The sequence below is a fragment of the Oncorhynchus gorbuscha genome, linkage group LG19, assembly GCF_021184085.1.
Source record: "Oncorhynchus gorbuscha isolate QuinsamMale2020 ecotype Even-year linkage group LG19, OgorEven_v1.0, whole genome shotgun sequence".
Taxonomy (NCBI): domain Eukaryota; kingdom Metazoa; phylum Chordata; class Actinopteri; order Salmoniformes; family Salmonidae; genus Oncorhynchus; species Oncorhynchus gorbuscha.
Window position 1 is genome coordinate 51,243,360 of NC_060191.1, and position 252,500 is coordinate 51,495,859.

General features: G+C 45.7%; 2 protein-coding genes across 2 annotated transcripts in view; one reads left to right on the forward strand and one right to left on the reverse strand.

Moving 5' to 3' along the window:
- The window catches only part of LOC124006111 (reticulon-4 receptor-like 1), a 245,807-nt gene extending 177,002 nt beyond the window's left edge, over positions 1-68,805 (reverse strand). The window contains exon 1 of the mRNA XM_046315896.1: positions 67,910-68,805. Coding sequence (XP_046171852.1) covers positions 67,910-67,922 — 13 coding nt within the window. The 5' untranslated portion in view covers positions 67,923-68,805. The remainder of the gene's footprint in view (positions 1-67,909) is intronic.
- Positions 68,806-74,481: 5,676 nt separating this feature from the next.
- On the forward strand, positions 74,482-201,681 carry LOC124005133 (2-(3-amino-3-carboxypropyl)histidine synthase subunit 1-like). The gene is made up of 12 exons (XM_046314105.1): positions 74,482-74,552; positions 75,201-75,350; positions 86,432-86,495; positions 129,483-129,604; positions 153,557-153,711; positions 155,667-155,788; positions 169,390-169,458; positions 178,816-178,972; positions 181,343-181,443; positions 189,981-190,059; positions 198,914-199,048; positions 199,397-201,681. The coding sequence occupies exons 1-12, from the start codon at positions 74,501-74,503 to the stop codon at positions 199,493-199,495; spliced, it is 1,305 nt and encodes a 434-aa protein (XP_046170061.1). The 5' UTR covers positions 74,482-74,500; the 3' UTR covers positions 199,496-201,681.
- Positions 201,682-252,500: the final 50,819 nt, after the last annotated feature.

The window sequence follows — 252,500 nt, forward strand, 5'->3', positions numbered from 1 at the left end:
GACTGAAAAACAGCTTCTATCTCAAGGCCATCAGACTGTTAAACAGCCACCACTAACACTGAGTGGCTGCTGCCAACACACTGTCATTGACACTGACCCAACTCCAGCCATTTTAATAATGGGAATTGATGGGAAATGATGTAAATATATCACTAGCCACTTTAAACAATGCTACCTTATATAATGTTACTAACCCTACATTATTCATCTCATATGCATATGTATATACTGTACTCTACATCATCGACTGCATCCTTATGTAACACATGTATCACTAGCCACTTTAACTATGCCACTTTGTTTACTTTGTCTACACACTCATCTCATATGTATATACTGTACTCGATACCATCTACTGTATGCTGCTCTGTACCATCACTCATTCATATATCCTTATGTACATGTTCCTTATCCCCTTACACTGTGTATAAGACAGTAGTTTTGGAATTGTTAGTTAGATTACTTGTTGGTTATCACTGCACTGTCGGAACTAGAAGCACAAGCATTTCGCTACACTCGCATTAACATCTGCTAACCATGTGTATGTGACAAATAAAATTTGATTTGATTTGATTTGATTTGATTTAGGATGGTGACAGCCAGTACCGTATTCCACTAATCTCAATAGAGGCCAATAGGCTGGTGATAGCCAGTACCTTATTCCACTAAGCTCAGTGCCTTCTCCCTGTTCACACACATGTTCAGGCAAGAATCCATACAAGCACGCACGCACACACACACACACACACACACACACACACACACACACACACACACACACACACACACACACACACACACACACACACACACACACACACACACACACACACACACACACACACACACACACACACACACACACACACACACACACACACACACACACCTATCCATCCTCCTAATGATGTTAATAAAATGCACATTTTAATAGGCTAAATTGGAGCCACCGTCTTCATCTGCCGTTTGTCTCATCTCATTAGTATTTTTCTCCACCATTAGAATGAGTCTAACTCTGCATGAAAGGAAGGAACACAGAGTGTGTCTGTAGCTCGGTGCCCTTGAAGAAGGCTTGGCAGCGTAACACTGTAACAGAAAACAAACATTCCTTGTCAGACTCTCTTCCTCTCTTCCTGTGGTTCTGACATCAGCTGCAGAGCCCCATTGAAAGGGGAGGAGAGTTAGCCAGCTACCTCTTGACATCGCTTCCCAAGTTAAAGCTCCATCTCATTACTGTTTGACCAGCCTGGCCCTAACAGCAGTGGTTAGATGATCAGACCCAGTCCTGTCGTCTGCACCACGACACCACACCACACTCAGCTGGCTGGGCTTCAGGGTTCTTAGCATGAATACAGTGGGGAGTAAAATAGCCTCACGCAATCCCTATAGCACTCTTGTTTGAATGAACACACATACACACACACACAAAACACACACAAACAGACACCCCTTTCATTGTCTGCTCAGTATGCCATGGTCAAGGACAGGTAATTACAGCACCCACACACTGAGCGCAACACATGCACACTGCATGGAAAACCATGCCCACTGGCTAGTAGACTGGTAGATTACATAGTAAACATACACACACTGTGTGAAGCTACTGCAACTACACAGAGGCAAAGACCTGCTATCTGCTTAGCCTGAGCAAGCCCTAACACATGGAGGCTTACGGCTAAAGAGCCCACTCCTCTAAACTCCCCTCTAAAGAGACTGCTCCTTCATGTCTTTCACTGGTCTCAGAGAGGCAGAGTTTGGGTGACGGTGTGTGCCACTAATGTTCAGTTCAACGATAATGCTGCTATAGCAATCTAGAAATGGGAACATCATTAGAAAACACTGCTTTAATGTGGGACTTGAACACGATTGCTACAGACAGCAGAGTCTATTTGATAAAAGGAAAGCAAAGGTTAATCCAATTGTCTTTTTTCAGGAGGTTGCTGCCTGCTCTGGACATGCATCTAATCTAAGTTTGGCTGCTGTCTGCTTTCTTCCTGGATAGGCAGGCTGGTTGAGAGGGCTGAGGAGAGGAGCTGAGAGCAGCACACTGCCAAAAGGCTTCTGGCTTTCGCCACAGACAATTGAATACTTACAAATACTATTCTGAGAAATGTTCTTAGAAGCCAACAACAATATTACCACGTTTGACATGTACCTGTATACCAACAAAATACTACATGTATAACACACTACATGTATAACACACATCAAATGTGTTATGCCATGTACCACACATAATATTATGTTATTTAACATTACTTTGTCAACTACAAATGTAACTTCTCTTGAGCCTACATCTGATTCCATCACGACACAATGTTACTACATCTACAATTCCCTTATGATGTTGATAAGGTCACTGCATCCCTCATTGTGTGGGCTGTGGACATGATGGCTTTGTGTATGAGTGTGTCTGTGTGAGTGAGCGAGCGAGAGAGTGAGATGTGTGTGAGGCTGGATAGAGCTACCATAAGGTTTATATGTGAGTAGGTCAGGTGGTAGAGTGAGATGTGTGTGAGATATGTGTGAGGCTGGATAGAGCTACCATAAGGTTAATGTGTGAGTAGGTCAGGCGGTAGAGTGAGATGTGTGTGAGATATGTGTGAGGCTGGATGGAGCTACCATAAGGTTTATGTGTGAGTAGGTCAGGCGGTAGAGTGAGATGTGTGTGAGATATGTGTGAGGCTGGATGGAGCTACCATAAGGTTTATGTGTGAGTAGGTCAGGTGGTAGAGTGAGAGGTGTCAGTGTGTGTTAGGAAAGGTGTGAGAGAACCTGGAGGGTTAAAGTTGACAATCGTGTACTGCGAGTTCCTACTTCAAGCTAGCCATGACTATTGGCTGAGATAATGGAGGGGTTGGCCATGTTGACGGTTGGCCATGACTATTTGTTTGAGATAATGGAGGGGTTGACGGTTGACCATGACTATTTGTTTGAGATAATGGAGGGGTTGGCCATGTTGACGGTTGGCCATGACTATTTGTTTGAGATAATGGAGGGGTTGGCCATGTTGACGGTTGGCCATGACAATCGTGTACTGAGAGTTCCTACTTCAAGCTAGCCATGACTATTGGCTGAGATAATGGAGGGGTTGGCCATGTTGACGGTTGACCATGACTATTTGTTTGAGATAATGGAGGGGTTAGCCATGTTGACGGTTGGCCATGACTATTTGTTTGAGATAATGGAGGGGTTGGCCATGTTGACAGTTGGCCATGAATATTTGTTTGAGATAATGGAGGGGTTGGCCATGTTGACGGTTGGCCATGACTATTTGTTTGAGATAATGGAGGGGTTGGCCATGTTGACAGTTGGCCATGACTATTTGTTTGAGATAATGGAGGGGTTGGCCATGTTGACGGTTGGCCATGACTATTTGTTTGAGATAATGGAGGGGTTGGCCATGTTGACAGTTGGCCATGACTATTTGTTTGAGATAATGGAGGGGTTGGCCATGTTGACGGTTGGCCATGCTAAACACATGTGAATGAATGTGAATTCTTAAGAGATGGATGGGTCTATATTTTAAGAGGGTGTGAACAATGCTGAATGGGCGTAAACAAAGAAGAGCTCTCATAGAGCTACCATAAGGTTAATGTGTGAGGCTGGATGGAGCTACCATAAGGTTAATGTGTGAGGCTGGATGGAGCTACCATAAGGTTAATGTGTGAGGCTGGATGGAGCTACCATAGGCTGGATGGAGCTTAAATGTGTGAGGCTGGATGGAGCTACCATAAGGTTAATGTGTGAGGCTGGATGGAGCTACCATAAGGTTAATGTGTGAGGCTGGATGGAGCTACCATAAGGTTAATGTGTGAGGCTGGATGGAGCTACCATAAGGTTAATGTGTGAGGCTGGATGGAGGCTACCATAAGGTTAATGTGTGAGGCTGGATGGAGCTACCATAAGGTTAATGTGTGAGGCTGGATGGAGCTACCATAAGGTTAATGTGTGAGGCTGGATGGAGCTACCATAAGGTTAATGTGTGAGGCTGGATGGAGCTACCATAAGGTTAATGTGTGAGGCTGGATGGAGCTACCATAAGGTTAATGTGTGGATGGAGCTACCATAAGGTTAATGTGTGAGGCTGGATGGAGCTACCATAAGGTTAATGTGTGAGGCTGGATGGAGCTACCATAAGGTTAATGTGTGAGTAGGTCAGGCGGTAGAGTGAGATGTGTGTGAGATATGTGTGAGGCTGGATGGAGCTACCATAAGGTTAATGTGTGAGTAGGTCAGGTGGTAGAGTGAGATGTGTGTGAGATATGTGTGAGGCTGGATAGAGCTACCATAAGGTTAATGTGTGAGTAGGTCAGGCGGTAGAGTGAGATGTGTGTGAGATATGTGTGAGGCTGGATGGAGCTACCATAAGGTTAATGTGTGAGTAGGTCAGGCGGTAGAGTGAGATGTGTGTGAGATATGTGTGAGGCTGGATGGAGCTACCATAAGGTTAATGTGTGAGTAGGTCAGGCGGTAGAGTGAGATGTGTGTGAGATATGTTAATGTGAGGCTGGATGGAGCTGGACCATAAGGTTTATGTGTGAGTAGGTCAGGCGGTAGAGTGAGATGTGTCTGAGATATGTGTGAGGCTGGATGGAGCTACCATAAGGTTTATGTGTGAGTAGGTCAGGTGGTAGAGTGAGAGGTGTCAGTGTGTGTTAGGAAATGTGTGAGAGAACCTGGAGGGTTAAAGTTGACAATCGTGTACTGCGAGTTCCTACTTCAAGCTAGCCATGACTATTGGCTGAGATAATGGAGGGGTTGGCCATGTTGGCCCATGACTATTTGTTTGAGATAATGGAGGGGTTGACCATGACTATTTGTTTGAGATAATGGAGGGGTTGGCCATGTTGACGGTTGACCATGACTATTTGTTTGAGATAATGGAGGGGTTGGCCATGTTGATGACTATTTGTTTGAGATAATGGAGGGGTTGGCCATGACTATTTGTTTGAGATAATGGAGGGGTTGGCCATGTTGACGGTTGACCATGACTATTTGTTTGAGATAATGGAGGGGTTGGCCATGTTGACGGTTGACCATGACTATTTGTTTGAGATAATGGAGGGGTTGGCCATGTTGACAGTTGACCATGACTATTTGTTTGAGATAATGGAGGGGTTGGCCATGTTGACGGTTGGCCATGACTATTTGTTTGAGATAATGGTGGGGTTGGCCATGTTGACGGTTGGCCATGACTATTTGGTTGAGATAATGGAGGGGTTGACGGTTGACCATGACTATTTGTTTGAGATAATGGAGGGGTTGGCCATGTTGACGGTTGGCCATGACTATTTGTTTGAGATAATGGAGGGGTTGGCCATGTTGACGGTTGGCCATGACTATTTGTTTGAGATAATGGAGGGGTTGGCCATGTTGACGGTTGACCATGACTATTTGTTTGAGATAATGGAGGGGTTGGCCATGTTGACGGTTGACCATGACTATTTGTTTGAGATAATGGAGGGGTTGGCCATGTTGACGGTTGGCCATGACTATTTGTTTGAGATAATGGAGGGGTTGGCCATGTTGACGGTTGGCCATGCTAAACGCATGTGAATGAATGTGAATTCTTAAGAGATGGATGGGTCTATATTTTATGAGGGTGTGAACAATGCTGAATGGGCGTAAACAAAGAAGAGCTCTCTCGCACTAAACATTTGTAAAAAAAAATATATATTTTTAAAAAACATTTAGGATTTTTCGACACAAGCCTGAGTTAGGACGGGCAGTCACATATTTGAGTGTAAGTGAGTGGGCTGTTATTAGTAGTACAATGTGTGAGATATGTAGGGTATTTAATATATGCAGTAGGTATGTAGTATAGGCTACACTGCAAACTTGTGAGGTGTTGGTAGGAGTACACTATGTGAGCCTTGCTGAACATTTGAGATGTGTCTTAGGCATGTACTGTACAGTCATGAGTGAATGAGGTATTGGTTTTCTAGGCTAAATATGAGAGGTATGGGGGAAAGAGTGGGGGGAAGAGAGAGAGAGAGAGAGAGAGAGAGAGAGAGAGAGAGAGAGAGAGTGAAAATGGGGGAATGCCATGCTTTTTCAATTTCAGTCAAGGGGAGGGTTTAGTATTGTTTAAATCTAGTCCAGGGGAGGGTAATGTATTTTGTAATTGATGTTATAGAATTAGTTGCTTATTAGGTTATATATCGGTGTGCCCGATGCTGCCCCTCATCTCTGATTCTCCGCTGAGCTCCGCTGTGGTCTCAATTAAATGAACTATAGGCCATGAAGTGCATGCTCGGAGAAGCACAGAGCATAATAAGAAAGCTTCTGGGATGGTGTAAATACATATAGGCTGCATTACACACTGGATATTGGATATCCCAACCCTGAGCCTGCTCTGCTTTTGCTGATCAAAACACTTTTTGTGTGCTGCCTAACCAATGGCTGTGCTGTGTGGGGCTACGGTGGCAGTTCAGGAAGAGAGTCAAAGGCTTCTTCCCAAAATCACTTTTGATTAGGCCGAGTCCAAAAAAGTCACTATCTTACCCGTGTTCTTTTCAGTTTGAGAAGGAGAGCGTGAAGATGAGGAGGACCAGGGGTCAACTTTGATAGCTTTCTACTACTATAATAGATTTGATTAAAAACAAGATGTTTCTTGCCCAGGGTGTATTTATCAGAGTTACTGACAAAATTCGAGTAACTTACATTGTGGTGCTGAAACAGCATCCGCGGCACAATCAATGGGAAATGGACAGCTCATCGTGCTGAAACAGCATCCGCGGCACAATCAATGGGTAATGGACAGCTCATTGTGCTGAAACAGCATCCGCGGCACAATCAATGGGAAATGGACAGCTCATGGTGCTGAAACAGCATCCGTGGCACAATCAATGGGAAATGGACAGCTCATGGTGCTGAAACATCATCCGCAGCACAATCAATGGGAAATGGACAGCTCATGGTGCTGAAACAGCATCCGTGGCACAATCAATGGGGAATGGACAGCTCATGGTGCTGAAACAGCATCCGTAGCACAATCAATGGGAAATGGACAGCTCATGGTGCTGAAACAGCATCCGTGGCACAATCAATGGAGAATGGACAGCTCGTGGTGCTGAAACAGCATCCGTGGCACAATCAATGGGAAATGGACAGCTCATGGTGCTGAAAGCAGGCATATTGAAATAGGCATAATTCATTTAACGCATCTTCATTCTAATTACTAACAACAAGAGGGCTTTGTGTTGGAGACTGTTTCTTCCTATTGAAGAAACAATAGGTAGACCTGCCTGTTTGGCAGACAGAATTAGACTATAGGCTGCCATATTCATTGACTTGTCGGTCAATTCCACCACCCGCCATGCACTCTTTAAATAACCTACCTCCATGTCAGTGAAGGGCTGTTAAGTTAAAAACAAGGCTTGAATTGAGGGGGTATGAGAGGGTATGCCATAGGCCTACCCTTTATTAAAGAATGTTGTAAAAAGCATAGGCCTACCTACTTAAGATTTTGAAGAAAATAAAAGGGACACGGTTATACAAAATGATCTATAACAGTGCTTTGGTCCGCGAGGCTTGGTGTTAGAAACAAGCTGTAAAATACCCAGGAAAGATGTGACTTCAATGCATATGGGGATATCACTGTTTGATTTCTTTGACATTGAGGCTGAGCTACGACCTTCTATAGCTGAGGGAAAAATGTACTTTGCTTAGGAAGTAATCTAATTCTGTCACTATCAATTGATGAAGCTTATCACTTTCTTTACAATAGAAGAAGACGTTTAAACCCAGACAGCATTTCTGGCTTCCAAGGTGTGTAGCGGTCTAAGGCACCGCATCTCAGTGCAAGAGGCGTCACTACAGTCCCCTGTTCGAATCCAGGCTGTGTCACATCCGGCCATGATTGGGTGTCCCATCGGGTAGTGCACAATTGGCCCAGCGTCATCTGGGTTTGGCCGGGTAGGCCACCATTGTAAATAAGAATTTGTTCTTAACTGACTTGCCTAGTTAAAGTATAAATACATTTAATTACATTTTGGGAAACACTGACCTTCTCTCATTGGGGTCGGTCATGGATGAAGACTAGCCAGCAGTTAAAGCTTACATTCTTCTGTGTCGTTAGGACTATTCTGTCTGGGGTGGAATGGTAGGACTACTCTGTCTGGGATGGAATGGTAGGACTACTCTGTCTAGGGTGGAATGGTAGGACTACTCTGTCTGGGGCGGAATGGTAGGACTACTCTTTCTGGGGTGGAATGGTAGGACTACTCTGTCTAGGGTGGAATAGTAGGACTACTCTGTCTGGGGTGGAATGGTAGGACTACTCTGTCTGGGGTGGAATGGTAGGACTACTCTGTCTGGGGTGGAATGGTAGGACTACTCTGTCTAGGGTGGAATGGTAGGACTACTCTGTCTAGGGTGGAATGGTAGGACTACTCTGTCTGGGGTGGAATGGTAGGCTCTACTCTGTCTGGGGTGGAATGGTAGGACTACTCTGTCTGGGGTGGAATGGTAGGACTACTCTGTCTGAGGTGGAATGGTAGGACTACTCTGTCTAGGGTGGAATGGTAGGACTACTCTGTCTAGGGTGGAATGGTAGGACTACTCTGTCTGGGGTGGAATGGTAGTACTACTCTGTCTGGGGTGGAATGGTAGGTCTACCCTGTCTGGGGTGGAATGGTAAGACTACTCTGTCTGGGGTGGAATGGTAGGATAACTCTGTCTGGGGTGGAATGGTAGGACTACTCTGTCTGGGGTGGAATGGTAGGACTACTCTGTCTGGGGTGGAATGGTAGGATAACTCTGTCTGGGGTGGAATGGTAGGACTACTCTGTCTGGGGTGGAATGGTAGGACTACTCTGTCTGGGGTGGAATGGTAGGCTTAACTTTTGAAAGTAACATGCTCAGATTCCTAATGACTTCTCAGAATGAATTATTTGCAAACAGGTACAGTTTGGTTGCAACAAGACACTGATTTGGCATTGGACAAATAAGATGAACACATAGGCCTATCTCTCTGTCCATTCTTAGCCTGTCATTTCTCATTTGTGTGATATTAAAAAATATTCTGCTAATATGTAAAATTATGTAGAATTACATGAAGTGTTTATAAAGACCATTTTTTTCTCTGACCTACAAATACGATGATAGATTCATGCAAGACTTTTACTATAAATGAGATCTTTCCATCCGTATCTTGTCCACGGTGTTCTGTGAACCCACAACCTTCTGGCCAGCAGCCGTGTGCACTATAAAAATTCCTGCACTGCCATGTAAAGCAACATTTACAAGACGAAGAACAGCATCTAAAACTGCATGTCTAAGGCTCTGATCTGTCCAAGAACTGAGGGTAAACGGTAGACACGTTCTCTGCTAACCACTTTGTTTTAATTCTTATTTCGGTTAGAGGGGAGGGCGACTTTTTTTCTTCTTCAAGCGTTCATGGAGGGTTTAGTTTAAATATATTTTGCTGAAGGGAGGGTCGTCGTTCTCATTTCAGAGAGGTGTGATTTTCTCCATGTAACCGTTATTATAAATAACATCCACTCCCTTAAGAGATAGAGGGAGGGCTAGCAGACAGACAGGGTTAGATAGCTAGCAGACATACAGGGTTAGATAGCTAGCAGACAGACAGGGTTAGATAGCTAGCAGACATACAGGGTTAGATAGCTAGCAGACAGACAGGGTTAGATAGCTAGCAGACATACAGGGTTAGATAGCTAGCAGACAGACAGAGTTAGATAGCTAGCAGACAGACAGAGTTAGATAGCTAGCAGACAGACAGGATTAGATAGCTAGCAGACAGACAGGGTTAGATAGCTAGCAGACATACAGGGTTAGATAGCTAGCAGACAGACAGGGTTAGATAGCTAGCAGACATACAGGGTTAGATAGCTAGCAGACAGACAGGGTTAGATAGATAGCATACATACAGGGTTAGATAGCTAGCAGACAGACAGAGTTAGATAGCTAGCAGACAGAAAAAAATTAAAGGAATAGCTAGCAGACAGACAGAGTTAGATAGCTAGCAGACAGACAGAGTTAGATAGCTAGCAGACAGACAGAGTTAGAGTTTGATAGCAAGCAGACAGACAGAGTTGGAGTAAGATAGCAAGCAGACAAACAGAGTTTGAGTTCGATAGCAAGCAGACAGACAGAGTTACAGTTAGATAGCAAGCAGACAGACAGAGTTAGAGTTCAATAGTGAGCAGACAAACAGAGTTGGCGCTGACAGATGTGTGGTAGCAGGGTAGCAGCAGGACCACAGGTGCAGAAGGCAATTTTAACGACCAGGGGGAGGCCATGTGGACTAAACTCCCTCATCTGTTGCCATCACACTGATGATAAGTCCATTTTGGGGTCAGTTCGGCTCTGTTTCCTCTCCCTGCAGGATCAGTTATACTCCGCTCTGGCCAGATGGAATCCTGGGAGTGCTGGTATGTGACTTTGGCACTGACCTGTAGGAAATGGCCCTGCAGCACAGTGAGCTGAACAGTGCTGCTGACTGGCGCTGCAGAGGGAGAAAGGAAGCACTGGTAACGTCATGGCAGGTAACGTCACGGCAGGTACCGTCACGGCTGGTAATGTCACGGCAGGTAATGTCACGGCTGGTAACGTCATGGCATGTACCGTCACGGCTGGTAACGCCACGGCAGGTACCGTCACGGCTGGTAACGTCACGGCAGGTACCGTCACGGCTGGTAACGTCACGGCAGGTACCGTCACGGCTGGTAATGTCACGGCAGGTACCGTCACGGCTGGTAATGTCACGGCAGGTACCGTCACGGCTGGTAATGTCACGGCAGGTAACGTCACGGCTGGTAACGTCACGGCTGGTAATGTCACGGCAGGTAACGTCACGGCTGGTAATGTCACGGCAGGTAACGTCACGTCAGGTAACGTCACGGCTGGTAATGTCACGGCAGGTACCGTCACGGCTGGTAATGTCACGGCAGGTACCGTCACGGCTGGTAATGTCACGGTAGGTAACGTCACGGCTGGTAACGTCACGGCTGGTAATGTCACGGCAGGTAACGTCACGGCTGGTAATGTCACGGCAGGTACCGTCACGGCTGGTAATGTCACGGCAGGTACCGTTACGGCTGGTAATGTCACGGCAGGTAACGTCACGGCTGGTAACGTCACGGCTGGTAATGTCACGGCAGGTAACGTCACGGCTGGTAATGTCACGGCAGGTACCGTTACGGCTGGTAATGTCACGGCAGGTAACGTCACGGCTGGTAACGTCACGGCTGGTAATGTCACGGCAGGTAACGTCACGGCAGGTAACGTCACGGCAGGTAACGTCACGGCAGGTACCGTCACGCCAGGGAACACAGGCACAGAGCTATAAATAGAGCTCCTATGTGATGTCACAACTAGATGATTGGCAACAGATAGTGTCATAGGAGGTGGTATACAGTCTCATACAAGAGCAGAATGGCTACTAGTTGATTAGTGTTATCTGGTACCATTGTAGGAAGTGGTACAGGTAACTACATAGTCATATAGAAGAGCAACATATCTCTACTGGATGACTGGCATTAAGTGGTGTGTGAGGATGCATCCCTGGACCCAGGCATGGCTGAAGTGTATATCCGGATGGGCTTTCTCAGACTGTCAGTGTGCCGACCTCTCTGCAGACCCAGAAAGTAATTACATTGGTAATGGAAAATCTGTGTCACACACTGAGTCACACAGACTCAAGTCTGAAATGTGTAATCAACCTGGATTTCCCATTAGATACAGACAAGGCTTTTGTTGTGTCTACCTCCTACGCTGCCACCACTAAGCACCTATGAAGAGGCAGCTGGGCAGAGCAGAGGCAGCTGAGCTATCATTAGACATGTTGTTGTTATACGTTGCTTCTGCTTGTTTGTCTTGCTCTGACTCTTGTTTTAAAGAGTGGACACCAGCCGTAAGACACTGTACTTTCTCTCATTTTACCAGATCGGGTCATAGTGACAATTGCAGGATCAGTGGTGGGGTTTGAAAGTGGGTGAAAATGGCAGAGGACATGACTGTGGGTGTGTGGGGATATGACAGAGGACATGACTGTGGGTGTGTGGGGATATGACAGAGGATATGACTGTGGGTGTGTGGGAATATGACAGAGGATATGACTGTGTGTGTGTGGGAATATGACAGAGGACATGACTGCGGGTGTGTGGGAATATGACAGAGGACATGACTGTGGGTGTGTGGGAATATGACAGAGGATATAACTGTGGGTGTGTGGGAATATGACAGGGGATATGACTGTGGGTGTGTGGGAATATGACAGAGGACATGACTGTGGGTGTGTGGGAATATGACAGAGGACATGACTGTGGGTGTGTGGGACTATAACAGAGGATATGACTGTGGGTGTGTGTGACTATAACAGAGGATATGACTGTGGGTGTGTGTGACTATAACAGAGGACATGACTGTGGGTGTGTGTGACTATAACAGAGGATATGACTGTGGGTGTGTGTGACTATAACAGAGGACATGACTGCGGGTGTGTGTGACTATAACAGAGGACATGACTGCGGGTGTGTGTGACTATAACAGAGGATATGACTGCGGGTGTGTGTGACTATAACAGAGGACATGACTGTGGGTGTGTGTGACTATAACAGAGGACATGACTGCGGGTGTGTGTGACTATAACAGAGGACATGACTGCGGGTGTGTGTGACTATAACAGAGAACATGACTGCAGGTGTGTGTGACTATAACAGAGGACATGACTGCGGGTGTGTGTGACTATAACAGAGGACATGACTGTGGGTGTGTGTGACTATAACAGAGGACATGACTGTGGGTGTGTGTGACTATAACAGGATATGACTGCGGGTGTGTGTGACTATAACAGAGGACATGACTGTGGGTGTGTGTGACTATAACAGAGGATATGACTGCGGGTGTGTGTGACTATAACAGAGGACATGACTGCAGGTGTGTGTGACTATAACAGAGGATATGACTGTGGGTGTGTGTGACTATAACAGAGGATATGACTGCGGGTGTGTGTGACTATAACAGAGGATATGACTGTGGGTGTGTGTGACTATAACAGAGGATATGACTGCGGGTGTGTGTGACTATAACAGAGGACATGACTGTGGGTGTGTGTGACTATGACAGAGGATATGACTGTGTGTGTGTGGGACTATAACAGAGGATATGACTGTGGGTGTGTGTGACTATAACAGAGGATATGACTGTGGGTGTGTGTGACTATAACAGAGGACATGACTGTGGGTGTGTGTGACTATAACAGAGGATATGACTGTGGGTGTGTGTGACTATAACAGAGGACATGACTGTGGGTGTGTGTGACTATAACAGAGGACATGACTGCGGGTGTGTGTGACTATAACAGAGCATATGACTGTGTGTGTGTGGGAATATGACAGAGGATATGACTGCGGGTGTGTGTGACTATAACAGAGGATATGACTGTGGGTGTGTGTGACTATAACAGAGGACATGACTGCGGGTATGTGTGACTATAACAGAGGATATGACTGCGGGTGTGTGTGACTATAACAGAGGACATGACTGCGGGTGTGTGTGACTATAACAGGTCTCTGTCCCCTGCCTGTGACAATAGATAACATGTTCTTGGTCCGGTGGTAGAGTGATCACCACATGTCCTGTCTGTCCCCCTAATCTCTCAGCATGCCTCAGGCCTGTCTGGTTTGTCTCCCAAATGGCACCCCTATTCCCTTTATAGTGCACTACTTTTGGCCAGTGCCTATACAGCTCTTGTCAAAATGAGTGCACTATTTAAGGAATAGGGTGCCATTTGGGACACATTGCTGTCCTGCCAGCCCAGGTCGTGGAGCTGCGGCTCTGCTAGTTTGTTATTTACCACCCAGGTCTAATTAGGAACAAAATGTCATGTACCTTCTCACACTGCACACATACTGAGCCCTGAGTCTTACAGCAAATTAGCATTAGTGATTACAGATACATCCATGTCCTCGTTAGAAAACTGAAATGATGTGAATAAAATAACACTCAAGTGGACTTGTATCAGCATCGATTTCAATGACATTACTATTGGCAAATGAATAGGTTGAGATGTACAAGCGGTTTATCATAATAATTTATCAACGCTGAACATTATTAATACAGTCTGACACGGCATCAAGGATAATGCATGCAATTTATTTTGCATAAATCATTAGGCTTCTTTGTATTTATGACTAGACAAATGACAGTTTGAAAGACAACAGCAGAGTTTCTATAAAAGCACTCTGGTTTAAGATACAGACCCAGCAGATCCCTCATTGAACAATAGGTAAACAACTCCTTCTTCCTTTACAAATTGCTATGCCAAAACTCATCCAGGGGGCTTTTAGTAAGCTGAGTCTCTTCAGGTCCATTGTGAGTGGTAGAAACAGCAGTCCCTGTGGATCCAGACAGGGCAGCAATCTGCAGGAGGAGGGATGGTAATTATCCTCTTCAGTATGTGATGGAATATGAGAGGAGAGGTCATTTACACCAGGGAGATGATTTGTTTCCTTCTCTGAGTTTGACCTCTGTGTAGGTCGGCAGGTAGGTAGCTAGGTACTATAGCGGGTGCAGATGGTCCGCTCTCGCCTCAGTTCCTCATTTCACACACAGGTACCATTATTGCCACCCAGCACTCCCAAACACACACCAGCAGTGCCAAGTGAGAGGGCTTAGTGCTGGCAGGGGCCCAATGGCCCTGAGAACACCACAGCACAGAACACCTGACTAATGCTGCATGCATAGGCCTTTCTCACACTAGCATTAGCCTGGCCTCACTCACAGTGCTGAACAAAGCTGGCTTCAATACTGTCATTCTGTGCTCCAATATTAAGGACACGTCATCAATCCTAATCCAATCATGAGGTCTAAGGTCTCCCATAGTGTCTTTTATCTGTCTCTCTGTTTTAGGCATTTTCTTCACATCAACATCTAGCTGTGTCCTTGTCAATGATCAGAACTCTAACAGACAACCACTAACTCTGTCTGTGGTGGTATAACTGTCTGCTGTGCCATCGCAAAATAACTTTGCAAGCAAATTCTCTGGATTATTGCCACAAAAGCTGTGTTTGCTGCTCATAAAATCCATTTCAAACTGATGTAAGCTCAACTCCCCCCATCCATCCCTCATTCTGTCTCTCTCTTTCTTTCTCTCTAACAAATATACATATCCATCTTTGCTCTCTTGCTCTCTCTCAGTAAAATGCAGACGCACACCCAGACGCACACACACACACGCACGCACGCACGCACGCACGCAGGCACGCACGCACACACACACACACACACACACACACACACACACACACACACACACACACACACACACACACACACACACACACACACACACACACACACACACACACACACACACACACACACACACACACACACACACACACACACAATGTATACACAACCAGGCACTCATACAATAACACAAAAACACAACAAATGTAAGAAGACCCTACAGGAACAAATGACATGTTTCAGTAAACTAGGTGTATGTCACGCATCACTACCTCACAGGAAGGCCATTTGAATGTAAACTTTTTTTTAAAGCAAAATGTGTTTTTTGTAACATGTGAACTTTCATGTGCCTTAATAACAAACTTGTATGCCATCTGTAAATACTAATAAACTTGTTAAATTACGAGCCTAGTGTCAGTAAACGTTGACAAAACAGCGTAATGAAATTGTTGCCAGCAGCACAGTAACAGTCACCAACGCTCTGGATAACATAAAAACAGTCTAACCAGCTCTGCTGGGGAGAGTAAAATGGTCAGTGAGCTGTTCTCTCATTTGTGTCTGGAAGTAGCTAGCAAGCTAGCCAACGTTAGCCAGTTAGCTTGGGTGCTTGACTGCTGTTGTTAGGAGATGGGTATGGCTTAAAAGGGTGTGAACAATGCCGAAGGTATAGACAAAGAGGGGCTCTCCAGTAGATGCACCAAAATATTCCAAGGCCATTTTCTCAAAAGTGAGGTTCTAAGTTTATCAAAGTTTCAAAGCAGAATTACTTTCCCATTGTTCCTGAACTATACTGTATGATATACAATTTTCTAGCTCTGAGTCTCTACTTTTATCCAATGTAAAAAACACTGTTTCAATTTTTGCTACATAAGACCGAATCGAGCTGGTCGGTCACAAATACTAATAAACACACACACACACACACACACACACACACACACACACACACACACACACACACACACACACACACACACACACACACACACACACACACACACACACACACACACACACACACACACACACACACACACACACACACACACACACACACACACACACACACAACACAACCACAACCACACAAACACAAACACAAACACAAACACAAACACAAACACAAACACAGAGAAACGTTATGCCCCACAGCATAGCATCCGTCATAGCAACAAATACATAGACATAGCTGGACGAAAGCAGAGTTTTGCTCACAATAACAAGCCCTGCTAACTGAGCCCCGAGCAGAAACTGAGAGAGAAACACAAAATAAAAGCTACATAAACACATGCAACCATGACAGCTACAATTGGATGGATAATTCCACTTAAATGTTTAGAAACATTCCAAACCATACTGCTCATATATACTTGTATGTTAATGTGCCTTCAGACGCTGTTATTGGACGAATATACGTAAGTATCCAACACATGCAGTATTTGCACATATTAGTTTTGGAGGTTGATTTGCTAAGCCATTAAGTAGAGATCAGAGTATGTATATATACTCGTGGCTTCACTTCAGTGAATGTTAGGTAAGGACGTGAGGTAAAGTGATGTGTAGTCATCGGTGTGTGACTGTGACTGAATAAAGGGATTGATGGAATGAACACTAGCTGTGTGGACAAGGTCAATGACTTAATGTGGCTTTGTTCAAGCACAAATAGAAATCAGGGAAATGACAAAACAACATTCATGGGATTTGTTGCCGCTGTCAGATTACATCCTCAAATGGGTTTGTGCTCCGTCGCCGCCCTCCATTCCCTGTTTGCTTGACAACAATCCCTGTTTGATGTGCTTGACTTCCCGTCAGAGTCAGAGAGGCAGTCGCTGGAGTAATGGAAGGGGAGAGACGTCCCAGACACACACACACACCGAAATACACACTCTCAGTCACACACACACACACACGCACACACACACACACACCGAAATACACACACTCACACACACACACACACACACACATCGAAATACACACACTCACACACACACATACACACACACCGAAATACACACTCACACTCACACACACACACACACACGCACACACACACACACACACACCGAAATACACACACTCACACACACACATACACACACACACACACACGAAATACACACTCACACTCACACACACACACGCACACACACACACACACACACACACACACCGAAATACACACACTCACACACACACACACACACGAAATACACACACTCACACACACAATGGGATTTATTCTGTTACCCCCCCTCCCCATCTCCATTATTCTATGTTTGTTTAATAGAGAGGGTAGGGTACATTGTGCTGTATGTTTATGTAGTTATTTGTGTGTGTGTGTGTGTGTGTGTGTGTGTGTGTGTGTGTGTGTGTGTGTGTGTGTGTGTGTGTGTGTGTGTGTGTGTGTGTGTGTGTGTGTGTGTGTGTGTGTGTGTGTGTGTGTGTGTGTGTGTGTGTGTGTGTGTGTGTGTGTGTGTGTGTGTGTGTGTGTGTGGACAGAGTGCAGTGGGTGAGGCTTATTGTCTTTGAAGACATCAGGAGGAGATGAAAGGGCTCTCTCACTGACTGATGACATTGGCCCTCTCTCTCCCTCTGTCTCTGTCTCTCTCTCTATTCCTCCCTTCCTCTCTCCTGCTCTCTCTGTCTCTCTCTCTATTCCTCCCTTCCTCTTTCCTGCTCTCTCTGTCTCTCTCTCTATTCCTCCCTTCCTCTTTCCTGCTCTCTCTGTCTCTCTGTCTCTCTCTCTATTCCTCTCTCTGTCTCTCTCTCTATTCCTCCCTTCCTCTTTCCTGCTCTCTCTGTCTCTCTCTCTATTCCTCCCTACCTCTCTCCTGCTCTCTCTGTCTCTCTTTATTCCTCCATTCCTCTCTCCTGCTCTCTCTGCACACAGCCCTCGATTGACATGCGCTCTGTACCACTGTTCTTTAAAGGAAAATAGATTTCACGTAAGAGAGTCCTGGAGCACTTTCTCCATGTTTAATGTCCCAGAGGTCTAGGAAAGGATGGGTCTTTTCTTAGAGCAAGTAAAAAGAGATTGGTTCCTATACAGCTCCATCTGAACCTATCCATCCCTATTAACTCTATATCATGTGTGCATTCTAACACGTGCAGAGCATCGGTGTGGGTTCAGAGATTGGCTTCATGCTGAATTAGCCGCAATTATTCCATTTGACTGGACCCCCGAATGAATATACGATGCAGAGAAATAAGCTGAGCAAAAAAACAAACAAACAAAATCAACCTGTTGCCATCAGTTAGCCGCGAGGTCTGCCCTCAGATCAGTCATTTGTGTCAGCTGTGTCCGTCCCCTAAAACCCTTCCCCGTGGATGCCAAGGATAATTGTGAAGAAAAGGGCCTGTTTTGGCATGACATGGTGTGTACTAGTTCTGGTACAGACGTTGGGATGCTGAAGCAGTGCCAGACTGGAATGGTGCAACGGGACAGCAAGAGATAAACCCTCCCGCTCCTCTGCCAGTATGCTGCTGTGTCAGACTGAATTCTCTGCCTGCCAACTACAACGCTTCCTGATCAGTAATGAGCTTTCTATTAGGTAGTGTCTGCAGGCCCTGGCCTTGTGCATTAGACAGGCAGAGTGGAACCACAATTAGTGGAGTGTGTTTAATTCCACTGCTACTGGGGGTTCAGGTCAATACGCTGGGTATCTATTCCTCTCCTCCTCTCATTCTCTCCTTATCTCTCCTCCTCCATATTGGAAAAAGAGAATAATATTAGGTGTCAGATTTGGCTTTAATTACTAGCTGGGTCAGCTGGGCTACTGGGGTGATGGCTGGCTGGGTGGTGGAGGGCTGAGGCTGGGCACTGGTCTTCCTTCTCCCTCCCTGTCCTGTCCCCCAAGGTGTCCTATGTTCATCAGCAGAAGTAGCTCGGGTGAATGTCAGAATGGAGAGGAGATTATCACGCTGTCAGGCCTGACAGGGTTCATTTCATGAGCAGCCATTTGTTCATGAGCAGCCATTACTCCAGGCCTCTGCTTGTTAGCGTGGTTGTGTGTTAGTATGCTGCAAACTGTTCTGATAAGCAAGTTTATCCTTGATGAGCTGATTTATGTGTTTGCTAATGATTTTTTATCTGCAATTGCCAACACTTTGCACAGCTGTAATGCAACACAAGTATTGGATCACGATGAGTCAAGTAGATACCACTATCTGATTCACTGCAGATGAGTCAAGTAGCTACCACTATCTGATTCACTGCAGATGAGTCAAGTAGCTACCACTATCTGATTCACTTCAGATGAGTCAAGTAGCTGCCACTATCTGATTCACTGCAGATGAGTCAAGTAGCTACCACTATCTGATTCACTGCAGATGAGTCAAGTAGCTACCACTATCTGATTCACTGCAGATGAGTCAAGTAGCTACCACTATCTGATTCACTGCAGATGAGTCAAGTAGCTACCACTATCTGATTCACTGCAGATGAGTCAAGTAGCTGCCACTATCTGATTCACTTCAGATGAGTCAAGTAGCTGCCACTATCTGATTCATTGCAGATGAGTCAAGTAGCTACCACTATCTGATTCACTTCAGATGAGTCAAGTAGCTGCCACTATCTGATTCATTGCAGATGAGTCAAGTAGCTACCACTATCTGATTCACTGCAGATGAGTCAAGTAGCTACCACTATCTGATTCACTGCAGATGAGTCAAGTAGCTACCACTATCTGATTCACTGCAGATGAGTCAAGTAGCTACCACTATCTGATTCACTGCAGATGAGTCAAGTAGCTGCCACTATCTGATTCACTGCAGATGAGTCAAGTAGCTACCACTATCTGATTCACTTCAGATGAGTCAAGTAGCTACCACTATCTGATTCACTTCAGATGAGTCAAGTAGCTGCCACTATCTGATTCATTGCAGATGAGTCAAGTAGCTACCACTATCTGATTCACTTCAGATGAGTCAAGTAGCTACCACTATCTGATTCACTTCAGATTAGTCAAGTAGCTACCACTATCTGATTCACTGAAGATGAGTCAAGTAGCTACCACTATCTGATTCATTGCAGATGAGTCAAGTAGCTACCACTATCTGATTCACTACAGATGAGTCAAGTAGCTCCCACTATCTGATTCATTGCAGATGACTCAAGTAGATACCACTATCTGATTCACTACAGATGCTGCACTGTAGCTTCAGTCAGTTAATGATTCCCAGATTGCTGCTTGCTCACTGGGTTGATGATTAAAGGGTTAAATTGGGAGAAAGCCCCACTAGGTTGCCAACGCTCTGCGGGAGCTTGAGGATATTTAGGTTATTTCTAGAGTAGGAGAGGGTAATGGTTTCTATGGTCTGCTTCTTTAAATTCTACCTGGTCGATATAATTCATTGTGCGGTACGATATGAGTCTGACTCACAGCTCACCACCACTCTACATTGCATATAAAACAAGAGCATGTTCAACTGCAGCAGAGAGGGGCGTTTCAAGGTCAAGTAAAGGAGGACTCGACACACTGCACGACAGCAGAGGAGAAAATCACGTTGTACTATAAGAATATATTACCTGTTCTGCTAGCACTTAGGAACAGATGAAAACCAGGAGCTATAGCTGACACAACTATCAGGGGAATCAGATGCTAGGGGATATAATGCCTGGAAACATCCCCTAGGCACATCACATTGATCTCACATGGAACCTGTTGCAGCTACGGAGACGATGACGGTGCAGTGAACCAATTTGTACCCCGTCGTATGTCCACATCCTCTCATTGAGTCCCCAATGGCACCCTTATCCCCACATTTGACCAGAGGGGTCAGTGCACTATGTAGGGAATAGGGTGCCATTTGGGATGCTGCCTCTGTCTTGTTTCATTCAGCACTAGACCTTATCTACAGGTCCTGGCGTGACATGCCTGATCCCGTTCCCAAGCACGGATCACATGGAAGCCATTGGATGGAGGATGGAAGATAAAACCATCTAGCTCAACGGTTTGTGACAGTTGCTCCAGAGGGTTAAGGGGGGCATAGGGAGGTAAAGTAAGCCCATTCCCCCATCTCTCAGTCCCAGAAGGCCAGGGGCAGGGCTAACTGGTGCATGCAGAGACTCACGTTTGTACCTTCCAATGGTGTTTGGTGGTTGGGGAGCTCTAGAGGCTATTCTGGAGTTGAGTCATTTCTCACAAAGGCCATGCATGCTCGGGAACTTAGCCAATAGAGACCATAGCTACAGCAGCCTGTACTGTAGCTACTGTCCAGCAGGTTCACTGTCTGGGTCCAATAGATCCAATACAACTATCACCTGCATCACTTCCTGTTAATAAATCAGCAGCTGATTGGTCCTAGGTACTATATGTCCATCTAGTATCCAATCAACCCCCCTCTCCCTCTCTCTCTCTCTCTTCACCAATGTACAACAACATTATCCCAACCCCAGTCATTGCTTTGCCAGACAGACTAGTTTCAAACAGAAAACTGAAATAATAAAGCATTTCAATTTGCTAAGTGTGTCAAAGTAGCTTAATCTAGAATCAGATAAGTGTGTTAGCCAGGCTATGTGTGGTTGTAATTATGTCTCAGTGGGGGATTGGCTCTGCAGACAGGAGGAGGTTACTGGTGTCATGTTAACAACTGGAGGCCCCCGCTCTGCATCACACCGCCACCACCACATCTGGGCTCCCTCGCAGCTCGGTGACTTTATCAGCAACTTAATTGTAATCCATGATTCTTAACGGCTTTGATAATGGCTCTGTCTGGTTTTACAGCTTGTCAAACAACAGGCTATTTTCAATTACCTTCACTGCTTTTGAACAGGACTTTGAAAGCCATAAAAAAATAGCAATGGAGGTTTTAAAGATGCTAAGGCTTCAGTGTCCCCTCGGTTGGAAAATGTTGGTGTTGGTGTGGGTTTTGGTGTGGGTGTGGGTGTTGGTGTGGGTGTTGGTGTGGGTGTGGGTGTTGGTGTGAGTGTTGGTGTGGGTGTTGCTGTGTGAGTGTTGGTGTTGGTGGGGGTGTTGGTGTGGGTGTTGGTGTGGGTGTGGGTGTTGGTGTGGGTTTTGGTGTGGGTGTGGGTGTTGGTGTGGGTGTGGGTGTGGGTGTGGGTGTTGGTGTGAGTGTTGGTGTGGGTGTTGGTGTGGGTGCTGGTGTGGGTGTGAGTGTTGGTGTGGGTGTTGCTGCCTACTGTGTGGTTGATATGGATGATGGCTGACTCTGAGATGACAGCTGGCTGGATTTTAGTGATGACCTTGAGGGATCTGTTTGTCTCTCTCTCTCTCTCTAACCTGCCACAGCTCCTCTAGCGTTTCACACACACGCACACACACGCACACACACGCGCACGCACACACGCACGCACGCAGGCACGCAGGCACGCACGCACACACACACACACACACACACACACACACACACACACACACACACACACACACACACACACACACTGGGGGCCTTAATAACCCTTTCATTCTCTCCTCTTTCTTAGTGTCATTACCTCTCTTTACACCTTATCACTCTTTCTCTTCCCACACCCCATCTCCCATCTCCTCCTAGCCACCCCTGTCTCTCTCTCCCCACACCCCATCTCCACCTAGCCACTCCCTGTCTCTCTCTTCCCGCACCCCATCTCCCATCCCCACCTAGCCACTCCCTGTCTCTCTCTCCCCACACCCCATCTCCCATCTCCTCCTAGCCACCCCCTGTCTCTCTCCCCACACCCCATCTCCCATCTCCTCCTAGCCACCCCCTGTCTCTCTCTCCCCACACCCCATCTCCCATCTCCTCCTAGCCACCCCCTGTCTCTCTCTCCCCACAACCCATCTCCCATCCCCTCCTAGCCACCCCCTGTCTCTCTCTTCCCACACCCCATCTCCCATCCCCTCCTAGCCACCCCCTGTCTCTCTCTTCCCACACCCCATCTCCCATCCCCTCCTAGCCACTCCCTGTCTCTCTCTTCCCACACCCCATCTCCCATCCCCACCTAACCACTCCCTGTCTCTCTCTTCCCACACCCCATCTCCCATCCCCTCCTAGCCTCCCCTGTCTCTCCCACCCCCCCACACCCCATCTCCCATCCCCACCTAGCCACCCCCTGTCTCTCTCTTCCCACACCCCATCTCCCATCCCCACCTAGCCACTTCCTGTCTCTCTCTCCCCACACCCCATCTCCCATCTCCTCCTAGCCACCCCCTGCCACCTGTCTCTCTCTCCCCACACCCCATCTCCCATCTCCTCCTAGCCACCCCCTGTCTCTCTCTCCCCACACCCCATCTCCCATCCCATCCTAGCCACCCCTGTCTCTCTCTTCCCACACCCCATCTCCCATCCCCTCCTAGCCACCCCTGTCTCTCTCTTCCCACACCCCATCTCCCATCCCCCTCCTAGCCACCCCTGTCTCTCTCTTCCCACACCCCATCTCCCATCCCCTCCTAGCCACTCCCTGTCTCTCTCTTCCCACACCCCATCTCCCATCCCCACCTAACCACTCCCTGTCTCTCTCTTCCCACACCCCATCTCCCATCTCCTCCTAGCCACCCCCTGTCTCTCTCTCCCCACACCCCATCTCCTATCCCCTCCTAGCCACTCCCTGTCTCTCTCTTCCCACACCCCATCTCCCATCCCCACCTAACCACCCCTGTCTCTCTCTTCCCACACCCCATCTCCCATCCCCACCTAACCACCCCCTGTCTCTCTCTTCCCACACCCCATCTCCCATCCCCTGCTTGCCCCTCACTGTCTCTATCTCCCCACACCCCATCTCCCATCCCCTGCTAGCCCCTCACTGTCTCTCTCTCCCCACACCCCATCTCTCATCCCCTCCTAGCCACCCCCTGTCTCTCTCTTCCCACACCCCATCTCCCATCCCCTGCTAGCCCCTCACTGTCTCTATCTCCCCACACCCCATCTCCCATCCCCTGCTAGCCCCTCACTGTCTTTCTCTCCCCACACCCCATCTCTCATCCCCTCCTAGACACTCCCTGTCTCTCTCTTCCTGTTCCATCTCCCATCCCCTCCTAGACACTCCCTGTCTCTCTCTTCCTGTTCCATCTCCCATCCCCTCCTAGACACTCCCTGTCTCTCTCTTCCTGCTCCATCTCCCATCCCCTCCTAGACACTCCCTGTCTCTCTCTTCCTGCTCCATCTCCCATCCCCTCCTAGACACTCCCTGTCTCTCTCTTCCTGCTCCATCTCTCATCCCCTCCTAGACACTCCCTGTCTCTCTCTTCCTGTTCCATCTCTCATCCCCTCCTAGCCACTCCCTGTCTCTCTCTTCCTGTTCCATCTCTCATCCCCTCCTAGCCACTCCCTGTCTCTCTCTTCCTGTTCCATCTCTCATCCCCTCCTAGCCACTCCCTGTCTCTCTCTTCCTGTTCCATCTCCCATCCCCTCCTAGACACTCCCTGTCTCTCTCTTCCTGCTCCATCTCTCATCCCCTCCTAGCCACTCCCTGTCTCTCTCTTCCTGTTCCATCTCTCATCCCCTCCTAGCCACTCCCTGTCTCTCTCTTCCTGTTCCATCTCCCATCCCCTCCTAGCCACTCCCTGTCTCTCTCTTCCCACACCCCATCTCCCATCCCCACCTAGCCACTCCCTGTCTCTCTCTTCCCACACCCCATCTCCCATCACCTCCTAGCCACCCCTGTCTCTCTCTTCCCACACCCCATCTCCCATCCCCTCCTAGCCACTCCCTGTCTCTCTCCCACACCCCATCCCCACACCCTAGCCATCCCCACACCCCATCTCCCATCTCCTCCTAGCAACCCCCTGTCTCTCTCTCCCCACACCCCATCTCTCATCCCCTCCTAGACACTCCCTGTCTCTCTCTTCCTGTTCCATCTCTCATCCCCTCCTAGCCACCCCCTGTCTCTCTCCCCACAACCCGTCTCCCATCCCCACCTAGCCACCCCCTGTCTCTCTCTTCCCACACCCCATCTCCCATCCCCACCTAGCCACTTCCTGTCTCTCTCTCCCCACACCCCATCTCCCATCCCCTCCTAGCCACCCCCTGTCTCTATCTCCCCACACCCCATCTCCCATCCCCTGCTTGCCCCTCACTGTCTCTATCTCCCCACACCCCATCTCCCATCCCCTCCTAGCCACCCCCTGTCTCTATCTTCCCCACACCCCATCTCCCATCCCCTGCTTGCCCCTCACTGTCTCTATCTCCACACACCCCATCTCCCATCCCCTCCTAGCCCCTCACTGTCTCTCTCTCTCCCCCCCACCCCATCTCTCATCCCCTCCTAGCCACCCCCTGTCTCTCTCTTCCCACACCCCATCTCCCATCCCCACCTAGCCACTCCCTGTCTCTCTCTTCCCACACCCCATCTCCCATCCCCTCCTAGCCACCCCCTGTCTCTCTCTCCCCCATCCCTCCTACATCCCATCTCCCATCCCCACATAGCCACCCCCTGTCTCTCTCTTCCCACACCCCATCTCCCATCCCCACCTAGCCACTCCTGTCTCTCTCTCCCCACACCCCATCTCCCATCTCCTCCTAGCCACCCCCTGTCTCTCTCTTCCCCACACCCCATCTCCCATCCCCACATAGCCACCCCCTGTCTCTCTCTTCCCACACCCCATCTCCCATCCCCACCTAGCCACTTCCTGTCTCTCTCTCCCCACACCCCATCTCCCATCTCCTCCTAGCCACTTCCTGTCTCTCTCTCCCCACACCCCATCTCCCATCTCATCCTAGCCACCCCCTGTCTCTCTCTTCCCACACCCCATCTCTCATCCCCTCCTAGACACTCCCTGTCTCTCTCTTCCTGTTCCATCTCTCATCCCCTCCTAGCCACCCCCTGTCTCTCTCCCCACACACCATCTCCCATCTCCTCCTAGCCACCCCCTGTCTCTCTCTCCCCACACCCCATCTCCCATCTCCTCCTAGCCACCCCCTGTGTCTCTCTCCCCACACCCCATCTCCCATCCCATCCTAGCCACCCTCTGTCTCTCTCTTCCCACACCCCATCTCCCATCCCCAACTAACCACCCCCTGTCTCTCTCTTCCCACACCCCATCTCCCATCCCCTGCTAGCCCCTCACTGTCTCTCTCTCCCCACACCCCATCTCTCATCCCCTCCTAGCCACCCCCTGTCTCTCTCTTCCCACACCCCATCTCCCATCCCCAACTAACCACCCCCTGTCTCTCTCTTCCCACACCCCATCTCCCATCCCCTCCTAGCCACTCCCTGTCTCTCTCTTCCCACACCCCATCTCCCATCCCCACCTAGCCACTCTCTGTCTCTCTCTTCCCACACCCCATCTCCCATCCCCTCCTAGCCACCCCCTGTCTCTCTCTCCCCACACCCCATCTCCCATCCCCACCTAGCCACCCCCTGTCTCTCTCTTCCCACACCCCATCTCCCATCCCCACCTAGCCACCCCCTGTCTCTCTCTCCCACACCCCATCTCCCATCCCATCCTAGCCACCCCTGTCTCTCTCTTCCCACACCCCATCTCTCATCCCCTCCTAGACACTCCCTGTCTCTCTCTTCCTGTTCCATCTCTCATCCCCTCCTAGCCACCCCCTGTCTCTCTCCCCACACCCCATCTCCCATCTCCTCCTAGCCACCCCTGTCTCTCTCTCCCCCACACCCCATCTCCCATCTCCTCCTAGCCACCCCCTGTGTCTCTCTCCCCACACCCCATCTCCCATCCCATCCTAGCCACCCCCTGTCTCTCTCTTCCCACACCCCATCTCCCATCCCCAACTAACCACCCCCTGTCTCTCTCTTCCCACACCCCATCTCCCATCCCCTGCTAGCCCCTCACTGTCTCTCTCTCCCCACACCCCATCTCTCATCCCCTCCTAGCCACCCCCTGTCTCTCTCTTCCCACACCCCATCTCCCATCCCCAACTAACCACCCCCTGTCTCTCTCTTCCCACACCCCATCTCCCATCCCCTCCTAGCCACTCCCTGTCTCTCTCTTCCCACACCCCATCTCCCATCCCCTCCTAGCCACCCCCTGTCTCTCTCTCCCCACACCCCATCTCCCATCCCCACATAGCCACCCCCTGTCTCTCTCTTCCCACACCCCATCTCCCATCCCCACCTAGCCACTTCCTGTCTCTCTCTCCCCACACCCCATCTCCCATCTCCTCCTAGCCACCCCCTGTCTCTCTCTCCCCACACCCCATCTCCCATCTCCTCCTAGCCACCCCCTGTCTCTCTCTCCCCACACCCCATCTCCCATCCCATCCTAGCCACCCCCTGTCTCTCTCTTCCCACACCCCATCTCTCATCCCCTCCTAGACACTCCCTGTCTCTCTCTTCCTGTTCCATCTCTCATCCCCTCCTAGCCACCCCCTGTCTCTCTCCCCCACCCCATCTCCCATCCCATCCTAGCCACCCCCTGTCTCTCTCTTCCCACACCCCATCTCTCATCCCCTCCTAGACACTCCCTGTCTCTCTCTTCCTGTTCCATCTCTCATCCCCTCCTAGCCACCCCCTGTCTCTCTCCCCACACCCCATCTCCCATCCCATCCTAGCCACCCCCTGTCTCTCTCTTCCCACACCCCATCTCTCATCCCCTCCTAGACACTCCCTGTCTCTCTCTTCCTGTTCCATCTCTCATCCCCTCCTAGCCACCCCCTGTCTCTCTCCCCACCCCCATCTCCCATCCCCTCCTAGCCACCCCCTGTCTCTCTCTCCCCACACCCCATCTCCCATCCCCTCCTAGCCACCCCCTGTCTCTCTCCCCACACCCCATCTCCCATCCCTCCCCACACCCCATCTCCCATCCCCTCCAGCCCCCCCTGTCTCTCTCTTCCCACACCCCATCTCCCATCCCCAACTAACCACCCCCTGTCTCTCTCTTCCCACACCCCATCTCCCATCCCCTGCTAGCCCCTCACTGTCTCTCTCTCCCCACACCCCATCTCTCATCCCCTCCTAGCCACCCCCTGTCTCTCTCTTCCCACACCCCATCTCCCATCCCTCCTAACCACCCCTGTCTCTCTCTTCCCACACCCCATCTCCCATCCCCCCCTCCTAGCCCCTCCCTGTCTCTCTCTCCCCACACCCCATCCATCTCCCATCCCCTCTCTCCCCAGCCCCTCCCTGTCTCTCTCTTCCCCACACCCCATCTCCCATCCCCTCCTAGCCACTCCCCATGTCTCTCTCTCCCATCCCCTCCTAGCCACCCCCTCTCTCATCCCCTCCTAGACACTCCCTGTCTCTCTCTTCCCCACACCATCTCCCATCCCCTCCTAGACACTCCCTGTCTCTCTCTTCCTGTTCCCATCTCTCATCCCCTCCTAGCCACTCCTGTCTCTCTCTTCCCATCCCCATCTCTCATCCCCTCCCTAGCCACTCCCTGTCTCTCTCTTCCTGCCATGCTCCATCTCCTAGACATCCCCACTCCTCTTAGCCCATCTCCCCCCTCCTAGCCACTCCCTGTCTCTCTCTTCCTGTTCCATCTCTCATCCCATCCTAGACACTCCCTGTCTCTCTCTTCCTGTTCCATCTCTCATCCCCTCCTAGACACTCCCTGTCTCTCTCGTCCTGTTCCATCTCTCATCCCCTCCTAGACACTCCCTGTCTCTCTCTTTCTGTTCCATCTCCCATCCCCTCCTAGACACTCCCTGTCTCTCTCTTTCTGTTCCATCTCCCATCCCCACCTTGCCACTCCCTGTCTCTCTCTTTACTGCTCCATCTCCCATCACTCTCTCCTGTTCTTTCTCCGATCCTCTGTTACTTATTTCACCCTTATTCCTGCTCTGCTCCCTCTTTTCTCTTTTCTCTGCTCTCTCTCTCTCCCCTGTGTAGGTCCTCTGGAGGCCGTAGGCTCTATTAATAGCATGGCGATGGAGGGAAAACGGGGAGAGGGAGAAAATAGGGAGTATAGAAGGAGAGGAGGATGAGAGGAGGGGCCTGCACCACATGACTCTAACTCTGAGGCAGACAAGGCAGTCATGCCTGTTGCAGGGCAGCCAAGCCATCCACAGTCTGTCTCAACCCCACAGATACACCCATCCAGTCTGTCTCAACCCCACAGATACACCCATCCACAGTCTGTCTCAACCCCACAGATACACCCATCCAGTCTGTCTCAACCCCACAGATACACCCATCCACAGTCTGTCTCAACCCCACAGATACACCCATCCAGTCTGTCTCAACCCCACAGATACACCCATCCACAGTCTGTCTCAACCCCACAGATACACCCATCCACAGTCTGTCTCAACCCCACAGATACACCCATCCAGTCTGTCTCAACCCCACAGATACACCCATCCACAGTCTGTCTCAACCCCACAGATACACCCATCCAGTCTGTCTCAACCCCACAGATACACCCATCCACAGTCTGTCTCAACCCCACAGATACACCCATCTAAACCCTAGTCTCCACAGTCTGTCTCAACCCCACAGATACACCCATCCACAGTCTGTCTCAACCCCACAGATACACCCATCCAGTCTGTCTCAACCCCACAGATACACCCATCCACAGTCTGTCTCAACCCCAAAGATACACCCATCCAGTCTGTCTCAACCCCACAGATACACCCATCCACAGTCTGTCTCAACCCCACAGATACACCCATCCACAGTCTGTCTCAACCCCACAGATACACCCATCCAGTCTGTCTCAACCCTACAGATACACCCATCCACAGTCTGTCTCAACCCCAAAGATACACCCATCCACAGTCTGCCTCAACCCCACAGATACACCCATCCACAGTCTGTCTCAACCCCAAAGATACACCCATCCACAGTCTGTCTCAACCCTACAGATACACCCATCCACAGTCTGTCTCAACCCCACAGATACACCCATCCACAGTCTGTCTCAACCCCAAAGATACACCCATCCACAGTCTGTCTCAACCCCACAGATACACCCATCCACAGTCTGTCTCAACTCTACAGATACACCCATCCACAGTCTGTCTCAACCCCACAGATACACCCCAGTCTGTCTCAACCCCACAGTCTGTCTCAGTCTGTCCAACCACAGATACACCCATCCACAGTCTGTCTCAACCCCACAGATACACCCATCCAGTCTGTCTCAACCCCACAGATACACCCATCCAGTCTGTCTCAACCCCACAGATACACCCATCCACAGTCTGTCTCAACCCCACAGATACACCCATCCACAGTCTGTCTCAACCCCACAGATACACCCATCCACAGTCTGTCTCAACCCTACAGATACACCCATCCAGTCTGTCTCAACCCTACAGATACACCCATCCACAGTCTGTCTCAACCCTACAGATACACCCATCCACAGTCTGTCTCAACTCTACAGATACACCCACCCACAGTCTGTCTCAACCCCACAGATACACCCATCCAGTCTGTCTCAACCCCACAGATACACCCATCCACAGTCTGTCTCAACCCCACAGATACACCCATCCAGTCTGTCTCAACCCCACAGATACACCCATCCAGTCTGTCTCAACCCCACAGATACACCCATCCACAGTCTGTCTCAACCCCACAGATACACCCATCCACAGTCTGTCTCAACCCCACAGATACACCCATCCACAGTCTGTCTCAACCCTACAGATACACCCATCCACAGTCTGTCTCAACCCTACAGATACACTCATCCACAGTCTGTCTCAACCCCACAGATACACCCATCCACAGTCTGTCTCAACCCCACAGATACACCCATCCACAGTCTGTCTCAACCCCACAGATACACCCATCCACAGTCTGTCTCAACCCTACAGATACACCCATCCACAGTCTGTCTCAACCCCACAGATACACCCATCCACAGTCTGTCTCAACCCCACAGATACACCCATCCACAGTCTGTCTCAACCCCACAGATACACCCTTCCACAGTCTGTCTCAACCCATAACAAAGTGCTTACCTAACTACCATCTCCCAGCACCCCTACCATCTCCCAGCACCCCTACCATCGCCCAGCACCCCTAAAGACACACGCTCTTCCATTCCTATTTCTACCAACTATTTACTAACACAAACATGGAATGAGAATAGAAAGGTTCAGTACTTTTGTGAAGCATCACAGCACAGTTGAAAACTATATGGCAAATGGAATGGATGGTGTTTAGAGATGGATGGGAGGGGTTGAATGGAGCTGAAGGATGGGACTAATAACAAGATAACCAATGTAAAACATACGGGGTCTGGAAAATGTATACACAGTGGGGCAAAAAAAGTATTTAGTCAGCCACCAATTGTGCAAGTTCTCCCACTTAAAAAGATGAGAGAGGCCTGTAATTTTCATCAAAGGTACACTTCAACTATGACAAAATTAGAAGAAAAATTATGGTAGACATTATGGTAGAAAATAAGTATTTAGTCGCCTACAAACAAGCAAGATTTCTGGCTCTCACAGACATGTAACTTCTTCTTTAAGAGGCTCCTCTGTCCTCCACTCGTTACCTGTATTAATGGCACCTGTTTGAACTTGTTTTGAACTGTCCACAACCTCAAACAGTCACACTCCAAACTCCACTATGGCCAAGACCAAAGAGCTGTCAAAGGACACCAGAAACAAAATTGTAGACCTGCACCAGGCTGGGAAGACTGAATCTGCAATAGGTAAGCAGCTTGGTTTGAAGAAATCAACTGTGGGAGCAATTATTAGGAAATGGAAGACATACAAGACCACTGATAATCTCCCTCGATCTGGGGCTCCACGCAAGATCTCACTCCGTGGGGTCAAAATGATCACAAGAACGGTAAGCAAAAATCCCAGAACCACACGGGGGGACCTAGTGAATGACCTGCAGAGAGCTGGGACCAAAGTAACAAAGCCTACCATCAGTAACACACTACGCCGCCAGGGACTCAAATCCTGCAGTGCCAGACGTGTCCCCCTGCTTAAGCCAGTACATGTCCAGGCCTGTCTGAAGTTTGCTAGAGAGCATTTGGATAATCCAGAAGAAGATTGGGAGAATGTCATATGGTCAGATGAAACCAAAATATAACTTTTTGGTAAAAACTCAACTCGAGATTTTGAGTGAAAACCTCCTTCCATCAGCAATGGCATTGAAGATGAAACTTGGCTGGGTATTTCAGCATGACAATGATCCCAAACACACCGCCCGGGCAACGAAGGAGTGGCTTCGTAAGAAGCATTTCAAGGTCCTGGAGTGGCCTAGCCAGTCTCCAGATCTCAACCCCATAGAAAATCTTTGGAGGGAGTTGAAAGTCTGTGTTGCCCAGCAACAGCCCCAAAACATCACTAGTCTAGAGGAGATCTGCATGGAGGAATGGTCCAAAATACCAGCAACAGTGTGTGAAAACCTTGTGAAGACTTACAGAAAAAGTTTGACCTCTGTCATTGCCAACAAAGGGTATATAACAAAGTATTGAGATAAACTTTTGTTATTGACCAAATACTTATTTTCCACCATAATTTGCAAATAAATTCATAAAAAATCCTACAATGTGATTTTCTGGATTTTTTTTCTCATTTTGTCTGTCATAGTTGAAGTGTACCTATGATGAAAATTACAGGCCTCTCTCATCTTTTTAAGTGGGAGAACTTGCACAATTGGTGGCTGACTAAATACTTTTTTGCCCCACTGTAGGTTCAGAACGTTTGTGAAATAGTGTTACAAATAGAAATCAAACTGGATTGATATCAGAAATAGAGGAAGGACTAAAAACAAACAAAATATAACTATTATAAAATAAATTGTCTATAAAATGTGTCTAAGATGTTTAAACTGAAGGTAGAAGCCTAAGTGTTTATTAGTTTACTCCAATTGGGGGAAGGGTGGTAGGGTTTGCGGGGATTAATAAAGGTATATTCTTAAAAAGGTATATATCTATATAGGTATGTGTATGTATATATGTATGCATGTGTGTATGTATATGGATATATATACTTACCCCAAAAATATATGGGGGATTGGAAATGATGCAGACAATTACATTGATGGAAGCAACAATCTTTCCGCAATATTAAGCTGATCCACCCCTTAAGAAAAAAAACCACATACATGGAAGCCCATACACCAGTACATCACTGGGGCTGAGCTCTCTGCCATCCAGGACCTCTATACCAGGCGGTGTCAGAGGATGGCCCAAATATTTTCAAAGACTCCAGCCACCCAAGTCATAGACTGTTCTCTCTGCAACCGTATGTCAAGCGGTACCGATGCACCAAGTCTGGAACCAACAGGACCTTAAACAGCTTCTACCTACAAGCCATATGACTGCTAAATAGTTAGTCCGGGTAGCTATTGGTTAACTATTTAACTATTTGCATTGACCTTTTTTGCACTAACTCTTTTGACTCACATATGCTGCTGTTTATTGTCTATCCTGTTGTCTAATCCCTACCTATATCGGCATTCACTACTTGGCCAAAAGTATGTGGACATCCCTTTCAATTAGTGGATTTGACTATTTCAGCCACACCTGTTCAGCCACACCGCCGAGTGCTGAAGTGTGTAGCATGTCCTCGGTTGCAACAACCACTACCGAGTTCCAAACTGACACTGAAAGCAACGTCAGCACAACAACTGTTCGTCGGGAACTTCATTAAATGGGTTTCCACGGCCGAGCAGCCGCACACAAGAATAAGCCATCTCCATGCGAAATGTCAAGCTGGAGTGGTGTAAAGCTCGTCCCCATTGGACTCTGGAGCAGTGGAAACGCCTTCTCTGGAGTGATGAATCACGCTTCACCACCTGGCAGTCCAGCAGGCGATTCTGGGTTTGGTGGATGCCAGGAGAATGCTACCTGCACCGAAGCATAGTGCCAACTGTAAAGTTTGGCAGAGGAGGAATAATGGTCCGTGGCTGTTTTTCATGGTTCAGGCTAGACCCCTTAGTCCCAGTGAAGGGAAATCTTAACGCTTTAGCATACAATGACATTCTAGATGATTCTGTGCTTCCAACTTTGTGGCACCTTTTTGGGGAAGGCCCTTTCCTGTTTCTGCATGAAAAAGCCCACGTGCACAAAGCGAGGTCCATACAGAAATGTTTTGTCAAGATCAGTGTGGAAGAACTTAACTGGCCTGCACAAAGCCCTGACCTCAAGCCCATCGAACCCCTTTGGGATGAATTGGAATGCGACTCCGAACCAGGCCTAATCGCCCAACATCAGTGCCCGACCTCACTAATGCTCTTGTGGCTAAATGGAAACAAGTCCCAGCAGCAATGTTCCAACATCTAGTGGAAAGCATTCCCAGAAGAGAGGCTGTTATAGCAGCAAAAGTGGGACCAACTCCATATTAATGTCCATGATTCTGGAATGAGATGTACTGCGATCAGGTTTCCAATTACTTTTGGCCATGTAGTGTATCTACCTCAATTACCTTGTACCTCTGCTCATCAACTCGGTACTGGTACCCTGTGTGTATAGCCAAGTTATCGCTATTCATTGTGTATTTATTCCTTGTGTTATTATGTTGCTATTTTTCTCTCTGCATTGTTGGGAGGGGCCTTCAGTAAGCGTTTCACTGTTAGTCTACACCTGTTGTTTACGAAATGTGACAAATAACTTTTGATTTGATTTGAAAAAATCCATATTTTCAATTTTTCTGCAAACTTCCGAAAAAGATTTTTTTTCAGGAAAGGGCATGTTTACTTCTTCCTGTGCTGAGCTTTTATCTTGAGAAGTCAGATGCAGGGAACCTGTTGTGTGCTGTAAATTATGATGGAGCTGCCATTAAAAAGTTTAAAAACGTGAGAGCAGCTCCAGCTTCAGTAGCGTTGATGGATGAAAGCTCAGCGCGGCGCACAGCGCCTTTGTCCCGAGGTCAGCTCTGTGGGGGAGCTCTTTTCTGCCAGACTTATTCAATCATTTGGACACAGATCAAGAATGGTGAGTGCCTGTATTTTTCGCTTTGAAATTAATTCGTTTGCTTTTCCATTTCCTAAAACTGCACTTAAGTGGCTGGTTGTAGAGGAATAGGCGAGGGGGCGAGGATGAGAAGGAAGAGGAGGGGGGAGGTAGTCGTGTTTCCTCCTCTTAGTGTCACAGTAGAAGAGTTACAGTAGAAGGAATAGAGCAATAACAATCCTTGGTGTTGCAGAGAGAAAAATATGTGTTTTATTATAGCACAGCTTTGGCCATTACAGACTGGTGAAAAACATATTTATAACTGGTAGCACAGAGAGACATCTATGGCGTGATGGGAAATAAAACATGGTAGGGTACTGTTGATTGGGTTCCTTGTGAATGGCACCCAATCAACAATTAGTCAGTGTAATTGGGATGTAGCAAGAGAAAGATGTGCAGAGTGTGTGTGTGTGTGTGTGTGTGTGTGTGTGTGTGTGTGTGTGTGTGTGTGTGTGTGTGTGTGTGTGTGTGTGTGTGTGTGTGTGTGTGTGTGTGTGTGTGTGTGTGTGTGTGTGTGTGTGTGTGTGTGTGTGTGTGTGTGTGTGTGTGTGTGTGTGTGTGTGTGTGTGTATTGACATTCGGCCCCACCGGGGTTTAGGAGTTAATATGTGTTTGAGCCTGGGACCAGCTGCTACAAGACAGGGACTGTTCAGTGCGTTCATTAATCAAGCGGTCTGACAGATTAGCACAAAAACTCTCGGCTGATTCACTGCTGTCACCAACTCCCTCGTACTATTTTCACCCTTTTCTCTCTCTCTATTCCTCTACTGTCGCTATTTCTACTCCTCTCATCCCCCAATCCAATCATCCACCCCACCCAATCAACAACAGGAAGTCCATTTAGTTTAAAACCTCAGCAGCAGTCTCTGTGGTTGAAACAATAACTCCAGTCTATGTTATTCTGTCTATGACCGGCTTTGGAACAGGGCAATCTAACAGGCTGTACCAAAATAATAGCAGTAACCATAAACAAAGGAGCTGTCAGTCAGAAGAATGGCCCTGCTGAACAGCACTGGCACGCTGGGCCCTCAGGTCAACTGGTGCATTCATGTGCTGTTTCTCTGTGCACTCCACCCAGCTGATTACCTTTGATTGCCAGATGCATTATTGCAGAGGCTCATGCCATGCTTCCATCACAATCCCTTTCAGTGTCTGTCCCCATGTTGTTTTGTCAGAACCAGGCAATCTGGTTGCTGGGGATATTTTGTTTTAAAGAGAGCGAGAGACAGACATACAGAGAGAATGTTGAGAGAATTGCCTTTGGTGATGAAGGCGAATCATTTTAATACCCTGCTAGTTTCAAGCAAACAAATGAAAAGAAACTCACAAATAATAACAAGTGCATGTTTGAAGTGCATGCTTTGATGACCTTTCTGCCTCCCTCTCTCCCTCTCTCCCTCTCATTCCTTCCATCCCTATCAATCCCTCTATTTCTCATGTGTGCATATGTTGGTATTTGCGTTCGAATATGGTTGTGTCTGATTCTGTTTTCTGCATGTCAGTCATGGCTTCACTCCTTTCTACTCCTCTGTCTCCATCTTCTTCCCCGCTTCTGGTTGGGTAACGTAGTAGACTGTCATGCCCTCTATCTATAGTGATAACTGGAGTGGCAGGAGGCCATGTTTCCACTAAAGCAGCCCAACCAACGGAATCCTAACGTGTGCAGGTGTAATGTGATTTCCCTGTATCCTCTAACCTTCTGGTTCATTAAAAGCATGCATGGATGCTCTGGGAGCCAATAATAAACCATAATCTCCCGCTAGCTTGGCCTTTTCACACAAGCTGTTGTGGGTCGTATCGCATACACTGACCTCACACTCCTTTTCATCCAGCCGTGTTCTTAGTTCAATGACTAGAATGGAATGATATGTACAGACATCCTGAAGCTCTATAGTTCCTGGGAGTCCTAGGAGAGGTCCTTGGAGAGCTGAATGAAGCTAGTCTTGGGAGAGCAGAATGAGGCTAGTCCTGGGAGAGCTGAATGAGGCTAGTCCTGGGAGAGGTCCTGGGAGAGGTCCTGGGAGAGCTGAATGAGGCTAGTCCTGGGAGAGCTGAATGAGGCTAGTCCTGGGAGAGCTGAATGAGGCTAATCCTGGGAGAGCTGAATGAGGCTAATCCTGGGAGAGCTGAATGAGGCTAGTCTTGGGAGAGCTGAATGAGGCTAGTCCTGGGAGAGCTGAATGAGGCTAGTCCTGGGAGAGCTGAATGAGGCTAGTCCTGGGAGAGCTGAATGAAGCTAGTCCTGGGAGAGCTGAATGAGGCTAATCCTGGGAGAGCTGAATGAAGCTAGTCCTGGGAGATCTGAATGAGGCTAATCCTGGGAGAGCTGAATGAGGCTAATCCTGGGAGAGCTGAATGAGGCTAATCCTGGGAGAGCTGAATGAGCCTAATCCTGGGAGAGCTGAATGAAGCTAGTCCTGGGAGAGCTGAATGAGGCTAATCCTGGGAGAGCTGAATGAGGCTAATCCTGGGAGAGCTGAATGAGGCTAATCCTGGGAGAGCTGAATGAGGCTAATCCTGGGAGAGCTGAATGAGGCTAATCCTGGGAGAGCTGAATGAGATTAATCCTGGGAGAGCTGAATGAGGCTAATCATGGGAGAGCTGAATGAGACTAACAGTGACAGTCTGTCACTGTTCTATACTGTCAGCTTGCAGGAGCAGACTGGTGGATTGGGGTGAGGAGTAGAGGTCGACCAATTAATCGGCGTTGGACGATTAATTAGGGCCGATTTCGTGTTTTCATAACAATCTGTAATTAGTCTTTTTGGATGCCGATTATAGCCAATTGCATTGCACTCCACGAGGAGACTGCGTGGCAGGCTGACACCTGTTACACGAGTGCATCGTCAAAAGGACCTTGTGGCTGTAATGAGCCAAGGTATGTTGCTAGCTAGCATTAAACTTATCTTATAAAAAACAATCAATCTTCACATAATCACTAGTTAATGGTTGATGACATTACTAGGTTAACTAGCTTATTCTGTGTTGCATATAATCATTGCCGTGCCTGTTAATTTATCATCGAATCACAGCCTACTTCAACTTCGCCAAACGGGTGATGATTTAACAAAAGAGCATTCGTGAAAAAAGCACAATTGTTGCACAAATGTACCTAACCATAAACATCAATACCTTTCTTAAAATTAATACACAAGTATATATTTTTTAACCTGCATATTTAGTTTAAAAAATGCATGTTAGCAGGCAATATGAACTAGGAAAATTGTGTCACTTCTCTTGCGTTCAGTGCAAGCAGAGTCTGGGTATATGCAACAGTTTGGCCACCTGGCTCGTTGCGAACTGTGTTTCTTCCTAACAAAGACTGTAATTAATTGGCCAGAATTGTACATAAGTATGACATAACATTGAAGGTTGTACAATGTAACAGCAATATTTAGACTTAGGGATGCCACCCGTTAGATAAAATACAGAACGGTTCCGTATTTCACTGAAAGAATAAATGTTTTTGTTTTCGAAACTATAATTATAGTCATAGTTTCATATTTCTTTGTTTATTATATTATAATTAAGTCTATGATTTGATATTTGATAGCGCAGTCTGACTGAGTGGTGATAGGCAGCAGCAGGCTTGTAAGCATTCATTCAAACAGCATTTTACTGCGTTTGCCAGCAGCTCTTCACAATGCTTGAAGCATAGCGCTGTTTATGACTTCAAGCCTATCAACTCCCGAGATTAGGTTGGCAATACTAAAGTGTCTATAATAACATCCAATAGTCAAATCTATATGAAATACAAATGGTATTGAGAGAAATAGTCAAAGCATCATAATTCCTATAATAACTACAACCTAAAACTTCTTAACTGGGAATATTGAAGAACTGGGAATATTGAACCACCAGCTTTCATATGTTCTCATGTTCTGAGCAAGGAACTTAAACGTTAGCTTTTTTACATGGCACATATTGCACTTTTATTTTCTTCTCCAACATTGTGTTTTTGCATTATTTAAACCAAATTGAACATGTTTCATTATTTGTTTGAGACATAATTGATTTGATTCATGTATTATTTTAGGCTAAAATAAAAGTGTTCATTGTTCATTCAGTATTGTTGTAATTGTCATTATTACAAATATATATGTAAAAATCGTCCGATTAATCGGTATCTGCTTTTTTTGGGGGTCGTCCAAAAATCGGTATCGGTATTGAAAAATCATAATCGGTCGACCTCTAGTGAGGAGTGTGTATGTGGTGGTGGGGAGGATTGATGTGCATTAGCAGCACACAAGCCTGATTAGACAACAGAGACAGCAGCAGCAAACTGTAGGCCTTTATGTCACACTTCCTCCTCTGTATCACTAACACAACAACACAACAGCACTCTGCCACTGGACCTGATACACACAGCATGTGGCTCAACCACGAGATATTCACCAGCAACAAGTGGGGGAGAAGTCAGAGGAAGCCAAGTCAGTATTAAAATGAGCGCATGGTCTCTCTCTGTCCCGCATTCCATCTTAAACGTCTCTCTGTCTCTCTCTATTTGTCTCTGTGTGTCTCTCTCTCTTCTTGAGGAATGCCTGTGTGTGGTCGACTTGGCCAACACCCTTCCTTTCCTCCCTCCTCGTCTCCACCATGGTGTGGTGCGGCCATCCCCCGCCGTGACAATCAGACACGGACATGGCTTCCGCTCCCGCCATCTGCTCCCCTCCCATACCTATCCCTTCCTATAGAGGAGCGGGTGCCATTTGGGAAGCACTCTCAGTCTGGGCTCAGACAGGAAATGAGGTGTTGCAATCACGCATCTGGTCAGAGCAGAGAACCATGGTCTCAGAAAAGCTGATACGAATCTGACCCAGGATGGGTGAGTCATCAGACAGCAGTGCTCAGATGGGCTAGGTGCTGGCTGCAGGGCTATGTATGTATTTGGGCCAGTTTAATAGTGTCCTGACATGTGGTTTTGTGTTTGTTGCATGCTCTAGAGGTCTTCTAGAAAGGTCTAAATGTGTGGTTTTGTGTATCTAAGCTCAAGGGCTCTTTAATCTTTCTCAGGAGTATACTACTGCGTTTGCTCTGAGTATTCCTTAAGCACCAGCCACCAATGTTATCTTCTTACATCAGAGATCTTTATTTATTCCCCCTTTCACAAATACACACTTTTTTTAAATAGTAGCTGTTGCTGGAGTAAAAATAGAGGTGTGGTGTGTCTAGCATACACAGCTGAAATAACCTCTCCTCTCCTGAGCTAAAGATGATCTATTATATTGACAAGATGGTCGAGTGACTGCTCTAACAGTGGAAATACATGTCCTCAAAGATGTATGGCAAGTGGGAGGAGGCAAGATCAGGTGGTACCATTCTAGCCAATGAAAGGGCAGATACGCGTGCGAACAACAGGCACAACTCCGATATAAAGTATTTTGCCAAACTGCCACGTGCATCTGCTTATATCAGTGCATTCGTTACAACCTAACCATTACGTAACTTCTATTCGATCAAATCGATAACAATCAAACAAAATTGGCGATTACATTTTTTGTTGACCAAATGACACTCATTATTGTAACTTTAACCTATATTTAACTAGGCAAGTCAGTTAAGATCAAATTCTTATTTACAATGACGGCCTACCCCAGCCAAAACCGGACGACGCTGGGCCAATGGGACTTATGGGACTCCCAATCACGTCCAGATGTGATACAGCCTGGATTCGAACCAGGTACTGTAGTGACACCTCTTGCACTGAGATGCAGTGCCTTAGACCGCTGCGCCACTCGGGAGCCAGAAATGTCTCACTTTGTGGTATTATTTTTGTAGACAGATATTAGATGGATTAAACCATCTCGCTTTGCCTCTTCTTCTCTGCCTGAGCCCTTCCTTTCACCCTCCCTGGTGTAATATAAAGGAAACAGCAGGTAGGATACTCTATCCACCCTGGAGGAAACAACAGGTAGGATACTCTATCCACCCTGGAGGAAACAACAGGTAGGATACTCTATCCACCCTGGAGGAAACAACAGGTAGGATACTCTATCCACCCTGGAGGAAACAACAGGTAGGATACTCTATCCACCCTGGAGGAAACAACAGGTAGGATACTCTATCCACCCTGGAGGAAACAACAGGTAGGATACTCTATCCACCCTGGAGGAAACAACAGGTAGGATACTCTATCCACCCTGGAGGAAACAACAGGTAGGATACTCTATCCACCCTGGAGGAAACAACAGGTAGGATACTCTATCCACCCTGGAGGAAACAGCAGGTAGGATCTCTATCCACCCTGGAGGAATTAGGCAGTTCACAGATGTGAACCAGAATTAATGGGGGTGAATTTAAAGGGAAATTACCCATATGTTTCCATCAGCACCTAGATCAGGAATGTGCAACTTTGATGGGGTGGGAACCACAAAAAATCTGAAATCATCATGAGGGGCTGCAGTGGCTCACAGGTCTGTGTACACACAGCCAAGGGGCTAATTAGGCGACTATCAGTGACTGATATAACAAGAGAAAAACTGCTGATGCACAACCACATTTCAAAGTTGCACCTTGTGTATTCTAATATTCTAACTCTCAACAGTAATTTGAGACCCCGACTGAGTTCCTAAAAATAAAATACAAAATAAATGAATATTAATTGAGACGTGGGCCGCCAGTTGCCCATCCCTGACCTAGATAGTGAAATCAAGCACCACGGTATTGAAGTCAAACATCAGTATGTCATCTCTTTAGATATGTACTAAGTACTTTAAACATCAGCTATCTCAGCAGCTTACCGATCGCTGCAGCTGTACACAGCCCATCTCTAAATAGCCCAGCCAACTACCTACCTCATCCCCATACATTTTTTGTCTTTTGCCAGTATTTCTACTTGCACATCATCATCTGCACATTGATCACTCCAGTGTTAATTTGCTGAATTGTAATTACTCCACTACTATGGCCTATTTATTGCCTTACCTCCTTACTCTATTTGCACACACTGTATATAGACTTTTCTATTGTGTTATTGACTTTACTTTTGTTTATTCCATGTGTAACTCTGTGTTGTTGTTTATTGTCACACTGCTTTGCTTTATCTTGACCAGGTCGTAGTTGTTCTCAACTGGGCTTCCTGGTTAAATAAAGGTGAAATATATCAAATACAAAAATATACTAAGTAGCTTGGTTTCTATCCTCTCAATATACTCCAGTAGCTTCATGTAGTCAACCCACTCAGAGCAGACTGGTATACTCTAATTGTAATCTAGTCATGGTGTGTGTCCCAAGTGGCACCCTGTTCCCTATGTAGTGCACTACTTATGACCTGAACCCTCTGGGCATTTGAGATGTACTTATGGAGAGAACAGACAGACAGCGCCGATAACCACAGGCTGCTATGACTCCCTATCACTAATGATCAAGCCAAACGGCCCTCCATTACTGTAGCTAGCTGGGCCTACATTCATCCGCCATTCGTTTGGAGTGGCTCAGGTCATTTCCAAGTCAAACACAGTTGCCCTCTTTTCCATTAGTGTCATCCATTCCGCAGGGCTAAGTCTTCTGTGATCAGCCGATCTGTCTGACAGTGTAATGGCATGCAGGACATATGTTTATGTGCGAACTTCAATTAAATCATGTATTCAACAGCCAGTCTCTCCTATTAAACTTCTCTCTCCGGAAACATCAAAGGGTGTGAATTTGAAAAGGCTATTATCCTGGTATTAAGCTCCAGTTTATGACACTCACAATAAAGTGCTTTTTGATTATATTATTTCATTATTTCATGTTGAAGACTGAATTTGCATGAGAGTCAGCAGAGAAGGCAACAAGAATGTGAGACTCATCCTGTAAGCCAGAACTGTCTAGTTGTCTCTTTCAACAAGATACTTGTAGATTAGATCCACCTACGCATATTCTGTACGCATACACACACACACATCGCACACACACACACACACAAACACAGAAATACATACATGCATACACACAAAAAAAGTCTAAAAACACATCTCTGCGAAAGAGCAGACACCTTTATCCCAGAGATCTGACATTTAGTTGGTTATCATAGCTCTTGTAAGATGTCAAAACAGGTGTTGTTTCCAGCATTTTGAGTGATTGACGCCTCTGTCTCTGTCTGAGGCAGGTGGATGGGAGGGGAGAACAGGAGAAAGGGGAGCCAGTCCAGATCCAACCCAGTGGGAGGCCTTCCACCAAAACAAATCAACACAGACAGAGTAAACAACAGAAAATGAGGCATGACTGGTCCTTCAGACCGGGCTCTGGAGAGTGACTCACCACACCTACTGTCCCAGACAGAGTAGCAGCAGCATGGCCCATAGGTCAGACTCTGATACTGCAATCCTCGCCACGCCACCATGACACACCCTGCTACAAATCACCCCCACCACAACCAGAGCACATCCCTGTCTGGGGTCTCTCTGGAGCCTGGGCACAGCCTCTGAACCAGGCCTGAGCACAGAGAGCCTCTCCCTGGACACTTCCTGTAGCCAGGCCTATCAGCCTTTAGACACGCCCTGGGGAGGAGAGTCCTCTGGAGCAGCTGCCTCTTCTCATAATCACAGCTCAATATTATCTAGCACTGGCCAGGACATGAGTGGTCGGGTAGACGGGATCACAATCACATAATGTCGTTTCATCAAACAGGAAAAGGTTGAATGTTTAGTGTATGGACGTATGGAGGCATTATAAATAAATACATGCAACACATACTCTTAGGTAACTATTGTAAATGGAGGATGTACCACTGGTTGATTGGGAGCTTGCTGCATGAAGCAACATACCATCCCTAGAGCAGAAGGCTGTATAATGGGGAGTATAATGGTCGGAACATTCTCCTGTGGGGAAGCAACACACACTATTACCATAAATAATGCCACTGCTGGTAGTACTTTCTGGAGCGAGGACCCTGAGTCTCAGTGGGTGCTTATTCAAAAGACCTATCATTATGCTGTCAATTCCTTTCCTGTATCTCTCTTAACGATATGTATCCCTGCGCTCATTTTCAAATCCTTTTCCTGAGGACAACCTCTTGTCGCTCTTTCGTTACCATACATTGATCGGAGAGGGGAAGGGACTGCTGCTCCACTCCACTTCGGGTCTGGGCTGCTGACACAGTCAGTCCCACCACGTCAACCTGGTAGTGGAGAGTTTGGCATCATGGGCCATTTAAAACAGACATGTGTTAATACCACAGTCTATGGTTCCAGATGGCACTTTGCATTACAAGGAGAATGACTACCTTTAAGCATTTCAATCACTTCACATCTTTTCATGTGAAATCTTGATCAGAGCTGATGTGATTGGTCAAAAGAACAATTAGTGAAAAATAGATCAGAATTGGGCTGCCTGTCTACACGCAGCCAACGTGTCCCAAACGTAGTGCACTACATTGGCTGGAAATAGGGTGCCATATGGGACGCAGCCTTAGAATCACTTCTATGGTAACAGTAGTTGAGCTCAGCCACACACAACAAGAGGTTCTTCTCCAGCCTGTGTGTCTCATTTGACGGTCTCATGGCTCTTATGTTCCTGTACACCCAGTCAGCACCACAGAACCTCTACAACCTCCCTCCTTTTTATTGAGCGTTTTCATCCTCTCAGATGGCGGCTCTGCATTAATATTCTCCCACAGATCAGAGACAAAAGAGATCCCAGACCCATGCGCTCCCTCCCTCCGCTGCTACGGACTGACTGTCATATCATCTGTGCAGAGAGACACTGAGACACTGAGCGGTGGTTACTCAAATAATATGGTAACGCTGCAGGAATTCTTCACCCACCAGCAACTGTTTTCGTAACATTGCGGTCTCAGGGCTCTGCAGTGGTGCCAGAGAGGGACTGTATTGTTGGTATGCCAGGCCTGACATCCATGGGAATGTATGTGTGTGAATGGGATGGGAAGGGAAGGGAGGAGAGGGGGGGGGTCAGCTGTGGTCATCTTTTGGGTGTTCGGTTGTGTGAGAAGAGAAAGTGTATGTGTGTGTGTGTGTATGTGTCTTCATGGCAGGTTTCCCTATGAGGGAGTGAAGCGAGAGACAGGATCTCTATCCCAGGAGAGACAGCGCATCCCCCTGTGCCAATTTTGGCCCTGCTGCTGGTGCATGATGGGAAGGAAAAAGATCCCTCTCTCATCCTCTACTCCTCCTCAGTGAACAGAACCCTGACCTGAATACAGATTCTCTGGAATAACACACAGTGTATAGTAGAGAATGGGTAGACATAACTTGTTCACTATTCATTCCCTACAATCCCTCCTTTCCCCTGCAGACTGCCAGGTGAGACTTTCATTGTGAGGATTTGCAGAATCATGCCTGGACATGTGAGTGAGCAAGAGAACAGACAGAGAGAGAGACTGCGAAGAGGATGAAAAACAAGCAACTGTGCTGCTGAGAGAGAGAGAGAGAGAGAGAGAGAGAGAGAGAGAGAGAGAGAGAGAGAGAGAGAGAGAGAGAGAGAGAGAGAGAGAGAGAGAGAGAGAGAGAGAGAGATATGCAGCCCTAGATTCACAATCATACTGGGAATCAAAACACTTTTTAATAATTCAGTATGAATAGAGGAGAGAAAATTCTGCAGCAGGCGAGGAGGCTAAGGAAATGACAGAGAGGAGAAGAATCAGACAGCACTCTCTGTACAGTGAGGTGAAACCACTGAATAACTGTTCAGGCCTGCTTTTTAGATTATGTGTGTGTTCAGTACTGTAAAGTCTGTAATAGATATCAACATACAATAGCCAGTCGTTATGGGAAGCCATTATAGAAGTGCTAAAGGTGAGCAGTGGCCTGGTTGGCCACTTCTCTCTATTTGGCTGAAGTTTAATTTCCCAGAGATGGTCTATCTAGGATGAGGGGTTGTTATTATTGACAGACTAACTAAAGAATTTACAGGCAATTTTACGGTAAAGGAGTCTAATCAAACTACCCACCATGGATGGTGTCATGGCCGTCTGCTATCTCTCCCCGGAACACTTTTAAAACAAGGAAGTAAATGAGACTCTGGTACAATTATCTTCCATTCGATTTTTTAATTTGTCCGGGTAGCTCTTCCTGTTCACCTTTTCTGACAATGAATGCTTTTTCTTTTAGTGGAGAGTTAAATTCTACGTTCTAATTGAATTTGGTCGTAGACTGAATAATCCTTGAGGCGTTCCTGTTGCTCCCCCATCCTGCCCCTCACCACATCTCCTTGGGTTTCTCACCGCTAGCAACAATGTAGTTGTAGAGAGTGAAAAACACTTCCCAATTAGTCAGAGTCCCAGCGATTATGTCGCTCTTGCTAACAATTTCCATTTCCATTAATAATTGAATCTGAGCCTGCGCACACACACAGACACAGACACACAAACACAAACACACACACACACACACAGACACACAAACACACACACACACAGACACACAAACACACACACACACAGACAAACACACACACACACACACACACACACACACACACACACACACACACACACACACACACACACACACACACACACACACACACACACACACACACACACACACACACACACACACACACACACACACACACACACACACACACACACACACAGACACACAACACACAAACACAAACACACACACACAGACAAACACACACACACAGACAGACACACACATACAGACACACACACAGACAGACAGCCAGACACACACACACACACACACACACAGACACAGACACACACAGACACACACACATACACACACACAGACAGACACACACACACACATACACACACACACACACAACACTGCCCTAGCAGGAGGCCTTTACCAGAGGAAATGCTGCGGTGGGTTTTGTCTGTCTGTCTGTCTGTCTGTCTGTGTACAAATTGTTCTTTCGGGAACTAGACAGTCTGTGTTCTGTCGGCTTGGAATCTAATAATAATAATAATACAAAGGTCTTATAAAGAGCTTATGAATCTGATTGTTTGTGTGAGGCTGTTCTGTCTGTCTGTTCTGTCTGTCTGTTCTGTCTGTCTATTCCGTCTGTCTGTTCTGTCTGTCTGTTCTGTCTGTCTGTTCTGTCTGTCTGTTCTGTCTGTCTGTTCTGTCTGTCTGTTCCGTCTGTCTGTTCTGTCTGTCTGTTCCGTCTGTCTGTTCCGTCCGTCTGTTCTGTCTGTCTGTTCTGTCTGTCTGTTCTGTCTGTCTGTTCTGTCTGTCTGTTCCGTCTGTCTGTTCCGTCCATCTGTTCTGTCTGTCTGTTCTGTCTGTTCCGTCTGTCTGTTCTGTCTGTCTGTTCTGTCTGTCTGTTCTGTCTGTCTGTCTGTTCTGTCTGTCTGTCTGTTATGTTGGTCTGTTCCGTCTGTTCTGTTGGTCTGTTCCGTCTGTCTGTTCTGTCTGTCTGTCTGTCTGTCTGTCTGTCTGTCTGTCTGTCTGTCTGTCTGTCTGTCTGTCTGTCTGTCTGTCTGTCTGGCTGGCTGGCTGGCTGGCTGGCTGGCTGGCTGTTTGTCTATCTATCTATCTATCTGTCTGTCTGTCTGTCTGTCTGTCTGTCTGTCTGTCTGTCTGTCTGTCTGTCTGTCTGTCTGGCTGGCTGGCTGGCTGGCTGGCTGGCTGGCTGGCTGGCTGGCTGTTTGTCTATCTATCTGTCTGTCTGTCTGTCTGTCTGTCTGTCTGTCTGTCTGTCTGTCTGTCTGTCTGTCTGGCTGGCTGGCTGGCTGGCTGGCTGGCTGGCTGGCTGTCTATCTATCTATCTATCTATCTATCTATCTATCTATCTATCTATCTATCTATCTATCTATCTATCTATCTATCTATCTATCTATCTATCTATCTATCTGTCTGTCTGTCTGTCTGTCTGTCTGTCTGTCTGTCTGTCTGTCTGTCTGTCTGTCTGTCTGTCTGTCTGTCTGTCTGTCTGTCTGTCTGTCTGGCTGGCTGGCTGGCTGGCTGGCTGGCTGGCTGGCTGGCTGGCTGTTTGTCTATCTATCTATCTGTCTGTCTGTTCTGTCTGACTCTGCACTGCTGTGTGTTGCGTTACGAATGTCTTGTTTAATCAACAGTGTGCTGTACAGTCTGTATGCTGTACAGTCTCAACAGAGGCCTTGGATGGGATCCCACCAGTGGAATACACAGTAGTTAGCCCGTTGTTTATTCTCCTCTCAAGTGTCTCTTGTTTGTTGTTGTGGTTAAACTTGGCCTTTGTCTGTTTACAGTGCTGCAGGGGTTGAACATGCTGAGCAAACAGGTCACCGGGGGCAACGCTACAGGGTCGCAACCTTTCTGTCCAGACACACTCCAGGGATGCCCTTTCCCCATTTAACACACACACACACAAACAGGTAGGTAGGCACGCACACACACTCACACTGCATCAGCAGGTGCTGGTGAGAAAGCTGGAATGCATACAGCATGCCTCTTTTCAAACAGAAGGTAGGCAGACTGTAGAGGGGCTGGTTTTGGAGATGGACCAATGCAGAGAATCCAGATGAAAACACATTTGATGCTTGTCTAAATGTGAGTCTAATTTGTGCACTCAGCCATGGCAAATTCTTCTGATTATCTCAACATAGGTATGCAAAAATATAGAAACCGTCTTCAGACTAAAATATAAATCTCTATAATTCCTAATTAAAGATAATTTGTTGAATATAATTCCACATTAGGCAAAGTAAGGGTTTTCTTCTACCACAGCAATGTGAAGACAATGTTTTGTCATATTCTACAACATCAGATCAGTAGATCTTTCAGTGGTATTGCTGTGATGTACATGAGAGTCTGGAGGGATATTGGCACTTGAAATCTTTAACACTCATCGTTCTGTCTGCTCAGTCTTTGGTCAGTCTGACTTCCAACAGGCTCCATTGTTTTCTGTTTAACCCATGGCAATCTAATGGGGCCTTTCTTTTGAACAGAACAGAATTCCTTCACTAAATATTGGTAACACTTTGTGTCGATACTCTAGAACACAACCCTAAACATTATTTTCTTCCTAGTCAGTATTATTATTATTTTATCTTGACACATTTTATCACATGACCGTCTTCTAGCTCGACATCTACAGTTCAGCCCCATCTCCAGAATCTATTAGGACAGTGAGTGGTGCCTAACTCAGGTGTCACCTTCAAGGCTAGATCACGGAATAATGAACTATCCTGAAGGACAGATGTTTTCTGTGAACATGCATTTTGGACTTGTGTGACATGAGCAACAGTGACACGTTGGCATGCTTAAGGGACTTTTTAATATATCCAGCCAGCCTTCAGTCAGTTTTCCTACCTCAGTCAGCACACTTTCACTAAGCTGATTTGTGCCTGGCAGAGATGTGTTGGAAACATTGTAAATAAAGTAACCCTGCTGCAGCGAGGGCCAGAAACTAGCACACCGTTCATATATTCACTAGTCATACAGGTCATCTTTTAACAGCACTTGTTTGAACAGGGGATTTAAAAAGCTAAACAACCCAATAGAATACATGTGTTACAATAAACTGTGCTACAAGGCTCTACTTTCCTCAGAAACGGGTATTGCAGTCATCTGCAAACTGACATTTATGCGGGCCATGCAGCATACTATACAGAACAAAAATATAAACGCAACATTTAAAGTGTTGGTCCCATGTTACATGAGCTGAAATAAAAGATCACAGAAATGTTCCATATGCACAAAAAGTTTATTTCTCTCAAATGTTGTGCACAAATTTGTTTATATGCCTGTCAGCAAGCACTTCTCCTTTACCAAGATAATCCATCAACCTGACAGGTGTGGCATATCACTGATTAAAAGCTGATTAAACAACATGATCATTACACAGGTGCACCTTGTGCTTGGGACAATAAAAGGCCACTCTAAAATGTGCAGTTTTGTCACACAACACAATGCCACAGATGTATCAAGTTTTGAGGGACCATGCAATTGGCATGCTGACTGCAGGAATGTCCACCAGAGCTACTGCCAGAGAATGTAATGTTAATTTCTCTACCATAAGCTGCCTCGAATGTTGTTTTAGAGAATTTGTCAGTACGTCCAACCGGCCTCACAACCGCAGACCATGTGTAACTACGCCAGCCCAGGACCTCCACATCCAGCTTCTTCACCTGCAGGATGGTCTGAGACCAGCCACCCGGACAGCTGATGAAACTGAGGAGTACTTCTGTCTGTAATAAAGCCTTTTTGTAGGTTACAATTAGCAGGGCCTGGCTGCCAAGTGGGTGGGCCTAATGCCCTCCCAAGCCCACCCATGGCTGCGCTGCTGCCCAGTCATGTGAAATCCATAGATTAGGGCCTAATTTATTTATTTCAACTGACCAATTTCCTTATATGAACTGTAACTCAGTAAAATATTTGACATTGTTGCATGTGGCTTTTATATTTTTGTTCAGTATAGATGTGAAGCGTGATCCAGGAAGTGTGTGAGCTGGGTGTCGGGTTGAAGCATTTGGTTTGGTTCTCCTTGAGAGTTTACACCTGTTAGCTGGGTGTCGTGGTTGAAGAGGCCTCAGAGAGCAGTTTGGCAAATACCAACTGTAGGAATCCGCCAAAAGCAGAAGCAACGCCCAGAACTACGCAAACACACACTGTCACACACACACATACACACACTTTCACACACTTTCACAAACACACACACACACACACACACACACACACACACACACACACACACACACACACACACACACACACACACACACACACACACACACACACACACACACACACACACACACACACACACACACACACACACACACAGTGCATCATCCCAGCTGCTCTTCTACACAGCACCAATAGCTATTTCAAACCTGTGGTGTAAAGTACTTAAGAAGAAATACTTTAAAGTACCACTTAAGTCGTTTTTTCATGTATCTGTACATTACTATTTTTTAAATATATATATTTTTACCCGTTTTCCTCCCCAATTTCATGGTATCCAATTGGTAGTTACAATCTTGTCTCATCGCTGCAACTCCTGTATGGACCCAGGAGAGGAGAAGGTCGAGAGCCATGCATCCTCCGAAACACAACCCAACCAAGCCGCACTGCTTCTTGACACAATGCCCACTTAACCTGGGATGCCAGCCACACCAATGTGCAAGAGGAAACACTGTGCACCTGGTGACAACATGCAAGGCACCCAGCCCATCACAGGAGTCACTAGTGCACAAGGACATCCCTGCCAGCCAAACCCTCCCATAACCAGGACGACACTGGGCCAATTATGCGCTACCCCATGGGTCTCCCGGTCACGCCTGCCTGCAACAAAGCCTGGACTCAAACCCAGATACTCTAGTGGCACAGTAAGCACTGGGATGCAGTGTCTTAGACCACTGCACCACTCTGGAGGCTACTATTTATGTTATAGACAACATACTTTTACTCCACTAAATTCCTAAAGAAAATAATGTACTTTTTACAACATACATTTTCCCTGACTCCCAAAAGTACTCGCTACATTTTTAATGCTTAACAGGACAAGAAAATTGTCCAATTTACGGACTTATCAAGAGAACATCCCTGGTCATCCCTACTGCCTCTTATCTGATGGACTCATTAAACAGAGAACATCCCTGCTCATCCCTTGCCTCTTATCTGATGGACTCATTAAACAGAGAGCATCCCTGCTCATCCCTACTGCCTCTTATCTGATGGACTCATTAAACAGAGAACATCCCTGCTCATCCCTTGCCTCTTATCTGATGGACTCATTAAACAGAGAACATCCCTGCTCATCCCTACTGCCTCTTATCTGATGGACTCATTAAACAGAGAACACCCCTGCTCTTCCCTACTGCCTCTGATACAATGGACTCAAAAAACAGAGAACATCCCTGCTCATCCTTACTCCCTCTTATCTGATGGACTCATTAAACAAAGAACATCCCTGCTCATCCCTTGCCTCTGATCTGATGGACTCACTAAACAGAGAACATCCCTGCTCATCCCTTGCCTCTGATCTGGTGGACTCACTAAACAGAGAACATCCCTGCTCATCCCTTGCCTCTGATCTGATGGACTCACTAAACAGAGAACATCCCTGCTCATCCCTTGCCTCTGATCTGATGGACTCACTAAACAGAGAACATCCCTGCTCATCCCTTGCCTCTGATCTGGTGGACTCACTAAACAGAGAACATCCCTGCTCATCCCTTGCCTCTGATCTGATGGACTCACTAAACAGAGAACATCCCTGCTCATCCCTTGCCTCTGATCTGATGGACTCACTAAACAGAGAACATCCCTGCTCATCCCTTGCCTCTGATCTGATGGACTCATTAAACAGAGAACATCCCTGCTCATCCCTTGCCTCTGATCTGATGGACTCACTAAATACAATTTCTTCATTTGTAAATTATGTGTGCCAAATCATAAATACAATTGTGCTGTGTCTGGTTTGCCTAATATAAGGAATTTGAAATTCTTTAAACTTTTGATACTTAAATATATTTAAAAGGCCACTCTACTTTTAGACTTTTACTCAAGAAGTATTTTACTGGGTGACTTTACTCAAGCATGACACACTTAACCAGCATGGCTACCACAGCATTCTACAGCGATACGCAATCCCATCTGATTTGCACTTAGTGGGACTATCATTTGTTTTTCCACAGGACAATGACCCAACACACCTCCAGGCTGTGTAAGGACTATTTGACCAAGAAGGAGAGTAATGGAGTGCTGCATCAGATGACCTGGCCTCCACAATCACCTGACCTCAACCCAATTGAGATGGTTTGGGAGGAGTTGGACTGCAAAGTGAAGGAAAAGAGACAACAAGTTCTCAGCTTATATGGGAACTACTTCAATACTGTTGGTAAAGAATTCCAGGTGAAACTGGTTGAGGGAATGCCAAGAGTGTGTAAAGCTGTTATCAAGTCAAAGGGTGGCTACTTTGAAGAAACTCAAATATAAAATATATTTTGATTTGTTTTACACTTTGTTGGTTACTACATGAGTCCATCCATATGTGTTATTTCGTAGTTTGAAGTCTTCACTATTAGTCTACAATGTAGACTGGTACTGTGTATATATATATATATATATATATCTTATCTTTTTCAGTGGCGCCGCTGCTAAATACATATAGGGGAAACACTGATCTGCCCCGAAGGGGGTTCATCAAAGTTTCTTTGTTGCTCTCTCTCTCTCTCTCTCTCTCTCTCTCTCTCTCTCTCTCTCTCTCTCTCTCTCTCTCTCTCTCTCTCTCTCTCTCTCTCTCTCTCTCTCTCTCTCTCTCTCTCTCTCTCTCTCTCTCTCTCTCTCTCTCTCTCTCTCTCTCTCTCACACACACACACACACACTGCGATAATGGTCCTATCTGTCTGACTAGAGTGCTTCACTGATGAATGGTAGGTGACGTTCACCAACAATGCTTTCCATTGATTGGCGCTGAAGGTGATGGACTGTGTGTCATCTTTGCTATATGACCAGCTGCTAAGCTGTATCGATCTACAGGCTTTATATATTGACTAAAGCGAGATATCGTACTGGGCTAGTTTCAACTTGATGTCTTGGTATATTGGTACTGTTATAAATGTTGTTGTTTCCATACAAGCGCGGCAGTCAAGTCCTTTTTAAATTCACAAATAAGAATAGCCCACTAGATTATATATTATTTATGTTTTATTTAGGTAAGCAAGTCAGTTGAGAAAAATGTCTTATTTCCTACACCAGCCAAACCCGGACGATGCTGGGCCAATTGTGAAACGCCCTATGGGACTCCCGATCACGGCTGGTTGTGATACAGCCTGGAATCAAACCAGGGTGGCTGTAGTGACAACTCTAGTTCTGAGATGCAGTGCCTTAGACCGCTGCGCCACTCGGGAGCCCCAAGATATGTACAGCTACAAACTGGATGAATCTTTATTATCTGTTCACAAACTATTCGCCCAGAACCTTCCGGCAGTGAGCAAGAGAAGAGAAACGTAAATAATGAAGTTATTTGAGATAGAAGAGGCTTGGAAAGTGATGGGAGTAAAAACACACACCTTGCAACCAAGTTGTCCTCTGCTGTTACTCATTTTTAACTATGAAACATTCATCCTCTCTCAAGCTGTCCCCATAACGCCACACCTCTACTTCCTCGTCATGCATGACAGAGCTCCGTGTCTGTGTGTCTGCATAACTGTTTCATGTGCATGTGTTTTAAGTGTGTGTCTGTACCTGTGTCTGTGTTAACACCTAAGTGCATTTTGTGTGTCTGGGTGATGGAGTTCTTTCCCAAAGGAAGGCTAGTTTAATTCTCTCTGTGAAATATAGAGTACACCAGCAATCCCAGGGGTCACTGCACTTCCTGTGTCTCTTATCAATGACAACTCCCGTGCAATAAAGCCACTAATCATCTAGCCAACCTCGCTCACTCACTCTCTCCTCATAATCCCCCTCTTAATCACCCAGTGAACACTACCATCATCACAGCCCCCTCTTCTCTCTCTCTCTCTCTTTGTATCTCCCTCTCTCTCTCTCTCTCTCTCTCTCTCTCTCTCTCTCTCTCTCTCTTTGTACTTGCTTTGTTCAAAACTGTCCCTGACAATGTCACTGAATCTATTAACTTCGCCTCCTTCACACCGCAAACACCCTTCTCTGCAAGAGATTGAGGTATCATAGATGGACATTTGGTTTCAAATGTGATGATATTGGGAGCCATAAGGAAGCTAAACTAGCATTTTCTAAAGTCAAACATATATACGTATATTCTCCAGGGAGCTTGTGATGTAAGTAGATTTGATTTAACCCTATTTACAGTAAACCATCACCTTCCAAACATCACCAACACACCTTTTCATCTTCAAAGGGTAATACATCAGGCCTTGCCCTTTCCCACGGGGAAAGGTAGCTGGGTTAAGTACAGTCAAACCCCAGGTAAGGAGGTGGTCTCAGGGAAGAGGCAGAGGTTGCGTCCCAAATGGCACCCTCTTCCATTTGTGACGCATATATAGCCTTTGGATCCTGTGATTGTGGCGGGTGATATTGGACAGGTCCCGCTAATCCTGCGATTGTGGGTGGTGTGATTGGCTGGCTCCTACTGATCCTGTGATTGTGGCTGGTGTGATTGGCTGGCTCCTACTGATCCTGTGCCACAGTGGGAACATGACTCTGGAGGCTCCATGTGTAGCTAACTCACAGCGACGGTTAACCTCCCGATCCATCAGACCTTAGTAGCAGGCATGACACAGAGAACCTACTTCTTCCATTAGAGCTCTGACAGAGCCTAATGCCTGTCCTTGCAGTATCTCTCTCCCTCCATCTCTCCCTCTCTCTCTGTTTCACTCCTTCTCTTTGTCTATCTCTCTCTTGCCATTTCTCGATCTTGCTCGGTCTCTCTCTCTCTCTCTCTCAGCTCTCTCTTTCGCCTGTCTCGTCTCCACTCACCACAATAACAAACCTTTTTTTTACCTCTCTTCCTCTACACTGACAGCACAGAATGTACACAACCAAAAATGTTATACGAATCTTTTTTGTTACCATCCTACGAATGTGCTCTTCTTTGTTCATCCCTCGCTCCTCTTCTCTGTGAGATGGAGAGAGAGGGGACTCACAACACACAGGGTGGTATGAACTAGCACAACACAGGTTCTTATTAAGGCCTTAACGTACGAGCGCTCCCCTGGGAATCTAGATGTGTAAATGAGACGATGCTCCAACACCAAGTGCTGCTGTCTTTTTTAGGCTGTTGTTTTGCTCTTTTAAATAATTGACAAGACTGTGTGAAGACAGGGACAAATCTGCTGAACTAACATCCAAGCCAGAAGTGCTTGAGCACCAAACTGCTATCAATCCCCCAGCTATATAGAATCATTACGGCTCCACACTTCATAAATCTTATATAACCCCCACTCGGCTCTGCGATATAACATTCTGTCCACATGTTCTGTTTATTGTTTCTGCGTACAGGCAACAGAAGATTACTTTTGCTGTATTTACCCTCTATATGAAGTTACATTTACAAACTACACTTTAATGTCAGGCCTGTGAATCATGGCTCAGGGCATATTAGCCTGCTTTCTGAGGAGATGGATCTGTGGCTGTGGCTAACTGCCATGGTGGGAGTTATAATGAAGAGACTTGTATTTTAGTCAGAGTTCAAGCTGTTAACGCTGTCAGGCGTGGCTCTATAGTGACTGTGTTCCTATATTGGGGGTGTTGGGGCAGAGCTGTGTAATTGCAGTGTGTTTTGTCAGACTGTTGACTTCTCTGGGTGGGTCCCAAAAAGAACCCTACTCCATATACAGTGCACTACCTTTGACCAGACCCTATGGGCCTTAGTCAAAAGTAGTGCACTATCCTCTCCTCTCCCCTCCTCTCCTCTCCTCTCCTCTCCTCTCCTCTCCTCTCCTCTCCTCTCCCCTCCTCTCCTCTCCTCTCCTCTCCCCTCCTCTCCTCTCCTCTCCCTCCTCTCCTCTCCTCTCCTCTCCCCTCCCCCTCTCCTCCCTCCCCTCCCTCCCCCCCTCCCCCCTCTCTCTCCCTCTCCTCTCCCCCTCCCCTCCCCTCCTCTCCCTCCCTCTCCCCTCCCCTCCCCTCCCCTCCCCTCCTCTCCTCTCCCCTCCTCTCCCCTCCTCCCTCTCCCTCTCCTCTCCTCTCCTCTCCCCTCCCTCTCCTCTCCTCCCTCTCCTCTCCTCTCCCTCCTCTCCTCTCCTCTCCTCTCCCTCCCTCTCCCCTCCCCTCCCTCCTCTCCTCTCCCCTCCCTCCTCTCCTCTCCTCTCCTCTCCTCTCCCTCTCCTCTCCTCTCCTCTCCTCTCCCTCCTCCTCTCCCTCTCCCCTCCTCTCCTCTCCCCTCTCCTCCCTCCTCCTCTCCTCTCCTCCTCCTCTCCCTCCCCTCCTCTCCCCCCTCCTCTCCCTCCCCTCCCCTCCCCTCCCTCCCCCTCCTCTCCTCTCCTCTCCCTCCTCTCCCTCTCCCCTCCTCTCCTCCCTCTCCTCTCCTCTCCTCTCCTCTCCTCTCCTCCCCTCTCCTCTCCCTCCCTCCTCTCTCTCTCCTCTCCCCTCCTCTCCTCCTCTCCTCTCCTCTCCTCTCCTCTCCCCTCTCCCTCCTCTCCCCTCCTCTCCCTCTCCTCCCCTCCCCTCCCTCCTTCTCCCCCTCCTCTCCTCTCCTCTCCTCTCCTCTCCTCTCCTCTCCTCTCCCCTCCCCTCCTCTCCTCTCCTCTCCTCTCCCTCTCCTCTCCTCTCCTCTCTCTCTTCTCTCTCTCCTCTCCTCTCCTCTCTCCTCTCCTCCTCCCCTCCTCTCCTCTCCTCTCCTCTCCTCTCATCCCCTCCCTCTCCTCTCCTCTCCTCTCCTCTCCTCTCTCTCCTCTCCTCCTCTCCTCTCCTCTCCTCTCCTCTCTCCTCTCCCTCCCTCTCCTCTCCTCTCTCCTCTCCTCTCCCCGGGGGAACAGAGGGCTGTGTGAGTGAGACGTTGACTGGGAGCAGCAGCTAGGAGACGGAGACTGCATGCCACTGACTATCTATTAACCTGACACTTATTTTTTCTCACTTGTCTATACCGTTTTTGAATGGAAGCAAGTCGGGATGCAGCCCTTTTTCACGGTCCCCTGCTGCCAGCATGCTGGTGCTGTAGATGGGCAGAAGAAATACGAACAGCCCCCCACTAAAATGCCAACCAAAACCCTGCTCCGCACTAGATACCCAAGGAAAAAATCAATGTCTTTCCCTTTCAGAGATGCCTTTGCCTTGCCTTCCCTCCCCTCCAAGACCACAGTGCTGTGATGTCTGTCTATTCATCACATACACTGTGTACAAGACATTAGGAATACCTGCTCTCTCCATTAAATAGATTGGTGAATCCAGGTGAAAGTTATGATCCCTTATTGATGTCACGTGTTAAATCCACTTCAATCAGTGTAGATGAAGGGGAGGAGACAGGTTAAATAAGGATTTTTAAGCCATGAAACAATTGAGACATGGATTGTGTATGTGTGTCATTCAGAGGGTGAATGGGCAAGGTCAAAGATTTAAGTGCCTTTGAACGGGGTATGGTAGTAGGTTCCAGGAGCACCGGTTTGTGTCAAGAACTGCAACACTGCTGGTCCACCACCCAAATTATATCTAGCCAACTGTGGGAAGCATTAGAGTCAACATGGGCCAGCATCCCTGTGGAACGCTTTCGACACCTTGTAAAGTCAATGCCACGACGAATTGAGGCTGTTCTGAGGGCAAAGGGGGGTGCAACTCAATATTAGGAAGGTGTTCCTAATGTTTTGTACACTCAGCGTACAGTATGTTACCTAGCGATGGCCTTGTATCTAACATAACCCCTATAGATGATATAGCTGGGAGGAAATGCTTATCTTATCTTTACAAGGCAGTTTTATCTGCACGGGAAGGTAGCTGTGTCTTTACAAGAGTGTGGCTCTGGCCTAGTGCACTGGAAGGCAATTCATTATAATGCACAACGGCTGCCTTAGGACTTAGGTGATCGGAATGTAAAACAGTTAGATTACTACGGTACTCCTCTCTCTCTCCCACACGACAGCAGGGGTAGAGAGAGAGAGAGAGAGAGAGAGAGAGAGAGAGAGAGAGAGAGAGAGAGAGAGAGAGAGAGAGAGAGAGAGAGAGAGAGAGACAAATAGAGAGAGAAAGAGAAAGAGAGAGAGAAAGACAAAGACAAAGACAAAGAGAGAGAGTGCATCATGAGTACAGTACAGGTGCATGACACATCACTCGTACAGCCACTACCCCATCACAGTCTGACTCTGTTGCAGGCATACTAGACACATCCCAGCCACAATCCACTCAGCCACATCCCAGTAAGCCCATCCCAGGTAGCCAATCTCAGCCACATTCCAGCCTATCCCATCTCAGCCACATCCCAGCCTATCCCATCTCAGTCACATCCAGCTCAGCCACATCCCAGCCTATCCCATCTCAGTCACATCCATCTCAGCCACATCCCAGCCTATCTCATCTCAGCCACATCCCAGCCTATCCCATCTCAGCCACATCCCAGCCTATCCCATCTCAGCCACATCCCAGCCTATCCCATCTCAGTCACATCCAGCTCAGCCACATCCCAGCCTATCCCATCTCAGTCACATCCAGCTCAGCCACATCCCAGCCTATCCCAGCCTATCCCATCTCAGCCACATCTCAGCCACATCCCAGCCTATCCCATCTCAGCCACATCCCAGCCTATCCCATCTCAGCCACATCCCAGCCACATCCCAGCCTATCCCATCTCAGCCACATCCCAGCCTATCCCATCTCAGCCACATCCCAGCCTATCCCATCCCAACCTATCCCATCTCAGCCACATCCCAGCCTATACCACATCCCAGCCACATCTCAGCCACATCCCGGACACATCCCAGCCACATCCCAGACACATCCCAGCCACATCCCAGCCAGATCCCAGCCACATCCCAGCCAGATCCCAGCCATGGCTCCTGTGTTCTTTACCAAGTACAGGTCTAATTAACACTTCAGCCGCACAAAACAGCACCTGGCACCTCCATTGTGTGTATGCCACCCAGTGTTGGTGATGCCAAGGTCTTAATCAACTACTCTCACAAACAGGCTCCTATTGGACCAATGTTAGTGTCTGCCAGCACTGAAGAGCAAGGCTTGTTGGAAGAGGAAAACATGGGCAAATGTCAAGGACCCATTTCTCATTCAGAGTATACACGCATGCAGAGAGTCTCTGTGCCAGAAATAGATTTAACTCCAATGTTGGATGACTTAAAAGCATATTGAGAGGTGCTCGAAACTAGCAACCCACATTCTGTGTGATACCGGCCAGACATGAGAATATGGGTTGAGGTCAGTAATTCCATGTCTTTCTGTCTCCATAGTCTGAGCTTTATTAAGGTTAACAAAGACATTGTACTTGGGTAAATGACTGAATCTAAGACCTGCTCTAAAACAATAGAGGGATCTTTAAATACAGAAATGCTTGGGTCTAGAGAGAACAGACAGGCCCATATTCTGTAATGACTACTATTCCATCAGCCCCAATGTCCTGTCCTTAACATACGACATACGATTCCTCTCCCTAGTTAACGCTTCGATGTACAACTACAAACAATCCACTTGTCCTCCTCAAGCCATTATGCAAGACAGCATCTGGAGCCAGTATCTCATCATTCCTCTCTTCAAATATTAACCACAAGAAAACACTTTTCTGCTGCAGTCCAAGAACATTCATTCTATTCTGTACCTGAGATCAAACCACACTCTCTTTAAACAAACCTGTCAACTCATTTAGTTTTAGTCATAGAACCGGACCGGATTCAAATTGACATCCACAATTAATCATCTCTTGTCATTTTGGTGCCCATCCTCCCAGTTGGAGGTTTGAGTGGGAGTGCATGTTGGGAGAGAGAGTGCTGTATAACAGCAATATCATAAGCAACTCTGTGAATACATTACAGCACCACTGTTAATCTGCACAGGCTGGGGCCCTTTGTTGAGCTGAACACCCATCGGCCCCTCATAGCCACAGCCGGGGGGGGGGCCCGTAAGAGCACATATAACATTCCACCTAACATATCCACTCCGCACTTTACAGCCACGCCTGTCACAGCACCCTGCCTCATTAAGGGAAGGGAAGTACGGGGGAGACGAGAGCTATTTGAGTTATAGAGTAGGAGGTGGGCTTAGTCAGAGAGAGGGATAGGAAAGGAAAGGAGAGGAGAGAGTAGTTCCTGCATTTAGAAGATTGGTTTGTGTTTTTCATGGTTCGAATTCCCTGCGGACTGTTTTTAATTTTGCAGAGAATCCAAGTATAGAAGCTATAATTTTGGAGCAATCGTGAAATTGCATTACTGCATCCAATACGGTAGCCTACAACTGGAGACTTAATTAGCCCAAGTCAACCATCTTGGGATATATGAGGTCTGTATGTGACATGGATGGAGTGGGAGATTAAACTGGGGCATAATAAACAAGATTAATCGTTAAAAGGAGTCACAATCAGTACACAGGGAATGGAACACACTATACAAGACTGTATATCTCAGTGAATTTGTGTGTCCTTGCTTGTGTGTGTTTGTGTGCATATCTGCATGTGTGTGGTTTGTAATATGTGTGTATTATATAAGCATTCTACATGTCTGTATCTTGTCACTATAGGCTTCAAACACGGGTGAAACCAAACCCCACACCTCCTCATCTTTCTCTGGTGATGAGCCTTTTCATCTTGTTATGGAAGTGCTAACTCTCAATGCCAAAAGGGCAAACTGATGCCCCAGGTCGGAGGGGAGTTGCTGTGCCTGAATCTCTGTCCTCAGCACACAAAGGTGATGTATCCTGGGGAATAGGGCTCAGGAGGAGCTGTCAGAGTAACAGGAGAACACCTGGGATTACTGTCAACTGGACTGTCTCCTATGTCCCTCCCTTCTCTCTTATCTATCTACCTCCCCTCCTCTCATAAGATCTATGGCATTCCCATTGACATGACCTTTAAACTCCAATTAGCCACTTAATCAGAAATGAATTATTCATATTACAAAAACCAACAGGGCTTAGGTTGTTTGTCTCTTTCACCTCATTATCATCCGGTAATGCCTGGCCCTGCATCACATTTCCATTACAAAGGCAGGAAGATGATGTTTACTGAAGACTCAGGTGAATCTAAAGGGTAAACTGAGATAAGGGAGAATTTTGTAGATTTATTTTCCGCCTCTGCGTCCAGTTAAAATGTACTGTGTATTAAATCATTCAAGATAACTCTATAGACTGCATGAATAGGAGAGTGTTTGACCTTATACTATAGGAAGAGAACATCCACTTTTGGAAGCCATGCAGAGCCGTCTGCCCTAATTTGGTGTGAAATGGTTGACAGGGAAGCGTGAAAATGGCTTCCAGAGTATCAGCAGTTCATGAAATAAGTGACATGCATACCAGTCAGAGCTGCTATCGTCTCACACACACACACACCCATACACACCCACACCCATACACACACCCACACACACACACACGCTCTCTCTCTGTAATTATTTGTCATCCTCTGTTAAGTATCATGTTGTTGAATAGTGCCAGAGGCTTCCATGGTAACACCATCATGTATCGGCCACTAAGTAACTGGCCCTATGATTGGATGAATCTCCTTCAACTAAATGAGGTGTTTGGCATGCACTGCCAGTGTCAGAGGTGTGTAAGATAGCAGTCTAATGATTAAGCCTCAGCTCTCCAATGAGAAGTAGTACTCAGTCAACTACCTGAGATGATGTCTCATATGGACAGGGTCAGATAGGCTACAAATAGACAAATCAGCCTGCTCAAAAGTTTTGTATTGCCCTACCCCGATTTGTATTAGAGGGTATGCTAAAAAGGGAGATTAGAGAATCGATATGTGTGTGTTTAAGTGTGCATGGGCAAGTGTGTGTGGTTGTGTGGTTGTGTGTGTGTGTGTGTGTGTGTGTGTGTGTGTGTGTGTGTGTGTGTGTGTGTGTGTGTGTGTGTGTGTGTGTGTGTGTGTGTGTGTGTGTGTGTGTGTGTGTGTGTGTGTGTGTGTGTGTGTGTGTGTGTGTGTGTGTGTGTGTGTGTGTGTGTGTGTGTGTGTGTGTTCTTTTTTTGTTATCAAAAGAGACAGGAAGAGAGTCTTAAAATAGACATTTTTAAACAAGCGTCAGATTAGGATTGGCAACACTGTTCTCACCCTGGATTCACTTTCTGTTTTTCAGGGAGCTTAGAAAGATTTAAGGGATCAGGCTGAGGTTTATGTTTTTGCTCCACTCTATATTCTCCTCTTCACATCCCCCCTACACTCCTGTCTACATAGCCCTAAACCCACAGCATCCCCTCATACCCAGCCCTAAACCCACAGCACCCCTCATACCCAGCCCTAAACCCACAGCACCCCTCATACCCAGCCCTAAACCCACAGCACCCCTCATACCCAGCCCTAAACCCACAGCACCCCTCATATCCAGCCCTAAACCCACAGCACGCCTCATACCCAGCCCTAAACCCACAGCACGCCTCATACCTAGCCCTAAACCCATAGCACCCCACATACACAGCCCACAGCAAGCTTCATACCCAGCCCACAGCACGCCTCATACACAGCCCTAAACCCACAGCACCCCTCATACACAGCCCACAGCACACCTCATACCCAACCGTAAACCCACAGCAACCCTCATACATAGCCCACAACACACCTCATACCCACAGCACCCCTCATACCTAGCCCACAATCTACAACCATGGGAATAATTTGCATCACAATAAGCTGTAGTGCAATCATGACATCATGTTAGGAGATTATTATGTTCTATTCAAATGGCCTCTTTAAATATAAGTCACAGAACAAGTTCCCTCATTTGGTCTGGCTGTCTGAATGTTCTCCACACATAAAGTGACAGATGTGTATTTAGAGTCAGATACTGTGCTGTGTAAATCCATGGTGATATGAAATCATTGTTCTGAGGAGGCATTGCCTCAGGGCACTGTCTATGTGATTTCAGCTCTGGCCAGACTGCTGTTTGTCCTTCAGTGACAAAGATAGATGTAAATTCCCCCTGGCTGTGAGTATAGACCTCTGCTGAAGGTATCTAGAATGGTGACTGGTGACGTCTAGGAGATGATATTATCTCTCTAGACAGGGACACATCTCTGGGTGAAAAACCATCTCTGACAGACAGATAGTCGTGGAGGGCCTCTTGATGCCTGAGAGGTTGATAGTTGGTTATTTGATCAGCTTGTCTCCCTGGTGCTGCTGAGAGCTGACTGACTGAGAGCTGACTGAGTGGGAGCTGTGAGGCTGAGATGAGTTCCCTAGGACCCACTCAGTGAACCCTGGGAGTAGGCAGGGCAGGAGACTGAGAGCTGACTGACTGGGGCCACAGGTGTTTTCCTTAGTCCTTTACATTGTGTTCTACTGGGTTCATTATTGGTAAATCATCTCTGTTGTCCCCTCCACCATGTACTGCCTGTAATGGAAAACAACAGGGCCAACTCAATAGGCAATGTGCTACTACTCTGGCACGTAATTAGAGATGATTTACAGAGCGTGATTACTCTATGCTACTAAATTTGATTGCTCAAACAATTATCTCTGTATATTCTGTGGTGATGGAGCTGAATGATGAAGGAAGCGTTGGGCTTTTGTTCGTCTTCGATGCTGTATTAGAGAGGGAGAACTATCACAATGTTCAAATAATTAGCATTCATTCAACATCAGAGTACAGTTAGGCTGCACAAGCTGACATCTTGATAGATTTGCAATGTTTTGTTCTCTCAAAGTACATTCATTAGATTATAGGAGTCTGAGCAGTGCTTTATGTTGATCAGACACATTTCCCAATAAGATATTTTGTAAAATCCTTGTCAATCTGAATGTCTGCTTTATGCAGAGTAGGAACACAAATGAAAAGTACAAACTAACACTGTGGGTATAGTGCTTACAGAATGTCAATGGACAAGTGTGTGTGTGTGTGTGTGTGTGTGTGTGTGTGTGTGTGTGTGTGTGTGTGTGTGTGTGTGTGTGTGTGTGTGTGTGTGTGTGTGTGTGTGTGTGTGTGTGTGTGTGTGTGTGTGTGTGTGTGTGTGTGTGTGTGTGTGTGTGTGTGTGTGTGTGTGTGTGTGTGTGTGTGGGTTCAGGTGAGTGGGTGAGATCGTGAATGTGTAGAGACAGGAAAGTCTCAAAATGGCCAAGGAAAGTCTGTATTCAGCCCCCCTATAAACCTGAGTGACATGCACCAGCAATTATAGCACATCACAGCAGGGTATATACAGTGAACATCACACCTCCCTCTATCTATCGCAGCACTGCTCTGACACATCTCTCCAGTGTCTGTTCCATGGATGACTGGGTATGGAGAGCGAAAGAGAGAGAGAGAGAGAGAGAGAGAGAGAGAGAGAGAGAGAGAGAGAGAGAGAGAGAGAGACAGACAGACAGACAGACAGACAGACAGACAGACAGACAGACAGACAGACAGACAGACAGACAGACAGACAGACAGACAGACAGACAGACAGACAGACAGACAGACAGACAGACAGACAGAGAGAGAGAGAGAGAGAGAGAGAGAGAGAGAGAGAGAGAGAGAGAGAGACAGAGAGACAGACAGACAGACAGACAGACAGACAGACAGACAGACAGACAGACAGACAGACAGACAGACAGACAGACAGACAGAGAGAGAGAGAGAGAGAGAGAGAGAGAGAGAGAGAGAGAGAGAGAGAGAGAGAGAGAGAGAGAGAGATGGTATAACCTGCATTGTATAATAAAACCTTGAGTTGGCACACACCCAGATGAAATTATTTAGTGTAGAGGTGCTGACTAAGGATGAATAAACTGTAAGCTATACAAATAAATAAAGAGTCGCTCTACATACATACACTGGGTAAAACACCATCGTTTCGGCATCACTGATCACAGGGTCACCCTGAAGAAGGCACAGTGATGCCAAAACGTTGACGGTTTAACCAATAAATTACTAGGAGTTTATATATATATACTTTTATAACCTGCATAGTAATCAGATCCCATCAGCTGTGACACTGCAACCCAGGGAAGCAGAGAATGGTAACAGACCACTAGCACTGAGCAAGAGGGCCACACATACAGGGATTAGTGATAGGGACAGAAACCAAAAACAGGGACAGCAGACTCAGACACACATGCTGTTCACACACAGATAGGATTGGCATGGCACACCTGCATCACTTTGCATACATAGACAATGTACTGCACGCCTAGACAGAGAACATTTCCACATCATGTCGGCTTATTGACCAGACTTACTTTGGATTCCATACAACATCAACAAAAGTCAGATCAGGTTGGTAGGCTTACTACTCTGGTGCAGCTACATACAAATCATCCATTGCGTGACAAAACATGTGTAATGCCAAATCATGCCATGATGCCATGTTCAGCTCCAGCCATGTTCAGCTCCAGCCATGTTCAGCTCCAGTCATGTTCAGCTCCAGCCATGTTCAGCTCCAGCCATGTTCAGCTCCAGCCATGTTCAGCTCCAGCCATGTTCAGCTCCAGCCATGTTCAGCTCCAGCCATGTTCAGCTCCAGCCATGTTCAGCTCCAGTTAGTACATATGTTAGTACATTTGCAATAAAATAATAGTATGTTTCTTGGCCAAACAAACACTTTTTTTATAGTCATCCTGACTATCTTGGTCACGCCATGCATGTTATTTGAAGTGTTCTCATTGTGGGTTAGTATCCTGCACAGCAAATACAACTGTAAAGTGTACCACAATAATAGCCATACAATGACCATGATCATGAGCAGCATTTAGCGGCACTAGGTAGTCTAGTGATTAGAGAGTTGAACTTATAACCGAAAGGTTGCAAGATCAAATCCCCAAGCTGACAAGGTAAAAATATGTCATTCTGCCCCTGAGCAAGGCAGTTAACCCACTGTTCCTAGGCTGTCATTGAAAAAAATAATTTGTTCTTAACTGACTTGCATAGTTAAATAAAATGAATTAAATTTACATGACCATGAAAACAGCAGCTGACAGACAGTATGCAGAGTGGCCTGGAATTCAGTCATACATTATGCACTAAAACACTCTAACTTCTAACTAACTCAACAACATATGTAGGATCTTAATTTGATCACCCAACCTGTTGCAGGAAATGTAAAATGTGTAGTGTATTTGAGGTTTAAAAAGGCTTCTGAAGTTTGTTTTCCATACTTGATTTTCCCTTACGAAAAATGTATCAACCCCTACAAAAATGAAATTAATTATAATGCACATAATCATTCACATTTTCTTTGCTGCAGGATTATTTTCCTGTCGAAATCTGGCTCAAATGAAGACCCTACATCTGTAACCTCCTGTTTTAAGTGGATGGGGTACTCCATCTCCAGACTCAACAGTGAGTTCCTAGCTAACTTGATTCTAAGAGTCTGTTCAGTTGACATAATGATCAGGGTCCTTGAAGCACAGACAGTTAGTTACTGGCTATGTGAGTTCATCATAGAGACGTCACATCTTCAACCCTGGATCAATAATCAATCTGATGATGACTGTCAGGGAGAGCTACACTAGTGCTGCATGCATTAAAGGAGTTGAGAGCAGGCCGTGACACATAGTTGAAAGCCAAACAGTGGCCTTCTATTGATGCTGGGCGAAATGAGGAGAACCATTTTGTCAGAAGTAAAATGATGAAAGATTTTAGAAATTGTTTGTCTTCAATTATATAATCTTCATATTGAAACAATCAAAGGAGTCAAATAATCAAGGGAACAAAATATCAGAAAGATCGCATCAAAACCAGCAGACCAATTACAATGGTATTACTAAGGCATTAAGAATTCTTTGACCATTTCTACTCAGGGTTAAATAATATGACTGTTCTCTTCAGCAACAAATTCAATGAGAACATGGAAATCGTGTGTGCGTGTGGAATGACATGGGGATAGACGGGGTTAATGTATGTTCATGTGTGGTCAGGAGTGGTTCAAGTCGTGACATTGTCAGCATAAATCAATGTTTCAATTCTATATAAAGTCAGGAGCAACTGTCAATTTCAAAGGAAAATATTTTATTCTGGTTACTGACCACCCAAATATATCCTTCATAAAGCATTATGCCGCGCCTGTCTTGTCCATATCACATAGCCAGCCCTAGATCAATGCCCAAGAATGCTATAATCACAACGCACATAATGCTTATCCGAGAGACAGAGACTGGACACAACTCATAAACTGCACTGCGGCATCAGCCGTTAATATCAAATATAGTATTCGTGGTAGGCCTATGTCTGAATATTTCATTCCGCCAGTCTCGCGCACACAGCGCTTAATGTTCTGCAAATCTGGAAACCATTTCATCGTCGCAATAAACTGCCACTTTCTCGCCCATTACCTGCAAGAATCATTAGCCTATCGTGCTGGTGTACTGTATCATCACAACATATTTTTCATCACCCATAGCAGCAGACATGATAACATAACACCTTGTAGTCAACTAAGCATTTGCGCACAATTCATTGAAGGACAATACTGAACAACCACAGGGTGTTTTTGGCATAATAATAACTCAGTCGGACTGACGATGATAAAAAGTTAAAGCACACTTACCACCTTTGAACATGGTGGAAGATTTATGTCGTCCTCTGTCTTTTGAGAATCATCTATTCTTGTATTCCAGACTAAACGTGCGCTCTCTATTTTCGAAGTTATCAAATAAAAGTTTTAAATGTTTCTTTGTTTTATGATGCGTCTAATGTAGCTCCTCTTGTCGCGGTTGCCGTCCAGCCAACACATTCAGTTGTGATGTATAAAATAGTCAACGAACGTTAGTCTCCTCTCATCCCGTTGAGTAGGCTGGTCTATGGGACAGACCTTTTCAAGCAGGATTTGGAAAACACGCAAGAGTAACGTTACGCATTGCGAACAAATGCATTGAAAATATCATTTCAAAAGCAAAACACCCTACTGTTCGGCTTGTGAGAGGTACCGTAGAGCTCGTTTCAATCGTTGATAACCATCATTTTTACACTCACTTCAAATGAATGCAAAACAGCTATTACAAATTTTTGGGGCAAAATGACTGTGCTCACAGCCTATCTCCAAACAGAGAGTTAATAATGTTTAAAGTGCAATCTAAATTCCTTCTCGAACGAACTCGGATGGATCATATCATATTCGTTCAACTCTTTCCTTATCACAATAAGTTATTTAGATTCAAATTTCGTCTCTGAAGTCGGATAAGGCGCTGGGTCCTCAAATCTTCATTAAAAACGTGGATTTTGATGCGTTTCGATCCGTATAAATAATCCAATAATATATTCCCGCGCTTTCCCGTAGTGTTTGGGAGCTGCAGTAAAATTCCTGCCTTTCTCCGGTCTTATCTGTGAAGACCTTTCAATTTACGCCACTTCCTCAGCAAATGTAGACTTTCGCCATCCTGCCCTTAAGGTAGAATAAAGAAAGCAGCGCAGTGGGTCCGCTCTGTCTCATCAACGCACCCTCTCCGTCCGTCTCTGAGTAAGCTTGCTCCGTTTTCTCCGGTGTTTGCTGGCAAAGTCTGAATGTTCAGCCCTCCACTTGAAGGAAAATTGTACAATTATCTTATTATCACCTACATTCCAATTCCGTGTATAGATGGCAGTATTATTCACACAAATTAAAAGTGCCAAATAAAAGACAATAACCTATGTAACTCAATGTAATATCTTGTTTTCTTCGCATGTTAGCCTTAGCATTAAGATGTATTTTTTTCAGGCTCTGGGAGATGCTGGAATTTGGTTTAGAAATGTGGTTTGTACCGTTACACACATGACAATGATCACTAGTCAAATCAAATTGTATTAGTCACACAACAAGTGTAGGTAGACCTTACAGTGAAATGCTTACTTACGAGCCCCTAAATAACAACGCCGTTTTTAAAAATACGGATAAGACTAAGAAATAAAAGTAACAAGTAATTAAAGAGGAGCAAATAGCAAACAGGGCATTGCAAATAGTCGAGAAGCGGGCCGGGATCAATGTGGGCGGAGTCAAACGCGTTTAACCCTTCCCTTCTCCTTCAAGGTCACCCAAGTTGAGGTTCACGTAGAAGGTAGCAACGTCAACGAAAGCGAATCTTAAACGAACCTAACCTACATGGATGAAAAATATTGGACAATATGTGTAAGTAAATGTAGTTTTTCCTTTGTTATTGATTGTTTACTGTAAAATGAAGTTGCTCGTTTCCGATCTTATTCTTTGCTAGAATTACAATGCTTTTTCAGTACCCACCCTACAGCTTTAATGTTATAGGTTTGAAAGTTGTATGTCAAAATGTGTCTGTTTGTATTTGAACACATTTAACAGATACTGAGGCCACAAGCTAGTGAGATTTTCTTTCTAGATCCTGCCATGGCACTGGCTGGAGAGATGAAAGTCGCACCCGGTTTCATCCCATCTGGATAGTGGTAGTTCAGTTTTAGACCACTTGTCCATTTGATTTTATTTGGATCTGTGGCTCTGTTTTATTTAAAGTAATATGTACTATGTAAAATATGTATATACTTACATACATGTATGATACATCATTTCCCATTCGGTGCATTAAACAGATGGAAACAGAACCATAGATAACATTACCAGTGGGGCAGTTCTCTTTGAACCCATTATGACCCCCCCCCCCCCCTCTACATCCTGAAATATATTCCTGTGGGGGGTGTCTTCTACATCCTGAAATATATTCCTGTGGGGGATGTCTTCTACATCCTGAAATATATTCCTGTGGGGGATGTCTTCTACATCCTGAAATATATTCCTGGGGGATGTCGTCTACATCCTGAAATATATTCCTGTGGGGGGTGTCTTCTACATCCTGAAATATATTCCTGTGGGGGATGTCTTCTACATCCTGAAATATATTCCTGTGGGGGATGTCTTCTAAATCCTGAAATATATTCCTGGGGGATGTCGTCTACATCCTGAAATATATTCCTGTGGGGGGTGTCTTCTACATCCTGAAATATATTCCTGTGGGGGATGTCTTCTACATCCTGAAATATATTCCTGGGGGGTGTCTTCTACATCCTGAAATATATTCCTGGGGGGTGTCTTCTACATCCTGAAATATATTCCTGTGGGGGGTGTCTTCTACATATATATATATATTTCAGAATGATGTAAAAGACTTCCCCCCATGAAGTCACAGCATGTCACATCAGCATCCAGCTCTGCAGGATCAGGTACTGTATAGGCTATTAGCTAAAGTAAGGTGCATTCTTGTACACACATCCCTAGAGGTTCCCTTACATTACTTAATGACCACAATCTGTTTTCTTTCTAAACGATACCGGAAAAAAATACACGGCGAACTGGGAGCTGTGAACTGGGTATGTAGTCTACTGTGTGTAATGCTGAAGACTTGATGCATGGCAAGATATAATAGTTGTGATGACTTGAGTAGTTATTATAGATATCACTGAAAACCCCTTTAGTAATAGGGGCTTTTGATTGCATTGTATTGTGAAAGTAGGGTGTAATCCGTCTTGATCACCCAATGAGGCACTACTCTTAATATTTATTCTTCCTTTTTCTTCAAGGAAGCAGATGTTCTTCTAAGGGACACCCTAGAGGCAGCAAGGTGATGTGAACTCCAAACATTTAAAGGCACTGTTCCCCTCCCTAGTGTAATTGGGATGGACGGGGAAGACCACATTACAACCCTTAAAGAACTACAGTTGTATGATGGCCTAGATGATGAGACAAATGTTCTCCTCAAGGAACCATTCATGTTACAGAGAGATTATGAGATGTTCTATGTGGAGGCAGTTGACAACAAGAAAATGACTCTCTGCCTCTTTAGAGGAGCAGGAGTGAAGTGGTCAAATCTTATTTTGTCTGCTGTGTTAATTGTTTCAATTGTTAATTGTGTTATGTTTAGTAAAGATGACGTAGAAGTCACCCGAGTCTCTGATCTCTTCACTGGAGCTGGTATAACTTCATGTACAAAGCACATTCAGCTTGTCAGTATGTCTACATGGTATAGTCTGTCTCCATTCTCATGAGGAAAGTAAATAACATTATAAATCAGGATGGGTAGTGACTGTGTATGCTCAATTAAATAATGTAATTACAAAGTTATAACATTTATCAACACAATTTGAACAGTACCTGACATACATAACAAGTCTGTTGTTCACTGCAACAATATCAGTAGCTTGTCTCAAATATAGCATGAAGCAAAAAGTGTTACAACACATGTGCTGGTACCACTTTATATAATATTTCTTACGATCTTCAAAAATGAAATACGTTTGTATTGAACGTGTGCCTTACACAAACTTGTGTGTTTGTATTCAGTGTGTGACTGTCAAACCTGACAAAAAAAAAGATGGGTGGGGTCAAGAGTGGGCGGGGTCAAACATTTGACACCGCCCACATTGAGGCTGACAAAATAAACTGGTGGGCGGGGTCAAACATAAGACTCCGCCCACACCGAGCCCTGCCCCGAACTGCACTCCGGTGCCGCTTGCAGTGCAGTAGCAGAGAGAACAGTTTATAACTAGGTTGGCTGGAGTCTTTGATCATTTTTAGGGTCTTCCTCTGACACCGCCTTGTATAGAAGTCCTGGATGGCAGGAAACTTGGCCCTAGTGATGTACTGGGCCTTCACACTACCCTCTGTAGTGCCTTGTGGTTGGAGGCCAAACAGGTGCCATACCAGGCAGTGATGCAACCGGTCAGGATGCTCTCGATGGTGCAGCTGTAGAACCTTTTGAGGATCTGAGGACTAGTGTGCCAATTCCTTGGACATTTTTTTTCTCTCTCTCTCTCTCTCTCTCTCTCTCTCTCTCTCTCTCTCTCTCTCTCTCTCTCTCTCTCTCTCTCTCTCTCTCTCTCTCTCTCTCTCTCTCTCTCTCTCTCTCTCTCTCTCTCTCTCTCTCTCTCTCAGGGAAAAATGTGTAGCTTATGTTTTTATGTTTTGGTAAAAACACAGTGTAGAAATACTTAGCCTTTAATGATGATGGTTGTATATCTGCCATCCAATTGGGCCAGAGCACACTAGTCCTAAATCAGATAGGGACTGATTGGTGATTACTGAAAACATGATGAATTGATGGGGATCTCGGTTTTCATCAAGGATCTGTCTGTACTTTGCGCCGTTCATCTTATTATTATTATATATTATTTCCCTTGATCCTGACTAGTCTCCTAGTTGGCATTCAGGCCAAGGTGTTCAATGTTGGTTTAATCAGACCAGAGAATCTTGTTTCTCATGGTCTGAGAGTCCTTTAGGTGCCTTTTGGCAAAAAATGACCATCGGGTTCTTGGTCATCTCCTTGACAAGGCTCTTCTCCCCCGATTTCTCAGTTTGGCCAGGGGGACAGCTCTATGTAGAGTCATTTAAGAATGATGGCCACTGTGTTCTTGGGGATCTTCAATGCTGCAGACATTTTTGGTACCCTTCCCCAGATCTGTGCCTCGACGCAATCCTGTATCGAAGCTTTACAGATAATTAATTTGACCTCGTGGCTTGGTTCTTGCTTGTTAGGTGTGTGCCTTTCCAAATCATGTCCAATCAATCGATTTTACCACAGGTGGACTCTAATCAAGGGTGATCAATGGAAACAGGATGTACCTGAGCTCAATTTCGAGTCTCATAGCAATGGGTCTGAATGCTTATGTAAATAAGGTATTTCTGTTTTTTATTTTTAAAACATTTGCAAAAATGTCTAAAAACCTGTTATCGCTTTATTTGATCAATTTTAGAATAACGCCGTAACGTAACAAGATGTGGAAAAAGTCAAGGGGTCTGAATGCTTTCCAGAGACAATGTACAATTAGAATGATCCTTTGGTACCAGCTGATAGATCTTGGAGGCTGGAGGCCTGTTACTGTGCTGCTGGTGCCCTGTACCATAGTGTGACTTTGACTGTAGTTTTCCCAGGAGGAGAAACTTTCACAGCCAATTAGTCTCAATGATTACGGTTGAAATCGTAAGAGAACTCATAACAATGGTTGCAGATAGAAGATAACACTGTTTCCATGATCATGAGCCTTTCCACTGGCCACACACTGGTTGAATGAACATTGTTCAAAGAAATTACGTTGAACCAAGGTGGAATCGACGTTGAATTGACGTCTGTGCCCAGTGGGTTGTGACCCTACTTACAATTACAACTGTGCAGCATAATTAATGGAAGACTTCAATAGCAGACACCATCGTCTTAAACATTTTCTTTCTAGAAAGGTAGCTTGCTATAGGCCTATTCTACATACTGTAAGAAAGGAATAAGCAGCAGGTAACATCAGAAATGTTGTTGCTAAATAAGGCAGAGTCATTTTCACTTTAGCTATCTCAATTCTTGTAGGCATGACATTTTGTGAGTAATTTCTGTCCCTTCCTTGTCTCATTCATAGCCAGATTCTCACTGAACATCAATGGTACAGACAGGGGGTGAAAATTACTGGGCTCTATTCATACAGATGTAGGATCTTAATTTGATCACCTTTTTGTTGCTATTAAACTAGACAAGTCAGTTAAGAACAAATTCTTATTTACAATGACGGCCTACCCCGGCCAATCCTGGACAACACAGGGACAATTGTGCACCACCCTATTGGACTCCCAATCATGGCCAGATGTGATACAGTCTGGATTTGAACCAGGGACTGTGGTGATGCCTCTTGCACTGAGATGCAGTGCCGTAGACTGTTGCGCCACCCAGGAGCAAAACTGTTGTGTGTTTTAGTTTTAAATGAGCGTCTGAAGTTTGTAATTTCCACTTTGAAATTTCAATCTCGATTTGCTGGAACTACAAATGAATCAACCCATACACAAATGTCCATTAATTATTATCCACATAATAATTAACATTTCCTGTTGCTGCAAGATTATTTTCCTGCTGCAGTACGTACACTGGCTCAAATTAAGATCATACATCTGTAAATTGTGATGGGGCAAGAGAAGAGAACAGTAGGCCTACTAAGTTTGATTTGATAATGTTACTAAAAATGAAGCTTACTGTCAATGAAATAAAAAAGCATATATTTTCTATTGCATTCTGAACAAATGCGACATGTTCTATGATTTCGTGTCAATAAAAATTCAGATCCACAGACAGCGACACGCAACTCGATTATCTCACATCGATTATTCCGCCTTCAACGATGGCTTCTGCATTAGATTACTGCTGCCTTTCTGGTTCCCACATGCATCGGAAATATGGCGGCGCCCACGGTCGAAACGCAAGTCGTACCAGCTAAAAAACCAACCGGTAAATATGAGTCTCCGTTATAAAAATGCTATCACACGAGAAATAACCAAGAACGTGGTGTATGGAACATGCTTGAAAAAACAGTGTAATAAATTGCCATCATGAATAAAGAATTATGACGCAGATAAAGCTAGCGACCAGCTAATGCTAATAACAAGGAAAACTGACTCAAATGGTTTGAAAGAGTGATTAGCTAGCTAACTTACTTGATACTTATCTGCAAGAACGAAAGATATGAAAATTATAGAACACGTTTTAAAATGTTTTTAAGGTCCTGGGTCTAACTTTCGTCAACTGCTTAGAAAACATGGGAGACCAGGTGGGGGACCCTGCTGAGCAGAAGGTTGCACCTATTTATGCTGTAATAAACCACAACAGCATTGTATTAACGTTTTGTTATGACTGGATTATAATTGTTTATGGAGTTGTGTTTTTTATAATGAGGCCTGTACAAGAGGAATAGGGACTGTGGAATTTCAAAGCACTTACCAAAACAATATGTAACAACTCAGAAGAGTAACTTCATGTAAATTATTACCAATAATCATATGAGACTCTGCCCCGACACCGTATTTGATCTGAAGCCTCCTGTCTTGTCTGTGTTTGTCAACTATCTCCTTCAGTAAAATTATTTGATTTTTCCCCAAGTACGCGGACCACGGCGGGTGGCCAATCAAATTCCTGATGAAATCCTGCAAGACCCAGAGTTACAGGAGGCTATCCGTGCTTTGCCTTCAAATTACAACTTTGAGATCCACAAGACAGTCTGGCGGGTGAGACAGGCCACGTCTAAGAGAGGTAAGCTCAGAATGGGCCTATTCATGACTTTTCTACTATCTATAGGGCTTGGATAAAGTATTTACCACGGGTGGACTCCTTACTGGAAAAGACTAATAAGGTGTGTCTATCAGTTCCTGGCTAAGGATAACCTTAAACCTGGAGAACCTCAGAATAGCTAGTGTTGCTATATACTTGAATATGCTTTATCATGCAGTTTTAATGTCTATCTATATCAGACACCATTAGTGAATGAGAGATCCAATAACAACAAAAACAAGTTAATGGTATGTTTCTCGAAGGTTATTGTTCTGGTGACTTGTGTTGTTGTGGTATTTACCAGGAAGGCCTAGCTCTCTTCCTAGCTCTATAGAACATAGGAGTACCATGTTCAAATACTGCCTATCAACGTTATTGTCAGCAGTTGGCTCACAGCTAGAGGACGTCAAACTAAACTATGAACCTTAGGACATTCACAAATATCTGCTAGAGCAGCGTTTCCCAAACTCGGTCCTGAGGCCCCCCTGGGTTCACTTTTAGGTTTTTGACTGAGCACTACACAGCTGATTGAAATAACAAACTTATTATCAAGCTTTGATTATTTGAATCAGCTGTGTCGTGTTCAGGAAAAAAACTAAAAGTGCACCCAGGGGTGGGCCCCAGGACAGACCCCTGTGAAGTGTTATAGGGTTGTGATGGTGATGAGAGGGTGAGGTGTTATTGGGTTGTGATATTGATGAGAGGGGTTATTAGGTTGTGATGGTGGTGAGACGGGTTATTGGGTTGTGATGGTGATGAGGTGTTATTGGTTGTGATGATGATGAGGTGTTATTGGGTTGTGATGGTAATGTGAGGTTTGAGGTGTTATTGGTTGTGATGGTGATGAGGTGTTATTGGTTGTGATGATGATGAGGTGTTATTGGGTTGTGATGGTAATGTGAGGTTTGAGGTGTTATTGGTTGTGATGGTGATGAGGTGTTATTGGGTTGTGATGGTGATGTGAGGGTTGAGAGGTTATTGGGTTGTGATGGTGATGAGGTGTTATTGGTTGTGGTGGTGATGAGGTGTTATTGGGTTGTGAGGGTTGAGGTGTTATTGGGTTGTGATGAGGGCTGAGTTGTTATTGGGTTTTAATGCTGATCTAATCCAATTTTATTTGTCACCTAAGATGAATACAACAGGTGTAGAACTTACCGTGAAATGCTTACTTACAAGCCCTTAATCAACAATGCAGTTCAAGAAATAGAGTTAAAGAACATATTTACTAAATACTGTACAAAAATAAAAAGATGAGGGAGAGGAGTTATTAGGTTGTGATGGTGATGAGAGGAGTTATGAGATTGTGATGGTGATGAGAGGAGTTATTAGATTGTGATGGTGATGAGAGGAGTTATTAGATTGTGATGGTGATGAGAGGAGTTATTAGATTGTGATGGTGATGAGAGGAGTTATTAGATTGTGATGGTGATGAGAGGAGTTATGAGATTGTGATGGTGATGAGAGGAGTTATTAGATTGTGATGGTGATGAGAGGAGTTATTAGATTGTGATGGTGATGAGGAGTTATTAGATTGTGATGGTGATGAGAGGAGTTATTAGATTGTGATGGTGATGAGAGGAGTTATTCGATTGTGATGGTGATGAGAGGAGTTATTGGGTTGTGATGGTGATGAGAGGAGTTATTAGGTTGTGATGGTTGTGATGTACGAAGGGCTATATAAATAAATTTGATTTGATTATTAGGTTGTGATGGTGATGAGAGGGGTTATTAGGTTGTGATGGGGATGAGGGCTGAGGGGTTATTAGGTTGTGATGGGGATGAGGGCTGAGGGGTTATTAGGTTGTGATGGTGATGAGAGGTGTTATTGGGTTGTGATGGTGATGTGAGAGTTGAGGTGTTATTGGGTTGTGATGGTGATGCGAGGGGTTATTGGGCTGTGATGGTGATGAGAGGGATTATTGGGTTGTGATGGTGATGAGATGGTTTTTTAGGTTGTGATGAGAGGGTTGTGATGGTGATGTGAGAAGGGTTATTGGGTTGTGATGGTGATGAGAGGGATTATTGGGTTGTGATGGTGATGAGAGGGATTATTGGGTTGTGAAGGTGATGAGAGGGATTATTAGGTTGTGAAGGTGATGAGGGCTGAGATGTTATTGGGTTGTGATGTTGATGAGAGGGATTATTGGGTTGTGATGGTGATGAGAGGGATTATTGGGTTGTGATGTTGATGAGAGGGATTATTGGGTTGTGAAGGTGATGAGGGCTGAGGTGTTATTGGGTTGTGATGTTGATGAGAGGGATTATTGGGTTGTGATGTTGATGAGAGGGATTATTGGGTTGTGATGGTGATGAGAGGGATTATTGGGTTGTGATGGTGATGAGAGGGATTATTGGGTTGTGATGGTGATGAGAGGGATTATTGGGTTGTGATGGTGATGAGAGGGATTATTGGGTTGTGATGGTGATGAGAGGGATTATTGGGTTGTGATGGTGATGAGAGGGATTATTGGGTTGTGATGGTGATGAGGAGGGATTATTGGGTTGTGATGGTGATGAGAGGGTTATTGGGTTGTGATGGTGATGAGGGGGATTATTGGGTTGTGATGGTGATGAGAGGGTTATTGGGTTGTGATGGTGATGAGAGGGTTATTGGGTTGTGATGGTGATGAGAGGGATTATTAGGTTGTGAAGGTGATGAGGGCTGAGGTGTTATTGGGTTGTGATGGTGATGTGAGGTGTTATTGAGGTTGTGATTAGAGGTCGACTGATTAATCGCAATGGCCGATTAATTAGGGCTGATTTCAAGTTTTCATAACAATCGAGAATCAGTATTTTTGGACACCGATTTGGACAATTATTTTTATTATTATTATTTTTTTTACACCTTTATTTATCTGTTATTTAACTAGGCAAGTTAGTTAAGAACACATTCTTATTTTCAATGACGGCCTATTAACGGTGGGTTAACTGCCTCATTCAGGGGCAGAAGGACAGATTTTCACCTTGTCAGCTTGGGGGATCCAATCTTGCAACCTTACAGTTAACTAGTCCAATGTTATAATCACCTGCCTCTCGTTGCACTCCACAAGGAGACTGCCTGTTACGCGAATGCAGTAAGCCAATGTAAGTTGCTAGCTAGCATTAAACGTATGTAATAAAAAACAATCAATCAATCATAATCACTAGTTAACTACACATGGTTGATGATATTACTAGTTTATCTAGCGTGTCCTGCATTGCATATAATCTGACTAAGCATACAAGTATCTGACTGAGCGGTGATAGACAGCAGCAGGCTCGTAAGCATTCATTCAAACAGCACTTTTGTGCGTTTTGCCAGCAGCTCTTCGTTGTGTGTCAAGCATTACTCTGTTTATGACTTCAAGCCTATCAACTCCCGAGGTGAGGCTGGTGTAACCGATGTGAAATGGCTAGCTAGTTAGCGGGGTGCGTGCTAATAGCGTTTCAAACGTCACTCGCTCTGAGACTTGGAGTGGTTGTTCCCCTTGCTCTGCACTCACCCATACAGGTGACATTGATGGCACTGATACTCTCATCTAACAATCACACATAGAGAGCTAGAATGGAGGGGGCAAGAGGGAATGGTGAAGAAAATAGCCCTATTCCCTATACATTGTACTACTTTTGACCAGAGCTCTTTCGGTACTATTTGGGATAGGGTGGCTTTAAGGATACTGCCCATGTCTCTGTTCTGTATTGGTTTCATTAGAGAGTTTCTTCTCTCTCTGGGCTCGCAAAATCAAAGATCACCTTATCGACTCTGCACTCTACCCCTCTCTCTCTCCCTCCATCTGTTTCTGCCTGGGTTTTTGAACCCCTTCAACTCAGCCTCTCTCACTCATCCTCAGTTGAATTGGCGTCTTTGTTTTGGTCATTTCACTTCCTGTTGGAATGGAATGAAATGAAGCAAGCAAACATCATTGTTTTTACTGCCCAGCCTCAATTGTTGAGTGTAAACAGAAGCAACAGCTAAGTGAGCATACATTTGGTTCTGGAGAGTTACCATAGCTTCTGAAATTTCAGAATTTCAGATTTGATTGTGTCGTAGCGTTTGCTGTCATTAAATGTGAACACTATATTATCAAATCAATTATCTATGTGTAATTATTACGCGATAAAACTAATCATGGAATAGTAATTAGCTAGGAAGTCGGGGCACCACGGGAAAATGTTGGTTATAGAGTTTAAATTTCCCAAATATAACTAGTCAGATATTTTATTATCTTATTGATAACCGTCTTCTATTAATGTATTGTTACCTCATTAGTCTCATTCCTGAATGTCGCAAAACCTTGGAGATCTGCACGAACCCTAACATAGATCATGAATCAGTGATATACAAATTGGCTTAATTATTTATTTACTAACTAACTAATCAATCACAGAATTACATAAACACACAACAATTAGTTATACATTGGGTACTAACATGACACAAGGAAAAGTCCCTAGTGGACGAAACCGATATGATGGCTTCCTATATCCCAAAAATTGGATATAATAAAACGTATCACTCGTCACTTTAAACAATGACACTTTATATAATGTTTACATACCCTACATTACTCATCTCATATGTATATACTGTACTCTATACCATCTACTGCATCTTGCCTATGCTGCTCGGCCGTCGCTCATCCATATATTTATATGTACATATTCTTATTCATTCCTTTACACTTGTGTGAATAAGGTTGTTGTTGTGAAATTATTAGATTACTTGTTAGATATTACTGCACGGTCAGAACTAGAAGCACAAGCATTTCGCTACACTTGCATTAACATCTGCTAACCATGTGTATGTGACCAATAACATTTGATTTGATCTCAAGAACCTGTACTATTCTGTCTGTAAATGAACAGAATGTACAGATTATTTTTAAGGCTAAAAAATGTATCCTCAGAATGCTTCTATTCTTCTTTGCACCAAATACAGGACATTTTGGAGTGGTTAGTAGCCTATCGGTTAGAGCGTTGGGCCACTAACCGAAAGGTTGCTAGTTAGAATCTCCCAAGCCGACAAGGTGAATTGATTGCAATCTCCTAGGTTGTCTCGGGGAGTTGGCATATGCAAAAAAAACATTTCCAATGAAATAGGACGAACATAAGCAGTCACAGAATTATTATATTCCATCCATTATTGTTAAATACTACAGCCAGGGCCCTCCCGGGTGATGCAGTGGTTAAGGACGCTGTACTGCAGTGCCAGCTGTGCCACCAGGGACTCTGGGTTCGTGCCCAGGCTCTGTCGTAACCGGCCGCGACCGGGAGGTCTGTGGGGCAATGTACAATTGGCCTAGCGTCGTCCGGGTTAGGGAGGGTTTGGCAAGGTAGGGATGTCCTTGTCTCATCGCGCACCAGCAACTCCTGTGGCGGGCCGGGCACAGTGCGCGCTAGCCAAGGTTGCTAGGTGCACAGTGTTTCCTCCGACACATTGGTGTGGCTGGCTTCCAGGTTTGATGGCGCTGTGTTAAGAAGCAGTGCGGCTTGGTTGGGTTGTGTATCGGAGGACGCATGACTTTCAACCTTCGTCTTTCCCGAGCCCGTACGGGAGTTGTAGTGATGAGACAAGATAGTAGCTACTAAACAATTGGATACCACGAAATTGGGGATAAAAAGGGGTAAAATAAAATGTAAAAAAAACAAAAAAACACACAAAATAAAAATACTACACGCTACAGCTTAACTGATCACATACTTTATCATACCTCAATTCCTCTCTATGTTGTCCTTGTATTTAAAAAAAATATATATTGTATTCCCTGTGTGCTGAGTTGTCCGTGCCTGCAATGGTCTCTTTCTCACGATAGTTGTTCAGCCTTGCATACTGAATTGTACCTGTGAAAGTGGAAGGCAGGAAACCGAGGCAGGGCAAAGTGAACAGAGAGACAAAACAACCTTGTGTGTCTGGAAGAACCATGAACATGTTTCCCTCAGGGCTGCGAAACAAACCCAGAGAACTGTTTCTCTCAGAGGAGACAGAGCAGCATCGCAAATAATCCAACAGTTTAGTAGTAGCAGTCAGAGACACGTATGATTTCCCTCTGGTCTTCTCCTTTAACACCTCTGAATTCTTTATGTTACATCTACACAAGTCTACAGATGTTTTTTGGAGTCTGGGAGAAGTCCTATTAGAGCAGCCAGCCACTAATTGCAGACAGAGGTTGAGGCAACTTTTATTTTCTGCAGCAGCACAAATCTGAGTGCAGATGAAATGTGCCCCACAGTATAGTGTAACTGACGATTACGCTGAAGAAGTACAGACTGAACTGAACACAAGCCCCCCGAGCACCTTCCACACTGTTATAGAATGCTAATACTAGACAGAAGTCAAATCTGAAACAGTACAAATCTCAGTGCTGGGGCCCGGCTAGTCAGGATTGGGGACTTGGAAGTGAACTTGTTTTTTTCAGCTCCTCAGCTGACCTTTTTCTCCATTCACTCACTAAAATTGGTTGCTGCACTCTCTGTTGACACCTCCCAGACAGAAATCCCCTTTTCTGACAGGCCGACACTCAAACCAATCACAAACTATCATATGTGCATGTTGGTACGTGTGTCCGTGGGAGGATGAATGACAAACACACAAGCATTCTTGACATTTTGTTTGTGTTAATGCTCCTGTGACATTCATGACATTTTAGCTCCCATGTAAACACACACACACACACACACACACACACACACACACACACACACACACACACACACACACACACACACACACACACACACACACACACACACACACACACACACACACACACACACACACACACACACACACACACACACACACACACACACACACACACACACACACACACACACACACACACACACACTAAACCTCTAAACCCTTGTGCAGAGCCTGTACACTGAGATCAGATGGAAAGAGAGCTCTTGGCTTCTGTCAGCCAGGGCTGTTGTGAGGCTTAGAAACCTTTCTCGGTTAATAAACTCGCCCTTTCCCAGGTAATGACCTGTCTCTGTCTGTCTACATGGTGCACAGTGATACCTTAACCTTTCATCAGAAAGACACACTCCTCTCCTCCTTCCCTCTCTCCTCCATCCATCACACTTCAGGGCCATTCTTTCTTTTTGTCAGCGCCCTTTTGACTTTTCCTAGGCCATTTTTTATTGTTCAGTGTTGTCTACAGTCCTGTTTTTGTTGTTTCTCTTTGCTGTAGGAACCCACTGCAGTATGTGAACATAGACTGCAGTGTCGATAAATATTTCAGGCCTAAGTGTCACTGTAGTCACATGGTTTATCAAGGTGATGTGTGACAGGGTCAGCCTGACAGTGAAACATTGTCAACACTCTTCCCGATGTATCTAAAGTTGATTTAAACAGAGCCTCCACGAGTCCCAGTGTCTGCTAGAGCCAGCCCATTGATCTCAGCATACACAGGAAATGCAGACTGGGTTACACTACCTTTGATGCAGGGAAACATTTCAAGTGTTCCTTCAATTACTGAAAATGACATCAAATTCAAGGGGATTTGCGAAACAGAGGACAGTGGACGAACGGCTTGTACATAAATATCACACTATGATATAATCCCATTTGAGTAAAGAAAGGCTAAATATTCAATCATGCTGAGCACTTTACATAAGTATGCATAGCACAATATGTAACCACACCAACATAAGGACATCAGTCTGTTACCAAGACAACAGCTCTGGATAACCAATTTGTGCAAGGAGGACGCAATGGCTTGATGTGAGGGGAAAAAGCCTCTTTGTTATTCAAAATGGATCTGTTCCAATGTGAAATTAATGTGATATCAATTGAAGACTAAAAGGATTAGACCTACTGGGATGTGTTGTACATTTGCCAACATTGCAGAACCTGCAACACCTGTCTGCATTTAACCAGGGATGGATGAACTAGCCTTCTAGCCTAGTTTTGAGTGAATCTATGTTGTACATGATAAACCCAGTTTTGTAAGTTTTGCCTTCCTGTTGACTGTAGCTACAGTATTTGTAATTTATGATAAAAAATAACCATGTTTGTTAGAAATGTAGGTCATTCAGGGTCTCCCGAGTGGTGCAGTGGTCTAAGGCACTACATCGCAGTGATGCGGCGTCACTACAGCCTGTGGTTCAATCCCTTCTGGCGGGCCGGGCGCCTGCAGGCTGACCCCGTCGTCAGTTGAACGGTGTTTCCTCCGACACATTGGTGCAGCTGGCTTCCAGGGTAAGCGACCAGGTGTTAAGAAGCGTGGTTTGGCAGGTCATGTTTTGGAGGACGTATGACTCGACCTTCGCCTCTCCTGAGCCCACTGGGGAGTTACAGCGATGAGACAAGATCGTAATCACTAAATTGGGAGCAAAGGCGGTAAAAATGACAAAAAAAACATACAGTGCCTTGCGAAAGTATTCGGCCCCCTTGAACTTTGCGACCTTTTGCCACATTTCAGGCTTCAAACATAAAGATATAAAACTGTATTTTTTTGTGAAGAATCAACAACAAGTGGGACACAATCATGAAGTGGAATGACATTTATTGGATATTTCAAACTTTTTTAACAAATCAAAAACTGAAAAATTGGCCGTGCAAAATTATTCAGCCCTTTTACTTTCAATGCAGCAAACTCTCTCCAGAAGTTCAGTGAGGATCTCTGAATGATCCAATGTTGACCTAAATGACTAATGATGATAAATACAATCCACCTGTGTGTAATCAAGTCTCCGTATAAATGCACCTGCACTGTGATAGTCTCAGAGGTCCATTAAAAGCGCAGAGAGCATCATGAAGAACAAGGAACACACCAGGCAGGTCCGAGATACTGTTGTGAAGAAGTTTAAAGCCGGATTTGGATACAAAAAGATTTCCCAAGCTTTAAACATCCCAAGGAGCACTGTGCAAGCGATAATATTGAAATGGAAGGAGTAACAGACCACTGCAAATCTACCAAGACCTGGCCGTCTCTCTAAACGTTCAGCTCATACAAGGAGAAGACTGATCAGAGATGCAGCCAAGAGGCCCAGGATCACTCTGGATGAACTGCAGAGATCTACAGCTGAGGTGGGAGACTCTGTCCATAGGACAACAATCAGTTGTATATTGCACAAATCTGGCCTTTATGGAAGAGTGGCAAGAAGAAAGCCATTTCTTAAAGATATCCATAAAACGTGTTGTTTAAAGTTTGCCACAAGCCACCTGGGAGACACACCAAACATGTGGAAGAAGGTGCTCTGGTCAGATGAAACCAAAATTGAACTTTTTGGCAACAATGCAAAACGTTATGTTTGGCGTAAAAGCAACACAGCTCATCACCCTGAACACATCATCCCCACTGTCAAACATGGTGGTGGCAGCATCATGGTTTGGGCCTGCTTTTCTTCAGCAGGGACAGGGAAGATGGTTAAAATTGATGGGAAGATGAATGGAGCCAAATACAGGACCATTCTGGAAGAAAACCTGATGGAGTCTGCAAAAGACCTGAGACTGGGACGGAGATTTTGTCTTCCAACAAGACAATGATCCAAAACATAAAGCAAAATCTACAATGGAATGGTTAAAAAATAAACATATCCAGGTGTTAGAATGGCCAAGTCAACGTCCAGACCTGAATCCAATCGAGAATCTGTGGAAAGAACTGAAAACTGCTGTTCACAAATGCTCTCCATCCAACCTCACTGAGCTCGAGCTGTTTTGCAAGGAGGAATGGGAAAACATTTCAGTCTCTCGATGTGCAAAACTGATAGAGACATACTCCAAGCGACTTAGAGCTGTAATCGCAGCAAAAGGTGGCGCTACAAAGTATTAACTTAAGGGGGCTGAATAATTTTGCACGCCCACTTTTTCAGTTTTTGATTTGTTAAAAAAGTTTGAAATATCCAATAAATGTCGTTCCACTTCATGATTGTGTCTCACTTGTTGTTGATTCTTCACAAAAAAATACAGTTTTATATCTTTGTTTGAAGCCTGAAATGTGGCAAAAGGTCGCAAATTTCAAGGGGGCCGAATACTTCCGCAAGGCACTGTATATGCTGGTCAGTGTGACGCGCTGTCTGTGTTTGAAATATGGGTTTAATTGTGGTCCGCCACAGAAGTTGTTTTGTCTGACCAGTTTTCTGTACGTTTTGCCAAAGGGTTTATGCCATTTCTCAGTTGTAGATATTACCCCGCCCCTTTTCCTCTTCCTCTGACTTTAAGTGGAGCTGTTTCTCCATGTCCTATAGCCTAGATCTCTATATCAGCAACATTTGTGTTATGTCTGATACGGCATCATGTTTATTTCATGTTTACAACCGACATCTTGCACATTCTCAACAATAGAAGGAAATTGGGTGAGAAACTGCACTAGGCTACATGTTGAGAGAGCATGCCTTTCTTCATAGCATTTTGTCTCTGTAAAGTTGTTGGCATCATTTTAAAGAGGTGTGATATTTTGTGTCTCAACCCTGGCAATGAGCCAACCCCCTGATGAAAGCATTTCTCATTGATTCGTCTTAGCTGGTGTCACACTCAAATAAGGTCCTACTGGAAACACATGCTGCTCTCAGCCCTTCACATCCGCAGCAGGACCAATCCTTCCTTTGTGTGACTGCTTGATTCCCATTTCACAGCGATTTGATCCATTTCTCCATGATATCTTAATGCTGCATGAGAAGAAGCACAACGTTTCCTGATTCTAAGCGGTCTGCATTGTGAGAGGGATATTTGTGTGTGTGACTGGGTTTGTGACTGTGACTCATGAAGCTGTTGGCTGTCATTGACAGAGACAGGTGGAGAAAAGGTGACTAATGGATTGCTAGGAGAAAAGGGAAATGTGTGAAGAAAGAGCAGAGCTGATACACTGCCATTTTCTGTTGTGCATCTCTCAGTAAGATAAGACAACAGTAATGCAATGGATGGGAGAGAATTACCTTGAAATGTCAGCTTCCTTCTGTCTCAGTGAAGCACTCTAAAGTAATAACATAAGCTACAATATACATGTAAATACTGTCTAGGATGTATTAAATAACGTGGTTGTCACTCATGCTGCAGTTCTGTGTGTAGGCTGGCTAGTTTGTCCTCTGAACCTTACCTCTGACTGTCTGTCTGTCTGTCTGGCTGTCTCTGTTCACAGTGGCCCTGCAGCTACCGGAGGGACTGCAGATGTTTGCCTGTGTCATTGCTGACATCATCGAGAGGTAGGTACAGCATACAAACACTCACCACTCACTAATGTTTTCAATAGGTGGCAAGTGTGACTCGTGCTCGTTTTAAAATTAAACAGATTCTATCTATTTGTTGTTAGCTAAAAACATTGATGTTTCTCCCTGAAACGGATCCCCTTGACTTTGTGTTAAAGTTTTGGTGGCTTTAGAAGGTGCTTGAGTGAGGGAGCTGTTGTCGTCCTTGCTTAAGAAGTTGAGCCGGCATGGCCATTCTAGTCATTAAGCCAGCCAGTGTTATCATCATTCCCTGCCTGCCGCAGCCAGCTCATATCTGGTCTTCAGCAGTAAATTAGACACGATTGCGTCCAGGGTTCGAGCGGCTATCAACGCTTCACTCGATCACGGTTGGAGGAGGGGCAGCCATTATTCCTGTTAATTACATCTTGTTACAGTCTGCATAGACCCCTTTTGCACACAGACACTCCATCACACAGACACTCCATCACACAGACACTCCATCACACAGACACTCCATCACACAGACACTCCATCACACAGACACTCCATCACACAGACACTCCATCACACAGACTGATGCAGGAGTCCACACCTTCCCGTGGGTTTGGAGTGCCTGGCATCAGTCTTTTCAGTCATTTGTCTTGTATACACTGAGCTTTGGCCTACGCCGTGCCAAAACAAGTTTGTGCAACATTGATAAATTGGTTGAAAAAAGGTAATAACCTCAAAGAAAAACACTTCAGTTTAGACCTAAAATATGCATTTGAAGTGTTGAAAGAGGAGCTCTGTGTGTTTAAGGACTTTCTTGACTTCTGTGGTTGTTTCCTTCATCTTCTCATTTCACCCCTTTCTGCCTCTCTCTCTCTCTGCTGTGACGACTGTAAGGGTTATCTAAAAGAAGATGGCTGCATCACTCCACATCCAAAGTAGATTACTTTCCTATGTGTGTGTTCGATACTAATGAGGTTAGTTGATGGACGTAAAGGATAGTGAGCTTGGGAAGGGAAGCTTCCACATGTTTATCAATCAGAGCCCGTATTTGATTTCAAACAGGAAACGTAGTTCATGGTGTCCTCGTATGAAGCCATGCCTGTCATACCACAGTTATGGACCGTTGAGAAACAGGAACCGCAGTGGGCTGAAAGCTTTGACTTTCCCCTGTTCTCCTCCTCGACCCAGCCCTCCGCTTTCCTTTTAACCCCTCTCCTCCTCCTCCTCCTCGACCCAGCCCTCCGCTTTCCTTTTAACCCCTCTCCTCCTCCTCCTCGACCCAGCCCTCCCCTTTCCTTTTAACCCCTCCCCTCCTCCTCCTCGACCCAGCCCTCCGCTTTCCTTTTAACCCCTCTCCTCCTCCTCCTCGACCCAGCCCTCCCCTTTCCTTTTAACCCCTCCCCTCCTCCTCCTCGACCCAGCCCTTCCCTTTCCTTTTAACCCCTCTTCTCCTCCTCCTCGACCCAGCCCTCCGCTTTAATTTTAAACCTTCTCCTCGACCCAGCCCTCCGCTTTAATTTTAAACCTTCTCCTCCTCGACCCAGCCCTCCGCTTTACTTTTAACCCCTCTTCTCCTCCTCCTCGACCCAGCCCTCCTCTTTCCTTTTAACCCCTCTTCTCCTCCTCCTCCTCCTCGACCCAGCCCTCCTCTTTCCTTTTAACCCCTCTTCTTCTCCTCCTCGACCCAGCCCTCCGCTTTCCTTTTAACCCCTCTCCTCCTCCTCCTCGACCCAGCCCTCCGCTTTCCTTTTAACCCCTCTTCTCCTCCTCCTCGACCCAGCCCTCCTCTTTCCTTTTAACCCCTCTTCTCCTCCTCCTCGACCCAGCCCTCCGCTTTCCTTTTAACCCTTCTTCTCCCCCTTGACCCAGCCCTCCTCTTTCCTTTTAACCCTTCTTCTCCTCCTCGACCCAGCCCTCCTCTTTCCTTTTAACCCCTCTCCTCCTCCTCCTTGACCCAGCCCTCCTCTTTCCTTTTAACCCCTTTTCTCCTCCTCGACCCAGCCCTCCTCTTTCCTTTTAACCCCTCTTCTCCTCCTCCTCGACCCAGCCCTCCGCTTTCCTTTTAACCCCTCTTCTCCTCCTCGACCCAGCCCTCCTCTTTCCTTTTAACCCCTCTTCTCCTCCTCCTCGACCCAGCCCTCCGCTTTCCTTTTAACCCCTCTCCTCCTCCTCCTCGACCCAGCCCTCCTCTTTCCTTTTAACCCCTCTTCTCCTCCTCGACCCAGCCCTCCGCTTTCCTTTTAACCCCTCTTCTCCTCCTCGACCCAGCCCTCTGCTTTCCTTTTAACCCCTCTCCTCCTCCTCCTCGACCCAGCCCTCCTCTTTCCTTTTAACCCCTCTTCTCATCCTCGACCCAGCCCTCCTCTTTCCTTTTAACCCCTCTTCTCCTCCTTGACCCAGCCCTCCGCTTTCCTTTTAACCCCTCTCCTCCTCCTCAACCCAGCCCTCCTCTTTCCTTTTAACCCCTCTTCTCATCCTCGACCCAGCCCTCCTCTTTCCTTTTAACCCCTCTTCTCCTCCTTGACCCAGCCCTCCGCTTTCCTTTTAACCCCTCTCCTCCTCCTCAACCCAGCCCTCCGCTTTCCTTTTAACCCCTCCCCTCCACTTTCCTTTTAACCCATCTCCTCCTCCTCCTCGACCCAGCCCTCCTCTTTCCTTTTAACCCCTCTTCTTCTCCTCCTCGACCCAGCCCTCCTCTTTCCTTTTAACCCCTCTTCTCCTCCTCGACCCAGCCCTCCGCTTTCCTTTTAACCCCTCCCCTCCACTTTCCTTTTAACCCCTCTCCTCCTCCTCCTCGACCCAGCCCTCCTCTTTCCTTTTAACCCCTCTTCTTCTCCTCCTCGACCCAGCCCTCCTCTTTCCTTTTAACCCCTCTTCTCCTCCTCGACCCAGCCCTCATCTTTCCTTTTAACCCCTCTTCCCCTCCTCGACCCAGCCCTCCTCTTCCTTTTAACCCCTCTTCTTCTCCTCCTCGACCCAGCCCTCCTATTTCCTTTTAACCCCTCTTCTCCTCCTCGACCCAGCCCTCCTCTTTCCTTTTAAACCCTCTTCTCCTCCTCGACCCAGCCCTCATCTTTCCTTTTAACCCCTCTCCTCCTCCTCCTCGACCCAGCCCTCCTCTTTCCTTTTAACCCCTCTTCTTCTCCTCCTCAACCCAGCCCTCCGCTTTCCTTTTAACCCCTCTCCTCCTCCTCCTCGACCCAGCCCTCCTCTTTCCTTTTAACCCCTCTTCTCCTCCTCCTCGACCCAGCCCTCCGCTTTCCTTTTAACCCTTCTTCTACCCCTCGACCCAGCCCTCCTCTTTCCTTTTAACCCCTCTTCTCCTCCTCCTCGACCCAGCCCTCCGCTTTCCTTTTAACCCTTCTTCTCCTCCTCAACCCAGCCCTCCGCTTTCCTTTTAACCCTTCTTCTCCTCCTCGACCCAGCCCTCCTCTTTCCTTTTAACCCCTCTCCTCCTCCTCCTTGACCCAGCCCTCCTCTTTCCTTTTAACCCCTTTTCTCCTCCTCGACCCAGCCCTCCGCTTTCCTTTTAACCCCTCTTCTCCTCCTCCTCGACCCAGCCCTCCGCTTTCCTTTTAACCCCTCTTCTCCTCCTCGACCCAGCCCTCCTCTTTCCTTTTAACCCCTCTTCTCCTCCTCCTCGACCCAGCCCTCCGCTTTCCTTTTAACCCCTCTCCTCCTCCTCCTCGACCCAGCCCTCCTCTTTCCTTTTAACCCCTCTTCTCCTCCTCGACCCAGCCCTCCTCTTTCCTTTTAACCCCTCTTTTCCTCCTCGACCCAGCCCTCCGCTTTCCTTTTAACCCCTCTTCTCCTCCTCGACCCAGCCCTCCGCTTTCCTTTTAACCCCTCTCCTCCTCCTCCTCGACCCAGCCCTCCTCTTTCCTTTTAACCCCTCTTCTCATCCTCGACCCAGCCCTCCTCTTTCCTTTTAACCCCTCTTCTCCTCCTTGACCCAGCCCTCCGCTTTCCTTTTAACCCCTCTCCTCCTCCTCAACCCAGCCCTCCTCTTTCCTTTTAACCCCTCTTCTCCTCCTCGACCCAGCCCTCCTCTTTCCTTTTAACCCCTCTTTTCCTCCTCGACCCAGCCCTCCGCTTTCCTTTTAACCCCTCTTCTCCTCCTCGACCCAGCCCTCCGCTTTCCTTTTAACCCCTCTCCTCCTCCTCCTCCTCGACCCAGCCCTCCTCTTTCCTTTTAACCCCTCTTCTCCTCCTCGACCCAGCCCTCCGCTTTCCTTTTAACCCCTCTCCTCCTCCTCCTCCTCGACCCAGCCCTCCTCTTTCCTTTTAACCCCTCTTCTCATCCTCGACCCAGCCCTCCTCTTTCCTTTTAACCCCTCTTCTCCTCCTTGACCCAGCCCTCCGCTTTCCTTTTAACCCCTCTCCTCCTCCTCAACCCAGCCCTCCGCTTTCCTTTTAACCCCTCCCCTCCGCTTTCCTTTTAACCCCTCTCCTCCTCCTCCTCGACCCAGCCCTCATCTTTCCTTTTAACCCCTCTTCCCCTCCTCGACCCAGCCCTCCTCTTCCTTTTAACCCCTCTTCTCCTCCTCCTCGACCCAGCCCTCCGCTTTCCTTTTAACCCCTCTTCTCCTCCTCTTCGACCCAGCCCTCCGCTTTCCTTTTAACCCCTCTTCTCCTCCTCTTCGACCCAGCCCTCATCTTTCCTTTTAACCCCTCTCCTCCTCCTCCTCGACCCAGCCCTCCTCTTTCCTTTTAACCCCTCTTCTTCTCCTCCTCGACCCAGCCCTCCGCTTTCCTTTTAACCCCTCTCCTCCTCCTCCTCGACCCAGCCCTCCTCTTTCCTTTTAACCCCTCTTCTCCTCCTCCTCGACCCAGCCCTCCGCTTTCCTTTTAACCCTTCTTCTCCCCCTCGACCCAGCCCTCCTCTTTCCTTTTAACCCCTCTTCTCCTCCTCCTCCTCCTCGACCCAGCCCTCCGCTTTCCTTTTAACCCTTCTTCTCCTCCTCAACCCAGCCCTCCGCTTTCCTTTTAACCCTTCTTCTCCTCCTCGACCCAGCCCTCCTCTTTCCTTTTAACCCCTCTCCTCCTCCTCCTTGACCCAGCCCTCCTCTTTCCTTTTAACCCCTTTTCTCCTCCTCGACCCAGCCCTCCGCTTTCCTTTTAACCCCTCTTCTCCTCCTCCTCGACCCAGCCCTCCGCTTTCCTTTTAACCCCTCTTCTCCTCCTCGACCCAGCCCTCCTCTTTCCTTTTAACCCCTCTTCTCCTCCTCCTCGACCCAGCCCTCCGCTTTCCTTTTAACCCCTCTCCTCCTCCTCCTCCTCGACCCAGCCCTCCTCTTTCCTTTTAACCCCTCTTCTCCTCCTCCTCGACCCAGCCCTCCTCTTTCCTTTTAACCCCTCTTTTCCTCCTCGACCCAGCCCTCCGCTTTCCTTTTAACCCCTCTTCTCCTCCTCGACCCAGCCCTCCGCTTTCCTTTTAACCCCTCTCCTCCTCCTCCTCCTCGACCCAGCCCTCCTCTTTCCTTTTAACCCCTCTTCTCATCCTCGACCCAGCCCCCCTCTTTCCTTTTAACCCCTCTTCTCCTCCTTGACCCAGCCCTCCGCTTTCCTTTTAACCCCTCTCCTCCTCCTCAACCCAGCCCTCCTCTTTCCTTTTAACCCCTCTTCTCCTCCTCGACCCAGCCCTCCTCTTTCCTTTTAACCCCTCTTTTCCTCCTCGACCCAGCCCTCCGCTTTCCTTTTAACCCCTCTTCTCCTCCTCGACCCAGCCCTCCGCTTTCCTTTTAACCCCTCTCCTCCTCCTCCTCCTCGACCCAGCCCTCCTCTTTCCTTTTAACCCCTCTTCTCCTCCTCGACCCAGCCCTCCGCTTTCCTTTTAACCCCTCTCCTCCTCCTCCTCCTCAACCCAGCCCTCCTCTTTCCTTTTAACCCCTCTTCTCATCCTCGACCCAGCCCTCCTCTTTCCTTTTAACCCCTCTTCTCCTCCTTGACCCAGCCCTCCGCTTTCCTTTTAACCCCTCTCCTCCTCCTCAACCCAGCCCTCCGCTTTCCTTTTAACCCCTCCCCTCCGCTTTCCTTTTAACCCCTCTCCTCCTCCTCCTCGACCCAGCCCTCCTCTTTCCTTTTAACCCCTCTTCTTCTCCTCCTCGACCCAGCCCTCCTCTTTCCTTTTAACCCCTCTTCTCCTCCTCGACCCAGCCCTCATCTTTCCTTTTAACCCCTCTTCCCCTCCTCGACCCAGCCCTCCTCTTCCTTTTAACCCCTCTTCTCCTCCTCCTCGACCCAGCCCTCCGCTTTCCTTTTAACCCCTCTTCTCCTCCTCTTCGACCCAGCCCTCCGCTTTCCTTTTAACCCCTCTTCTCCTCCTCTTCGACCCAGCCCTCCGCTTTCCTTTTAACCCCTCTTCTCCTCCTCGACCCAGCCCTCCGCTTCCTTTTAACCCCTCTCCATCACTCCACTAGTGCCACGCCTCCCCCATTCCCTCTAATTTCTTCATCCCTCCCTGTACGGCCACCCCTCCGAGAGAGAGAGGAGGAGATAGTGGCCCTGTCTTATCAGCAGCACTGTTATCAGCAGGAGAGTTGTCTCTCATATATGGGCTTAAACCAACACTGTATACACTGTGTTCATCCCAGAGTCCTCTAAACTAAAGCCACCTCATCACCTCAGCCCATCTCACCCCATTTCAGCTAATGAGAGCAATTAACAGCAAATGATTGCTTTCCTCACCTCCCTCACACCTCTGCTCCCCCTTCTCTCCTGCATGTCTCACCCTCGCACCCCATCCAGATCCTACAGATTATATAAAGAGCCGTTTCCTCTGTCATCAGTTGCTGTTGTTTGTGTTTCTTCTCTTCTCTGTATAAATAATTACATCGACAACCTCCATTTGACTCCCAGGTCACAATAGTTCACTGTCAGTAAATCTAGGGAATGGGCTTGGCCCTTGAATAGGTGATCTAGCTACAGAGGCATTGTTGGATAGTTGGTGTCCCTGGTCACCATACTGTATCTGACCTCTACTCACCCTTCCCGTTCTGTGGGGTCAGCAGAGGTTTCTGTCAGATGTGGATGTTTAGTGACTAGTAAGGGCCTGGCTCCATCTCACCCACTGTTGGGTGAGCTGATCGTGGATTTCAGGAAACAGCAGAGGGAGCACCTCCCCATCCACATCGAAGGGACAGCAGTGGAGAAGGTGGAAAGTTTTAAGTTCCTCGGCGTACACATCACAGACAAACTGAATTGGTCCACCCACACAGACAGCATCATGAAGAAGGCGCAGCAGCGCCTCTTCAACCTCAGGAGGCTGAAGAAATTTGATATGTCACCCAAAACCCTGACAAACTTTTACAGATGCACAATCGAGAGTATCCTGTCGGGCCGTATCACCGCCTGGTACGGCAACTGCACTACCCTCAACCGCAAGGCTCTCCAGAGGGTAGTGAGGTCTGCACAACGCATCACCTTGGGCAAACCACCTGCCCCCCATGACACCTACAGCGCCCGATGTCACAGGAAGGCCAAAAAGATCATCAAGGACAAGAACCACCCGAGCCACTGCCTGTTCACCCCGCTACCATCCAGAAGGCGAGGTCAGTACAGGCACATCAAAGCTGGGACCGAGAGACTGAAATGTAGTTGCTATCTCGAGTCCATCAGACTATTAAACAGCCATCACTAACTCAGAGACGGTGCTGCCTTAATTGAGACCCGATCACTGGCCACTTTAATAAATGGATCACTAGTCGCTTTAAACAATGACCCTTTAAACAATGACCCTTTAAACAATGACCCTTTAAACAATGCCACTTTAACTGTTTACATGTCTTACATTACTCATATCACATGTATATACTGTATTTTATACCATTTATTGCACCTTGCCTGTGCCTCTCGGCCATCGCTCATCCATATACTTATATGTACATATTCCCATTCACTCCTCTAGATTTGTGTGTATTAGGTAGTTGTTGGGCAATTGTTAGATTACTTGTTAGATATTACTGCACTGTTGGAACTAGAAGCACAAGCATTTCGCTAGACTCACATTAACATCTGCTAACCACGTGTATGTGACAATACGATTTGATTTGATATGGCCTGTCGTCAGTTGGACTGGGGCGTGGCCATGGCTTTATAGCTGGCCATATCAGTGTAGAGATGAAGAGGCTAAGCTGCCCCGTGGGTACGCAGGGTGGGATGGACTGGGGCGTGGCCATGGCTTTATAGCTGGCCATATCAGTGTAGAGATGAAGAGGCTAAGCTGCCCCGTGGGTACGCAGGGTGGGATGGACTGGGGCGTGGCCATGGCTTTATAGCTGGCCATATCAGTGTAGAGATGAAGAGGCTAAGCTGCCCCGTGGGTACGCAGGGTGGGATGGACTGGGGCGTGGCCATGGCTTTATAGCTGGCCATATCAGTGTAGAGATGAAGAGGCTAAGCTGCCCCGTGGGTACGCAGGGTGGGATGGACTGGGGCGTGGCCATGGCTTTATAGCTGGCCATATCAGTGTAGAGATGAAGAGGCTAAGCTGCCCCGTGGGTACGCAGGGTGGGATGGACTGGGGCGTGGCCATGGCTTTATAGCTGGCCATATCAGTGTAGAGATGAAGAGGCTAAGCTGCCCCGTGGGTACGCAGGGTGGGATGGACTGGGGCGTGGCCATGGCTTTATAGCTGGCCATATCAGTGTAGAGATGAAGAGGCTAAGCTGCCCCGTGGGTACGCAGGGTGGGATGGACTGGGGCGTGGCCATGGCTTTATAGCTGGCCATATCAGTGTAGAGATGAAGAGGCTAAGCTGCCCCGTGGGTACGCAGGGTGGGATGGACAGCTATAAAGCCTAATGAGAGCAAGCTGCTCTGAATTCTAGCCCATGCAGTCAGTTAATACACGTCAACTATGAGAGTGAACACGCTCGCAGGCACACACACACACACACACACACACACACACACACACACACACACACACACACACACACACACACACACACACACACACACACACACACACACACACACACACACACACACACACACACACACACACACACTCTCACGCACACACTCTCACGCACACACACAGACAAAAACACAGGCACTAGGTGAGACGGGCACCGCCAGGATATAGATTCAGCTCAGTGCTCAGTGCTCACATACAGCCAGAGAGAACGCCTATACAAGGGGACAGAGGTGCTCATGGAAGAAGCAATGTACATGCATGTACACACACTGAAACAAAGACAGTAGTAGGCCTGTATAACCTGCTCTCATTTTCAACAGTACAGTATATGTCTGTACAGCCACACTATGGAGGATTGGCTCATACTAAAAATATGTGGCTATCTGTTCCACACAGGCACCTGTAAGCATACTCTCTCCCACAGAGAAGTAGAGAGACTGCACCACGCTTCCACTGATCATTTAGAATGTCTCCCACAGAGTAGAGAGAGACTGCACCACGCTTCCACTGATCATTTAGAATGTCTCCCACAGAGTAGAGAGAGACTGCACCACGCTTCCACTGATCATTTAGAATGTCTCCCACAGAGTAGAGAGACTGCACCACGCTTCCACTGATCATTTAGAATGTCTCCCACAGAGTAGAGAGACTGCACCACGCTTCCACTGATCATTTAGAATGTCTCCCACAGAGTAGAGAGACTGCACCACGCTTCCACTGATCATTTAGAATGTCTCTCACAGAGTAGAGAGAGACTGCACCACGCTTCCACTGATCATTTAGAATGTCTCCCACAGAGTAGAGAGAGACTGCACCACGCTTCCACTGATCATTTAGAATGTCTCCCACAGAGAAGTAGAGAGACTGCACCACGCTTCCACTGATCATTTAGAATGTCTCCCACAGAGAAGTAGAGAGACTGCACCACGCTTCCACTGATCATTTAGAATGTCTCCCACAGAGTAGAGAGAGACTGCACCACGCTTCCACTGATCATTTAGAATGTCTCCCACAGAGTAGAGAGAGACTGCACCACGCTTCCACTGATCATTTAGAATGTCTCCCACAGAGAAGTAGAGAGACTGCACCACGCTTCCACTGATCATTTAGAATGTCTCCCACAGAGAAGTGTCTCCCAGAGAGACTGCACCACGCTTCCACTGATCATTTAGAATGTCTCCCACAGAGTAGAGAGAGACTGCACCACGCTTCCACTGATCATTTAGAATGTCTCCCACAGAGTAGAGAGAGACTGCACCACGCTTCCACTGATCATTTAGAATGTCTCCCACAGAGTAGAGAGACTGCACCACGCTTCCACTGATCATTTAGAATGTCTCCCACAGAGTAGAGAGACTGCACCACGCTTCCACTGATCATTTAGAATGTCTCCCACAGAGTAGAGAGACTGCACCACGCTTCCACTGATCATTTAGAATGTCTCTCACAGAATAGAGAGAGACTGCACCACGCTTCCACTGATCATTTAGAATGTCTCCCACAGAGTAGAGAGAGACTGCACCACGCTTCCACTGATCATTTAGAATGTCTCCCACAGAGTAGAGAGACTGCACCACGCTTCCACTGATCATTTAGAATGTCTCCCACAGAGAAGTAGAGAGACTGCACCACGCTTCCACTGATCATTTAGAATGTCTCCCACAGAGTAGAGAGAGACTGCACCACGCTTCCACTGATCATTTAGAATGTCTCCCACAGAGTAGAGAGAGACTGCACCACGCTTCCACTGATCATTTAGAATGTCTCCCACAGAGAAGTAGAGAGACTGCACCACGCTTCCACTGATCATTTAGAATGTCTCCCACAGAGAAGTAGAGAGACTGCACCACGCTTCCACTGATCATTTAGAATGTCTCCCACAGAGAAGTAGAGACTGCACCACGCTTCCACTGATCATTTAGAATGTCTCCCACAGAGAAGTAGAGAGACTGCACCACGCTTCCACTGATCATTTAGAATGTCTCCCACAGAGAAGTAGAGAGACTGCACCACGCTTCCACTGATCATTTAGAATGTCTCCCACAGAGAAGTAGAGAGACTGCACCACGCTTCCACTGATCATTTAGAATGTCTCCCACAGAGAAGTAGAGAGACTGCACCACGCTTCCACTGATCATTTAGAATGTCTCCCACAGAGTCTCCCAGAGAGAGACTGCTCCCACAGAGTAGAGAGAGACACTCCCACAGAGTAGAGAGACTGCACCACGCTCCACTGATCATTTAGAATGTCTCCCACAGAGTAGAGAGAGACTGCACCACGCTTCCACTGATCATTTAGAATGTCTCCCACAGAGTAGAGAGAGACTGCACCACGCTTCCACTGATCATTTAGAATGTCTCCCACAGAGAAGTAGAGAGACTGCACCACGCTTCCACTGATCATTTAGAATGTCTCCCACAGAGTAGAGAGACTGCACCACGCTTCCACTGATCATTTAGAATGTCTCCCACAGAGTACTGCACCACGCTCCACTGATCATTTAGAATGTCTCCCACAGAGTAGAGAGAGACTGCACCACGCTTCCACTGATCATTTAGAATGTCTCCCACAGAGAAGTAGAGAGACTGCATTTAGAATGTCTCCCACAGAGTAGAGAGACCACGCTTCCACTGATCATTTAGAATGTCTCCCACAGAGTAGAGAGAGACTGCACCACGCTTCCACTGATCATTTAGAATGTCTCCCACAGAGTAGAGAGAGACTGCACCACGCTTCCACTGATCATTTAGAATGTCTCCCACAGAGTAGAGAGAGACTGCACCACGCTTCCACTGATCATTTAGAATGTCTCCCACAGAGAAGTAGAGAGACTGCACCACGCACACTGATCATTTAGAATGTCCACTGATCATTTAGAATGTCTCCCACAGAGTAGAGAGAGACTGCACCACGCTTCCACTGATCATTTAGAATGTCTCCCACAGAGAAGTAGAGAGACTGCACCACGCTTCCACTGATCATTTAGAATGTCTCCCACAGAGTAGAGAGACTGCACCACGCTTCCACTGATCATTTAGAATGTCTCCCACAGAGAAGTAGAGAGACTGCACCACGCTTCCACTGATCATTTAGAATGTCTCCCCCACAGAGTAGAGAGCACTGCACCATTTAGAATGTCTCCCACAGAGTTCCACTGATCATTTAGAATGTCTCCCACAGAGTAGAGAGACTGCACCACGCTTCCACTGATCATTTAGAATGTCTCCCACAGAGTAGAGAGACTGCACCACGCTTCCACTGATCATTTAGAATGTCTCCCACAGAGTAGAGAGACTGCACCACGCTTCCACTGATCATTTAGAATGTCTCCCACAGAGAAGTAGAGAGACTGCACCACGCTTCCACTGATCATTTAGAATGTCTCCCACAGAGTAGAGAGAGACTGCACCACGCTTCCACTGATCATTTAGAATGTCTCCCACAGAGTAGAGAGAGACTGCACCACGCTTCCACTGATCATTTAGAATGTCTCCCACAGAGTAGAGAGAGACTGCACCACGCTTCCACTGATCATTTAGAATGTCTCCCACAGAGAAGTAGAGAGACTGCACCACGCTTCCACTGATCATTTAGAATGTCTCCCACAGAGAAGTAGAGAGACTGCACCACGCTTCCACTGATCATTTAGAATGTCTCCCACAGAGAAGTAGAGAGACTGCACCACGCTTCCACTGATCATTTAGAATGTCTCCCACAGAGAAGTAGAGAGACTGCACCACGCTTCCACTGATCATTTAGAATGTCTCCCACAGAGTAGAGAGACTGCACCACGCTTCCACTGATCATTTAGAATGTCTCCCACAGAGAGAGAGAGACTGCACCACGCTCCACTGATCATTTAGAATGTCTCCCACAGAGTAGAGAGAGACTGCACCACGCTTCCACTGATCATTTAGAATGTCTCCCACAGAGTAGAGAGAGACTGCACCACGCTTCCACTGATCATTTAGAATGTCTCCCACAGAGAAGTAGAGAGACTGCACCACGCTTCCACTGATCATTTAGAATGTCTCCCACAGAGTAGAGAGAGACTGCACCACGCTTCCACTGATCATTTAGAATGTCTCCCACAGAGTAGAGAGAGACTGCACCACGCTTCCACTGATCATTTAGAATGTCTCCCACAGAGAAGTAGAGAGACTGCACCACGCTTCCACTGATCATTTAGAATGTCTCCCACAGAGTAGAGAGACTGCACCACGCTTCCACTGATCATTTAGAATGTCCCCCACAGAGTAGAGAGAGACTGCACCACGCTTCCACTGATCATTTAGAATGTCTCCCACAGAGTAGAGAGAGACTGCACCACGCTTCCACTGATCATTTAGAATGTCTCCCACAGAGAAGTAGAGAGACTGCACCACGCTTCCACTGATCATTTAGAATGTCTCCCACAGAGTAGAGAGAGACTGCACCACGCTTGATCATTTAGAATGTCTCACTGATCATTTAGAATGTCTCCCACAGAGAAGTAGAGAGACTGCACCACGCTTCCACTGATCATTTAGAATGTCTCCCACAGAGTAGAGAGACTGCACCACGCTTCCACTGATCATTTAGAATGTCTCCCACAGAGAAGTAGAGAGACTGCACCACGCTTCCACTGATCATTTAGAATGTCTCCCACAGAGTAGAGAGACTGCACCACGCTTCCACTGATCATTTAGAATGTCTCCCACAGAGTAGAGAGACTGCACCACGCTTCCACTGATCATTTAGAATGTCTCCCACAGAGTAGAGAGACTGCACCACGCTTCCACTGATCATTTAGAATGTCTCCCACAGAGAAGTAGAGAGACTGCACCACGCTTCCACTGATCATTTAGAATGTCTCCCACAGAGTAGAGAGACTGACTGCACCACGCTTCCACTGATCATTTAGAATGTCTCCCACAGAGTAGAGAGACCACGCTTCCACTGCACCACGCTTCCACTGATCATTTAGAATGTCTCCCACAGAGTAGAGAGAGACTGCACCACGCTTCCACTGATCATTTAGAATGTCTCCCACAGAGAGAGAGACTGCACCACGCTTCCACTGATCATTTAGAATGTCTCCCACAGAGAAGTAGAGACTGCACCACGCTTCCACTGATCATTTAGAATGTCTCCCACAGAGTAGAGAGACTGCACCACGCTTCCACTGATCATTTAGAATGTCTCCCACAGAGAAGTAGAGAGACTGCACCACGCTTCCACTGATCATTTAGAATGTCTCCCACAGAGTAGAGAGAGACTGCACCACGCTTCCACTGATCATTTAGAATGTCTCCCACAGAGAAGTAGAGAGACTGCACCACGCTTCCACTGATCATTTAGAATGTCTCCCACAGAGAAGTAGAGAGACTGCACCACGCTTCCACTGATCATTTAGAATGTCTCCCACAGAGTAGAGAGAGACTGCACCACGCTTCCACTGATCATTTAGAATGTCTCCCACAGAGTAGAGAGAGACTGCACCACGCTTCCACTGATCATTTAGAATGTCTCCCACAGAGAAGTAGAGAGACTGCACCACGCTTCCACTGATCATTTAGAATGTCTCCCACAGAGTAGAGAGAGACTGCACCACGCTTCCACTGATCATTTAGAATGTCTCCCACAAGCAGGCCTGCTTCTGTTCTTTAAAGAGGCTTTGATAGGCCCACAAAGAACTTAGGAAACCTTGTAAAGGTCTGCTGTAATGGCTCCAGTTGAAGAGGCCCGCTCTGACTTCACACTGTATCCTCTGCTTGCCTGTAATACAGCTACACACGGCCTGCATCCCAAATGGCACCCTATTCCCTAAATAGTGCACTATTGACCAGGGCCCTAAATAGGGCACTACATTTGACCAGGGCCCATAGGGCTCTATGTAGGGAATAGGGTGCCAGTTGGTGCAGCGTCTCTGTTGATAACTGCCAAAGCCATTCAAAGAAACTTAAGGCATAACTCAACTTGCATAACAAGTAAACAAACCGATAAGAACAGAAGCGAGGGAAAAGTGATCAGAACAACAGAAAGAATCCCTGACTCAGACAGGCGGCGGCGGGCGATGGTGTGTGTTGTCTTCCCGCCATATGTTTCATTGCCTTTGATGCCAGGCCATCTGTCTTCACCGCAGCCTTGAATGATACTTTGATGAACTTCCTTTAATATTTACTGTGCTGCTCCGGGAGTGGAGAGCCAGGGCTTGTTGTCGTCATCCATGGCCTAATCCTGGAGACTGGGAAGGAGAGAGAAGTAGAGAGGGAGAGGGGGCGGCAGTAACATTTAATGTCCTCTGTCACCTGCTCTCTGGCACGGAAGAGATGGGCCTCCTCCAAACAGAGAGATATTGACTTGTGGCATAACTAGGATCTTGTACTTGGGGGTGAAGGTACATGACATGAGAGCATTATGTAACAGAGGGCCCTATTCAATGACTCATACACTCACGCAGTTCACAGTATGAAACAAAGAGGAAGTCATTTGAATATTTCGGCTTTTCAAACATAGATTTGTCACTGTGCCGGCCCAGGAGAATGTTATGTATGATTGACTGGCCCTTTGTTATAAATGTAGTGGTTAGATATTCTGGCTATTCTCATGTCAGCACGCCACTTAGATCAACAGCCTCACCAGTTGAATGCCATGTCAGATGAAACACAGGCAGTGATTGACCTGCCACTGTGTCCATGACAGCAGAGTGAATGAAATGGGAGTTTAGAGCCTCATTTCTCTTTCTCTCACATTCACACTTACACAGAGAGCGCGAGCCCCTGCTGTCTCAGACCTTTCTGGTCACTCCATCATCCCTCTGGACCCCAGCCTGGGGCTTCATCAGCCAGAACCTGATCAATTTCAGACACTTTTATTCATTTTAGTCTGCTGTAGCGTATGTGTGAGCAGCAGAAGCAGCCTCAGCCCACAGCCTTCCATGGTAAATGTCAGCCCTGCCTCTATAAAGGAAGACTGGCAGGAGCCTCCCTGCCCTCGTCTCATCACTCGCCCCCCAGCCTCTCCGTTCCTCCCACAGCACAGCTGAGCAGTAGGTAGCGGGAGCCTGGGTGTGACAGTGTGTGTCCCGGCCTTCTGTCCCCACCAATTACATAAGAAGCTCCCACTGGGTGTAGAGAGCAGCAGGGCCCCCATTGTGCGGACACACACACACACACACACACACACACACACACACACACACACACACACACACACACACACACACACACACACACACACACACACACACACACACACACACACACACACACACACACACACACACACACACACACACACACACACACACACACACACACACACACAGGGCATCTCTCTGACTAATGAACTCTCCGGCTTGGCAGCCCCCTCACTACCTTCCCAATCGCCCAATCACATCGGTCTAAGGGCCCTGAGCAGAGACGGGCAGACACAAACTCAACCAGGCAGCTATAGTATGCCCGGCCCACTCCCATCCCCACGACCAGATACGTTTTCAGTGCTATTTCAGGTTTAGTGAGAAGTCTCTGAGTGCAGCCTGCTGCAGGAAGTCACAGGTGGAAACAGGTCCTCCCACACCTGTATCCCATATCCCAGCCATCACAACCCTGGAGGACCACAAACTATAGACCACTCTGTTATATTGGCCAACCTAAATCACCACTCTGACTGGAGGATGGCGGATAGCTGCTGGTGATATACTGGCTCTCATATAATGCCTTGGCAGATAACACCTGGGAAATTGCTTGACCTGTCTTGAAAATACAATCGATGCACTCCAGAGATAAAGCATCATATAGACTTTGTTGCCGTCCCTCCCGGCTGTCTGTATGTCCAGGGGTACAACTCCATGGGGAGTTGATGGGCTTTATAGAGAGCCTGAAAGGCTGACGGTCTGCCCTTTCTCTCCATCACACTGCCTGGGTACATCCCAAATGGTAACCTATACCCTATAGTGCACGACTTGTTTTCAGAGGCCTATGGAACTTGGTCATATGTAGTGCACTGTAATGGGAATAGGGTGTCATTTGGGATCGGCACCTAAATGAAATATGAGCGAGTGAGCAGCTGACGACAACTCCACAGTAGCTAATTACACTGGGAGACGGAGGGAGCGGCGCAGGGAACTCATCAGCGTGCTGTTTTTGAGGGAGTCTTGGTTATTTATGAAGTAATGAAATAAACATATTCCCTTGTCCTTCCGTCTGTCTGCCCAGCGTTGTGTGTGTGTGAGATACGGAGTGTCCAGTGCTCTGCTCGGGAACCTCAAGGTTCCAGCCGACTCTCCACTCTCTCCTATTTCACTCCTGTATCACTAAGTCAGACCATTTAGGACCAACGGTACATTCCAGCCCCACCACATGCAGACATAATTGAACACAGAGTAAAGCGTAATATTACCTGTCATTTCAAAGGGGAACATGAATATGTGTGGACATATGCTCATGGACATTTAAAATGAGTTTGGGGCTTTTAAGATGTGATTTTGGAGTGATTGCAGGCAATTGACAGCTAGTTCAATGTGAGCAAAATGGAAATGGGCCAATGGCTGATTCTGTATTTGAATAATAGAAAACTAGAGTTCCATGTATGTACATGTTCTAATACTGTTGGTTAAACATGGACACACTGCAACAAGGTTCATATCTCTGAACGTTAATACTGTCCACGGACTGACCAGGTGAATCCAGGTGAAAGCTGTGATCCCTTATTGATGCCACTTGTTAAATCCACTTCAATCAGTGTAGATGAAGGGGAGGAGACAGGCTAAATAAGGATGTTTTAAAGCCATGTGACATCTGAGACAGGGATTGTGTATGTGTGTTATTCAGAGGATGAATGGGCAAGGCAAAAGATATAAGTGCCTTTGAACGGGGTATGTTTTGTACACTCAGTGTGTATCTGAACTGAATGTGAAAATACAGATTCTTGTGAACAGAGATCAGTAGTATCCCCATATAAAGCAGAGAGGCTATTGTAGGACCTAATGAGACGTTTGTAGCAAGGCTTCCTGCTTTGTAAAGGTTAGCTACACATCTGCCCTGTGCTCCCTCTGAAGGAGGAGGGGAGGGCAACGATGAAGGGATGACCTTATGGGAAGAGGGAGCAAAATCATGTCATGTCTAACAGGGGAGGATAGAGAAGAGTAGAATATTGTAGTAGAATGTCAGTAGGTCTAGAAAGCAGCACGGCGGTGGACTATGCCAAGGATTGAGAAAATGAGAAATGTTGAGGGGGGGGGGGGGGGGAGGAGAGAGGCCAAAACAAGTTTTTGAAATTAAGAGCAGTTGTGGAAAAGGAGGAGAGAAATTGTCATTTGACTGGAGGGAACAGTGACCGATAGATAGTAGAGGGAGGTTGTAGGAAGAGAGAGAGAACAGTGACAGATAGATAGTAGAGGGAGGTTGTAGGAAGAGAGAGGGAACAGTGACAGATAGATAGTAGAGGGAGGTTGTAGGAAGAGAGAGGGAACAGTGACAGATAGATAGTAGAGGGAGGTTGTAGGAAGAGAGAGGGAACAGTGACAGATAGATAGTAGAGGGAGGTTGTAGGAAGAGAGAGGGAACAGTGACAGATAGATAGTAGAGGGAGGTTGTAGGAAGAGAGAGGGAACAGTGACAGATAGATAGTAGAGGGAGGTTGTAGGAAGAGAGAGGGAACAGTGACAGATAGATAGTAGAGGGAGGTTGTAGGAAGAGAGAGGGAACAGTGACAGATAGATAGTAGAGGGAGGTTGTAGGAAGAGAGAGGGAACAGTGACAGATAGATAGTAGAGGGAGGTTGTAGGAAGAGAGAGGGAACAGTGACAGATAGATAGTAGAGGGAGGTTGTAGGAAGAGAGAGGGAACAGTGACAGATAGATAGTAGAGGGAGGTTGTAGGAAGAGAGAGGGAACAGTGACAGATAGATAGTAGAGGGAGGTTGTAGGAAGAGAGAGAGAACAGTGACAGATAGATAGTAGAGGGAGGTTGTAGGAAGAGAGAGGGAACAGTGACAGATAGATAGTAGAGGGAGGTTGTAGGAAGAGAGAGAGACAGAATATTACTATCAATGACTACAGTGATCGCTCTTTGTAACCATTTTGTCTCACTTGTACATAGCCCTTTTGGGCATGGGGATTTGGATTGCTGTTGGTTGTTGCTGCAGACAGTGTATTTGCACATCCCCGTGAGAAAAGCACCATGCATTTTTATATCATGCCCTTTTTTTGTCTCTGAACTGATGATTTTAAAATAGCTGCGCTGTAAAAGGTGCATCCATACCAGTGTATCATGTAAAGAAACCTGAGGGACATGAGTTATCCTATCTCTGGCTGAGCAGAGAGGTTAAAGCCTAGTGACTGACCTCAGATCAGATTCCATCAAACTGTGTTCCCTCTGCAACACCACTAAAAGCCTTTAATGTCCCCTCAGCACTCCAAGGTCCCACTGTGCTGTCCACTGGTTCCTCCTTTTACGCCTTGTTCTGAGATCTGATAACCCAATTATATAATAGATGTCTGCATTTTATTGTAAAGCTCTCTATAGATGATATTGAAGCATACTAGGGTTCTCCACTCCCAGCTCTGTACAACAACATTGGATTCCCATAACAGTTGCCATATCATTTTGTTTCGTTTTTAAAAATTGGATTCAATCGCCTTTCAGAATGTAATGCTATGGAGTTTAGAGGGTCTGTATGTTGATAAAGCTGTGGTCTTTTGCATAATGACCCGGTCCCAGGCTGTTTGAGAACCTGCCAGAACAAATAGATGAGATACGCTCACCGAACTAGACCCAGTAGTAATGATCTTGTTTTTGGTGGAGTTAAAGGATTATCTAATGGTGTTACTGAAAACATCTGTCTAAGCTTCATCCCATCTTCCCTCCCTGCCTCCCTCCCCGCCTGCCTCCCTCCCCGCCCGCCCGCCTCCCTCCCTGCCTGCCTGCCTGCCTCCCTCCCCGCCCGCCTCCCTCCCTGCCTGCCTCCCTGCCTGCCTCCCTGCCCGCCTCCCTCCCCGCCCGCCTCCCTGCCCGCCTCCCTCCCTCCCTGCCTGCCTCCCTGCCCGCATCCCTCCCTGCCCGCCTCCCTGCCTGCCTCCCGCCTGCCTGCCTGCCCGCCTCCCTCCCCGCCCACCTCCCTGCCCGCATCCCTCCCCGCCCGCCTCCCTCCCTCCCCGCCTCCCTGCCTGCCTCCCTCCCTGCCTGCCCGTCTCCCTCCCCGCCCGCCTCCCTCCCTCCCCGCTTGCCTGCCTCCCTGCCCGCCTCCCTCCCCGCCCACCTCCCTGCCAGTCTCCCTCCCCGCCCGCCTCCCTCCCTCCCCGCTTGCCCGCCTCCCTCCCCGGCCGCCTCCCTGCCTGCCTCCCCGCGCGCCTCCCTCCCCTCCCTGCCCGACTCCTCCCCGCCCGCCCGCCTGCCTGCCCGCCTCCCCGTCCGCCTCCCTCCCCGCCTGCCCGCCTCCCCGCACGCCTCCCTCCCCGCCTGCCCGCCTCCCCGCACGCCTCCCTCCCCGCCTGCCTCCCTGCCTCCCTCCCCGCCTGCCTCCCTGCCTGCCTCCCCGCCTGCCTGCCTGCCCGCCTGCCTGCCCGCCTGCCTGCCTGCCTCCCCGCCTGCCTCCCTGCCTGCCTGCCTCCCTCCCCTCCCTGCCTCCCTGCCCGCATCCCTCCCCGCCCGCCTCCCTGCCCGCCTCCCTGCCCGCCCGCCTCCCTGCCTGCCTCCCACCCCGCCTGCCTGCCTGCCCGCCTCCCTCCCCGCCCACCTCCCTGCCCGCATCCCTCCCTGCCTGCCTCCCTCCCTGCCTGCCCGTCTCCCTCCCCGCCCGCCTCCCTCCCCGCCCACCTCCCTGCCCGTCTCCCTCCCCGCCCGCCTCCCTCCCTCCCCCGCTTGCCCGCCTCCCTCCCCCGGCCGCCTCCCTGCCTGCCTCCCCGCCCGCCTCCCTGCCCGACTCCTCCCCGCCCGCCCGCCTGCCTGCCCGCCTGCCTCCCCGTCCGCCTCCCTCCCCACCTGCCCGCCTCCCCGCACGCCTCCCTCCCCGCCTGCCTCCCTGCCTGCCTCCCCGCCTGCCTCCCTGCCCGCCTGCCTGCCCGCCTGCCTGCCTGCCTCCCCGCCTGCCTCCCTGCCTGCCTGCCTCCCTCTCCGCCCGCCCGCCTCCCTGCCCGCCTGCCTTCCTCCCTGCCTGCCTGCCTCCCCGCCTGCCTGCCTCCCTGCCTGCCCGCCTGCCTCCCTGCCCGCCTGCCTGCCGCCCATGTTACCACGTTACCAGTATATCTAATGTACCCATTCACTCTCTGACTACAATTAGTCTGTCATTTTCACCCGTGTTTTGTCTTCCAATTTTCCTGGTGTAAGACGTGGGAGTCATAGTGTTTTCCTGGTGTGAGACGTGGGAGTCATAGTGTTTTCCTGGTGTGAGACGTGGGAGTCATAGTGTTTTCCTGGTGCGAGACGTGGGAGTCATAGTGTTTTCCTGGTGCGAGACGTGGGAGTCATAGCGTTTTCCTGGTGCGAGACGTGGGAGTCATAGTGTTTTCCTGGTGCGAGACGTGGGAGTCATAGCGTTTTCATGGTGCGAGACGTGGGAGTCATAGTGTTTTCCTGGTGCGAGATGTGGGAGTCATAGTGTTTTCCTGGTGCGAGACGTGGGAGTCATAGTGTTTTCCTGGTGCGAGACGTGGGAGTCATAGTGTTTTCCTGGTGCGAGACGTGGGAGTCATAGCGTTTTCATGGTGCGAGACGTGGGAGTCATAGCGTTTTCCTGGTGCGAGATGTGGGAGTCATAGTGTTTTCCTGGTGCGAGACGTGGGAGTCATAGTGTTTTCCTGGTGCGAGACGTGGGAGTCATAGTGTTTTCCTGGTGCGAGACATGGGAGTCATAGTGTTTTCCTGGTGCGAGACGTGGGAGTCATAGTGTTTTCCTGGTGCGAGACGTGGGAGTCATAGTGTTTTCCTGGTGCGAGACGTGGGAGTCATAGTGTTTTCCTGGTGCGAGACGTGGGAGTCATAGTGTTTTCCTGGTGCGAGACGTGGGAGTCATAGTGTTTTCCTGGTGCGAGACGTGGGAGTCATAGTGTTTTCCTGGTGCGAGACGTGGGAGTCATAGTGTTTTCCTGGTGCGAGACGTGGGAGTCATAGTGTTTTCCTGGTGCGAGACGTGGGAGTCATAGTGTTTTCCTGGTGCGAGACGTGGGAGTCATAGTGTTTTCCTGGTGCGAGACGTGGGAGTCATAGTGTTTTCCTGGTGCGAGACGTGGGAGTCATAGTGTTTTCCTGGTGCGAGACGTGGGAGTCATAGTGTTTTCCTGGTGCGAGACGTGGGAGTCATAGTGTTTTCCTGGTGCGAGACGTGGGAGTCATAGTGTTTGTACTACAACGCTAAATGGAAGAAATGTTTGTCGAGCTAAATGCTCAGAGAGAGAAAGAACTAGAGAAACATTTAATCATCATCATCCAACACGGTGGCCCTGCCAGATTTATTTTTGGAGGGGAGTTTTTTGTCAGGGTATTTCCTGTGTTCTATGTGTGCAAAGCAGATTACTGATATCAGATTTGTTAATATTACAAACCCCGGAGCAAACAGCTCATCTGCCTTATGCACTCAGCCAGCAGAGGCCTTCTCCTCTCTCTCCATCTTTCCATCATCTACCTTATGCACTCAGCCAGCAGAGGCCTTCTCCTCTCTCTCCATCTTTCCATCATCTACCTTATGCACTCAGCCAGCAGAGGCCTTCTCCTCTCTCTCCATCTTTCTTTCATCTGCCTTATGCACTCAGCCTGCAGAGGCCTTCTCCTCTCTCTCCATCTTTCCATCATCTGCCTTATGCACTCAGCCTGCAGAGGCCTTCTCCTCTCTCTCCATCTTTCCATCATCTACCTTATGCACTCAGCCTGCAGAGGCCTTCTCCTCTCTCTCCATCTTTCCATCATCTACCTTATGCACTCAGCCAGCAGAGGCCTTCTCCTCTCTCTCCATCTATCCATCATCTACCTTATGCACTCAGCCTGCAGAGGCCTTCTCCTCTCTCTCCATCTTTCCATCATCTGCCTTATGCACTCAGCCTGCAGAGGCCTTCTCCTCTCTCTCCTTCTCGCCATCATCTGCCTTATGCACTCAGCCAGCAGAGGCCTTCTCCTCTCTCTCCATCTATCCATCATCTACCTTATGCACTCAGCCTGCAGAGGCCTTCTCCTCTCTCTCCATCTTTCCATCATCTGCCTTATGCACTCAGCCAGCAGAGGCCTTCTCCTCTCTCTCCTTCTCGCCATCATCTACCTTATGCACTCAGCCGGCAGAGGCCTTCTCCTCTCTCTCCATCTCTTCTCTCCTCTCCTCTCTCTCCATCTCTTCTCTCCTCTTCTCTCTCCACCACCTCATTCACGCCCCTTCATCACACAACCGTCTTATCTGTGTTTCAACTCACTCCATTGCTCTTATATTGTTCTCCTCTATCTCCCTCTCTCTATCAATTCAATTCAAGAGGCTTTATTGGCATGGGAAACATATATTAACATTGCCAAGGCAAGTGAGGTAGATAATATACAAAAGTGAAATAAACATTAAAAACGAACAGTTAACATTACATTCTCAGAAGTTTCAAAAGAATAAAGACATTACAAATGTCTTATTATTTATTATACAGTGTTGTAATGATGTGCAAATGGTTAAAGTACAAAAGTGAAAATAAAAAAGCATAAATATGGGTTGTATTTACAATGGTGTTTGTTCTTCACTGGTTGACCTTGTGGCAACAGGTCACAAATCTTGCTATAGTGATGGCACAATGTGGTATTTCACCCAGTAGATATGGGAGTTGATCAAAATTGTGTTTGTTTTGGAATTCTTTGTGGATCTGTGTAATCTGAGGGAAATATGTGTCTCTAATATGGTCATACATTGGGCAGGAGGTTAGGAAGTACAGCTCAGTTTCAACCTTTCAACCTTTTGTGGGCAGTGTGCACATAGCCTGTCTTCTCTTGAGAGCCAGGTCTGCCTACGTCGGCCTTTCTCAATAGCAAGGCTATGTTCACTGAGTCTGTATCATCTCCCTCTATCATCTCTCTCTATCACTGCTCTCCCTCTATCATCTCCCTTTCTCTATCATCTCGCTCTCTCTATCATCTCCCTCTCTCTATCATCTCCCTCTCTCTATCATCTCCCTCTCTATCATCTCTCTCTATCATCTCCCTCTCTCTATCATCTCCCTCTCTCTATCATCTCCCTTTCTCTATCATCTCGCTCTCTCTATCATCTCCCTCTCTCTATCATCTCCCTCTCTCTATCATCTCCCTCTCTATCATCTCTCTCTATCATCTCCCTCTCTCTATCATCTCCCTCTCTCTATCATCTCGCTCTCTCTATCATCTCCCTTTATCATCTCCCTCTCTCTATCATCTCGCTCTCTCTATCATCTCGCTCTCTCTATCATCTCCCTCTCTCTCCATCTCCCTTTCTATCATCTCCTCTCTCTATCATCTCCCTCTCTCTCGCTCTCTCTATCATCTCCCTCTCTCTATCATCTCCCTCTCTCTATCATCTCCCTCTCTCTATCATCTCGCTCTCTCTATCATCTCCCTCTCTATCATCTCTCTCTATCATCTCTCTATCATCTCTCCCTCTCTCTATCATCTCCCTCTCTCTATCATCTCCTCTCTCTATCATCTCCCTCTCTCTATCATCTCCCTCTCTATCATCTCCTCTATCATCTCCTCTCTCTATCATCTCCCTCTCTCTATCATCTCCTCTCTATCATCTCCCTCTCTCTATCATCTCCTCTCTCTATCATCTCCCTCTCTATCATCTCCCTCTCTCTATCATCTCCTCTCTCTATCATCTCCCTCTCTCTATCATCTCCCTCTCTCTATCATCTCCCTCTCTATCATCTCCCTCTATCATCTCCCTCTCTATCATCTCCCTCTCTCTATCATCTCCCTCTCTCTATCATCTCCTTCTCTATCATCTCCCTCTCTATCATCTCCCTCTCTCTATCATCTCCCTCTTCTATCATCTCCCTCTCTATCATCTCCTCTCTCTATCATCTCCCTCTCTCTATCATCTCCCTCTCTCTATCATCTCCCTTTATCTCTCTCTATCATCTCCCTCTCATCTCCCTCTCTCTATCATCTCCCTCTCTCTCATCATCTCCTCTCTATCATCTCTCTCTCATCATCTCTCTCTCTATCATCTCCCTCTCTCTATCATCTCCCTCTCTATCATCTCCCTCTCTATCATCATCTCCTCTCTCTATCATCTCCCTCTCTCATCTCCCTCTCTCTATCATCTCCCTCTCTCTATCATCTCCCTCTCTATCATCTCTCTCTCTATCATCTCCCTCTCTATCATCTCCTCTATCATCTCCTCTCTCTATCATCTCCCTCTCTCTATCATCTCCTCTCTCTATCATCTCCTCTCTCTATCATCTCCATCTCTCTATCATCTCCCTCTCTCTATCATCTCCTCTCTCTATCATCTCCCTCTCTCTATCATCTCCCTTTATCTATCATCTCCCTCTCTATCATCTCCCTCTCTCTATCATCTCCCTCTCTCTATCATCTCCCTTTATCTATCATCTCCCTTTATCTATCATCTCCCTCTCTATCATCTCCCTCTCTCTATCATCTCCTCTCTCTATCATCTCCCTCTCTCTATCATCTCCCTCTCTATCATCTCCCTCTCTCTCTATCATCTCCTCTCTCTATCATCTCCTAATATATATCTATCATCTCCATCTCCTCTATCATCTCCCTCTCTCTATCATCTCCCTTTATCTATCATCTCCCTTTATCTATCATCTCCCTCTCTATCATCTCCCTCTCTCTATCATCTCCCTTTATCTATCATCTCCCCTCTCTATCTCTCCCTCTCTATCATCTCCCTCTCTATCATCTCCCTCTCTATCATCTCCTCTCTCTATCATCTCCCTCTCTATCATCTCCCTCTATCATCTCCCTTTCTCTATCATCTCCCTCTCTCTATCATCTCCTTTATCTATCATCTCCCTCTCTATCATCTCCTCTCTATCATCTCCCTTTATCTATCATCTCCCTTTATCTATCATCTCCCTCTTATCTATCATCTCCTCTCTATCATCTCTCCATCTCTCTATCATCTCCCTCTCTCTATCATCTCCCTATATAATATAATATATCTCCCTAATATCATCTCCATCTTATCATCTCCCTCTTCTATCATCTCCCTTTATCTATCATCTCCCTCTCTCTATCATCTCCTCTCTCTATCATCTCCTCTCTCTATCATCTCCTTTATCTATCATCTCCCTCTCTATCATCTCCCTCTCTCTATCATCTCCCTCTCTCTATCATATCCCATTTAGCAGACACTTTTTGTTCTATCATCTCCTCTCTCTATCATCTCCTTTATCTATCATCTCCCTCATCTCTCCCTCTCTATCATCTCCCTCTCTATCATCTCCTTTATCTCCTCCCTCTCTATCATCTCCCTCTCTATCATCTCCCTCTCTCTATCATCTCCCTCTATCTATCATCTCCCTTTATCTATCATCTCCCTTTATCTATCATCTCCCTCTCTCTATCATCTCCCTTTCTCTATCATCTCCCTCTCTATCATCTCCCTCATCTCCCTCTCTCTATCATCTCCTCTCTCTATCATCTCCCTCTATCTATCATCTCCCTCTCTCTCTCATCATCTCCCATCTCCTCTATCATCTCCCTCTCTCTATCATCTCCCTCTCTATCATCTCCCTCTCTCCTCCCTCTCTCTATCATCTCCCTCTCTCTATCATCTCCCCTTTATCTATCATCTCCCTTTATCTATCATCTCCCTCTCTCTATCATCTCCCTTTATCTATCATCTCCCTTTATCTATCATCTCCCTCTCTCTATCATCTCCCTTTATCTATCATCTCCCTTTATCTATCATCTCCCTCTCTCTATCATCTCCCTCTCCTCTATCATCTCCCTTTATCTATCATCTCCCTCTCTCTATCATCTCCTTCTCTCTATCATCTCCCTCTCTCTATCATCTCCCTCTCTCTATCATCTCCCTCTCTCTATCATCTCCCTCTCTCTATCATCTCCCTCTCTCTATCATCTCCCTCTCTCTATCATCTCCCTCTCTCTATCATCTCCCTCTCTCTATCATCTCCCTCTCTCTATCATCTCCCTCTCTCTATCATCTCCCTCTCTCTATCATCTCCCTCTCTCTATCATCTCCCTCTCTCTATCATCTCCCTCTCTCTATCATCTCCCTCTCTCTATCATCTCCCTCTCTCTATCATCTCCCTCTCTCTATCATCTCCCTCTCTCTATCATCTCCTCTCTCTATCATCTCCCTCTCTCTATCATCTCCTCTCTATCATCTCCTCTCTCTATCATCTCCCTCTCTCTATCATCTCCCTCTCTCTATCATCTCCTTTATCTATCATCTCTCTCTCTCTCAGCTCCTTCTCTATCATCTCCCTTTATCTATCATCTCCCTCTCTCTATCATCTCCCTTTATCTATCATCTCCCTCTCTCTATCATCTCCCTCTCTCTATCATCTCCCTTTATCTATCATCTCCCTCTCTCTCTCAGCTCCTTCTCTCTATCATCTCCCTTTATCTATCATCTCCCTCTCTCTATCATCTCCCTTTATCTATCATCTCCCTCTCTCTATCATCTCCCTTTATCTATCATCTCCCTTTATCTATCATCTCCCTCTCTCTCTCAGCTCCTTCTCTCTATCATCTCCCTTTATCTATCATCTCCCTCTCTCTATCATCTCCCTCTCTCTATCATCTCCCTCTCTCTATCATCTCCCTTTATCTATCATCTCCCTCTCTCTCTCAGCTCCTCTCTATCATCTCCCTCTCTCTATCATCTCCCTCTCTCTATCATCTCCCTCTCTCTATCATCTCCCTCTCTCTATCATCTCCCTCTCTCTATCATCTCCTCTCTCTCATCTCCTCTCTCTATCATCTCCCTCTCTCTATCATCTCCTTTATCTATCATCTCCCTCTCTCTCAGCTCCTTCTCTCTATCATCTCCTTTATCTATCATCTCCCTCTCTCTATCATCTCCCTTTATCTATCATCTCCCTCTCTCTATCATCTCCCTCTCTCTATCATCTCCCTTTATCTATCATCTCCTCTCTCTCTCAGCTCCTTCTCTCTATCATCTCCCTTTATCTATCATCTCCCTCTCTCTATCATCTCCCTTTATCTATCATCTCCCTTTATCTATCATCTCCCTCTCTCTCTCAGCTCCTTCTCTCTATCATCTCCCTTTATCTATCATCTCCCTCTCTCTATCATCTCCCTCTCTCTATCATCTCCTCTCTCTATCATCTCCCTCTCTCTATCATCTCCCTCTCTCTATCATCTCCCTCTCTCTATCATCTCCCTCTCTCTATCATCTCCCTCTCTCTATCATCTCCCTCTCTCTATCATCTCCCTCTCTCTATCATCTCCCTCTCTATCATCTCCCTCTATCATCTCCCTCTCTCTATCATCTCCCTCTCTCTATCATCTCCCTCTCTCTATCATCTCCCTCTCTCTATCATCTCCCTCTCTCTATCATCTCCCTTTATCTATCATCTCCCTCTCTCTATCATCTCCCTCTCTCTATCATCTCCCTCTCTCTATCATCTCCCTCTCTCTATCATCTCCCTCTCTCTATCATCTCCCTCTCTCTATCATCTCCCTCTCTATCATCTCCCTCTCTCTATCATCTCCCTCTCTCTATCATCTCCCTCTCTCTATCATCTCCCTTTATCTATCATCTCCCTCTCTCTCTCAGCTCCTTCTCTCTATCATCTCCCTTTATCTATCATCTCCCTCTCTCTATCATCTCCCTTTATCTATCATCTCCCTCTCTCTATCATCTCCCTCTCTCTATCATCTCCCTTTATCTATCATCTCCCTCTCTCTCTCAGCTCCTTCTCTCTATCATCTCCCTTTATCTATCATCTCCCTCTCTCTATCATCTCCCTTTATCTATCATCTCCCTTTATCTATCATCTCCCTCTCTCTCTCAGCTCCTTCTCTCTATCATCTCCCTTTATCTATCATCTCCTCTCTCTATCATCTCCCTCTCTCTATCATCTCCCTCTCTCTATCATCTCCCTTTATCTATCATCTCCCTCTCTATCATCTCCCTCTCTATCATCTCCCTCTCTCTATCATCTCCCTCTCTCTATCATCTCCCTCTCTCTATCATCTCCCTCTCTCTATCATCTCCCTCTCTCTATCATCTCCCTTTATCTATCATCTCCCTCTCTCTCTCAGCTCCTTCTCTCTATCATCTCCCTTTATCTATCATCTCCCTCTCTCTATCATCTCCCTTTATCTATCATCTCCCTCTCTCTATCATCTCCCTCTCTCTATCATCTCCCTTTATCTATCATCTCCCTCTCTCTCTCAGCTCCTTCTCTCTATCATCTCCCTTTATCTATCATCTCCCTCTCTCTATCATCTCCCTTTATCTATCATCTCCCTTTATCTATCATCTCCCTCTCTCTCTCAGCTCCTTCTCTCTATCATCTCCCTTTATCTATCATCTCCCTCTCTCTATCATCTCCCTTTATCTATCATCTCCCTCTCTCTCTCAGCTCCTTCTCTCTATCATCTCCTTCTCTCTATCATCTCCCTCTCTCTATCATCTCCCTCTCTCTATCATCTCCCTCTCGCTATCATCTCCCTCTCGCTATCATCTCCCTCTCGCTATCATCTCCCTCTCTATCATCTCCCTTTATCTATCATCTCCCTCTCTATCATCTCCCTCTCTCTATCATCTCCCTTTATCTATCATCTCCCTTTATCTATCATCTCCCTTTATCTATCATCTCCCTCTCTCTATCATCTCCCTCTCTCTATCATCTCGCTCTCTCTATCATCTCCCTCTCTCTATCATCTCGCTCTCTCTATCATCTCCCTCTCTCTATCATCTCCCTCTATCTATCATCTCCCTCTCTCTATCATCTCCCTCTCTCTATCATCTCCTCTCTCTATCATCTCCTCTCTCTATCATCTCCCTCTCTCTATCATCTCCCTTTATCTATCATCTCCCTCTCTCTCTCAGCTCCTTCTCTCTATCATCTCCTTTATCTATCATCTCCCTCTCTCTATCATCTCCCTTTATCTATCATCTCCCTCTCTCTCAGCTCCTTCTCTCTATCATCTCCCTTTATCTATCATCTCCTCTCTCTATCATCTCCTTTATCTATCATCTCCCTCTCTCTCTCATCTCCCTTTATCTATCATCTCCCTCTCTCTATCATCTCCCTCTCTCTATCATCTCCCTCTCTCTATCATCTCCCTTTATCTATCATCTCCCTCTCTCTCTCAGCTCCTTCTCTCTATCATCTCCCTCTCTCTATCATCTCCCTCTCTCTATCATCTCCCTCTCTCTATCATCTCCCTCTCTCTATCATCTCCCTATCTCTCTATCATCTCCCTTTATCTATCATCTCCCTCTCTCTCTCAGCTCCTTCTCTCTATCATCTCCTTTATCTATCATCTCCCTCTCTCTATCATCTCCCTTTATCTATCATCTCCTCTCTCTATCATCTCCCTCTCTCTATCATCTCCCTTTATCTATCATCTCCCTCTCTCTCTCAGCTCCTTCTCTCTATCATCTCCCTTTATCTATCATCTCCCTCTCTCTATCATCTCCTTTTATCTATCATCTCCCTTTATCTATCATCTCCCTCTCTCTCTCAGCTCCTTCTCTCTATCATCTCCCTTTATCTATCATCTCCCTCTCTCTATCATCTCCTTTATCTATCATCTCCCTCTCTCTCTCATCTCCTTTATCTATCATCTCCCTCTCTCTCTTCTCTCATCATCTCCCTTTATCTATCATCTCCCTCTCTCTATCATCTCCCTCTCTCTATCATCTCCCTTCGCTATCATCTCCTCTCTCTATCATCTCCTCTCTATCATCTCCCTTTATCTATCATCTCCTCTCTATCATCTCCCTCTTATCTATCATCTCCCTTTATCTATCATCTCCTTTCTCTATCATCTCCTTTATCTATCATCTCCTCTCTCTATCATCATCTCCCCTCTCTATCATCTCCCTCTCTCTATCATCTCCATCTCTCTCTATCATCTCCCTCTCTCTATCATCTCCCCCTCTCCCTCTCTATCATCTCCCTTTATCTATCATCTCCCTCTCTCTATCATCTCCCTCTCTCTATCATCTCCCTCTCTCTATCATCTCCCTCTCTCTATCATCTCCCTCTCTCTATCATCTCCCTCTCTCTATCATCTCCCCCTCTCTATCATCTCCCTTTATCTATCATCTCCCTCTCTCTCTCAGCTCCTTCTCTCTATCATCTCCCTTTATCTATCATCTCCCTCTCTCTATCATCTCCCTTTATCTATCATCTCCCTCTCTCTCTCAGCTCCTTCTCTCTATCATCTCCCTTTATCTATCATCTCCCTCTCTCTATCATCTCCCTTTATCTATCATCTCCCTCTCTCTCTCAGCTCCCTTTATCTATCATCTCCCTCTCTCTATCATCTCCCTCTCTCTATCATCTCCCTCTCTCTATCATCTCCCTTTATCTATCATCTCCCTCTCTCTCTCAGCTCCTTCTCTCTATCATCTCCCTCTCTCTATCATCTCCTTCTCTCTATCATCTCCCTCTCTCTATCATCTCCCTCTCGCTATCATCTCCCTCTCGCTATCATCTCCCTCTCGCTATCATCTCCCTCTCGCTATCATCTCCCTCTCTCTATCATCTCCCTTTATCTATCATCTCCCTCTCTCTCTCAGCTCCTTCTCTCTATCATCTCCCTCTCTCTATCATCTCCCTCTCTCTATCATCTCCCTCTCTCTATCATCTCCCTCTCTCTATCATCTCTCTCTTGTCTCCCTCTCTCATCTCCCTTTAGCATCTCTCTCTCGTCTCCTAGTATCTCGTCTCCCTCTATCATCTCTCTCTTGTCTCCCTCTCTCATCTCCCTCTAGCATCTCTCTCTCGTCTCCTTCTAGTATCTCGTCTCCCTCTCATCTCCCTCTAGCATCTCCCTCTATCATCTCTCTTGTCTCCCTCTATCATCTCTCTCTTGTCTCCGTCTATCATCTCTCTCTAGCATCTCTCTATCATCTCTCTCTATCATCTATCATCTCTCCCTCTCCCTCTCATCTCCCTCTATCATCTCATCTCCCTCTATCATCTCTCTCTAGCATCTCCCTTTGGCATCTCTCTATCATCTCTCTTGTCTCCCTCTATCATCTCTCTCTTGTCTCCCTCTCTCATCTCCCTCTAGCATCTCTCTCTCGTCTCCTTCTAGTATCTCATCTCCCTCTAGCATCTCCCTCTGGCATCTCTCTATCGTCTCTCTTGTCTCCCTCTTATCATCTCCCTCAATCATCTCTCTTGTCTCCCTCTATCATCTCTCTCTTGTCTCCCTCTATCATCTCTCTCTTGTCTCCCTCTATCATCTATCTCTAGCATCTCCCTCTGGCATCTCTCTCTATCATTTCTCTCAGGCATCTCCCTCTAGTATCTCTCTATCATCTCTCGTCTCCCTCTCTCATCTCCCTCTATCATCTCTCTCTATCATCTCCCTCTGGCATCTCTCTCTCATCTCCCTCTGGCATCCCTCTCTCATCTCCCTCTATCATCTCTCTCTCTCATCTCCCTCTGGCATCTCTCTATCATCTCCCTCTGGCATCTCTCTCTCATCTCTCTCTTGTCTCCCTCTATCATCTCTCTCTTGTCTCCTTCTATCATCTCTCTCTTGTCTCCCTCTATCATCTATCTCTAACATCTCCCTCTGGCATCTCTCTATCATCTCTCTCTTGTCTCCCTCTATCATATATCTCTTGTCTCCCTCTATCATCTCTCTCTATCATCTCTCTCAGGCATCTCCCTCTAGTATCTCTCTATCATCTCTCGTCTCCTTCTCTCATCTCCCTCTATCATCTCTCTCTATCATCTCCCTCTGGCATCTCTCTCTCATCTCTCTCTTGTCTTCCTCTAGCATCTCGTCTCCCTCTCCCATCTCCCTCTATCATCTCTCTAGCATCTCCCTTTGGCATTTCTCTATCATCTCTCTTGTCTCCCTCTATCATCTCTCTCTTGTCTCCCTCTATCATCTCTCTCTTGTCTCCCTCTATCATCTCTCTCTTGTCTCCCTCTATCACCTCTCTCTTGTCTCCATCTATCATCTCTCTCTTGTCTCCCTCTATCATATATCTCTTGTCTCCCTCTATCATCTCTGTCTCCCTCTATCATCTCTCTCAGGCATCTCCCTCTGGCATCTCTCTATCATCTCTCTTGTCTCCCTCTATCATCTCTCCCTCTCATCTCCCTCTAGCGTCTCTCTATCATCTCCGTCTATCATCTCTCTTTAGCATCTCCGTCTGGCATCTCTCTATCATCTCTCTTGTTTCCCTCTATCATCTCTCTCTTGTCTCCCTCTATCATCTCTCTCTTGTCTCCCTCTATCACCTCTCTCTTGTCTCCATCTATCATCTCTCTCTTGTCTCCCTCTATCATATATCTCTTGTCTCCCTCTATCATCTCTGTCTCCCTCTATCATCTCTCTCAGGCATCTCCCTCTGGCATCTCTCTATCATCTCTCTTGTCTCCCTCTATCATCTCTCCCTCTCATCTCCCTCTAGCGTCTCTCTATCATCTCCGTCTATCATCTCTCTTTAGCATCTCCCTCTGGCATCTCTCTATCATCTCTCTTGTTTCCCTCTATCATCTCTCTCTTGTCTCCCTCTCTCATCTCTCTCTTGTCTCCCTCTAGCATCTCGTCTCCCTCTATCATCTCTCTATCATCTCTCTTGTTTCCCTCTATCATCTCTCTTGTTTCCCTCTATCATCTCTCTCTTGTCTCCCTCTCTCATCTCTCTCTTGTCTCCCTCTAGCATCTCGTCTCCCTCTATCATCTCTCTATCATCGCTTCTTGTCTCCCTCTCTGACACAGACTTTCATTTTTCTCCATTCTCTCTCCCTCTATATTTTTGCCTTTCCTTTCTCTCTAACTTGATTCTTCTAAAGAGTAAATAATGAGGCTTCCTCTCCGCTGAGTTGCCCTACTATTACCCAGGGAAGTGCCTCTTCCTCTCCTCCAATATCCTCCCTCCATCACAGACGCAGGACGAATAGGAGCTCTTGTTTGAAATGTAATGAAATAAAAGATGAGCCATCACCAGGTGCAGGATATAAATATGTCACACCCGTAACCTGATTGTGTGTACGAGGAGAGGCTGAGTGATCTACATGATCGTAGTGTGTGTGTGGGTATTTCTACTCAATGTGACTGTGTTGTATGTTGTCTGGTCAGACGCTGCTGTCACACTTCCTCAGGGAAGTTGTCAGAGGGTGTCAGCACTTCCTGCGATCACCCTTCGCTGTCTACCTCTCCCCTGAGACCACTCTCCTGTCTCCACTGTTATAACACCCGCCTAGAATGGGCACCATAGACACATGACTAGCTTCACATATTGCTACGGCTCACTAATGGACTGAAAGGTCTACTGGGTGACAGATTTTACTCTTACAATTTTGCTTTGACAGATCCTGGTGGCCATTGTCCAACATGGCCCCCAACCAGCGCCAAGAGATTGAACTGGGTCACTTTCACAGAAATTATAGCATTGCATTCATCCCCTTGTCTGAAAAGAGTCACCCTGTAAAGCCAGATCTTATTCCACCGGATGTCTGAAAAAGTAGGCTATTGTTCAGGGTTTGAGACATTTAGGAATGGAATGACCCTCTCAGTAAATAAAACCCTGAAGGCAAAAAGCCAAAACGCGATGGTTCTGCTTTTAGCAATAAATATGCTTTTTTATTGAATTCCATTGTCCTCCAAGTGTTGCTGAATCTCCTCTCAGTAAAAGCTCAGCAGACCAGGTCACTCCTTCTTCCCTTATTCCTCTGTTTTTCCCTCTCTCTTTTTCTCCTCCCTCTTCCTTCCTTCCTTGCACACGCATACACCCCCACCCATACTTACAATCCCTCCCAGTCCCCGGGCTGGGGGGTGCACCGCGGCACACAGCTGGGAGTTTCAAATATTTTTGCTGTTCATAAATCACAGCGACAGCAATGAGCCCATATTAAAGACAAGCATAGGGAGCTCACAGCATGCTATGTCTGCTATGTCTGCTGTCTCAATGGCTCATTTGTTGGTAAATGTTTTGTTTCATATGACTGGACCCTTTTTTGAAGCCCGCTCACTGTGGTCTGTGTACAACTCCATTAGTCCATTCCCCTCGCAAACAACAACAGTTAGACGTATTGTAGAATGTTGGTGGAGTTGGATGTGACTTGAGGTACTCGCCACACACACACACACACACGGCCAGCTGTTTGTATTGTCTGTCAGGTCTGTGTTTTGATGTCTCTCCGTAGTAAATAGTCAGACTTGTGTTTGGTCTGTTGGCTACTAGTGTCTGAAACATCATGATTGAATGCCAAACAAGTATGTCTTGAGGGGAGAAGTACTTAACATATTTCAATGCACATCCGCATCAAAACGCCATCCATCTCTCGAGCGCAACGTGACAGGAATCATCGTAATAGAGGCTCAGTGACAAACCCAACGCCTGTCAGCACCTAATCAAACAAATTTAAAGCAGCATGTTAGTTAAAGCGCAAACAATTAATTGTCATAAGGGAAGAAGTGTCATTGGTTGACAGGGAGAGGGTTTGTGTGGTGGTGCACTGATTCAGGACGATGGGGAAGTTTGTCAATCTGCGTCTGTCTGTCTGTCTGTCTGTCGGTCGGTCTGTCGGTCTGTCGGTCTGTCGGTCTGTCGGTCTGTCGGTCTGTCGGTCTGTCGGTCTGTCGGTCTGTCGGTCTGTCGGTCTGTCGGTCTGTCGGTCTGTCGGTCTGTCGGTCTGTCTGTCTGCTGCGGTGCTGTTGCCAACCCGGAGAGAGCGAGAGCCCAAACCGACAGGCCCCTCTTTCTCCCATGCTGGGCTCTGATGAAATTCCAGTCGCAGCCAGGCAAGGATTTCATCTCCCGAGGACAGCGGGAAGTGGATGGATCTACTTTCATGCTACCCTCGTGATTCCCCTTGACAGTGGGAGAGAACGGTATCGATCCGCTATGTAAATAAAGCCCCCCGCTGATCTACAATGATACATTGTCACTGGTGATCCCTTAGTCAAGCTGTCCAGTGAGTGTGTTTATGCATGCATACAAGATGCTGGTCTGATTTGAGTTGATGCATCGGTCTGTGCATAACCACAACTCTCCAATCACCTAGCTATGACCTCTGTTCTAACTGTCTGCTAACGAGGGCCCCTAATTAACAAGGAGTTCACAGGCTTCTCGTCATCTAAATTACATCTTAATGACATTTCACTTCTGATGTTTCAGCTCCAGAGCCAGAGATGGTAACTACAGCTGATATGCCCAGGAAATGGAGATGCGAGGGTGGGAGAGGGAGAGCTTTGTTATCCCGGCCAATCGTTCATAAGTCCCGTGTGAGATTGGGCTGGAGGGTTGTGTGAGATGGGGCTTGAGGGTTGTGTGAGATGGGGCTGGAGGGTTGTGTGAGATGGGGCTTGAGGGTTGTGTGAGATGGGGCTGGAGGGTTGTGTGAGATGGGGCTTGAGGGTTGTGTGAGATGGGGCTTGAGGGTTGTGTGAGATGGGGCTTGAGGGTTGTGTGAGATGGGGCTTGAGGGTTGTGTGAGATGGGGCTTGAGGGTTGTGTGAGATGGGGCTTGAGGGTTGTGTGAGATGGGGCTTGGGGGTTGTGTGAGATGGGGCTTGGGGGTTGTGTGAGATGGGGCTTGGGGGTTGTGTGAGATGGGGCTTGAGGGTTGTGTGAGATGGGGCTTGGGGGTTGTGTGAGATGGGGCTTGGAGGGTTGTGTGAGATGGGGCTTGGAGGGTTGTGTGAGATGGGGCTTGGAGGGTTGTGTGAGATGGGGCTTGAGGGTTGTGTGAGATGGGGCTTGAGGGTTGTGTGAGATGGGGCTTGAGGGTTGTGTGAGATGGGGCTTGAGGGTTGTATGAGATGGGGCTTGAGGGTTGGGTTGTTGTGAACACTGATATCCTTCATTCTCTCTTTCTTTCTCTACTTTTTCTTCTTTCTCGTTCACTTTCTTTCTCTCTCCCCCATCTCTCTTTCTCCACCCTCTCTCTTTCCTCCTTTCTCTCCCTCGTTCAGCCCTTCTCCGGTGGAACAGGGGGATTGTGCTCCTCTTTGCTCTGTACTTACTCTCCCGGTCCCAGGTAGCATCACTTCTCTCATAGGGGCCTCAGCTCTGTAATCAGATTCCTTGCATTTATTACCCAGGTATTTCAGTCACGCAGTGGAAATAATGAGATGTGTAGCACCAATAAGATGGCATGATAATGTTATTTCTTGCAGATGGATGCTTGATTAGATACAGTAATATTCTGCAGTGCAGTCATTTAAATTGTAGATATTGCAGTATGCTGCTGTGGTGGGTAGACTGCTACTGTGGTGGGTAGACTGCTACTGTGGTGGGTAGACTGCTACTGTGGTGGGTAGACTGCTACTGTGGTGGGTAGACTGCTACTGTGGTGGGTAGACTGCTGCTGTGGTGGGTAGACTGCTGCTGTGAATGCTGTGGTGGGTAGACTGCTACTGTGGTGGGTAGACTGCTGCTGTGGTGGGTAGACTGCTGCTGTGGTGGGTAGACTGCTGCTGTGGTGGGTAGACTGCTGCTGTGGTGGGTAGACTGCAGCTATGGTGGGTAGACTGCTGCTGTGGTGGGTAGACTGCTGCTGTGGTGGGTAGACTGCTGCTGTGGTGGGTAGACTGCTGCTGTGGTGGGTAGACTGCTGCTGTGGTGGGTAGACTGCTGCTGTGGTGGGTAGACTGCTGCTGTGGTGGGTAGACTGCTGCTGTGGTGGGTAGACTGCTGCTGTGGTGGGTAGACTGCTGCTGTGGTGGGTAGACTGCTGCTGTGGTGGGTAGACTGCTGCTGTGGTGGGTAGACTGCTGCTGTGGTGGGTAGACTGCTGCTGTAGTGGGTAGACTGCAGGGCATCTCTCTTCAGCAGTCTTGTGGGATAGCCCTATGCCCTATATATTTTTTAGCTGGGAGATATACAGTTATGCGGATCTAACAATGTCATCAGTATGCTTTAAAGAACAGCTGTAATGAGATTTAAGGAAGCCTATTGTTCAGAGAGCGCTACTAACACATAGTATCCCATTATCATGATCCCTCGAATGCACAGCTCTCTCTCTCTCTCTGTCACACACACAACACACACTGAATCAAGACCTTGACTAGAGAAAGGATAAGCAAATAATATCTTGGAAGGACAATATTGATTTACTGGATGAGTTCCCTTCATCCGTGTGGCTGTGTTTTACTAGGCTCAGGTGGACTGTAGTGTCCTTCACACCAGAGCAGCCATTAGAGGAAGAGAGAGCGGGGAATGGAGAAGAGAACAAATATAAAGAGAGTCCATACCCCTCTGGAGGGTGAAGGTAGTCCAGCACTGAGAGAGGAGAGGGACAGGGATATAAAAAGAGAGGGGGAATTAGAAAATGAAATGGGTGTAAACAGAGAGATGAGAAAGTTCAAATTTCAGACTCTATCTCGTATTAAACTGAAGGTTGAAGGTACAATGAACACTAGTGAAAGAGAGAAATTAAAACAGGGAGAGAGAGAGGCCATGGCATCTGTAGCCTGTGTCCAGTATCTAATAGTTTGCGGACTGGGCAGCAGTAGACAGCCAGCTGTTGTTAGTCAGACTGGGTTGGTGGGTAGGCTACACTGTCTGTTGCAGACTCCTGTTTTCATCTTTATTCTCACTTTTAATACTACCTATACTGGCTAGCCTAAATCTTTGAAAACACAGTCACTAAACCACAACACCCCCCTCTCTCATCTCTTCTCTCTTTCCCCACTCTGTACTTTATCCATTCACACCTCCCTTTCCCAGTTTTCTGCATTCACTCCTTTTATTCAGTGTTTAGGAGTTTTACTTTGCATTTTAATCCCCCGGAAGGGATGATGAGATGCAGAATGAATTAATTTGCTGCTTTTAATATATTCAAGCAAAAGAAAAACAGAACAGACCTTCTGTAGTAGTTGTATGTAATGTGGAGTTGGGGATAGGGACGTTGAAGGTATGTTTATGCTAAGACCACAGATGGACAGATCATCTGTAATTGACCCAGCCTCTGCAGTTTCTACCCAGATGTGCTATAAATCCATACTTGGCCCAGTACCCTATTACCCCGTCCCCCTCCCCCTTATTTGTCCTTACTTACCCCAACCCCCACTTAGCATCTTCATACTGACACTAATATATCTCATCTGTTGATGCAGACTGACTGACTGATTGCTGCTCTGTTGTTCAATGATGATTGACTGTTGTTTAGGGTAGAGGTTGACTGATTAATCGGAATGGCCGATTAATTTGGGCCGATTTCAAGTTCCGATTATATTTAAAAAATGCATATATATATATACACTGCTCAAAAAAATAAAGGGAACACTTAAACAACACAATGTAACTCCAAGCCAATCACACTTCTGTGAAATCAAACTGTCCACTTAGGAAGCAACACTGATTGACAATACATTTCACATGCTGTTGTGCAAATGGAATAGACAACAGGTGGAAATTATAGGCAATTAGCAAGACACCACCAATAAAGGAGTGGTTCTGCAGGTGGTGTCCACAGACCACTTCTCAGTTCCTAAGCTTCCTGGCCGATGTTTTGGTCACTTTTGAATGCTGGTGGTGCTTTCACTCTAGTGGTAGCATGAGACGGAGTCTACAACCCACACAAGTGGCTCAGGTAGTGCAGCTCATCCAGGATGGCACATCAATGCGAGCTGTGGCAAGAAGGTTTGCTGTGTCTGTCAGCGTAGTGTCCAGAGCATGGAGGCGCTACCAGGAGACAGGCCAGTACATCAGGAGACGTGGAGGAGGCCGTAGGAGGGCAACAACCCAGCAGCAGGACTGCTACCTCCGCCTTTGTGCATAGAGGAGCAGGAGGAGCACTGCCAGAGCCCTGCAAAATGACCCCTAGCAGGCCACAAATGTGCATGTGTCTGCTCAAACGGTCAGAAACAGACTCCATGAGGGTGGTATGAGGGCCCGACATCCACAGGTGGGGGGTTGTGCTTACAGCCCAACACCGTGCAGGACGTTTGGCATTTGCCAGAGAACACCAAGATCGGCAAATTCGCCACTGGCGCCCTGTGCTCTTCTCAGATAAAAGCAGGTTCACACTGAGCACACGTGACAGAGTCTGGAGACGCCGTGGATAACGTTCTGCTGCCTGCAACATCCTCCAGCATGACCGGTTTGGCGGTGGGTCAGTCATGGTGTGGGGTGGCATTTCTTTGGGGGGCCGCACAGCCCTCCATGTGCTCGCCAGAGGTAGCCTGATTGCCATTAGGTACCGAGATGAGATCCTCAGACCCCTTGTGAGCCCATATGCTGGTGCGGTTGTCCCTGGGTTCCTCCTAATGAAAGACAATGCTAGACCTCATGTGGCTGGAGTGTGTCAGCAGTTCCTGCAAGAGGAAGGCATTGATGCTATGGACTGGCCCGCCCATTCCCCAGACCTGAATTCAATTGAGCACATCTGGGACATCATGTCTCGCTCCATCCACCAACGCCACGTTGCACCACAGACTGTCCAGTAGTTGGCGGATGCTTTAGTCCAGGTCTGGGAGGAGATCCCTCAGGAGACCCGCCACCTCATCAGGAGCATGCCCAAGCGTTGTAGGGAGGTCATACAGGCACGTGGAGGCCACACACACTACTGAGCCTCATTTTGACTTGTTATAAGGACATTACATCAAAGTTGGATCAGCCTGTAGTGTGGTTTTCCACTTTAATTTTGAGTGTGACTCCAAATCCAGACCTCCATTGGTTGATAAATTTGATTTCCATTGATAATTTTTGTGTGATTTTGTTGTCAGCACATTCAACTATGTAAAGAAAAAAGCATTTAATAAGAATATTTCATTCATTCAGATCTAGGATGTGTTATTTTAGTGTTCCCTTTATTCTTTTGAGCAGTGTGTGTGTAGATATATATATATATATATATATATATTATTTAATTAGGCAAGTCAGTTAAGAACACATTCTTATTTTCAATGACAGCCTAGGAACTGTGGGTTAACTACCTTGTTCAGGGGCAGATTGACAAGATTTTCACCTTGTCAGCTCAGGGGTTCCAATCTTACAACCGCACAGCTAACTAGTCCAACGCTCTAACCATTGCACTCCACGAGTAATTTGCCTGTTACGCAAATACAGTGGAAGCCAAGGTAAATTGCTAGCTAGCATTACACTTATGTTATAAAAAACAATCAATCACAATCACTAGTTATAACTACTAATCCAGTTTAGCAGACAATATTAACCAGGTGAAATTGTGTCATTCCTCTTGCGTTCATTGCTCGCAGAGTCTGGGGATATGCAACAGTTTGGGCTGCTTGGCTCATTGCGAACTAATTTGCCAGAATTTAACGAAATTATGACATACATTGAAGGTTGTGCAATGCAACAAGAATATTTAGACTTAGGGATGCCACCCGTTAAATAATATACCGAATGGTTCCGTATTTCACTGAAATAATAAACGTTTAGTTTTCTAAATGATAGTTTCCATATTAATGACCAAAGGCTCGTATTTCTGTTAGTTATTATGTTATAATTAAGTCTTATTTGATAGAGCAGTCTGACTGAGCAGCAGCAGGCCCGTAATCATTCATTCAAACTGCACTTTCGTGCGTTTTGCCAGCAGCTCTTCGCAAGCACAGCTCTGTTTATGACTTTTAGCCTATCAGCCTAATGGCTGGTGTAACCAATGTGAAATGGCTAGCTAGTTAGCTGGGTGTGCGCTAATACTGTTTCAAACGTCACTCGCTTTTACATTTACATATTAGATTTGAAGTAGTTATTCCCCTTGCGCTGCAAGGTCCGCGGCTTTTGTGGAGCGATGGGTAACGATGCTTCGAGTGTGGCTGTTGTCGATGTGTTCCTGGTTCGAGCCCAGGTAGGGGCGAGGAGGGGGACGGAAGCTATACTGTTACACTGACAATACTATAGTGCCTATAAGAACATCCAATAGTCAAAGGTATATGAAATACAAATGGTATAGAGAGAAATAGTTCTATAAATACTATATTAACTACAACCTAAAACCTCTTACTTTGGAATATTGAAGTCTCATGTTAAAAGGAACCACCAACTTTCATATGTTCTGAGCAAGGAACTGAAACGTTAGCTTTTTTACATGGCACATATTTTACATGGCACATATTTTACATGGCACATATTTTACATGGCACATATTTTACATGGCACATATTTTACATGGCACATATTTTACATGGCACATATTACTTTCTTCTCCAACACTGTTTTTGCATTATTTAAACCAAATTGAACATGTTTCATTATTTGAGGCTACATTTATTTTATTGATGTTTTATATTTAAAATAAGTGTTAATTCAGTATTGTTTTAATTGTCATTATTACAAATAAAATAAAAATGTGAAAAATTGGCTGATTTTTAATCGGTATTGGCTTTTTTGGTCCTCCAATAATCGATATCGATTGGCGTTGAAAAATCATAATCGGTCGAGCTCTAGTTCAGGGACCACCAACCAACCAACCTGACTGCTCTATAGGCCCTATTGATGTCTGGCATGTCAATCATAAAGGGATGGAAAAGCAATATCTGAGTGGTATGACTCATATGAGTCGCTCCTAGTCCCTCTACTTGACTTGTCCCACTCAGAAGCAGCCAGTAAGTACATGGTAACATGCTGAGACTGGGGATTGATGTACTTAATGACTTGTCCTAGTCAGAGACAGCCAGTACATGGTAACATGCTGAGACTGGGGATTGATCTACATAATGACTTGTCCCACTCAGAAGCAGCCAGTAAGTACATGGTAACATGCTGAGCCTGGGGATTGATCTACTTAATGACTTGTCCCAGTCAGAGACAGCCAGTGCATGGTAACATGCTGAGACTGGGGATTGAGCCTGCTGACCCTATCAGGATGCTCGGAGCCAGGTGGGGTATCACTCGCCATGGTAACCATCGGGAGAGGGGGAGGTCAGTGGGGCTAATAGACTGAGCTGTGTGTGTTGAATGACGGGGACAGTTCAGTTTGTGCTCATGTGCGGTCAGAGGAGTGGTTTTCATCATGGTGTGTGTGTGTGTGACTGTCCCAGGTTCACAGAGGCAGACACCATTGTGATGGGTGATGTGACGTACGGAGCCTGCTGCGTGGACGACTTCACGGCTCGGGCCCTGGGGGCAGACTTCATGGTGCACTACGGCCACAGCTGCCTCGGTGAGTCTCGCTCTCTCAGACGGACGGACGGACGGACGGACGGACGGAAACACACACACACGGACGGAAACACACACACATGGACAGAAACACACACACACGGACAGAAACACACACACACGGACAGAAACACACACACACGGACAGAAACACACACACACGGACAGAAACACACACACACGGACAGAAACACACACACACGGACAGAAACACACACACACGGACAGAAACATACACACACGGACAGAAACATACACACACGGACAGAAACACACACACACGGACAGAAACACACACACACGGACAGAAACACACACACACGGACAGAAACACACACACACGGACAGAAACAAACAGAAACAAACACACACGGACAGAAACAAACAGAAACAAACACACACGGACAGAAACAAACAGAAACAAACAGAAACAAACAGAAACAAACACACACGGACAGAAACAAACAGAAACAAACAGAAACAAACAGAAACAAACAGAAACAAACAGAAACAAACACACACGGACAGAAACAAACAGAAACAAACAGAAACAAACAGAAACAAACAGAAACAAACACACACGGACAGAAACAAACAGAAACAAACAGAAACAAACAGAAACAAACAGAAACAAACACACACGGACAGAAACACACACACACACGGACAGAAACAAACAGAAACAAACAGAAACAAACACACACGGACAGAAACAAACAGAAACAAACACACACGGACAGAAACAAACAGAAACAAACAGAAACAAACACACACGGACAGAAACAAACAGAAACAAACAGAAACAAACAGAAACAAACACACACGGACAGAAACAAACAGAAACAAACAGAAACAAACAGAAACAAACACACACGGACAGAAACAAACAGAAACAAACACACACGGACAGAAACAAACAGAAACAAACACACACGGACAGAAACAAACAGAAACAAACAGAAACAAACAGAAACAAACACACACGGACAGAAACAAACAGAAACAAACAGAAACAAACAGAAACAAACAGAAACAAACAGAAACAAACACACACGGACAGAAACAAACACACACGGACAGAAACAAACAGAAACAAACACACACGGACAGAAACAAACACACACGGACAGAAACAAACAGAAACAAACAGAAACAAACAGAAACAAACAGAAACAAACACACACGGACAGAAACAAACAGAAACAAACACACACGGACAGAAACAAACAGAAACAAACACACACGGACAGAAACAAACACACACGGACAGAAACAAACACACACGGACAGAAACAAACAGAAACAAACAGAAACAAACAGAAACAAACACACACGGACAGAAACAAACAGAAACAAACAGAAACAAACACACACGGACAGAAACAAACAGAAACAAACAGAAACAAACACACACGGACAGAAACAAACAGAAACAAACAGAAACAAACACACACGGACAGAAACAAACAGAAACAAACAGAAACAAACAGAAACAAACACACACGGACAGAAACAAACAGAAACAAACACACACGGACAGAAACAAACAGAAACAAACACACACGGACAGAAACAAACAGAAACAAACAGAAACAAACAGAAACAAACACACACGGACAGAAACAAACAGAAACAAACAGAAACAAACAGAAACAAACACACACGGACAGAAACAAACAGAAACAAACACACACGGACAGAAACAAACAGAAACAAACAGAAACAAACACACACGGACAGAAACAAACAGAAACAAACAGAAACAAACACACACGGACAGAAACAAACAGAAACAAACAGAAACAAACAGAAACAAACACACACGGACAGAAACAAACAGAAACAAACACACACGGACAGAAACAAACAGAAACAAACACACACGGACAGAAACACACACACACGGACAGAAACACACACACACGGACAGAAACAAACACACACGGACAGAAACAAACAGAAACAAACACACACGGACAGAAACAAACAGAAACAAACAGAAACACACACACACGGACAGAAACAAACAGAAACAAACAGAAACAAACACACACGGACAGAAACACACACACACGGACAGAAACAAACAGAAACAAACACACACGGACAGAAACAAACAGAAACAAACACACACGGACAGAAACAAACACACACGGACAGAAACACACACACACGGACAGAAACAAACACACACGGACAGAAACAAACAGAAACAAACACACACGGACAGAAACAAACACACACGGACAGAAACAAACAGAAACAAACACACACGGACAGAAACAAACAGAAACAAACAGAAACACACACACACGGACAGAAACAAACAGAAACAAACAGAAACAAACACACACGGACAGAAACACACACACACGGACAGAAACAAACAGAAACAAACACACACGGACAGAAACAAACACACACGGACAGAAACACACACACACGGACAGAAACAAACAGAAACAAACAGAAACAAACAGAAACAAACACACACGGACAGAAACAAACAGAAACAAACAGAAACAAACAGAAACAAACAGAAACAAACACACACGGACAGAAACAAACAGAAACAAACAGAAACAAACAGAAACAAACAGAAACAAACACACACGGACAGAAACACACACACACACGGACAGAAACAAACAGAAACAAACAGAAACAAACACACACGGACAGAAACAAACAGAAACAAACACACACGGACAGAAACAAACAGAAACAAACAGAAACAAACACACACGGACAGAAACAAACAGAAACAAACAGAAACAAACAGAAACAAACACACACGGACAGAAACAAACAGAAACAAACAGAAACAAACAGAAACAAACACACACGGACAGAAACAAACAGAAACAAACACACACGGACAGAAACAAACAGAAACAAACACACACGGACAGAAACAAACAGAAACAAACAGAAACAAACAGAAACAAACACACACGGACAGAAACAAACAGAAACAAACAGAAACAAACAGAAACAAACAGAAACAAACAGAAACAAACACACACGGACAGAAACAAACACACACGGACAGAAACAAACAGAAACAAACACACACGGACAGAAACAAACACACACGGACAGAAACAAACAGAAACAAACAGAAACAAACAGAAACAAACAGAAACAAACAGAAACAAACACACACGGACAGAAACAAACAGAAACAAACACACACGGACAGAAACAAACAGAAACAAACACACACGGACAGAAACAAACACACACGGACAGAAACAAACACACACGGACAGAAACAAACAGAAACAAACAGAAACAAACAGAAACAAACACACACGGACAGAAACAAACAGAAACAAACAGAAACAAACACACACGGACAGAAACAAACAGAAACAAACAGAAACAAACACACACGGACAGAAACAAACAGAAACAAACAGAAACAAACACACACGGACAGAAACAAACAGAAACAAACAGAAACAAACAGAAACAAACACACACGGACAGAAACAAACAGAAACAAACACACACGGACAGAAACAAACAGAAACAAACACACACGGACAGAAACAAACAGAAACAAACAGAAACAAACAGAAACAAACACACACGGACAGAAACAAACAGAAACAAACAGAAACAAACAGAAACAAACACACACGGACAGAAACAAACAGAAACAAACACACACGGACAGAAACAAACAGAAACAAACAGAAACAAACACACACGGACAGAAACAAACAGAAACAAACAGAAACAAACACACACGGACAGAAACAAACAGAAACAAACAGAAACAAACAGAAACAAACACACACGGACAGAAACAAACAGAAACAAACACACACGGACAGAAAAACAAAACAGAAACAAACACACACGGACAGAAACAAACACACACGGACAGAAACAAACACACACGGACAGAAACAAACACACACGGACAGAAACAAACAGAAACAAACACACACGGACAGAAACAAACAGAAACAAACAGAAACACACACACACGGACAGAAACAAACAGAAACAAACAGAAACAAACACACACGGACAGAAACAACACACACGGACAGAAACAAACAGAAACAAACACACACGGACAGAAACAAACAGAAACAAACACACACACAGAAACAAACACACACACAGAAACACACACACAGGACAGAAACAAACACACACGGACAGAAACAAACAGAAACAAACACACACGGACAGAAACAAACACACACGGACAGAAACAAACAGAAACAAACACACACGGACAGAAACAAACAGACAAACAGACAGAAACAAACAGAAACAAACAGAAACAAACACACACGGACAGAAACACACACACACGGACAGAAACAAACAGACAAACACACACGGACAGAAACAAACACACACGGACAGAAACACACACACACGGACAAACAGAAACAAACACACACGACAGAAACAGACAGAAACAAACAGAAACAAACAGAAACAAACAGAAACAAACAGAAACAAACAGAAACAAACACACACGGACAGAAACAAACAGAAACACACACACACGGACAGAAACAAACAGAAACAAACAGAAACAAACACACACGGACAGAAACAAACAGAAACAAACAGAAACAAACACAAACACACACGGACAGAAACAAACACACACAGAATTAAACAGAAACAAACACACACGGACAGAAACAAACACACACGGACAGAAACAAACACACACACACACACACACACACACACACACACACACACACACACACAGACAGACAGACAGACAGACAGACAGACAGACAGACAGACAGACAGACAGAAACACACACAGACAGACAGACAGACAGAAACACACACACAGACAGACAGACAGACAGACAGACAGACAGACAGACAGACAGACAGACAGACAGACAGACAGACAGACAGACAGACAGAAAAACACACACACAGACAGACAGACAGACAGACAGACAGACAGAAAAAACACACACACACACACAGACAGACAGACAGACAGAAACACACACACACACAGACAGACAGACAGACAAAAACACACACACACACACAGACAGACAGACAGACAAAAACACACACACACACACAGACAGACAAAAACACACACACACACAGACAGACAGACAGACAGACAAAAACACACACACACACACACACAGACAAAAACACACACACACACACAAAAACACACACACAAAAACACACAAAACACACACACACACACACACAAAAACACACACACACACACACACACACACACACACACACACACACACACACACACACACACACACACACACACACACACACACACACACACACACACACACACACACACACACACACACACACACACACACACACACACACACACACACACACTCACACGACTCACAGACACAAGGCATCTACTCATTAGTAATCGAATCCCATCCCTAAAGCATACGCAAACATAAATGCAAACTCCAGGGTTTCCGTTAGCCCCCTCCCAACTGAAAAGCTGTTAAATGACCTGGGGGAAAAAACACCATTGCTTAATAATGCTTATTATTCATTGATGGAAATACATTTGACTGTCAGGCTTATCAGTCTATAGGTTAATTAGCAGAATTAAATTGGCCTGTGTGTATTTTCGTTAGTCATGTATCTTATTTATCCAACACAACTATCACAGCACACAGAGACTATGTTGAGCTGGATTTCTCCTGCAGATCCTCAGCTGGTTGCTGCCGGAAGAAAACATGTTTTTATAAACCCATTCATTACACAACAAACGTTTTATTTGTATTTATTTTTTCTCCATTTTTCTCCCTGATTTCGTGGTATCCAATTTGTAGTTACAGTCTTGTCCCATCGCTGCAACTCCCGTACAGACTTGGGAGAGGCGAAAGTCGAGAGCCGTGCGTCCTCCAAAACACAACACAATCCAGCCAAGGTGCACTGCTTCTTGACACAATGCCCGCTTAACCCGAAAGCCAACTGCACCAATGTGTCGGAGGAAGCACCTGGCCCGCCACAGGAGTCGCTTGAGCATGATGGGACAAGAACATCCCTGCCGGCCAAACCCTCCCCTAACCTGGATGACGCTGGGCCAATTGTGCGCCGCCCCATAGGTCTCCCGGTCGCGGCCGGCTGCGACAGAGCCTGGACTTGAACCAGGATCTCTAGAGGCACAGCTAACACTGCGATGCAGTGCCTTAGACCACAGCTAACACTGCGATGCAGTGCCTTAGACCACAGCTAACACTGCGGTGCAGTGCCTTAGACCACAGCTAACACTGCGATGCAGTGCCTTAGACCACAGCTAACACTGCGATGCAGTGCCTTAGACCACAGCTAACACTGCGATGCAGTGCCTTAGACCACAGCTAACACTGCGGTGCAGTGCCTTAGACCACAGCTAACACTGCGATGCAGTGCCTTAGACCACAGCTAACACTGCGATGCAGTGCCTTAGACCACAGCTAACACTGCGATGCAGTGCCTTAGACCACAGCTAACACTGCGGTGCAGTGCCTTAGACCACAGCTAACACTGCGATGCAGTGCCTTAGACCACAGCTAACACTGCGGTGCAGTGCCTTAGACCACAGCTAACACTGCGGGGCAGTGCCTTAGACCACAGCTAACACTGCGGTGCAGTGCCTTAGACCACAGCTAACACTGCGGTGCAGTGACTTAGACCACAGCTAACACTGCGGTGCAGTGACTTAGACCACAGCTAACACTGCGTTGCAGTGCCTTAGACCACAGCTAACACTGCGGTGCAGTGACTTAGACCACAGATAACTCTGTGGTGCAGTGCCTTAGAGCACTGTGCCACTAGGGAGCCGCCCATTGCACAACAATTCTAAATGCAATTGCATGTTAAAAACAGTTTTGTGCACTATTAAAAATATATACTATTTTGATTTCTCAACTGGAAATTGAATCGTGCCTCCCATTCACCAGTCAAGTGCAGGAAACAGGCTATCAACACGTCACCCACCACTTTACAATGTGACCTGGAGGCAGTATGTATGCATTTTGAAAACTTACTTCATTGTTTGAAACCTAAATGTTTATTTCATATTATGGAGGCATGTCTTTTACCCTGTTTCAAAGTAGGCAAAATCCCACCATTGAAACATGGATGCAATTAAAAACGTTTTTGTTTCTCAAAATAATTGTCACGTAGTTAATCATAAAATTCTGAATTAAAATGATAAAAAATATCAAAGTTAAGTCAACTAATGCAAAATCAACAGCCTCTGCCATATGGACACATTGATACACTGTGATCCATTAGCGCCTAAAGAAATGAGCGCATGAAACTCATAGCTTATAGGCCAATGCAGCAATAGGCCTATAACTTCCATTGTGCTTTCACATTGAGGATGGGAGATTATTGGAAAGATTTATCAACTAGTTTACTGTGAGGATCTATACCTTTAATATATTACATTTGCTATGGATGGGAAAAAAACAACACTTTCATTCATTTCCAGACCAGGTACTTACTTCTATGAGTGTTCAGGTGCGCTTGCTCCCTCAACATTTTCAGGACAGAGAAACCAGACTTATGCGTATTGCTGACATGGAGCACTCCAAACAACGAAAAAATAAGAAAAAAAGGACAAATCTCGTAAATTTTGCTTATGAAATAAACCATATCTTATTTCTCAAAAATGTAGCAGGTTGTGAACTCTCCAAATAACATTTCCACTCCAAGAATGAGAACGGTAAATGACTGTAATTAATACATGCATTAACAGAAATGTATGTAAACAAATGACGCAGATTAACGGTATATATTCTACTGGTGACATACAGTACCAGTCACAGGTTTGGACACACCTAGTCATTAAAGGGTTTTTCTTTATTTGTAGTATTTTCTAACACATATGGATTCATATAGTAACCAAAAAAGTGTTAAACAAATGAAAACATATTTTCTATTTGAGATTCTTCAAAGTAGCCACCCTTTATCTTGATGACAGCTTTGTACACTTGTCACCTGGAATGAATTTCAATTAAACTGCCTGCCTGCCAAATTAAACTGCCTGCTACTCTGCCATAAAAGCTAGAATATGCATATAATTAGTAGATTTGGATAGAAAACACTCTGACGTTTCTAAAACTGTTTGAATGATATCTGTGAGTATAACAGACCTCATATGGCAGGCAAAAACCTGGAAAAAAATCCAACCATGAAGTGGGAAATCTGAGGTTTGTAGTTTTTCGACTCTTGCCCTATCGAATACACAGTGTATGTGGGGTCATGTTGCACTTCCTAAGGCTTCCACAAGATGTCAACAGTCTTTAGAACCTTTTTTTGATGCTCTACTGTGATGTGGGATCGAATGAACGGGGAATGAGTCAGAGGTCTGCCAGCAGCCACGAGCTCAGTCTCGCGCGTTCCCATTCCATTTCTTTTCTGAAGACAAAGGAATTCTCCGTTTGCAATACTATTGAAGATTTATATTAAAAACATCCTAAAGATTGATTCTATACATCGTTTGACATGTTTCTATGGACTGTAATGGAGCTTTTGGACTTTGTCTGCTCGTGCGTCATGAAGTTGGATTACTGGGCTGAATGCGCTAACATCAATTTGGACATAAATTATGGACATTATCGAACAAAACAAACCTTTATTGTGGAACTGGGATTCCCGGGAGTGCATTCTGATGAAGATCATCAAAGGTAAGTGAATATTTATAATGCTATTTCTGACTTCTGTTGACTCCAACCTGGCGGATATCAATTTGGCTTGTTGTCGTCGGAGCACCGTACTCAGATTATTGCATGGTTTGCTTTCACGTTAAAGTTTTTAAAAATCTGACACAGCGGTTGCATTAAGGAGAAGTATATATTTAATTCTGTGAATAACACTTATACCGTTTATCAATGTTTATTATGAGTATTTCTGTAAATTGATGTGGCTCTCTGCAAAATCACAGGATGTTTTGGAACTACTGAACATAACACGCCAATGTAAACTCCGATTTTTGGATATAAATATGAACTTTACCGAACAAAACATGTATGTATTGTGTAACATGAAGTCCTATGAGTGTCATCTGATGAAGGTCATCAAAGGTTAGTGATTCCTTTGATCTATATTTATGCTTTTTGTGACTCCTATCTTTGGCTGGAAAAATGGCTGTGTTTTTTTGACTTGGCTATGACCTAACATAATCATATGTTGTGCTTTCGCGGGAAAAAGCATTTTTGAAATCGGAGATGATGGGTAGATTAACAAGATGTTTATCTTTCATTTGCTATATTGGACTTATTAATGTGTGAAAGTTACATATTTCTAAAAAATATATTTGAAATTCGCGCACTGCCTTTTCAGTGGAATGTTGTCGAGGGGTTCCGCTAGCGGAACGCCTGCCCTAGAAAGGTTAACGGGTGTGCCTTGTTAAAAGTTCATTTTTGGAATTTCTTTCCTTAAAGCATTTGTGCCAATCAGTTGTGTTGTGACAAGGTAGGGTTGGTATATAGAAGATAGGCCTATTTGGCAAAAGAACAGCTCAAATAATCAAAGAGAAACAACAGTCCATCATTATTTGAAGACATGAAGGTCAGTCAATCTGGAAAATGTCAAGATCTTTGAAAGTTTCTTCAAGTGCATACACAAAAAATCAAATCCAATTTTATTTGTCACGTACACATGGTTAGCAGATGTTAATGCCAGTGTAGCGAAATGCTTGTGCTTCTAGTTCCGACAATGCAGTGATAACCAACAAGTAATCTAACTAACAATTCCTAAACTACTGTCTTATACACAGTGTAAGGGGGATAAAGAATATGTACATAAGGATATATGAATGTGTGATGGTACAGAGCAGCATAGGCAAGATACAGTAGATGGTATCGAGTACAGTATATACATATAAGATGAGTATGTAAACAAAGTGGCATAGTTAAAGTGGCTAGTGATACATGTATTACATAAGGATGCAGTCGATGATATAGAGTACAGTATATACGTATGCATATGAGATGAATAATGTAGGGTAAGTAACATTATATAAGGTAGCATTGTTTAAAGTGGCTAGTGATATATTTACATCCTTTCCCATCAATTCCCATTATTAAAGTGGCTGGAGTTGAGTCAGTGTGTTGGCAGCGGCCACTCAATGTTAGTGGTGGCTGTTTAACAGTCTGATGGCCTTGAGATAGAAGCTGTTTTTCAGTCTCTCGGTCCCAGCTTTGATGCACCTGTACTGACCTTGCCTTCTGGATGATAGCGGGGTGAACAGGCAGTGGCTCGGGTGGTTGATGTCCTTGATGATCTTTATGGCCTTCCTGTAACATCGGGTGGTGTAGGTGTCCTGGAGGGCAGGTAGTTTGCCCCCGGTGATGCGTTGTGCAGACCTCACTACCCTCTGGAGAGCCTTACGGTTGAGGGCGGAGCAGTTTCCGTACCAGGCGGTGATACAGCCCGCCAGGATGCTCTCGATTGTACATCTGTAGAAGTTTGTGAGTGCTTTTGGTGACAAGCCAAATTTCTTCAGCCTCCCGAGGTTGAAGAGGCGCTGCTGCGCCTTCTTCACGATGCTGTCTGTGTGAGTGGACCAATTCGGTTTGTCTGTGATGTGTATGCCGAGGAACTTAAAACTTGCTACCCTCTCCACTACTGTTCCATCGATGTGGATAGGGGGGTGTTCCCTCTGCTGTTTCCTGAAGTCCACAATCATCTCCTTAGTTTTGTTGACGTTGAGTGTGAGGTTACCATCAAGCGCTATGATGAAACTGTCTCTCATGAGGACCGCCACAGGAATGGAAGACCAAAAGTTACCTCAGCTGCAGAGGATCAGTTCATTGGTGTTACCAGCCCAAATAAATGCTTCACAGAGTTCAAGTAACAGACACATCTCAACATCAACCTTTCAGAGGAGACTGCATGGTCGAATTGTTGCAAAGAAACCACGACTAAAGGTCACCAATAAGAAGAGACTTGCTTGGGCCAAGAAACACAAGCAATGGACATTAGACTGGTGGAAATCTGTCCTTTTGGCCTGAAGAGTACAAATGTGATATTTTTGGTTCCAACTGCCATGTCTTTGTGAGACGCAGAGTAGGTGAACGGATGATCTCTGCGTGTGTGGTTCCCACCGTGAAGCATGGTGTGGGGGTGCTTTGCTGGTGACACTGTCAGTGATTTATTTAGAATTCATGGCACACTTAACCAGCATGGCTACCACAGTACTCTGCAGCGATGCAGTGATCATCGCGTTTTCACTTAGTGGGGCTGTCATTTGTTTTTCAACAGGACAATGACCCAAAACACCACCATGCTGTGTAAGGGCTATTTGACCAATAAGGAGAGTGATGGGATGCTACATCAGATGACCTGGCCTCCACAATCACCTGACCTCAATCCAATTGAGATGGTTTGTGATGATTTAGACAGCAGAGTGAAGGAAAGCAGCATATGTTCAGCATATGTGTGAACTCCTTCGACTGTTGGACAAGCATTTCAGGTGGCGCTGGTTGAGAGAATGCCAAGTGTGCAAAGCCGTCATCAAAGGAAAGGGTGGAATCTCAAATATATTTAGTTTTGTTGAACACTTTGTTCCTTACAACATGTTTCAATATATGTTATTTCATAATTTTGATGTCATCACTATTATTCTACAATGTACAACATAGTAAAAATAAAGAAAAACCCTTGAAATGAGTAGGTGTGTCAACTTTTGACTGGTACTGTGTATGTATGTGTGTGTATGGTACGGTGTGTGCGTGCGTGCACAGTTGAAGTCGGAAGTTTATATACACCTTAGCCAAATACATTTAAACCCAGTTTTTAACAAATTATTGACATTTAATCTTAGTACACATTCCCTGTCTTAGGTCAGTTAGGATCACCACTTATTTTAAGAATGTTAAATGTCAGAATAATAGTAGAGAGAATGATTTATTTCAGCTTTTATTTATTTCATCACATTCCCAGTGGGTGAGAAGTTTACATACACTCAATTAGTATTTGGTAGCATTGCCTTTAAATTGTTTAACTTGGGTCCAACATTTCGGGTAGCCTTCCACAAGCTTCCCACAATAAGTTGGGTGAATTTGGACCCATTCCTCCTGACAGAGCTGGTGTAACTGAGGCAGGTTTGTAGACCTCCTTGCTCGCATGCACTTTTTCAGTTCTGCCCACAAATGTTCTATAGGGTTGAGGTCAGGGCTTTGTGATGGTCACTCCAATACCTTGACTTTGTTGTCCTTAAGCTATATTGCCACAACTTTGGAAGTGTGCTTGGGGTCATTGACCATTTAGAAGACCCATTTGTGACCAAGCTTTAACTTCCTGACTCTGATGTCTTGAGATGTTGCTTCAATATATCCACATAATTTACATCCCTCATGATGCCATCTATTTTGTGAGGTGCACCGGTCCCTCCTGCAGCAAAGCACCCCCACGGTGCCACCACCGTGCTTCACGGTTGGGATGGTCTTCTTCGGCTTGCCAGCATCCCCCTTTTTCCTCCAAACATAACAATAGTCCTTATGACCAAACAGTTCTATTTTTGTTTCATCAGACCAAAGGACATTTCTCCAAAAGTGCGATCTTTGTCCCCATATGCAGTTGTAAACCGTAGTCTAGCTTTTTTATGGCGGTTTTGGATCATTGGCTTCTTCCATGCTGAGTGGCCTTTCAGGTTATGTCGATATAGGACTCGTTTTACTGTGGATATAGATACTTTTGTACCCGTTTTTCCTCCAGCATCTTCACAAGGTCCTTTGCTGCTGTTCTGGGATTGATTTGCACTTTTCTCACCAAAGTAGGTTCAACGAGTTTTAATGACTCCGACCTAAGTTTATGTTAACTTCCAAAATCAAATGTATGTAAAAAACTGTTCAACTGTTATTAAAAAAAATAAATAATAATAAATAAAATGGTTAAAAAAAAGTTTAAAAAAATAATATATATATATATATATATATATAGCAAAAAAATCTCTTTAATTTTTTTTATGTTTGAAAATGCCATTTCTTTGGCTGCTTCATTACATGCGTGTTGTGTTCTGTTAAGATGCATTATCATCATCTACATGTGACTTCTGTCCTTCTGAGCACTGGAATAGAAATCTGACACACACACACACACACACACACACACACACACACACACACACACACACACACACACACACACACACACACACACACACACACACACACACACACACACACACACACACACACACACACACACACACACACACACACACACACACACACACACACACACACACACACACACACACACACACAGGGCATAAGTATGATAGATGGACACCATGGCCTCCAGCCATGTTATAAAACAGCAAGATCAATACCAGCAGCACATACAGAATGTAGGTTTTGTACTATAAGTGCCTGACTCTGGGTAGTACTCAATAGCTCAGTATGTGTGCTTAGCTGCAGCTTTGTAAGGCCTGTCAGACCTTTAGAGGCTGGACAGCAGCACATTTACTCAGACGATCAATGGAAAACATGCATTAGGGCTGTCCTTTGAAAAGCCTGTTCAGATCTTAAGGACCCTTCATTCCCTGCGCTGCTCTCAATCCTGTCTGCAGCACAATATAGCAGGAAATGCTGAATCGATATTTGTGAAATCTCCTTGGCAGAGCGAGTTGAACAAGGCTCACTCTCCCAAATACCACACCTGACCACAAGAATATTAATCTAATACACCAGCTGACTGCTTTAACAAACCAACAAGCAAACAATACATACTCTCTAACCAACCAACAGACACACAACACCCACTCTCTGTGTTCTGCACTTACATACAAGAGAATATGTCTAGAAGGCCAGCATCCCACAATCGCCTCTTCACTGTTGACTTTGAGGGTACTATTTAATGAAGCTGTCAGTTGAGGACTTGTGAGGCGTCTGTTTCCGTAACCAGACACTCTAATATACTTGTCCTTTTGCTCAGTTGTGCACCGGGGCTTCCCACTCCTCTTTTTATTCTGGTTAGAGACAATTTGCATGAAGGGAGTAGTACACAGCATTGTATGATATCTTCAGTTTCTTGGCAATTTCTCACATGGAATAGCCTTCATTTCTCAGAAAAATAATAGACTGACAAGTTTGAGAAGAAAGATCTTTGTTTCTGGCCATTTTGAGCCTGTAATCGAACCCACAAATGCTGATGCTCCAAATACTCAACTAGTCTAAACTAGTCCAGTTTTATTGCTTCTTTAATCAGAACAACAGTTTTCAGCTGTGCTAACATAATTGCAAAAGGCTTTTCTAATGATCAATTAGCCTTTTAAAACGATAAACTTGGATTAACTAACACAACGTGCCATTGGAACACAGAAGAGATGGTTGCTGATAATGGGCCTCTGTATGCCTATGTAGATATTCCATTAAAAATCATCCGTTTTTAGCTACAATAGTCATTTACAATATTAACTATGTCTACGCTGTATTTCTGACCAGAGGTAGCCATGTGAAAACTATATATTTTTTACAATTTTAACCTTGCTAGTCAGTTAAGAACAAATTATTCTTTTCAATGACAGTCTAGGAACAACTGCCTTGTTCAGGGGCAGACCGACAGATTTTTACCTTGTCAGCTGGGGGATTCGATCTTGCAACCTTTCGGTTACTAGTCCAACGCTCTAACGACTAGGCTACCTGCTGCTTGATTAGACATGTACATAAAAGTGCTCATGTCAAATTCTGACCGACCGGCTCAATTTGGTCTTATGTAGCAAAAATTGAAATGGTGTGTTTTACATTGGATAAAAGTAGATACTCAGGGCTAGAAAATTGTATATCATACACTACAGTTCAGGAACAATGGGAAAGTAATTCTGCTTTGAAAGTTGATAAACTTGTAACCCTACTTTTGAGAAATTGACCTTTGAATGTTTTGGTACCTACTGGAGAGCTCTTCTTTGTCTACACCCATTCAGCATCGTTCACACCCTCTTAAGCTTTATCCCCACCCATCTCTTGCATGGTGACAGGGGCAGTATTTTCACGTCCGGATCAAATGCATGCCCAAATTCAACTGCCTGCTACTCATTCCCAGAAGATAAGATATGCATATTATTAGTAGATTTGGATAGAAAACATTTTGAAGTTTCTAAAACTGTTTGAATCATGTTGGTGAGTATAACAGAACCTCGAAACCTCGAGGACAAACCATTCAGATTTTTTGTTGTTGTTGAGGTCACTCTCTTTTCAATGGGTTTTCATTGGGAATCCAGATTTCTAAGGGACCTTCTTGCAGTTCCTACCGCTTCCACTGGATGTCACCAGTCTTTAGAAATTGGTTGAGGTTTTTTCCTTTGTGTAATGAAGTAGCCCTGTTCAGAACAAGGGTCACTTGTAGTGTACTGTTACATAGAGGTGCGTGACCAGAAAGCAAGCTACAGTTTGTTTTCCTCCTGTATTGAACACAGATCATGACCATTTTACTCGCCTTAGCAGAGCTGGTTAGGCTTTTTCTCCTCAATTTTTGTGATATCCAAATTGGTAGTTACGGTCTTGTCCCATCGCTGCACCAGCTGCATGGTCTCGGGAGAGGCGAAGGTCAAGAGCCGTGCATCCTCCAAAGCACGACCCCGCCAAGCCTCACTGCTTCTTGAAACAATGCTCGCTTAACTTGGAAGCCAGCCGCACCAATGTATCGGAGGAAACGCCATACACCTGGTGACCGTGTCAGCATGCATTGCGCCCGGCCCTCCACAGGAGTCGCTAGAGCGCGATGGGACAAGGACAGCGCAGCCGGCCAAACCCTCCCCTAATCCGGACGATGTTTGGCCAATTGTACGCCGCCTTATGGGTCGGTCGGTCGCAACACAGCCTCGGATCGAACCAACGTCTGTAGTGGTTAGGCTGTTTTATGTTATCCAAAGCCTTGGTGACTGCAACTGTGCTACTGGCAACAATTTATGATTTTTTTTTTGCCAACGGCCATATTCAACAGGTGTTGAGCATTTGTAAATTTGTCAGTTATTCTGCGCTCTTTACCAGCTATGTCTATGAACAGCTGTCATGTCGCAGTGACATCATGAACATTCTATTGAAATGGATACGTGCATATTGGAGTTGTTTTATTCAGCCCTCGCAAAAGAGTCACCTTCTTAAGCTTAGCAGATAGATAAACTCAGTACAACTACTGTGTTGAAGGAGGATTTATTGCCACCGCTTCGTAGGTACGGTAATAGTGACAGAAATTAGTCAAACTAAAATATAGAAAGAAAAGAACAATGGGTATAACTTATTGTATGCTAGCTGATTACGGGGCTTAATTCTCAATATGGTATTTGTATACATGTTCATAAACAGAAATATGCATCATTATGCACTCAGACGAGAGGCAGACTAGATTGCCAGAGCGAATTTCCCAGCTACGTCTATCAACAGCGGTGGTGTCGCAATGAATTCATGAACGTTCTATTGAAATGGATACTTGCATAGTGGAGTATTTAGGTAAGGCATGTAGCTAGCTAGCTAAACAATGAACCATAATCCCAACTCATGATGTTACTGCTCTGCATGAATCTGCAGGTAGCTGACCAAACAGGTTCAATGTTAGCTAGCTAACATTAGGCTATAACTATCAAAGCAAATGGCCCTGAGATAAGAATATTACTACACAGATCATACACATAATGTTAGCTAGCGAGCCAGCTAACGTTAGCTAGCTAGCTAACAGTGTACTTTTAACTTGAAATGAAAACAACTTTTTGACTAAACTAGAAATGTGTAATGTCTGAAAATGTAGGTAGCTTTCTTAATTGTATAACGTAAACTCACTCACTTTTGTACACCGCCTTGGTCCGTACAATTTACCTCATTTGAGCACCCAAAAAAACGTAGTACTTCCAGATCAACTGTAATGTCAATACCATTGTAAAGCACAATTTCTCCCCTTTCCAACAAAATCCATGACGAGACCTCCACGCTGCCCGTTTCTGCATAATTCAAGAAGGCAATGAGCTCCGTCGGGTCTTTTTAAAAATGGTGGGTGGGGAAGCGAAACTAATGAGTGATAGTGAGAAGTAGAGATGACGTGTGGGGAAACAGCTTTTTTCCCTCGCTCTTTCCAACTTATCACCTTATCGCCTCTAAAATGTAAGTAAAGCACTATATACATTATATAATGTGTAATTATACATACCTATTTGAAGGTTTGAATCGGGTTTTTAGGGCGGTGCTAAAGTGATCTTCAGAAGTTAACAGTGGCTTTTGAGAGTCATGATCACTTGCAGTGATGATGCAAAAAAAATTACTTGGTATCCCCCTTACCCCGTCACTGTCCATTTCTTGTTTTTAAACGATGAGAGAAGTGCTACACCTGGCAGAGAGAGAGTGTAAGACAAAAATAGTAGAGTGTAAGACAGAAATAGTTGCTTTATGCGTGCTGTACGTTACGGCATGACACGTCACGATGTAACGGAGGGTCAGTTTTTTTCAACTTTTCTCCAATACTATAGAGCCATTACCATGTCGATCAATGCTTGAATAGAAATGTAGTTCATACCCCAGACATTGATGTCAACACAGTCGCTACAGTCCCATTAGTTTTATTTGCAGCCTCGTTTGAATGTCGCGGTTGCGCACATTTGTACGGAATGGGGTGAGTTTACTTTACATTTCTGAACGCTTCTCCCTCTCTGTCACGGAAGCCATGGTTGCTCTTAGTTTGAAGATGTTATCCGGAGACAGGTGTTTTCTCCATCTCCTTAGCTATCATACTGTAATTCCACTGATTTCAAAATGCGGTCCTCCAGAAAGTGGAGAGCAACACTTAATGCAGTTCTACTACACAATATATATATATATTTTTAATAGCTGCTTTAGACAGACTTACCCTCACATACTGACCAGCTCAAATAGACAGAAGCGTGGCAGACCAATCCGAACTCATCTCTCGGCATGTCCAGCCCACTCATTATCTCAATCATGGCTAAACCAACTAGGCTGATAATTTAACAATTGTATTTGTATTTACAGATTGCATACACATTTGTTATTAAGGCACATTTAAGTCCACATGTTCCAGAAGGCATTTCTGCAACAACATCAAAAATAATTTTGATTTTAAAAAAAAGTTTACATTCAAAGGGCTCTCCCAGACGCGCGACATACGCCTAGTGTTCTGAAACGAGTCACAATTGGCTGCCTATTTAATAAGATAGAGAACAAGCTATGAAGGAAGCATACTGAATTTTTGGTGCAGGTAGACTAGCGCAAAAATAATATGGCGATATTGTCAAAACGATACTGTATATCGTCAAAAGTAATATCCCGATATGTAACTGTATTTAATTTCCCCCCCCTCATCACTATAGTCCAAATGCTGTATTAAAACAATTAAATGATCTATGAAGTTGGTGGGCATCAGGACTTGGGTCAATACCATATCAAGTTCAGTGGTAAAAATGTGCTTAACAAGTCACATAATAAGTCGCATGGACTCACTCTGTGCAATAATAGTGTTTAACATGATTTTTGAATGACTACCTCATCTCTAAATCCCACACGTACAATTATCTGTAAGTTCCCTCAATCGAGCAGTGAATTTCAAACACAGATTCAAACACAAAGATCAGGGCTGTTTTCCAATGCCTCGCAATGAAGGGCACCTATAGGTAGATGGGTAATAAAGCAGACATTGAATATTAATTTGACGGTGAAGTTATTCATTACACTTTGGAGGATATATCAATACATCCAGTCACTACAAAGATACAGGCGTCCTTCCTAACTCAGTTGCAGGAGAAGAAAGAAACCGCTCAGGGATTTCACCTTGAGGCCAATGGTGACATTAAAACAGTTACAGAGTTGAATGGCTGTGATAGGGGGAAACTGAGGATGGATCAACAACATTGTAGTTACTCCACAATACTGACCTAAATGACAGAGTGAAGAGGTCTGTACAGAATACAAATGTTCCAAAACATGAATCCGGTTTGCGATAAGGCACTAAAGTAAAACTGCAAAAAATGTGGCAAAGAAATTAACTTAATGACCTTAATGCAAAGCATAATGTTTGGGGTCAACACATCACTGAGTACCACACTTCATATTTTCAATATGGTGGCGGCTGCATCCTGTTATGGGTATTCTTATAAATGTCAAGAACTTGGGAGTTTTGGGGAGATTAAAATACACGGAATAGCGCTAAGCACAGGCAAATTCCTGGAGGAAAACTGGGTTCAGTCTGCTTTCTACCAGACACAGGGAGATGAATTCACCTTTCAGCAGGACAATAACCTAAAACACTAGGCCAAATATACACTGGAGTTGCTTACCAAGACGACATTGAATGTTCCTGAGTTGCCTAGTTACAGTTTTGACTTAAATTGGCTTGAAAATGTATGGCAAGGTTTAAAAATGACTTTCTAGCAATAATCAACAACCAACTTGACAGAGCTTGAAGAATAAAAAAGAATAAACAGATGAATGTGCCAATATTGTACAATGCAAAGCTCTTCGAGACTTACCCAGAAAGACTTCTGGCTGTAATCGCTGCAGAAGGTGATTCTAACATGTCTAACAGGTATCGGGTGTGAATAGCTATGTAAATGAATTATTAATGTTTTTCATTTTCAATACATTTGCAAACATTAAAAAAAAACACATCAAAAAGGAAAGAAAGGAGGACCAAGGCACTCTTCATATAATGAATTACAATACCTTTATTAGTATGGCATGTTCAATAGAAACTACTAAACTAACGAGTTTCGGCTGCATGGCCTTCGTCAGGGAGTACAAAAAAAGAATACAATGTCCTCGTTTGAACAGCTTTTCCAATTAGCCCTAATTAGAAGAGCGAGTGGTTACAAAATTGATTGGACACACCTAATAAGCAATACTATACACATTAAAAAGGGAAATACTGTAGCTAAGTTATCATAAAAATACAACTCCAAGCTAGAAGTATCAGAAGACTAAAAGGTAATTCTAATTAGATATGACTGGGAGAGCAAAAATAAGAAAGCAATATGTTCTATAGTACACTAGAACACAGCAAAACATGAACAACAGTCTAAACATAGCGGAGGGCAATTAAGCAAAACGTCCACTAGATGACAGCAAATGGACTTATCACGACCCAACAGGAAGGGTGAGAAATACATATCTTCATTTAAAACAAGGTATTTAGAGGAAGCATTTAAAAATAACTGTTTTCCCTTTGTCATTATGATGTATTGTGTGTAGATGGGTGAGAAAATGTGGAATAAGTCAAGGGATATGAATACTTTCTGAAGGCACTGTATGTATTCATCATATAATTCACATGTCATGTGAAGGGAACAAATGAACCTGTACTTGAAACACGATGGTTGAAATTCAAATTCCAAGAATCTAAACGGCCAATCATTATCAATGAGTATTTGGCAGTCCTCCCTGAACTGACTGAATTGAAATGGAATTGACCCAACCTTGGCGGACGGTCTGCGTTCTCTCTGTTCTGTGAGGAGTGGAGGAGGTCTCTATAGCTGTGGTTGACTGATAGCAGTCAGCATCACATGAAGTGGAAGTGTTGAGGCTTCATCAGCAACACAACTAAAGGTGTCAGTCACCTGCAGGAGATGAGACACTCTGCCCTCCTTGACTGACACATGAAAATGCTGTCTCCCTCCTATCTCTCTCTCTCCATCTATTTTTCTTTTTTTTCCTATTGCTACCGGTCATCTTTCATTCAGACTTGTTTCTCTCTGTCCCACCTGCTGTGGCTTTGTGTGCATCTGCGTGTGCATGCATTGGTGTGTGTGTATATGTGTGGCCTGTTCTCATGTCTTATTGAGTGTTTGTATGAGTGAGAAAATAAGTGAGTGAGTGATTTGAAGGAGTGTATGGGAGTGAGTAATAGAAATGGAGAATGTGTTAAAGAGAAAGGAGGAGGAAATGAAAGAGAGTGAGTTGGGGCTGTCTCATTGGCAGTGGCTTTCATTGCAGTGACAAGGTGCTCTCAGAAAGCCGTGCTAATGTGATCAGAGAATGGATCGATCCCACTGCTGTGCCCTTTGTTTTTGGGAGCACCTGTAAACATGCTGCAGCTGTATGTCTGTCTGCTTTGCTTGGAGACGTGGGGACTTCATTCAGTGTTCCCTTAGTCACTTACCACCGCCACAGCCCATCATCTCCTCAGCCCAGCCGCCTGTTATTCCCTCTCCCTCTTGTCTGTCTGTCTTGTCTGCCCGCTGTCTCCCTGTCTGTCTGCTGTCTCTGTCTACATGCCGGACTGCTGTCTGTCTGTCTGTCTGTCTCCTCCCTGCCTGCTGTCTGTCTGTCTCCTCCCTGCCTGTCTGTCTGCTGTCTCTCTCTACATGCCGGACTGCTGTCTGTCTGTCTCCTCCCTGCCTGTCTGTCTGTCTGTCTCCTCCCTGCCTGTCTGTCTGCTGTCTCTGTCTACATGTCTGTCTGCTGTCTCTGTCTACATGTCTGTCTGCTGTCTGTCTGTCTCCTCCCTGCCTGTCTGTCTGCTGTCTCTGTCTACATGCCGGACTGCTGTCTGTCTGTCTCCTCCCTGCCTTTCTGCCTGCTGTCTCTGTCTACATGCCGGACTGCTGTCTGTCTGCTGTCTCTGTCTACATGCCGGACTGCTGTCTGTATGTCTCCTCCCTGCCTGTCTGTCTGCTGTCTCTGTCTACATGCCGGACTGCTGTCTGTCTGTCTCCTCCCTGCCTGTCTGTCTGCTGTCTCTGTCTACATGCCGGACTGCTGTCTGTCTGTCTCCTCCCTGCCTGCTGTCTGTCTGTCTCCTCCCTGCCTGCTGTCTGTCTGTCTCCTCCCTGCCTGCTGTCTGTCTGTCTCCTCCCTGCCTGTCTGTCTGCTGTCTGTCTGTCTGTCTCCTCCCTGCCTGCTGTCTGTCTGTCTCCTCCCTGCCTGTCTGTCTGCTGTCTCTGTCTACATGCCGGACTGCTGTCTGTCTCCTCCCTGCCTGCTGTCTGTCTGTCTCATCCCTGCCTGTCTGTCTGCTGTCTGTCTGCTGTCTGTCTGCCTACGTGTTTGTCTGTCTGCCTGCCTAGCTGGGCAAGTGTAGTCTTTACTCCTTGTCTGTCCCCAGTTCCACAACATCTCCCCATTCCAACCACCTTGTATTTGTAACTTCTCTCTGTCTCCCAGTTAGACCTGTTTCTTACTATCCATCTCTCTCTGTCCTTCCTTCCTGATACTGCTACCCATTTATCACTCCTGATGCCTGGTAATTGACAATTCCAAATCCTCTCTTTCTCTTTCTCCCGTTACCCCTGTATTTTAATATATACAGTACATTACCTCTCCCTATCCCACCCAAAATTGAATGACAATTTGTTTTCTTCCAGCCCACTTCTTTAACTAGTAGGACTGGAAATAACCAGGGACCTCACGATACATTATTATCACGATACTTAGGTGCCGATATGTATTGTGATTCTCACGATTAGATTAATTGCGGTTAGACTTTATTATGATGTGATGTTCCAAACATATTGCTCACTCTACACTGAGTGTACAAAACATTAAGAACATCTGCTCTTTCCATGACAGACTGACCAGGTGAATCCAGGTGAAAGTTATGATCCCTTTTTGATGTCACTTGTTAAATCCCCTGCAATCAGTGTAGATGAAGGGGAGGAGACAGGCTAAATAAGGATTTTTAAGCCATGAGACAATTGACACATGGATTGTGTATGTGTGTCATTCAGAGGGTGAATAGGCAAGACAAAAAATGTAAGTGCCTTTTGAAGGGGGTCTGGTAGTAGGTGCCAGGAGCACTGGTTTGTGTCAAGAACTGCAACGCTGCTGGGGTTTTCACGCTCAACAGTTTCCCATGTGCATCAAGAATGGTCCACCACCCAAAGGACATCCAGCCAACTTAACACAATTGTAGGAAACATTGGAGTCAACATGGGCCTGCATCCCTGTGGAACGCTTTAGACACCTTGTTGAGTCCATGCCCCGATGAATTGAGGCTGTTCTGAGGGCAAAGGGGGGTGTAACTAACTGTCCTAATGTTTGGTATACTCAGTGTATGTCTGCTGCAGAGAGGCGAGAGACCATGAGAAAATGTGTTTTTTATCACCCATGGAAATCAAAGTGCTAAAAACATTTTGGCTCACGATTTCAAATAAGATGGAGGACAAGCAAGAGGATGAATTATACCAGCGTTTTGGCACAGGTCCAGACAATTAGCGCAACCTAGCAAATGTATTATTATTATTCTTTTTTTAGAATTGTTTTATTTTTATTTTTTATTTTTTTACATTTCGGTACATGGAGTCAAAGTATAAATATAATATCGTCCAAAATAATATTGTGATATGTAGCTGTTTTGGTGTTGTCCCCCATCTCCTCTTCATTTCTGCTTCTATCTATAAAACCACAAACTATCTACTAGTAAAGTGTTGTGATCTTCCATCCCTCTCTCCCTGTCGCGCCTTCTCCGCTTTTATCTCTTATTCATACGTCTGCAGCATCAAATGAGCTACATTACAAATGTTTCAACGTTTAAATGGCAATGGCCCATTTACTTAATCACAGCATAAATGTCCTTTGCTCAAGATTTGCAAATGTAAATTGCATGCAACACGAAGAACTGTAATTACCATGATCAAAACCAAAGATGGTGCTACTCTCTTTATCCGTGCCCTTTGCCCCCCATCTCCCTCGGCCCTCTCTCCCACCTCCTCCACCCCCCCTGTCCCTAAGTCTCTGGCTTTCCTAAGCCCAGGCGGGCCCAGCGTAAATGGCCTGTGAAATTAATAGTGATTGCATGTGTCCCTCTCCTTCCTAAAATAACTGAGGTATTTGCATCAGCGCCCAACATCGTGTGTGTGTGCCAGCTCATTCACATGGAAAGGGTTTCAGCTCTGTTGCAAAAGTGAGTGTGTGACTGTAGTTTAATGCTAGCTATATGAGGAGTACTCCATGTCCATGGTATAAAACTAACATAACATATTCAATGATTAATCCTAACCCTGTCTGTCTCCCTGCAGTCCCTATAGACTCCACAGCAGGCATTAAGATGCTGTACGTGTTTGTTGATATCCAGATGGACAACGCACACTTTCTGGACACGGTCAAGTTCAACTTCCCCCCTGGACACTCTCTGGCACTCGTCAGCACTATCCAGTTTGTGGCTGCACTACAGGTGTGTGTGTGTGTGTGTGTGTACGTGCCTCTTTGTGTGTAGGGTCTGTTTGTGTCTTTATGTGTACATGTATATAAGCCTACATGATTTCTGTCAACAGTTTAAGTCTAAAGTTTACATACACCTTAGCCAAATACATTTAAACTCAGTTTTTCACAATTCCTGACATTTAATCCTCGTAAAAATTCCGTCTTAGGTCAGTTAGGATCACCAATTTATTTTAAGAATGTGAAATGTCAGAATAATAGTAGAGAGAGTGATATATTTCAGCTTTTATTTCTTTCATCACATTCCCAGTGGGTCAGAAGTTTACATACACTCAATTAGTATTCGGTAGCATTGCCTTTCAATTGTTTAACTTGTGTCAAACATTTCGGGTAGCCTTCCACAAGCTTCCCACAATATGTTGGGTGAATTTTGGCATATTCCTCCTGACAGCTGGTGTAACGGAGTCAGGTTTGTAGGCCTCTTTGCTCATACATGCTTTTTCAGTTCTGCCCACAAATTTTCTAAAGGATTGAGGTCAGGATTTTGTGATGGCCACTCCAATACCTTGCCTTTGTTGTCCTTAAGCCATTTTGCCACAACTTTGGAAGTATGCTTGGGGTCATTGACCATTTGGAAGAACCATTTGCAACCAAGCTTTAACTTCCTGCCTGAAGTCTTGAGATGTTTCTTCAATATATCCACATAATTTCCCCACCTCATGAGGCCATCTATTTACTGTGGATATAGATACTTTTTTACCTGTTTCCTCCATTGATTTGCACTTTTTGCACCAAAGTAGGTTCATCTCTAGGAGACAGAACGCATCTCCTTCCTGAGCGGTATGACGGCTGCGTGGTCCCATGGTGTTTATACTTACTGTTGTTTGTACAGGTGAACGTGGTACCTTCAGGCGTTTGGAAATTGTTCCCAAGGATGAACCAGACCTGTGGAGGTCTAAAAAATATATTCTGAGGTCTTGGCTGATTTCATTAGATTTTCACATGATGTCAAGCAAAGAGGCACTGAGTTTGAAGGTAGGCCTTGAAATACATCCACAGGTACACCTCCAATTGACTCAAATTATGTCAATTAGCCTATCAGAATCTTCTAAAACCAAGCTGTTTAAAGGCACAGTCAACTTAGTGTATGTCAACTTCTGACCCACTTGAATTGTGATACAGTGAATTATAAGTGAAATAATCTGTCTGTAAACAATTGTTGGTAAAGTGACTTGTTTCATCCACAAAGTAGATGTCCTAACCGACTTGCCAAAACTATAGTTTGTTAGCAAGACGTTTGTGGAGTGGTTAAAAAAATAGTTTTAATGACACCAACCTAAGTGTATGTAAACTTCTGACTTCAACTGTATATAGAGAAGCTCTGCACCTGCGTAAGCCAGACTCCTGCCTGTCTCTTAAAGTTCAGTTCAAGTGTGGGTTTGAACACCCAACTGCAGTTATTTTGGACTTAAAAGGAGGAGTGAGTGAACTCTACTGCTCATCTCAGTCCTTTACATAAGCAGTTATAGATCCACAGTAGAGCTAGCTTCCGCCTCCGTCTCCTCTCTGCTGCTTCCCTCTGTCAGTGCATGACCAACGCTAGTTCAGGCCCCTGCTAATGTAACCAGTGTTATTTATACACGCTGACGTGCTGATGTGTGTCATGTTTTTGTTGTGTGTTGGGGGCGGTTTGGGTGTGTGTGAGTGTGTGCGCTCTCTTGCTCGCGGTGTGTGTAGGTTTGTGTAGGTCATACAAGATGGAGTGGGGGGTCGTCAGGTCAGCCTCCACATTCCCTGTTTACCTCCAACTTAAAAGAACACAAATTATTCCTCCGCCTCCGAGCATGCTGCTTCTTCTTTCTTGCCTAAATTGTTGGCACTCGCCCTCAGCCTCTCACTTTGTGTGAACAGAGAAGATGTAGGTGTTATTTTACATCCATCATTGGTTATTTGCCCCCCCCCCCCCAGGCGGTGAGTGCAGCTCTGAGGCCAGAGTATGAGGTGGTGGTTCCTCAGTGTCGACCCCTGTCCCCTGGAGAGATCCTGGGATGCACCTCCCCCCGCCTCGACCGAAACCTCAACGCCATCATGTGAGTGACTCAGACTTTATTATTATAAACCCATCCCACTCTCAGCCTCTGTCAGACCTGTATTACACAGTCACAGTCTGTCAGACCTGTATTACACAGTCAGTCTGTCAGACCTGTATTACACAGTCAGTCTGTCAGACCTGTATTACACAGTCACAGTCTGTCAGACCTGTATTACACAGTCACAGTCTGTCAGACCTGTATTACACAGTCACAGTCTGTCAGACCTGTATTACACAGTCACAGTCTGTCAGACCTGTATTACACAGTCACAGTCTGTCAGACCTGTATTACACAGTCACAGTCTGTCAGACCTGTATTACACAGTCACAGTCTGTCAGACCTATCTTACGCAGTCTCAGTCTGTCAGATCTACCGTATGCAGTCACAGTCTGTCAGATCTACCGTATGCAGTCACAGTCTGTCAGATCTACCGTATGCAGTCACAGTCTGTCAGATCTACCGTATGCAGTCTCAGTCTATCAGACCTACATTACACAGTCTGTCAAACCTGTATTACACCGTCACAGTCTGTCAGACCTGTATTACACAGTCAGTCTGTCAGACCTGTATTACACAGTCACAGTCTGTCAGACCTGTATTACACAGTCACAGTCTGTCAGACCTGTATTACACAGTCACAGTCTGTCAGACCTGTATTACACAGTCACAGTCTGTCAGACCTGTATTACACAGTCACAGTCTGTCAGACCTGTATTACACAGTCACAGTCTGTCAGACCTGTATTACACAGTCACAGTCTGTCAGACCTGTATTACACAATCACAGTCTGTCAGACCTGTATTACACAGTCACAGTCTGTCAGACCTGTATTACACAGTCACAGTCTGTCAGACCTGTATTACACAGTCAGTCTGTCAGACCTACCTTACACAGTCACAGACTGTCAGACCTACCTTACACAGTCACAGTCTGTCAGACCTACCTTACACAGTCACAGTCTGTCAGACCTATCTTACGCAGTCACAGTCTGTCAGACCTTCCTTACACAGTCAGTCTGTCAGACCTATGTCACACAGTCAGTCTGTCAGACCTATTTTACGCAGTCAGTCTGTCAGACCTTCCTTACACAGTCAGTCTGTCAGACCTATGTCACACAGTCAGTCTGTCAGACCTATCTTACGCAGTCAGTCTCTCAGACCTATCTTACGCAGTCAGTCTGTCAGACCTCTATTTCACAGTCAGTCTGTCAGACCTATCTTACGCAGTCAGTCTGTCAGATCTACCGTATGCAGTCACAGTCTGTCAGATCTACCGTATGCAGTCTCAGTCTATCAGACCTACATTACACAGTCTGTCAAACCTGTATTACACCGTCACAGTCTGTCAGACCTGTATTACACAGTCACAGTCTGTCAGACCTGTATTACACAGTCACAGTCTGTCAGACCTACATTACACAGTCTGTCAGACCTACCTTACACATTCATAGTCTGTCAGACCTACCTTACACATTCATAGTCTGTCAGACCTACCTTACACAGTCACAGTCTGTCAGACCTACCTTACACCGTCACAGTCTGTCAGACCTGTATTACACAGTCACAGTCTGATTAAAATCCATGATGATCCACGCAAGGTCCCCCTGCTCAAGCCAGCGCATGTCCAGGCCCGAAGTTTGCCAATGACCATCTGGATGACCAGAGGAGGAATTGGAGATGGTCATGTGGTCTGATGAGACAAAAATAGAGCTTTTTGGTCTAAACTCCACTCGCCGTGTTTGGAGAAGAAGAAGGATGAGTACAACCCCAAGAACAACATCCCAACCGTGAAGCATGGAGGCTGAAACATCATTCTTAGGGGATGCTTTTCTGCAAAGGTGACAGGACGACTGCACCGTATTGAGGGGAGGATGGATGGGGCCATGTATCGCGAGATCTTGGCCAACAACCTCCTTCCCTCAGTAAGAGCATTGAAGTTGGGTCGTGGCTGGGTCTTCCAGCATGAAAACGACCCGAAACACACAGCCAGGGCAACTAAAGAGTGGCTCCGTAAGAAGCATCTCAAGGTCCTGGAGTGTCTAGCCAATCTCCAGACCTGAACCCAATAGAATATCTTTGGAGGGAGCTGAAAGTCCGTATTGCCCAGCGACAGCCCCGAAACCTGAAGGATCTGGAGAAGGTCTGTATGGAGGAGTGGGCCAAAATCCCTGCTGCAGTGTGTGCAAACCTGGCCAAGAACTACAGGAAACGTATGATCTCTGTAATTGCAAACAAAGGTTTCTGTACCAAATATTAAGTTCTGCTTTTTTTATGTCATGCAATAAAATGCAAATTAATTACTTCAAAATCATACAATGTGATATTCTGGATTTTTGTTTTAGATTCTGTCTCTCACAGTTGAAGTGTACCAATGATAAAAATGACAGACGTCTACATGCTTTGTAAGTAGGAAAACCTGCAAAATCAGCAGTGTATCAAATACTTGTTCTCCCCACTGTACCTTACACAGTCAGTCTGTTAGACCTACCTTATGCAGTCAGTCTGTCAGACCTACATTACACAGTCTGTCAGACCTACCTTACACAGTCACAGTCTGTCAGACCTACATGTCACAGTCTCAGACCTACCTTTCACAGTCTGTCAGACCTACATTACACAGTCACAGTCTGTCTGACCTACATTACACAGTCAGTCTGTCTGACCTACCTTACACAGTCACAGTCTGTCTGACCTACCTTACACAGTCACAGTCTGTCTGACCTACCTTACACAGTCACAGTCTGTCTGACCTACCTTTTACAGTCTGTCAGACCTAAATTACCCAGTCACAGTCTGTCTGACCTCCATTACACAGTCAGTCTGTCTGACCTCCATTACACAGTCAGTCTGTCTGACCTCCATTACACAGTCAGTCTGTCTGACCTCCATTACACAGTCTGTCAGACCTACCTTGCACAGTCTGTCAGACCTACCTTGCACAGTCTGTCAGACCTACCTTGCACAGTCTGTCATACCTACCTTGCACAGGCTGTCATACCTACCTTGCGCTGTCACAGTTTGTCAGACCTATGTCACACAGTCAGTCTGTCAGACCTATGTCACACAGTCAGTCTGTCAGACCTATATTACGCAGTCACAGTCTGTCAGACCTATATTACGCAGTCACAGTCTGTCAGACCTATATTACACAGTCAGTCTGTCAGACCTATGTCACACAGTCAGTCTGTCAGACCTATATTACGCAGTCACAGTCTGTCAGACCTATATTACGCAGTCACAGTCTGTCAGACCTATATTACACAGTCAGTCTGTCAGACCTATGTCACACAGTCAGTCTGTCAGACCTATGTTACACAGTCAGTCTGTCAGACCTATGTTACACAGTCAGTCTGTCAGACCTATGTTACACAGTCAGTCTGTCAGACCTATGTCACACAGTCAGTCTGTCAGACCTATGTTACACAGTCAGTCTGTCAGAACTATGTCACACAGTCAGTCTGTCAGTCTGTGTTACACAGTTTGTCAGAACTGCATTACACAGTTTCTGTTATATATTACCTTCCTAGCCAACACTTCCCCAGACATTGTTAAAGCTACCTTCCCCATCCTCGGTCCCTGACTCTCTGTCATCTATGTGTTAGTGTTGCCACGGTACCAAATGTTTGACTTTCGATGCCAGGTTTTGTATCACTCGATACCGAAATTATACTCGATATCAAAACGATACCATTGCAAAACATTTTTATTTTTATTACTGAAGTCACTGAATAACAGTTGGGCTTTATTCTTTTTAAACATTGAACAATGTGTTGATAACTGGTCGAACAAATAAAATAACACAAAGAATATATTCTGTTCTATATTCAATGTCTTTCAAAAATACAACACCATATTAAATAACAGAAAAATACCTCTCAATTTTCCTTATGCGAAACATATCGGTGACTCGGAGCAGCCAAAATTACATCTAAACTGTTTTACAATGTAATTTGATACATACAATATCAGGGTAATTTGCTCATCTATGGCCATAATATCAGGTCACATGACATTCATTACCTATGATTCATTATTCATTACAGCTAAATAATTTAATGTATTAAATAGTTTAGTTCCAAAATTACACGAAAAGACTTTAAAGCTAATTTCTGAAGCTTCTACATTAGTCTATACACCATAGAAATACAATGGATTTTGCACAGCATGGATTTTTACTACAATTCCCAGAATGCATTTCCCTTCCCAGGGTGCAATGCTCTGCCCAGGGCTGCTGGCTGGCTAGTGGCTACTACTAGTAGCAAGCCCAGACAATCGCGAAGTAGTCTAAATATATTATTGCTGTCAAGCTATGAGCACATTTCACGACTTTTAGTTTGTGTATACTATTATAATGCTCACATGATTGTCATGCTGAATATATGTTCTTTTAATTGTCACTCAAAAATTATTCAAATTTAGTAGAATAACACCAATGTTACAATGCAAATGTCATCTGTAAAATATATTTTTATTTCCTTTTGAACGTATTTTGGTGCGAAAAGTGCAAATCAATCCCAGAACAACATCGATATCCACAGTAAAACAAGTCCTATATCGACGTAACCTGAAAGGCCGCTCAGCAAGGAAGAAGCCACTGCTCCAAAACCGCCATAAAAAAGCCAGACTACAGTTTGTAACTGCACATGGGGATAAAGATCGTACTATTTGGAGAAATGTCCTTTGGTCTGATGAAACATAAATAGAACTATTTGGCCATCGTTATGTTTGGAGGAAAAAGGGGGAGGCTTGCATCATCCCACACCATCCCATGAAGCATGGGGGTGTCAGCATCATGTTGTGGGGGTGCTTTGCTGCAGGAGGGACTGGTGCACTTCACAAAATAGATGGCATCATGAGGGATGAAAATTATGTGGATATTGAAGCAACATCTCAAGCATATTTCTCAAGAATATTTCCAAAGTTGTGGCAAAATGGCTTAAGGACAACAAAGTCAAGGTATTGAAGTGGCCATCACAAAGCCCTGACTTCAATCCCATAGGAAATTTGTGGGCAGAACTGAAAAAGCGTGTGCGAGCAAGGAGGCCTACAAACCTGACTCAGTTACACCAGCTCTGTCAGGAGGAATATGCCAAAATTCACCCAACTTTTTGTGGGAAGCTTGTGGAAGGCTTCCCGAAATGTTTGACCCAAGTTAAACATTTGAAAAGCAATGCTACCGAATACTAATTGAGTGTATGTAATCTTCTGACCCACCGGGAATGTGATGAAATAAATAAAAGCTGAAATAAATAATTCTCTCTACTATTATTCTGACATTTCACATTCTTAAAATAAATTGGTGATCCTAACTGACCTAAGATAAGGCATTTTTTACTAGGATTAGATGTCAGGAATTGTGAAAAACTGAGTTTAAATGTATTTGGCTAAGGTGTATGTAAACTTCCGACTGTAGCTGGCCATAAATGGATGTTGCATTTGACTTTGCAGGTGGTTATGTAGGCTTCTTCTAACCCATTGCTTTTTTACTACAGATAATAATACACTTAGGCTATGTCTTTATATTAATTACCAAAGTCTGTCAGAATTCCAGTCATTAACATTCATTTAATACCCCTTGGTCTTCAAGAATAGGACTTGGAAGTATATATTAGTCAACTTGTTTTACATGAGCATAACCCAGAAATATTAGCTTTCTCTGTTGTTTATGATTTTGTTGTCATGGAGGACTGATTGGGCTCATGTCATGCCTTGGTCATAGTATTTTGTGTTTTCGTTATATATTTGGTCAGGCCAGGGTGTGACATGGGTTTAAAATGTTGTGTTTCGTATTGGGGTTTTGTAGGCATTGGGATTGCGGCTGAGTAGGGGTGTAGCATAGGTTTGGCTGCCTGAGGCGGTTCTCAATCAGAGTCAGGTGATTCTCGTTGTCTCTGATTGGGAACCATATTTAGGTAGCCGGGGTTTCACTGTGTATTTCGTGGGTGATTGTTCCTGTCTCTGTGTAGTTGTTCACCAGACAGGCAGTATTAGTTTTTCACATTCCGTTTGTTGTTTTGTATTTGTATAGTTATTTCATGTATTCGCTATTCGTCATTAAAGAACATGAGTAACCACCACGCTGCATTTTGGTCGACTCTCCTTCAACAAACGAACGCCGTTACAGCTCATTGCTTCGACTTGAAAAATAAATGCAGCTCTCATGAATGGCATGCTTTGAGCTCCACCGAAAAGTGCTATTTGCATGTGACAAATGTATGCCATATTCTGCATTTGGTATAGGCCTATAGTTTGTTTTTGTTTGTGTCACTTTAATATCTAGATAATTTGCAGCTGTTTAAGTCTATCACAAAAGTGTGTGAGTTTACGCATGTGTCCACTAAGCCTATGGATTTGTTGTTGTAGTTAATCAGCGTGAAGTAGATTGAGCAATAAAAGCCCCACTAATGGTCTTCTTAATATTAACATGTTTTTTACAGTATGGAGCATAATACCACAGAGAAGTTTAAAGGGGAGGAACTCCCTCAAACATTTATTCCAAAGGCTGGGATCTGCACTTTGCAGCTGTTGCAAGAGCACGTTTTTCACTGGCTGTCCACTGGTTGCAAAAACAATGATTAACAGGCATTTTAAACTTGTTAAATTACACATACATCCATAACCACCACAATCCTTAAGGCGCAAATAGCTAAATGAAAGAGCAGCAGTGTGATTCACATCAATGCTCTATGTAGATAGCCTATCAACAATAAGTGATATCCACATCGCCTGTAGGCTACACCACTGCTGTCGTCCTTACCGCCAAGCGTTTATTTAAGATAGATAATCTTTGGATGCCGACAGAAGTCGCACCATTGGAAGACACCGCGTGGACTGAAACCTACAGAAGCTTATTCCTGCTCTTTCTCCGCGATCCATCAAACACATTAAGGTGTGTCATCATAGTTGTCTCTGACTTGCGGTCAGACTCGCTCAGGCGGAACAAACTCAACCTTGACAAATTTCAAATGCTGATTGATTATCATTGAGAAAACAAAGGTGTCGATTTTCTTCCGCAAACAGCCTTTCTGAATTTAAAAGTAGTCCTAGAATAAATGAGTTACTTTTTCAAAAGTATCTGTAATCAGATTACAATATGTTTGTTGGTAACGTAACAGATTACCGTTTTTTGTAATCGGTTACATGTAATAATCCGTTACTTCCCAGCCCTGCTCATACACGCTAACAGGCTCAGGCGACAGTGAGTACACATAGAAAATGACCCCAGTGTATTATCATAGACACACAATCCTATGCATTTTAAGACATAGTGGGTTCCTAATAATAGCCATGCTGTACTTATGTTATGATACCCACACATCCTTCCCGGTGTATGTGATTAGATTGGCCAGATAAGTAGAGGAGAGACATTATAGGAAACAGCCTGGTCGCACAGGAGAGCAAAGCCGTGTGTGCGTGCGTGTGTCAAGGGTGTGTTTGCACTTTGCCCATTAATCTAAAGTGAAGTGTCTTTGATGTGTGTGTAGGGGCGGGTGGGGGTGAGATGGGAGAAATAATTGATTATCTTGACTGAGAATTAGCTCCCGGAGTCTCTCACCCTTTCTCTCTCCTTCTCCCTCCCCGCCTTCCTCCCCCTCTCTCCACCTCTCCCCTTCTCTAGCGCCCCCTCTCTATCTCACTCTCTCCTCATGTCAGTGCTCTGAGGGGCAGCATACAACCAGCTCATACCTGAGTACAGAACAGTACAGACCCTGGAAACGGGAAACCAGCAGGAGGCGTCAACAAAATATAATAGTCAGTAATAATGCATAGAAATAAGGGCTGTTGAAGTATCATGCTCCATGGATTACATTTCACTTCATTTTAGTTTGCATATACCAGATTTGACATTTATGAATAGTTTGAAATATCTCTCATCCTCCAATACTGTCTCTCATAAGTCACCTAAATGCTTGTCTCTTATTGTGTTCAAACATTTATTTGTAAAAGTGCGTCGGAAGGGACCTATTGCTGCGATATCTATTATGTATAAGTTGAAATGACTTCAGTTGAGTGTAGCTGGGACATTGTGGGATGGTATATTAGTCTCTGAGATGCCCTATGTCTTTAATGCATTATAGAATCTATATGATTTCAGTAATTAAGAGAAGTATGTTAAAATGTCTGAATGCTTTAGAACAGAGCAGCTGTAGGAATAGCTTTAGTAGCAGATCAGATCTAATCCTGACTCATAGCTCTCCTCTCTCAGACCCTGCTGCTAATGTCTGCAGACATATTAAGAGCAGATTCAGAATGTGTTGATGCATAATGCAGGACATACAGCACAGTGTTCACTATTATAGCACAGCAACACTCAGCTCTCCTACAAAGGACAATGCATTATGAATGATAGGATAACAAAGGCCCTCATAGGAGTGCTATAGATCGCTATCCTCTTAAAGCATAGAAACACATACAGGGTGTGATGTTGAAAAGCAGGAGGCTCATTGTAGCCAGTGTGATTATAGAGGGACATAGTAACTCCCCTCCAAGTCTCCGACCACTACCTTGTATCCTTTTCCCTCTCGCTCTCATCCAACACCTCCCACACTGCCCCTACTCGGATGGTATCGCGCCGTCCCAACCTTCGCTCTCTCTCCCCCGCTACTCTCTCCTCTTCCATCCTATCATCTCTTCCCTCCGCTCAAACCTTCTCCAACCTATCTCCTGATTCTGCCTCCTCAACCCTCCTCTCCTCCCTCTCTGCATCCTTTGACTCTCTATGTCCCCTATCCTCCAGGCCGGCTCGGTCCTCCCCTCCCGCTCCGTGGCTCGATGACTCATTGCGAGCTCACAGAACAGGGCTCCGGGCAGCCGAGCGGAAATGGAGGAAAACTCGCCTCCCTGCGGACCTGGCATCCTTTCACTCCCTCCTCTCTACATTTTCCTCCTCTGTCTCTGCTGCTAAAGCCACTTTCTACCACGCTAAATTCCAAGCATCTGCCTCTAACCCTAGGAAGCTCTTTGCCACCTTCTCCTCCCTCCTGAATCCTCCCCCTCCTCCCTCTCTGCAGATGACTTCGTCAACCATTTTGAAAAGAAGGTCGACGACATCCGATCCTCGTTTGCTAAGTCAAACGACACCGCTGGTTCTGCTCACACTGCCCTACCCTGTGCTCTGACCTCTTTCTCCCCTCTCTCTCCAGATGAAATCTCGCGTCTTGTGACGGCCGGCCGCCCAACAACCTGCCCGCTTGACCCTATCCCCTCCTCTCTTCTCCAGACCATTTCCGGAGACCTTCTCCCTTACCTCACCTCGCTCATCAACTCATCCCTGACCGCTGGCTACGTCCCTTCCGTCTTCAAGAGAGCGAGAGTTGCACCCCTTCTGAAAAAACCTACACTCGATCCCTCCGATGTCAACAATTACAGACCAGTATCCCTTCTTTCTTTTCTCTCCAAAACTCTTGAACGTGCCGTCCTTGGCCAGCTCTCCCGCTATCTCTCTCTGAATGACCTTCTTGATCCAAATCAGTCAGGTTTCAAGACTAGTCATTCAACTGAGACTGCTCTCCTCTGTATCACGGAGGCGCTCCGCACTGCTAAAGCTAACTCTCTCTCCTCTGCTCTCATCCTTCTAGATCTATCGGCTGCCTTCGATACTGTGAACCATCAGATCCTCCTCTCCACCCTCTCCGAGTTGGGTATTTCCGGCGCGGCCCACGCTTGGATTGTGTCCTACCTGACAGGCCGCTCCTACCAGGTGGCGTGGCGAGAATCTGTCTCCTCACCACGCGCTCTCACCACTGGTGTCCCCCAGGGCTCTGTTCTTGGCCCTCTCCTATTCTCGCTATACACCAAGTCACTTGGCTCTGTCATAACCTCACATGGTCTCTCCTATCATTGCTATGCAGACGACACACAATTAATCTTCTCCTTTCCCCCTTCTGACGACCAGGTGGCGAATCGCATCTCTGCATGTCTGGCAGACATATCAGTGTGGATGACGGATCACCACCTCAAGCTGAACCTCGGCAAGACGGAGCTGCTCTTCCTCCCGGGGAAGGACTGCCCGTTCCATGATCTCGCCATCACGGTTGACAACTCCATTGTGTCCTCCTCCCAGAGCGCCAAGAACCTTGGCGTGATCCTGGACAAACACCCTGTCGTTCTCAACCAACATCAAGGCGGTGGCCCGTTCCTGTAGGTTCATGCTCTACAACATCCGCAGAGTACGACCCTGCCTCACACAGGAAGCGGCGCAGGTCCTAATCCAGGCACTTGTCATCTCCCGTCTGGATTACTGCAACTCGCTGTTGGCTGGGCTCCCTGCCTGTGCCATTAAACCCCTTCAACTCATCCAGAACGCCGCAGCCCGTCTGGTGTTCAACCTTCCCAAGTTCTCTCACGTCACCCCGCTCCTCCGTTCTCTCCACTGGCTTCCAGTTGAAGCTCGCATCCGCTACAAGACCATGGTGCTTGCCTACGGAGCTGTGAGGGGAACGGCACCTCAGTACCTCCAGGCTCTGATCAGGCCCTACACCCAAACAAGGGCACTGCGTTCATCCACCTCTGGTCTGCTCGCCTCCCTACCACTGAGGAAGTACAGCTCCCACTCAGCCCAGTCAAAACTGTTCGCTGCGCTGGCCCCCCAATGGTGGAACAAACTCCCTCACGACGCCAGGACAGCGGAGTCAATCACCACCTTCCGGAAACACCTGAAACCCCACCTCTTTAAGGAATACCTAGGATAGGATAAGTAATCCCTCTCACCCCCCCCTTTAAGATTTAGATGCACTATTGTAAAGTGACTGTTCCACTGGATGTCATAAGGTGAATGCACCAATTTGTAAGTCGCTCTGGATAAGAGCGTCTGCTAAATGACTTAAATGTAAATGTAAATGTAGTATATTATTGAAAAGCAAGCACTCGGCACAGTAGTCATAACTCGTCTTTCATTTTCTTCTTGGCTCACAATTACCCTGCTTTTACCCTGCTATACACACAAAGACACAGATGCTCACGCGCTCACACACACAGATCCCCACGCACACAATCTAGTCTCAGTGACTGAGTGTGTGCGTGTTAGTGGTGCGCGGGTCAGCTGTTTGTTCACCCAACCGCAATTGCTAATAAACCATCTGCAACCGCCCGACTATGTGATAAATTGAAAAACTGAGGCCCGTGTTTTTTAAAACCTAAGCTATGTTTTGTTTATAATTGCCAACATTTTGGTAGGCTATTTTTCAGTAAATGTTAGTCTGTTGATTTTAGTCTGTAATTAGATACATGCAGATTATCTTGGCCTAGAATACTAAATAAACCCTTGCTCACCAGAAAATGTCATACATCTATACATTTACATTTAAGTCATTTAGCAGACGCTCTTATCCAGAGCGACTTATAGAATGAATGCTTCAATCTAGGTGAAATATATGAAGTTTAGATTTTATCCGTACTTCTCTTGTGCAGCCAAACGTTTAGAGACCAGGGAGAAAATGCAATAACACAAGAACAAAAAATGGCTAAGATTTTCTGTGCAAATGTCCAAATGACATCAGTTTGATAGATTTGAAGGGAATTAAATGCTGTGAAAATGACCCTTCATGTTTCTGACAAGATTTCAGATCGCCTTGGATGCATGTCTTTTTGTGGTTGAAATTACATGCAGCTTTTATGATACTGATAAAGATAGCACCTTTACAGACAGTAAATAAATACATTTAACCAAGTACGAATGTTCCCAAGTACAAATGATCTATTATTTTTCTGCAGGTGTTAATATTCTATTAGGCTATGTGAGAGGGAGAGAAAAAAAATCTTGCACCATGGCAAAATTAGTAGAATTTCAGCAAACTTAGTTTACAACTGCAACATTTTCTCTACGGCCCATGGTAAAATGTGTGGAAAAGGTAGGACCGGCTCTGACTGATATGTGGGTATGGATGAACGCGAGCCACTGCAGATTACAGAACAGTATAGGTCCTTTGACATTCCGTATTTGATGTCCCCATCTTGTGACTGTTGAATTTGTAGTCAGCACGCAGCATGTTTCCCAAACATTAGACTACTATTCTGGCCCTCCCTTTATTTTAAAATCTCAATTTTACAGCTTTTCTCTTATTTAGTTAAACTTTGACAATGTCCTTTTTGCCTCGGTGGATCGACGTGAACTTTTTCTGCCAAATTCCCAAAAGCATTTGGGGATTGCCCTGTATTTGGGGATTGCCATGTATTTGGGGATTGTCGTGTATTTGGGGATTGTCGTGTATTTGGGGATTGTCGTGTATTTGGGGATTGTCGTGTATTTGGGGATTGTCGTGTATTTGGGGATTGTCGTGTATTTGGGGATTGCCGTGTATTTGGTGCATGCCATGTATTTGGGGATTGCCGTGTATTCGGGGATTGCTGTGTATTTGGGGATTTACATGTATTTGGTGCATGCCGTGTATTTGGGGATTGCTGTGTATTTGGGGATTGCCGTGTATTCGGGGATTGCTGTGTATTTGGGGATTTCCATGTATTTGGTGCATGCCGTGTATTTGGGGATTGCCGTGTATTTGGGGATTGCCGTGTATTTGGGGATTGCCGTGTATTTGGTGCATGCCGTGTATTTGGGGATTGCCGTGTATTTGGGGATTGCCGTGTATTTGGGGATTGCCGTGTATTTGGGGATTGCCGTGTATTTGGTGCACGTACAGTTAGGCCCTAAAGATTAGGCTTATACACTAATGGAAGTTACAAATAATGAAAGAAAAACCTCAATGTAGCCTATAAATGTGAATCGCACAATAATTCTACTTTCTTTTTTAATGCATCGCTTTCTCTTTATTCAACCCACCCGCTCTTCATCCACACAATATTTCATGACCCTAAACCCAGATATAACCGTGGGGACTGCAGGTTATGAGTTAACCCGTGCACCACTAGTGCGTGGGTGTGTTATTTTGTGTGTGTGTGTCGGTGTGCCTGTCTGTGTGGAGGTTAGTTGTGGCTCCTGGGGGTCCCTGTGGATGCTCACCCACAGCCCGTTCCACACACACTTTCCTAAACGCTGGCTAATTAACTCCTCTAATTGTCTCCGCCTCCCCTTGGGCCTCTGCGAACCCGCCACGGTTACAGAGGGCTGGGCCCCTCACTCAGCCAATAGCAGGCCTCCCAGAACACCCCCTGGGATGATAATTGTGTGTGTGTGTGTGTGCGCCCCTTGAACCCTGCCCCATCACTGGTCTCGGTGGGCTGACTAATAACACCCCTGGGTTAATTGAAAAGCCTGGTAGTGGATTAACAACATGGGGTCATCACAGGGGTGGTGTGCGGCAGTGTTCCTATACATCAGCAGCCCCTGGTCACACCTTGAACCTCTGTTTCACCAGGAGGGGGGGGGGGTGTAGAGGAAGGGGAGGGAGGGAGGGAGGGAGGAAGGGGAGGGAGAGAGGAAGGGGGGGAGAGAGGAAGGGGAGGGAGGGAGAGAGGAAGGGGGGAGGGAGAGAGGAAGGGGGAGGGAGGGAGGGGGAGGGAGAAAGGGGAGGGGGGAGGAAGGGGAGGGAGGGAGGGAGAGAATTGTTGTTCCACCACAGGTATGCAGGGAGTGTGTCTGTCTTACTGTGTTTGTATCTCTCTCATCCTGTGCCTCTGTGTGTGTTGTGTTTGTATTTATAGCTACCTGGGAGATGGCAGGTTCCACCTGGAGTCCATCATGATTGCCAACCCAGAGATACATGCCTACAGGTAAATAATAGCATACACATAATGACCCTTTACCTCCTTACAGTCGTTCCAGTTGGCCTATAGGGCTAAATTGAAATGAGTTTGACAGAAGAAATATGGAAAGCATATGCATAAGTTTGGAGATTAATGGGGAAATGATTAGATTAGAGGTGAGGACAAAACAATGAATCTGGAACAAGACTGAATCCAAACATTACACTGTTGATTTTATTAGCATTTACATTTACTGTACTTTTCGCCACATTTGTTGATAACGAAATTAGAAAATACTCTGGATACATTCAATAACATGATAAGAATATTAATGGAACATTGGGGGTAGGTGCAACATAATACAAAATAATGACAAGGGTTTGAGTGAGAGGACTAACTTGTCTCCAGGTGGCCACACACTTCTCCATTGTACAAGTCATTTTAATGTACTTTTATGACTCAAACAAGAGTCTTCAACTATAAGGTACTATTTTGAGCTCTCCTTGCTGTGCTGTTGAGGAACGAGAGCGAGCAGACTGGTCATTTTATTTGGAGCACAGCCCTGCATCCCTGCATTTACACAATTACTGTAAATTGCAATCTGGTCAGTTGGGTATGATTTGAAAGCGTGTTTTATTGCCACATGGCTAGCTAAGTTACAATATATGATTTAACAGTGTTAGGCTTTCACAAGGCAATTCAGAGAAGCAGATCATTTTGGTGTGTATAGAATAGAATCGCGAGTGCATTCAGGTGCGTGTTCCCCGTCAAATGTCTTTACAATACCACCAACAGGCTCATTCTGTTCAGGACAACCCAGGGTATGACGCCATGTCATCTTGTATCTGTACACCAAGCATTGTGAATATGAACGATGACACTGTATATTACATGAGTTCTATGATGTGGAAATTTGAAGTGCACATCTGGACTAACAGGTGTTTGGCTTGCTTGTGTAACAGTATAACTTTAGACCGTCCCCTCGCCTATACCCGGGCACGACCCAGGGACCCTCTGCACACATCAACAACAGTCACCCACGAAGCATCGTTACCCATCGTTCCACAAAAGCCGCGGCCCTTGCAGAGCAAGGGGAACTACTACTTCAAGGTCTCAGAGCAAGTGACGTCACCGATTGAAACGCTATTTAGCGCGCACCGCTAACTAAGCTAGCCGTTTCACATCCGTTACAGTTGTATGACATCAAAGCGGCATTTGTTATAATCCTCAATGTCTCATCTTTCAAAATACACCGAGTCCTCTTTATTTACAGCATTTCCCTCTCTGACAACCAAAATGTGGAAAAGTTGCCTAATTGGGGGGGGGGACTTCTTGTCGTGCGCAGTGCTCAAGTTCAGAACGGCTGTCAGTCAAAACCAATACTGCACTGTGAAGCGGAGACCTTGAGCTTCGGCATTATGTATTGTATGTTACTGTTCCCTCTAAGCTGCGTGCGTGCTCGGGCGAGCGGTAGCCCAAAGACTGACGCGAAGCTCCCCTGGACTGCCGCGCTGCTCCCCTGAACTGCCGCACTGCTCCCCTGAACTGCCGCGCTGCTCCCCTGAATTGCCGCGCCGCTCCCCTGAACTGCCGCGCTGCTCCCCTGAACTGCCGCGCTGCTCCCCTGAACTGCCGCGCTGCTCCCCTGAACTGCCGCGCTGCTCCCTGAACTGCCGCTGCTGCTGCCCCCTGAACTGCCGCGCTGCTCCCTGAACTGCCGCGCTGCTCCCTGAACTGCCGCGCTGCTCCCTGAACTGCCGCGCTGCTCCCCTGAACTGCCGCGCTGCTCCCTGAACTGCCGCGCTGCTCGACCTGACTGCTGTGCCGCTCCCTCGACTGCTGCCGCGACTGCCGTGCCGCTCCCTGAACTGCCGCGCTGCTCCCCTGAACTGCCGCGCTGCTCCCCTGAACTGCCGCGCTGCTCCCCTGAACTGCCGCGCTGCTCCCCTGAACTGCCGCGCTGCTCCCCTGAACTGCCGCGCTGCTCCCCTGAACTGCCGCGCTGCTCCCCTGGACTGCCGCGCTGCTCCCCTGGACTGCCGCGCTGCTCCCCTGAACTGCCGCGCTGCTCCCCTGAACTGCCGCGCTGCTCCCCTGAACTGCCGCGCTGCTCCCCTGAATTGCCGCGCCGCTCCCCTCGACTGCCGCGCTGCTCCCCTCGACTGCCATGCCGCTCCCCTCGACTGCCGCGCTGCTCCCCTCGACTGCTGTGCCGCTCCCCTCGACTGCCGTGCCGCTCCCCTCGACTGCCGTGCCGCTCCCCTGAACTGCCGGGCCGCTCCCCTGGACTTCCGCGCCGCTCCCCTGGACTGCCGCACTGCTCTCTTCGACTGCCGCGCCGCTCCCCTGGACTGCCGCGCTGCTCTCTTCGACTGCTGCGCTGCTCCCCTGGACTGCCGCGCTGCTCTCTTCGACTGCCGCGCTGCTCTCTTCGACTGCCGCGCTGCTCTCTTCGACTGCCGCGCTGCTCCCCTGGACTGCCGCGCTGCTCTCTTCGACTGCCGCGCCGCTCTCTTCCACTGCCTCGCCGCTCCCCTGGACTGCCACGCTGCTCTCTTCGACTGCCGTGCAGAGCACAGAAGAATGTCAGCCCACGGAGAGCACGAGATTGACCTTCAGTCAACTTTCTAGAGTTTTCCCTATTAGTTAACACTATCAATATTTCCCTTCAATGTGGCATTTGTGATCGAATCGACACAATATTAGACACTTTCAATGCAACATACCGAAACAAAACTAACTATGCAAGAGATTATGTTGTTGGCAGAACACATCGGCGTAGGATTTCTATTACGCAGGACTCAGTCCGTACTCAACACAGACAGGTGCGGTATAACCAATCAGAACTGCAGTCGGTCTATATGCAAATACACCATTGCTATATATGTATCTGTGCCATTTACGTTGAACTGAACTGTGTTTACAGCATGAGGGGTCGTGAGAAGATGCAGTTGTTTTGAGATCAAAGCGAGACTTGAGTGTAGCAAAGTGTGCACATTTTGTTCATGTCCTTTGCTATTGGTGAGTTATTAGCCCAGTTATAGATAATTTGTAGTCAGAAATGGGAGCATGATTACTTCCTACAAGAGCACAAAATGTGTACATTTCTAGACATCTTTAAAAAGCCTGTCAGGTAAAGAGATTTTTGTCTTAAATGGGCGGTGTTGTATTTTGAAACAGCTTAATCAAGCCTAAATAGCCAATAGACAGAGGCTGGCATAATGTGTCTGATTCTCTGTAATAATGGTATGGGATTAATAATTTTATTTTGTAAAGTGGTTTCTTGCATCAAACAACAACATTTTCAGTCACCTCCTTGTCAAAAGGTCAAGTGGATAAACAGGTTCATGTCAAGTCCTGCATGTTTTTTTTTAAAGTCTCATGGAATGTAGGCCTACATTGAACACCACACATTGGATGCTACTGTAGGCTGAATGATAGAACAGCTATTTCCATGTTAAAATGTTATGGGATGTATTTTCTCCATTGTTTTTGATGGTAGACCACCCTGGTAGGCCTACATTATGATCAAATAGCAGTAGCCACTGTTAAACCTGTACCTTCAAGTGGGTAGAGCCTCAGTGTTCACAGTAAATACGCACTGGAAGTCGCACAGAATTATCACAACGTTTAAGTTTGCGCTCAGCAGACCTGAAATTTGCATAGTTCCTGGTGGGAACATTGCGTTTCAGTGTCCAAATGTGCTATTTTGAACCCATATACTGGTACAAGTGTAAAGAGCTAATCAGGCACTGTGTGTTCCATTTACAGTATACTAACTAGTGTACTACAGTGGATGAGTCTGAGGTAGATTGCAGAATGTCATTATTGTCAGTAATACATTGCATTTGGAAAGTATTCAGACACATTCCCCTTTTCCACATTTTGTTACATTACAGCCCTGTTCTAAAATTGATCAAAATAAATGTTTTCCTCATCAATCTACACACAATACTCCATAACAACAAAGCGAAAACATTTTGCAAATGTATTTTTTAAAAGTTTGGACGCACCTACTCATTCCAGTGTTTTTCTTAATTTTTATTATTTTCTATGAAATAACACACATGGAATCACGTAATTACCAAAAATGTGTTAATCAAATCAAAATATATTTGATATTTTAAGTTCTTCAAAGTAGCCGCCCTTTGCCTTGATGACAGCTTTGCAAACTCTTGGTATTCTCCAACCATCTTGATTTTATAATAATAATAATAATAATAATAATTTTCCTTCACTCAGTGGCCCAACTCATCCCAAACCATCTCAATTGGGTTGAGGTTGGGTGATTGTGGAGGCCAGGTCATCTGATGCAGCACTCCATTACTCTCCTTCTTGGTCAGATTGCCCTTATACAGCATGGAGGTGTGTTGGGTCATTGTCCTGTTGAAAAACAAATGATAGTCCCACTAAGCGCAAACCAGATGGGATGGCGTATCACTGCAGAACGCTGTGGTAGCCATGCTGGTTAAGTGTGCCTTGAATTCTAAATAAATCATGACAGTGTCACCCCCACACCAACACACCTCCTCCTCCATGCTTTATGGTGGGAACCACACATGCGGAGATCATCCGCTTACTTACTCAGCGTCTCACAAAGACATGGCGGTTGCAACCAAATATCTCAAATTTGGACTCATCAGACCAAATGACAGATTTCCACCAGTCTAATGTCCATTGCTCGTGTTTCTTGGCCCAAGCAAGTCTCTTCTTCTTATTGGTGTGCTTTAGTAGTGGTTTCTTTGCAGCAGTTTGACCATGAAGGCCTGATTCAAGCAGTCTCCTCTGAACAGTTGATGTTGAGATGTGTCTGTTACCTGAACTCTCTGAACAATTTATTTGGGCTGCATTCTGAGGTGCAGTTAACTCTAATGAACTTATCCTCTGCAGCAGAGGTAAGTCTCTGTCTTTCCTGTGGCGATCCTCATGAGAGCTAATTTCATCATAGCGCTTGATGTTTTTTGCGACTGCACTTTAAAAGTGCTTTAAATTTTCCGGATTGACTGACCTTCATGTCTTAAAGTAATGATGGACTGCCGTTTCTCTTTGCATATTTGAGCTGTTCTTGCAATAATATGGACTTGGTCTTTTACCAAATAGGGCTATCTTCTGTATACCACACCTGCCTTGTCACAACTGATTGGCTAAAACACATTAAGAAGGAAAGAAGTTCAACAAATGAACTTTTAACCTGCTATGGCTGCAATCCCGATATCGGGATCAATATGACAACTACCAGTGAAAATAGAGGGCGCCAAATTCATACCACAGAAATATCATAATTACAATTCCTCAAACATACATGTGTCTTATATAATTTTAAAGCTATTCTCGTTGATAATCCCACCAAAGTGTCCGATTTCAAATAGGCTTTTCAGCGAAAGCACCACAAACGATTATGTTAGGTCTCCACCAAACCACAATAAGCACAGCCATTTTCCAGTAAAATATAGCATTCACAAAAAGCATAAATAAAGATAAAATGAATCACTAACCATCAATTATCTTCATCAGATGAAACTCATATGACTTCATGTTACACAATACATGCATGTTTTGTTTGATAAAGTTCATATTTATATAAAGAAAATCTGAGTTTACATTGGCGCGTTAGATTCACTAGTTCCAAAAACATCAAGTGATTTTGCATAGCCACATCGTTTCAACAGAAATACTCATCATAAATGTAGATGATAATACAAGTTATACACATGGAATTATAGATATACCTCTCCTCAATGCAACCGCTGTGTCAGATTTCAAAATAAATTCACGGAAAAAGCAACCCATGCAATAATCTGAGACGGCGCTCAGAACAGTAGCCAAATTAGCCTCCATGTTGGAGTCAACAGAAACCAGAAAATACATGATAAATGTTTCCTTACCTTTGATGAACTTCATCAGAATGCAGTCCTAGAAATCCCAGGTCCACAATAAATGCTTGATTTGTTTGAAAATGTCCGTTATTTATGTCCAATTAGCTACTTTGGTTAGCGCGTTTGGTAAACTATTCCAAAGTCACAAAGCGCGTCCACTATAACGTGACGAAATGTCCAAAAGTTCTGTAACAGTCGGTAGAAACATGTGAAACGATGTACTGAATCAATCTTTAGAATGTTGTTTACATATATCTTAAATAAAGTTGCAACCGGAGAATTAGAATTACTTCAGATTAGCGGTGGAACGCAAGTCCTTCCCCTGTGAACGCGACTGGTGAAAGCATGGTCCACTCATGGCTGAGGTGACTATTTCCCGTGTCAATCGACCCCCCCTTCACATTTAGTCATCAGACAAAGTTTCTATTGACTGCTGACATCTAGTGGAAGGCGTAGGAAGTGAAAACTCATCCATTTCTCGCTGTCATTTCAATGAGACCTTGGTTGAAAATCTGCCACCTCCAGAAGAAAAACAGGAAGTGGAGTTTCTCAGGTTTTTGCCTGCTATATGGGTTCTGTTATACTCACAGACATAATTCAAACAGTTTTAGAAACTTCAGAGTGTTTTCTATCCAATACTAATAATAATATGCTAATATTAGCAACTATGACTGGGGAGCAGGCTGTTTTGATATGGGCACCTTTCATCCAAGCTACTCAATACTGCCCCTGCAGGCATAAAAAGTTAACAAGGCACACCTGTTAATTTAAACACATTCCAGGTGACTACCTCGTGAAGCTGGTTTAGAGAATACCAGGAGTGTGAAAAGCTGTCATCAAGACAACGGGTGGCTACTTTGAAGAATCGAAAATATATTTTGATTTGTTTTACACTTTTTTGGTTACTACATGATTCCATATGCGTATATATAGTTTTGATGTCTTCGCTATTCTACAATGTCCAAACTAGTAAAATTAAAGAAAAACCCTTTAATGAGTAGGTGTCCAAACTTTTGACTGGTACTGTAAGTATTCCGACTCTTTGCTACGAGACTCAACTCGCCCGGCCAAACTGAACAATCAGGGGTGAAGGGCCTTGGTCAGAGGGGATGATGATCACTCTGACAGAGCTCTATAGTTCCTCTGGAGATTGGAGAACCTTCCAGAAGGACAACCATCTCTGCAGCACTCCACAAATCAGGCCTTTGCCAGACGGAAGCCACTCCTCAGCCACCTAAAGGACTCTGACCATGAGAAACAAGATTCTCTTGTCTGATGAAACCAAGATTGAACTATTTAGCCTAAATGCCAAGTCTGGAGGAAAGCTGGCACCATCCCTATGGTGAAGCATGGTGGTGGCAGCATAATTCTGTGGGGATGTTTTACAGTGGCCGGGACTGGGAGACTCAAAGCTAAAATAAGCTATAATTGTATTCGTCACGTGCCGAATACAACTGGTGTAGTAGATCTTATTGTGAAAAGCTTACTTACAAGCCCTTAACCAACAATGCAGTTTTAAGATAAATAAGTGTTAAAGTATTTACAAAAATAAACTGAAGTAAAAATAAATTAAATGATAATTAAGTAGAAAAATAACAAATAATTAAGGTGCAATAATATAATAATATAACAGTAGCGAGGCTATATACAGGGGGTACCGGTACAGAGTCAATGGGTGGGGGCACAGGTTATTCGAGGTAATTGAGTTAATATAATAATATATGCCATTTAGCAGACGCTTTTATCCAAAGCGACTTACAGTCATGTGTGCATACATTCTACGTATGGGTGGTCCCGGGAATCGAACCCACTACCCTGGCGTTACAAGCGCCATGCTCTACCAACTGAGCTACAGAAGGAGTTAATATGTACATGTAGGTAGAGGTACAGGGACTATGCATGGATAATAAACAGAGTAGCAGCAGCGTAAAAATGGGGGTGGGGGGATGCGTGTGGTAGCAGACAGAACAGTCTATGACTAGGGTGTCAGGAGACTTTGGCAATTTTTAGGGCCTTCCTCTGACACCGCCTGGTATAGAGGTCATGGATGGCAGGGAGCTTGGCCCCGGTGATGATCTTGGCCATACGCGCTACCCTCTGTAGTGACTTGCGGTCGGAGGACGAGCAGTTGCCATACCAGGCGGTGATGCAGCCAGTCAGGATGCTCTCGATGGTGCGGCTGTAGAGCTTTCTGAGGACCCATGCCAAATCTTTTCAGTCTCCCGAGGGGGAATAGGTTTTGTCGTGCCATCTTCACGGCTGTCTTGGTGTGCTTGGACCATGAGAGTTTGTTGGTGATGTGGACACCAAGGAACTTGAAGCTCTCAACTTGCCTTGTAACAGCCCCGTCGTTGAGAATGGGGGTGTGCTTGGCCCTCCTTTTCCTGTAGTCCCATCATCTCCTTTGTCTTGATCCTGTTGAGGGAGAGGTTGTTGTCCAGGCACCACTGTTTCATTGTTGTTGATGATCAGGCCTACCACTATTGTGTCGTTGACTAGTCAGGATCGAGGGAAAGATTAACGGAGCAAAGTACAGAGAGAGACTTTATAAAAACCTGCTCCAGAGAGCTCAGGATGTCAGACTGGGGCGACAACCTTAAGCACACAGCCAATACAACGCAGGAGTGGCTTTAGGACAAGTCTCTGAATGTCCTTGAGTGGCTCAGCCAGAGCCCAGACTTGAATCCGATCTAACATCTCTGGAGAGACCTTAAAATAGCTGTGCCGCGACGCTCCCCATCCAACCTGACAGAGCTTGAGAGTATCTGCAGAGAAGAATTTGGAGAAACTCCCCAAATACAGGTGTTCTAAGCTTGTAGTGTCATAACCAAGAAGGCAGAAGGTTGTTATCGCTGCCAAAGGTGCTTCAACAAAGTACTGAGTAAAGGGTCTGAATACCTATGTATATGTGATATTTCAGTTTGTTATTTTTAATACATTTGCAAAAATGTCCAAAAACCTGTTTTTGCTTTGTAAATATGGGGTATTGTGTGTCGGTTGATGAAGAAAAATACATTTCATTAATTTTAGAATAAGGCTTTAACAAAATGTGGAAAGAAATCAAGGGGTCTGAATACTTTCTGAATGGACTGTATACAGGATTAATGTGATGTGGTTCACCTTGTAGGAGGTTGTCATTATGGTGTCATTGCCACTCGGCTGTATTGGTGGGAAACTATTTATATGAGATGGTGTTTGTTGTATGCACTACTGCCCTCCTCTCGGTCTCTAATAAAGAAGAAGATCATCTCAAGATGTGCTGAGCTCCTCCTGGTAGAGAGAGAAAGATTTGTTTCTCTAAAATGCCTCTTTTTCTCTCATATAACTGCCTTAATACTTGATGGATTTTCATGATTGGATTTTCTCTTCTTGCGCTTCTATCCTCGAGGTAGATGCCAGTTGTGAACAATACACACTAATGTGCATGTTTTGTGTGTTTGTGTATGATTGCCTGTGCTTTTGTGTGTATGTCTGTGCACTCGTGTGCTGTGTGTATGTGTGTGTTTAGGTACGACCCGTACAGTAAGATATTCTCCAGGGAGTACTATGACCATGAAGCCATGCGGTCCATCCGGCTCCAGGCCATCGACAAGGCTCGCTCTGCCCAGAGATGGGGCCTGATCCTGGGCACGCTGGGCCGGCAAGGCAACCCTAAGGTCATGGAGGTATGAGCCTGTATCCCGGAGATCTCACACTTATCCTGATTCTACCCCTCCCTCACACCCTGAGACCTTCACTTATGCAATAATGTGTAATACAATTTGTGGGGCACAGCTTCTCTTAGTTACTCAGACAAGCAGCTAAATGCACCTGTGGAGACTATAGTGTAAAGCCAAACCTCACCCCTCCAACAGTTGGCATTTGGATGTTCTGTGCGAGTGTGCCTGGGGTTCTTAATCGGTCCTACATGGGGGGGTTATTGGATCCCATTCTAGCCTGCTCTCAAGCCCTCTTCTTCCCTCCTCCTTCCTCCTCTCAGCACTCTTCTCTTTGTTCTCTCCTCCGTTTGATCTGCCCGCTTCTTGTTTTCCTCTCATGCGGTGTGTTTGACTTTGTTTGGGATTCTTCCTCCACGTCCTCGCCTCATCCTTTTCTCATATTGGTATGCTGGAAGGAAGAGATGGAGAGGGGGGGTGAGACTGAGAGAATCATAGCGTTCTCTGGCATCTCTCCTCTCCTCTTGCTGTCAGATTATATTTTAAAACCAAACCTTTCCCCCACAATTTCCAAACCTGTATGAAAACCTCTCCTCTTACTTATCCACATACAGTAATCTATTACCACAGAGAGTCAAGACACACACACAGTGCATTAAAAGGTGAATGGGTGTTTTTCCCCGCAGAACGTCGACTTCAAAAAGATCCCCTAATGGTTAGTATAGAGAGAGGTCAACCTCTGCAGCCTGCCACACTGTGATTCTTCGTTCCCTAGTGGGTTAGTTCTCACCCTTTACTATGACAGCCTACACATTGGCCCAATGAGGGGTAGAACCAGTGGGACAGATACAAATCCAGCTACTGTTTAAAAAAACGCGTTATTTTGGAATAACTTAATCTTAATCTTTTGGATTAATTTAATAACGTTGTTGTTTTTTATTTTTTTAAACAGTAGCTGGATTTGTATCTGCCCCACTGGTTCTACCCCTCATTGGGCCAATGTGTAGATTAAGTGGTTGAGTTGTGTGATAGGCCTTTGTCTGGACAGGACTGGATAATATTAGATAACAACCCAGGCTGTCATAGTAAAGGGTGAGAACTAACCCACTAGGGAACGGAGAATCACAGTGTGGCAGGCTGCAGAGGTTGACCTCTCTCTATACTAACCATTAGGGGATCTTTTTGAAGTCTTTTCTGAGGGGAAAAACACCCATTCACCTTTTAATGCATTGTGTGAAGGAAGTTCAGTCCCAGAACTGGCTCAACACTTTTATCTAGTGATGTTATTGGGTGGTGATGTGTTTTATCTAGTGATGTTATTGGGTGCTGATGTGTTTTATCTAGTGATGTTATTGGGTGCTGATGTGTTTTATCTAGTGATGTTATTGGGTGCTGATGTGTTTTATCTAGTGATGTTATTGGGTGGTGATGTGTTTTATCTAGTGATGTTATTGAGTGCTGATGTGTTTTATCTAGTGATGTTATTGGGTGGTGATGCGTTTTATCTAGTGATGTTATTGGGTGCTGATGTGTTTTATCTAGTGATGTTATTGGGTGGTGATGTGTTTTATCAAATGATGTTATTGGGTGCTGATGTGTTTTATCTAATGATGTTATTGGGTGCTGATGTGTTTTATCTAGTGATGTTATTGGGTGCTGATGTGTTTTATCTAGTGATGTTATTGGGTGCTGATGTGTTTTATCTAGTGATGTTATTGGGTGCTGATGTGTTTTATCTAGTGATGTTATTGGGTGCTGATGTGTTTTATCTAGTGATGTTATTGGGTGCTGATGTGTTTTATCTAGTGATGTTATTGGGTGCTGATGTGTTTTATCTAGTGATGTTATTGGGTGCTGATGTGTTTTATCTAGTGATGTTATTGGGTGCTGATGTGTTTTATCTAGTGATGTAATTGGGTGCTGATGTGTTTTATCTAGTGATGTTATTGGGTGCTGATGTGTTTTATCTAGTGATGTTATTGGGTGGTTTTCTCCAGTGTTGCTGGGCTCTATCATTGAGAGCCAGTTGGGTTAATTAGCCATATTCTAATTATTAGCTGTTTAACTAACTAAGAAACACTAGACTTTGGAGCTCTAAAGGACCTGTGAAGGACCCTCCACTGGAACAGCAGAACATCTATTGAATGGGAGGAGTGGGGGTGTGTGTCATTGTGTGTCTGTGTTTGTAGTAGTATAGGCAGGCAACACAGCCTGGTCCCTTGTGAGTCCAAGACCTGCACAAACACATACTTGTTCTTCGTGTGGACTCGGCACAAAGCTAATGTGACCATCCTCTCTCTCTATGTCCTCCTACTCTCATTACTCCCTCACTCTTTGTATTTCCCTCTCTCTCTCACACACTTTCTCTCTCCATTATAGCACCTGGAATCCAAGCTTGAGTCTCTTGGCAAGTCCTTCACTCGAGTGCTGCTGTCTGAGATTTTCCCCAGCAAGCTGGACCTGATGGCGGAAGTGGATGCGTGAGTCTACAGCACACACACACACACACACACACACACACACACACACACACACACACACACACACACACACACACACACACACACACACACACACACACACACACACACACACACACACACACACACACACACACACACACACACACACACACACACACACACACACACACACAGGGAAAGGCTCTCTGTTATCCAGCGAGGCACAGTCATAAATGTCTTTAATAGAAAACTCCAAAAGCTTCTTAAGTGAAATGTCAACCGCTCATGCTTCAAGCTCCAGTTTCTTTGTTTTCTATGACTGTCTGACAGAAAGAAGGAAAGGAGGAGTGTGTATTTGTATATTTGAGACACAAATACACACAGTCCACACACCCAACAGATTGGCCTCTCACTGTGGAGTAATGAGTACTGCGATGTGTGAGGGAGGAGTGGGTGAAGGAGGGACAGAAGGTCTGAAAGAGAGAGATCGGGGGACGCAGAGGTAGTTGAGGAGGTTGTGTTGAAACGGGAGAGAGCATGATAAAATGAGGTGGTTGAGGAGGTTGTGTTGAAACGGGAGAGAGCATGATAAAATTAGGTGGTTGAGGAGGTTGTGTTGAAACGGGAGAGAGCATGATAAAATTAGGTGGTTGAGGAGGTTGTGTTGAAACGGGAGAGAGCATGATAAAATGAGGTGGTTGAGGAGATTGTGTTGAAACGGGAGAGAGCATGATAAAATTAGGTGGTTGAGAAGGTTGTGTTGAAACGGGAGAGAGCATGATAAAATGAGGTGGTTGAGGAGGTTGTGTTGAAACGGGAGAGAGCATGATAAAATGAGGTGGTTGAGGAGGTTGTGTTGAAACGGGAGAGAGCATGATAAAATGAGGTGGTTGAGGAGGTTGTGTTGAAACGGGAGAGAGCATGATAAAATGAGGTGGTTGAGGAGGTTGTGTTGAAACGGGAGAGAGCATGATAAAATGAGGTGGTTGAGGAGGTTGTGTTGAAACGGGAGAGAGCATGATAAAATGAGGTGGTTGAGGAGGTTGTGTTGAAACGGGAGAGAGCATGATAAAATGAGGTGGTTGAGGAGGTTGTGTTGAAACGGGAGAGAGCATGATAAAATGAGGTGATTGAGGAGGTTGTGTTGAAACGGGAGAGAGCATGATAAAATGAGGTGGTTGAGGAGGTTGTGTTGAAACGGGAGAGAGCATGATAAAATTAGGTGGTTGAGGAGGTTGTGTTGAAACGGGAGAGAGCATGATAAAATGAGGTGGTTGAGGGGGTTGTGTTGAAACGGGAGAGAGCATGATAAAATGAGGTGGTTGAGGAGGTTGTGTTGAAACGGGAGAGAGCATGATAAAATGAGGTGGTTGAGGAGGTTGTGTTGAAACGGGAGAGAGCATGATAAAATGAGGTGGTTGAGGAGGTTGTGTTGAAACGGGAGAGAGCATGATGAAATGATAAAATGAGGTGGTTGAGGAGGTTGTGTTGAAACGGGAGAGAGCATGATAAAATGAGGTGGTTGAGGAGGTTGTGTTGAAACGGGAGAGAGCATGATGAAATGAGGTGGTTGAGGAGGTTGTGTTGAAACGGGAGAGAGCATGATAAAATGAGGTGGTTGAGGAGGTTGTGTTGAAACGGGAGAGAGCATGATGAAATGAGGTGGTTGAGGAGGTTGTGTTGAAACGGGAGAGAGCATGATAAAATGAGGTGTTTGCTGTTCTTGTTTTTTTTGGCTCTGATCTGATCTCACCACTCTCCAAGGCAGTTACACACAACAGTGAATTCATAAGCCCGGCACGACTCAACCCGCAAAATATTCACACCCCTCACCCGAGGCGATTCACAGGCACCTGTTTAGACAGATCAGTGGCCACAGATTAAGTACTCAGGGAGTGAAGGAAAATAAGTGCTTTTGAAATGCAGAGAGCTGGCAGAGTGGGGTCGCTCAGTCAGTCGTTAGTAGAGTGGTGTGACAAGGCTGGCGTCATGGCTCTGAAACACGTCACAGGACAGACACAAAGTTCATGATATCACAGAGTTGATGTAGCAGGGATGACTCAAAAGGGCTCGCAGTCAGTACATAGTCATCATCCCTTTCGTTTCAGCCATATGACTCCAAAGGGCGGACTGGCATCGCAGTGAAGACGTGATAGGAATTCTGTTACAGGGAAGGCGTGATAGGAATTCTGTTACAGGGAAGATGTGATAGGAATTCTGTTACAGGGAAGGCGTGATAGGAATTCTGTTACAGTGAAGGCGTGAAAGGAATTCTGTTACAGTGAAGGCGTGATAGGAATTCTGTTACAGGGAAGGCGTGATAGGAATTCTGTTACAGGGAAGGCGTGATAGGAATTCTGTTACAGGGAAGGCGTGATAGGAATTCTGTTACAGGGAAGGCGTGATAGGAATTCTGTTACAGGGAAGGCGTGATAGGAATTCTGTTACAGTGAAGGCGTGATAGGAATTCTGTTACAGGGAAGGCGTGATAGGAATTCTGTTACAGGGAAGGCGTGATAGGAATTCTGTTACAGGGAAGGTGTGATAGGAATTCTGTTACAGGGAAGGCGTGATAGGAATGACGTGACGGCTGACATTTACAGGGCTTATCTCAGTGCTACACGGCTCTCAGCAGTACCCCAGGTAATGAGACTGGTCCTGAGGTGGCTCTGCAGAGGTGTTAGAGGGCCAGTAATGGCCTGATCAGAAATACCCATTTCAGACAGAAGATGTGGTATATTACATGTACAAAATAAATATAAGGCAATGTTTATATGACCCCCTTTCAAACAACCCCTTATTCACCACTTTCTTGCAAGTATACCCCTTTCATACAACTGGCAAATTGGGAGGGGCATGTTCATAACCTAGAGGCTGTTTACATTGCAAATTAGAGAGGTGTTAAACAATGGGATGTGTTAAGGCATTTACACAGACCTGACACCTGTGTTTTGATTATAGGGTCTGTGAAAATGCAGGAATCATGACTAAGTCTTTAGGTGGCAGGATAAAAGAAGCAGGCGTGGCACGTTAGTGGGGTCTTTGTCTGTGTATGAAAGGGCAAGAAGTGACTAGGGGCGTGTTAGTTAGGTGTATGAGATTTGACTTTTTTCGGGAGGCAATCTGAAATGGTCAGCAAGATGAGTGAGATTTGCCCACAGCAGGAGATGACGAGCCTAGACCGATACTTTAACCACTAGACTAACTAACTCAGTGTTGGCTGTGATTCTCTGAACTTTCCTCCAACCAGTATTTGGAATTAGTTTTGCTGGAGAGTTTCTACCTCCATTGATTTCTGAGTTAGACAAAAACACAAACACCCTGAAGAAGACAGAAATAGGAAGTTTTGAAAGGAAGTTTGGTTTGTGTTCTGATCCCACATTGGGGACAGTGCTTACCTGTGGGCACAAAATCAAAGGCAGCACAGTCTGGCTGCGGAGAGGAGTGCAGAAAGAGAAGGGAGGGAGAGAGGGAAGGTGTACTAGCCCACACAGTGCAGCAGAGAGGGCCCACCCCCAGCCTTTCTCTCCCATTAGTGACACACCACACACACTTCGAGAAGTGAAACCATTAGCAAACACTTTAAAGTGTGTAATTAGACTGTCCCCAGGCTGGTTTACAACCGTTGTGTAGATGTATGGCACACACACACACACTTATATCAACTGGATCGTAAATACCTCGTAATGTCTAATGCCAATTTACCGCAAATCATCTGCATTTCCTTTTCATCCATATGCCAATCAACATTCCTGATTTAATCTTTTTTATTTTATTCAAGTGACATCGAGAGAAGAGGATAATTGTTTTTGCCTGTCTTGGTTCAGGCTGCTAGAATAATTGAAAGGCAGCAGCCTTATAGGTGGAGGGAGGTCTGCGTAAGGGTGCATCACAAATTTCACCCTATTCCCTATATTGTGCACTACTTTTGACCAGAGCCGTTTGCTGTAGAGGGAATAGGGTGTCATTTGGGATTCATGCTAACTTTTATTGGGGCTAATGGAGCAGAGAAGCTAATGTAGCAGGGTGTGGACAGTGCCTTAGTTCACACTGGGAACACTTGGGAACCCTCCGGGTCCTGTAGTCACCTCAACCCTGCTCGTCCCTGACTGCCTCCCAAATGGCTCCCTGTTTGGTGCACTACTTTTGACCAGGGCCTCTAGGGCACTATATAGGGAAATGGTGCCATTTGGGATGCAAGCTCTGTGTGGCACCCCCCTTCCCTTTAATTAGGTCTACTTATCAGGCTATCCTCTCTCTACCTCAGCTCACTGCAGGGTCCCCCATTCACAGAGTCATCAGAATTCTATTCACTTACTGATGGTTTTCTTCACAGGGCAACACTTGAGGCATCAGCATGGCACCCTGCTCTCCGTCCTGTTCCCCTACACCCAGAGGGCTGCTAGGAAACGGACAGGGGAAATGGGGACACGTTCAGAGGCAGCGGCTGTAGTAGATAGACGTAAAATGGTGCTGACAGAGGGCTGCCTCGCTTCTAGTTCTTAGGAAACTGCAGTATTTAGTTTTATTATGTATTATTTCTTACATTGTTAGCCCAGAAACTCTTAAGTGTTATTACATACAGCCAGGAAGAACTATTAGATATCAGAGTGGCATTAACTTCCCAGCACTACACTACTGACTCAAAACAATGCCGCCGGAGAAGAGGTAGACGGAGCGGTCTCCTGGTCAGACTACGGAGGCACGCACACCACCCACCGCTTCCGAGTATATTACTCGCTAATGTCCAGTATCTAGATAACAAGGTAGATGAAATTAGGGCAAGAGTTGCTTTCCAGAGAGACATCAGGGATTGTAACATACTTTGTTTCATGGAAACATGGCTCTCTTGGGATAAGCTCTCAAAGTCATTACAGCCACCTGGATTCTTTGTATGTCGCGCCAACAGAAATAAATATCTTTCCGGGAAGAAGTAGGGCGGTTTCATGATTAAAGACTCATGGTGTAATTGTAACAACATACAGAAACTTAAGTCCTTTCGTTCACCTGACCTAGAATTCCTCACAATCAAATGCCGTCCATATTATCTCCCAAGATAATTATCCGCTGTTATTGTCACAGCCGTGTATATGAAATGGTCCACCCACACAGACAGCGTGGTGTTGAAGGCGCAACAGTGCCTCTTCAACCTCAGGAGGCTGAAGAAATTTTGCTTGTCACCTAAAACCCTCACAAACCTTTACAGATGCACAATTGAGAACATCCTATCGGGCTGTATCACCGCCTGCTATGGCAACTGCTCCGCCCACAAACGCAAAGCTCTCCAGAGGATGGTGCGGTCTGCACACCGCATCACCGGGGGAAAACTACCTGCCCTCCAGGACACCTACACCACCCGATGTCACAGGAAGGCCAAAAAGATCATCAAGACAACAACCACCCGAGCCACTGCCTGTTCACCCCGCTATCATCCAGAAGGCGAGGCCAGTAAAGGTGCATCAAAGCTGGGACCAAGGCCATCAGACTGTTAAACAGCCATCACTAACATTGAGTGGCTGCTGCCAACATACAGACTTGAAATCTGGATAAGAGCGTCTGCTAAATGACTTAAATGTAATGTAAATGTAAATCATTGGCCACTTTGATAAATTGATCACTGGTCACTTTAACAATGCCACTTTAATAATGTTTATATATCTTGCATTACTCATCTCATATGTATATACTATGTTTTATACCTTCTATTGCATCTTGCCTTGCTGCTCTGTCATTGCTCATCCATATATTTATATGTATATATTCTTATTCCATTCCTTTACTTAGATTTGTGTGTATTAGGTAGTTGTTGAGGAATTGTTAGATCACATGTAAGATATTGCTACACTGTCGGAACTAGAAGCACAAGCATTTCGCTACACTCACAATAACATCTGCTAACCATGTGTGTGTGACCAATAAGATTTGATTTGACTGTGACTGGAGTTACCTTTACCTCCCTGTAGCAACCCCCTCTGTTTCCCTCTTCTGTCTCTTTCCCCCTTTCTCTTCTTCTCCTCTCTCATTCTCTCACCCTCCCTCACTCTCTCAATTTAATCCATCTCTCTCTGTCTATGCTCCGTGGTGAGTGATCTGCGGTGCGCTAGGCAGATCTTAGCTCCGATATTGGCTGTAAATTGAATTGTGTGGCATGCTGGGGACCTAGCCAGCGTGGCACAGCGCATGTTCCCAGGCCAATCTGTTAAGATACTGTTCCTAAAGAGGGAGGTAGGGATTGTCCAATCTTTCTTCCCTCATCTTCTATCCTTCGCCTCTCTCTCCTGCACTCCTATCCACTCATTGCTTGTCTTAAAGACATGCTCCGGTACTTTTGCTACTAAGAAAATATGTTTTAAACCTCCTGCTTTGGGCTGGATGTGTGAATGTGTAGTTCATACATCCATATTCTATGAGCAGAATTACTGTCTTACCTCAGTTAGCCACGAAATCCCTAGTTTGAAAGCGACAGTTTTCTTAAAGCTGGGCCATTTTCCCTACATTTCCCCCCTGGCAATTCAGGTTCTAGCCAATAAGCTTCACCCCCCCACATTTGAGTACACAGCTAGCAAGAGGCCTGCCCAGCGTTATCCAATGAGTTTGCAGGGCGGGTCCACTGGCTCGGTGGACACAGCAGAGAGAGGGGGAGGGAGAGAGAGCAGTGACATGGTCACATATCTGCACACGTGCCATTTTCAGGGACCACTTTTGGCTTGTGAGCGCTACTTTCAGAACTATTGGCTAAAAAGTATACAAAATACCAGAAAATCTCTTCAAGTATTCTGTGCAGATTTTGTGCTTTACTTTGCTAGTACTGGGTCACCCCTCTTTCCTGAGGCTACCAGTCATGTTTTAAAATAAACACTCAGCTACACTATCCCCCATAATGAGTGGGGGATAGTACTCAGGCTGTTCAGTCTGATGCATTTGCTGTGTTTGCTTGGCTAAAGGGCCCCCTACATAGTGCACTATCTTTGACTAGGGCCAATAGGGTGCCATTTTGGACACAGCCTAAGAGTCTGAAAATACCTAAAGGTCATATCAGAACTACAGTTCTGTTCCAATCAGAACTCGGCGTCAGCATCCCAACTTCCTCCTCTGAGACTAAAGGGAAAACATCTGACTCAGCTGCCTTCCAAATTAGGCTTGTGAATACTAATTCGTCAAGTTTTTGTGGAAATATTTTCCCCCTAAAAAGGTATTATGATTTAAAAATGAGAAAATGTCATGCGTTTTGCCTGGGGGGGGTGGAATATTTGAGTTAATCGTGACAGAGACGAGGAGTGCAGTGAGGCCTCCAGTGGTACAGGTGAAGCCCCAATCAATTGTACTGTTCAAGGAAGCGACTATGATATAAGACACAGTACAGTACTGCTACAAGGATACAAACTGAGTGGGAGAGCGAGAGAGGATGCAGAGATGCACGTTAAACTTGTGAAAGTATCCCTGAAGATGAAGCATGATGCAGTGTTTTAGAGCTAGCTTCTTTCTCCCTCCACAACTTTCTGTACACCTGTGCACAGATTCTGAATCCATATATTTGTCTTGAAATCTACCTAGATATGTGCTCTCTCATTCCTCACCGTGTCCATGTGAATACAGCTGAATCCATATATTTGTCTTGAAATCTACCTAGATATGTGCTCTCTCATTCCTCACCGTGTCCATGTGAATACAGCTGAATCCATATATTTGTCTTGAAATCTACCTAGATATGTGCTCTCTCATTCCTCACCGTGTCCATGTGAATACAGCTGAATCCATATATTTGTCTTGAAATCTACCTAGATATGTGCTCTCTCATTCCTCACCGTGTCCATGTGAATACAGCTGAATCCATAAATGTGTCTGGTGTATTCCTGGTGGCTGTCTGTGTTTGGAGATAGACGGTACAGGGAGGGGCTGTCACCGTGGAGATGGAGCTGTGGATAGCATTGATTTGTGGAAGCTAACCCCTTTAACCCCGCACTGCCTCTCCATCCTCCCATCATCCATTCTCCTCATCCTTCACTCTCACAATCACTAAGATAAACACATCTCACTGCCAATCCCCCGCCTTTCTTTTCCATCACCCCTCCCTCTCTCTATCTTTCTTAATGTCTCTCCCTCTCTAACACACTCCCAGCCCCCCTCCCCTCTGTCTGTCTTGCTATGTAGGCTAGCTCCGTGGAGACTGGGCTAGTGCAGCTTTTTTATTCAAGCTCACCTAACCTCTCCCTCTTCTTTGACTTACCTCTTATTCGTCCTCCTCTCACACCTTCGCACCTCTCCCTGTTTCTCTGTTTGTGTTCCCTTTCCCCTCCTCTCTCCCCCTGTCTCCTCTCAGCATTCTTTCTTTCTCTCCCTGGTATGATGAATGAATGTAGAGTGTGTTTTGTGTTCAGAGTGAATCAGGACAGATCCTCTAACATATGCAGGAGATCAGGTGGAGGCAGAGCTGCCTGCAGCCCAATGCAGCAGCACAGATTCACATCATGGACCTACCCACCCTGCTATCTGAGATGTGCACTGCCTCTTTAATGCAATCTCCCTCTTTCTCTGCTGTCTCTCTCTCCTTGCAGGTGGGTCCAGATCGCTTGCCCGCGTCTCTCCATTGATTGGGGCACAGCCTTCTCCAAACCCCTGCTGTCTCCCTATGAGGTAAACAGGCGTCTTACAACAGCTCGCCTCGATCCATACTGTCTGCTGCTGTCTTTCACTATCAAAGCACGACAAGAGCGTGCACGCATACACACACTTCTGATGACTTTTCTTCCTCAGAGCAGGCGGTGTTGTGTACGCTGTGGTAAATGTGAGGAAATGTCTGGTTCTGGTGTTAACATTGCAGGGGCTCATCAGTACTGCTTGTCTCTGAGCAGGCAGGTAACAGTCAGGCTGGTAGGGTTTATGGGACTGAGGACAGGGCTCAGGAGAGAGGCAGGCAGGCTGACTGGATGAGGCTAGGGGGAGAGGCAGGCTGGCTGGATGGGGCTGGGGAAAGAGGCAGGTTGGGAGAGGCAGACAGGCTAGATGGGACTAGGGAGAAAGGCAGGTACTGTAGGCTAGATGGGGCTAGGAAGGGCGAGAGGCAGGCAGGTTTGATGGGGCTATGGAGGGTGAGAGGCAGGCTGGCTGGATGGGGGTGGGTAGAGAGGCAGGCTTGGCTGTGGATAGAGGCAGGCTGGATGGGGCAGGGGAGAGAGGCAGGCTGGCTTGATGGGGCTAGTGAGGGAGAGAGGCTGGCTGGATGGGGCTAGGGAGGTTGGAGAGGCAGGCTGGCTGGATGTGGCTGGGGAGAGGCAGGCAGGCTGGGGCTGGGGAGAGGCAGGCTGGCCGGATGGTTACTGGGGAGAGACAGGCTGGCTTGATGGGGCTGGGGAGAGAGGCAGGCAGGCTGGGGCTGGGGAGAGGCAGGCTGGCTTGATGGGGCTGGGGAGAGATGCAGGCAGGGGCTGGGGAGAGGCAGGGTGGCTTGATGGGGCTGGGGTAAGAGGCAGGCTGGGGCTGGGGTAAGAGGCAGGCTGGGGCTGGGGAGAGAGGCTGGGGCTGGGGAGAGGCAGGCTGGCTTGATGGGGCTGGGGAGAGATGCAGGCAGGGGCTGGGGAGAGGCAGGCTGGCTTGATGGGGCTGGGGTAAGAGGCAGGCTGGGGCTGGGGAGAGAGGCAGGAAGGCTGGGGCTGGGGAGAGGCAGGCTGGCTTGATTGGGCTTGGGAGAGAGGCAGGCTGGCTGGATGGGGCTGAGGAGAGAGGCTGGCTGGCTGGGGCTGGAGAGAGAGGCAGGCTGGCTGAATGGGGCTGGAGAGAGACAGGCTGGCTGGCTGGCTGGATGGTGCTAGAGGAAAGAGGCAGACTGGCTGGATGAGGCTGGCGAGAGAGGCAGGCTGGCTGGATGGGGCTGGGGAGAGAGGCAGGCTGGCTGAATGGGGCTGGGGAGAGAGAGGCGGGCTGGGGGGAGAGAGGCAGGCTGGCTGGATGAGGCTGGCGAGAGAGGCAGGCTGGCTTGATGGGGCTGGGGAGAGAGGCAGCCTGAATGGGGCTAGGGAAAGAGGCAGGCTGGCTGAATGGGCCTGGGGAAGAGAGGCAAGCTGGATGGGGCTGAGGGGAGAGAGGCAGGCTGGATGGGGCTGGGGGGAGAGAGGCAGGCTAGCTGGATGGGGCTGGCAAGAGAGAGGCTGGCTGGCTGGATGGGGCTGGGGAGAGAGGCAGGCTGGCTGGCTGGATGAGGCTGGCGAGAGAGGCAGGCTGGCTGGATAGGGCTGGGGAGAGAGGCAGGCAGGCTGGCTGGATAGGGCTGGGGATCGGCAGGCTGGCTGGCTTGGGCTAGGGAGAGAGGCAGCCTGAATGGGGCTAGGGAAAGAGGCAGGTTGGCTGGATGGGGCTGGAGAGAGGCTGGCTGGCTGGCTGAATGGGGCTGGGGGAGAGAGGCGGGCTGGGGGAGAGAGGCAGGCTGGCTGGATGAGGCTGGCTAGAATGAGGCATGGGGCTGGGGAGAGAGGCAGCCAGAATGGGCTGGGGGAATGAGGCAGGCTGGCTGAATGGGCCTGGGGGAGAGAGGCAAGCTGGATGGGGCTGGGGGAGAGAGGCAGGCTGGATGGGGCTGGGGGAGAGTGGCAGGCTGGCTGGATGGGGCTGGGGGGAGGCAGGCTGGCTGGCTGGATGAGGCTGGCGAGAGAGACAGGCTTTGCTAGATGGGGTCTAGGGAGAGAGGCAGGCAGGCTGGCTGGATAGGGCTGGGGCCCGGCAGGCTGGCTGGCCTGGGCTGGGGAGAGAGGCAGCCTGAATGGGGCTAGGGAAAGAGGCAGGCTGGCTGGATGGGGCTGGGGGGAGAGAGGCAGGCTGGCTGGATGGGGTTTGGGGGAAAGAGGCAGGATGGATGAGGCTGGGGAGAGAGGCAGGCAGGCTGGGGCTGGGGAGAGGCAGGCTGGCCAGCTTGATGGGGCTGGGGAGAGAGGCAGGCAGGCAGGCTGGATGAGGCTGGGGATCGGCTGGCTGGCTTGGGCTGGGGAGAGGCAGCCTGAATGGGGCTAGGGTAAGAGGCAGGCTGGCTGAGTGGGACTGTTTGGAGAGAGGCAGGCTGGATGGGGCTGGGGGAGAGATGCAGGCTGGCTGAATGGGGTTTGGGGGAGCGAGGCAGGCTGGGTGGGGCTGGGGGGAGAGAGGCAGGCTGGCTGGATGAGTTTTGGGGGAGAGAGGCAGGCTGGCTGGATTGGGCTGGGGACAGCGGCAGGCCGACTGGGGCTGGGGAGAGAGGCAGGCTGGCTAGATGGGGCTGGGGGTAGAGAGGTGGGCTGGATGGGTCTGGGGAGAGAGGCAGGCTGGCTAGATGGGGCTGGGGGTAGAGAGGTGGGCTGGATGGGTCTGGGGAGAGAGGCAGGCTGGCTAGATGGGGCTGGGGGTAGAGAGGTGGGCTGAATGGGTCTGGGGAGAGAGGCGGGTATGGACAAAGCTCTTCAGTAGGAGCCCCTATGTTCTGTCTTTCAGCTCTGTTGCTCTCAATTCAATTTGAATTTAAGGGGCTTATTGGCATGGGAAACATATTTTTACATTGCCAAAGCAAGTGAAATAGATAATAAAACGAAAGTGAAATAAACAATAAATAATTTACGGTAAACATTAGTTCCAAAAGAATAAATACATTTCAAATGTCATATTATGTCTATATACAGTGTTGTAATGATGTGCAAATAGTTAAAGTACAAAAGGGAAAATAAATAAACATATAAATATTGGTTGTATTTACAATGGTGTTTTGTTCTTCAATGGTTGCACTTTTCTCTCTGTCTCTCACTCTCACTCTCACTGACTGACTGACTGGTGTTCTCTCACAGCACAGCAGACCAGCTCCCCTCGCTGGGGGCCTTGCCACACTGCACCCCAGCTGCAGCTTGTTTTTCTAACTAGGAAGAGATGGATATGATAAGCAAATGTTTGTTTTTGTACTCCTATGGAGGTAGTGCGTCCCTTAAGACAGGCTTTGGTTGCACAGTGATATCAAGCACAGGAGTATGAATATGAGGTGGGCTGCATTAGAGACACAAAGAGGTGATAATGTAAGCACTATCAGTCATTACGGTTTAAAAAGGAGTCATATGCTTAAAATGTACAGTTTACATTGTGACTAAGACACTAATTGTCTTAGATATTAGGTTAGTTTCCTAATGGGAAAGGTGCCCGTCGTATGGGCATTAGCATCATCATGGTCTTATTTTAAGATATGGTCCAAGGTCAGTACATTCCATATCTGTGATAATGCACGGTTTATGCTGCTGCTATGATATTGACTAATACTACAGATGCTGTGTGACTGTGATTCGCCCAGTAGTAATATCCCTCCATGACGTTCATTTGTGTTCAGAAGCCTTCTAGTAAGATGTTCCCTGGCTTCCCTGACGGCCCTTTTCAGATACTATCAATACATTTGAATTATTTGCGCTGTCTGCGTTTGTGTGTGTACGTTTGATAAGTTAATTCACCTCTTCTCTAATAGACTATCTGCGTCTGTTTTCCCTGCTTTCAACTGTGGCGCATTAGGAACTGGGGAGATGAGGGAGGAGAGAGATATATACGGGGATGAGGGAGGAGACGGAAGAGGTAGATATGAGGAAGAGAGGTATGGGAAGGAGAAGGAAGAGATAGATATGAGGAAGAGAGGTATGGGGGGATTAGGGGGGAGAGGGAAGAGAGATGAGGGAGGAGCGGGCAGAGAGATATGGGGGGATGAAGGAGGAGAGGGAAGAGATATGGGCGGATGAGTGTGGACAGAGATGGGAAGGAGAGATATATGAGGGAGGAGAGGGAAGTGAGATATTGGTGGATGAGGGAGGAGAGAGATATGAGGTAGGAGAGGGAAGAGAGATATGAGTGGAGAGGGAGCATTGGTTATTTTCAGAGCGTCTCATGTTATATTTATAGTCAATAAGACACACTTGCCTCCTGTCAGTGAAGGGATTAGCAGGAGCAGCTAGTTTACACAAGGAGAGGGAGAGGGAGGAGATAGATTGGAGCTGAAGAGAGTAGAGATGAGAGGAAAGGGGGAAAGAGATGAAAGAGAAATGAGTGATTGATAAGAATACATTACATTATTGACGAGAGCTGTGATTATACCAGTATTGCAATATTCTTTCCATGGAAAAAATGAAAACATGAAGCAGACAACTCTTTGGTCCTTTAAAAACCAGCTGAATGTAAAATACTGTGTGATATAGCTTGGTAAATAAATGTGACTCTGGATGACAACAAAATGAAGTTTATTTCCAGCATTAGGGCTGTTTTCCTGAAAGTTAAATCCGGTTTGTGTTTTGTTTCCTTGTCACAATACTGGTATCGTTTAGGCTCTAGTATTGACATGGTTTAACATGATAACAAAGGGGAAATGATTGAAATTGTCGGCAGAACATGTACAATACAATAGTTGTTTATCATTTACATAATTGTTTATCAAATTAAATCTCTCCATGACCCGTGTCTTTTTAATAGAGATAATTGGAAAATCTTCTGTATTATAAATGTAATTATCTTTTTATCTCTATCTTAATGTTCACTAATGCCATTCATAGCCAGAATGAATCATTGGCTCAAAGTCATTCTTGCACATGGTAAAGCAGTGTGTTAGTTCCTCTCCAACACCTGTTTTGCTCAGCACTACAGTGTGTGTCCCAAATGGCACCCTATTCCTTATATAGTGCACTATAAAGGCTATTCCTATATAATGCACTATAAAGGCTATTCCCTATATAATGCACTATAAAGGCTATTCCCTATATAATGCACTATAAAGGCTATTCCCTATATAATGCACTATAAAGGCTATTCCCTATATAATGCACTATAAAGGCTATTCCCTATATAATGCACTATAAAGGCTATTCCCTATATAATGCACTATAAACGCTATTCCCTATATAATGCACTATAAAGGCTATTCCCGATATAATGCACTATAAATGCTATTCCCTATATAATGCACTATAAACGCTATTCCCTATATAATGCACTATAAAGGCTATTTCTATATAATGCACTATGAAGGCTATTCCCTATATAATGCACTATAAAGGCTATTCCCTATATAATGCACTATAAAGGCTATTCCCGATATAATGCACTATAAATGCTATTCCCTATATAATGCACTATAAACGCTATTCCCTATATAATGCACTATAAAGGCTATTTTCTATATAATGCACTATGAAGGCTATTCCCTATATAATGCACTATAAAGGCTATTCCCTATATAATGCACTATAAAGGCTGTTCCCTACATAATGCACTATAAAGGCTATTCCCTATATAATGCACTATAAACGCTATTCCCTATATAATGCACTATAAAGGCTATTCCCGATATAATGCACTATAAATGCTATTCCCTATATAATGCACTATAAACGCTATTCCCTATATAATGCACTATAAAGGCTATTTCTATATAATGCACTATGAAGGCTATTCCCTATATAATGCACTATAAAGGCTATTCCCTATATAATGCACTATAAAGGCTATTCCCGATATAATGCACTATAAATGCTATTCCCTATATAATGCACTATAAACGCTATTCCCTATATAATGCACTATAAAGGCTATTTCTATATAATGCACTATGAAGGCTATTCCCTATATAATGCACTATAAAGGCTATTCCCCATATAGTGCACTATAAATGCTATTCCCTATATAATGCACTATAAACGCTATTCCCTATATAATGCACTATAAAGGCTATTCCTATATAATGCACTATGAAGGCTATTCCCTATATAATGCACTATAAAGGCTATTCCCCATATAGTGCACTATAAAGGCTATTCCTATATAGTGCACTATAAAGGCTATTCCCTATATAATGCACTATAAAGGCTATTCCCTATATAATGCACTATAAAAGCTATTCCCTATATTGTGCAATATAAAGGCTATTCCTTATATAGTGCACTATGAAGGCTATTCCCTATATAGTGCACTATAAAGGCTATTCCCTATATAGTGCACTATAAAGAGAATAGGGTGCCATTTAGGAAGCAGGCAGTTAGGTAGGTAGAAATAAAGTGACACCCACTCAATATTTGGACACCTGTCTGGCATGTGTGATGTCAGACATTGTCCCATGGTTCTCTGAATAAAGCTGTGCCCCATACAGTGCTCTTCTCCCTCACTGTTCCTTCTCGGCCAACACTAACACTTCTGCCTTTTCCATCAGCCCACTCCCTACCTCAATGACATACCAATGCCAGTCATTTGTGGAAATGAGTAGGAATTGAAATCATGAATTGAAAAGAACAACTACAGGCAGCTCAGTAATTAAATCGTTCTCAATGGAAAATGTTCTCAATGGAAAATGACAGGAATGGAACTGGCCCCAAGCCTTAATTATGAACTTTGTACAGTATGATGGGCTGTATGATGGGCTGTATGTACTGTATGATGGGCTGTATGTACAGTATGATGACATGTATGTACAGTATGATGGGCTGTATGTACAGTATGATGGCAGTATAGTATGATGGGCTGTATGTACAGTATGATGGGCAGCATGATGGCAGTATAGTATGATGGGCTGTATGTACAGTATGATGCCAGTATAGTATGATGGACATGTATGTACAGTATGATGGGCTGTATGTACAGTATGATGACATGTATGATGGGCTGAATCTACAGTATGATGGGCAGTATAGTATGATAGGCTGTATCTACAGTATGATGGGCTGTATGATGGGATGTATGTACAGTATGATGATATATATGTACAGTATGATGGGCTGAATCTACAGTATGATGGGCAGTATAGTATGATAGGCTGTATGTACAGTATAATGGGCTGTATGTACAGTATGATGGACATGTATTGTTCAGTATGATGGTCTGTATGTACAGTATGATGGTCTGTATGTACAGTATAATGGGCTGTATGTACAGTATCATTGGCTGTATGTACAGTATGATGGGCTGTAGGTACAGTTTAATGTGCAGAATGATGGGCAGTTTAATGTGCAGTATGATGGGCTGTATGTACAGTTTAATGTGCAGAATGATGGGCAGTTTAATGTGCAGTATTATGGGCTGTATGTACAGTGTGATGGGCTGTATGTACAGTGTGATGGGCGGTGTGTACAGTATGATGGGCTGTATGTACAGTGTCATGGCCAGTATGATGGGCTGTATGTACAGTATGATGGGCTGTATGTACAGTAAGATGGGCAGTATGATGGGCTGTATGTACAGTATGATGTGCAGAATGATGGGCTGTATGTACTGAATGATGGGCAGTATTTTGGGAAGTATGATGGGCTGTATGAGGGGCTGTATGTACTGAATGATGGGCAGTATGATGGGCAGTATGTACTGAATGATGTGCTGTATGTTGGGCAGTATGTTGGGCAGTATGATGGGCAGTATGATGGGCAGTATGTTGGGCAGTATGTTGGGCAGTATGATGGGCAGTATGTTGGGCAATATGTTGGGCAGTATGATGGGCAGTATGTTGGGCAGTATGTTGGGCAGTATGTTGGGCAGTATGATGGGCAGTATGATGGGCTGTATGATGGGCAGTATGATGTGCAGTATGATAGGCAGTATGATGGGCAGTATTTTGGGAAGTATGATGGGCTGTATGTACTGAATGATGGGCTGTATGATGGGCAGTATGTACTGAATGATGGGCAGTATGTTGGGCGGTATGTACTGAATGATGTGCTGTATGTTGGGCAGTATGATGGGCAGTATGTTGGGCAGTATGTTGGGCAGTATGATGGGCAGTATGATGGGCAGTATGATGGGCAGTATGATGGGCAGTATGTTGGGCAGTATGATGGGCAGTATGTTGGGCAGTATGATGGGCAGTATGATGGGAAGTATGATGGGCTGTATGAGGGGCTGTATGTACTGAATGATGGGCAGTATGATGGGCTGTATGTACTGAATGATGTGCTGTATGTTGGGCAGTATGATGGGCAGTATGATGGGCAGTATGATGGGCAGTATGTTGGGCAGTATGTTGGGCTGTATGTACTGAATGATGGGCAGTATGATGGGCAGTATGTTGGGCAGTATGATGGGCAGTATGATGGGCAGTATGTTGGGCAGTATGATGGGCAGTATGTTGGTCAGTATGTACTGAATGATGGGCTGTATGATGGGCAGTATGATGTGCAGTATGTTGGGCAGTATGATGGGCAGTATGATGGGCATTATGTTGGGCAGTATGTACTGAATGATGGGCAGTATGTTGGGCAGTATGATGGGCAGTATGATGGGCAGTATGTGCTGTATGATGGGCAGTATGTTGGGCAGTATGTACTGAATGATGGGCTGTATGATGGGCAGTATGTTGGGCAGTAGTAAAAGGACAGGACTAATGAATGGATTGCTGGAAGCCCTCTTTCTTGGTTGTGTTGTTTGTGTGTGCAGATGATCTATGTTTATCCTCTGTCTTCTCTCATGTCTTCCCCTCTGCTGTCCTGTCCTCTCTGCTCTGCTCTGATCTCCCTCCCCTCTTCTCCTCTACCAGGCAGCTGTGGCTCTGCAGCAGGTGGGCTGGCAGGAGGTGTACCCCATGGACTTCTACTCCAATCAGAGCCTGGGGCCATGGGCGCCCAACCACCCCGACAACCAACCAGCTCGGCCCACCCGCAAACAGACACAGGTGAGTAGGGGGGGGGGGGGACCAAGTGTGTCCAAAATGCTTGAAGCCTCTCGTGTGTGTTTGTTTGTGTGTGTCATGTGCCTTAAATGGACGCGCTTACTAAGAGGGAGCGCGTCACCATGGTGACACCCAGCGGTACACTGACAACAGAACACATTTCATGATTTTATATTTCTTCTTTGACTTCTTTGATCAACAATCAAATGTATGCATTCCCTTTGGAGGAATATTTCCTTGCTATGAACATTCCTTGTGAGTTTTCCTGTCATTGTATCAGGAGTAGGTAATATTAGGGGTAGGCACTGTCACAGTTCCAAATGTTAACTCTCTCCCACTGTTTCCCTACAGAAGACTGGCTCACAGCCAGCCCCTATCTCCACTCCCTCACAGCAGTCTAAACTGTGTGGACAGAACCAGTGCGCCCCCTTTGGCTGTCAGGGAGAATGACATGTACACCTCCACTGCTGGCTGCCAACCAGCTGTTGGAGCTCAGGAGGGCTTTCACTCTGAGCCCTGCTCAACACCTCACCTCCCCCAGGAGACAGAGACCAGTACAGAGAACCAGAGACACTTCACCTCAGATACCCCTCCATTATATTTACTGTCCTGATGGAATGGACATTACTGCATCAAAGTTTGAGAGAGATGTAATATTTTAACCAACATGTCTACCAGTCAGTAGTAGTTAGAAGTGTGTGTCAGACAGGAGCTCCTGGTTGTGTATTAGTCAGTCACGACTTGCTCTCCACTCATCATTTATTAATGACAGGAGTCTTTCAGCGTGTGTGTGTGTGTGTGAGAGATATGGCCTAGGCTGGTTCCCGGAGTACATCTCCCTACTTTATCTACCACAGTCTCTTTGATGTCACACGTACGGCACCCCTCTGATGTCACAAGCCCCCCCCCCCCCGATAAGGCCTGCTGTGCTGCAGCTTCTACTCAGATCAGTCACAGCCGCATCTCATTCGAATCAGAAGCACAGGTGCTAGATACTGCTGGTCCCACCAGATGCCCAGGTCCTCGATGTTGTATTGAGTAATGTGCTACGTCACTGTATATAATATCACATTACACCATGCTCGACACCTCAGCGTTTCCCTCACAAGGCTAGCTAGTGAGTTATAAAGGTGTTTGTTTACTGGCTGTTGTCTTGTTGGTTTGAATAGAAGCATTGGAAAACAGTTCTTTCAGTTGAGGTATAATTGACATATTGGGAGGTGGGGATTTGGCAGGAGATTGCATTCAACAGATAAATAAAGAATCTTCACTCCCTAATGCTTGTAGGATCTGCAGAGAAAATATCAAACTTAATTAAACTGAGTAAACTTTTGTGGATTGCAAAGCCAAACTGAATATCCTCTCCAGTGTCTCTCTTCACTGTTTACTTCTTTATTGTCCAGTGTCTGGATCCTTACCCACAGAGAATCCCTATCCCTATCTTTTAAAACATAAACACTATAGCACTGTACCTGTCCACAGCCCTGGGATATGTTTATTAAGCACAGGCACGGAATAATGTTTTTAAATGGAGACAGAAACCATGCTAAACCAATATGTCTAGGTAGTACTTCCTCTGTTTCAAACAATTTGCTTTTTTTCTTGGTAACTGAAGTAACCCAAGTATTTGCACCACCTCTACTCTCAGAATTGCCTTCCACAGAGACTCTGATCCAATGCACAGATATGGCCAAATGCAGAAAAACATGTAATGTGAGAAAATTCTCCTCGTATGATCTGTGGTGTATTGTGTCAGACATATTGCACCACAGGTTCATTGGACCAGTGATGAAGTGGGAGGCAGTGGCCACTAGATGGAGAAATCTGCATAGCCAGTGTGTTTTAGCCCCACTCTGATAGTGCTACTAAATCACCAGAGCTCATGGGGGATTGATTTATCACTGTTTTGTATGGCAGTGTAGTGGGTGAGTGTGCTTGGGGGTGTCCTTCCAAGAACCCTGTGTGCTTTTTGTATTCCGTGTGTGTAATTGTTTCCAGATGTTTGGGGAATGTGACTCCACTCTCTTCCATCTCCCTTGGCATCCCTCCCCCTCTCCCTCTTTCTCTCCAAATGTTTTTGCCATCATGTTTCTTCTGCCAGCAGCTCTCCGTTTCCTGTCCCTAGGGCAGGATTGGCCAGGGTGGGGTTATGGAGGGGTTATGACTGCTTTTGACTGCTTATGAGCTTCCTGTGCACATGTGTCACGTGACTAAGTCATTTCAGTTGAATGCAGTCAGTTGTACAACTGACTAGGTATTTCCCTTTCCTTTCTCAAAGACAACAGGTGTCATGGATTACGTAGACGTTTGACTGCTATCAGTTTGCGCTGTACGGTCAGCTGGTGTTTATTGTAACCCAGTTCCTATGTTGGTCACCCAAAACCATTATATTGATATCCCCCAAATACAATAAAACATTTGACACCTCTTAAGATATGTGTTAATATATAGGTCATAGTGTATAGCAGGAGGTTGGTGGGATCTTAATTGGGGAGGACGGGCTCAGGGTAATAGCTGGAGCCGCATCAGTGGAATGGTATCAAATATATCAAACACATGGTTTCTATGTCATTCCTCAGAGGAGGAAAGGGAGGACCATTCTCCTCGGTGAATTTCATGCAAATAAAATTGTAAAACATTTCAAAAGTGATCCTTTTCAGATAAAACTGTATTAAATATATTCACGTCACCAAATAATGTATTAAAACACACTGTTTTGCAATGAATAGCCTCAGCAGCACTCTGTAGGGTAGCACTATGGTGTAGCCAGAGGACAGCTAGCTTCTGTCCTCCTCTGGGTACATTGACTTCAATAGAAAACCTAAGAGGCTCATGGTTCTCACCCCCTTCCATAGACTTACACAGTAATTATGACAACGTCCAGAGGATGTCCTCCAACCTATCAGAGCTCTTGCAGCATGAACTGACATGTTGTCCACCCAATCAAAGTATCAGATAATGAATTAACTGCTTACTGACTGTACGCTAACTTTACTGCATAATTGTAGCGGGTTTACTAACACGTTAGTTCTATTAGCTATGTTGACTATGACGTTACTTTAACTAATATGGTGACCACAATGTAGGCTGTGTGTAGTGGTTATGATATGGTTTGGCTCGTATATGTTTTTTCACCTGGTCACATACAGCTGATGTGTTGTGCATTGAAGTCCAAAAGTGAAGGGAAAAGGTGAGAGAAGGGGAGCACATAGATGCGAGAAGGGATACAATGTGGCTGCTATGAAAGTGAACCATGTTTACTCGTGATCAGGGGTGTATTCATTCCACTGTGGAAAAACGTTTCTTAAACGGAAGCAAACGGAGAGTAACTGGGATAAACAACTGAATTTGTCCAATAGAAACTTGTTTGCAACTGTTGGACTAATGATTCTACCCTAGATCAGCTAGATACAGGGAAGAGTGTGCAAAGGGGTATTGAATGTGACCTCAACATTTTCCCTGGACCTGTATGCACCTACATTGTAAACGTTCATTCATAGGCTAGGTTGTAGCAACCTCATGATGGGTATAGGGAAAATTCAAGAATCATGTAGTAGCCTAAACTTATCACTGTTACATTGAGCTGGGTGTATGGAATATGAATGACAGTCATCCAATATGCTGTAATAGAAATAAAAAATGTGTCCTCCCTTATCATAAATGACACCGACCGCAACTGGTCTGGTCGTGTGTGTTTGTCACCTGTTAGGGAAGAGGCAACACTCCATGTGATGTATTCATCTACTCATTTATTTTCATGACAGCGGAGGAGCTGAGTCACAGTAGCCTCCTTCCCCTCCGCTCTCCCTTCATCTCCAATGACCCCATCAGTCCCTGTTGCCCTCCTGTGTACAGAACATTCACAGAGGTCTGACATCTTTAGAGGGACTGGTTGTCATTTGCGCCATCCTCCCTCCACCTCTTTCATTTTGTCATCCTTCTCTTTCCGGGGTTGTTAGTTATTTTCTTTCACACAGACATATGAACAGATCTACAAACGTCAGACACTCTTTTGCTATTTTGACAAGTTGCACAACAACAAAGGGAGAACTCTGTTTTTGTTGTTTTTCTGCAAAAGTGACTTGGAGGCTATGTGTGTGGACTCCAGACGATGTGACTGGGCCAGCCACGGCTGGAGGAGCGCAGTGGGCCAGCCACGGCTGGAGGAGCGCAGTGGGCCAGCCACGGCTGGAGGAGCGCAGTGGGCCAGCCACGGCTGGAGGAGCGCAGGCGTGGCCGGAGACAGTATATTCCATTTAGAATATTATACCACTTCAAAGAAGAGGATCTGGTTCATTTGACTGCTGAATTTTGGAGACCTGGTTGTTCGTTATGTCGGTAAGACTGACTACGGGTAGTAATTATTTTGTATGCTGTGAAACCCATCTCTTTGTGCTGCATTGGTATGTCAACATGGCATTTGTGGCAAAATGTTCAATGTTGTATCTACAGTGGAAAAATATGATTATAAGCATACAAACAGTCTCAATTTAAGAGTATTGCTGTCAAATTAGATTGCTACTGTATGATGTGTAATACTGTCCAGTATCGTCGACTTTCCCCAATGTTAATGGGAGCTTGGGGGTGGGAGGGGAGGCTGGGAGAGGGGGGTGGGAGGCTGAGGGCTGGCATAGGGGGTTGGGAGGCTAAGGGCTGGGAGAGGGGGGTGGGAGGTTGAGGGCTGGGTGAGGCCTTTGCCACATTGGCAGGAAAACAAACAGCTGAATGTGGGCATTCCTGAGGGGAGGAACGATGGAATTAGACAGAGTCAGAGTTCAGTGGTAAGATATAATATAATAATAATAATAATATATGTTTAGCAGATGACATTGATCATTCTAGGAAACCCACTACCCTGAATACAATGAGCTACACAGGACCACAGATAAATCAAGGACCATCTTGGCCTAACTTATTTTCAGTTCCAAATAATTAGTACACGTATCATCAGCATACAATCAGATGGAAGTTAACTGAGGGGGAAGTTTATTGTCATAAATGTTAATGATTATTCAGTGTTTTCAGCTCCACCGGGATCTGTAAGTGTTAATGTGAGAAAAAGCTGGTGGGTGTGGGCAGAATGTGTGTGGGCACGGACAGAATAGATAGGAATATGAAGGAAGGTTGCTAGGAGGTTGGATAAAATACTTTGATGGAGGAAAAATGAAGTGTTGTAAAGATATGAGTAATTCTGTGTGGGAGGTCAGTCTGTCTCTTATCAGCCTGCCAAATGCCAGCCCAGCACAATGCTGCCATGGATTATCTCTCTAGGGCTTTTAAATACCTGTAGAAAAAGACTGCTTCATTGTCTGTGTTCTTCTCTCATAGTTTCTCTTTAATTCAATAATTTCCTCACACTCTCTTTCACACTTAATCTCCTTAGTGACAAACTGTGTCTTTAGGGCATTATTGAAGTGCTGACATGACATAGTGTAAACTGGTACAGTGCATTAGTAATAATAATAATTGGAGAAGGATTTTTCCTGCATTTATGCAAATGCACACACACACACAACCCCTAGGTGAAGTATGGAGAGTCTACACAGGGAATCCCTAGTCGACAGCATTACTGCTATGTGGTTGTCGTGCCCCTCAGTCAATTGAAAGGTCAGCCTATCTCAGGACTGGTAAGAAGACACTACTGGCATTCAGGCTACTACCATTCACTTTGTTACAGGCTGCATCCCAAATGGCACCATATTCCTATAGTGCACTCCTTTTGACCAGGGGCAGGGCCCATAGAGGGCCTTTTGGGATGCATCCACAGTGTCCTAAGTTGTCATGTATTGAATATGCACTAAAAGACCAAAGGTAAGTGGACACCTGCTCATTGAACATCTCATTCCAAAATCACTGTTATTCATATGGAGTTGGTCCCCCCTTTGCTACTATAACAGCCTCTACTCTTCTGGGAAGGCTTTCAACTAGATGTTGGAACATTGCTGCGGGGACTTGCTTCCATTCAGCCACGAGCATTAGTGAGGTCGGGCTCTGATGTTGGGCAATTAGACCTGGCTCGCAGTCGGCATTCCAATTCATCCCAAAGGTGTTCAATTGGGTTGAGGTCAGGGCTCTGTGCAGGCCAGTGAAGTTCTTCCATACAGATCTTGACAAACCATTTCTGTATGGATCTCACTTTTCTGCAAGGGGGCATTGTCATGCTGAAACAGGAAAGGAAGGTTGTTAGGAGGTTGCCCAAACACAAAGTTGGAAGCAGAGAATCATCTAGAATGTCATTGTTCGCTGTAGCTTTGAGATGTTCCTTCACTGGAACTAAGGGGCTACCCCGAACCATGGAAAAACAGCCCAGACTATTATTCCTCCTCCAAACTTTACAGTCAGCACTATGCATTCAGACAGGTAGCTTTCTCCTGGCATCCACCAAACCCAGATTAGTTGGTCGGACTGCCAAGTGGTGAAGCGTGAATCATCCCTCCAAAGAAGGCATTTCCACTGCTCCAGAGTCCTATGGCGGTGAGCTTTACACCGCTCCTGCCGACTCTTGGCATTGTGCATGGTGTTCTAAGGCTTGTGTGGCCTACCACTTCGCAGCTGATCTGTTGTTGCTCCTAGACGTTTCATCTTCACAATAACAGCACTTACAGTTGACCGGGGCAGCTCTAGCAGGGCAGAAATTTTATGAGCTGACATGTTAGAAAGGTGGCATCCTATGGCGGTGCCACGTTGAAAGTCACTGAGCTCTTCAGTAAGGGCCATTCTCCTGCCAATATTTGTCTATGGAGATTGCATGGTTGTTTTCTTGATTTTATACACTTGTCAGCCATGTGTGTGGCTGAAATAGCCAAATCCACTAATTTGAAGGGGTGTCCACATACTTTTGTATATATAGTCTGTGTAGAAGGAATTGGTGCTCATCAATCCCCTGTCTGTCTGTTTGACCATCAGTCTGATCTCTCCTCTTTGAACAGTAAGACTTTATGTGCTGTCAAAGTGGAGCATCAGCATGTAGCCTCTTACAGTACAGGGAGTAGGGCCACTCTTAATCATGAGGACTGCACTCAGCCTAGCAGCCTTGGGAGGACGTGGTGTACAGGTGTACGTAATGCAGATCCTATCAAGGGCCCTATGTATCAAGCGTCTCAGAGTACTATTGCTGATTTTAGGATCGGTTTTGCCTTTTAGATGACAATGAATAAAGTGCACCTGATCCTAGATCACCACTCCTACTCTGAGATGCTTCATATACAGGTCCCAAACTAAAGGAAACGCCAACATAAAGTGTCTTAATAGGGTATTGGGCCACCATAACCTGCCAGAACAGCTTCAATGCACATCGGCATTGTCCGGAACTCTATTGGAAGGATGCGACAACTTTCTTCCATGAGAAATTCAATAATTTGGTGTTTTGTTAGTGGTGGTGGAAAACGCTGTCTCAGGTGTGGCTCCAGAATCTCCCATGCATGTTAAATTGGGTTGAGATCTGGTGACTGAGACGACCATGGCATATGGTTTACATCATTTTCATGCTCATCAAACCATTCAGTTACCAATCATGCCCTGTGGATGGGGGCATTGTCACCCTATGGGGGCATATACTTTGTACCCCTCATTTACTCGTGTTTCCATTATTTTGACCTGTATATGCCGTTACTCCAAAGCAGAAAGGTCAACAGGAGTAAAAAATAATTAAAACATTTTCAAAATGACAGACAAAATGCATGTTCATCATTTTATAAAATGCTAATTGAATACATAACATTTATTTATATTCAACTGTGTTGCTTTTAGGTAAAGAAAAAGCAGGACAACCAGAAATAGAAGATCAGAACCACCTGTATAAAGAAGGAAGTCAGAAAAAGATCTACAGACATAATGGAGATAAAAACATACTTCAATATCCTCATGAAGAAATGATTGTAGCTCTTGAAGTGATCTGTATTCTACAGAACTGCTCTGTCTGTTCCTATCAGGGCTTATGTGGGCTGGTGAAAAATAGATGCCATGTTAGAGTTCAGTGTACTCCCTGTGCTTCACTCTGTCTCTCATTTTCAGCTTATACGTGTGTACCTAACCCAGGGCTGTGCTCTGATGATAAACACTCACTAACTACAGGCATCTCCTTCATCAGATCCTGGCACTTCTTTCCTCTCCCCTCAAGGATATGTGTTTAATATATATTTGTGACGGATCCTTTAATGATTACGGGTAATATCTCAATAGGCAGAATACATCAGAATCCAGATAACACCACTGTTTTCATGCACAAGTCATCAAGTTCACGTTGTTCTCTTTCACAGGCCTGGGGAATCAATGTCCTGTATTATGCTACTGCACTATTAGAAATATGCTACTGCACTGTCTAACTGCTGAAATGTCACGCTTGTCCTGAACAAAGCCATCTATTTGTCTAAATGTAGATCTCTGCATTTCTTGGTTGCTTCATTAGCAAATCACAGTATTCTAAACAGACTTGTTACACTCGTCAGCACATGCACCAAAGTGCTGGTAATAAACACTGTGCCCTCATCACAACCTCGTAATCTCAAACAATATACTCATTTTCTAAGGTCAAAGGTCACAGCATCACTGCAGGTGTTTTGACGTTTCCAGTCTTTCTCTGAGGAACTCATTACACAGCCTTCCTTAAACACCCCTGTCAATGTGATGCAGGTTTGCCCCCTAGCGACCATGGCTGTAGACTGTTACCAGTGGTGCTGTTGCTACAGTAACAATCTAATGCCACGGTCACCATGGAGACAGCGGGAGAACAGGATTTACTGTGGAAACGCATAGTGAATGAGGATTGGCTTGTTGGTGTGTTGAGGGACCCCACAGACTGCAGAGTAGGGCTTTGCAGTAGAACCTTCACACTTGATCTAACTACACGTTAGCTCTCTGTCTTTGACTCTCAATCCACCAGGGATACACATGAAGACAGCTGCATGGGCCTGGTGGGCAGACGGGGTAGAGATTTGCCAGACGTCAGTAGCCATGACTGTAGACTGTTACAATGAGTTTTAAGCAGTAAGCAGTCTAGAGCCAAGGTATTGATGCACTGACTGTAATAGCAATCACATTGCATTTCTACATCTGAAATATCACAACATATAGGAACAAAAACATAAACCCTTGCAGCATTATCTATTACTCGATACTTTTGGTATTTTAGAAATAAGCTTGAAGCCATTCTTAAAAAGCTGTGTAAGTGTACTGTCTCTTAGTGGTTCTGATGTAGTTGTCTTGTCCTACTCTGGCCATAGCTCCTGTTGTGCCTGACCTAGAGAATATGTTATGTGACAACATAGTAGTGAACAAATAATGACCAAGAGACCCACATTATCTCATATTTTTAGACTCAATGGTTTGAAAGTTCATTGGTATTTATTTTATTTGTTTTTCACTGAATATATAATATGGGTTTATCTAAGAAGATAAGAGAGAACTCGAAGTTATAAATGCTCACTTTCTTTTCGATAGCTTTGCACATGTGCTCCTAATTGGGATATTGACGGGCACTGCTGGTCAAATCAATTTTCTAACCAAAAGCTAAAACTCAACATTCAGACGGAAGTGATACTTGGCCAAATCAGAACGGGAACAGTAGGACACCAGCATGCATCGGTTGTCTGAGTCTGTGTCTAATTGTTATTTTTGAAGAAATAAGTACCTATTTGATGGTTTTATTAGCCTATATTTCCTAAGACTATCAATATTCAGGAGTCAGGTACACCACTTGTTTCAAGACACTAGCAAGAGAGTACTGGTCTTTCAGCTCCCCTCCAGTAGGCTACATCAATCCGAGTAGCCTGTTTCGTTTTCCCACAGGACAGACTCATTTCTTTTCTTTGAGCATACAGAGGCACTTGCTGCTCAGGGTTTACTATATCTTGTTTCGGAAGACATTGAATGTTTTAGTAGCAAGAGGCTAGGTAACTTTTCAGCACCATGGACAGCTACGATCAAATGGAAGTCTTTCCATAGAGATACTGTAGCTAGTGATCAATTTTCACTGGAGCATAGACAGGGACTTTATTCTTCTGAGTAGCCTACAATGTCATATCACTTGTACCTGTTGTGGATATCAGCCAGCAACAGGAAGAAGACTGTAATCAGCAGAGAGAATAGTTTTCCGACCCAAAGTCGTCGTCATTCCGTGCAGTTTTACAGTTGTTACCTTGGGGAGATTTCAAAGGACCCCCAGGCGCTGGCGCTCCTTCCCCCCCCCTCTTCTCCCGCGTTCTACTCAGAGCAGGGTGAGCTCGCACTGCAGCATGCGGACCTAGTCACGCCTCGCGCTGTCTCTTTAAAGACTTCTGATCGGTGATTGGAAGTTGTCTCCGTGTGCGCAGGAATGACGCAGAATTGAGAACGCGTCACGATGACATGTCAACGTGTGAGAAAAAAAACCTGGCGAAGAGATGGAGAGTCCCTTAATGCCTAAGCGATAGATAGGCTGCTGGAATATCACATGAACACTCGGGCACAGGTAGAATGACATAGGATGATGCACTAAATGACATTCTGATGCGATTCTGTCGTGTCAACATGTAAAATAGCCTGGTATCCTACAATCTAATGTATAGGCTACAGGTTATAATGATTGGCCTGTTGATGAAAAGCAATTTAGAATATTTCTCTCACTCTCCTGTTTAGTCTACTTTACCTTTTTAACAAGACCGAAGTGGTAGCCTACTCTGAATATTGGGAATGAATAACAGGGTTTTACACAGATAGCCTTAACTCGGTGGTACCCAAACAACAGAAACGCATCAACTGGGGATTGATTTGCTATCTGCGGTCGGTCTGGGATGCTGGCTGGCTGGTTAATAACGTGCAGTCAGCGCACACGCAGGAAATTCGTCTCTCTTTATCAACTGTCACTGCACATGTGCGCCAAAGTGACTCACACTGCAGTAACTTTGAGCCTCTATATCTACCGCAGTTTTAGGAAAAGGCTCGCACGAAGAAATAAAGTACTTTTTGCTTGCAAATTAGTCTTGATTTAAACCGTCGTGAATGATTTACATTTGTTGTTGTTTAAAACGTGGTTGACAAACTATTTCAATTGTGACAATCAATATAAAATATTATGCAAACAACCACTGACAAAAATAAGCCACTTACCCATCTTGTGTAGAAAGCGACCCAATTCTACTGAAAACTATGCTTCTATTTATGGTCGTAGCTCACCAATTGAAATGTAACTGCATTAGATAAAAAACCATAGGCATGGCATCATCATTATGAATATCAGAAATTCAGATAATCTGTAATAGGTGAAAGCTTCTCTGTTTGATCCACATGCATTGCCCCCTTGCATCGTGGATAGCCTACCGGTGAAAATAAGTGGGCTCTCCCCGCGTTCTGTTTTTATAGACAAGCCATAGTACTAGTGATGGGGATGGGAGGGGGCACTCATTCATCGAAAAGCATCACCTACATGGATTATGTACGTAGTCTCCTACGTCACTGAGGAAATGTAGTCAACAGGAGGACGCTTTAGGGTTCCGTTAGGAGAAGGGAAGGAAGGGAGAGAGGTATGAATGGCGGATGGGGTGTAGTAAGGACCTTCATTTGCACTTTTAGAAAGGCAGTGATGAGCACTATGAGGCAGGGGAGAAATTGTGGTGTAGATATTGGGGGGGACAAACAGTAGACTGTGTCCGGATGTCCTCCCTTGGATACATTTGGGACATTTTAAAACACATTTCCTGACATTCTACACAGTTTGATATGACTTATTATGCCTCTCTGGGGGTGGGTGTATATGGAGGGGTATTTTAAAATCACAGTATAAGTGGAAGGAGAAATTTGGGGCGGGGATTGTTTTTGTTTGTTGGGAAAACAGCTAACTTCCTGCATTTCAGCAATTTTGCCATGGGGCAGAGCGAAATATTTGCAGTTTTATAATACTATTCTACACATTTAGTCACGAGTCTGAGATACATTTATGCAGCTAATCTCATGCAATTCTACACATTTTGCCATAGGACAGAGATAAAAATGTGTTGTTTTATAGCTCACCTCATGCTATTCTTTTCATTTTGCCATGAGGATGAGAGAATATGATGCACATTTCCTGCTGCTCTTCACATGTTGCCATGAGGCTGAGAATTTATTTAGCAGTTTTAAAATAAATGTCCAGTGAACACATTCTGTTAACTCATCCACAAAGAACGTTAACTCATCCTATACTCATATTTGTAGCCAAAGCTTCAATTGGAGAACGAACACTTCAAAAAAAAACACAAACTCAAAAATGCTTGCTATTTCCTCATAGAGGATGATGTCATCATTCTGAGGAGGATGAGCTGGCCTTTCAGTGGTCTACTCGCATTAATACTTTGAATGACCGGTATATACCCACACCATTCTGTTGTTGGGGTACGCCCACACCGTTCTGTTGTTGGGGTACACCCACACCGTTCTGTTGTTGGGGTACGCCCACACCGTTCTGTTGTTGGGGTACGCCCACACCGTTCTGTTGTTGGGGTACGCCCACACCGTTCTGTTGTTGGGGTACGCCCACACCGTTCTGTTGTTGGGGTACGCCCACACCGTTCTGTTGTTGGGGTACGTCCACACCGTTCTGTTGTTGGGGTACGCCCACACCGTTCTGTTGTTGGGGTACGCCCACACCGCTCTGTTGTTGGGGTACGCCCACACCGTTCTGTTGTTGGGGTACGCCCACACCGTTCTGTTGTTGGGGTACGCCCACACCGCTCTGTTGTTGGGGTACGCCCACACCGCTCTGTTGTTGGGGTACGCCCACACCATTCCAACATAGAAAAGCTGCTTTTTAACACACTTATTTAAAAAACTCAGAAGAAAAACTGTTTAACTTACTACTTCACAGGAAAGGCATTTGAATGTATTTTTTTTACATTTTATTTATCAAAACGTGTTTTGTGGTAGAAATGCCATCTAGAACATGTGAACTTTCATGTGCCTTAATGACAAACTTTGTATTCCATCTGTAAATATTGTCCTGGTTGGTTTAGCCACGGAAAAAGCCAGGAACCTTCCCATTAGTCGTGATTGGCTGAGATAATTGGTGGGCTGGGCATGTCAGGAGATGACTATGGATTGGTCTGCCATGTAGCGTGCTTCTGTCTACAATGTGAGCTGCTCAGTATGTGTTGATAATCCTTTCTACCACGCCATTTTGAAATATATAACGTTAGCCATTGAGAACTACGAAAGTTTTGCTACTTTTCTCAACAACATGGATGCCCTGAATTTAACAGGCGCTATCAACAGATCAGTTGGGAAAAGTGATGGGCTACTTTCTGCATACGCCACGGTCAGTGTGAAATGGATATAACTACAAACAAAGCAGAGTTAAAAGGTTCCAGTCTGCCGTGAAGTAATCATCCATACGGGTAAGAGTCTAGCTACATCTTCAGATATGATACATTTCTAATTTTGTCAGAAAGTTGTTTTCATTGCAAGTTAAAGTGTACTGTTAGTTAGCTAGCAAACATTAGCTTGCTGACTTGCTAACTAACATTACATGTATGATCTGTGTAGTAATATTATTAGATTCAGAAATCCATTTGCATTGCAAGTTATAGCCTAATGTTAGCTAGCCAACATTGAACCTAGTTGGTTAGCTTTAGCTACCTGGAGATTCATACTACAGCTATGACAATGTTTGTATTGATAGTAGTTTGAGTTGGAATTATGCCAGTTCATTGTTTTGCTGGACACTTTCTGTTGTTGATATTGCTACTATGCGAGTAACCATTTCACTGTACCATTTACACCTTCTGTATCCTGTACATGTGACAAATAATCTTGGATTTTATTTGATATAGTGTGTGTTTAGCAGAGACGGTAATGTGAAGAACAACATTACCTGCACCATAGTCAGATTAGGATATAGACCAAGGACTAGATAATGTGTATTTATACCTGGAGTTTGTCCTTATCGTAGGCTACTACTTTTATCACTTTTAGTCTTGAAATCTTTGGTTGTTTACTAAACTACTCACTCTGTTAAGCACAGCCTGACATGTGAATCCTTAAAGAGATGGGTGAGGCTAAGGCTTAAAACGATGCTGAATGGACGTAGACAAAGAAGAGCTCTCTGGTACAGTGTACCAAAACATTCAAGGTCCATTTTCTCAAAAGTGGGGATCAAAGTTTATCAATTTTCAAAGCAGAATGACTTTCCCATTGTTCCTCAACTGTTTGATATACCATTTTCTATTTTTATCCAATGTAAAAAAACAATTTAAAATTATTTTGCAACATAAGACTGAATCAAGGCGGTTTTGTTCATCTGCCTTGTCTTATTTTTAAACTCTCGTTTCAGCACCTGCTTCCTGACTCACTGCATATACTTTACAGAACACTGCTTCAGTATTATGGAAGCAGCAGCAGAAGAAGTCCTCTCTCAGACGATTGGTGATCAGGGATACCTACTCCGCCAACACCACGATCAGCTGGTGCAACTGGGTGTGGAGGTTCACCACAACCACCGCAGTGAACCTCCACCGCCTCAACCACCCGAGAGGTTTCACTTTCAACTAGCGGAGGGCCTTCTGCACGAGCCGTCTCAGTGAGCCAGTCCCCCAGCCTACCCAGCAGTCTGACCAGGGAGGCGATGCCTGATTGTCCTTCCCGGACAAGTATGACAACACCCCATCCAAATGCCTTGACTTCCTACTCCAGTGCTCCCTCTATTTTGCCCATCAGATGGAAGCCCCCACCACGAGAGGTCCAAAGTTGCCATGGTCATTTCCCTGCTCACCCGGTGGGCATTGGAGTGGGCTTCAGCTATCTGGGAGAGAGGAGAAGAAGAGCTGGGTTCCTACCAGAGGTTCATGGCTCTGTTCAGGGCTGTTTTCGACCATCCACCGGAGGGCAGAGAGGGATGTGAGCGACTATTCCAACTCCGGCAGGGTGCCCAGACTGCTGCTGAGTACACCCTCACCTTCCAGACCATGGCAGCCTCAAGCGGATAGAATGTGCCGGCGCCCTTCACCCTATTACAAGATGGCGCCGAAGAACATGGCTGACGTTTTACATTCTCTCAACCAATTGTGCAATTTTATGTTTTGTTTTGTGTCTAAATTTAAATAAGTATTATTCGTAGCCATCCATTTACCACCACAAAGCGAAGCTGGCATTAAGACCGCTCTCAATCAACTCTATAAGGCCATAAGGAAAGAAGAAAATGCTCACCCAGAAGCAGTGCTCCTAGTGGCCGGGGACTTTAATGCAGGCAAACTTAAATCAGTTTTACCAAATTTTTACCAGCTTCTCACATGTGCAACCAGGGGGGAAAAAATCCTAGACCATTTTTACTCCACACACAGAGATGCATACAAAGCTCTCCCCCACCCTCCATTTGGCAAATCTTACCACAATTCTATCCTCCTGATTCCTGCTTACATGCAGGAAGTACTAACTCAATATTGAAATGGTCAGATGACGCTGATGCTACACTACAGGACTGTTTTGCTAGCACAGACTGGAATATGTTCCGGGATTCATCCAATGGCATTAAGGAATACACCACGTCAGTCATCGGCTTCATCATTAAGTGCATCGATGGCGTCGTCCCCACAGTGACATATCCCAACCAGAAGCCATGGATTACAGGCAACCTCCGCATCGAGCGAAAGGCTAGAGCTGCCGCTTTCAAGGAGCAGGAGACTAATCCAGACGTTTATAAGAAATCCCACTTTGCCCTCAGACAAATCATCAAACAAGCAAAGCATCAATACAGGATTAAGATTGAATCCTACTACACCGGCTCTGATGCTCGTTGGATGTGGCAGAGCTTGAAAACTATTACGTACTACAAAGGGAAACGCAGACGCAAGCTGCCCAGTGATGCGAGCCTATCAGACGAGCTAAATGCCTTTTACACTCGCTTCGAGGCAAGCAATGCTTTTTCTGGATGACTGTGTGATAACGCTCTCGGTAGCCGATGTGAACAAAACCTTTAAACAGGTCAGCATTCACAAAGCCTCTGGGCCAGACGGATTAAGAGGACGTGTACTCGAAGCATGTGCGGACCAACTGTCAAGTGTCTTCACTGACATTTTCAACCTTTCCCTGACTGAGTCTGCAATACCTACTTGTTTAAAGCAGACCACCACAGTCCCTGTGCCCAAGGAAGCAAAGGTAACCTGCCGAAATGATTACCGCCCCGTAGCACTCACGTTGGTAGCCATGAAGTGCTTTGAAAGGCTGGTCACGGCTCACATCAACAGCATTCCCTGTTCGCCCATGACTGCATGGCCAAACACAACTCCAAAACCATCATTCATTTTGCTGACGACACAACAGCGGTAGGCTTGATCACCGACATCGATGAGACTGCCTATAGGGAGGAGGTCAGAGAACTGGCAGTGTGGTGCCAGGACAGCAACCTCTCCCTCAATGTGAGTAAGACAGAGGAGCTGATCGTAGACTACAGGAAAAGGCGGGTGGAACAGTTCCCCATTAACATTGACGGGGTTGTAGTGGAGCGGGTTGAGAGTTTCAAGTTCCTTGGCTTCCACATCACTCTACAAACTATCATGGTCCAAACATACCAAGACAGTCGTGAATAAGGCACAAAACCTTTTCCCCCTCAGTAAACTGAAAAGATTTGACATGGGCCCCCAGATCTTCAAAAGGTTCTACAGCTGCACCATCGAGAGCATCCTGAGTGGTTGCATCACCGACAGTTAAGGCGCTACAGAGATTAGTGCGAATGGCCCAGTACATCACTGGGGCCAAGCCTCCTGCCATCCAGGACCTATATAATAAGCGGTGTCAGAAGAACGCCCATAAAATTGTCAGAGGCTCCAGTCACTTAACTTATTGATTGTTTTCTCTGCTACCATACGACAAGTGGTACCGGAGTGCCAAGTCTAGGACCAAAAAAGGCTCCTCAACAGCTTCTACCCCCAAGCCATTAGACTGCTGAACAATTCATAAAAATTGCCACCAGACAATTTACATTGACCCCCCCCCCATCTCTCTTGTACACTGCTGCTACTCACTGTTTGTTTGTTACCTAGTTAAGGTAATCTGTACATGTAGGTGGGGGCGAAGTGACTATACATACATAGTCACTTCGCCCCCACCTTCATGTACAGATTGCCTCAACTAGCCTGTACCCCTGCACACTGACTCGGTACCGTGACCCCTGTATATAGCCTCATTATTGTTTTTCTTATTGTGTTACTATTTTTTTTAAAATTATTATTATTACTTTTTATTTTGGTCTACTTGGTAAATATGTTTTTCTTCTTGAACTGCACTGTTGGTTAAGGGCTTATAAGTAAGCATTTCACGGTAAAGTCTACACTTGTTGTATTCGGCACATGTGACAAATACAGTTTGATTTGGTTTATTCCATACTGTGCGGGGAGGTCCAGACAGCGTTGGCGTGCCTGGACGACAACCTTTCCTTGGTCGTGCTCATCGCGATGGCCATACGTCTAGACAACCTTCTTCGGGAGCGCCGGCGCCTACCTCTCTCCTTATCATCCTCCTTTGGCTGTACTGAGGCAGAGCCTGAACCCATAGAGGTAGGAGCCACACACATCTCCACGGCAGAGCGGCGTCACCTGAGACAGCTGGGGCTTAGTAACTATTGCGGCCAGGAGGGCCACCAGCTTCAGCGTTATCTTGTGAGTCCCAACCCTGGTCCTCTAGGGCAGAGGGTTGTCTAGACGTATGGTCCTTGACTAGTCTCTCAAAGCACTTCCGTCATCATGAAGTGCTTTGAGAGACAAGTGAAGGACCATGTCACTTCCACCCTACCTGACACCCTAGACCCACTCCAATTTGCTTACCGCCCCAATACGTACACAGACAACGCAATCGCAAGCACACTGCACACTGCCCTAACCTATCTGGACAAGAGGAATACCTAAGTGAGAATGCTGTTCATCGACTGCAGCTCAGCATTTAACACCATAGTACCCTCCAAACTCGTCATCATGCCTCGGTCTCGACCCCGCCCTGTGGGTACTGTACTGGACTTCCTGACGGGCCACCCCCAGGTGGTGAGGATAGGTAATAACATCTCCACCCCGCTGATCCTCAACACTGGGGCCCCACAAGGGTGCGTTCTGAGCCCCCTCCTGTACTCCCTGTTCACCCACGACTGCGTGGCCATGCATGCCTCCAACTCAATCATCAAGTTTGCGGACGACACTACAGTGTTAGGCTTGATTACCAACAACGACGAGACAGGGAGGAGGTGAGGGCCCTCGGAGTGTGGTGTCAGGAAAATAACCTCACTCAACATCAACAAAACAAAGGAGATGATCGTGAACTTCAGGAAACAGCAGAGGGAGCATCCCCCTATCCACATCTATGGGACAGTAGTGGAGAGGGTAGTAAGTTTTAAGTTCCTCGGCGTACACATCACGGACAAACTGAATTGGTCCACCCACACAGACAGCGTCGTGAAGAAGGTGCAGCAGCGCCTCTTCAACCTCAGGAGACTCACAAACTTCTACAGATGCACAATCGAGAGCATCCTGTCGGGCTGTATCACCGCCTGGTACGGCAACTGCTCCACCCACAACCGTAAGGCTCTCCAGAGGGTAGTGAGGTCTGCACAACGCATCACCGGGGGCAAACTACCTGCCCTCCAGGACACCTACACCACCCGATGTTACAGGAAGGCCATAAAGATCATCAAGGACAACAACCACCCGAGCCATTGCCTGTTCACCCCGCTATCATCCAGAAGGCGAGGTCAGTACAGGTGCATCAAAGCAGGGACCGAGAGACTGAAAAACAGTTTCTATCAGACTGTTAAACAGCCACCACTAACATTGAGTGGCTGCTGCCAACACACTGACTCAACTCCAGCTCACTTTAATAATGGAAATTGATGTAAAAAATGTATCACCAGCCATTTTGAGCAATGCCACTTAATATAATGTTTACATACCCTACATTACTCATCTCATATGTTTATATTGTACTCTATACCATCTACTGCATCTTGCCTATGCCGTTCTGTACCATCACTCATTCATTTATCTTTATGTACATATTCTTTTTCCCTTTACACTTGTGTTTAAGGTAGTAGTTTTGGAATTGTTAGGTTCGATTACTCGTTGGTTATTACTGCATTGTCGAAACTAGAAGCACAAGCAATTCGCTACACTCGCGTTAACATCTGCTAACCATGTGTATGTGACAAATAACATTTGATTTGAGGGTTGGACCCGTGAGCTTCCTTCTCCCAGGGTAGGCATGAGTATTCCAACATCATTTTCCGCCAAACCCTTTCTGGTTTCCATTTCACTGGCTGGCTGTCCCTCAGGTGTTGTCTCTACAGCTCTAGTGGACTCCGGTCCACGGGGAATTTCATTGACCAGGCCCTTGCCTCTTCCCTGAACATAACCTCGTATACGCTGTCCTCTCCTTTTCCAGTCCAAGCCCTGGATAATCGACCATTGGGATCTGGCACAATCACACACATCACAGCACCACTCACCCTCAACATGGGACCAAAGCACCAGGAAAGCCTTCCCTTCCTCATCATCACCACACCCATACACAAAGTCAACCTCTGCCTCCGTGTCTCCAACATCATAACCCCACCATCTCCTGGTCGAGGATGAAAATCACCGCCTGGGCACCAGGATGCCGGAAGACCTGCTTTCCCGTACCCTGTTGTTCTACGTCCGCTTAGAGTCCTGTAAGTGCCCTCCAGCCCATCATCCTGGCCTCCTGTATCGTTGGCACTGTGCTTTGGGACGTAGATGTGGACATCCGCTTGGCTCTGGAGAGGGAACCTACTCCTGCTACCTGCCCTCCCGAACGCATCTATGTCCACACGGGAGTAAGAGATCAGCTGTTGACCTGGGGACACACATCGCTCTCCGCTGGACATAAGTACTGGTGGCCCACCTTGGTGCAGGACGTCACCCATTATGTCAACTCCCAAACCAAATCTCCCCAACGTTCTCTAGCAGGGAAACTCCTTCCGGTGCCTCAGAGGCCTTGGTCTCATCTGTCCATTGATTTCGTCACTGATCTCACTCCGTTTGATGGATTTACCACTATTATGGTTGTTGTGGACAGATTCTCCAAATCCTGCCATTTTATCCCTCTCTCTGGTCTCCCTCCCACTCTCCAGGTCGCTGAGGAACTGTTCCAGAAGGTTTTCCGACACTATGGACTTCTGGAGGAAGCTGGGTGAAGCTGGGGCCACGGCCACCCTCACATCGGGGTACAACGGGCAGTCCAACGGGCATGTGGAGAGGACCAACCAGGAGCTGGGGAGGTTCCTTAGAACTTACTGTCAGGACCAGCAGGGGGAGTGGGCCCGGTTCCTTCCCTGGGGGGGGGGGGCCCAGAACTCACTTTGTCACTCCTCCACCGGTCTGACTCCCTTCCAGTGCGTCCTGGGATATCAGCTGGCCCTGGCACCATGGACAACGAGCCAGACCGAGGCCCCTGCTGTGGACAAGTGGTTCCGGCCCCAGGAGGTTTGGAATACGAGGTAACATTCTGTTTGCAACACACCAACAACAACAGGATCTCACCCTCTTTTCATGTTTCCCTCCTCAAGACAGTGGATCCTTGTCCCCTGGCTGATGCCGTCCCCTGCAATACACATTCGCCTCCCCTGGACATCAATAGGACCCCTGCCTATGCTGACTGGACTCCCAATGTTGTGGGGGTCGGCTTCAGTATCTGAAGAATTGGGAGGGGTACGGTCCAGAGGGACGCTGTTGGGTCCCATCTCCGCCGTCTGAACCGGCCCGCGCCTCGCCCTCGTGGCCATCCTCCTGGCTGACGTTGTCCTGTGGCTAGACCCTCGCGTAGGGGAGAGGTACTGTCACGCCTACTCCCCCTCTCCAGCGCTCGACGTCACCAGTCTACTAACCACCGGTCCTGGCAACCATCATCACGCACACCTGGACTTCTTCATCACCTTGATTACATTCCCTTTATTTAGCCCTCAGTAGCCTCAGTCATCATGCAGAATAGGTTTGTTTTCATATTCAGTAAACTACCGTCTTATTGTTAAACTCTCTTTTTCAACCTGCTTCCTGACTTACTGCGTATACAGTACATCACACTGGAGGAGTTACTGGCTCGCTACAAGTGGCTTGCTTAGCTAATGAACTGGTTACATCGGTCGTGGCATGCATGACCAGAATGACACATTGATGAACAACCAAGGGCACACCCCGAATGAGAAAGATGAGAAGTTGGACTGTTTTTCTGAGCCAAAGTTGACTGTTAAAGCTCATTTCCTGCAATTCTACACATTTTTCCATTGCTTATGACGTGTTCATATGATATCTGGTGACCCCCAACCTTTCATTTGATTTTAAATGAATTATTTGTGGGGGGTAGTGTTGTCTCATCAGCAAGCTGTAATTAATTAGACACGAAATCCTGTGATATAACAGGAAGTCATCATGTTTAATTTACAGTTAATATGTAACAACATGAATCATTGCTGTGTAATTGTAACAAAAACTGAAGCATAACGTTAATAAGTGTGTATGAAGAATTAACAATAAACAGTATGAACATTGTTTTACAGGTCATTTTAACATGAACCAATCCTCATTGGATTCCCATTAAATGTTTTTTAATCCAGGCTATTCAGCTGTCATAGAAAACCGTGTCTGTAACCTGAGCCGTAGATTTAACTAGCACCAACCTCTCCAATCACCAGTCAATATATGGGTAAAACCTCTTCTCATTACAGCTCTCAAAAACCATGGAACCATCCCAAATGGCCCCCTATTTCCTATATAGTGCACTACTTTTGAGCAGCCCTGTAGGCCATTTGGGACACAGCCTGTTCTCTGTAGATCACAGCTCGGAGAAATCATGGATTACTCAGAAGAGATATCCCTCAAGTGGGATCCTTAATAATCCCTATGGCTTTGACCTATTTGTGATAATGGTATTTGTTATGGGGAGGAGGTATTTGTAAACAACACAGATCATCAATGCGTATCCTGTATTTGTCACTGACCAAATCAAGTTCAGTCATAATCTTAAATTGGATATTTACTGTAGAATATGTGTTCTGGCTTCATTAATTGAAATACTGTATGCCAGATATTTGCAAATGTGTTTAATAAATGCAATTTACCGACAGGCCAGCCCTCGGAAACTCACAAAGGGCAGGACACATTTCAAAAGTGAAATGACCATTTAGATAGCTCTGCATTTATCCTCCCCAAAATATGTATGTGGACATCGATGTTTAAATAGTGAATTTGTCTCTAAACTCAAGCATTTTGGATTTGAGATCTTGTCGGAAACTGTATTTAGTAAATAATCTTCTCATTACTTGTACATGTGATATTTTACACGTTTATTGTCCTTGTTAGTAATTTATTCATAATGCTGTCAACCAGACTGCCAAGCTTTTATTATATTCTTCATTTGGTATTGACACCTCTCTCTCTCTCTCTCTCTCTCTCTCTCTCTCTCTTTCTTTATCTCCTCTTTATCTGTATATTCCTCTCCCTATCTATCACTTTCTCCACCACTCTTTCTACATATCTAGGATAATTTGTGTTTTCTTCCTACTCTGGTTGGCTGCTGATGTCTGTAATGAGTTTTAGTGAGAAAGGCTGCAGTGTCTGAGAAAAGAGGGGAGAGGATGGAGGAAGAGACAGATGATTCATTAGTAATGAAGGTAGGAAGCAACACAGGGAGGGAGTAAAAGTGCAGGGGATACTTAGGGGTAGAAAACACACTGACACTATATATGGTGAAGTCTTATAACAGCGAAATAGGGACGATAGATGAGTAAAGGGAAGCACTGGTAAGTGGTTAAGAAAATTATATGTAAAGCCACTGAGTTCACCTCTTCTTTTCCCTCTTCAGCCCTGCATATATCACATAATGCCATCTAATATCTAGAGGCACCTCTGGGAAGCTATAGAACTGTATAGAGCTATGCTTCTACTTTGTATACCAGATCAATGTGAACCATATATAACCAAAGTGCATTCTGACGGTTTTAGTCAGAACTGACATTGTATACTGTAAGAAAATTGATCTAATTGTGCGTATTTTTATAAGAAAATGTGTAAACTTCCGGGGAAATGTAGTTAACCTACCTGTTTAATTGAACAGGGCCAGTGTGTAGTAGTATTGCTTAGTCAGCTCTGACATGGTGGATAGACATCCTTTCATTTGTCCTCTTCACACCCTCGCTTTCATCTCTCCACTCAGTCTCTCAATTCTCTCCCTCTTTTACCATCTCTCGCTGTCCGAGTGGAATTGTTCATATCCTACACCCGAGATATCTTAACAGTTAACCCCTCTTCCCCCATTCTCAATGGAGCATATGACACATCCCTCCTAAAACTACAGTAATAGCTATCTCAGAGAGAAACCTAAGATGTAGATGAGTTGAAGCCTTTAATAAGTCATGCTATATCAACGGTACTGCTGGTCAGTTCTCTTATTCATACCTACAGTGTGTCACGAATATTACCGAAGGTGACTCCCCTTCTTGTTCGGGTGGCGCTCGGCGGTCGTCGTTGTTCTGTGTTCGTTTAGTTTTGTCTAATTGGTAGCACCTGTTTCTAGTTTGGTTGTTAGGAAAGGGTTATATATAGTCTGTTCAGCCCGCTTCTGTTTCGTGCAGGCTTGTTCTCCTGTTTCCTTGTTTGAGTGTATTTTTGTTGGCATTTTGGGTTTCATGCTGTCCGTTTATATTTCTGTTCATTTGTGTTTCCACTTTTGTTCATGTTATGTTTCCAGGACATTAAAGCGTGTTGTTTTTCCCACATCCTTTGCTCTCTGCGCCTGACTCCACACCTCTTCACTCATTTACTCGTAACAGAATCCCGCACCATACTATGGAGTCAGCAGGAGCAGCGACCACTCCTCTTCCCACTATGGAGGAGCGAGTTCAACATCACACGTCCATCCTCCATCGCCTAGGATCAGCGATGGAACAGATGATGGAGAGGATGGATCGTTGGGAGAGGAATGGTTTCCCTACGACTACCCCACCGACCCTCCTACCAGCAACTCTACCATCTCCCCCATCTGGATCCGGTTCCAGTGCTCTGCACATGACGCCTCTGAGGAATTACGATGGAGCAGCGACGGGGTGCCAGGGATTCCTGCTGCAATTAGACCTCTACCTGGCCACCGTTCGGCCGGCCCCCTCGGAGGAGGAGAGAGTAGGGGTCCTCATCACCTGCCTGACCGGTAGAGCCCTGGAGTGGGCTAATGCGGTCTGGAACGGGCCCGACTCAGCGAAGGACAACTACCCGGAGTTCATCCGCCGTTTCAGGGCCGTGTTCGATCACCCTCCAGAGGGTCGAGCGGCGGGTGAGAGATTGTTCCATCTTAGACAGGGGACGAGGAGCGCGCAGGACTTCGCGCTGGAGTTCCGGACCTTGGCTGCAGGAGCAGGGTGGAACGACAGGGCCCTGATAGACCATTACAGGTGTAGCCTGAGAGAGGACGTCCGTAGGGAGCTGGCCTGTCGGGATACTACACTTAGCCTGGATGGACTGATAGACCTGTCGATCCGGTTGGACCATCTGCTAGCTGCTCGTGGACGTTCTGAAAGGGTCCTGTCAGTTCTACATCCTGATCCTCCTGCCCCTATCCCAATGGAGCTAGGAGGGACCGCATCAAGGGAGATCGGAGGAGGAAGCTCCTCCTGTACCAGTTGTGGCCGGAGAGGGCACACGTCTGGTCGGTGCTGGAGGAATTCATCTGGGAATCATGAGGGCAGGCAGAACACTCATCGGTCACCCCAGGTGAGTAAGCACCACACTCTCCCAGGTCACATGTTCCTATTAATTTGTTTCCTTAATTATTCTCCTTCTCTCCAGCATAAGGCACTGGTAGATTCAGGCGCAGCTGGAAACTTTATAGATCACGGACTCGCTCAGAGGTTGAGGATTCTGTTAGTAAAAGTAGACCCCTCTTTTACCGTGCACTCTTTAGATAGTCGACCATTAGGGTCAGGGCTGGTGAAGCGAGCCACAATTTAGTTGGAGATGATTACGCAGGGGAATCACAAGGAGCAAATTAGTTTGTTCCTTATCGATTCACCTGCGTTTCCAGTTGTTCTGGGGATTCCCTGGCTAGCTATTCATAATCCTACGATTTTGTGGAAACAGGGAACTCTACAGGGGTGGTCTGATGAGTGTTCAGGCAGGTGTGTAGGGGTTTCCATCGGTGCTACAACGGTGGAGAGTCCAGACCAGGTTTCCACCGTGCGCATTCCAGCTGAGTATGACGATTTGGCTATCGTTTTCAGTAAAAAGAAAGCGACCCAATTACCACCCCATAGGCAGGGGGATTGCGTGATAAATCTCCAGGTTAACGCTGCACTCCCCAGGAGTCATGTGTATCCTTTGTCCCAGGAGGAGAAGGTGGCTATGGAAACTTATATCACCGAGGCTCTGGGACAGGGGTACATTCAGCCCTCTATGTCACCTGTCTCTTCGAGTTTCTTGTGAAGTTTTTTGTGAAGAAAAAAAGATGGTGGTTTGCGTCCGTGTATTGATTATAGAGGTCTAAATTCCATCACAGTGGGTTTTAGTTACCCACTACCTCTCATTGCTACTGCAGTGGAATCATTTCACAGAGCGCAGTTCTTCACTAAACTGGATCTCAGGAGTGCTTATAATTTGGTGCGTATTCAGGAGGGAGATGAGTGGAAAACTGCATTTAGCACTACGTCGGGCCATTATGAGTACCTCGTCATGCCATACGGTTTAAAGAATGCTCCAGCTATATTTCAATCCTTCGTGGATGAAATACTCAGAGACCTGCACGGACAGGGTGTAGTGGTGTATATTGCCGATATTTTGATTTACTCCGCTACACACACTGCGCATGTATCTCTTGTGCGCAAGGTTCTTAGACGACTGCTGGAGCATGACCTGTATGTGAAGGCGGAGAAATGTGAGTTTTCCAAACAATCAGTTTCCTTCCTGGGTTATCGCATTTCCAGCTCTGGTTTGGTAATGGAGGGTGACCGCATTAAGGCCGTGCGTAATTGGCCAACTCCGACCACGGTAAAGGAGGTGCAGCGGTTCTTGGGATTTGCCCATTACTACCGGAGGTTTATCCAGGGTTTTGGTCAGGTAGCTGCCCCTATTACCTCACTGCTGAAGGGGGGGCCGGTGTGTTTGCAGTGGTCAGCAGAGGCGAACGGAGCTTTTCATAAGTTGAAGGCGATGTTTACTGAGGCGCCGGTGTTGGCACATCCGGACCCTTCTTTGGCGTTTATAGTAGAGGTGGACGTATCCGAGGCTGGGGTTGGAGCAGTGCTCTCACAGCGTTCGGGTGTGCCACCGAAGCTCCGCCCCTGTGCCTTTTTTTCTAAGAAACTCGGGCCAGCGGAGCGGAATTATGATGTGGGGGATAGGGAGTTGTTGGCTATGGTTAAGGCCCTGAAGGTGTGGAGACACTGGCTTGAGGGGGCTAAGCACCCTTTCCTTATCTGGACTGACCATCGTAATCTGGAGTATATCCGATCAGCTAGGAGACTGAATCCTCATCAGGCAAGGTGGGCCATGTTTTTCACCAGATTTCGTTTCACTATCTCGTATAGACCAGGTTCCCTCAACACTAAGGCTGACGCGCTGTCAAGACTCTATGACACTGAGGACAGGTCCATCGATCCTACTCCCATCATTCCGGCAGCTAAGCTGGTGGCACCGGTAGTATGGGATGTGGACGCGGACATCGAGCGGGCGCTAAGGGGGGAACCTGCGCCTCCACAGTGTCCGGAGGGTCGTAGGTACATGCCACTGGCTGTCCGTGATCAATTGATTCGATGGGCTCATTGTCTACCCTCGTTGGGTCACCCAGGTATTTATAGGACAGTGAGAGGTCTTGAGAGGAAGTACTGGTGGCCCACTTTGAGGAGGGATGTGCGATTCTATGTTTCCTCCTGTTCGGTGTGCGCCCAGAGTAAGGCTCCTAGACACCTGCCAAGAGGTAAATTACAACCTCTTCCCATTCCACAACGGCCGTGGACCCATCTTTCGGTGGATTTTCTTACTGACCTCCCCCCCTCTCAGGGTAACACTACTATCCTGGTCATTGTGGATCGGTTCTCTAAGTCCTGCCGTCTTATCCCATTGCCCGGTCTCCCTACGGCCCTACAGACTGCGGAAGCTCTTTTCACCCATGTCTTCCGGCACTACGGGGTGCCCGAGGATATAGTTTCTGATCGGGGCCCCCAATTTATCTCCCGTGTTTGGAGGGTATTTATGGAACGTCTGGGGGTCTTGGTCAGCCTGACCTCAGGGTATCACCCGGAGAGTAATGGTCAGGTGGAGAGAGTTAACCAGGAGGTGGGTAGGTTTCTGCGGTCGTATTGCCAGGACCGGCCAGGGGAGTTGGCGAGATATATTCCCTGGGCAGAAATAGCCCAGAATTCACTAAGCCACTCCTCTACCAACATGTCACCATTTGAGTGCGTGTTGGGGTACCAGCCGGTCCTGGCACCGTGGCATCAGAGCCAGACTGAGGCTCCTGCGGTGGAGGAGTGGGTACAGCGCTCTAAGGAGACCTGGAGGGCGGTCCAAGAGTCATTACGCCAAGCGAGTATAAGGCAGAAGAAGAGCGCTGACCGTCACCGCAGTGAGGCCCCCGTGTTTGCACCTGGGGACAGGGTCTGGCTCTCGACCCGAAACCTGCCTCTCCGCTTGCCCTGCCGGAAGCTGGGTCCGCAGTGTATAGGGCCATTTAAAGTCCTGAGGAGAATAAATGAGCTTTGTTATCGATTATTACTTCCTTCGTATTATCGTATTAACCCCTCATTTCATGTGTCTCTTCTCAGGCCGGTGGTAGCTGGTCCCATGCAGGAAGATGAGGTACCGGAGGTTCCTCCGCCCCCTCTGGACATCGAGGGGTCCCCGGCGTACAAGATACGAGCTATTCTGGGCTCGAGACGCCGGGTGAGAGGCTTGCAGTACCTCGTTGACTGGGAGGGGTACGGTCCGGAGGAGAGGTGCTGGGTTCCGGTGAGGGATATTCTAGACCCATCTATGTTGAGTGAATTCCATCGCCTCCGTCCGGATCGCCCAGCGCCTCGGCCTCCGGGTCGTCCCCGAGGCCGGCGTCGTCGCGCTGCGGGAGCTGCGCGTCAGGAGGGGGGTACTGTCACGAATATTACCGAAGGTGACTCCCCTTCTTGTTCGGGTGGCGCTCGGCGGTCGTCGTCGCCGGTCTACTAGCTATCGCCGATCCGTTGTTCTGTGTTCGTTTAGTTTTGTCTAATTGGTAGCACCTGTTTCTAGTTTGGTTGTTAGGATAGGGTTATATATAGTCTGTTCAGCCCGCTTCTGTTTCGTGCGGGCTTGTTCTCCTGTTTCCTTGTTTGAGTGTATTTTTGTTGGCATTTTGGGTTTCACGCTGTCCGTTTATATTTCTGTTCATTTGTGTTTCCACTTTTGTTCATGTTATGTTTCCAGGACATTAAAGCGTTTGTTTTTCCCACATCCTTTGCTCTCTGCGCCTGACTCCACACCTCTTCACTCATTTACTCGTAACACAGTGGGGCAAAAAAGTATTTAGTCAGCCACCAATTGTGCAAGTTCTCCCACTTAAAAAGATGAGAGGCCTGTAATTTTCATCATCACCCAGCCTGGTGCAGGTCTACAATTTTGTTTCTGGTGTCCTTTGACAACTCTTTGGTCTTGGCCATAGTGGAGTTTGGAGTGTGACTGTTTGAGGTTGTGGACAGGTGTCTTTTTTACTGATAACAAGTTCAAACAGGTGCCATTCATACAGGTAACGAGTGGAGGACAGAGGAGCCTCTTAAAGAAGAAGTTACAGGTCTGTGAGAGCCAAAAATATTGCTTGTTTGTAGTTGACCAAATACTTATTTTCCACCATAATTTGCAAATAAATTCACTAAAAATCCTACAATGTGATTTTCTGGATTTGTTTTCTTCATTTGTTTGTCATAGTTGAAGTGTACCTATGATGAAAATTACAGGCCTCTCTCATCTTTTTTTTGTTGCCCCACTGTACATATACACTTTCACTCTTAAGGGGATTATGAATGAAGCATAATGGAAATATGTCACCGGGTCTGCTTTGCCTCCCTGCTACTCCTTAGGACCTCACCTCCAATCTCTCTGTGAGATCTTCAGCATAATATATCTCTTCCCCCTTTTCTCTTACTGCAGGTTGTACCTTTACCCCCCCCCCCCCCCCCATTTCCTTACAACGGAATGTTTGCCAATGCAGCACTAATCACATCTAGCTGTCAGAAAGAGAGAGAGGCAAGGATTGGGGAAGCCACTTTCTGTACGTGTTGAGCACCCACCCCATCCCCTGTGTCATTTTCTCTCCGCATTACTAGTGAATCTCTCTTTCTCTCTCCCCCCAGCCTGGCTCTGTTCATTCCTCCCTGCTGCTGGTTACATGCACATCATCTGCAGAGGGGAGGGACCCTACAGGACTCAGCATTCACCAGCATAGCTCCTGCTGCCCCACTCCACCTCATCTCCACCTCCCCTCATCTCCACCTCCCCTCATCTCCACCTCCCCTCATCTCCAACTCATTTCTACCTCCCCTCATCTCCACCTTCCCCTCATCTCCACCTCCCCTCATCTCCACCTCATTTCTACCTCCCTTCATCTCCACATTCCCCTCATCTCCAACTCATTTCTACCTCCCCTCATCTCCACCTTCCCCTCATCTCCACCTCCCCTCATCTCCACCTCATTTCTACCTCCCCTCATCTCCACCTCCCCTTAATCTCCACCTCCCCTCATCTCCACCTCCCCTCATCTCCACCTCATCTCCACCTCCCCTCATCTCCACCTCCCCTAATCTCCAACTCATTTCTACCTCCCCTCATCTCCACCTCCCCTCATCTCCACCTCCCCTCATCTCCACCTCCCCTCATCTCCACCTCCCCTCCACCTCATTTCTACCTCCCCTCATCTCCACCTCCCCTCATCTCCACCTCCCCTCATCTCCACCTCCCCTCCACCTCATTTCTACCTCCCCTCATCTCCAACTCCCCTAATCTCCACCTCCCCTCATCTCCACCTTCCCTCATCTCCACCTCATCTCCACCTCCCCTCATCTCCACCTCATCTCATCTCCACCTTCCCTCATCGCGTCACTCTCACAGAACGGAACATCACTCATCAGTATTCTGCATTGCCTCTCCTCCTTCCATCTCTCTCTCTCTCTCTCACGCACATCAAATCTCTGGAGCTGTAGCTTTACCTGCATTGAAGCAAAACATTGACAATTGTTCCCCTCTATCTGCAGAGTAGTGCCACAAAACATAGCCAAGAGATATACTGTATCATTAAGTAATTTATTTGATTTGATTTGTCACATGCGTCATAAACAACAGGTGTAGACTAACAGTGAAATGCTTACTTATGGGCCATTTCCAACAATGCAGAGAGAAAGATAGAGAAATAAATCCACAGTGAGTAGTGATAACTTGTCTATACTGTATATACAGGGGGTAGATATGGACATATAGGTATAGATAAAGTGACTAGGCAACAGGATAGATAATAAATAGTAGCAGCAGCGTATGTGATGAGTCATAGAAGTTAGTGCAAAAAGGGTCAATGCAGACTGGGTAGCTATTTGGTTAACTATTTAGCAGTCTTATGGCTTTGGGGGTAGAAGCTGTTCAGGGTCCTGTTGGTTCCAGACCTGGTGCATTGGTATCGCTTTCAGTGTGGCAGCAGAGAGAACAGTCTATGACTTGGGTGGCTAGAGTCTTTGACAATTTTTAGGGCCTTCCTCTGACACCGCCTGGTATAGAGGTCCTGGATGGCAGGGAGCTCAGCCCCAGTGATGTACTGGGCCGTATGCACTATCCTCTGTAGCGCCTTGCAGTCAGATGCAGCCAATCAAGATCCTCTCAATGGTGTAGCTTTAGAACCTTTTGAGGATCTGAGGGCCCATGCCAAATCTTTTCAGTCTCCTGAGGGGGAAGAGGCGTTGTAGTGCCTTCTTCACGACTGTTGGTGTGTTTTGACCGTGATAATTCCTTAGTGAGGTGGAGGAACTCTCCACTACCGCCCCGTCGATGTGGATGGGGGTGCATGCTTTCCTGTAGTCCACTATCAGCTCCTTTGTTTTGCTGACATTGAAGGAGAGGTTGTTGTCTTGGCACCACGCTGCCAGGTCACTGACCTCCCTATAGGCTGTCTCATCATCATCGGAGATCAGTCCAACCAAAGTTGTGTCGTCAGCAAACTTAATGATGGAGTTATGCGTGGCCACGCAGTCGTGGCTGAGCAGGGAGTACAGGAGGGGACTAAGCACGAACCCCTGAGAGGCCCCCGTATTGAGGGTCATCATGGCAGATGTGTTATTGCCTACCATCACCACCTGGGGGCAGCCCATCAGGAGATCCAGATACCAGTGAGAGAAAGATCAACCATTCATTTATAACTTCCTCTCCTCAGATCCTCTCTGCCTCCCTCCTGCTCATCTGCCTCCCTCTACTTTCCTCTCCTCAGCTTCTCTCTGCCTCTCTCTCCTTTCCTCTCCTTCGCTCTCCATCCCTCAGCTCCTCACTGCCTCCCTCCTGCTCATCTGCCTCCCTCTACTTTCCTCTCCTCAGCTTCTCTCTGCCTCGCTCTCCTTTCCTCTCCTTCGCTCTCCATCCCTCAGCTCCTCTCTGCCTCCCTCCTGCTCATCTGCCTCCCTCTACTTTCCTCTCCTCAGCTTCTCTCTGCCTCCCTCTCCTTTCCTCTCCTCTCCTCACCTCAGCTGCTCTCTGCCTCCCTCTTCTCTCTGCCTCTCTCTCCTTTCTTCAGCTCCTCTCTACCTCACTCTCTCCCTCCTCTCCCCAGCTCCTCTCTGCCTCCCTCTCTCCCTCCTCTCCCCAGCTCCTCTCTGCCTCCCTCTCTCCCTCCTCTCCCCAGCTCCTTTCTGTCTCCCTCTCCTTTCCTCTCCTCCCCTCCCCTCTCCTACCCTCTCCTTTCCTTTCATCTCCTTCCCTACCCACTCCTCAACTCCTCTCTGCCTTCCTCTCCATTCCGCTCTTTCTCTCCCACCCTATCCTCTCCCCCTCTCATTTCCTCTTGACTCCTTACCTACCCTACCCTCTCCTAAGAGCCTCTCTTCTCCTCCCCTCTCCTTCCATAGCCCAACCTCTCTTTCCCCCTCCTTCCCTACCCCAACCTCTTTCCCTATCCTTCCCTAACCCAACCTCTTTCCCTCCCCTTCCCTAGCCCAACCTCTCTTTTCCTCTCCTTCCCTCTCTGCCACCCTGTCCACTCCTCAGCTCCTCTCCTTCCCACAACTCCTCTCTCCTCTGAAATACCACTGTTCTTTTGGTGAGTGATAATTAATTAACAAGGATCACCTGAAGGCAGGCAGCCTGGATGTAAAAGACGTGACTGACTGAGGAGAGGTGAGAGAAACACCATAGTCAGTGTACTGTAGCTAGTCATCATCGCCCCACTACTTGTCAGTATTCCATATGGGGTAGATTAGAAGGCTGCTGTACCTTCATGTTGCTAACACCTGTCACTGAGTCATACAGCCAGCATAGACCGTTAGCACTGCCAAACTGTGTAGGTGTGTTTGTCATTGGTGTCATTTATGTAAGACAGAAACGCCTTTGCTAAGGGTAGACTCCCTCCTACCACTGACTCACGACTCACGACGAGACAAAGTTACATTTGGAGAAAGTAGTCGCCAAGTCTGACTTAGTTTATGACAAATTATTGCCTAGCAAGTAATAACTTTGAAACCATGTAGCGATGCTCTCTGATCTCCAACAACTAGAAAATGTCTCCTCAAATCACATTTTCTAATTTCGCTTGTCTATATAGTATATCTGATATTTCAGACCCAAACTACATCAATGTTTCACTATTTTTGCACTATGGTACTATATAGTCAAATGTATAGAGCACAAAAACATGATGTGTTTCCTGTCATGTAGATGGGTGGGTGACTTTCTGGCTTAAGATGGAGGGAGTGATGTAGAGACGAGGGAGATGGAAAGTGAGAGCACTGGCATCAGGGAAATACGTCAGCCTTTCATCTGCACCTTTTCTCCAGGGGAAAGAGAGAAGGGAGGGAGGGCGAGGGCGAGGGGGAGGGATTGAAAGCTCTGAGTGAAAGGCAGGAGTGTGGTGTGTGTATGAAATGCTTTGATGAAAATGTATTTAATTGTTTCCAACGAGCCATAAATATCACTGTCCACACACACAGTGCCTCAAGACATAAACACATCACCTGTGTTTTTCAATCAAACTGTTATGTAAGGTGCCCCAGACATTTTGCTTTCACTTGTCCCAGTCCCCAGTTTCAGTTCCTGAGGTGAAATCATTTAGGGTTCCTCTCAGAAATACCATATGATGTGTACAGGGGCCTCAGATTCATGAAATGAAATGAGATTCGCTGCGGAGTCTCTGATGAATGTCTACTTGATCTGCGTAATATGGTCACCAGATATTATGCCCTTGGGAGCTGTTCAGGCCATTATCATTCAATGTTCCTTTGTCACACATCACTTCCTCCTTTTGTATATGCTGGACCTGTGACCCTCCCCTCCTCCCTCTCCTCGCCCTTCACACACACAGCACATGACTCATCTTGATGAGTCACCCCTCCCCCTTCCTTCCCCACATGCACAAACACATGCTCACACATCAATGTATTTATTATCTTCCCTGGATAACCTTGACAGAGAAACAGAAAGGTGCTGTTTTTTAATAAAGCACTGTGATCTCTCTCTCTCTAACACCTCCATCTGATGTATATATGTACTGTATGTATGTATGTACCTACTGTATGTACTGTATACATGTATGTATCTACTGTATGTACTGTATATACAGTATGTATGTACAGTACCAGTCAAAAGTTTGGACACCTACTCATTCAATTGTTTTTCTTTATTTTTACTATTTTCTACATTGTAGAATAATAGTGAAGACATCAAAACTATGAAATAACACATAAGGAATCATGTACTAACCAGAGAAGTGTTAAACAAATCTAAATATATTTTATATTTCAGATTCTTCAAAGTAGCCACCATTTGTCTTGATGACAGCTTTGCACACTCTTGGCATTCTCTCAACCAGCTTCATGAGGTAGTCACCTGAAATACATTTCAAATAACAGGTGTGCCTTGTTAAAAGTTCATTTGTCGAATTTCTTTCCTTCTTAATGCATTTGATCTAATCAGTTGTGTTGTGACAAGGTAGGGTTGGTATACAGAAGATAACTCAATTTGGTAAAAGACCAAGTCCATATTATGGCAAGAACAGCTCAAGTAAGCAAAGAGAAATGACAGTCCATCATTACTTTAAGACATGAAGGTCAGTCAATACGGAAAATGTCAAAACCATCAAGTGCAATGATGAAACTGTCTCTCATGAGGACCTCCACAGGAAAGGAGGACCCAGAGGATAAAGTTCATTAGAATTACCAGCCTCAGAAATGACACCCACAAAAAATGCTTCACAGAGTTCAAGTAAGACACATCTTCAACTCTTCAGAGGAGATTCATGATTCGTGGATGAATTGCTGCAAAGAAACCACTACTAAAGGGACACCAATAATAATAAGAAACTTTCTGGGGCCAAGAAACACAAGGAATGGACATTAGACCGGTGGAAATCTGTCCTGTGGTCTGATGAGTCCAAATCTAAGATTTAAATTCCAACCTCTGTGTCTTTCTGAGACACGAAGTAGGTGAACGGATGATCTCTGCATGTGTAGTTCCCACCGTGAAGCATGGAGGCGGTGTGATGTTGTGGGGGTGCTTTGCTGGCGACACTGTCCGTGTTTTATTTAGAATGCAAGGCACACTAAACCAGCATGGCTAGCACAGCATTTTGCAGTGATTCGCCATCCCATCTGGTTTGCGCTTAGTCGGACTATCATTTGTTTTTCAACAGGACAATGACCCAACACACCTCCAGGCTGTGGAAGGGCTATTTGACCAAGAAAGAAAGTGATGGAGTGCTGCATCAGATGAGCTGGCCTCCACAATCACCCAACCTCAACCCAATTGAGAGGATTTGGGATGAGTTGGAACGCAGAGTGAAGGAAAGCAGCCAACAAGTGCTCAGCATATGTGGGAACTCCTTCAAGACTGTTGGTAAAGCATTCCAGGTGAAGCTGGTTGAGAGAATGCAAAGTGTGTGCAAATCTGTCATCAGGGCAAAGGGTGGCTACTTTGAAGAATCTCAAATATAAAATATATTTTGATTTGTTTAACACTTTTCTGGTTACTACATGATTCCTTATGTGTTATTTCATAGTTTTGATGTCTTCACTATTATTCTACAATGTAGAAAATAGTCCAAATAAAGAAAAACCCTTGAATGAGTAGGTGTCCAAACTTTTGACTAGTACAGTATGTATGTATGTATGTATGTATGTATGTATGTATGTATGTATGTATGTATGTATGTATGTATGTATGTATGTATGTATGTATGTATGTATGTATGTATGTATGTATGTATGTATGTATGTATGTATGTATGTATGTATGTATTTATAAATAGTCACAATTTTAGACAACTTAATCCTATCAGATTGATTCAATAATTTAATTTGTTTTCTTATAGTACTTTGTATGTGCCTAGGCTCATATTCCTTTTTGAAGTGAGGTTTACTTAGTTCACCATTAGGTGTCAGTCTAGGCCTGAAGGAACGTTCTAAACTGTACGATCGTTTACTTTGACACTTGCAAACCAAACTAATTCAAACAGATTCATTGGCCTTGGCTTGCTTGAATTATTGATACGATTTCGATTTCCTTTCCTCCAGAAGCACCCAACTAGGAGTCCTCTGTAGCCTGACTCAGATAGCTTAAGGCCAGGAGCTCGGATCTACATGGAGTGGAGGCCAGATTTGTCCTTACACTTCACTATTGACTGACTGCTGTTGCTACACAACATAACACCTTTCCTGATAACGTGGGCTCCTACAGATTCAAATGCTAATGTTCTATCCGCGCTGAAGGGTCAAAAACAAACACCCCCAACACCCACTAACCACTGTCTTATGATTTGTCTCTAACACTGGCGACAAATAGGAAATGTAATACTTCTTAACATTGGGCCTAAAGGTTCTGTGGGGGGTAAAAACATCTACATTTTTACTGTGATTGTCTGTGAATCATTGTACTGCATTTGCCCACTTGTTGAAATGGAATCCATCTTGTAGCACATTCCTTTAGTGACAATGGTCTTAAAGATAGTGGTGGCTAGATAGCATAATTACCATGGGAACATCAGATATGGCTGTGATAGGAGATGATTTAGTGTTATGATCCAAACCACCGCTGGCTGGCTGGTTGGCTGCTGCCGCACAGCTCTCACCACACCACCAGTCCTGGGTGTGTAATCACCCTGTGGTCAACCTCACAACTTCACAGGAAGGATATGCCAACACACCCTTTATAGGAGTGCGTCTCTTTATGGTGTCTCTCAAGCTCTGCTATTTTCTTTGGTATTGAAATCATGAAATTATTTGAATCACCAAAGTGACTTTTGGCATCACGGACAGTTATTGATGATCATTGTGGTCACATGTGGGGCATATTGGTAAAGTAATTTTCTTTAAAAATGTGGGTCTATCCTACAAATATGACGCTTTCAAACAACCACCCCTTGTCTGTGAGCCATATATGATCGGCCACTGGAATTCTCTATGTCCATCCTCCATAAATCTCATGATAATATACTGCAGTTAGGAAACATGATTTGGCCAGGGTGAGAACATAGAGATTTGAATATGGAGGGGTCAACAGTTCTCTAATCCCGTTGTGTCCCAAATGACACACTATAACATATATAGTGCACTACTTTTGACCAGGACCCTTAGGGCTCTGGTTGAAAGAAGTGCACTATATAGGGCATAGTGTGTCATTTGGAATACAATCGCAATGTTCTCTACTGAGCCAGACCAGTTGGAATGGGTTTGGTGGGCAGAGGCAGAGATGGAGGTGGTTGTTGAGGGACAGTTGTTGAGTGATCCAATGGCTCCACTCATTGGCGCTGTAACACCAATATTACCAATATCTTGGCATTGAATATGTGGACATAAATGATTGTTCATGTTTGATATGAAATATGTAGAGAATGATTTACGGTATTAGTTCATGTATGTATTTGCGTCTCCCAGTGTGCCGGCGTTATGAGGAAATTACTGTGTGGGTGTGTGTGCGTTCATGTGTGTTTGTGTACAACTGCACGTGACCTGTGGTCTGGCTGCATCTGCAGCATGGCCAGAGTCACGTCCTCATGCCTCCAGCCGGTGGGAATGTGGTGAGTTTGGTTGAGACCAACTCATAAACTACTGCACCCTGGCACCATCACACTTCCCCTGCAGACAAGGAAGCAGAGACCGAGGGGGAAGCCACACAGGCAGCCAGCGACCAGCGGAGGCCTGGGGTTTTTTCTTCTCGCATGCTGCTGCTGTTTCAGTCTCACACACAAGGCTTCTCAGCTGACCAAGGGTCAAGACCTTTAGCTGTTGGCTTCTGTGGTGTAGTGTAGTAGCCCCTGTGACCAGTTTCACTTACCTGATGCACACACAGAGTCAAAAATAAGTTTTCTCTTATGAAAGCACATTTGTTAAGTGGGGTGATTTTTATTTGGGTGTGAATATATTAATGTATCCTGTGATAAAGCTTTTATAAGCGTTTTATAAAGAGGAGCAAAACGCCACTTTGTTCCATCATCAGTTTTCCCTCAGTGATCTCAGCCTCTTCTGAACCCCAAGGTTGTATTCATAGTCTGTTTGTCTGATGGAAAGCCTAGATGTGACGCACTACTATACCATTTTTAAAAGATAACATTTTGTGAGGATGTGGATTGGTTCTTGGTCATGAAGTAGTATGGTTAACAATTGTCACCGATGATGAGACCACTGTCCTGTGACAGCATGGGATCCATTAAGGACTGCAGTAATGTCAACCAAAGGTCATACTTTTGCATCGAGAACACTGAAGCAAAATATATAGTCTGTATCTGCTAGTGTAAACACTTTAAGCAGAGTCAAATTGATAGAAGTGAAAGTAGGTATGAGAGCATGTCTGCGAAGGAGACCTTTTGTCCCAGAAGAGGTAGCAGAAGTGGTGTTGTGTGGTTAGCGAGTGCTGTGCTGTTGCCAATGTGGAAGTACCTCTGGCCTCTGCCCTGTCAGTGCACTCACTGTCGGGGTCACACGGTCGGTTGCAGCCCCAGCCAACTGTCATTAAAAGAGATACCAAGTCAATCAGTGGTGGGATGATTGGATGTTCTCTGCATCATTATAGTCTATGGGACACTACTGTACCACAAGTGTAAGTCATATATGACACGTCCCATTTTCTATCAAATGAGGAAGCTAAAAGTAGGCTTTAGGATTAGCATACACATATTCACAGAGGGAGATATTGTAGAGTGTGACTGTGTTTGCCAAACAGCGTGCTGTATGTTGAGGATTCCGCCCTGAGAAATGTGTGTAACCCCATCATAGTTAAGCTGTGATTTGTTTTGTTTGTCTGGAATAACTGCTGGATCCTCATGGTCCGGAGGAAACCCACTGTGATTGGCAGGGAGATGGTGTGTGCATGTGTGCATCTATGCACTTCGTGCTTGTGTGTGTGTGTGTGTGTGTGTGTGTGTGTGTGTGTGTGTGTGTGTGTGTGTGTGTGTGTGTGTGTGTGTGTGTGTGTGTGTGTGTGTGTGTGTGTGTGTGTGTGTGTGTGTGTGTGTGTGTGTGTGTGTGTGTGTGTAGTTGTCTGAGTATGTGTCTGAGTGTCAGGACAGAGGCTCCTGGCTCCAGTGCGTCGTACCAATTCCCAGGGGCCCAGTTCCAGTCCTGGCCCCAGCCTCAGCCCCACTACTGCTGCCATGCCCTCAAACCCTTGGAAGGCCCTCTTCCTGCCATAAATGTCACGGGCCTCCTTAACAAGAAATATGAATGTATGGAGTCAAATGATGGGATCTAAAAGCAGCAGCCTGCGTTGCTTCATGCCTTCTATCTCTCAGGTTTACAGTCTCTTTCCATGGGGGGATGGGGGTGATTGTTATCATATCTTTACCTAATCATCTATTATACACAATGTTATTCACATTCCTTCTGTGTGTTTAAAAGGTAAAAAAGCTTGGGTAAATATGCTTATTTTTAGAGAGAGAGATGAAGACCTATATTAGTCTGCCTTCTTTATCATAGTCTATGTGAATTACATTATCATTAGACTATGTGTACACTTGAATATGATATAGATGACACAAATGAGAAATGCAGTATTTGGTTTAAAAATATTGTCTCCTGAAATCCACATTGAAAACAGTCGTGATTGTGAAGCTTGCAGTGATAAAATATTTATTTTCTATGAGTCATCAGAATGAATCTTCCTCTGGCTAGAAACCTTTTCCCTGTATGTGTGTCTAAATGATCACCATGTGTTGGACATTTGAGTGGTTCAGTGTTAATGTTATATCTGAGAGGTATTATGCAGATGAATGTGGTTATCTGCTATTTAATCTGCTGCTTGATACTACTGTATCATAGCTCGTTAAGGCGTCTTGTGAATATCTGGACGGCCCGGTTATGTGGAAGGAGTAATGTGTGGTGTATCATTGATGAAAATACCAGCTCGGATGTTGTGTGTTAATTGTTACAGACAGTATAAGGATTGAGATTACTGAGTGTGAGATTATGTAACAATCATTGTAAATGCACAGCTTCCTGCATGTTTATTGCCTCGTGTGTGTGTGTGTGTGTGTGTGTGTGTGTGTGTGTGTGTGTGTGTGTGTGTGTGTGTGTGTGTGTGTGTGTGTGTGTGTGTGTGTGTGTGTGTGTGTGTGTGTGTGTGTGTGTGTGTGTGTGTGTGTGTGTGTGTGAATATCAGTAAGGCACGTCCCCGCAGACCATCCAGTGTAACATATCCTGGTGTTTTCACAGCCAGATCTATATGGAAATATATGTTTATCTGTCACACATACACTGACTGACTGACTGACTTCACACTGACTCTCATTATGTTCTATGTTATTTTATCACATCCCAATGAAACCCCCTCATTGACAGATCAACATCTGACATATGTATGATAAAGCTGGATGACTGAGTTTGATCCTTGTTGGGTTCATCAAACAGGCTGTGTCACAACTCAGAGTATTACCTGCTTTAATGAATTACAGTACATTTTACAGGGACATTTATGAAATCCCAAATGCGTTTGTTAGACTGACTATGATACCATTTCCTCCTCCTCTAACTCTCCCTACCACAGTTGGCCCTGCTGTGCGGCCATTGAAGCACTGGTCATGAAGCTAATTAGACTAGAATACTACTGCTGGCCTAACAACCATTGTGCTCTACCTCACCAGTTGACATGGACACCTCCAATTTTTACTGCAAAACCTCTGCAATTGACTCCTCCGTGGAGCTAAGCTACTGCTGCTGGGCCCATAGAGAGGTGGCTGGAAGGTATCTTTAGTGAGGATATGGATGTGGAGTCATGTGCTGAGCAGCAGTAGACTTGTGCTCTGTTATCTTTTCTCTGTATCAGAGCAGAGAGAAGTGGAGCTGTGTTTTGGCATCCTTATCTGGTCCACTGGTTGTGCTCTTATCAGGGTGACCTGCTTTAACTCTCTGTGGTTAGCTGTTCTTCCGAGTGTGCTGAGACTTCGTTGTACCATTACACACACACACACACACAGACTGACCTCTCTGTGGACCCCACTCTGGACTCTTATGGATGGGTTGAGGTGGGGATTATGGTGTGGCAAAGGATGAATGCTAGTGTGTACGTGTTTACTTAAGTATGTTCTCTCCATGAACAGTTATTGATAACATGTAAAACCCATACGTATTACAAGCAGTCTGATGGTACGTGTTTCAAACAGGCATCAAATGAATTTAGATTTTTATCACTACTCTTCATTCGTGTGCTGCCATGGTATGGAGTTAGATCTGAGGGATGGATGTGTGGTTACCAAGCCAGTTGTACTGTAGCTGAGGTGTGGATGAGGTTTGGCTGGCTGGAGCAGCTAGTCTTTCATACTGCCTTTATCTGCTGCTCATATCTAATGCTGGAAGCTTCTGGATCACACCGCTGGGTCTTTACAGTCCTTCACCTGTAAACAGACACACTGAGATGATCCTTCACCTGTACACAGACACACTGAGATGATCCTTCACCTGTAAACAGACACACTGAGATGATCCTTCACCTGTAAACAGACACACTGAGATGATCCTTCACCTGTAAACAGACACACTGAGATGATCCTTCACCTGTACACAGAGACACACTGAGATGATCCTTCACCTGTACACAGAGACACACAGAGATGATCCTTCACCTGTACACAGAGACACACTGAGATGATCCTTCACCTGTACACAGAGACACACAGAGATGATCCTTCACCTGTACACAGAGACACACTGAGAGATGATCCTTCACCTGTACACAGAGACACACTGAGAGATGATCCTTCACCTGTACACAGAGACACACAGAGATGATCCTTCACCTGTACACAGAGACACACAGAGATGATCCTTCACCTGTACACAGAGACACACAGAGATGATCCTTCACCTGTACACAGAGACACACAGAGATGATCCTTCACCTGTACACAGAGACACACAGAGATGATCCTTCACCTGTACACAGAGACACACAGAGATGATCCTTCACCTGTACACAGAGACACACAGAGATGATCCTTCACCTGTACGCAGAGACACACAGAGATGATCCTTCACCTGAACACAGAGACACACTGAGATGATCCTTCACCTGTACACAGACACACTGAGAGGTGATCCTTCAAGTGTGTGTTGTGGTGGCAGTATTAGTCAGTCTGTCTCATGTCACAAGGGTTTATAATGGCTAGCTGACTGGAAGATGGTCTTGTGGTCCATTTTAACATCTAGCCACAACCTGGTCTGGTGTGTTCTGTGTGTGTTGATGTGTGGGTGGCTGGAAATACACACATGAGCACTTTTAGACTTGTTCCACCACTTACACAGGACAGCAGCAGACAGTTTAGTGTGAAACGGGCGTCTTAGATGTCATTTCACACACTCATAGGATGTTTGAGGTTAGGTTATCTCTGAGCATCGCGAAGGTTCCCTGCATCTGGTCAATCTCATGTGAACAGACTCTCAAATTGAAAAAGACATGGCTTTCACTGCATAAAAATCATGCTATGCTGTGAATTTCATATCAGCTCTGAGTAAACCATCTGTCAGCACACTGCCAATTTTCTACTTCCACAAGAATGTGTCAACCACTATACAGTGTCATTTTAGCTGGAATAAAAACTGTTATAACTATTATTGTAATTTTGTTTATCACATAGATGGTTACACATGTTTTCAACACACACACACACACAAACAACATTTAATGAGATGTGGGGGGGTCAGTGTAAGTTGTTGGTGTCCGCAGGAAGCTGATAAGCGTCATGACTCATACTCTCCCTAGCTGAGAGAGAGACAGCAGCTCCATGCCGGCCGTTGCCATGGTTACCACCTCTCGTCAGCACTTGCACGCACACGCTCGCACAAAGGCAAGGCCGCTACACTTTTCAGAATGTGTGAGGAATACATTGAATGGTCCATGATTTATTCTCAGTGAGTATGTTTTTGGGCCAGTGCTTAGCTCAGCACTGGGATTTCTTTTTTGGGGGGGGGCATATGATTTTTCCATTGTGTTAACATTTACATTTACATTACATTTAAGTCATTTAGCAGACGCTCTTATCCAGAGCGACTTACAAATTGGTGCATTCACCTTATGACATCCAGTGGAACAGCCACTTTACAATAGTGCATCTACATATTTTAAGGGGGGGAGGGGGTGAGAAGGATTACTTTATCCTATCCTAGGTATTCCTTAAAGAGGTGGGGTTTCAGGTGTCTCCGGAAGGTGGTGATTGACTCCGCTGTCCTGGCGTCGTGAGGGAGTTTGTTCCACCATTGGGGAGCCAGAGCAGCGAACAGTTTTGACTGGGCTGAGCGGGAACTGTACTTCCTCAGTGGTAGGGAGGCGAGCAGGCCAGAGGTGGATGAACGCAGTGCCCTTATTTGGGTGTAGGGCCTGATCAGAGCCTGGAGGTACTGAGGTGCCGTTCCCCACAGCTCCGTAGGCAAGCACCATGGTCTTGTAGCGGATGCGAGCTTCAACTGGAAGCCAGTGGAGAGAGCGGAGGAGCGGGGTGACGTGAGAGAACTTGGGAAGGTTGAACACTAGACGGGCTGCGGCGTTCTGGATGAGTTGAAGGGGTTTAATGGCACAGGCAGGGAGCCCAGCCAACAGCGAGTTGCAGTAATCCAGACGGGAGATGACAAGTGCCTGGATTAGGACCTGCGCCGCTTCCTGTGTGAGGCAGGGTCGTACTCTGCGGATGTTGTAGAGCATGAACCTACAGGAACGGGCCACCGCCTTGATGTTAGTTGAGAACGACAGGGTGTTGTCCAGGATCACGCCAAGGTTCTTAGCGCTCTGGGAGGAGGACACAATGGAGTTGTCAACCGTGATGGCGAGATCATGGAAGGGCAGTCCTTCCCGGGAGGAAGAGCAGCTCCGTCTTGCCGAATTCAGCTTGAGATGGTGATCCGTCATCCACACTGATTCTCCAGACATGCAGAGATGCGATTTTGCCACCTGGTCATCAGAAGGGGGAAAGGAGAAGATTAATTGTGTGTCGTCTGCATAGCAATGATAGGAGAGACATGTGAGGTTATGACAGAGCCAAGTGCTTAGCTCAGCACCTGGTCTTTTGACCCAATTCAGAAGGTGTGTGTTCCAGGGAAAGGAGAAGATTAATTGTGTGTCGTCTGCATAGCAATGATAGGAGAGACCATGTGAGGTTATGACAGAGCCAAGTGACTTGGTGTATAGCGAGAATAGGAGAGGGCCTTGGGGGACACATTGAGAGCGCATGGTGAGGAGACAGATTCTCGCCACGCCACCTGGTAGGAGCGACCTGTCAGGTAGGACGCAATCCAAGCGTGGGCCACGCCGGATGGAGGGAGGATCTGATGGTTCACAGTATCGAAGGCAGCCGATAGGTCTAGAAGGATGAGAGCAGAGGAGAGAGAGTTAGCTTTAGCGGTGCGGAGCGCCTTACAGAGAAGAGCAGTCTCAGTTGAATGACTAGTCTTGAAACCTGACTGATTTGGATCAAGAAGGTCATTCTGAGAGAGATTGACCAAGGACGGCACGTTTTTGGAAAAAAGATAAGGGATACTGGTCTGTAGTTGTTAACGATGGAGGAGTGGTTGATTGCTAGTTATTAAGTATTCATTTTTTAAAGATAATCGTCCAGCCCATCGTGTATCACTATGCACCCACATATGCCAGTCTTCCCAGCCTGGTGCAGGTCTACAATTTTGTTTCTGGTGTCCTTTGACAGCTCTTTGGTCTTGGCCATAGTGGAGTTTGGTGTGTGACTGTTTGAGGTTGTGGACAGGTGTCTTTTAATACTGATAACAAGTTCAAACAGGTGCCATTAATACAGGTAACGAGTGGAGGACAGAGGAGCCTCTTAAAGAAGAAGTTACAGGTCTTTGAGAGTCAGAAATCTTGCTTGTTTGTAGGTGACCAAATACTTATTTTCCAAAATTTGCAAAAATTCATTGAAAATCCCACAATGTGATTTTCTGGATTTCCTTTCTCATTTAGTCTGTCATAGTTGAAGTGTACCTATGATGAAAATGACAGGCCTCTCTCATCTTTTTAAGTGGGAGAACTTGAATAATTGGTGGCTGACTAAATACTTTAGTATTTTCTAAATACTTTGCCTATAAAAACACTACCGGTCAAAAGGTTTAGAACATCTACTCATTCAAGTGTTTTTCTTTATTGTGACTATTTTCTACATAGTAATAGTGAAGACACCAAAACTATGAAATAACACATGGAATCATGTAGTAACCAAAAAAATGTTAAACAAATATTTATATTTGAGATTCTTCAAATAGCCACCAGCCGCCTTGATGACAGCTTTGCACACTCTTGGCATTCAACCAGTTTCACCTGGAATGCTTTTCCAACAGTCTTGAAGGACTTCCCACATATGTTGAGCACTTGTTGGCTGCTTTTCCTTCAAACGTTTGAACCAGCTTCATGAGGTAGTCACCTGGAATACATTTCAATTAACAGGTGTGTCACGACTTCCCCCGAAGTCGGGTCCTCTCCTTGTTCGGGCGGCGCTCGGCTGTCGGCGTCGCCTGTCTTCTAGCCATCGTCGATCCACTTTTAATTTTCCATTTGTTTTGTCTTGTGTTTCCACACACCTGGTTTCAATTCCCTCATTTGCTTGTTGTGTATTTAACCCTCTGTTCCCCCCCATGTCTTTGTGTGGGATTGTTTATTGTAGTGCTTGTGCACGTTCCCGTGAGCGCACAATGGGTTAATTTTGTGTCCATTGATCTTGTTGTTCTGAATGCAGTTGGTTTTGCTTAATAAATCTCCGGTTATTACCCAGTTCTGCTCTCCTGCGCCCTGACTTCTCTGCCGCAAATTATGCACCCCGCTACAAGGTGTGTCTTGTTAATAGTTCATTTGTAGAACTTCTTTCCTTCTTAATGCATTTGAGCAATCAGTTGTAACTGGTCTGTTACTTGAACTCTGTGAAACATTTATTTTGGGCTGCAATTTCTGAGGCTGGTACCTATAATGAATGCAGCAGAGGTAACTCTGGGTCTTCCTTTCCTGTGGCGGTCCTCATGAGAGCCAGTTTCAACATTGCACTTGATGGTTTTGCGACTGCACTTGAAGAAACATCCAAAGTTCTTGAAGTTTTCCATATTGACTGACCTTCATGTCTTAAAGTAATGATGGACTGTCGTTTCTCTTTGCTTATTTGAGCTGTTCTTGCCATAATATGGACTTGTTTTCCAAATATCTTCTGTATACCGCCCCTACCTTGTCACAACTGATTGGCTCAAATGCATTAAGGAAAGAAATTCCACACATTAACTTTTAACAAGGCAACCTGTTAATTGAAATGCATTCCAGGTGACTACCTCATGAAGCTGGTTGAGGGAATGCCAGGAATGTGCAAAGCTGTCATCAACTCAAAGGGTTGCTACTTTGAAGAATATAAAATATATTTTCATTTGTTAACACTTTGTTGATTACTACATGATTCCATATGTTTTATTTCATAGTTTTTATGTATTCGTGAAGCATGGAGGAGGTGGTGTGGGGGTGCTTTGCTTGTGACTCTGTCTGTGATTTATTTAGAATTCAAGGCACACTTAACCAGCATGGCTAGCACAGGATTTTGCAGCAATATGCCATCCTATTGAGATGAGACAGGACCACAGAGTGAAGGAAAAGCAGCCAACAAGTGCTCAGCATATGTGGGAACTCCTTAAAGACTGTTGGGAAAGCATTTCAGGTGAAGCTGTTTTTTTTGTTTTAATCTGTTATTTTACCAGGTAAATTGACTGAGAACATGTTCTCATTTGCAGCAACGACCTGGGGAATAGTTGCAGGGGAGAGGAGGGGGATGAATGAGCCAATTGTAAACTAGGGGTTATTAGGGGAACGTGATGGTTTGAGGGCCAGATTGGGAATTTAGCCAGGACACCGGGGTTAACACCCCTACGATAAGTGCCATGGGATCTTTAATGACCTCAGAGAGTCAGGACACCCGTTTAACGTCCTCCTACACAGGGCAGTGTCCAGAGGAAAGAGTGCCTCCTACTGGCCCTCCAACACCACTTCCAGCAGCATCTGGTCTCCCATCCAGGAACTGACCAGGACCAACCCTGCTTAGCTTCAGAAGCAAGCCAACAGTGGTATGCAGGGTGGTATGCTGCTGGCAAGGGAATGCCAAGAGTGTGCAAAGCTGTCATCAAGTCAAAGGGTGGCTACGTTGAAGAATCTAAAATATTGGTTACTACATGATTCCATAGGTGTTATTTCATAGTTTTGATGTCTTCAATGTAGTTGTGTTCAAACTTTTGACTGGTACGATATATATATAACCCAGTCATATATATATATATATATATATATATATATATATATATAACTCATACATACGAACAACAACTTACAAATGCACACAAACAATGACTGCAACTCATCTGCCACTACTTGCATGCTCATTCCTACTTCCCTAGTGCCTGCATTATTGTTCTCCATTTGGCAATTATCAATTTGTTTTTCTGGGTTACCAATGCTATTTCAATAATAAATAATATGATTTTTCCATTGTGTTAATGAAGGACAGATGTATACATTTCCAACTTTTTACTTTGTTCTTTTTCAAGATTAGTGATTGGAAGAGAATCGTCCAGCCCATCGGGTATGTCACTGCACCCTCATGTCTCTCATGTCTTGAAATATGCAGACAGACAGATTAACAGTACGTTTACATTGTAATACTTCTGACAGTCAACTTTCTAACTCTGCCTATGACTTTTGGACTTCATAGCATTCCCAGAAGACATGGATTATTGAGTCATTGTTAGTTTACACTTATGCTTTAGCATTTCTCAATTTGATCTCTTTTATAATAAATTATATACATGAGTTTATACTGGATTAAATGTACATTTTTGTAAACTGTCATTTAGTTAGTTATGCTCCAACATTCCCTCCATCTTGTGCCAATATCAGTTCTTTTTAAGTCTTGGTTCCAATAGTTTATATTTTTCGAAGAGATTGTCAGACAACTTTCGAACTCCTCCCATAACTTTGGGATTTTATATCATTCCCAGAAGGCGTGGATTATTGAGTCATGTTAGTTTTACACTTCAGCCCTGGGATTTAACAGGTGACTATAGGTATATACAACCTGGGCCCTTGTACTAACACTGCAGAACACTGCTATAATACTGCTGTCTGAGTGCTTCTATATACACCCTACTACTATGTGTATAATATATGGAAACCCTCTTATCTTGTGTTGATACTGTAGGTGATTTATGGCGGCTCAGGAGAGGCTACTGTGTAAGCTATTGTTTTCATCCTCTCTGGTCTGAGTCAGTGTTGTGGTAATGTCTAGGGATATGACTGTGCATATTAAATACTGTGTTAAGCGTTAGCCTTGAGTAATGGCTGTGCCCATACACCCTGAGAGACACTCCAACTTATTGCCTCTAATGTGCTGAGGGCTTAGTGAATTTCACTTACAAGTGGATTCTAATGACTAATGTGAGTCACCTAAGACACCCATCCCTAGAGCTACAGGCTCTGCAATGGCTGCAGCACTGACTGCCATCTAAACCAGCAAATAGTCAAATCGAACATACAGAATACATACTGTAATAAAATGTGTTTTTCAAAACATTTCAGTTAGCACACATTTCCCCCTCAATTTGACCCCTGATGCTTTCTCACTATATGTCATCTTTCTAAATTTGCCCCATAATTTGTGGTTACTGTTAGTATTTCCTAAAGTTCTTTTTTTGCGTTCCTCACACCACTTTAGCCTTCCTCAGTCAGTGGTTGTCTGAAACCAGACATTGGGTCTGTAAGATCTACAGGTCTCTCTCTTTCTGTTTGCTACTTCTGCTTTAAACCCATTGAGATACAATGGCCATCCAAAAGAGGCCTCTTGAGTTTTACATACAGTTTGATGAGAATCATGAGGGTGTAGTTTCTCTCTTTCACCAGCAGATGGCATGGTCTTCCTTTGTCAGAGACACAGAGGGTATGGTTGTGAGCGGCTCAGGCTACACTGACACATTGACTCTCTGACACACAGACACATGGTCATAAACATCATCCACCACTACACTGACTGATACACTGACGTGCAGCTCACCTTCCTTCTTTCATCTCACACACTATTCCCCCCCCTCTCTCTCTCTCTCTCTCTCTCTCTCTCTCTCTCTCTCTCTCTCTCTCTCTCTCTCTCTCTCTCTCTCTCTCTCTCTCTCTCCCTCTCTATCTCTCTCTCTCTCTCCCCTCCCTCTCTCTCTCTCTCTCTCTCTCTCTCTCCCCCTCCCCTCCTCTCTCTCTCTCTCTCTCTCTCTCTCTCTCTCTCTCTCTCTCTCTCTCTCTCTCTCTCTCTCTCTCTCTCTCTCTCTCTCTCTCTCTCTCTCTCTCTCTCTCTCCCCTCCCCCTCTCTCTCTCTCTCTCTCTCTCGCTCTCCCCCTCCCTCTCTCTCTCTCTCTCTCTCTCTCGCTCTCTCTCTCTCCCCTCCCTCCCTGCCTCCCCTGAGGGGATGAGTGTGTGCAGTGTGCGGTTGGTTTCAGTGACAGTGTCTGAGTGTTGACCAATAGCAGAGCTGGAATGGGGACCAGAGGGGACTAAGAGGCCATGAGAAAGGGATAGCCTCTCTCACCCTCACCCCTCCACAACCACTGCTGGTCTCACCCTGGCCAACGCTCAGACACACACACTCAAACAAACACACACACTCAGGGTCGGTTTTACATTTACATTTAAGTCATTTAGCAGACGCTCTTATCCAGAGCGACTTACAAATTGGTTTTCATACATACATCCTATAACATATGTACGCACATACACAACTATGTCTTACTATACTTGTGAGGACTTTTTGGGGACCAAACCTTAACCCTAACTCCTAATCCTAACCCTAACTCCTAAACCTAACCCCTAATTCTAATCCTAACCCTAATTCCAACCCTAACTCCTAAACCTAACCCCTAATTCTAATCCTAACCCTAATTCTAACTCTAACTCTAAATTGAACCCCTAATTCTAATCCTAACCCTAATTCTAACCCTAACTCTAAACCTAACCCCTAATTCTAATCCTAACCCTAATTCTAACCCTAACTCTAAATTGAACCCCTAATTCTAATCCTAACCCTAACTCTAAACCTAACCCCTAATTCTAATCCTAACCCTAACTCTAAATTGAACCCCTAATTCTAATCCTAACCCTAACTCTAAACCTAACCCCTAATTCTAATCCTAACCCTAACTCTAAATTGAACCCCTAATTCTAATCCTAACCCTAACTCTAAATTGAACCCCTAATTCTAATCCTAACCCTAACTCTAAACCTAACCCCTAATTCTAATCCTAACCCTAACTCTAAATTGAACCCCTAATTCTAATCCTAACCCTAACTCTAAATTGAACCCCTAATTCTAATCCTAACCCTAACTCTAAATTGAACCCTAATTCTAATCCTAACCCTAACTCTAAACCTAACCCCTAATTCTAATCCTAACCCTAACTCTAAATTGAACCCCTAATTCTAATCCTAACCCTAACTCTAAATTGAACCCCTAATTCTAATCCTAACCCTAACTCTAAACCTAACCCCTAATTCTAATCCTAACCCTAACTCTAAATTGAACCCCTAATTCTAATCCTAACCCTAACTCTAAATTGAACCCTAATTCTAATCCTAACCCTAACTCTAAATTGAACCCCTAATTCTAATCCTAACCCTAACTCTAAACCTAACCCCTAATTCTAATCCTAACCCTAACTCTAAATTGAACCCCTAATTCTAATCCTAACCCTAACTCTAAATTGAACCCCTAATTCTAATCCTAACCCTAACTCTAAATTGAACCCCTAATTCTAATCCTAACCCTAACTCTAAACCTAACCCCTAATTCTAATCCTAACCCTAACTCTAAATTGAACCCCTAATTCTAATCCTAACCCTAACTCTAAATTGAACCCCTAATTCTAATCCTAACCCTAACTCTAAATTGAACCCCTAATTCTAATCCTAACCCTAACTCTAAATTGAACCCCTAATTCTAATCCTAACCCTAACTCTAAATTGAACCCCTAATTCTAATCCTAACCCTAACTCTAAATTGAACCCCTATGCCAAAATGTCCTCACTTCTCCAAATTTTTTGTTGGTTTACTATTCTTGTGAGGACTTCTGGAAGCAACGTACTGCAAGCCTGTGTACGTGGCCGAGACTGCCAAATATCAGCACTACCAGCTTGCACCTCCACCTGAGACTGTCCAAGCGTCACGAGGGACTGGTATTTAAGCAGCTTCTAGGCAAAGGCCTGCTCTATTAGCCGTCCAATGAGCAGCCCACTGCGAGAATGTCCTCGCCAATGGCAGCATTCTGGTACATGGAATGGGAGACAGAGTGGACATCACAGTCCCGAGCAGCGAGTTTCCCCTGCAGCCTCAGGCCAGTCCAGTGTTATAGTAGCTGTATCCGTCTGCTACCGAGGAATGTTGTCCTGCATGTAGGATGAGATGTTCCATCATGGGTGACAGAAGTCTCCACAACAACTGCATCAGAGGCCGTCACTGGCTCAGTTTACATATCAGTCCGTGTCCACCTGAGCTCCACTCCAGTCGGGTTGCACAGGTCGTTGAAGTCTGGCCAGTCTGACCAGACTCCAAAGCCTGTATTGCTAACCTTGTGGGGACCAAATAATTGATTCCCATCCAAAATCCTATCTTCCCTAACCCTAAATCTAACCTTAATCTTAACCCTTAACATAACCATACTCCTAACCTTAAGCCTAAGCCTAACCTTAACCCCTAAACCTAAAACTATACCTAACCGTAACTCCTAACCCTAAACCTAACCGTAGCTCCTAACCCTAATCTCAATTCTAACCATAATTCTAACTCCTAAACCTAACCGTAACTCCCAACCCTAACCTTAATTCTAACCCTAATTCTAACCTCTAAGCCTAAAATAGCATTTTTCCTCATGGGGACGAGCAAAATGTCCCAACTTGTCAAAATGTTCCTTGTTTTACTATCCTTGTGAGGACTTCTGGCACCCACAAGGATAGTTAAACACAAACACACACACAGAAATGAGGTCAAATTCACAGAGAAAACAAACCCTTTCCCAGAGACACAAATAGCAACATGTGTCACAGACAGTGTTCTTCTATCCACCTGACTTGTTTCATAGTTACCAAGGCAGACAGTGTTCTTCTATCCACCTGACTTGTTTCATAGTTACCAAGGCAGACAGTGTTCTTCTATCCACCTGACTTGTTTCATAGTTACCAAGGCAGACAGTGTTCTTCTATCCACCTGACTTGTTTCATAGTTACCAAGGCAGGCAGGTGCTCACAGCATTTCAACACAACTCAAACATTCAGGAAGTGAAAAGAAAGAAATCAACTCAAACTAATGTTAACTCGTGGTAATCAGGCACTGAACTCACACACACACTCACCCCTCCTCCTTAACAACCCTGCACAATTCCCAGGGTCTAGTTCCCCTTCTGTGGATGTGCACTCTCCCCAACTCTGCCTGTGATTGTGACAGATTTGGTTCTCCCACTGCATAATGAGCAACAAGCTTGTAGACACGGGCACAGTCACATCTTCCTTCTGCTGCTACCCAGAGCTGTGTGTGTGTCCTAAAGGCCTTCTCGTCACTCTTCAATTGCGGGGTATTAATCCCAGAGCAGTTCCCATCCTTACTATACACACAGTACACACACAGTATACACACACAGTATGCACAGAGTATGCACACAGTATACACACAGTACACACACAGTACACACACACAGTATACACACTACACACACAGTATACACACAGTATACGTACACAGTATACACGGAGTATACACATCTGCTCTTATCAACTATAGAATCAAGCAAGCACCTAAATGCATATGTTATTTTAATAGTTATTACCTATGCATATGTTATTTTAATAGTTATTACCTATGCATATGTTATTTTAATAGTTATTACCTATGCATATGTTATTTTAATAGTTATTACCTATGCATATAGGTGCTTGTTTGATTCTATAGTTGATAAGCGCAGGTGTGCATACTGTGTGCATACTATACACTGCATGTAATCGGATGGGTTTAGGTGGGTATATTTGTGCATCGTTTTGTATGTGTGTATGTGCATATATGTGTGTGCCCTGACCTGTGTGTGAACCTTTAACCCGAGTGCAAAGTGTTTCGAGAGTGTGCTGTGCTGCCACACCAGGCAGAAGTGAAACCTGTGGGTGTGTGTACCCATATCCCTCAGCGCCTCTGTCTGCCTCTCTCCGTTTCTCTCTCTATCTCTTTTTCTTTCTTCATGGCAGCACGTCTGCTTTGGTGTGGTCACAGGTACGCAGCCATATGCAGCCACACTCAGGGCTCTTAGACACATACACACGGGCAGATCGGCACGTACTCACCCCATGCAACCATTGTGGTCACCTGAGCCTGAGAATAAATGTGGGTTCTGTTTCACACACACACACTTGTTAATATGCTTTTGTTGAATAATCATTATACTGTATGCCCATGTGAAGGCTGGTGCCTTTTCAGTGACAGTACATGTATAATGTGTGACGGTCTACTCAGTGTGAATGTCTAGCTGAGCCCTGTGTGTGGGAACATGATATGGCCATGGGCCCCTCTCTCAGTGTGTAACAGAGAGCTGAGAGAACTGAGAGTGTGGGAAAGAGAGAACTTAAAGCGCAACTGTTTGTCAGTTTTCTATGAGTGAAAGAGAAAATATTGTAATTGTGAAACTGGGTGTAATATTGGGGACGTACTGTATGACACTTTATGGATGTATAGGCATATGCATGTATCTGTGTGTGCTAGTGTCGGTATGAATGTCACTGTGTGTGTGTGTGTGTGTGTGTGTGTGTGTGTGTGT

What these genes read in the sequence shown, in the direction of transcription:
- LOC124005133 (XM_046314105.1), top strand. Translation starts at nt 74,501, where the DNA reads ATGGCGGCGCCCACGGTCGAAACGCAAGTCGTACCAGCTAAAAAACCA. An exon ending in ATTGCTGACATCATCGAGAG is followed by an intron (nt 86,496 to 129,482) that starts GTAGGTACAGCA and finishes TGACTGTCCCAG; the next exon opens with GTTCACAGAGGCAGACACCA. An exon ending in CCAGAGATACATGCCTACAG is followed by an intron (nt 169,459 to 178,815) that starts GTAAATAATAGC and finishes GTGTGTGTTTAG; the next exon opens with GTACGACCCGTACAGTAAGA.